Source organism: Myxocyprinus asiaticus, chromosome 11, assembly GCF_019703515.2.
Source record: "Myxocyprinus asiaticus isolate MX2 ecotype Aquarium Trade chromosome 11, UBuf_Myxa_2, whole genome shotgun sequence".
NCBI classification, from domain to species: Eukaryota; Metazoa; Chordata; class Actinopteri; order Cypriniformes; family Catostomidae; genus Myxocyprinus; species Myxocyprinus asiaticus.
In genome coordinates, this window is record NC_059354.1 from 9,971,330 (window position 1) to 10,259,687 (window position 288,358).

Genomic DNA, 288,358 nt, shown 5'->3' on the forward strand with positions numbered 1-288,358 from the left:
CTTTCCAACATTCCTGTTTGAGGGGCTCATCCAACCCCTTAATTGGCTCAAACAATAGTGTAAATTTGGGACAGGACTATCTGTTTGTTTGACCAGTGGCAGACAAAGGGTGTATTCAGAAATCTGTCTAAAAAAGTGTATTTTTGCAATTCCGTTTCCGAAATTAAACACTTCATCAAAATTTCAATTAATTTCTGGAATTTGAAATAATGTTTCAGATAGAAATGTTATCAGAAAACACGGTGGTGGACATTTTGTGGTGCTGTATGGCAAAAGTCTTTCCATCTGTTTTGATGGCTGTGTTAATTGTTAAGACAGATGTCTAATCAAGGAATAATTAGGCATAGTAGAAATGCAATTATATTTTGTCACAAAACTTGGATTAATGAAATTACTCTTGTGTAAATATGTTGGGGCATGTGGGGCATTTTCAATTCCAAATTCAACTCGTGACCTAAAAGGGAATTTTGCCCAAATGGCAAAAAAGAAATACTCAAGTAAATCTATTTGGGCTAGTTATGCATTTATTGTTTTGCACTAAATAGATATTTTACATATAAAAGTAAGCTAAATTGTATGGTATTGACAAATCAGTCCTATTTATAATACACATTTCTCAAAGACAATACAAATTATTATTTTCAACACATCCAAGATTCTCATTCACATACACCAACATTTTACTCCATTCCTATCTTGGTGAGCTATGCTCAAGGCACTCAATCTAGTATCGGAGTGTATAATGTGTACATTTCAAACCAACAAAGCACACTTGATTAGCCAAAATCATTTATTTATTGCTTTAATTTAAAAAATGATTACTTGTCATTTATTACATTTAATAGTTCATGAAAAACTTCCATGTTTTCAGTCTTTCAGAACAGGTTACATTTAATCACACACACAAAAAAAATGCTTACAACAATTATTTTCTTCTTTCAAATCCAACTCCTGACACGGAAGAGGAGGATAACCCATAGCTTACTGCATTCAAAGTGACACTCTGCGGAATCACAGCGCTTAAGTAATTCAGCTTCCTTTACTGAAGAGGAAGATAATCCCCTCCCCTAATATCTACTTATGTTTTTACTGTAAATATACAAAAAACACATTATGGAACTTAAGCAGAAGCAGAGAAGTTAAGTTGGCGGGCCTTGTCTTCAGAAGTTCAGGAGTACAAAATGTCCACTATAACAACAATCGCATTAAACACAATTGAAAAAGCATCAACCACGATTCTGGTACGTGGTGTAAACGTAAGCAGAATGTAGTGTGTGCCTTCGCGTCCAAATAATGCATGAATGCTCGCACTCAAAGATCTGGGTCAGGCCTTAAGAAAAACACTGCATTTATTAATAGCAGATGTGAGCAAGCTAAAAAAAAAGAATGATGCAGCCCACATTCCTATGGCAAAAAAGCATTTACATTTTGCCTCAACACAGCTATAGGACAACAAATACCAACTATTTTTAGCCTCCTATCATACGAGTCCTACACGTTCTACAGTTCATGTACATGCTGCTTTGCATTACCCCATGACAGTAAAGGGACTGACTGAAGTGGACTTAATAATGCAGATCGTACCAGCCAGGACTTTAGTATGCCAATCGTCTAGACTACCAGTGCAGCATCAACCCAGATGTGAAAATCAAATCTCCCTAGTTTTTAGGGTGTTTCATCCCACCGTTGGAGATTCCATCATGCATGCTATTAATGTAAAGAGCGATTTATCAGTTTCCACACTAAAATTGTGGGTTAGTGGTTTCCATGATAATACCCTGATTTACAGAATGTGAAGAATAAGTGTTCATGAACAAAATACATGTGGGAAAAAAGCATGATTTGAAACAATATTGTTTGGCATTCATCATTAAACTGAAAAGAAAAATCATTATTTGGCTTATAAATAAGAAAGTTTCTGCACTATAACATATACAAGATAATGTCTTTGTCCTGGGAAGGAACAGCAAAATGGCACACGATTGTGGATCGCAAATTGCCGTTTCATTTGGCAAAAGTCAAATGAGTAGTTTTCAATAAATGTCTGCGCTGCACTAGAAACTATGAAAATAGAACAGGAAAATAAACATTAATAAACCAACCAACCAGCCTGTCTTTCCTGACCACCAGACATCCCAGTGAAAAAGTGCAATCTTAAATTTTGTAGCCCAACCAAACCCTTTCAGTATCTCTATTTAGTTGGTTTCGAACAATAAGAGGCCCACACAAACATGGCGAACTAGAAACCAGTTCAAAGGCCTTACAAATCTCGTTGTAATCACTATGGTTTCCATTAAGTCCAATTAAAGAGCATTTCTCATGTGTCCCAAGATTTGTGAAGAAAGATAGATAGACTTCCACTCCACCGTTAAAAGCTGTAAAAGGTAGAACTTTAAGTGCCCAAATACTGTGAATAGTTAGGCAGTTAGTTAGGATTTGGACTATATAGAATCAGAAATGACAAGAAAATCATAATTGCATGATCATTATGGGTTTACGGGGGGCAGAATGTCAGAGTTCTTATCCCTGCAGTGGGTGAAAGGTTTCGGTCCTTTATGGTGATGGAACGGACACCTCCAGAAGCCGGTTGTTTTTACGCTTGCAGGCAACACCGTTGCCGTTCTTTGGGGCACCCTGGATGAATTTTACACACACTTTATCTTGCTTGAACTGCACGAGGAATCTGAAAGGGAATGAGAGAAAGAAGATAAGCTGAAGTATTTAAAGGGTGATACTGAAAAAAAACAAAACAAGAAGAAGGGTAGAAACATGGGACACGGACTCATCTGCAATGTCGATTTTGATCTGATTCCTGTCAGCTGAAGCTGCACCTGTGCGATGGAGTTTGGTGATTATCTCAATAAGACGGTCACTGCTCAGCAAAAAGTCACCTTTGGCTGCTGACGTGGCACCCTACAGAGAGAGCATATCCATAGAAATGCTTGTGAGTGCAGATCCAGCTAAAACAGGATGACCTTTAAACCACGGACTAACCAGGTATGACAATGTTGCAGCGACAAGCCATTTGTTTGTCCAAATGAACGTGAAACTGAAACACAATCTTAGCCAATCAGACCGTATTTGATGCTTAATATGCATTTATGTGAAGCAGGATTTTGGACAAATGAAATTTCTCAATGTGTAGGGCTAGCCTGTGTTATGCCTCAAAAATGGAAACCGAACGTTCAACAAAATTGCTCATCACGTTCCGTCGTTTCGAATTAAAATCAGATTTTAATTGTTTGTTACTTTGTTGAGTCATGTCTGGTTGAAGGAAAATTCTGGGTTCAATGCAAGTAAATCTCAATTGACAACATTGTGCCGATTGTGGGATGATGTTGATTATCACAAAACTAATTTTGACTCGTTCCTTATTTAAAAAAAGAAAAGAAAAAAATCTGGGTGACATGAGGAAGTGAATTCACAATGGAAGTGAATGGGCCCAGTAAATAAACGTTAAAATACACACCGTTTCAAAAGTACAGCCACGAGATTTAAACATTATACACCATTTCAAGGACTATTCGTCAGTTTAAGGAAGTGACGTCTTTGTTCCTTGAACATTTCCAGCTAGTTGTGAAACTCATTCAAAACAACAGTGGGAGGTGCTTCATTCATAGACCCAGTTTCCACCTGGTATTATGATGCATTTTTGGTGATCCAATCACATGTGGTCGGCGCTAAATACGGGGTCTAAAACTTTTTGTGAGCAGATCACAAAAACCACACACAAATGTGGTCAAAAACACATCTGAACTTATCACATTTGTGGTGTAAACGCTAATCTGCCCTGAATGCGTCCCGGCATCAGTGACGCGCCAGCCCTCACCTTTCAATCAACCGCTGCGCTAAAACAAGTGTTTAAACTTTGTCGGTTACGAGCGGCTTTAAAAGGAAATAACCGTCTGATCAGAACATTTTAAAAAGCGGATACAAACACAAGCATGAGAACTTCACGGATCTTCTTCAGTGTATCTGATATCAACATGCACGGACACTTTTGAGAAGCACGAACATCTGAAGCTCAGGTAAATACAAGTAATCCATTAAAATAACGGACGATTCTGCTTGAAATGTTGCTTCTGTGCTTAGATTACATTTAAACTGCATCTGGGAGAAATAGCATGCTGTTTTTATCATGCTTTCTTTGTCCTCTGTTATGTTGTGCTTTAACATCAAGTAGTAACACACTGACATAGTGACTGAGGTATGTCATCATGAATCAGAGTCCATCCCCTCCAAATCCGCTCACAAGTGGTCACAGGAGATGCCTTTAAGCGACCAGATGTAAACAGTGATGCGCCTCACCTGACCACATGTGATCGGATCACCCGAGACGCATCTTATTATCAGGTGTAAATGGGGTCATAGTGACAATTAACGTTACTGACATTAACACAATTTTCATAAAATGTCATTATTAAAATGTGGGCCATGTTGTTCGTTGGCTGGATGTTCTCTGGATGCCTGGAAATTAAAATTAAAGTGTTTAGAATGCCAAGAAAGCAACCGCTAATAGACGCATGAACCTCAGTAGTGAAGCTGTAGTAGTAACACATCTCATCTCTGGTAGGTGAACAAAATTTCTGCCAACTAATTGTAAGTTTGAGAGGTAGAGCTCTAAAAGTGAATATAGATCGCTGCCATTATAATGATTGAAGCTGGGCAAGTATTTTTATATTAAGTAATATTACATTTAGTAATTTAGCAGACGCTTTTATCCTAAATGACTTACAAATGAGGAACATAAGCATTTTGTCATGCAAAAGTCAACAATATCTGCAGTATTGCACTGCCAAGATCTCAGAGTAGCTGGAATTGTATAAAAGCTAGCTCAGAAGAAAGAGACAGACAACGAAATATTTTTTTTAATATAATTAAAAAGAAAAACACCTTATATTGTCTGCAAGTCATGCAATTGAAGCATTAACAGCTTCATTTATTATAATAGGAGGGACCCAATATTCCCGACCTTTCCGCTGATAAAATGATTATTAGCATCTAAACTACGATACACTTTCAATGTCTCTCTCGAGTAGACGCTCAGTATCAACAACACGTCTGGATAAGTCACTTTTAACATTTTAAGAGTCTTATTTCAAGGAACCGGTAATAACACTTTATTTTCAGTTTTTGCACATATATTGTTTGTTCCGTTTTAGCTAGACTCTAAAAGTACGTGCTAGTCATTTTATTTGGACAGTTCTTGGGTATAAAAATGCCGCTACCGGAAATGCATCAGGGCAAGACATGCGCAGTAGCATTTTGATTCCTTTGTTATTGTTTACATCCTTGAAATGGTCTATCCATTTTAACATTATTTTAGTGTGATAAAATTGCTTACCCTTTCGGTGTAAATTTCTATCCAATATCAAAACTTTGTTATCATGACAATGTATCATAATTGTAAACCCTCTAGGTAAACGTAGTAACGGCAGTAAACCCCTGAATTTATCACACTAAAATCATGTTAACACACAGTTACGTCTTGTGGTTATACTTTTAAAACAGTGTGAATTTGAATGTTTATGGACTGGCCCCATTCACTTCCATTGTTAGTGCCTAATAACTGTGATTTATTTATTTTAACGAGGGACAAGTCAAAATTACTTTTTTGTGGTAATCAACATCATGCCACAAATGCTGTCAATTGAGCTTCACTTTTGAAACCAGAATATTTCTTTAAAATGCTTTCAGTATAATTCAAGCAAAACACGTGATTCCGTTTCTCAGTTATTCTGTCATACCTCTTTGAGCTTGAGGGCGAAAAAGCCATCATTTTGTGTGCTGACAGAGACACTGCTGAGTTCCAGCAGTGGAACACTGGCCTTCACCTGGCCTGTCTTCTGATCAGCCAGAACAAAGTTTTTCTTGGTCAGGAGGAAAAGTCTTGGAGCGCCCTAAAAAGTGTAGCAGTGATTTAAAGTTCATGAAAACGGTGAAATCACGTTTCTTTTCATAGAATAGAAATCATTTTGCCTAGGCAGAGACCTAAATCCTATAGGCACAGAGCTAAGTTGTACTCACCTTACCGTTGGCACGGTTGATTTTACTGACCACATCTGCAAGAAGAACCTTGTCCTCTACTAAGCTGTTTAGCTTCTGGTACTTTGGGTTTTTGTTTATCTCCAGATAGTCTCCTTTGAAAGGCTGCCCAACACTATAAAGCAGAGGACATTGGTTATTACCATAAAATGCAATACTGGAGAAAAAAATTTCTATAGCTAAAATAAAATAGAGATATGAGAACTACAGTGGAGGAGAAGATTTTTAGTGAATATCAACTTGAACTTTGATCTGTTCCTCACATTAAGCAATTATATGGCTTCAGAACAATCACAATATGGCACAAAAGTTGTATGGACTACTTCAATGGTGCTTTTTTGTCCTTTCTGGAGCACCATCCACTTTCACTGTATGGATAAAGCTGCTTGGGCATTCTGCCTAAAATTATTTTGTGTTCCACAGAAGAAAGTACTGGTAAATTATGTCTGAATAGTTCATTTTTGGATGAACTGTTCCCTTTAATGTTACTTTCCTACAGTTGAAATCAGAAGTTTACATACAACTTTGCCAAATACATTTAAACTCAGTTTTTCACAATTTCTGACTTTTAATCGTAGAAAACATTCTCTGTCTTAGGTCAGTTAGGATCACTATTTTATTTTAAGAATGTGAAATGTCAGAATATTAGTAGACAAAATTATATATTTCAGCTTTTATTTCTTTCATCACATTCCAAGTGGGTCAGAGGTTTACATACACTTTGTTAGTATTTGGTAGCATTGCCTTTAAATTGTTTAACCTGGGTCAAACGTTTTGGGTAGCCTTCCACAAGCTTCTCACAATAAGTTGCTGGAATGTTGGCCCATCCCTCCAGACAGAACTGGTGTAACTGAGTCAGGTTTGTAGGTTTCCTTGCTCGCACATTTTTTTTCAATTCTGCTCACAAATTTTCTATCGGATTGAGGTCAGGGCTTTGTGATGGCCAACACCTTAAGCCATTTTGCCACAAATCTGGAGGTATGCTTGGGGTCATTGTCCATTTGGAAGACCGATTTGTGACAGAGCTTTAACTTCCTGGCTGATGTCTTACTTCAATATATCCACATAATTTTCCTTCCTCATGATGCCATCTATTTTGTGAATTGCATCAGTCCCTCCTGAAGCAAAGCACCCCCACAACATGATGCTGCCACCCCCATGCTTCACGGTTGGAATGATGTTCTTCGACTTGCAAGCCTCACCCTTTTTCCAAACAGTTACATTTTTGTTTCATCAGACCAGAGGACATTTCTCCAAAAAGTAAGACCTTTGTCCCATGTGCACTTGCAACTGTAGTCTGGCTTTTTTATGGTGGTTTTTGGAGCAGTAGCTTCTTCCTTGCTGAGCAACCTTTCAGGTTATGTCGATGTAGGACTTGTTTTACTGTGGATATAGATACTTGTCTACCTGTTTCCTCCAGCATCTTCACAAGGCCCTTTGCTGTTGTTCTGGGATTGATTTGCACTTTTCGGACCAAACTATGTTCATCTATAGGAGACCGAATGAGTCTTCTTCCTGAGCGGTATGATGGCTGTGTGGTCCCATGGTGTTTATACTTGCATACTATTGTTTGTACAGATGAATGTGGTACCTTCAGGTGTTTGGAAATTGCTCCCAAGGATGAACCAGACTTGTGGAGGTCCACCATTTTTTTTTTTCAGAGGTCTTGGCTGATTTATTTTTTATTTTCCCATGATGTCAAGCAAAGAGGCACTGAGTTTGAAGATAGACCTTAAAACACATCCACAGGTACACCTCCAATTGACTCCAATTAGCCTATCAGAAGCTAATTGGCTAATTGCCTTAAGGCTTGACATACATTTCTGGAATTTTACAAGCTGCTTAAAGGCACAGTTAACTTAGTGTATGTAAACTTCTGACCCACCAGAATTGTGATCTAGTCAATTAAAAGTGAAACAATCTGTCTGTAAACAACTGTTGGAAAAATGACTCATTTCATGCACAAAGTAGATGTCCTAAACGACTTGCCAAAACTATAGTTTGCTAATATGAAATCTGTGGAGTGGCTAAAAAATGAGTTTTAATGACTTCGACCTAAGTGTATGTAAACTTCTGACTTCAACTGTACCTGTTAGGATACAAGGCCTTCTTATCTTTGAAGAGCTTGCTTGCTGCCAGCTTCTCGTCGTAGGTAGCCTTCTTCTCCTCGGTGAACTGGCTGCGGTATTTCTTGCACTAATTTGAGGACACCGTAAGGAAGATCACATGGTTAGATTACGATTTGTTTTAAATATGACGTGACAGTGAGGTTAATGATTAATTTTACAGATACATCCAAGGACACCGACCCTCCACAGATGGAACATCCTCCTGAGTTCTTGATGTGTCCCATCCAGGAATCCATAGGGTCGAGCAGGCCAGCTCTTATCAATCGGTGACATGGAAGGCATCGTCTTCTTTAAGCCCAGGAAGTACTTTTGCATCTATACAATAAAAAACAGAAATTATAATAGGATGCAGAAATGTAGAGAATGATGTGTAGAAAACCATTTCCTAAAGTATTTAGACATATTATAAGGGCTGTCAATTGATAATTTTTCATCAAATTAATTACATGACATGCTGAATAATTAATCGAAAGAATAGCAATTACTCGCATCCATCATTATTTGCTGAGAAAGGCCCCCAAATGAAGAATTCATATAATGCATAATAATTCAAATATTTATAAATAAAACATGTAGGGCCTATAATAAATATAGGCTATAATAGGGACTGAAATTCAGTTTGAAATAAATTGCATTATTGTGGCAGATGAATGAAGCATTGATTAGACCATACAAAAAGTGTCTTGAGAACTCAACATACTGTTTTTTTTAATTCTCATATTATTGAACAAGCCTACAGTTGACAGCAATCTGTTTTGCATCGAGTTAGTCAATGTGTCCAGTTCTCACAGTACAGTACACGCTCTTGCGTTCCGTCTGCGCTATTTTTAATTGTCACTCTGTGTACATGTGCGTGCCTCAGATGGACACGTTTGGAGCGTCTCACTGGTATTCATCATCATGAACACTGCATTTTTAGGATATTGTGTCAAGTTAAAAGTAGTCGAAACTATGAAAATCGCGTCTCAAGATTCCTTTATGTGCTTCATTCGTCCACTTGTTGTGCTTCCTCTTAAAGGGATCGTTCATGCAAAGATGAAACTTCTCTCATCATGTACTCACCCTCATGCCATCCCAGATGTGTATGACTTTCTTTCTTCAGCAGAACACAAATGAAGATTTTTGGAAGAATATTTCAGCTCTGTTGGTCCATAAAATGCCAAGTGAATGGGTGCCAAATTTTGAAAACTCCAAAAAGCACATAAAGGCATCATAAAAATAATCCATATGACTCCAGTGGATTTAAGTAAATTAATGTCTTTTGAAACTAAACGCTAGGTGTGTGTAAGAAACAGATCAATATTTAAAACTTTTTTCCTAAAAATGTTTGCTTCCGGCCAGCTTGTGCTTTACATGTTGATGAGGGTGGAGTTCAAACTGCCTCTCACGTGACATAAGCACATAAGCCTCCTCTGCATATATGTTCACATGCAGATCCCTTATTAGCAGCTGTTTCTATGGACTGCAATACTGTTTTCACACAAAAGCAGTTTATGTAGCCAATGTGGCATCTATGTATAAATATCTATGCTCCTCTGTTGTAAACACTTCACTTCCATATTTTTCAGCATTTCATGTTTCAGTTCTCACGTGAACTTGCCAACATGCTTGACCTCGACCCTCATGAATTTTTAGTAAAAAAAAGTTTTAAATATTGATCTATTTCTTACGCTCACTGGAGTCGAACGGATTACTTTTATGATGGCTATATGTGCTTTTTGGAGCTTCAAAAATTTGGCACCCGTTCGCTTGCATTTTATGGACCTACAAAGCTGAAATATTCTTCTAAAAATCTTTGTGTTCTGCTGAAGAAAGAAAGTCATACACATCTGGGATGGCATGAGTAAATGATAAGAGAATTTTCATTTTTGGGTGAACTAACCCTTTAAGTGAGTGGTTCTCATTCTGTGGCTGCGCTGCTTGTGAAGTTTGTAGAGGTGCGCTGCCACCTATTGACGCAATAAAAACAAATGTACTTCAAACTTTAATTCCTCATTTGGTTAAGTATAGGTCTCTGCAGAACAATAATGGGCTTTTCTCAATCTGTGGGCATTTTCAAATTGGAATGGGCATTTTTCAACTATAAAATGAAAGTAGGGAATATCAAATGTAGTAATCAGTGGGCGTTTCAAAACCATGATGGGTGTTTCTTAACTATCCAATGAAAGTAGGTAATCTCAACATAGTAGACAAATCATGTAAAGCAGTTGAAAAATGCCCATCCCAGTTTGAAAACGCCCACTGATCGGAAAACGTCCATGGTAGGAAAATTATAACTTTTATTATGGAATTTACACTACTTGTCAGGGGGCATGATTAATTGCATTCATTTTTTAACACATAATTTTTTATATAATTAAATCACACTAAATTAACGTGTTAAATTGACAGCCCTAAACATTATATAATAATGTCAAACCATGTGGCATTTATTTAAAAGAAGCTCAATGCAAATTTTTTGGAGTGATGGAAAATGAAGCCAATGTGATATATACAGGTGCATCTCAATAAATTAGAATGTCGTGGAAAAGTTCATTTATTTCAGTAATTCAACTCAAATTGTGAAACTCGTGTATTAAATAAATTCAATGCACACAGACTGAAGTAGTTTAAGTCTTTGGTTCTTTTAATTGTGATGATTTTGGCTCACATTTAACAAAAACCCACCAATTCACTATCTCAAAAAATTAGAATACATCATAAGACCAATAAAAAAAAACATTTTTAGTGAATTGTTGGCCTTCTGGAAAGTATGTTCATTTACTGTATATGTACTCGATACTTGGTAGGGGCTCCTTTTGCTTTAATTACTGCCTCAATTCGGTGTGGCATGGAGGTGATCAGTTTGTGGCACTGCTGAGGTGGTATGGAAGCCCAGGTTTCTTTGACAGTGGCCTTCAGCTCATCTGCATTTTTTGGTCTCTTGTTTCTCATTTTCCTCTTGACAATACCCCATAGATTCTCTATGGGGTTCAGGTCTGGTGAGTTTGCTGGCCAGTCAAGCACACCAACACCATGGATATTTAACCAACTTTTGGTGTTTTTGGCAGTGTTGACAGGTGCCAAATCCTGCTGGAAAATGAAATCAGCATCTTTAAAAAGCTGGTCAGCAGAAGGAAGCATGAAGTGCTCCAAAATTTCTTGGTAAACGGGTGCAGTGACTTTGGTTTTCAAAAAACACAATGGACCAACACCAGCAGATGACATTGCACCCCAAATCATCACAGACTGTGGAAACTTAACACTGGACTTCAAGCAACTTGGGCTATGAGCTTCTCCACCCTTCCTCCAGACTCTAGGACCTTGGTTTCCAAATGAAATACAAAACTTGCTCTCATCTGAAAAGAGGACTTTGGACCACTGGGCAACAGTCCAGTTCTTCTTCTCCTTAGCCCAGGTAAGATGCCTCTGACGTTGTCTGTGGTTCAGGAGTGGCTTAACAAGAGGAATACGACAACTGTAGCCAAATTCCTTGACACGTCTGTGTGTGGTGGCTCTTGATGCCTTGACCCCAGCCTCAGTCCATTCCTTGTGAAGTTCACCCAAATTCTTGAATCAATTTTGCTTGACAATCATAAGGCTGCGGTTCTCTCGGTTGGTTGTTCATCTTTTTCTTCCACACTTTTTCCTTCCACTCAACATTCTGTTAACATGCTTGGATACAGCACTCTGTGAACAGCCAGCTTCTTTGGCAATGAATGTTTGTGGCTTACCCTCCTTGTGAAGGGTGTCAGTGATTGTCTTCTGGACAACTGTCAGATCAGCAGTCTTCCCCATGATTGTGTAGCCTAGTGAACCAAACTGAGAGACCATTTTGAAGGCTCAGGAAACCTTTGCAGGTGTTTTGAGTTGATTAGCTGATTGGCATGTCACCATATTCTAATTTTTTGAGATCGTGAATTGGTGGGTTTTTGTTAAATGTGAGCCAAAATCATCACAATTAAAAGAACCAAAGACTTAAACTACTTCAGTCTGTGTGCATTGAATTTATTTAATACACGAGTTTCGCAATTTGAGTTGAATTACTGAAATAAATGAACTTTTCCACGACATTCTAATTTATTGAGATGCACCTGTATATATATATATATATATATATATATATATATATATATATATATATATATATATATATATATATTTTTTTTTTTTTTTTTTTTTTTTTTTGTGATTTTCTCCCCAATTTGGAATGCCCAATTCCCAATGCCCTCTAAGTCGTACGCGGCATCCATGCACAACTCACCACACACCCCACCAAGAGCGAGAACAACACATTATAGCAACCACGAGGAGGTTACCCCATGTGACTCTACCCTCCCTAGCAACCGGGCCAATTTGGTTGCTTAGGAGACCTGGCTGGAGTCACTCAGCATGCCCTGGATTTGAACTCGTGACTCCAGGGGTGGTAGTCAGCGTCAATACTCGTTGAGCTACCCAAACCCCCCCAATGTGATCATTTTTAATTATTAGGCACTAAGTTGATATAAGTTTAAGTATTTTTATATATTTTTTTCAGATGCTTGCATTCATAGTTTTCAGTTATTTTGTTTTAATGTTCAATAAAACACTGAAATACTGGTTTGGAGAGGTCTTTGGACACTGATAAATAAAAGGGCACAATAGCATACATGGTTCCAAATGCTATAACTTTGATTGCTTTGTAGTTGACATGTTGGAGAACACCAACAAAGTTAATTTGATGACCTTTTTATAATTTGATACCATGCAGCTGACCCTCTTTGCTATTTTTTTCCCCCCAAGTTATTTAAAGCTCTTGCTTTTGGGTATGCCATTTAAGCCTGAATTCATTTAAAATGCCTTCCGGCTGTAAGGGGTTAAGCAAAACATTTCACAAAATGCCGTTTGTTAAGTTACAAATGTAACACTTCATGGTTGGAGCATGGACCACGTCTGTAGTAAATGTGATGAACTACACCTTTGGTTACTCTGTTAGGACACCTGTGTGAACTTGAGGGGAACTGACTTCTTGCACTACAAATCACCATGGGACCAGTTGCAAAAATGAAGAGAAGTTAGTTCAGAGAAAAGCTTGAAAATAATTTGTTTGCAGATGCCACTCACTTCAAAATGTTGTCATCAAATGCAATGACATTCATACATTTTTAATAGTGACCCAAAAGTGTCCAAAATCTTATCTTGCAAAGTTTACACCTAACTAAACTGAATACATCAGCAACTAATTAACTTACGATTTTCTGTATGGTGAAGTCATAGATCTTCTTGCCAGCGTTAGCTCTGAAGAACTTCCTGTATTCCCGACGGACCTGTAAAAAAGTGTCTTTAATCAATAACTTATTATTTGTATTAAGATCAGTGATGTCAACAGGAACTGCACGGGACACCATCAGGACAGACAAGCGGTTCGTGACAAACAGGGACTTAAACCAAAGAGCAGCAAACTGAAAGAGCAATGGCAGGATTTTAGTCAAACTGCTGTACACAGTTATCTGAGAAGTCACCCCTCAAAAACACAACTGCAAAAATCAGTGGAGAGAAAAACAACAAAGGTTTTTAATGTCTTAAAAAGGTAACCAATAACTATGTTAGGAGCAGCATGCAGAGAGCAAACAGGGCAGGCACAGACCAAACAACCAGAACTGAGAGAAATCGAAATATCATCAGGCAGCCTCTGTAGTGTCAGTGATGTTAACAGGCCCCCCCACCCCCCCGCATCCGGCCGTTCCAGTCTTTTGGCCTGTTTCACACAGCTTGCGTAAGCAGTATATAATCGAAGCGGCAGTGTAATTGCAACAGCAGGCTTGCACTGTGCTTTCACACTGAAAGCATGTCTGCAGCATCATGAAGCTGTGGCTCTATACACAAAATAAAGTGATTTCTGGGATACTACACTGAGTATTTACTTACTAGTAAGTCCTATTAAATTATAAAATGATTATTAGGAGTGGGCCATTGAGAACAATTACAATCTTGATTACAAACTACATACTGTAAGTAGGGGTCTTGTATGAAGCTGTCTTTTTTTAGTTTGTGGTGTGGTCTTCTGCACACTCGATGTAAATATGGATTAACTGAATTTCAAATGAGTTGTATGTTGAATGTAATTCTGGTGCTGATGACTTAAAAAAAAAAAAAAAAAAAAAGGAAAATTTCTTCTTATCAAGTTCAGTGTTCATATGGAAATATTGTAATTTGATGCATTTTTATTTGACATGGCCAGGGGCATTTTGAGAAAACATCAGGGGCTGAGGCCAAAACATTAGGGGGTAGGAGTGGGGTACTTTTTACTTTTTTATCTCTAAGGTAAACGTAAAGATCAGAAGCTCTGATCGCAAATATAATATCTAATAAATTTAATATCTAATATAAAAGTTCCAAATTTAATTAGGGAGACATTAAACAATTATGGTGACAACATTAAATTGAACATATATAATTTTATACTAGATACCTGTATATAACATAATAAAATTAGAAAACACCCTATCTTATATAACCTAGTTGAAATATAGTTATAAACTGCAGTATTTAATTAAATATTTCACATAAAAATACAGACTGGGACTTTTGGCAAAGTCTGGCTGCATTAGGATCAAGTGAATAAGTGACTAATTTATGTGAACTAGTTTATTTACATAAACCATTAAAACATAAAAAGTTTGAGGCTAGTTTAGATTTTTTGTAAGGGAGGGTATCCCTACCTGGCACCCCTGCGTGAAAGTAATGAAATAAAAATGAAAAACGTTGAAATATTCACAAAGACAATATGATATTAATGACAGAGGTCTTTTATTTTAAGTCTATATTGCGCTAGATTGTGTCAATAAATAGGTTTGTGCATTTTCAATGTTTTCAGCACCAAAACATGACTTGCAGTCACACATTTTTCATGCAGTTACAGCTTTGCTGCTTATGTGTGCATGCTGTAACTGTTAATAAACTCTAAGACAAGCTGCGTGAAACAGGCAATAGGCATACAAAGGGGAAAAGCATATGTCTCTAAACGATCCAGAGGAAGCTTTTCTAAAGTTCTGGATTATGAGGGTAGATTTGATTCTGCTTTATGGAGTGACACACACAGAGTATCTATAGCCGAACCTTTCTAACACTTTGCCCTCACTTACGATAACACTAACGCATGTCACTGACTTGCACGTTAATGGACCTGTGGAACTGAACTACATCGTGACTCTGGGGTTAGACTGTACTGTTAGCATGTAGTGTAGCAGCTGGTTAGGCAACACTTAGAGGCTGGCTGTTTGCATGCTTCCTACTCGTCCCCTGAATGACTAATGCCTTGGCGATACCTTTAGTCCCAACCAGTAGGCCCAAATGACAGCGATGGCATTCTTACGCCTGGCTTCCTCCTTCAAGCGTTTCAGCTCTCTACGTGCCTGTGAGAGAGGGAGGGAGAAACTGATAAGTGCAGAAAAGAGAGAATAATTTGAGAAGCGGAGCGCTAAGAAGCAGCGTAACACCAGCTCCAGGGAGAGGCACAGGGGTTGGAGTTTGCTGTTGGTCAAGACAGATTTGCATTGTTGCGGTTTTACTGTGGAGAGCACATTTCTTTCATAGGGTTACATGAGCAAGAACAAGGGAAAAACCAAGAAAACAAGAAAGTAAGAGTACAACTGCTCTCTCGAGCACAAAACACACAAACATGCAATAAAACGAGCCACATCAACCTCAAGAAGGCACTCGATGGAGTAAAGCAAGGCCACTCAAATGAGGAAGGAGAAAACAGTGCAGGGAGACCACAGCATGCAGAGGGAAGTTCACATGGGCTTGTGGTTCAGACTACAATACCAGTTAATGATTTTTGTTCCTAAACAATTCCATAAATGATTCTTTTATGTACTTTTGAGGAAGCACCATTTAATCAATCCTAAATCAGTTCTTGTGTCATGACATTTGTAATGAGGTAATGAGATGCACAAGAATCAATGAGGTTTGATGTTATTGATGGGTTGCCAACAGTGTTTGGGAGTAGTTAAGTATAAACTATATTCAGTTTAACTTGTCACCCTATTTGTTTTACCCTTATGAAAAGTAATATTATAGTAACCATGACTGTAGTAACCATGTTGTTTTTTGGCTGAAACCATGGGTTTGATACAATTATCCACGGTTTTACTACAGTAATGCTGTAGTATCCATATAGTACCCAGGGTTTTACTATAGTATGTTGTTACTATGCAGTTACTATGGTTTTACTACAAATACCACGGTTTGACTATGGTTACTGTAGTATAACCATGTTTAATTTTCAGAAGAGAATGTCATCATAATTAAATATGTAACTATTAGGATTGTTATGACTAAAATATTTTCTATAAATAGCTTCAATGTTGTTTGCTACTTTTCGTTAGTAGCTTGCTAACTACTTTTTTCAAAAAACTATCTTGACTGTAGCTTAACTATTAGCTTTTGTATGGAAATTGGCAAATCACAAAAATCTTTGTGAGCCGAAGAAGAATTTCATATGGCTTTGGGGCACTGAGGTGCACAGAACGGGGGCAGCAGGGGCGCAAGCCTTTCGTTCACAAATCTAAAGGTGCCCTTTTGGTCATCCAGAAAAGGGGGAGAAATATTAATAATTAAATTAAAATAGTTAAATAAAACAAAATTAAAATCTCGTCATAATCTCAAAATAACAGTAACAATGTGTTATTATGAGATTTCTTTGTAAATCGCGGGCGTATAAAGAAAATTAAGCGGAGGTGCCTTTAAGAGCGCACGCTACAGCAGATCGGGGGCGGATGCCAATTGCAAGTGATCCTCCCTATACACATACTATGCAGTCTGCGTAGGGCACCAACTCCCCAGGGAGGCACCAGAAATTCCACCGGCTGCCCTTACTCACATGTTATACGTTATTCAAGGACCCTGTAGCATTCGGGAACACAGTCGATCGCCTCACGCTCGCACTTTCTCATCGCGCCTTCGCACCGTGCACTATGTTACCAGGGTAATGCCATGGTACTGAATGATTGATCATGTTCATATTTCATGATACTGTCATGGTACTCCAAGGTACTTTAAAAAAATACCATGGTTTTACTATGACACATTTCATAAACATAGGGTTATCACAGACCATGTCTGAAAATAAATAAACAAGTGTTACCATGGTGCTTTTTGAGAGAAATAACAGAATAGGCTATTATTTGTGATAAAGGAAAAATTAAAAAAAGTATGTACAGTATATACAAGAAAATGTTTAAATACTCAAAAGCAAAAAAAAATCTTTAAGTATTTATAATTACTAAAAAAAAATAAAAAATTAAATCAGTGCCCATTTTTATCCTTCCGCCCCTGTGGTCTGTGCACGTCACTGGTTTAGAGTAAATGATAACTAAATTTTCACATTTGGGTGAACTATTTATTTAATGTGTAGCTCAACAACCAGTCAGTAATTACACAAATTTAAGTTATCTGAACCTTAAAGGAATATTCTGGGTTGAATACAAGTTAAGCTCAATCAACAGCATTTGTGGCATAATATTGATTACCACAAAAATTTATTTAGTCTTGCCCCTCCTTTTCTCAAAAAAAAAAAAAAAAAAAAAAAAAAAAAAAAAAGTAAAAATCGAGGTTACAGTGAGGCACTGACAATGGAAGTGAATAGGAAATTTTTGAACATTGAAGGTGCTGTAAGTGATTTTTTTCATGGAAAAGTATGCAAAAAGTGTTTCTACTCCCTTAAAGATATTAATGAAATAAGTGTCCTGAGATATCTCACCGGTCTGTGACAGCTGTAGACTTTGTAAACAGCAAACAAAAATGTGTCCGTGAACTGCGGACATGAACACTTCACCTGTCAATCATTTTGCTCGTTCTCATAGTGTTGTATTTGAAGAAGATCATTGAGACTATGATTCATAATATTTGTCAGTTGAGGGCGCTATTGTGCCATTGTTGAATTTGACAGCCAAAGGAACAAACAATGCTGCTCTTTTGCTCGGTTTTGATCTCAAAATTCCAAATGATTTTTTGTGGTAATCACATTATGCCACAAATGCTGTTGATTGAGCTTAACTTGTATTGAACCCGGAATATTCCTTTAAGTACAACACAACACAGTTACAGTAACAGCTTTTGGTTTATTTTGAGTTGGATATGACCTAAAGTAATGACTTGTGGTTCAGTTAGATGTTAATACAGTAATCATTCTGACTGACTCAGTGAGCAAGTGAGCCGTTTTGATCGATGAGTTTGAGAATCATTTGAGAGTCGTTTTGACTCACTTGATTCACTGAAAGAAACTGCCTGAGTCATTCCTACGCGAATTGGGTCGCGTTGTATGCTTGTTGCTACAGTATCAACCAGCATGATCAGTTCTTGATTCCCAACCCTATGGATTGATTATTAAAATAGGGCACTTGGTATGGACAGGGGTAGAGCCGGCTGTGATGCCAGCCTGTGGGGGAATCAGCCTGCTCCGCAGGGTGCCCGTCTGGATGAGCTGTAATCCATCGGCAGTCAGAGGAAAGAGGCTTAAAAGATCGCAGTCCGTTCTGCCCTTAACATGACACCCCCCAGCCCTGCTCTCTCTGCCCCTATCCTCCAGTCTTCTGCCACCTGACACATCTACAGTAACATCTTCCTTTTCGCTAGAATAAAGCATATGTATGATTCATGCTTTGGGGTTCTGAATGTGAGTGTTGTCATGTACGGCAGATGGGATGGGCTAAAGGAAGACGGGTCATGCGGGTAATGGTCCGGTCCACCTCCTAGGTACATACAGTATGGAGATGTGAGATTGGTTATGTGAGATGATGGGATGCCAAACACACACGCAGCGAATACCTTGGTTCCTTGCCAGCCGGCCCATATGACAGACACGGCCTGTTTACTGCGAGCTTCATGCTTTAAGCGCCACAGTTCTCTCCGAGCCTGTCCAGTGTGCCGTTTATTAGGGATAACGAAGAAGAAGAGGGTGGAGAAGTGTTAAGAACAAACGTTAGAGGCACAAGAGTGAAAGATGTAATATTTTTCAGAGAGAAATAATCAGACTTGTGACTCTTGCTAATCAGAATATTAATCTAATTTTCAAATGATCAAATAGACCCTTGGGGATTAAACTTTTATTGTAAAGCATTTAGTATAGTAATGCTTTCTATATCAGTATCAGTGTTTTTTTTTTGTTCCAACTGAGAGACACAGGGAATGTCCACATGGCCAGCTAGGACAGACACCAGTCACTTTTTTTAAAGCAGACTTCAATTTACTAATAAAGAATGGCTGTTTGGGAGATAATAGTCACTGCGTTCGAATATCAATACTTCCCAAATAAATACAGTATGCCAAAAACAGAATGCCAATGGAGTAGTTTGTCTGAATCCTCAGTATTTACAAAACAGTAAGTGAAAAATACCTGAATGACCAACTATTTCCGGTGAGAATAGAAAGTGTGGATCAACTGGACAATTAATGATCCCATAATCCCACTCGACTTGAGGAGACTTCGCGTTTCAAAAGCTGGATTTAAAAGAACGGCGGAGAACCGCGAGTAAAACGGCTCTTCTTAACTGTAAGTGCAAAATATACCAAGAAATTTGTTTATAGTGCCTAAATGGTGCTTGTTTAACAGATCAATTTGTTGTTATTTCATCATATATTCAGGTCACGGTTCAATACCCACATCCCCACATGAAGTATATCCGGAATGTATTCATACTACTCGCATGCATACCTAAACAAAGTACTGTTAAACCGGCCGAGAATGCAATTTCACATACTGTGACAGTATGCAATTTCGGATGCAGGGAATGTCTCAGCTTAATTTTAAGGGTTGTGCACCAGCCATAATTGCATTAAAAACCTCGAATTTGAAATAAATTTTAATTACGGTAGCAAATAGGATGCAAAACTGTTTTTAGAGTTTTAATATGAGGAGTTCGAATTAAAATGGGATTAAAATGGAATGAATTAAATTAATTCCAAGAACTGTTTTTATAATACTTAATAGTTATTTATAATACACCTTTGTTACACAACTTTTGTCATTTTGTTTAGTATGAATAACATAAATATGCCATCATACATACTGTTCAACATATAGGGTATTTCCAGAAACATTAATGATAGATGATGCTTGAGATACCACCTATATAATACAGTTGTGCTCAAAAGTTTGCATACCCTGATAGAAATTTTGAAATTTTGGCATTGATTTTGAAAATATGACTGATCATGAGAAAATATGAGAGATCCCCGAATTTTCCACTTCTTAGTAAGTGATTGAACAGTACTGACTGGCATTTTCAAGGCTTTGGATATCTTTTTATATCCTTTTCCATCTTTATAAAGTTCCATTACCTTGTTACGCAGGTCTTTTGACAGGTCTTTTTCTGCTCCCCATGGCTCAGTATCTAGCCTGCTCAGTGCATCCATGTGAGAGCTAACAAACTCATTTACTATTTATACACAGACACTAGGTGCTATAGGTGTGGGAAATTAACCTTTAATTGACATTTAAACCTGTGTGTGCCACCTTGTGTGCCTGTAACAAGGCCAAACATTCAAGGGTATGTAAACTTTTGATCAGGGCCATTTGGGTGATTTCTGTTATCATTATGATTTCAAAAGGAGCCAAACAACTATGTGATAATAAATGGCTTCATATGATCACTATCCTTAAATAAAAGACAGTTTTTTGCATGATCAGTCATATTTTCAAAATCATTGCCAAAATTTCACAATTTCTGCCAGGGTATGCAAACTTTTGAGCACACAACTGTATATGCATCTAGATTAGAAGAACTGCATTATATTATTTAAAACTGAAATATGTTAGTTCTGCCACTAATGCCACCAAATGGAATTGCAAAAATAAACGTTGTTTTCAAAACAGCTTTCTGAATACGCCTCCTGTCTGCCATTGGTCAAACAAAGAGACAGCCCCTCCCCCAACTCATGCCATTGGTTGAGTAAAAGGTTTTGGGGTGGGCCTAAACTGGTCGCAATTTTCAGAGCAATTTTCAAAGCACCACAGTAAGATGGCACTTACAGTTTTCGAGAAAATTTACCTACAAATGGCTTACTTGCAGTTGTCTCTGCATATTAAACTGGGACAGGAGAAAGTATTTTAACACAGAAAAAGTTACATTCTTAAGCTTAAAGTAAATTATAAAATATATTAATTTTTTACTAATTTTGACTAATTTTTCATTAATGGACTATAGAATTTTAAGATACATATTTGTATTGAACAAAATATAGTGAAATATGTCTCATCAGTTGATGGATAAATGTATTCTGCATATCAGAGAGTACATAGGCATAATTAATCAAAATTATGTAAGTTTTTATATTTTGTTGCTTGGACAAAACTTGACAGTGTTGAATTTCTTTGACAGCAGTAAATCCCTTTGAGTCATTCCCATTCAAATTCCATTTCAACATCTGGTGGCCAATTAAATTTCTCAAACTCAAACTGAAAGTGAGCCAGTTATTACATTTAGATTTTTGCCCCAACCCTGATACAATAAATACTCCTGACTGCACCTGAGGGTTTAAAGGTCAATAAAAAGTCTTTACAGATTATGAAGCTCATTAGGGTAAAAATGTGGGGAGTGAGGAAATATTAAGGGTTATTAAGTAGCAGATGAAAATTGAGTTTGTTTTAAGAACATACATTTCACACACACATGTAAAGATTTTCATAATCTCCGAGCAGCATCAACTTAATGTCAGCACAAAAAAAAAAAAAAAAAAAAAAATACAAAAATGTTCGTACTTCCCCATTATTTTCCCTTAAACATTACCTACAAGATGATAAAACAACATTAGTCACACACAAACAAAGGGGATCTCATTCACAGCATGGGTGAGGCGAGGAGATGGGAGATGACTACGTTTCGGCAGGCTCATTAAATACCTTTGTTCCGAGCCAGGCTGCCCAAATGACAGACACGGCATGTTTATTCCGTGCCTCCTCCTTAAGACGCCGCAGTTCCCGGCGGGCCTGCGGTGGTCAGCCGAGGAGGGTCAGTTGAAAGAAGAGACAGGATGGCAAAGGTTAAAGATGGCCAGAAGAGGACAACGAGACGGTGATTGAAAGGAGCAAGTCACATCAAAAGCAGAAGTGAAATTAGCGCTCGAGAGCAAACAGAAAGCAAAAGCAGTGAAGAAATGTCATTGAAAATCTAACCCAACAAAGGGCTGATTGAACGAGAAACTCAGTTCTGTACCTGAGTTCCATGCCAGTGGGCTGAAATAGTAGTGACAGCCTCTTCGCATCGTTTCTTGTATTTCAGCTCGCGCAGAATCTTCCGGGCCTGAGAAAAAGAAAGTTTACACACTGAGGAAACACTCTGTGTCATAAAAGTAATAATATGCAGAAGGCATATGTGCGCTTATACCACGGTCTATTTGAATGGTTAGACAAACAGATATGTTTTGCACGGAGAGAGAAGAAACCAGGACCTCTCAAAAGGCATCTTTTACTGTCAAGCAAGAAGATTTTACATGTAAAATGATAAACATCATCTAATATTGCTGCGCTGCTCAGGACACCCGCTAGGGGGCGCAACGTGATCACATATCGCTGACTGAAGCGCTGAATGCAGACTGTTTTATAACACACAGCCTTTTGTGGCTTAGTAATTGCCCACAGTCATATCGAGATTTAATTCTTTACTCAATCAGTCGTGCAGCCTTAATGGATACCATACCGATGTCTCAGGGGTCAAAATCTTCAGTTTCAGAGCATTTTGGATGGTTTTCCCCTCATCATTTACAGTAAATGCCAATTTTACAATGTCAGCAACGCCGGTTTTTCCTCAATGTGAAAATGACAAAGAATAAAAATTTAATATTACATGTTCTCAAAAGTGCCAACCCTTATACATTATGTGGATATTATTATTTCTAGATTGTGCATTTAAATTCACAGTTTTTACAGTCTCCAAAAAAACTTGCATCCATTTTTTCAGTTTTTTGTATGGCTTCTTATTTAATTCATTCAAATAAATGTGATATTATCACACTACTTTATTTGTGTCTGATTTAGAACGGGTGGAACTCAAGATCTAACAACCCATAGATAAACTTATCTGTTTCTGTTATTCGAGTCAAAATTTGCACTGTAAAAATCAATGACAGCTGAAACTAATCGATGCTGGCAAGAGAACATGGTATAAGCAGGATAATCCATGGCTAGGTGTGCGTTAAACAATTTGAATGCACTTTGCGGGAGCAACCACACTCCACTTTGCCTCCACGTCATGAATTAAAATAGTTTAACGCACACCTAGCCGTGGATTATCCCTTATTACATGGTTCTCTGGAATACTCTATTTTAATTGGTCAATGGCGCCATCTATTGGTCTTATACTTTGCAGTAACAACCGCACATCCACGTAAAATTTCGCTCATCCGGGTATTTTTGAGCCATCGTTCCTGCTTCTCGGATCACTGTGCGATCTCTACAAGTAAGCTAATAAAATAATTTCAACTCAAATCAATGTTTTATGTGCATTTATTTATTTATTTGGCAAGTAGTCTTGTAATAAAATTCATAATGAGCAGTCAGACATTCATAATTTACAATATAAACACCATCAGAACTCACTCGCAAACCGGAGGTGGATTTCAGCTGTTAAGCTGTTATTTCTTCTCACTTATTTACATAATTTCAATGCAAATCAATGTTTCATGTCCATTTATTTATTTATTTATTTGGCAAGTAGTCCTGCAATAAGCAGGATAATGAGCGTTCAGATGATCATTTTCACAAAATAAACAAACAGAACTGCGACGCAAACCGGAGGTAGATTTTAGCTGTTCAGCGATTTCATTCTTCTCACATAATTACATAAACTCAATGCAAATCAATACTTAACATGTATTTATTTATTTGGTTAGTAGCCAAGTAATAAGAGGGATTATGTACAGATATCCAGATGTTCTCAAAATAAACCCCTTCAGGCTGATGCAAAAGTCCTCCGCTTCATGTTGGGATCCTGATCACCCAGTCGATGTTCATTTTGCAATAACAACTGGCTGAATGTATATTATCCCTTACATATAAATCTTACCTTCCATCCTCTGATGAAGGACTGAACCACTAAGGCAGAGCATCTGATGTTCTGGTACTTCTTTTGTTGCTATAATCAAAAAGGAACCAACTTTAGAGGCACAATTAAACGTTTTTTAAAGTGTTACATAAATACATATACAGTTGAAGTCAGAAGTTTACATACATCTTAGCCAAATACATTTAAACTCAGTTTTTCACAATTCCTGACATTTAATCATAGAAAACATTCCCTGTCTTAGGTCAGTGAGGATCACTACTTTATTTTAAGAATGTGAAATGTCAGAATAATAGTAGAGAGAGTGATTTATTTCAGCTTTTATTATTTTTATCACATTCCCAGTGGGTCAGAAGTTTACATACACTTTGTTAGTATTTGGTAGCATTGCCTTTAAATTGTTTAACTTGGGTCAAACATTTTGGGTAGCCTTCCACAAGCTTCTCAACAAGTTGCTGGAATTTTGGCCCATTCCTCCAGACAGAACTGGTGTAACTGAGTCAGGTTTGTAGGCCTCCTTGCTCGCACATTCTTTTTCAATTCTGCTCACAAATTTACTATCAGATTTAGATCAGGGCTTTGTGATGGCCAACACCTTGACTTTGTTGTCCTTAAGCTATTTTGCCACAACTTTGGAGGTATGCTTGGGGTCATTGTCCATTTGGAAGACCCATTTGCGACAGAGCTTTAACTTCCTGGCTGATGTCTTCAGATATTGCTTCAATAAATTCACATAATTTTCCTTCCACATGATACCATCTATTTTGTGAAGTGCATGAGTCCCTCCTGCAGTAAAGCACTCCCACAACATGATGCTGCCACCCCCATGCTTCACAGTTTGGATGTTGTACTTCAGCTTGCAAGCCTCAACCTTTTTCCTATAAAACATTACGATGGTCATTATGGCCAAACAGTTAAATTTTTGTTTCATCAGACCAGAGGACATTTCTCCAAAAAGTAAGATCTTTGTCCCCATGTGCACTTGCAAACTGTAGTCTGGCTTTTTTATGGCAGTTTTGGAGCAGTGGCTTTTTCCTTGCTGAGCAGCCTTTCAGGTTATGTCGATATAGTACATGTTTTACTGTGGATATAGATACTTGTCTACCTGTTTCCTCCAGCATCTTCACAAGGTCCTTTGCTGTTATTCTGGGATTGATTTGCACTTTTTGCACCAAACTACGTTCGTCTCTAGGATACAGAATGCATCTCCTTACTGAGCGGTATGATGGCTGCATGGTCCCATGGTGTTTATACTTGCGCACTGTTGTTTGCACAGATGAACGTGGTACCTTCAAGCATTTGGAAATTGCTCCCAAGGATGAACCAGACTTGTGGAGGTCCACAATTTTTTTTCTGAGGTCTTGGCTGAATTCTTTTGATTTTCTCATGATTTCAAGCAAAGAGGCACTGAGTGTGAAGGTAGGCCTTAAAATATATCCACTGGTACACCTCCAATTGACTCCAATTAGCCTAATTGCCTAAAGGTTTGACATCATTTTCTGGAATTTTCCAAGCTGCTTAAATGCACAGTTAACTTAGTGTATGTAAACTTCTGACCCACTGGAATTGTGATATAGTCAATTAAAAGTGAAACAATCTGTCTGTAAACAACTGTTGGAAAAATTACTAATTTCATACACAAAGTAGATGTCCTAAACGACTTGCCAAAACTATAGTTTGCTAATATGAAATCTGTGGAGTGGTTAAAAAATGAGTTTTAATGACTTCAACCTAAGTGTTTGTAAACTTCTGACTTCAATTGTATATATATATATATTTATATTGTGAGAACTACTTGATATGTTACATAAACTATTATCTAATATAAAATTAACCTAGCATGAAAGGTTGCTTGTTTTAAGCCAGACAAATAAATAACCTCTCTCAATGTTTACACAATTTAGTGTTGATTACGTTCAAGTCAAGCTTAACCATTCAACACTGTTACCAAAGGTATCACATATATACATATATATATATATATAATTTATGGGAAAGTTTATCAACTACAAACTAACATGTGGTCCCAAATTGCTAGTCCCTACTGAGTGATAGCTTCATTTAGGCTGGATTTGCAACCCTACTTGCAACCCTGTTACCCATTCTGGTTTACTTTGTTATTTATTTATTTTTACATAAATTTTGTCTATTTAATTTAGATGTCTTTTTTTCTTGAATATTTCAAAATCATACAAATCAGGGTTTTAAAGATTGTAGACAACAGCAAATAAATTGAAAATTGAAAATAATTCAGCCAAAAAAAAAAACATGTAAAATATTGACCTTCTAAGGCTGACATTCAACATTTTCCAAAGGATTAAGAACCTCCTTTTACTAACCATTTGTAGAATATATATATTTCTTTTTTTTTTTTTCAGGCTGTATTTTTACACTATTCATATGGAAAGTGCAACAAACTGTTTATAACTCTGAAAGACGACCTCACTGAAACGATGAAGCATTTTGAAAGTTCTGTGATCAAGACATGCTGAAATTCAATGACAGTTGTGGTAAATTGAGCTCACCGCATATCTTTTGTACCAGGCGGCCACCACCACCTGACTCTTCTTCAACAGCTGGAACTGAGTGCGGCACTTCCAGCCCCGATAGATCTTCTGGATGAGAGTGGCCAGGTCTTCTAGACACTGCCTCCTTTTCTCTTCCAAAAAGAACAGCTGAAGAAAACAGTAGATTCCAGACATTGGTATCCAGATAAAGTAGAGATCACAGTGCATTTCCATTAGCATAAACATTGTTAAATCGGGGTTTGCTCACACAAGCAGCAAAAATCTGGACATGATGCATATGTGCATCATACATAGTGCACATTGGTGACTCTGTCTGAATCCACTAATTTTTGCTCTCTTTCCCCATTTAGTTAACAATATAGCATTCACTATACAGTAATTACTGAATGAGAGAATGAGTAAGCAATTTCAGACACACAATATGTATGAATCAAATCAAATCCCTTTAATGTCACTCAACCATATACACAAGTGCAACAGTGGGTGAAAGCCTTGGGTGCAGTTCCAAACAACATAGCAGTATGACAATTACAATAAATATCTGATTTACACACAACACAGTTTACACATCTGTTACACAACACAATATACACCTAATATATACAATATACATTATGCACAAAATAAGAAGACTGTATACAACAAAAAAATAAAAATAATAATATACAATATATAGTATGCACAAAATAAGAAGACTGTATAAAATAAAAATACACTGTACAACCACCTCCGCAGGTGATTCGAGACTCATTCTATTCGTAACTCGGTCAAGTGTAAATGCATCTGGCTGTTCAAGCTACATATGTAAACTTTACTCAGCCCAAACTGTGCTATGTCAGCATGAGGAAAATGTGAAACATAACAGCTGTTACTGAGTATTTGCACAAGGCTCTCCTCAGGCAATAAATAATACCAAATTAAGAAATGGATGCACGCTGTAGGAGAGACAGAACTATTTTGTTAATTTCTTTGATGCAGATCGCTGATGAAACTGTTAACACTGACAATGAGCACAGCTGACGCGCATGACACACCTACAACAAACCCCGAGGGGAAAAATACACAGGCACACACACAGATACACACGCACAGGACAAAATCACTTGGAATCAAATAATAAATCACATCTTTTAAATTCAATGCCCGGCATTAGCATAATCACAGAATTGAACTTTGCAGACAGGGCAGGAATTGAAGATTGGATTTATATCCATTTGGCAGAGACACACTGATGTGGCCAAGTGTAAATGGAATAGCAATCCAATCAGTCAAAACATATGAAGCGACCAAGTGTAAATACCCCCTATTACATCAAAGTCAGCTCGTAATGCCATGAATTCAATTACTCTTAAATATAGCAAAATTAAGACTCTATAACAAAGATCGCAATGTGCTATGTTTGTTTGTGGGCAGGTTATATTGTAACAATGCATGTTGTTCACAGATCCTTTAAATGACATCTGGCTCCAGCACCATTTCGATGGAAAAGGGGTAAATGATGACTGGGGTTGATACTGCCCTGGGGCCAGACAGAAGACTGAACATGATCTCTAACTCCAGGGGCTTTGAATGGCCATCTGGAGATGGGAGATTATGCAGGGGAATGGTTGTAGACTGACGCTCAGGCTTCACTGCAGCACAGAGGTTCATGGGCTCCTCTGGAATTTCTCAGCTGGAGTCTCTTTTCCCATGCAAACTGACAAACAGTGGAGTGGGGGATAAGTGAAACCATGTGTGTGACTGCCTGCTTGCGTTTCTTGCTTTCATGAGGGTGATTGCTACTAATTATATGAGAGAAGCCCCAAGGAACCCAACTTCCTGTTTTGAAAACTCTTCGCTTAATCCTTGCACTTAATACTTGCATTGGCTTTTATTTTCTTCATACCAAACTTACAAATCCATTCCTTCCGCCATTTTGCAATTGGAAACATGTTAGTTTTGAATGGCTTTCATATGTAAAGAGCAGTATTCGGTGTGAAGTAACCAGGGTCCAAAATTAGCACTAATCAACTGCCAAATGAGAGTAAAAAGTTTGGGCTTTATTTGGAATTTTAGAATCTTTACCAACAGTACTTTTTTCTGAATTGTAAGACTGGTTGTCTGAACCTCACTGATGTAAGCGATTCAAACAGAAGACATACAAAGTGACTACGGTACTAAAGAAAACATCTGTAACAACTTGCATATCCTCTAACGACTTTAATCGTGGTAAAAATAGTTGATCTAGGATGCCTAAAGTTTGATTTCTACAGAACTCCAGGTGGCGACACATATGTGGAACATTCCTTGCATTAATCCACCAAAACAAAAATGAGAAACAAAATCAATGACAGACCACAGTGGACAGTTTTATGACAGGTGCAGTTTCGCTGGGAGATGGAGAATAGGTCATCTCGAATATGATGCTTCGAGTGACAATGACTTGTGCTGTTTGTCACAAACCCGTTAACCTCACTCACCGTTCTGGGGTTCCTGATGAAGATCTTGGATCGTCCATAGGCGTACTCCTCTACTGGCACTTGAAGGTCTGTCAGGAGAACCTCCACACCCTCCCTGATAAGACACAGACCATTGGACTGTCAATCAACCTTGCCGTTCACATACAGCACATGTGCAGGATCCAACAATGCAGTTATGTAGCAATGAGTAAAGGTGTTGGAGAAAGTGTCTGAATGATCTGAATGTAAACTAAAACACAGTCTAGCCACTGTCTAAAACACACAAATGAATGAATGATTCAAACAAAAGATAATAGGATTGGATGTGCAACTCCAAATCGCCATGTACAGTAAATAACAGTCCTATCAGATTGTTCAGTGAAATGATTCGATGTCCAGAAGTGATATAGTTATGAGGGTCAATTTTGTCCTGACATGTCTGCCATCAGATACAAGTAAATATATCAGACACCTGTGTGTGGATGAGGTCTGTTTTTTCATAGCATAGCGATTTTGAAGTAACCACAAGGCAAGAAGGGAGTTTTAAGACAAGACACAGCATGTTTAAATATCTACAAATTGTTATAAGAAGATAAACATTTTGGTTTCAGAGGTGGAGGAACAGCCACTGAAAAAACTGCTTAACCAAGTGTCATTACAGTACGATGACATCACCTGAACGGCATTTTCCGAAAAACAATCCAGAAGCCTACTGAAGAGCAGCAAACCAAATGCAAATGAACCCAAACCAAATGCAAAAAAAAAAAAAAAAAAAAAAACTAAAACCCAAACCACAAAAACAACAACAAAATAAAACTACACAACAAAAAACCAAAACAACATAAAACAAAACCAACCAAAACCAAGTCAAAGCACAAAAAAAACACAACACAACACACACACCTGTACCGTGAAGCCGGTTTCGGTGGCTAGCCAGGCAAGTTATAGTTTAGTTTGCCTCAACCCCAAGTACCATGAAAGTTGGTCGGCTTTTAGTGACGTTCATTGCCATAGCAACTTACGCTACACGGCTAACCTTCTCTATACCAGGTTTCATTCTGGATTACAGATCGCTAACAGATGCTGAACCAATCAGCTGTGAATAAAATTACATCTCTGATGCAATCAAGTCACTCCCCCGTGTCTCTTAAAGCACACTTTACAAATAAAATCTTAGAAATCCACAAAATCGACTTCATGATAAATTATTTATTTGAGAATGTAAATGTAGATTTCCAGCAGGTAGTGTGTTGTATCTGATTTAAAACTGTATTGCTTTTCATTTACCATCTTTAGCCATAGCAAAAAATATCTTTGAAAATATAAACATATATATTATATTAGGCTATCTGTAAAACAGCCAGTAAAATGGATTAATATGACACCTGCAAAACATTATCATTTTTTAAATATTAAAAGCTCAAGATTATGGAAAGGAGTGAATGCCACCCAAACCCCTTCTTTCTTTCATGGACTCGAGACGAACATACAGTATTTTACTTGAAGTTATAATGATATATACAACAGTTAGTTCCGGTCCTTGAATCTGATTGGACGAGAGACGTTCTATGGGTACTGATGGTCTCACACCATCGATGCTTCACTGTGTGTATCACTCCGCTTGTGTTTGTGCCATTCTAAACTAAAGTGTAAGAGCAGTGCATGTGTTAAGAGCTACTGTTCGTCTTTTTTTTTTTTTACATTACATATGTTAGCCAGCAGGTGGTGGCAAAAGATCATTTTTGTGTGTAATATGAGTCAGTTGGTGATGTGAAGTGAGCCACTATTTACATAAAACAGCGCTCTGTGATCGCTACTACACTTCTAAAGCTAGGAAATAGCTTTAAACGAACAACTTCAGCATTACGGCTCATCACAGCTGAGAGACACAACAGACTGATTGATTACAGAACTCAAGGCGCTTACCTCTTACCGGAGTTTCCATATTGGATACACACTGTTTAAAATGGCGGAGGACATTGTGGTTTCTATAGTGAATGACTCTTGCGCATCGGCTACCGCAAAACAGAGAGGAATACCCCCGCTTGGACAGCTATTTTACCACTGAGAAAGCTGATCTTCAGAAAGCTGACAGCATCTCTGCTTGGGAGTGGCAACAGGTGATCGCACATGCTCCGTTTCTCTCTCTCTCTCTCTCTCTCTCTCTCACACACACACACACCCCCATCCTTGTTTATCCAATAACTTGTTAGAAACAGCAAGCCGTGATACTATTTCTGAAGTGACATTTTTGAATTACTAACGAAGGCTTGGACACATTTGGTTTGAACCAGCAATGGCAGATTCTGATCTGTCACGTAATCAGAATCAGAATGAGCTTTATTGCCAAGTATGCTACACATACAAGGAATCTGTCTTGGTGACAGGAGCTTCCAGTGTACAACAATACAAAACAGCAGCAAGACATAGATAATAATAAAAAATAAAAAATTATTATACACATACATACAGACACGCATACATACACACGGGTAGTGCAAATCTACTACAATCTGTTATGTACAGTGTAAATACAAATCTGTTATGTACAGTGCAAATGTTTTTTTTGTTTGTTTGTTTGTTTTTTCCAGAGAAATGAAATGGCAGAAGAGGTTGGATGTGTTGGATAAATATAAGAAAGACTAAACTGTGTATTGCACATAGTTATTGCTCAATGGGGCAATTTAACTGTTCATGAGATGGATAGCCTGGGGAAAAAACTGTTCCTGTGCCTGACGGTTCTGGTGCTCAGAGCTCTGAAGCATCGGCCAGAAGGCAACAGTTCCAAAAGGTAGTGGGCAGGGTGAGTGGGGTCCAGAGTCTTTTTCCTCACTCTGGAAGTGTATAGTTCTTGAAGGGGGGGCAGGGGGCAACCAATAATCCTCTCAGCAGCCCGAACTGTCCTTTGTTGTCTTCTGATATCTGATTTCATAGCTGAACCAAACCAGACAGTTATTGAAGTGCAGAGGACAGACTAAATGACTGCTGAGTAGAACTGTATCAGCAGCTCCTGTGGCAGGTTGAATTTCCTCAACTGGCAAAGGAAGTACAACCTCTGCTGGGCCTTTTTCACAGTGAGTCAATGTGTGTCTCCCACATCAGGTCCTGTGAGATGGTAGTGCCCAGGAACCTGAATGACTCCACTGCTGCCACAGTGCTGTTTAGAATGGTGAGGGGGGGTCAGTGTTGGGGTGTTCCTCCTAAAGTCCACAATCATCTCCACCGTTTTGAGCGTATTCAGCTCAAGGTTGTTTTGACTGCACCAGACAGCCAGCTGTTCAACCTCCCTTCTGTATGCAGACTCATCGTTATCTCAGATGAGGCCAATGTCAGTGGTGTCATCTGCAAACCTCAAGAGCTTGACAGAGGGGTCCTTGGCAATGCAGTCATTGGTGTAGAGGGAGAAGAGTAGTGGGGAGAGCACACATCCCTGAGGGGCACCAGTGCTGATTGTTCAGGTGCTGGAAGTGAGTTTCCCCTGTCTCACAAGCTGCTGCCTGTCCGTAAGAAAGCTGGTAATCCACTGACAGATAGACAAGGGAACAGAGAGTTGGTGTAATTTATTCTGGAGTATAGCTGGGATGATGGTGTTGAAAGCCGAACTGAAGTCCACAAAAAGGATTCTTGCATATGTCCCTGGTCTGTCCAGATGTTGCAGGATATGATGCAATCCCATGTTGACTGCATCATCCACAGACCTGTTTGCTCGATAAGCAAATTGAAGGGGATATAGAAAGCGTCCAGTGATGTTCTTCAGGTGGGCCAACACCAGTCTCTCAAATGATTTCATGACCACAGACGTCAGGGCGACAGGTCTGTAGTCATTAAGTCCTGTGATTTTTGGTTTCTTTGGGATGGGGATGATAGTGGAATGTTTGAAGCAGCATGGGACTTCACACTGCTCAAGTGATCTATTGAAGATCTGCGTGAAGATGGGGGCCAGCTGGTTAGCACAGGTCGAAAGACGCGGCTCACATCATCTTCACAGATCTTAAGTGCAGGTTGAGTAGCAGGAGGTGGGAGGAGGGGGGTTGCAGGAGGTGTTGGTGTTTGTGTGAAGTGAAGGTCAGAGTGGGTGTGGGGTGTGAGATTGGTCCTTTCAAATCTACAGTAGAACACATTCAGGTCGTCAGCCAGTTGTTGGTCCACCACAGGGTTGGAGGCAGGAGTCCTGTAATTCGTAAGTTGTTTCATGCCACACCACACTGATGCAGGGTCGTTAGCTGAAAACTTGTTTTTCAGCTTCTCAGAGTATCTTTTTTTAGCCACTCTGATTCCCTTATTCAGTGTGTTCCTGGCCTGATTGTACAAGTCTTTATCCCCAACTGTGTAAGCATCCTCTTTGGCCTGACGAAGCTGCCTGAGTTCCGCTGTAAACCATGGTTTGTCGTTGTTAAATGTTAAATAAGTCCTAGTAGGAATGCACATATCCTCACAAAAACTAATATATAATGTAACAGTATCTGTGAGCTCATCCAGATTGGTGTCTGCAGCCTCAAAAACACTCCAATCAGTACAGTCAAAGCAGGCTTGTAGTTCCAGCTCTGCTTCATTGGTCCATTTTTAGTCCTTAATACAGGCTTAGCAGATTTTAATTTCTGTCTGTAGGTTGGAAGAAGATGAACCAGACAGTGATCAGATAATTCCAAAGCTGCTCTAGGGACAGAGCGATATGCATCCTTTATTGCTGTGTAGCAGTGGTCCAGTATATTTCTGTCTCTGGTTGGGCATGTGATGTGCCGTTTGTATTTGGGCAGTTCACGTGTGAGGTTTGCTTTGTTAAAATCCCCAAGAATAATAATAATTGAGTCTGGGTATTGTTGTTCCGTGTCTGTGATTTGATCAGCCAGCTGTTGCAGCGCTGTGTTCAAACACGCGTTTAGCACAATATACACACTCACCAGAATAAACGAGGAAAACTCCCGCGGCGAGTAGAAAGGCATACAGTTAATAAAGAGAGCTTCCAAATTAGGACAGCACATCCTCTTTAACGTTGTTACATCTGTAAACCAACTTTCATTGATGTAAAAGCACGTTCCACCGCCTCTCGTTTTCCCTGTTAACTCTGCGATGTGATCCGCTCTGAACAGCTGAAAGCCCGGCAGATGTAATGCACTGTCCGGAATGGCTTCACTCGGCCAGGTTTCTGTGAAGCACAACGCAGCAGAGTTTGAAAAGTCCTTGTTTGTGTGGGTGAGGAGATGTAGTTCGTCCGTTTTGTTAGGGAGAGAGCGGAGATTTGCTAGATGAATGCTCGGCAGCGTTGCTTGAAAGCCGCGCTGACGGAGCCTGACCAGCGCGCCTGCTCGTCTCCCTCGCCTGCGTCTCATAGCGCGTTTAAACAACACAGCCGCGCCTCCGACTAGAATGTCAAACAAAACATCCGAATATTCAAAATCCGGGAAAATATTGACTGGTGTATGCTGTTGAATGTTCAACAGTTCGTCTCTGGTAAAACTGACTGAAAAAAGATTACTAAACACAGGACAAACAAACAAAAATAACAAAACAACAGAAGCGCTCTACACCGAGGCGGCCATCCGTGGCGCCATCATGATGTATCATGGAACTAATAAAGTAGTTCCATGCACAAATGTGTTTTTATGACCATACTCAGTTTTACCCAATTTTTAAAATGTACTTGTTCATTGAACTTTTGTATATAAGCAATATCACACCCGCAATAGTGCTATGTGGCCCTACATCAGCACTGCTGTGATTACCTATGGCACACGGCCTGCGGCCGAATCACAGCAGTGCTGATGTAGGGCCATATCGCACTCTTGCTCGTGTGATATTGTTAAATAAGCAATAAGCAATATAAGCAGACAAAATATGTCTTTTATAAAAAGATCAAATACGTCTTATTATTGCATGCCAATCTTTTGTAATCTGTTTTAAAGCTGCTATTCTGATTACCCTAAATATATTTTGTTCAGTTTTATTTCTTAAGGACAATGGCATTTTACCCAAAATAAGGTTTTCTGGATGTATTTCTATTGTGCAGTTAAATATTAAATTAACCTGTCTAATCACTTCATTCCAATAAGTTGTCAATTTAGAGCATTTGACTGTAATTTCTATTGTGCAGTTAAATATTAAATTAACCTGTCTAATCACTTCATTCCAATAAGTTGTCAATTTAGAGCATTTGACTGTAATGAGCATTTATTTCTCCACTGCTTCTCCAACAATCCCCTTTTACCATGCTATTGTATTTACTTTGAATAACAGGTGTTATAAAAAAATCTCATTTGTATCTTCCAAGCAGATTCCCTCCAAACACTGGATTGAATGGTATGGAATGTATTATATGATATTTCTTCCCAGTCTTGCTGATTATTTTTATATTTAATTCATCCTCCCACCTACATATAATTTTATTCAGTGTCCTGTATATCACTTTCAAGTGCACTCTTTAAAATTTCTAAAATTTGTATTGGATTAGTTGTATTGTATGTATCAATTATATAATTTATTAATGAATGCATTTCCTTTATTTCTTTTACTTTAACTTCTGTTAATAAATATCTTACCTGTAAATAATAAAAAAATTGTGAATTTGGAAGCTCATACTTTTTTGCTAAGTTTGAAAAGGTATCCGTTCCTTTATCAGTGAACAGTTGCTGATATCTTTTCAGACCTCGATCTGCCTAAAATCTAAATGTATTATCTAATCTATTTGGCATGAAATCGGAATCTTTAGCAATTTTTTGTAAATTAACTATATCTTTCTTAATTTTACTATTTTCTTTTCTAACCAAATTCTAAAATTACTATTAATAAAAATAATATCTATTGATTTAAATGTGTTGCTTTGTTTTGGGTAGGAATAGGGATATACTAATAGGTTCCCCCATTCACTTTAGACTCTTCGTTCATCCAAATCAATATCGGTTGAATTTGGGCAGCTTTATAATAATTTATTACATTTGGGAATTCTAGTCCTCCGAGCCTTTTTGACAATTTAAGAATTTTAAGAATAATTCTAGGTTTCCTATTATCCCATATATGTTTATTCCATTGTCTAAAAACACTTTTTTGATATACTAACCGGTAGACTTTGAAAAAGGAAAATAATATTCATCTTTATAGTCTCTATTCGTTTGGTAATCAATAGTAGCCTATATTTATTTGTAATAGTTTTGAATGATATATAAAGTTTTCAATTCAAATAAATATAAAAGCTTTTATATTTTAAACAAATTTAAGCTTTTAAAATTAATAAGCCTGTGTGTTCTTGTTGTGGGCTTATATGAATTCACATACGCATTGATATACCAGCCGTGTTATATTTTTTTATCACATTAAGGATTTGTTTGCAGCAGTCCTCTTGAGCTCTCATAGAGGCCGCTGTTTCTTTCTTATGTAAATGTCTTTAATTGCTTCATAATTTTATAGTTATCCCTTGTAATGTGTAAATCATGTGTTTTAAGTCTTCATGATTTCATGCTGAACTCTTGAGCAGTTTAAATGCATTAAATTTTTTTTCTATATATTTTTAAAACAATGTCTTGTGCACAATTTAAACTAATTTAAATTCAGCAGAGCGGTAAATACCGCTGAGTCTTTTGCAAGAATTGAATCGCGTTCTCTCACACGATTGGTTGTGTGCTGCAATCGTCACTCAGTCATGTGCACGAGCGCATAATCTAATCTTAAAGTCAGGATCAAAGACTGAGTTGACAGAGAAAGTTGGTGATGCATGTTGCATCATGGTACCAATTAAGCCTGATTGGATTGGTTTGAATTTGTCAACCTGAAACCAGTCCTGAAACCCTGAGATCATTCAGCGACCTTCATGGTACAGGCCTCCGGAGTTCTGGTCATGTATTTCACAAAGACAGTTTTAATAGCTGGTTAGAGCCTGTCATGGGTGGTCTCACCTGGGTGGACCCTTCCAGTGTGGCCAGGTCTGCTTGCAGAGCATCTTGTAACGCTCCAGGCAGGGCTCGTATGCCTGACGGAAAGCATAACCAGCTCTTCTCACACGTACATTCTCCATCAGACCCAAGTAGCGCACCTGGTGACACACTAGTGACTCTGTGAAAATGTGGGGTGCCTTCTTGTCATTTGGTTTGATACACCTGAAAAACAGAAATATTTTAACAGTGGTTCACAACCAATATTTTACCAATAAATCAAAATGTTTAATATTAAAGTAAAATGTACAAGGTATTGGGTGAATCTCATGAAACCTGTCAAGAACATGGCCAGGTCATATTTCATCCCAAAACCAAAAAGAGAGAAATAAGAAATTATTTTTTGCTTAATGGTCCTAAAAATAGGCCTTTTCTCTATACGATTTTTGCATTGTGATATTGTTTTTATGAAAATGAGGCACATTCCTCTGTTATTTTAAGCAAAACATTTTTTTAAATAAAATAAAAATCTCATTACTGTAATGCAAAGTTATATTACGCAATAGTGATATATTGTATAGACAGTAAAAACATATTAATATGTCATGGTTGTATCAAGGATTTGTTTTTGTACTGCCTTTCATTTATGCTGATTTAACACTGTATTAACCATTGTATTTATTTTAAAAGAATAAGCACTGAGAATTATATAAATTACGGCAAAGCTCAAAAGTAAAACTCGTTGAAACATTACAGTAATGAGAAATTGGGGGGAAAATGTTCATGAAAATGTCACAGATGATAAAAATAATCAGCTTCATTTTCATTATGCTTTTTGTTTTTTTCATCTTTTCATTTTGGGATCAAATGTGACTTGTACATGTTTTGAGATTGAGATTAACCCTATTAGATACTTATTTAGAATTAACATTAATAAACATTTTTTTTTTTTTAATGGTATCAAAGCTAGGCATTCAAATTTAGGGAAGGGAAAATATATTTTATCTTTCAAAATAAATTTGCTTTCTTAAATATAATTAAACAACCCAAACAAATGTACATTCGGAGTAACATTATAGCCTCTGAAGTTGTGTGAAGTTTGTGATTGTCACCTGATGTAATTGGGGTTTTTGGTCAGCAGGTTCTTCATGAGAGTTCCCACTGATGCTCTGAACTGGAATCCAGCGGTGGGGGGCCGTTTGAGGTTCACTTTAGCTGGGTTTCCCTCAGGAAAGAGAAGTTTTATCAGGCTGTGATTGGCTTTGTACATGGCTTGAGATAAATCTCTGTAGAGTAGGTCATTGTTTTTATCCACAAATCCCTCCACTCGATACAGCACCTGAGTATACAGAATGTTGCCATTTAATGACTTCCCGTTACTGCTCAGATCTTTACAATGTGTTTGTTTCTGTAAACAAACAATGTGGGTTTTGACTAATTTATACTTATTATTAAGATACAAATAGGCAGATTTAGAGGGATTTGAAAAGTGCGTGCCAAAGTTAATCCCTCAAGATTATCATAATTGCTTTCATTTTTGGACAGAAGGATGTAGTTTATAGATAGTGTTCTATAAAATCCTGCAAAAGGCAGCAGTTCACTCTTCACACAGTGAATCATAAATAGGTCTAATTTATGATTCCTGAGAGAATTGCAACAACTGAACCATTTGTTTGTGAATTCGACAGCAGTCAATTAATTTGTGTTTACTGGATAAGGATTTAAAAAATATATATTTTATAGAGATTGCACTCACAAATTAGCATAAAAAGAAACATTTTAATTTAACTCTAGTCATTTTTACAACTTTTCCAGGTCTGAAAATCACATTTAAAAAAATTCCCTGATCTTTCTGGGTTTTCTATGACTGCGAGAAGCCCCTAAACTGTATATTCCACACTGATGTTCACCAGCAGGGCAGGAAACGCTGCAAGTGACAATGTATTGTTTAGATGAGATGGTGTATGAAGATCAAGAAAAGAGAAGGGTGATTATGGCCTCACCTTGCCGGCGTAGTGCTGTATTCGGAAGCAGTTGTGTGGCAGGCTGTGGTCTGTGAGGAACTTGGAGTTTTTGCTCAGTCTGCTCTCAAAGTGCTGGTGCTCAGCGCACACAGTGTTCAGCTTATCCAGGAACGTCTCGTCTGTCACTGTGCCGGGCCTCAAACACTCCTCATCCAACATGGCCAAAATACCATTCTTATTCTGAAAGCAACAATGAGGGATACAAGACCATTTTAGCATGCTGCATTATAATCGAAAGTGGACTTCTGTGGCGTCTAGTCCATGTCTGTATATTGTCTATGTATATACAGGTGTCTGCTTGCGTCCTCTCAGATTGACATGCTTTTTGATGCTGCCTGTGCGATAATCAGTCTACAATACTTAAAAAAAACTACTGTCAGAAAGTAACTCACATTTTCGATGAGATGACATATGATGGCGTTGTTGAAATACTTAATGTTGGTCCATTCAATACCCTGGAGAAGAAAAAAAAAAAAAAAAAAAAAAAAAAAAAGAGGCAAATCACATATTTGTTTTCTTTCTCTCCATCAGTTTCCTCTAAGGATGGTTATTCCTAGTACACTGTCTTCAACTTGTGCGACCCCACGTCCACATGTGTGGACATTGTAATTTGGCTTTGCTACATAATTTAAATTCATTTAAACCAACTGAATACTGTTCACAACACTTTACAATGTCATTTAAGGGTTAAACTTCTGGCGCACCAAGACACTTGACAACAGCATGGCGTCAATTTCCATGAAGCGCTTCTATGGGCGCAGAGCCAACAAAAGAGCCTCTGGCAAGAAACCTCTTCAAGTTTTTTGACTGAATCCTATTTGGGAGTAAAGAGTAGCGTCTAGTTTCGTTTGATATGCCGCTTTAAAAAACTCATTCGTTTTTCGCCTGTCAGCGAGCTGATAAACAAGATGTCCACATATGTGGATTTTAGGACATTATTTCCTCAAAAGTTGAAAAAACATGTTAGTTATTTTGAATACCTTTCAGCATTAACACATCTGTGGGTCACTGCGCTTCATTTTAATATAAATTTTGTTATACTTTATTTTGTTATCTCTGAACAATATGGTTCTATTCATTAACATTAGTAAATGCATTCTTATATATTTACTTTGCATTTTCACATTTAGTATCAAAGGGTTCATCCACAAGCTGAAAAATTTTGCTTTCAGAGGCTTTTTATGGAGTTAGGATAAAAATAACGTGCATTTTGAACTGTTCTGAGACCAGTGCAGACAGAAAGCACACTGGAGGTCAAGTCATTCACTAAATAGGGAGCAAGGGGACATCCTTTAGCTTTCTATGCAGCTAAGTGCATTCACTCCTAAAATCCGACCAAAAGATTTGTTTCAGGCTGCAGATGATGTTTGGGTCAGACATGGGACAATGATAATCAGTACATAGATTCAGAATTTATAAAGTATAATTTTATTTTACCATTATTGGCAGTGATTTGATGATGCTGGCCATTACTTTGAATAAGAATTATTTATTCAGCTTACAGAAAATCAGCTGTAATGTCTGTCATGTCTCAAAACATCAGTCCGATGATGCTGTGACACACCGCCCCAGACCCTCCACCTCCAAATCGATCCCGCTCCAGAGTACAGGCCTCGGTGTAACGCTCATCGACGACAAACGCGAGTCCGACCAAAACCGCGACTCGTCAGTGAAGAGCACTTTTTGCCAGTCCTGTCTGGTCCAGTGAAGGTGGGTTTGTGCCCGTGAGAGACATTGTTTCTGGTGATGTCTAGTAAGAACCTGCCTTACAACAGGCCTACAAGTCCTAAGTCCAGCCTCTCTCAGCCTGTTGCGGACAGTCTGAGTACTGATGGAGGGATTGTGCGTTCCTGGTGTAACTCGGGCAGTTGTTGTTGCCATCCTGTAGTGTACTGATGTACTGATCCTGTGCAGGTGTTGTTACACATGGTCTGCCACTGCGAGGATGATCAGCTGTCCTTCCTGTCTAACTGTAGCGTTGTCTTAGGCGTCTCACAGTATGAACATTGCGATTTATTGCCCTGGCCACATCTGCAGTACTCATGCCTAAGTCACGTTCATGCAGATGAGCAGGGACCCTGGGCATCCTTCTTTTGGTGTTTTTCAGAGTCAGTAGAAAGGTCTCTTTAGTGTCCTAAGTTTTATAACTGTGACCTTAATTGCCTACCGTCTGTAAGCTGTTAGTGTCTTAATGACCGTTCCACAGGTGCATGTTCATTAATTGTTTATGGTTCATTGAACAAGCATGGAAAACAGTGTTTAAACTCTTTACAATAAAGATCTGTAAAGTTATTTGGATTTTTACAAAATGATCTTTAAAATACAGTGTCCTCAAAAAGGGATGTTTCTTTTTTACCTGTGCATTACCCTACGGCCATCATCATTGTTTTAAATGTAAGCCCAGGGAGAGTGCAAATGTTTGTTATTTTTAAAACTTTTTTTTCTCTCTTTTATTAATACATTTTTTTTTTCAATTACATTTTTTAAAAAGAAAAGCATAGTTTGTTTTTAGTTAGCTTATATTTTAATTTACCAGTAATAGATTACTCTTTTTTTTCTTCTTTTTTTTAGACCAAGTAACTATGTTTTTATGATATTTAAGGTCTCGAGTGCAGGCTTCTATGTCCCATTAGAGCATGTTGTGTCCCATTAGAGAATGATGGAACCCATTTGGTTTAAACAACAAATTGGAAACAATCAAGGACACACTGGTGGAAAAAAGCCGGAAAATAGCTTTGGGCTAACTGGACTGTGTGAAAGCTTCTCGAAATAGGGGGTAGATGCTAGCGGGAGGAGGGCTGAGGAATTAGGGAATGTGGATTGGGCAGACTGGTCCCTAGACCCCATATCCCGCCTCAGTGACCAGAGCGGTGGGTTTTTCCCATGCACTCCACTGGAGTGAAGCCAGAGAGTGAAATATCAGAGTGCAGAGGTCACGGTTGCATCAGGGCACATACTCAAGAGCTCTGAAAGCAAACAGAGACCCAAACTCTTCAGGGACTATTGTGTTTACCCTGACTGGAGTGAGGGATCGCTTCCATCCCAAAATCACAGAGAAAGCAGAGGCCTAATAGGCGTAAATGAAAGAGTAGATGAAGGCTCTGTTTGGAATGGAATAGCTTCCTACGTACTGAATACAGCAGATTATACAACAGTTAGTCCCAGTCCTTAAATCTGATTGGACGAGAGTCATTGCAAAAGTGGTGACATTCAGTGTAACAGGACTGGGGTGCTTTCCTGTTTGTATCACTCTACTTAACTGTGTTCGTGACTTTCCAAGTAGTGGTGGTGATTTTGATTCATTGTTCATTTTAATTTAGTGCACTAATTAATAATCCATTTCTGAATTATACATATTTAAGTCAGTAGGTGGTAACAAATAATCTTATTTTTTTTTGTTATAAGTGAGAACTCCCAGGGTCCCTGCTCATCTGCATGAACGTAACTTAGGCATGAGTACTGCAGATGTGGCCAGGCCAATAAACTGCAATGTCCGTACTGTGAGACGCGTAAGACAGCGCTACAGGGAGACAGGAAGGACAGCTGATCATCCAAGCAGTGGCAGACCACGTGTAACAACACCTGCACAGGATCGGTACATCTGAATATCACACCTGCAGGATAGGTACAGGATGGCAACAACAACTGCCTGGGTTACACCAGGAACGCACAATCCCTCCATCAGTGCTCAGACTGTCTGCAATAGGCTGAGAGAGGATGGACTGAAGGCTTGTAGGCCTGTTGTAAGGCAGGTTCTTACCAGACATCACCAGCAATAACGTCTCCTATGGGCTCAAACCCATCTTTGCTGGACCAGACAGGACTGGCAAAAAGTGCTCTTCACTGACGAGTCGTGGTTTTGTCTCACCAGGGGTGATGTTCGGACTCGCGTTTATCGTCGAAGTAATGAGCGTTACACCGAGGCTTTTATTCTGGAGCGGGATCGATTTGGAGGTGGAGGGTCCATCATGGTTTGGGGCAATGTGTCACAGCATCATCGGACTGAGCTTGTTGTCACTGCAGGCAATCTCAACGCTGTGCGCTACAGGGAAGACATCCTCCTCCCTCATGTGGTACCCTTCCTGCAGGCTCATCCTGACGTGACCCTCCAGCATGACAATGCCACCAGCCATACTGCTCGTTCTGTGAGTGATTTCCTGCAAGACAGGAATGTCAGTGTTCTGCCATGGCCAGCGAAGAGCCCGGATCTCAATCCCATTGAGCACGTCTGGGACCTGTTGGATCGGAGGGTGAGGGCTAGGGCCATTCCCCCCAGAAATGTCTGGGAACTTGCAAGTGCCTTGGTGGAAGAGTGGGGTAACATCTCACAGCAAGAACTGGCAAATCTGGTGCAGTCCATGAGGAGGAGATGCACTGCAGTGACTTAATGCAGCTGGTGGCCACACCAGATACTGACTGTTACATTAGATTTTGACCCCCTCTTTGTTCAGGGACACATTATTCCATTTCTGTTAGTCACATGTCTGAGAAACTTGTTCAGTTTATGTCTTAGTTGTTGAATCTTTTTATGTTCATACAAATATTCACACATGTTAAATTTGCTGAAAATAAAAGCAGTTGAAAGTGAGAGGACATTTCTTTTTTTGCTGAGATTATATCACTAAACAGTTGGACAGTAATTAAATTGTTCAGTCCTATCTTTGCTGAAAGCTTTTCAATTGTTAGACGTTTTTTATTTTTTTGCAAGTTATGTTTCCAGCCGCAATGAATACATACCCAGAACGTGGTGTTAATCTAGTCAACGAAATTACACACAAAAATGTTTGAGTTGTTATTTGATTTCTTTTACAAAAATGGGATTATGAGGATAATAATTTTTTTTTTTTTACGTCAAATATCGTTGACGAAAATATGACTGCAAGACATTACCAATGCACTGACAATATTTTAGAAGAAGAAAAATCTTGTTGAATAAAACATTGTTTATTTAAATAATCAAGTTTTAGGATTTTGAGGATTTTTGTCTTCTAAACTGTGTCGAGAGATGAAAGCGCCGATCCCGGTGAAGCACTTTTATAATCACCTATTTTCAAACGCATCATAAACAACCCATCAACAGACTAAATATATTAATATATTTAATATAGCGAATGCACAACGGAGCTTGAACAGCTGAACTTGTAGAGTGTAGATATTGTGAGGATTGCCCGTGCGTAAGCCCCGGTAAACGGAACAGCTTTTTAATAATGTATTTTCAAACGTGTCTTATATATATTGCCTATATATGAGCTTAATCAGCTATATCAACAACATTATTATAATATTATAACTTAAATCTTTGAATCAGTGAAGGCAGCAAATGCTCAACGGAGCTTGAGTTTTAAATAGAGCCCATAAACGGGCGTGAGCCTTTTCTCTCATGTTGTTTGTTGACATGTTTTCACGAAAGACTCTCCTGTGCATTAGTCTGTCAAGGTGTTTAGCAATTGTAACTTCTGTCAGGGACGAATGGACATGTAGTTGATACACCTAGTCGTGGTGTGCATTTGGCTTGAGTTGTGCGCTACATGCGTATCTTGTTACCAGAGCAATGCGCTCTATTGCGCAAAATAAGAAGTCTCTAAAATCATAAAACTATTACGTTCCTATGACAAATAATATACAACACAGTTAATAAAGATTTAATACTTTATTATACTCTTTAAATTACATTATTTAAGGAATTTATTTAAATTTTTCATGGTCGATATGTCAAGTGCACAACCGCCGCTGGCACTCTACCACCGCAGTGGGGCGGTTGTCACGGAAATGCTAGCAGCCCGAACTCTTTCACTGGCGAAGAAGAAATGCACAAACTAATTGGCCAATTTTTGTCTGAAATATTATTCAACATTATTTGCTTTTTTGTATAAAAGTATTATCAAACTCACAATCATGCTATTGTTCTGAATATCAGCACGGCTGTGGCCGAATCACATAGTGCTGGTATTTAGAACAACAGCGCTCTTGCTTGTCACATTGCTTAAGTATACACAGCATACTACCGACTATTTGTAAAAATAGTAAGTGAAACTGTACGTATTACGCTACTATATCTAATAGTATATTACATTTTTCTCACATAACATTGCATGTGATTGCAGACCAGTAATATTTTAAATAAAGACAGTTATTCCGAATTTCTATGTTACATTTTTCATAAAAATGTCAACTTTTGGCAGTTCAATGAAATTATTACTCAAAACAGAAATTGTGGCTGTACAGTAATTCTAGATTCATTCACACTGGAAATGCATTTTTGTCGCATGGAAAACAGCAGTGCTGGCATTTTGGTTACTTGTTCAGTGTCGCACGAGGAAACAAAGCTATAAATGTTTGGAGTGACATGAGGGTGGGTAGATGTTGACACATTTTCAGTTTAAAGCTAAATATTTGCAGAACATTTTTTGACATGTAAATATCTGTAATTTCTGCTATAGCGTTTTAGACAAACCCTTTTACATACAGTAATCATTCAACTTAATATTAGTTTAAGTCAAATTGTTCATATTGCATTGTGGGAAACACAGTTTGTCATCAAGGTACATCATCTTGGTTTCCATGCATTCAGAACATTTGCATACTGTGCACAATACATATTCGATATACTGCAGATTAGCATGTTAGCATGCCTTTCTGTACAACGGAAGAGATGTAGGGGTTGAGAGAAGACCCTTTTCTATTGGTCTTCTTCATGGACAGGATGTACATACCTCACGGACATACTCCTCCTGCTCCTCGCGGAGAGTAAGCTCGATGAAGATCTGCTGGAGCTTCTCATTGCAGTAGTTGATGATAAACTGTTCAAAGCTGTTGTCCTGTACAAACAGATGTGTAAATGTGAACCCACCGACCCAATGATAACGCTGCTAACAAATGCACGACGCAAACTAAAACATCACACCATAAAGCAGTTCACAAACACAGCAATTGTCACAACCATTACTAAGCGCCTTCCTATAGGTATCTCTATAAGCTGGATTTGATCATTTTGCACACTTTTTAATTCTCAAAGGACAAAACTTTTTGGCTTGTCAGAGAAAACTTTGTCGGTGAGGTGGATTCATGGCCTTGGCTAATGAGATGACGTACAAATGCTGCATACTGTAAAAAAAAAATAACCCTGAACAAAGGGCGCCTCTTACAAAGCAGGCTTTCTTGTGTCTTTATAGCTAAGATTAAACAAAGTCCAAGGCGTGCCATGGTACAATACACATCAAGGCTGCATAATCTTATCTTTATCTTTTAATAGAGGTGAAACTTTTAACTTCTTCACCCACAGTGAATCGCTTATAAAAGCTTTTCAGGGTTATGAACATGGGGTTAAAAATAACTAACCATTCCAGCATATCCCTTTATGATACTAAACCACAATTATTGAACTTACTCCATTGCTGAATTGCTTTAAGCAATAGTAATGCTCAGTTTCATTACTCCTATTGGCTTATGATAATGGGTTAGGATTGCACTTTTTAGTGAAAGGAATTAACAATCATCCTCTTTCTCTCCAAAGTCTTTGTGTTTGTTTTATTTTTATTTTAGCATCCTAGCACATGTTAGTCTCTGCAGCTAAAGCCACTGCAATCATCTGTACCTTTGAGCCAATGCTGGCATCAGAAATAACATAAAATCACTTCCAATGGGCAGCATATGGCACGCTGAAAAGCACCAGCTCATTGTTTAACTTGGCAATGCCAGTTTTATCCTGGCAGGCTTACAGAGAGGGTGCACTGGCACATCAGCCTGGAGTTGCAATACTCTATGAGTAATAAGAGATGGAGAGGTAAATCTACAAGGAATAACCTTGACGACTCTCGCATTTTCTGCAGCCCAAAAAGTTCAGAAGCCCTGTACCACTCTGACTGGTTTCAGTGACGCTTAAAGGAATAGTTCACCCCCAACAAAAACCTTTCTTGCCGTTCTAAACCTGCATGCTGATATTTTTTTCAAGCAGCTCTTCTCCATTAAACAACAGTTCACTGTGACTAAAATCTGTCAACCTCCAAGAAGGACGGAAAACACCATAAAAGAATCATAAAAGTAGCTCAAATGACATACATTTTGAGTCTTCTGAAACCACATGTGAGAGACAGAAATTTAGGGTGGTATTCATAGAAAAATCATCCCTTTTGCCATAAAATAGCATTCTCCATCTTGCATTTTCAAAAGCATCCACAAGAGCTGATGGCGTTTTTGACATCCAAACTGGCGCGACGCGTCGAGGCATCAAATAGTGAATGAGATTTAAAAGCTTTGGCAGAGAAGATTATCAGTGAATAATGACTTAAACTGTTGTATGTAAAAAAAATAAAAATAAAAAAAAATAAACTGCATAAAGATTCTTTAAGAACATATCTTTTGTGTTCCACAGAAAAAAAATGACAACATACAGGTTTGGAATGACATGAAGGTGAGCAATTAATTAATAAAATCATTTTTGGTGAACTATTTCTTTCAGGTCTTCTACCTGAAGTACAATATGAATGGAACAAATGCTTTAACATCAGTTGCACCAGTCATATTAACAGTCATGCTACTTGCACTAGAGGGGACACTGGCAGTGCTTCAGGGTTGAGCGTGCTGCGCTAACAGTGGCTTATGCTGCTGAGATAAGAGCAGAATTAGGACTAGGATTAAAGGCTAAAATCGCAGCATGCACACTGCCACAGGTTTTCCTCTATAGTTCTACTTACTCCATTCTGTCGCCATGGCCACAACAACAAAAACAACATTCAGGAGAGAGTGACACAGTCAGACAGCAGAACACATGCAATGGACAAATGAAAATAAATGCTGAAAAAGGGGAACTGGCAGGCCCAACTGATACCCATGTAATAGTTTTGATATATGACAGCTCTTAATTTCATTTTTTGTCTTCACAAGAGGGGCAGAATGCTGCAACAGTTTAAGAGACAGCATTTCTAAAGACCAAATCTCTCACCTCAAAGATTTCAAAACCGTAAATATCCAGGACTCCCATGACTTTCTTCCGCGCTTTGGTTTGAGCCTGATCAGAACAGAAAAAACTGAATTAGTGCACATAACTTTTATGCTACATATGCAAGAATGCAACTGAGTATGCTTAACCAACACACTGCAAGCATGAGGGCTGTTGTACATACTGAATATGAATTCTTGAATTTCTGTGGCGTTAAACTCCAGTACTCAAGAGGGCGATAGAGTTGCCTTAACAATGTCTATGCCATTAAATCAGATATGTTATTATTATTCAGTAGCTGAAAATAAACATGTCCAAGATTGTCTTCAAACTGTTGCGCCACCATTACAGTAACTGACCTAAAAGAAAGCCGACCGCAGAAGACGACCCCTTGTGGCTATGCTGAAAATGCAATTGCATTGCGTTATGAATTGTTCTTTGAACACAACGACACAGCAATGCATGGCATTAAGCTTGCACAGTTAGAAGCATCTACGTTCACGTTCTTGCATAGTGTTCTGTTCAGGCCTTAAAATGCAGAGCAGAGATTCAATGTGAAATCTAGTTCAATAAAAAGCCAGCGCAAAATACCTTAATGCTCTCATTGATTCGGTTCACCAGCCAACTGAACAGGCGGCTGTAGAGGTTTTTGGCAAGAGCATCACGTGCATAATAGGCCTGAAAGGGGAGAAACAAATACAGTATCCAATTACAAACAATGTTCAGCCCATCTGGGTAAAAAAAAAAATTTTTTTTTAAATCAACATTTCACTTTAAAATGTTCTGAGAGCGTATTAGGAAGTGTATATCTTCTTAGGTCCTGTTATTGGTTACCATTTCCTTTAAAGACCCCATGAAATCAAATTTGGAGGTTTACTACTTTTAGTCTATAAGCTCGGTAGCCTATTATATGCTTGTGTACATTTAGAAGCTGATAAAATGAACTCTTAGCAGATATAAACATTCAAAATTTACAGTCTCTTCTGGGGAAATAAATATTGATGACTCATGTTGGACTGCACAGATTTTTGTCCAATCACATGCTCTCTAGAAAGAGACGTTCCCTCCCCCTAACACCATCTGCAACCAAATAGCAGCATATTACAAATCATGGTTCATTGCTGTGACACAACTAAAGCCTATTGGCTAATTAACTAAATAAATAAATAAACAAATACAAAAAAATGCTCTTCGATATGTCCCCTCCCAACTGTTTAAGACATATGTCAACAAGAAAAGAAAACTGCACTCAAATGGAAATTCTCTCATCATTTACTCACCCTTACGCCGTCCCAGATGTGTATGACTTTCTTTCATCCGCTGAACTCAAATGAAGATTTTTAGAAGAATTTCTCAGCTCTTTTGGTCCATACAATGCAAAATTGCTCCAAAAGTCAGTATAAAAGTAAGCCATACAACTCCAGTGTTTTAATCTATACCTTCTGAAGTGATATGATAGGTGTGGGTGAGAAACAGATTAATATTCAAGTCCTTTTTTTACAATAAATTCTCCTCCCTGCTCAGTCAATCTCCACTTTAACTTTCACTTTCATCAATCTTGATTCGTTTCTCACCCACACCTATCATATCACTTCTGAAGACATGGATTTAACCACTGGAATCTTATGGATTACTTTTATGCTGTCTTTATGTGATCATTCACTTGCATTGTATGGACCAACAGAGCTGAAATCTTCATCTAAAAATCTTCATCTGTGTTCTGCAGTAGAAAGAAAGTCATACACATCTGGGATGGCAGGATGGTGAGTAAATGATGAGAGAATTCAAATTTTTGGGTGAACTATCCCTTTAAGCGATCTCATTTGGTCAAGCAATTCCGTTACGTTCGAGGTCATAAAAGCTGTATGCATAATAATTACAATGGAATTAGAAAAAAAAAAACGCTATTTAAAATAGTTTTTAGATGGAGTATAGCATGTCACACTGCAGTGCTTTCAACACTATTTCAACTACCCACTTTAAAGCATGATATTGATTCATGTCTAGTGCCAAACATTCCTTTAAAGGGTTGCACCATTCAACAATAAAATTATCCCTCTTGCAATGACAGAGTTGAAATAAAATAGTTTTCTAGACACATCTTGTGGCCTGGATCCAAGTGCACAGAGGTATCTTGACAGATGAAAGTGTTTTGAGTTTGACTCTTTCACTCAACTGTTATAATTGCAATAATCAAGCCTTTGAGTATAAAGGCATTCTGGCCTGGAATATATTTATACCTCTTTCTCTTTCATGATTGTCTTTGTTTAATCTGGCCGGATGTTTGTGACCTCTGTTGACCATGGTTTTCTGAAGTGGCTCTACCTTATTGCTACTGAACATGTTTCTAAACAGCATCTATGATTTCCTCTTTACAATAGAGCATGGTGACATAGCTAAAAAAGTATCATATTTATTAACAAAATGATATATATTTACAGAACAGTTTGTTTCCATCTTTGAATCTGACTAGACAAGAGGCATTCCAAGAGTGCTGATACACAGTCTAACAGCACTGGGACGCCTCACTGTTTGTATCACTCCCCTTCTTCGTGTTTGTGGCTTTCAAAATAGTGGTGGGGATTTTGATTTATCGTTCATTAAGATTTCATTCACTGACCACTTCTGAAGATTGCATATTTACTCCAGTAGGTGCTGACAAATGAGCATCTTTTAGGTTATGAGTGAGTCATTCATTCATATTAATTTTTCTTGATTTGTTAAAAAACAATGTTGTTCATCACCGAAACAAAGTTGAATATATATAAAAAAACCACTAGTGCTCTACTAGAGTTTGAGAGCAGTGAAAAGAGCGATTTGTGCTTGATGATTTGGCTTCTTTGGGAGAAGAAATGCACAAACTAACTGGCCAATTTTTGTGTGAAACATTATTCAACATTATTTACTTGTTTGATGAACTGTTCTATAAAATAAACATCACACTCGCAATTGTGCTATATAATTTAATTTTAGATTTAATTTATTTAGCTATTTTTAAACTATATTAAAATGTAAGAACTAAAGTAACATTTAGGTTAACAAACTAAATTGAGACATGTTTTACAATGATGATGCATGATGTTTTGGTGTTTTTGAGTGCTGATGAAATTGAATCCGGGTTCAGTACAAGTTAAGCTAAATCGACAGCATTTGTGACATAGTATTGATTACCACAAAAATTTAGTTTGACTTGCCCAACCTATTCTTTAAAAAATAAATAAATAAATAAATTAATACATGAGTTTTAACAGAAGAATTAATGTACACCGGCGGCCAAAAGTTTGGAATAGTGTACAGATTTTGCTGTTTCGGAAAGAAATTGGTAAATTAATTCACCAAAGTGGCATTCAACTGATCACAAAGTATAGTCAGGACATTACTGATGTAAAAAACAGCACCATCACTATTAGAAAAAAGTCATTTTTGATCAAATCTAGACAGGCCCCATTTCTAGCAGCCATCACAACAACACCTTATCCTTGAATAATCATGCTAAATTGCTAATTTGGTACTAGAAAATCTCTTGCCATTATATCAAACACAGCTGAAAGATATTTGGTTCATTAAATGAAGCTTAACATTGTCTTTGTGTTTGTTTTTGAGTTGCCACAGTATGCAATAGACTGGCATGTCTTAAGGTCAATATTAGATAAAAAATGGCAAAAAATAAACAGCTTTCTCTAGAAACTCATCAGTCAATCATTGTTTTGAGGAATGAAGGCTATACAATGCTTGAAATTGTCAAAAAACAGAATATTTCATATAAAGGTGTACACTTCAGTCTTCAAAGACAAAGGACAACTGGCTCTAACAAGGACAGAAAGAGATGTGGAAGGCCAGATGTACAACTAAACAAGAGGATAAGTACATCAGAGTCTCTAGTTTGAGAAACAGACGCCTCACATGTCCTCAGCTGACAGCTTCATTGAATTCTACCCGCTCAACACCAGTTTCATGTACAACAGTAAAGAGAAGACTCAGGGGTGCAGGCCTTATGGGAAGAATTACAAAGAAAAAGCCACTTTTGAAACAGAAAAACTAAAAGAAAAGGTTACAGTGGGCAAAGAAACACAGACATTGGACAACAGATAATTGGAAAAGAGTGTTATGGATCTTAATCCCATTGAGCTTTTGTGGGATCAGCTAAACTGTAAGGTGCGTGAGAAGTGCCCGACAAGACAGCCACATCTATGGCAAGTGCTACAGGAAGCGTGGGGTGAAATGTCACCTGAGTATCTGGACAAACTGACAGCTAGAATGCCAAGGATCTGCAAAGCTGTCATTGCTGCACATGGAGGATTTTTTTGTTGAGAACTCTGAAGTTTTCAAATTGTAATAGTAATTTATCACGTTATTAATGTCCTGACTATACATTGTGATCAGTTGAATGCCACTTTGGTGAATAAAAGTAACTATTTTTTGCATAAGAGCAAAATCTGTACATTATTCCAAACTTTCGGCCGCCAGTGTAAGTGCTTTTATTAAATTATAAGCTTCACATTTGTGTAAGTGCCTTACTGGAACCTCAATTTTTTTATTTTATTTTTTTTTTTAATAAAAGGAGGGATGAGTTGAAATTAATTTTTGTAGTAATCAACATTATGCCACAAATGCTGTTGACTGAGCATAACACGTTCTGTTCCGGAATTATTCCTTTAATCACTGAATCAGTCTTGAATCGATTCATTGAAATAATTTGAACTGATTGATGGCAATCAATCGAAGTAACTGACTTGAACTCTTTTGTTGCTAATGAAGTTTAAATCAGAGACACTATTAATGCTCTTGTACTCGAGAGTCTCGAGACAAGGAGGGATCATGAAACTAGTCTAATAAAACACTTAATGGCCAAATAAATGGTGCATTAAAATCACTGTGATATAATTCTGCTTAATTTTTATTGCCAGAAAATTAATTGTGAATAAAGTCCTACTCCACTATGGGATTCTTGAAGCTGAACCTTTTGTCACTTTTGTGATATTTGGAAGTGCATCGGTGACATGTGCTGACCTGAGCCACATTGAGTGTGGTAGAAACCTTCTCCATCTTAGCCTCCACCGTACGAAAGCTGAACGCTCTCTCCAGCACTGACTGCTCAATGCCCAGCAGCTCACACATCTCCTTCAGGTCTGACAAAGAAAACAAAACACAAACCCAGGCAGATCAGATTAAAGATTTATTTATGGAGAGACTAGACAGACAATGTGTTATGTAATAAAAACAAATTCTCCAAAGCTTAAAACAAGATAATGCAAAAATAATCTGGTGTTGTGGCTGGTTGCAAGGGCGTGGCTAGGAAATTGCTATGGTGTTCGTGAATGGTTGTTTGTTGGCCCGAGTCAAAAGTGTCCACCCCCATGTCTCTACCTTATTCTGGTGCTGAGATATGGCTGGGGACCTCAGGGGCCCTACATGGGGTCTTCTTTTTCAAAAAATCCTTAAGTCAGAACAATAACAATACTGGCGCCAAGCTAAAGCAATTGGACATTTTTGTTTACTTTTGTACAATGAAAAATTCTGGTTCTGTGTTGTGTCACTACTTGATGTCAAATGTAAAATCTGGGTCCTGAAGCAACACCAGCACTGTCCTGGGGATCAAGGTTAGACTTTGAAACCTGTCAAGCCCTTTTTGAGAAGGTTAAGCTAAAGAGCATTTTAAAAGTGCTTCTCTCTAGGGTTTTTAAGAGGATCTGAACACCAGGTATACATCCCCTTCATCCCAAACACCATCAATCCCCAATCCGTCTCATCGAGGCCCATAGCAGTCAGGTTAAAAGGGCAGAGGAAAGCACATTACTGCTAATGGGTTTAAGCACAGCAGACAAACCAGACACTGGAGTATATAAATGGAGGTGTTGACAGACACTGTGGTGTTTAGTCTGGACTGGCCACTACACTCACCATAGGAAACTACCAGAACAACAGTTCTTAACAGTTCTCACATCACATCATACTCTCATATGCAGGAACAAATAACTAATGTCTATGAACTTGTCAAAATGTTTAAACTGTGTGTGTGTATATATATATATAAAAAATGGAAAGTGTATATTTTAGGTCACCATTTCATTTAAGTTTTCACTATTAAGAATCAACTTTCAGTGTTTTTAGCAAGACGAGCCAATGGTCTGGACCAGACTGCAGCTTATTCTGGCCAAGAACCATCCATCTAGACAGAGAAAGGCACCTGACAGATATGTAAAGCAATCAATCACACTTTTTGTTTTTTTTACGTTCCAGGGGGGTTTAGCGATGGGGTTACCTGAGGTATATTATACTATAAAAATAGGCTGGCATGGAAACAATTCATATAAATAATGCCACGGCAGTCTCCACGAGTGATCGTACAGGACACACACACAGACAAATGTGTAAAGACTATAGAGTATACAGAAAGTACAGCACAAAAAATAAGCGCAGACTCTTTCACAGAAAAAAACGAAGCAGAATATAGCTAATTATTTTGAGGAAGTGTTTTCCACTTTTGTGTGCGCAATATTTCTTTGCCTTTATTTTGAATAATCCTGCTGAGAGACAAATGCATTTTTTTAAAGTACAATTATTCCACATCTAAATTAATACAAGGTCATAAAAGCAGCATTCATAATATTAGTTTTAGATGAATTATAGCTTGTCGCATTGCATGACACTACTGATACTGCTTGAAATTTCATGTGAACTACCTATTAGCCAAGCAGGCTTCAGGTTACAGAAACATACAAAAGTTTCAGAAGGCTTATGTAAGATTTGTTTGTTCCATGCTAGGGTTATATGGGTAATTATCCATGTGATGTTCAATGACCATGTAAAACCAACTGCAAGCATTTATAGTGTTAAATTAATAACCATTGACATATCAACAGATGGCAGTAGTGCTCAACCTGGTGAACATCTACAGGCACTGTTACATTCAAGACCAAAGTACATGTTACTTCACATTTAATATTTGAATTTCCATGCTAGCAGCAAAATATATTATCTTTGTTATCTAATATTGATTGTGACATTTGCCTGCACATGCTAGAATGGTTTGCTTTTGAAGAAAGCACCTTCCTTTTACAAATCAGAGGTTTAAAAATGTAACACGCTTGCAGTTGTACAATGGATATTATTAGACTATACACATACTGTATTTAATATTATGCGAATGAAAACAAGGCTGTGCGAGATACAGTAGATATACAGTCCATTCATAGGATCTAGATTAGTTTGGAAGGGAATTAATTGTTCCCACAATCATGTAAAATAATGAATTTATGGGTCCTAAGTCACATCTAATTTTCACAAACCACTATTTCCAAAGCTTTTCTGGAAAGGTTTTTTTTTTTTGGAAAGACATTTTCAGTATTTTGTCAGCAGAACATTCAACACAAAGATACACAACAGAATAATCCACTGAACGCACTGTACTAATATACCTCACAGCCTTGCTTTCATTCTTTAAAAATTGAATATGGTGTCTACTCTGAATAATGTCCATACCTAATAAGATCTAGTAAAAAAATTTTTGATAGGAAATGCAATCACCATTCTTGTCCTTGACTCGACTCTCATCGAAGCCATTGACACGAGACTCGGGTTTGAACTCGATGTTTCCCAGCTTGAGGACAGCAGCCACCAGTTCCAGGACTGACTGAACTTCATCCTCCATGAAGCCCACGATCTGCATGGCATTCTGGATGAACAGAGGAGAACATGTCTTCAGTCATTAGTAGTCTGGTGATGGACATTTAACATGGCAGTACATATGCAGGCTTCTCTTTAGGAATAGACTGGCCCGTACCCACACCACTAATGGACAGGCTGAGGGTGTGAGGACATTATTACATTTCCATCACAATATACAAACATGGAACATTGGAGGTACTCTTAATAATAAATTGTATTAACATTTGACTAGGAAAATCAGTGAAATAAATTAAATTATATTTAGGACATTATGTTTTCCTCACAAATTTTCACAAGAGCAAAGTGTATGAAAGTATTGTAAATGAGGTTTTTTTTTTTTTTTTTTTAATTCCAGTGATTCTCAATATTACACTTAAAAACAATGTAACATCAGAACAATTTACCAGGTACTAAATATTATGATGGTATGATAACAAATGCTGCCATGATGTATACATGTTTAGACAGACAGACAGACAGACAGATAGACCAACTGATAGCTAGACTGACCGACTGACAGACAGAGAAGCAGACAGATCGACCTACTGACAGATAGATAGATAGATAGAGATAGACAGACAAACAGACAGGCCGATAGACAAACAGAGAAACAGCCAGCCCGACCGACCAACAGACAGACAGATATATAGATAGACAGACAGACAGACCGACCAACCAATGGATAGACAGATAGATGGATAGACAAAGAGAGATAGACAAGAGAAAGAGAAACAGACAGACTGATCGACCAACCAACACAGATAAACAGACAGAGATAGATTGACAGACAGACCGACCGATATAGACAGACAGACAGATAGAGATAGATAGAAAGACAGACAGATAGACCGACCAGCTGACCGACCGACAGAAACACAGACAGATAGACAGACAGACGTACAGACAGACAGGTAGATATATAGACAGATAGATACTGTATATATATAGACAGACAGACAAACAGACAGACAGACAGGCCGATATACAAACAGATAAACAGCCAGCCCGACCGACCGACCTAGACAGATAGATATATATAGATACAGACAGACAAACAGACAGATAGATAGAGACAGACAGACAGACTGACAGACCAATGGATAGACAGATAGATTGATAAGATGAGAGATAGACAAGATAAAAAGAAACAGACAGACTGACCGAACGACTGATATACATAGACAGACAGATAGAGATAGACTGACAGACAGACCGACCGACCGATATAGATAGACAGACAGAGATAGATTGACAGACAGACCGACCGATATAGATAGACAGACAGACAGAGATGGATAGACAGACAGACCGACTGATATAGATAGACAGACAGATAGAGATAGATTGACAGACAGACCGACCGATATAGATAGACAGACAGACAGAGATAGATTGACAGACAGACAGAGATAGATTGACAGACAGACAGAGATAGATTGACAGACAGACAGAGATAGATTGACAGACAGACAGACCGATATAGATAGACAGACAGACAGAGATAGAAAGACAGACAGATAGGCCGACCGAACGACAGAAACAGACAGACCGACCGATCCGATGTACAGACAGACAGACAGACAGACAGATAGATAGGCTTCATTTTCTTTATGAAAAACACAATTTCTAATTTCTTTGTGAGGGAAATATGACAAGGACATGTTCTTAACAGTTCGTGCGATATTCACCTTAAAAGTTTGACAGTACTGCGTTATGGTCAATTTTTTATTTTTAGCATCAGCATATCATGATTTCTCATGTTACTTGTGCCACAATAGCATGTGCTAATATTTGTTCTGGTAAAGCCACAAATTCTGCTTTAAATGTCATGGAAGCATTGATAATGAACGTGTGAGCGGTTCGTTGGCAAAGTCAATGGTCTAAAGGCCAGAGATAACAGGGAGGGAGCTGTAAAGGGCTTAAATGTGACGCAGTTCAAATCCAATGACAACAAATAACTTTTCTAAATACATAGCAACGCAACGTTATCCTTCAGAATGGAGAAGCAATTAAAAAATGATTTGATTCCATATTCCCCATTTTCATTTTGAAATGACAGGCATGTTGTGTCTTTACAAACAAATGTTTTCTGCTGAGTTTTGTATTGTATACAGCCTACCACTAACAGCAACCATCCTCCCTTGTGGAAGTGTTTACTGTCTCCTACACAAAGAGCCTTATTTATGCTTAACCTTATAAACTACATCTGTCTACACTGCAGAAAAGACATGTTTGTAATTAATTAAATGTGACTCCCCAGGCAAGGGGTTAAGAGACAAAGCCAGAGGCCGGCGCTTGCTGAGTTGCAGTGTTCCGATGTTAGCATGGAGCTAAGCTTAGAGAGCTATTGTTCACCACAACTGCACTGTATTGTCTGATATGATGCTGATTTCTCATCAGCTTAATGTGGGTTGCATTGTTTGCTGGGACACAGACATTCTCCTCTCATTTCCAGAACACGTCAGGCAGGGAATGTGTCTGAAGTGGGGTCTACAATATAGATGGCCCACGGCCAGAGAAGTTTGAGCGAGTTGATGGAACTGTCACTTGCCTAATCGGCCAGTGCTGCATTTATGTCGCCAATTCAGTTTGTGCATGCACAGAGCTGCTGTTGAGCAAACAGACAACAACAAAGTGAGCAGAGGCACAAAAGAGTGAGGGGGTGTTCACACAGTCACACAGAAATGCAGTTCACAACCCAATTTACTCCATAATCAAGTGTATTACAGTGAAAAAGGATATGCAAGAAGAAAAAATGTAGGGCGGGACTTTTATCCACTGGGAATTGTTTGGATCACATAAAGTGGGCGTTACATGCCAGAATGGAGTCAGGTGGTTGGAGAAGAGGGGTTGAGAAGTAAAAGGGATTTGTGACATCAATCAAAAAGCAAAGTTGTTTCAGGAGCTGAGCAGGTTATTACATTTTTACAGATAAAGATACTTTGTAAAAGATAAACAATTTGGAGTCACATGCACTAATGATTTCTATACAATAAGATCAGGAATGTGAAAGAACACAACAGAATAGAACAGAACGCAGGGGTCTCATTTTGTCAAATGTAACATTTAAGTGTGATACATTGTTTACTGTCATTGCTATTCCCGTGTAAATGCATTTATGCCTCACCTTTTCCCACATTAAATGTCAGTTTTAACGCATGTTTGAAGCATAATTCTTTTTTGATTTCACGTGTCCTGTATAGTTACCGAATAGCAGTAACTTTTTCAGCAATGATAAACCCTAACTAAAAATATGTGACAATTTTTTTTTTGTCTTATAAAGAGACTTAAATGTAAAAAACAACAACAACAACAACAACAGAAATCATGTTGCTACAGGCACTTCATTTCTGACTTAAAAACCAAACAGTTGCTAAAAAAATAGCAACATTTTACCAGGGCAAGTAAAAATGGGGACAGCATACAAAAATCTTTGTTTAGCCCTGCAAAGGCAATCCAGCTAAAAGTTTCATCCTCTGCATGATGCGTTTTCATACCATTAAGTGCACGTGAGAAAAAGACATTTGCACTTCACAAGTCAGCTGTGAATGGAATTCCCCCTTAAATGAACGTCCCTGTTGTATTTGACACATTGCCAAGTGTACTGCCGAGATGAAACTCCACCTCAGTGGGGTAAAGGATGATCTTATCCAGTACAGCTGGGAGATAAGGTGCTAACTTTGCTAACATCATCATTCAGGGCACTAAAGATCTGAGCTAATCCCAAAATGCTCTGAGCCAATGAATCACACGCTATAATGTGTAAGGACCAGTGTTTGGGAAGTTACTTTGAAACCGTAACAAGCTACTCATTATGCAAAGTGGTAAAGTAGGGGATATCAGGCACTTTCCCACCTACAGTCCTAGTACTTTTCCCTAAGAAACTTTCTAGATGAGAACTGTTAGGAGGAACGGAACACCCGTGGAGAATTTCCCCTGTTGCACTCGCTCTCACAAAGCAACAACTTTAGTGACGTCATCTAGTATCGACCATTTTTTATTCTGACGTTTTTTGCATGCACGTTTCAATAGCAACAACAACATAATCAACAATAGCAGATTGTTGGAGGACGCCAGGATTGGAGCTACACTTTTGTTTGTTTAGGGCTGTTTTATACGAAATTTGGCTCCATTGGGAAACGTAGGCAGCTGCCTTATCAGTTAATGGTTTAAACAACAGTGTTTTTGGATGAATGGAGCTCTCTGAACGGTTTAAAAAGCACCTTATTTTATCCATCCTTATACAGCCTCCGAAGGCAGCATTTTTCAGTTTTCGGACACAGCCTGTGTTTTCAGGTTACCGTTTAAACTGGGCTTACGAGACGTGCGTGCAGTGCTCTGTGCTGCAGCCCGAGTGAGAGATGAGACCAGGTGGCGAAAGTGCGCTTTAAGCATGCAGCACATGCTGAACTCAGCGGACAACATGTTTAAAATGCACTATAACCTATTTATCAACACAATATTTTACAATAAAGGCTTTTATGACTCAACATAAATTACTGAACAGAAATACTCACTCATTGACTTAAAGACGTTTTGATACAAGTTAAACACGCAGTAAAAGGCACGCAATACTTCCCTCATGTAAACTAGATTTAATGACAGTTTAGTGTACAATAAAGTTCAATTACCCACTCTCAATAAACATCTGATTATTTATATCTGTCATACCAGGAAAAAGTTGATCAAATCACTTTATTTACTTTGTAGTCAGTATTTATGAGGCACAAAAAGAATCAGTTGAGGATCCAAGTTAGGCTGACACCACTAATCAGCATTTGAACAGATCAATTTACAGAAAATACCTCCAATAAAACTAGAACACCATTTTTTATATTAATATTAACATGCATGAGCAAACTCACTCTGACTGTTCTGAAACTTGCAGCATCGTCCAGTCCATTGACAGTTGCTGAATCCAGACTTAGGTAGTTGTATTTGCTGAAGTCTCGGTCCAGCTTCAGTTTTTCTGAAAGAAGAACACAAGAGTTTTATCAGGCTTTTGCACCAGTGTATTAGCTAACCCATAAGGCCCAGTGGCCATTAGATTGGTTTACTGCTGTGTGGTATTGTGCTCTGCTAACACCTTTGATGCCTGAAATCAAAGCTTGTTATTGCATTCTCTTTCATTAACAATGTCAAACAATGGCTATTGTCCAATGGGGTGTAAACAAACCATGAATGAACCATAAATTATTTTTAAGGAGCCTTTAAGGTACCCCTGAATGTGTCTAATAATGTTTTCCACATTATGTTCTGAAAGCCATTGAATGGATTGTGTAGATTAGAATAAATGCAGATTGCACATGTAAGTGATCTGTAAGCGTTCTCTTACTGAGCGTGTCCTCTGACGCTCCAGACAGCAGCTGGTAAAAGATGTGGAAATTCCTCTCTCCTCTGGGCTGCTTTACCACACGGGATTTCTCCAAGAGATCTTAAAAAGGGAAATATCAAAGCACGAAACATTATATGAGAGTTTACATTTGACTCTTTCAGCCTAAACTGAGTGCAACAGTAGGGTTCCAGAAGTAATCCCATCTATTTTCTTACAGATCAATTAGTTTAGAGCAATAATATATAACTTTTCAGGACAGACTAACTAGGAGCTCAAAGGTTGTTAAGCGATGGTAGAGTACTGTAGAAGCCACAAGTGAGTGATTTCAGCTTCAGTTTTAACAAATCAAGTGTAATAATCAAATTCCAGGTGAAGGACTACACTACCCATAATCCTGAAGAGAGCTCCACCAATCAGAGAAGTCACTGATACTATGGAAACGGCAATTGCCAAAAGAGCTCAGCAGTGACTGCCCACTCCCATTAAGCACTGCGGATGAACGGAGTTGGTCTCCCAACACTATCAAACTTCTATAGTTGTGTGTTTGCAAATTTTGCAATATATTTAAATTATGCTGCATTTCATTCATATAAATCAATGAAAAAGCCATTTATATAATTCACAATGCTTTCTAGGGTATGCAGTTCATTCCACATAGAATAATTTAAGTGCATAAGAATCTAGATCTCGTATTTTTGCTTTAAGTCAAAGGTTGTAATATTGTGATTCATCATGGAACTGGTTGGTTTGGTTCAAGGCTTTGAAGTGTCCGAATACTTTTTTGAAATGCCTATGGAGAAAATGCATGGGAAAAAACTTCTGGAACCAAGAAATTGCGCTCAATTGTACTGTGTACCATTCACTGGTTGTGCAACACTATTTAGTTATCTTGCAAAAAACAGAATTCAGGTCAATATTGTCAAATATTATAATAACGTTATCATTTTCATTTAATACATTATTGAATGTATTGAGTCATTTGCAAGGGCTTATCTCATATTATGTACAGAGCAGACCCCACAACATTCATTTCAGGTATCTTACTGTTTACAGTACAGTATTGCAGATTGAATATATAGGTATCCATGGTGATGCTTTCATTGTTCATTGTATTCAGTGTGAGCTGAGACAGGAAGTCTCACAGGAGATATTCACGTGTGGGGCAGAGGGACGTGTCTCACCACCCTCTCTGTACACAGATGTGTGTCCAGTGGAAAACAGCAGTATCAGCCCACACAGAATTTATCACCTCATCATAAACAGCATTAATGAGGTTGATATAAGATAAGGCACGGAGCATGGTTTGTCTGAGATAAAGTGCAAATAAGAATATTATTAAGCAGAATTATCAATGGACTACTGATAATTCTGACAACGGTTGGCCAGGCACCAATAAAACCATTTTCGACAGTCCAAAAAATGACAGTAGTACTGGAGGACGTTTTGAATGTTTACGATAAGTTCACAAAGACTTTAATGTGCTTTTCATTTGTACATTAAGTTTTCTAAGGTGTGTCATTAGACTAGTTCCACAATCTTTTTTGCCATTTTCTTGGTTTATTAGTATGAGAGCATTCATATATTTTAAAGATTTAAACTTCAGTTACAAAGAGACATCAGACTTAGTACATTTGTGCTCAAAGGTTTGCATACCCTTGGAGAATTGGTAATATATGTACCATTTTTAAAGAAAACATGAGTGAGCAGGCAAAACACATTTCTTTTATTTCTTATTGGATTCATATTCAACTGTAGGTTATAACAGAATAACACAATCATAAAACAAAACATGGCAACAAAGAAAAAAATGAAATGACCTCTGTTCAAAAGTCTCCATACCCTTAGTCCTTAATACTGTGTATTGCCCCCTTTAGCATCAATGACAGTGTGCAGTCTTTTGTAATAGTTGTCTATGAGGCCCCAAATTCTTGCAGGTGGTATAGCTGCCCATTCGTCTTGGCAAAATGCCTCCAGGTCATGCAAAGTCTTTGGTCGTCTTGCATGAACCGCACGTTTGAGATCTCCCCAGAGTGGCTCAATGATATTAAGGTCAGGAGACTGTGATGGCCACTCCAAAACCTTCAACTGTTTCTGCTGTAACCACTGGAGGGTCAACTTGGCCTTGTGCTTAGGGTCATTGTTGTGCTGGAAAGTCCAAGAGCGTCCCATGTGCAGCTTTCGTGCAGAAGAATGCAAATTGTCTGCCAGTATTTTCTGATAACATGCTGCATTCATCTTGCCATCAGTTTTCACAAGATTCCCCGTGCCTTTAGAGTTCACACACCCCCAAAACATCAGTGAGCCACCACCATGCTTCACAGTGGGGATGGTATTCTTTTCACTATAGGCCTTGTTGACCCCTCTCCAAACATAGCGCTTATGGTTGTGACCATAAAGCTCTATTTTGGTCTCGTCACTCCAAATTACAGTGTGCCAGAAGCTGTGAGGCGTGTCAAGGTATTGTTGGGCATATTGTAACCGGGCTTTTTTGTGGCATTGGTGCAGTAAAGGCTTCTTTCTGGCAACTCGACCATGCAACTAATTTTTGTTCAAGTATCGTCATATTGTGCTCCTTGAAACAACCACACCGTCTTTTTGCAGAGCAGCCTGTATTTCTCCTGAGGTTACCTGTGGGTTTTTCTTTGTATCCTGAACAATTCTTCTGGCAGTTGTGGCTGAAATCTTTCTTGGTCTACCTGACCTTGGCTTGGTATCAAGAGATCCCCAAATTTTCCACTTCTTAATAAGTGATTGAACAGTACTGACTGGCATTTTCAAGGCTTTGGATATCTTTTTATATCCTTTTCCATCTTTATAAAGTTCCATTACCTTGTTATGCAGGTCTTTTGACAGTTCTTTTCTGCTCCCTATGGCTCAGTATCTAGCGTGCTCAGTGCATCCATGTGAGAGCTAACAAACTCTATTTATACACAGACACCAACTGCAATTTTAAAAGCCACAGGTGTGGGAAATTAACCTTTAATTGCCATTTAAACCTGTGTGTGCCACCTTGTGTGCCTGTAACAAGGCCAAACATTCAAGTGCATGTAAACTTGTGATCAGGGCCATTTGGGTGATTTCTGTTATCATTATGATTTAAAAAGGAGCCAAACAACTATGTGACAATAAATGGCTTCATATGATCACTATCCTTAAATAAAAGACCAAAAATGCCAACATTTCACAATTTCTGCCAGGGTATGCAAACTTTTGAGCACAACTGTAAGTTTGATTTATTTTAGTGAACCAGTCCAAACAGTCAGTTTCAATGAACAGGTTCATAACTCTGATTCAAGCATTCATTTGTACTTTCACTCAAATGTTCACTGAAGTTTCTGCATTCAATTTTTTGTATATTAAAATGTTGTGGTAATTTGTATGTATTGTTATATTAATGCATAAAATGTTATTACATTCAATCAATAAACAACATTTTTAACTAGATTTATACTGTATTGTACTACTGTTTTACATCTTAAACATTGAATATGGCTTGACTGTGAACTGAATCGAACATTGAATCGACTGTGGTTGAAATAATAGTTCCTCTGATTGAAAACAAAAGTCTTTCAAGCCATTTCAGAGCAAATCTTAAATAATGAATATCCTCAAAAGGCTAAAAATGTTATAAAAGTTATATCCAGCCCTAATAGACAGTCTATAATCGAGTGACTCCTTCATTTAGAGTTGTCTGTGATAGATTGCTGGAGGAAACAAATTCTTAATTTTGGTTCATTATAAAGCCAAGATGGCAAATGAAAATTAGTCCTGGAAAAAGCAGTTACAGTTGTGGCAAATGACTTCCACAGCAGTGGCTCAGTGGCTTTGGGCCACAAGCTCATCAATACTTTATAGGCATATTACAGTGCATCCGGAAAGTATTCACAGCGCTTCACTTTTTCCACATTTTGTTATGTTACAGCCTTATTCCAAAATGGATTAAATTCATTATTTTCCTCAAAATTCTACAAACAATACCCCATAATGACAATGTGCAAGAAGTTTGTTTGAAATCTTTGCAAATTTATACAAAAAAAAAATAAATAAAAATACATAAATAAATAAAAAAAATAAAAAAAATCACATGTACATAAGTATTCACAGCCTTTGCCATGACACTCAAAATTGAGCTCAGGTGCATCCTGTTTCCACTGATCATCCTTGATTGCAATTTTAATTCCACTGTTTCTACAACTTGATTGGAGTCCAACTGTGGTAAATTCAGTTGATTGGACATGATATGGAAAGGCACACACCTGTCTATATAAGGTTAACAGTTAACAGTGCATGTCAGAGCACAAACCAAGCCATGAAGTCCAAGGAATTGTCTGTAGACCTCCGAGACAGGATTGTATCGTGGCATAGATCCGGGGAAGGGTACAGAAACATTTCTACAGCATTGAAGGTCCCAATGAGCACAGTGGCCTCCATCATCCGTAAATGGAAGAAGTTTGGAACCACCAGGACTCTTCCTAGAGCTGGCCGCTTGGCCAAACTGAGCGATCGGGGGAGAAGGGCCTTAGTCAGGGAGGTGACCAAGAACCCGATAGTCACTCTGACAGAGCTCCAGTGTTTCTCTGTGGAGAGAGGAGAACCTTCCAGAAGAACAACCATCTCTGCAGCACTCCACCAATCAGGCCTGTATGGTAGAGTGGCCAGACGGAAGCCACTCCTCAGTAAAAGGCACATGACAGCCCGCCTGGTGTTTGCCAAAAGGCACCTGAAGGACTCTCAGACCATGGGAAACAAAATTCTCTGGTCTGATGAAACAAAGATGGAACTCTTTGGCCTGAATGGCAAGCGTCATGTCTGGAAGAAACAAGGCACCGCTCATCACCTGGCCAATACCATCCCTACAGTGAAGCATGGTGGTTGCAGCATCATGCTGTGGGGATGTTTTTCAGCGGCAGGAACTGGGAGACTAGTCAGGATCAAGGGAAAGATGAATGCAGCAATGTACAGAGACATCCTTGATGAAAACCTGCTCCAGAGCGCTCTGCACCTCAGACTGGGGCGAAGGTTCATCTTCCAACAGGACAATGACCCTAAGCACACAGCCAAGATAACAAAGGAGTGGCTATGGGACAACTCTGTGAATGTCCTTGAGTGGCCCAACCAGAGCCCAGACTTGAACCCGATTGAACATCTCTGGAGAGATCTGAAAATGGCTGTGCACCGACGCTCCCCATCCAACCTGATGGAGCTTGAGAGGTCCTGCAAAGAAGAATGGGAGAAACTGCCCAAAAATAGGTGTGCCAAGTTTGTAGCATCATACTCAAAAAGACTTGAGGCTGTAATTGGTGCCAAAGGTGCTTCAACAAAGTATTGAGCAAAGGCTGTGAATACTTATGTACATGTGATTTTTTTTTTTTTCGTTTTTTATTTAATAAATTTGCAAAGATTTCAAACAAACGTCTTTCACATTGTCATTATGGGGTATTGTTTGTAGAATTTTGAGGAAAATAATGAATTTAATCCATTTTGGAATAAGGCTGTAACATAACAAAATGTGGAAAAAGTGAAGCGCCGTGAATACTTTCCGGATGCACTGTAAACATCTCCTGTTGTGGAATCTGCCTGAGCGGTAACCAAACACTTAAGAGTATCCTTCCTGTCTCTCTTTCTCGCTCCTGTTCTCTTTAAGAGATGAATGATCTTGTGGTCTTGTCCAAGGCAGGATGAGGCGGAGGAATGCAGGAACGTTCTACGCCTAAGGGAACTCCACTCTGACCTTCCACCTTCAGTAAAATTGAAGACCTCAGTTTGTTATTGCTTTTGCAAAATTCCAGTTATGGCCAGTTACTTCTGTCCTTCACTTAGCCATTTCAAAAATCTAAGACCTTCCCGTTACTTCTCTGCATTACTTTCTGCTAATTATTCAGTCAGACCTGAGCTCTGTTCCAAAACCTAGTGAGTTGCCTTGCAGTCTGCTTGCTATATAGGCAGCTACATTCTAAGGGCTGTTCACACAGTACACATTCTAGCATTAAAACTTATCGCAATGCAAATAAACAGAGGGCATTAACTCCCATGTACTGTATGAAAAAATGTACTGTAACATTTTGCTTACACTTTGTGTATTTCGCTATATTTGTTTGTGAAGTCAAAATAACAGACAAAGGTCTCACTGTCCTTAGGAAAAGTCGGTCTCCAAAACCAAATGAGCTGCCTTGCTGTCTACCTACATAGGCAGCTGCCTTCTTAGGTAGCATCCTAGCTGAAATGGACCCTCATAAGTGAGCAGTTGGAAACCTCTACATAGGCAGCAACTCTGTGCATCACACAAAGAACATTGCTCACGCAAAACTCAAGCAAGACTTCTCTCACAGTTGAGTTTGCCGTTGGCATGTTGCTTAAGTCAGAATACTCTAATTAGCATAAAAATACATATTGCATACAAATATTGGGCAAAATAGTCCTTATTTAGTATTTATTTATACTTGGCGATGAATGAATTGAATTATAAATAAAAATGTCTTCGTCCACAATCTTGGATGACATTTTTCATTAAACTTGTCACAATTATTGGATTCCTGCATTTCTCCTGAGAGGCTGATCAGCATAGTTATGTGGCCTAGCTTTTGAACAACTTTTGGCATCAGGAGTGAGCATATGATGCCTTAAAATACTGCCCATAGGGAACTCACAAGGTTTTGGATCAAAGCTTTGGATGTTTCTGTTTGCATGTGCATGAAGGAGTGAAAATGACAGATGGAGAGAGCGATTCAGTGTGATGTCATATCGATATCATTAATGTTGGAAAATTGATTTCAATTCTCTATTCTGTCCATCATGTGGATGGTGGCACACTAGCTGATTGACTAGTTACTCTAATGGCTGTTTTATGTAGGTTACAAACTCTTCTTGTCAATAAGCAAATGAACTAACTGTGTCAATGGACTGTGTCAACACTTAAACTAGGGTTGATGAATTATTTCTCAATGTCAAGTGGTCCTACTTTCATTTCCATTTAAACACTTTAAAAGTCACTTTCAGAGTGGCAGGGTTACATTTGTGACCAGATAAATGTTACTACAGCTTAGAATTTGATAGTTACGAGAGAAGTTATGCAGTAATATAAGGCTAGATGAAAACCAAATGCACAAGGGAGCATTTAGCTACAGTAAATATAATAGACCACTGGCTTAAGAGTCAAGAGTATGTGTGCCAAGCCAAGTAGACTGTTGAAGGGAGAGTTCACCCAAAAATGACAATTCTCTCATCATTTACTCACCCTCATGCCATCCCAGATGTGTATGACTTTCTTTCTTTTGCAGAACACAAATGAAGATTTTAAGATGAATATTTAACCTCTTTTGATCCATACAATGCAAGTGAATGGTGACCAGATCTCTGAAGGTCCAAAAAACACAAAGGCAGCATAAAAGTAATCCATACGACTCCAGTGGTTAAATGATTGCCTTCTGAAGTGAAATGATAGTTGAGAAACAGATCAATATTTAAGTAATTGTTTACTGTAAATCTGCACTTTCACTTCCACATTCTGGTGTGGAAGGGACTTTCACTTTCAGCCATCTACTGGCTGGGGGTGGTCAAAGTTGGAGATTTATAGTAAAACAATGGACATTTATTATCGATCTGTTTTTAACCCTTACCTTTCACATCACTTCTGAAAATATTGATTTAACCACTGGAGTCGTATGGATTACTTTTATGCTGCCTTTGTGCTTTTTGGACCTTCTGAGTTCTGGTCACCATTCACTTGCATCGTATGGACCTACAGAGCTGAGATATCCTTCTAAAAATCTTTGTTTGCTGCAGAAGAAAGTCATACACATCTGGGATCACATCTTACATTAGGGTGAGTAAATAATGTGAGAATTTTCATTTTTGGTTGAACTAATTCTTGAACTGTTCATGGACACTATTACAGGGACACTCTTCGCCATCGAGCTTGTAATTATACTCACAATTACTGATGACTCCACCCAGGGGGTCTCCTTTGAAGTCAAACTCGATATCCATGTACTTCCCCTGTAGAAAGAAGAACTGGTGAGCAAATCATATAAAAAAGTGCATGTTGGGTTGGCTGATGACATGCTTTTTATTGTTGCTTTAAAGAGCCCTTCGTGTGGTCAAAATAAGAAATGACCAACCAGATTTAAGGAGGGCATCCCTCCCCTATGACACTGCATCAAGGCCTTTAGAACTAGTGGCAGGCTTGCTGCAGAAAACCACATGGCTTTTCTGTGGTTCTTGATGGCAGAAAAAGACACAGGACAATGAGGGCAGTGATCACTGCAAATCAGGCTGAAATTTGAGCCTTCTGTGAGGCAGAAGGGGTATATATAAAAAAAAAAAAAAAAAAGCCTTTTCTTCCAAGCACAGGCCTGTTCATAGCACATGCTGCCAATCTTACATAGATCTGCAATTGAGTAATAGACTACTGTGGGAAAAAAAAGTATTTTTTTGCTGCTGTAATGGTAAAAAAGTTATTGTTGTTTTTTTTTTTTTTTGTCTTTCTGTCTTCACACACTGTTTGGGAGTGGAACAGTAAGTTCAGTGTCTCTGGAGCCATTTAAAAATGTCCTTCTTTATTTATATTCAACAGCCTTTTTTAAATAGCAAATGCTTCAGTGGAAGCTAAATGTAAGGGTGCAACTCTTTGTTTGATGGGAAAACTGTATAATAAAATGGTGCTTGAGATACATAAATTTACCAGAGTATGACATTTCTAATTTCAAGGTGTTCACACACAGAAGTGCCCGCCTACTTTTTCAGCCGTTTATGTTCCTTAAGTTTTTTTAGGGATTCCATGAAATCCTTTTCATGATAAGTCATGAACCAAACCAACCAGCTCTGAGGTGAATTGCAACATTACACACTTTATTTTGAAAGAAAAAAGTATTTGAAAATGGGACAAAAAGACAAATGGTACATGACTGGGTATAGCACCACAAATGGAGTAATCAAATTAAAAACCAATTGGATTAAAAAAATAAATAAATAAATAATAATAATAAAAGTTAAAATAACACAGGCTGAAGGTTTCAACAAAAACATATACCATCAATTTCAAGGTTTACAAGTTATAGTTACAAATAATTTTGCCTATGGAAAAAATAAATGGGATTTTTACAACTGCAACCTGTTGCATTCAATTGCTAAAAGTAGTTCTGTTCTAAAACCTAGTGAACTGCCCTGCTGTCTACTGCCTATATAGCCAGCTGCCTTCTAAGGCAGCATCCTAACCAAAGTGGCACCTCTTAAGGACCTGATATACTTCAAGCAAAATTAAACATTGAGTGTGACGTCATTTCGAACTAAATCTCACCAAAAGGAGCTTTTGAGTTATTTTCCGTGGTTAGAAACAGTTTGTCAAAGCGAACTCTCTGAAAAACGTCGTACCAGCAGCTAAAAAACCTTCATACTGCCACTGGTCCACGTCATCGGTGGGTGTGACCTGGTACTCCACCTACTTTGAGGCTGACAACCAATCCCGGTAACGTTGTTGAGTCGGTTAAGATCAGTCAACATGAACACACCGGCGTAAAGACTTGCCAAGCTGGTGAAAACTTACCTACATTTGTACAATCGTTTGTGTAGAGACACTTTCCAAGACCATGTCTTGTGATTTTGTTTTTAAAAGTTAGTTTAAAGAACCAAATATACTCAAATACTCTTAAGTGTCTATTCACTGTGTTGTTTGATATGCTGCTTCATACATGTGGCATCTGCAGCCTAAAGTCATTTATATTAGAGATACCTCTCTAATTATCATTCTGTTGTCTGTATTCTGCTCATTTATGTCTGTCTAGCACTCTGTTTTACACCCATATTTGCAGTAGCATCAGTGTCATCATATATTACAAAAACAGATGGTAACTGATGCATATTATGGCTGCGTATAGCGTGTTAGCGCATTAGGTTCATGAATGCAGAATGCAAACATAACAAATTACAAATTATCTTATGTATTACTTTAACATCTCTAGCATCTTATACTGATCTCATGTGAACTCTACTCATAGAATGAGGCATGAAGTCATTGAAAACACATTTTTATGTCACATTAGTTAAGGTTTTACATGTAGTCTTGTGCGTCCTCCTATTTAAATACTCCTCAAAACGCCTCCCCCAGGCTTTGGCCGATGTCTAAATGGTCACAAACAGTATACCGTTGCTCGACTGTTTGAAACTTCTTTTATAGCTCTTAGCTCTATATCTATTCATAATCATCATATCTTCATAAAGGATATATGTGATCTTCAAGTCTGAAGCGTGCACTGGCAGCATTTTAAGATATCATATGTAGGTAACCCACTAGGATTTAGAACCACGGGAAGCCACTGGAAAATTATTGTGCATTTCACCCCACAATTTAAAACTGATATCTGGGACTACTTCTTCAACGACATCTGACTCTGTTGTATCAATTGAACAGCAACCTCTGTTAAATCTCAGAAAAAGCACAGGGTGGCCGATACTTTGTGATCTGGCCTCTAAGTATACACTCTGCACCTTAGTATTTGTTTATTTATGGTCAGTCTGTGTCAGGCAGCTGGAAAGCACCAAACTGTCAAAGAGCAGGGGTTTAGAGATCAAACTGACTTCCTGAATGCTTAGATGAGCCTTGCTCTATTCAGAGATCACACAAACAGATTTGCATAAACAGCAATATTTAATTGCTAAGCTCACAGATGGGTGAGCTGTGTTGAATGACATTGTGAGAGTCTGTCTTCGTGGACAATAGAGTGCAACACCAGGGTTCAGGAAGTAACAATCACATTCAGTTTCCCCATAAAGATAATGTATAAACTTTTCGAGACAGACCTATCATGAACTCTGACCTATCATGAGCTATGTTAATACTAATTCATAAAAATAATTTTACATTAAAAATAATTGTATGCTATTTTAACCTCGTAAAAAAAAAGTTTAAAAGCAGAATTTCCAGTTAAGAACTACACAACCCATAATCCTAAAGAGAGTTCCACCAATCAGAGAAGTCACTGTTATCATGGAAGTAATGTGAATGATGTAATCTGTTTGGTCTAAATATTTTGCAATTACTTTCAAATATATTGTTTTTATACACTTAGTTCCACTTGTGGCCAAAAGTTTGGAATAATGTTCAGATTTTGCTCTTATGGGAAGAAATTGGTACTTTTATTCATCAAAGTGGCATTCAACTGATCACAATGTAAAGTCAGGACATTAATAATGTGAAAAATTACTATTACAATTTGAAAAAAATTCAGAACTTCTTAAATAACTTCAAAGAGCTCTCAACGAAAATATCCTGCATGTGCAGCAATGACAGCTTTGCAGATCCTTGACATTCTAGCTGTCAGTTTGTTCAGATACTCGAGTGACATTTCACCCCACGCTTCCTGTAGCACTTGCCATAGATGTGGCTGTCTTGTCAGGCACTTCTCATGCACCTTACAGTCTAACTGATCCCACAAAAGCTCAATGGGGTTAAGATCCATAACACTCTTTTCCAATTACCTGCTGTCCAATGTCTGTGTTTCTTTGCCCACTCTAAACTTTTCTTTTTGTTTTTCTGTTTCAAAAGTGGCTTTTTCTTTTCAATTCTTCCCATAAGGCCTGCACCCCTGAGTCTTCTCTTTACTGTTGTACATGAAACTGGTGTTGAGCGGGTAGAATTCAATGAAGCTGTCAGCTGAGGACATGTGAGGCGTCTGTTTCTCAAACTAGAGACTCTGATGTACTTATCCTCTTGTTTAGTTGTACATCTGGTCTTTCACATCTCTTTCTGTCCTGGTTAGAGCCAGTTGCTATTCCTCAAAACAATATTTGACTGACGAGTTTCTAAAGAAAGTTGTTTCTTTTTTTTGCCATTTTTGACCTAATATGACCTTAAGACATGCCAGTCTATTGCATACTGTGGCAACTCAAAAACAAACACAAAGACAATGTTAAGCTTCATTTAATTAACCAAATATCTTTCAGCAGTGTTTGATATAATGGCAAGTGATTTTCTAGTACCAAATTATCAATTTAGCATGATTATTCAAGGATAAGGTGTTGGAGTGATGGCTGTTGGAAATGGGGCCTGTCTAGATTTGATCAAAAATGACTTTTTACAAATAGTGATGGTGCTGTTTTTCACATCAGTAATGTCCTGACTATACTTTGTGATCAGCTGAATGTCACTTTGGTGAGTTAAAATACCAATTTCCTTCCGAAACAGCAAAATCTGTACACTATTCCAAACTTTTGTTCGCCAGTGTATATTATATTTTGTACTTATAATCAACAGCTATAAATCAATCGTAATATACTGTTTTGCCATTTTTATTTCAATGCTTCAATGGATTGTAGTTCACTCTCTAAAAGATGTCAAGTGTACAGTCATGTACCATTATTTTTCATTTCCGATTTTCCTAAAACTGCTTCCACATGCTTCAAATTGAAATTTGTAATTTTGTGATTCACATCAGAACTGGTTGGTTTGGTTCATGGATTAGAACTCTTTTATTAAAATAAGTTTTTGAAATCCCCATGGAGTAAATTAATGGGAAAAAGGCCACTGAAAAATTGGGCAGTCACTATTGCGCTCTGTAAGGGAAAAGAAAGAAGAGATTAAGCAGAACACACATAGGAAGAGTCAAAGACATCTTGAGGTGGTTGTTAGATAGGTTACGCCAAGTTCTGTTTGAGTGTTGCTCTATGCATGAACAGTAATCGCTCTACTATTGCTGTGTCAAAATATGACTGAAAGTGCTCAAATGCTGGATGATAAGAAGCAGAACACATACATGAGCTGGGTATTACAACAGGGGACTATATTTGCAAGGAAAAATGTGGTACAGAAGCAAAACTATATTCCCAAGAAAAGGTATTGCATCAGAGAGATGTCTTTGGCGGTGAGCTGACAGAATGCCATAGAATCGTTTGATTGAGTTTACATCATAGATCAAAAGTCCATGTTGATCTAATGCAAAGCAAATGCACACTAGAAATGTAGGAACAGCTGTAAAACACTCTAGCTGGAAAAAAGAGAGATACTCACGAATCGAGACGAGTTGTCATTTCTCATGGTTTTGGCATTCCCAAAAGCTGCAATGGAATAACATGTTGTAAGTTAGTCATAGATTCAGCAGATTCAGTATTACAACCTTGACTGATATCAGATGTTGGAAAAACAAAACAAAAAAACAAAAACACACAAGAGAGAGAGAGAGAGGAAAAAATGAAAGACAAAATTCTAAAGAGGTGGCAAATTGTCCTTCAATACTTTTCACAACCATGCAAAAAAATAAAAAATAAGAATATTAAGAGCAGTGTTTCTAAACAGATTTTTGCATCAGGACCCGGATTTTTTATTTGGCATCAAGTGGCGACCCAACACGATGCCAAAATTGTTTATTGTACAAAATGTCAATGACAACTTCAATTAAAACAAATCATATTTATTATATTAATGTGAACTGCACAGGCCAAATGATGAGAATGAGGGCATTCCCTTTTTTTTTCTTCTTTCTTTTAACATGTTGTTCTCCAGTGAAACTATTGAAACAATGAAATGAATTTTGCATCCAAATGCAAAGCAATGGATCATGTGTTTAAATAAGATTTTGCTAAAACTAACCATCAGCATGCCCCTCAGCATTAAAACATAATGACAATTAATACTTTTGCACTTTCAGTCTGAACTTTATCTCCTCTATACTATAGTATGGGCTACATACATAGAGAGTCTATGGTATAGAGAACATACAGCAGGAGATTTGCAGAGCCCCAGTGTGGGGTTCTTTACTCGCAGCAGCTAAACTCTCACAGATGTGCGATTTCACCCTGCTCAGGGTTCTGCTGCCATGAAGTCAGGGCATTCCTGCTCCATCACATCGCTTATGCGCATTTCCTGTCTGTGGCCCCAAATAAGAAACACAGCTGTCTGACTGCCAACAGGAACCGGGCAGATTTCGACCCATTAGCTGAGACTGGGGTAGGATTGTGGGGAAATATGTGTGATGTGGGTCTCAAACCAGCTGCCCTTAAACTTGTCTTTAAGAATGAGAATAACCTACCACCAAGTTCGCTCTTCCTTCTATTCAACGTAAGAATATTATTCATTCAAATGTAAAAAAAATTTGTAGTACATTTCCCTGCTTTTCATGGAAATATCTGGTTCATTTCTATTGAAAGATCTGTAAAAATTGTCTGAGCGAGCAACAGTAACCAAGCAGGGTGGGCTTAGTACAATTTCCTTTAACATTTAAGAACATCTGCATCATGTTTTAATACAATTACAAGGGACATGAAGGTTCGGTAGGTGTGCAAATGTCTTAAAGGTGTGAAATGTCAGAGACAAGGAAAATGCTACAGGAACAGAAGATATGGCTTTATATCTTACCCTCCAGCACGGGATTGGACTGAAGCAGCTGCTCCTTCACTTTGTTCACCTCCTGGCCCTTCCCACACACTGCTGCCACATACGACATCACAAATTTGCTAGCCTCTGAAACACAGACCACAGAAGAATGAAGTCACAGGCCATCTTCTTCTAGACGAGACCTCACCCCAAAATCCCCTTTACATCAATTATGCACATCCTACAGGGAGCAAACGCCGTTCCCACCACACCCTAGCCCATATGAGAATGCAAAACTCCCCCAATCAGCTTAAAGCCAACCATGAGATCAGCGGTTTAAAAGGTGTTCGATATCCTATTGAGCTGTTGCTATTAATTATAAAGATAAAACAGAACAATTCAAATATAGGAGAATGCTTGTGCACTTTGCTAATAGTTTTAATTGAGCTAATGATTTTATGCCTTTTATTTGGTTATTATATTTGTCTAAAGATGATGCCACTGTCATTAGACTCGCTTCACATGCTCTCCTTTGTCTTGCGACTCAATTCAGAGATAGTTTAGCAGTGATGGACCACTGGAATTAAAATGAATGAGAGAAATTACCCCCCCCCCCCACACACACACACAACAGATGTAGAAAAGGAAATCCCGCTTTACAGGTAAAAGAGCCAATCACCTTTCAGATACAGACATTGTCTGTCAGTCAACTCGAGAAGGCGCATGCAGCCTAAACCCCCCCCAAAAAAACCAACCAAAAAAAAAAAAAAAAGTTTTTTTTAGGACGATCCAAGCTAAAAAAACAAAAACAAAACAAAAAAGCACAATTTCTGATACCATTGTTGTCAGATTTTACTGCTAATTTGAAAAAAATGTTCTCTGATTGTAATCTTGACCAACTGTTTTGGAGATTTCTGTCTTTCCCTATTAAATAGATAGGAGCTGTACTTTTATGCCACTTGTATCCATTGAAAACAGCTGCTCAGGAGCGTACCAAAGCTGGACACCAAGTGGACTAACTTGCCTTGAAAAGGGACTTTGCTCAACTTCCGTATAAAAAAAAAATCCTGTTAGGGTCGATAAATCCAATTAATTTCTGTGAATCAGTTCCAAACGGTCTATTTTAATCAAAAGATTCAAAATTCTGATTAAGTGATTTGGTTGCGTCATCACCCAAAAATGTTCATGGAAGTCTTTGTGTGATATTTTTCATTAAGTATATAAAGCAATATTTTGGTACACAGTATAGAGTGATTAGCTAAATATAATTCTTCCTTGTGTTCTTTTAGTGAACAAACAACAACATTTTAATCATTTTAAACTAGATTTTTACTATATTTCACTTCTTGCATTAAACATTTTGAATCCACTTGGCAACAATGGCTGTTTGGTTAAAATTATGTTCCTCCAATTGCTTTTTTGGGAGCCATTTCAGAGCAAATACAACCAACCAGTAAATAGAGATGTTTATCTCAATATAGCTATATTTATCATTCTATATAGCTATATCGCCCAGTCATAATTTCCAAACAAAGCTTTTCAAAGAACATAAGATTTATCTTAGTTCATGCTTAATGACTTTCCCATGTCTGGACCACTGAGAACAGTGACTTACAGAAGTGCCGATTTGAAATGTTTCATGAACATTAAGAGGCCAGTACACCCACTTATTCATGTTTAAGAGATTGACCTCTATTTTTGAGCAATGCGGCTCTGCTCAATTGACTATGAAACATTTTGATCAAACCTGGTACATGAAGAGATGGCAGAGTGATGGTAAACCAGATAGAAAATAATGCCATAACTCCTCATTCCATTTAGCTTTAAAGAGTAACTAGCATGGACCATGAATATTGAATAAGAGAGCCCAATTCCATTTATTTCTGAGCTGGGTCAGATTTTCATTAGTAGAGAAGAGCATTACGAAATGAACTTGGAAACCTTGACTAACAGTTAATGATTTTTAACAGCTCTTTCTCTGCAGACCTAAAAAATGACATACAGATTACTAGAATCGCCCTTTACCTGATTGCTTTGAGTGTTGGATATCCTGGAATTGAGTGGATGGCACAGTAAGATGCCCGTGTATAAACTAATGAGACTAGCTTCATCCAAAAGCTCCTGCACAAACCTGATAACAAATCACATGCTGCCTGACTTCATCCGTACAGTATGAATCCGTACAGAGCAAAAAAGTCATACTGTATATTTAGCAAGACATGATCAATCATATCTCTCAAAAACACAATTACACACACTAAACAATTTGCAACTGTAAACACAAGAGAAGATCTAATGTGTTGTCTCAAGGGGGAGAGATTATGAGATGGTATCCATATGTAAACAATTGATGGAAGCCAATTGATGCATTGATGACAGACTCAAATTAAATTCTGCACCTGGTACCCATTTGCTGATCTTGATCTGCAAATTACTTCCCAAGTAACACCAGATGAAAATTTTGACACCAAGAACAATCTAAATGCAAGCTCACATGCGAACCAATGCAGCATTGACAAACAACAACACAATCAAAGGGCTGCATTAGTCCACTAGATCATTATTTTAATTGCAGATTACTCCAACTTGCATAACCATATTAAAGTCAACCTGTTTAAAGTCTAGAGTACCTAAACCCCCAGTTTATACCATAATACAATGTGATTACAGTAAATGTAATAACAAAGTTAGCAATGCACAATACAGAATGGATCAATCATCCTTTGACAGCATTGGGAACATTTGAGTAATTTGAGTAAAGAGTGGATTAAAAGAATGAGTTCATGGGAAAAGGAAATGACATGCATTAGTTGCAAAATGCTAAAACATGATAATTTTCACCATGTACATTCTTTATACTACGATGAAGAAAATCAGGTCTGCTTTCGGATGTAATATGGTAAATATTCTTAAGCTCTCCCATTCATCAGTGCAGTTTTGCATGTCAACCCATTATGCTTTGATTCAACTCAATTCAATGAAAAGTCAATTGAGATTAGGGATGGGACGATATGGTTAACGATTCAGTTCGATGTACGATACGAGGTTCACGATTCGTTATAATCTCGATTCGATAGAACACTGAAATGACAAAGTATGACAGAAAACAGTGTTTAATTTTTGTTAAATGTTTGAGCAAAATGCACATTAATATTTCTCATCAAAATAATGTTCTTTAAAACACAATATAAATGCTCAAAGTTCAAATAATAGGAGTTTCTCATACACTTTTCTCTATAAGAAAAGAATCACAAACAAATATGCCTTCAAAAATAGTGGGCCACATTCAGGCTGATCAGGTGCAGAACAAGCAAACCAAGAACAAGCAAGAACTGAACAAAACCTGTCCTGAAAAAGTATGTTAAAGTGGTTTGTGATTTTATTTTGTAATAATTTGTATGTCATCATTATTATTATGAAATCACATTTCAAATCAAAACTGTCAACATTTATAGTTATTTAGTGTAATAGTTTGGTTTTTATTAATTGAAATTTGATTTTATGTGATCTGTGATTGTGTTGTGTGTCTCTCTCTCTCTTTCTTTTTAACATCAACCTGCCCAGGGACTACAAATGAAAATTGGCCATCTTGGCTAAAACTGGCACATTTTACATTGATATTATGTTTCTTAATGTGTATTGTCCCTGATTAAATAAATAAATACAAATACATTTGAACTTTTTAAATAGATAAAAAAAATCTACATTCAATATGATATCATTAAATTGTACATATAATAATGATATGAGCTATCACTGTCTGAAATAATGTGAACAATTTACAAGTAATAACATTGAGTTTACATTCATTTGTATAACAAGCACTAAAATGGTACTGTCTCTTTAAGAGTTCAACATGCATATGCTCTGGTTTATTAACGAGAGAGAAGAGAGAAGTTTTTTATCTGATGGTAAAGAACAGAAAGGATAGTAAAAGACACTTCATTCAATGAAAGTGGCGTGCGGGATCTCATCTTTGATGGACACATATTACAAGGAAGAAATGTTTTAATCTCAAGCACTTTTCCAGGTATTCCATTACTTAAATTTTATAAAAGCTAAATTCCGGCACTTTAAACACTTAAAGAACCTTGTGCGAACCCTTTAAACAGTGTAGGAATAAAGCGCAGTAGGAATAAAATCAAACGATATAAAGATTATGATGTTTGACGGGTCATTTATGATCACGGACAGAAAACAATGTTGGAAATTTTGAAATATCGAGTTTTGCCTCTATATGTAATTTATTTTTGGTTCGTGATGAATTGAAATTCAGTATATCGTCCCAACACTAATTGAGATGTTTTACAATGGAAGTCATTTCTGATTTTCAACATTTCCAACAACTTTCCCAAATGCAGATTTTCCACTGCATTTGAGCTGACCCACAATATGATACAGAAGACTTCGACAAAAAACACTTCTAATATACATTTACTTGAATCCTACACCCCAAAGTGTAGCTATAAACTGCTTAAATTGTTTGGATTCAGTCAGATTCAGTGCATAGAAAGTGTCCGTGTGGCTGTTACTGTTTGTTTAACTTGCATTATGCCCAACAGATACCCATTTTAAACAAGAGTAGTTTACTCCATTATTGTATGTTGCTTCATAAAAGCCCATATTGTAAAAGATTGTGGTTTGCAGATGTGAGATATATGCAATAGGCATTACTCCTAAGTCACGCATTCTACTCGTAATGGCTTGATTGAAACGTGTGTGAGTGTTAGCAGAGGTCTCACCTGTCTTTCCTGCCCCACTCTCTCCTGTGATGAGAATACACTGGTCTTTATCTTGATCCCGCAGTGACCGGTATGCCTCATCTGCTAGAGCATAACTGAGTAGAGGAAAAAAAAAAAAAAAAAAAAAAAAAAGGAATATCAGGCTAATTCAACATTCAGGCAATTTCATATGTTGATATATACGGTTTACAAGAAACAGAGTGCAATTATCTTAAAAAATGTGTATACATTATTGAAAAGGAGGGGTATTCAATTAAATATTCAAGAGGTCCAGTCTCAACATTTCTTTCTAAATGTCTGAACAATTAAAAGTCCCAAAATAACATCTACTGTTTCAGAAAAGTTGCATGGCTTTAAAATGAAATAAGCAATGTGCATTTCAGAGCAATTTGGTGTACATTTTCAAGTTGGCAGCCTTGATACCTTGTAAAAGTAAGACATAAGTCCTAAACAGTCAAAATAGTCTTAAATCTGGAATTACACAGACTACCCTCTGTAACTGTAATTCACTTCACTATCTAGGCCTATTATTAGCATCCTGATCCTTAATTGAGAGCGACTGCTTATAGGCTCCCCACTGACATAAGAGGACAGGCAGAGCATGATTCAGAGTTGGTAATTGCCAGTGATGGCCATGTGTCAGCTAAATCAATGACATGTTCCAAACCCTGACAAAACTAGGTCACATTTATGGTTCAGCACATAGTCTGTCGGATCGTTTTGCAGCAGCATTTGTGGCATTATGCAGATTACCACAGGCAATAATTTAGACTCTTTTTCCTTTTTTTACATTAAAAATAAAAAATAAAATTGGCATTACAGTGAAACAATTATAATACAAGTCTATGGGATCATCGTTCCAGAGGGTTTAAAAGCAGAAATGTGAAGTTCACATTTTTGTTAAAGTACTTTCATATATATATATATATATATTTATTTTTTTTTTTATTTTTTTTTTTTAACTTTTTTCTAAAAATAAAGGGAATTAATTTATGGTAATCGACATGACAGATCTGTTATCAATAGAGCTTAACTTATTTTGAACCCGGAAAATTCCTTTACAACAACAGTGGTGACATCATCTATTCTCTTAAAGCATTGCATATGCAATTAGATTCATTATACCAAATTCCAGGACAGTTAACAATAGGAAAGTGGGTCATATTGTCATATATTCCAGTGAGCTCCGTAACGATGTGATAGTAAATTATGTGTTTGAGAAAGAAAGCACAAAACCTCCTGTCTGAGAGTTCACGTTTGTAGGGCTGGGCAGATCCAGAGGCTATTTGGCTGTTGTAGAGACAAGGTGTGGAGGAATCCATTTCTGTAGCTGATGCTTTTCTGGGTGAGAGATCAGCTCTAAATACAGTAAATTGGACTAAACATGGCCTAAAAATCATGCTAATCTTAGACCATTTTATTCCATCTCCTAGTTTCCTCCCAGTCTGTACTTTTCAACAATCATTACTCAGGAATTTTCCAAAACCACCACTAACAATAGGTCTGATTGTGAGGGAAATGTTGCATGTAGTTCCCCTCTTCTAAGACGAATAAAAGTCTGGCTTCATCAAGTCCAAGGGGAGCTGCAGTGAACTCTGTGGTAGTATATGCATACACTATGAGTATGGCAAGCGCTAAAGAAACTTGAGGGCACTGATAATCTGTTCAAAGGCCGTTGTTCCTGTAATGGCATTTCTGTAATACTTCATGGATATATATATCTTCAATGACCATGACAAAAATGCCATCTCTGATGTGGCACGCAGTACATTTGAAAACTTGAGATAATTTCACTGGAATGTCCTGAAATGGGTCAAAGGCATGCCATAACTTATTCAACTCAGAAAAATTGTTGACAAAAGTTATCTTTTAAGATAGCTTAAAAGCCACAGTGTTGTAATACACATGGTACCCTCCAAAACCTAGTGAGCTGACTTAGTAGGCAGCATTTTAAGGCATAATATGCATGCTCCCTACAAAAAGGCTATTCCGAAAAGAAGGTAGCATGATTATGCTGCCTTCTACGATTCCTTTAGGCCAAATTCTAAGGCAGCATCACATGTACTATATCCTTTATGGAGAAGGTAACCCCAGAAAGCATTGCGACAAGCTCAGTGAAACAAATCCATTCAAGATAATGGATAAAGTGAAATGTTGATTAGAAATACAAATCAACAAAACCATTCAACTTAATTAAAAAGACTATTCACCCAATATTTACCTCGCCTCCATGTAAATGTGATGTTTTGTTTAAACCAGTCATGACAGCCAGAAGTGATAGGATATTCTGTCAGTCGCTTGGTTTCTATTTCTGTGGTGTTAAACATCAAATATTTTGCTTGGCTGTGACTCTCTCACATCGTTCAGCGGTTTCATGTTCAGTGTGGAAAGACAAATTGTTTGTCGCTGGAAACATTGAGGAAATGCTGTAAGAGTATCATATCTTTTGCAGTGTAATCTGAATAAAGTACTTGTAATTAGACTACATTATATTTAAAAATGTGCAATTTTAGGACTTGAATCCTATGAGAATTTCTTCCTCACCAAAAGTCCATTAGGCAAATTCCTAATCATGCGCACTGAGATGACTGCAAAGGTACATATGACCGAGCCTTTGGAACAGGGGTGGAAAATGCCAGGTTTCATGGTCGTATAAGGCCCACAAGACCATTTTACCCGGCCTGCGAGGCCATTCGAGAAATATTTTGAAAAACAAGAAAATTACCTTGATTGTGTAAAAAATAATATATATATATATATATATATATATATATATATATATATATATATATATATATATACACACACACACACACACACACATACACACACACAGTATACACACACTACCGTTCAAAACTTTAGGGTCACTTATTCATTATTATTTTTTTTTTCCTTCACATTTTAGGATAATATTATCACAACTATGTAATAATAGAAATGGAACTATGGGATTTATGTTGTGACTAAAAAAAATCCAAAATAAATCGAAACTGTGTTATATTTTAGCATCTTCAAAGTAGTCACCCTTTGTCTAGAATTTGCAAGACATGTACTCTAGACATTTTCTCAACCAACTTCTTGAGGTATCACCCTGGGATGCTTTTTAAACAGTATTGAAGGAGTTCCCATCTATGTTGGGCACTTATTGGCTGCTTTTCTTTATTATTTAAGTCATCAATTTCAAAAACTTTTTCAAAATTAAATTTTAGTTTTATAATGAAATAAATTAATATGTTGGCACAATTATATTTTTGTCTACAAAACTAATTTCAAACATTTAAGCATATGCCTTCAGATCAAAAGAGTTTTAAGATCATGAGAAACATTTCAGTCAAGTGTTTCAAAACTTTTGAACGGTTTTGAACAGAATATATATATAAATGATTAATAACTTAAAATAATAACAAAGGCAAAATATTGTAAAATAGAAAGAACTAACAGAATGCATATGTTAATTTCAACCCACAATCCGAAATTGCAAGCAACTGAATGGCCAGCGAATGATTTAATAAATACTCGAATGGCTCTTAATAGGACAAAGGTTCCCCACCCCAGCTTTAAAAGGCAGCTGCCTATAGGCAGTAGACAACAATGAAGCTCACATGGTTTTGGAACAGAGCCTTTATGTCTGTTAGATTGCACCGACTGTCTGAGAATCCTGTTAATATTACAAAGATAAACAATTACTATTAAAACTCCAAGCAAAATCTTGTAGGGAACAGACATACACTACCGTTCAAAAGTTTGGGGTCACTTGCCTGAAAAGTTTCTTATAATCTTAAAAATCTTTTGATCTGAAGGCATATGCTTAAATGTTTGAAATTAGTTTTGTAGACAAAAATATAGTGTGCCAACATATTAATTTAATTACAAAACTAAAATTGTATTAAAAAAAAAAAAGTTTTTGAAATGGATGACTTGGACCGAATAATTAAGAAATTTCCATTTCTATTATTCCATAGCTGTGATGACTACTATTATTCTAAAATGTGAAAAAATAATAATAATAAAGAATGAGTAAGTGACCCTAAACTTTTGAACGGTAGTGTATTTTTGGAATATATTTTGAACCTAAATGAACTGTGGGTTCGAGAACTGAACCCAAAAATATGGAGGCCATCTGATGGAGGTTTGGGCAGAGACCTGGGACACACAGAGTAGGAAAGCCAGAGGGGGCACAGTGGGTTACATCAATCCAGAAATGTGCCGATCCTAGCTAACAGATGTTTGAGCGTTGTGAGGTAGCCTAACCACTCGACAAGACCCAAACAAAAGAGAATCATAATACAATTACCCAAACCCTGACTGAGGGACATGGGAGAGGGAGGACGCCACATCCCATAGAAGGAAATTTGCCAAATTGGCAGTTCTAGTCTAACATGATTCTTCAGGCTGTACCAGCATATACTTTAGGTTGGGAAGGGTCCATATGAATATGAATAGCTAAAATCTCAATATGAATAGACCCTTTAGGGTTCCACATAAGGACTGCAGGCAGTCCATAAAGAGTGACAAAAAAAAAAAAAAAATGGAGACACGTGTCTTATATGACCCATTAAAACTCAGCTAAAACTGAGCTTTGGTTTTCACTTGAAGGCCAGGGATTCATTAGATATTCTTCGAATTGTCTTGCTGCCACGCCTGCAGCCACATCAAGTGTAAAGAGAGAGGAAATTAAGAGTAAAGTGAGAACATCTGTAGTGAAACAGCTTGCTATCGCATAAGGTTAGGATAGAGTGGTCAATTCGCGTAGGGTACGCTACAAGTTGGAGCCATTTATACAGTATTCATACATCACTGTGACTTATATAAGCCCTGGTGAGATGTAATCACAAAGGACCAATTGGAACATCAAAGCAGGGAGCCCATGAGCTGTTGGCCTGTGGCAGCCAAATCTGACCAGGAGCTGAATGGGAGTTTTAGGATGAATGTAGGAGGGGTGTCCTTTAGCACTTAGCCTACAGGGTAATGAACTGTAATTTCAGTTTGCCTGAGATCGTGGTAAGACCCAAAGCCGCGACATGAGGCACATGGTAGAAAATAGTGTGTTCCTATCAATATTCCTGCTTAAAAGGGAAAGCCAACTGGAACATCCAAAATTCAGCCTTAGAAAGGATTGGCATCAATAGCCATTAATGTATAAATGTCTTCTGTAGACAGTTGCATTTAGATTACTTGATATTGGCTCCATTCAAAAACCAAGTGATATTCATCCCATGTGTCCTCCTTTGAGGCAATCCCATCATGCACTGCGGTAAGCTCAGTGAGAAAAAAAAATAAAACCAATATGGCGAACAAAGTGAGAGAAATGTTGATGTGCTAAATCTACTTAGAATTTATTAAACAAAGAATTTATTAGCTTAGCAACATGCTAAAAGCAAACTGTACTGAAATCAATTGCATTGTTAGCTTAGCAACTTGCTAATAGCAAACTGTAATGAAATCAATTGCACTGTTAGCTTAGCAACATGCTAATACCAAACTGTGCTGAAATCAATTGCACTGTTAGCTTAGCAACATGCTAATACCAAACTGTACTGAAATCAATTGCAAGTCGAGTCTCCCTGCACTTCACCTGAAAGAGTGAGATTTGTATGATGCACAAGTTGCTGCTCATGTCTAAACCTGCCCTGCTCAAATAAATAACTAAACCTGACCATGCTGGTCTGTTGGCTGGCTGTAGAGGGGTTTTGGGCATTTGTCAGTTGATCAGGATGGGAGACCAGCTAGCCGAGCAACTAAACCAGCTGAACACCATCTTGGCCAGGTTGGGACACCAGCTAGACCAGCCTTAAACCAGCACCTCTGTTGTTCACCTTAACACCTTTGTAAAATGAAAAATGTGAGAGAAAATGCCACAAAAATAAGTAGTGAGATAATTTTTTTTAAAATGGGCTATAAAAAGCTTGTATTTAGCAGAAAAAAAAACAAAATGCACAGTAGCGTGCTGACCAACTCTGGCCAGTTCTTCACTATGTTGGAATAGGAAATCTGTATCAGGTCCTGAATAGGCCACAGTGGAAGTAATGTTTTCCTGCTTGTGGTGCAGTGATCACGGAATCAGCTGGAACAGACAATGGACCACGGAAGTCACCGTGAAGAATGGCCGAAAATACAAGTGCATCCAACCAGGTGGCCACAAACACCTCAGCTGCATCCTGTACAAACATGCCTCTTGTTTTATAGAGTTGCAAACAGTGTTCTTGATTCTGCATGCACATGGAGAATACATAACATAGTCTCTGGGAGTAAACAGCCACAGGATGTGATGCCGTTTCACATGGGAGCTGTGAAATAACACAATGTGACTTTTTCTAAACAAGTTCTGTTTTTTTTTTTTTTTTTTGTCACACTGACCCAATCCTGAAAATGAACAAAAAGGCGAAAGCATCAGGGTCAGAACAACACTGGGGTTAAGTAAATGATAAAAATGTAATATCTGTTTTAGCTTTTCCTTTAACCTTACTTTGGCATACTTGTGCATGATAAGTTCTTCCCAAATCTCCTCTAGCGAGCTAAACACAAAGATGCGTTCAGTTTTCTGGAATTGTTTTATTGGGTAAAAACTGTTTATCTTCAATTTACTAAGTGTCTTTAACACAAAATGTACTTGTACATGTTTTGTTTTACATTAGCCTAAACGATAGAGTGTGAGAGACCTACACTTGGGATCCTCCTTCCTTCAGCTCCTTCACACTCACAGGAAGAACACAGGAGCAGGCCCGTCTTTTTTTAGTCACTCAGAACTTTACTGCTTCCCTCTGTCTGCACTGACTCAGCTTTCCTGACGTCTGTGCTCTGTATGTTCTGTCATATGTCCTACATCTGTGCTTTTAGGAGACCTATACAGACCTACTTATTGACTGTTCCACAACCTAGTGAGCTGCCTACATAGACAGCATTTTAGGGCCTCGTATAGGCATGCTCTAGAAACCAAGGCAGTTCAAAAAGGTAGGAGACATGACTATGCTGCCTTCTAAGACAACTTCTTTCTTTTAATTATTAAAAATAGTTCATTCTAATTAATAGGTACTATTTTTCATAATATGTGTGAACATTTTTTATGCTAATTTATGAAGTTCCATGATGGTTATAATGCTGCCTTAAGCCCAAAGTATACTTCGATTTTGACGCAAACGCTCAGCATCTGCATTCAGTCGAATGCAAGCCTGTCAAAGTATACTCCATTTGATGGTGCGCTCATACACAGGAGGTTGGCACATGTGCCCTATGACTGTTGTTTTTACGTTCGTCTCCTGTTATTTACTGGTGAAAATTTTAAATCTTCTAGCGTTTCTTTATGACAGCAATGGCTCAAATGTGAATATTGCCACCTTGTGGACCCTCTCATTTGTGTAAATAATTCTAGGCGCATGCGCATGCTCAGCGTTCGCATCTGACTGAAGTATACTTTGGGCTTTAGAAGGTAGCTTCCTATGTAAGCAGTAGAAATTAGGGAGCTCCACTCACTGACTGATACCAAAAGTTCTACATTACCATGTTGCTAACCTAATGATGGAGAACTCCAAGCATAAAAATACAGAGCACATACAGATATTTGGTGAAATAATATCTATCTATCTATACTTTTCAGAAATAAATGTTTGTTTCATCACAATGCATTCTGGACTTCTCTATGAAGACGCTTTTTTTGGTCAATTTGAGTTATCTTCAAAAGGCAGCCTAAAGTTGCTGCCTACCTTTTAGAACAGTCTTCACTATATGTATTTCACATCCACACATTTGTTTGTGCATTTTGGGAAATCGAATAAAAAAAAAACTGCTGGATGGGAACACCAAGATGTGAATAAAATCTCCAAAATGTGCATAAAAACGTATACACTTACTTGAGATGGATACATTTTTTATTCGATAAGAAAAAATGTGCATAAACTATGATGGAAACACATTTACCAAATAAATTCATAAAGAGTTTATTAAGAATACAAGATGCATATACAAATTAATGTGACTCAATAATTCATTCATAACTGGACTAACCAGCGGACCAATCATTGCATCGGAAATGTTGCTTTGGTCATCCTGAAATAACAATGTCCTGAAAATCCAAAGCATGCAAAAAGTTTGCCAAGTAAATCGGTCGAATACAAACTTGAACTATGCAGAAGAGCAGATTTATTGACACTTTTGAAAAATATCTTATAGATCCACACGGAAAGACATATGGATTGAGGAACGCACCCAAATAGTGTGACGCACTGTCGCTCCCAGACATGAGACAAAGTTCTTCTAGAGTTTTTGTTTGCATGTTCTAAATCGCGAGTATTTTATTAATAAAAGAGTCACAGTGGCTACTGGAAGTGACGATTTTGTTCTTTTGAACACATGGGATGGAAACGGGGCTTTATTCGCAAATTGTTTTTGCGATATTATGGTTTACCACAATACATGATGGGATTGCCTCAGAGAAGGACACATGCGAAAAATGTCACTTGGTTTTTGAACAGAGCCAATTTTATGTAATGCAAATATCTACAGAAGCCATCTATATATTAAATGGCAATTGATGCCAGTCCTTTCAAAGGTTAAATTTTGGGTGTTCTAGTTGGTTTTCCTTTTTAAGCAGAGTTACCGATGGTAGGAACACACTATTTTATACCACCTGGATGGAAACATAGCTTGTGATGCCTTAAAATGCTGTGTAGGTAGAGTCTCACAAGGTTCTGGAACAGAGCTAATAATAAGGCTGGTTGAGTCTTTTTAGGATGAGCAGGAAAAGAGAATCGGATGAACTGAAATTGAATCCATTCAAACAAACATTAGTCTATTTTTTTACTGCAAACTGCTAAAATACACCATGCAGTGTTTGAGAGCCCCAACAAAAACTCTGTGTTCTGCCGTTCTGATGCCCTGCAGAGAGAACATCCTCTCTCGATCATTCACCCACAATAAGGCTTGTTTTATTATATTATTGACATAAATATCATTGGATAAAAGCATCTGCTAAATCAAGGGTCTTCAACAGGGGGTCCGCAAATTACGGTTTGATCCACCACCGACACTCGTAATAATCACTCGCAGGCGAGTGAGACAGAGTACCGTCGCTCCCTTATGCATATTACGCAGTCTGCGTAGGGCACCAACTCCATGGGGGGCACCAGAAACTTCACCGGCTGCCCTTACTTGCACGTTATACGTTATTCAAGGACCCAGTAGTAGACACAAACGATCGGCTCGCACTTTATTCTTGCGCTCGCATGTCCCTGGGGAGAGAGGAGTATGTATTTCAGTCCAGTAATCCTTCCTTATATTCGTACATCCAGTTTTATTTTGATATGAACTAAAATGGAATGCCGAACATTGTTAAAGTTTGACGAAATTAGCCCAATCGGCCATGCTCATAACGAGCTGCTCATATCGCAATGCATATGTTAAGCAGCACTGCAGTAGAGGGTTGTGCGCGAATGTCAGCCTACAGTTTCTTGTATTATTAGTTGCTTTTTGCTTTCAGAACAATAGCCTATACTTACTTAATATACAGTATAGACCTATGTATATGTAATATGTCTACATTTATAGTTATCGCTGAGATTATCAAGCTGCCATAGTCTACACTGACAGTGACTGTCAAATCAACATAATTAAAAGGTACATACAGTAATTTTGTCCTCATTACAACGTTTTCCTCCTACAGAAATTAACTGTAATTTTGAAATGTATGAATAAAATCGATCAATAACATGAGATGAAGACTCCAGGTATTGGCCTATCAGTAACCAGTAACCTTATAAAAGTTTTTTTTATGCTGCATGGACAATCTGTCTTTCTGTTTGGCTGTCTATTTTTTTCTCTTTTTTTTTGGAGGGGGTATGGCACAGTGATTAAAAAGGAAAATTAAAAATAGCACTTCATGTCAAAAAGGTTGCAGACCTCTGCTTTATTTAATGATTATTTTAATGGCTTTGCAATGTAAACATCATAAAATATGTACATACAACAATATGGTGCCATACAAGTTTTTATAGGCATAAAACACAACACTCAATTTTCAGACAATATGCAACAGGGGTCCCTGCTCCGTCTCTCTACATACCAAGGGGTCCTTGGCCTGAAAATGGTTGAAGACCCCTGTGCTAAATGATTAAATGTAAATGATAAACGTAGATCTCAAAGGGGAGCGTGACCTAAGTGTGATCCTTAACGGATGTAGAGCTGTCAGGCAGGCAAGCAGTCTCCACAAGACAACAAATAATGCCATTGTCGCACAAGCTAACTGTGGCTAAGAGGAGGCCAAACTACACGAGCCGAAGCTTGTTTATTCAACCCAACGGCAGGAAATGAGGGAGAGGGAATGGTGAACCTGCTGGGAGAGGGGTCATCTTTACATTCTGAGAGCCAAAATAAACATAATTAGGAGGTGCAATCTCATGACAGTATAATGATCATAACTTTAACACAACATAGTGTGGCTGACTGCCTATTATTATAATATTAGGGCTGGCTAGCAAATATTCACAATATATTTACCATGATTTTGCTGGCGACATAAAATTAAGCAACATCTTGAATGTATCATGAGTGGGTCATTTGAGTACATTCACTTGTTATACAATTTTGAGTCTGAGAGTATTAAGACAGAGATGTTTAAATAGTCTTTGGTTTAAACTTTTGGTTTGAGTTGTTAAATTGATCCATTTCCAAGATACAGTTCAAATTATGATTCAATGAATCAATTCAAAAACACAGATTCAGTGAATTATTTGCACTTACTGCAGTCCCCACCTGGAGTTTTTCATATAGTATTGTTGTAAGGAAAAAAAAAAAAAAAAAAAGTACAGTTGTGCTCAGAAGTTTGCACACCCTGGCAGAAATTGTGAAATTTTGGCATTGATTTTGAAAATATGACTGATCATGCAAAAAAACTGTCTTTTATTTAAGGATAGTGATCATATGAAGCCATTTATTGTCACATAGTTGTTTGGCTCCTTTTTAAATCATAATGATAACAGAAATCACTCAAATGGCCCTGATCAAAAGTTTACCTACCCTTGAATGTCTGGCCTTGTTACAGACACACAAGGTGACGCACACAGGTTTAAATGGCAATTAAAGGTTAATTTCCCACACCTGTGGCTTTTTAAATTGCAATTAGTGTCTGTGTATAAATAGTCAATGAGTTTGTTAGCTCTCACATGGATGCACTGAGCAGGCTAGATACTGAGCCATGGGGAGCAGAAAAGAACTGTGAAAAGACCTGCGTAACAAGGTAATGGAACTTTATAAAGATGGAAAAGGATATAAAAAGATATCCAAAGCCTTGAAAATGCCAGTCAGTACTGTTCAATCACTTATTAAGAAGTGGAAAATTCAGGGATCTCTTGATACCAAGCCAAGGTCAGGTAGACCAAGAAAGATTTCAGCCACAACTGCCAGAAGAATTGTTCAGGATACAAAGAAAAACCCACATGTAACCTCAGAAGAAATACAGGCTGCTCTGGAAAAGGACGGTGTGGTTGTTTCAAGGAGCACAATACTTGTTGACCCCTCTCCAAACACAGCGCTTATGCTTGTGACCATAAAGCTCTATTTTTGGTCTCGTCACTCCAAATTACAGTGTGCCAGAAGCTGTGAGGCGTGTCAAGGTGTTGTCGGGCATATTGTAACTGGGCTTTTTTGTGGCATTGGCTTCTTTCTCATTTTTGTTCAAGTATCGTCGTACTGTGCTCCTTGAAACAACCACACCATCTTTTTCCAGAGCAGCCTGTATTTCTCCTGAGGTTACCTGTGGGTTTATATATATATATATATATTTTTTTTTCCTTCTTTTTCTCACAGCATGCACTAATTTATAAAAAAAAAAAAAACACATATTTCCTCTCTGGGTACCATGTGTCAGTTACAAGTGCACAGCAAGAATGTTTTTAGTTTTGGTTAAAATCTGTAAAAGTCTGTTTAAAACTCGTTTCCATAGACTTACATTTGAAATGAGCATAAGCTTGTATGTTAATATGGCGGGCAACAACATTTGCTTAGGTAGGATTGATTAGTAACATTAAGGCATTGCTTAGTAAAGGATCAATTACTTGTAATTAGACAGCCTGGCAATTAAAGACATGGCTAGGTAAACTGCTTTGAAAAGCCAGAGTTACATGGGTTAAAAATCAAGGTCCACATGAAAACATTTAGGATAGCTGTAAAGTCAATGCCGAAACCCTGGGAAACCAAGGAAAGTCAAAGCAGGAATGTAAACAATGAGAAACACAAACACTAGCTGAGGTCTGGTTCATACCGTGCCATAGTTTTCAGTATGTGAGCATTACATATCATAAATCCAAACACAGCAAAACCATGCAACTTCAATATTTGAAAAGTAGATAAGCAATAACTTCTACTGGCATACTGCAGACAGTATGTAAGCCTATTACATGGCTCTCGGGATTACTTGATTCTGATTGGTCAATCATGGCATTCTGCGGTCAAATATGACAGATAGGCAACCAATTTTATAAAGTACAGTTTCATTACTCTCGTATCGCTCCACAGTCTTCAACACTATAATCCTACAATTATTTCAACTTGAATTGATATTTCATGTCCATTTATTTTTTTTTTTATTTGGCAATACATTCAATATATCAAATTAAACCCTTTCAGGGTTACACAAGACTCTTAATAACAATGTCAGGGTTTATTTTGTGATAATGAATGACTGTACATAAATAATTGCAGGTGCAAAGTTAGTTATGCTGTTAAAAAAACAAAAAAAACAACACACATTGCTTTACTATACATCAATATTAGTAAAAGTTTCGATTTAACTAAAGGAAAACTGCAAACAATTTACACCAAGCATTACGCTGAAGTTGTGAATAATGACATGTCGGAGAATATTTTAATGATGCACCCCACTTGTTGCTATGGAAACATATACAGTAGCATACAGTATATAGTATACTCAGTCCACTCCAATCAGCCTCATGTCATGAAAATGTATGAATGTGGCAACATTTTTGCAAAATATAACGTGGTTCATTACATGTATTGCAGCAGTTCAGATGCAAATGGTGCTAAAACTATTTAAATAGGATTTCAAGGTTAATGCGCGATCAAATTTTAAATCAATAAAACGTACCTCCCTACCCTAAACCTAAAATGCAACCACATCAGCTCATGTCAACTCGCTCTCCAGGACTTGTACCTCGGCCCTTCATGTTGCAAAAGCAACGCTCTATCAGTTGAGCTACTGTACAATTTGATCGCACACAAACAAGCCTATAATGGTAGTTTGTTATGTAATGCAAAGTTTGAAATGTATCGCCTTACAAAACATGCACTATAGTTAAAGTGTTTTGATGTCATAAGCTAACACCGAGTAAGGAACAGAGCGAACAGAACATTTATGAACTGATAATCTGCCGTTTTACTCGTGATTTGTGTGAATGTGATAAAAGTCACTGTTTATTTCTCCAGGTCACTGCTGTGATACGTAAAAACGAGTCACGTAAAAATCATTTAGGTATAGTAACGTGATTCTATGAGAGGTTGAGGTTGAGTCCAGTGCACTTCATTTAAATACTGAAAAGCATTTCCAGAAACACCAATTAATCAATTATTAATTTGTCTTCAAAATAAATGCAAAGTATGCTTTAATACTGAAACCGACAAGAGCGAATCTAAATACAATACTCTTAAACTTCCTTGTTGATTGCCATTCAACTAATTAACGGATTTAAATGACAGACATAAGTGTAAATAATGCGGCATTTAAAGGCATAACCATTGATGACACAGGGGAGGTGATTTTGTATTACACAACCTGAGCCAGAAAAAACAGTGGCATATTCAATGCAACTCTCATGCATCTCTACAATAAACCCATAAAAGGGACTTTCCAGTTGTGAAGTGAACATTTTCCAGCACTATGTCCTCATGGCCCCATAATAATCCACACCAGAGCCTTTTTGACTTGTAGCTGTGGATTGCAAAAAGCTGAAGTGAATACTGCAGGTATAGAGGCCATTTGCTTTGCATTTCGCTTGCAAAAAGATGAGGGTGGGTGGCCGAAGTTACATAAGAAGAGAAGCTTCCCTCTCTATCAAACAGTGAGCTTGCCAATACACAATGTCCAGAGTTCACCTGTCTCTGTGCTAAAAGCCATCACTGATAAGGTTGGGTGGGGCGTTTAGTTTCAATTAGTAATTCTTTCTTGGAGGAGAAACTTTTACTTGGTACTGTACATGCTTTCATAGTACACTGAGCTCTTATATCAAAAGATCACAGGGAATATTTCTCATATTGATATGACTCCTTTAAGCGGCAGTTTTTAGAAACTTTGACAGTCTGCAGTTTCACCATAGATGTAATGACAGAAGCAGACAACTGGTCCACACCCTTGAAAGCTGCCTCCTGCTTCCCACATGTGTGAGATGTGGCAGTGAGTGAGCAAGTCAAATAAAGAAATGTCTCCTACACACACAGCACTCCTTGATCACTCTCCTGCAAGGTGGGGATGATTTTGATCTTCCATTGATTTCTGGGCTGAAAGAAATGTTTGGATGCATTGTGATGCAATGTGTCCATCTCCTTCTCAGCCTGCAAAGATGCAGTGGTCCCAAAAAGTATTTAGACATCAAATTCACACTTAAATATGTACGTCACTGTGTTAGATAACAAAATATCAAAACAAGTGGCATCTACAATTAAATGATGCTAGAGCTTTTCTCAGAACTAACTTTTCTAAGACACTGGTCTTTTAAGTATTAAGTCAGCTCCCCTTAAGTTCCCACAGGTGTCATAGCATAGTAATCAAAGGTGTAGTTCATCACATTAACAATAACTACAGTATGTTCTACTAATGTTTGACAACCAGAGAGTGTGCTAATACTGTCTTCATTTGAATACAACCCCAATTCCGAAAAAGTTGGGACAGTATGAAAATTGCTAATAAAAACAAAAAGGATTGAGTTGTAAATTATATTCACCTTTTGCTTTATTGAAAGCACTATAACCACACATAATACGATGTTTTACCTTGTGAATTTTATAGTTTTTTTTTGAAAATGTACAGTCATTTCAAACCAGATGATTGCAACACGCTCCAAAAAAGTTGGGACAGTCGAGTGTTTACCACTGAGAAACATCACCATTTCTTCTAATAACACTTATTAAGCATTTGGGCACTGAAGACACAAGTTTGTTAAGTTTAGAAAGTGGAATTTTCCCCCAGTCATCCATTATGCAGGTCTTTAGCTGCATAATTGTACGGGGTCTTCGTTTCTGGATGGTGTGCTTAATAATGCACCACACATTCTCAATTGGAGATGGTCAGGACTGCAGGCAGGCCAATCTAACGCACGCACTCACTGCTTACACAGCCATGCACTTGTAATCCGGGCAGTATGTGGTTTAAATTGTCCTGCTGGAAAATGCAGGGACGTTCCTGGAAATGATGGTGCTGGATGGCAATATATGTTGCTCCAAAGTTTGTACATATCTGTCTGCATTCATGGTGTTCTCACAGATGTGTGTTACCAATGCCATGGGCACTGACACACCCCTGGCCCATACAGACACTGGCTTTTGGACCTGACGCTGATAACAGCTTGGATGGTCCTTTTCCTCTATGTCCCAGAGAACATGACGGCTGTGTTTTTCAAAAACTATTAGAAATGTGGACTCTTCAGACCAAAAAACATGGTTCCACTGTTTCTACTTTCCATCTAATATGAGACCGAGCTCAGAGAAGTCAGCAGCACTTCTGGACAGTGTTGATGTAGGGCTTCTGCTTTGCATAGTAAAGTCTTAACTTGCATCTGTGGATGCAGTGGTGAATGGTTTTGACCAGCAAAGGTTTACTAAAGTTATTCCAAGTTCATGTTCATGATATCCATTACAGATGAATGATGTTTTTTAAGACCGTGACATCTGAGGGATCAGAGATCACACACATTCAGAAATGGTTTTTCAATTTCCCCTTTACACACCAAGATTTGACCAGATTCCTTGAATCCTTTAACTATATTGTGCACTGTAGAGGGTGAAATGCCCAAAATCCTTACAATTTGTCTTTGGGGAACATTGTTCTCAAAGTGCTGGATTATTTGCTGAAGCATCTGTTGGCAAATTGACAAGTCTCGAATGATCCTTTCTCTTGAAGGACTAGGCTGATTTTGGAGGCTCCTTATATACTATGACATGATTGCCTCACCTGTTTAACATCTCCTGTTTCACATTGCCTTGTTATTTTAACTCATCAAATTGTTATTAGTCTTAAATTGCCCATTTCAATATTTTGGAGCCTGTTGCAATCATCTGCAATTCAAAAAGTAAAACACCATATGTGTAGTTGTAGTGCTTTCAATATAGCAAAGGGTGAATATAAATGTACAAATCACTCCTTTTTGTTTTTATTAGCATTTTTCATACTGTCCCAACTTTTTCGGAATTGGGGTCGTACTATATCTGTTGTCTAGGTTACAAAACCTAAAATTTATTTCAGTAAAATGCTTTGCTTTATAAGTGTGCCTTTGCCATCTTTCTTTAAAATAAACACCACTTGCAACCCTCTATGGACACGTTGGAGTTAGAATTGCCATTGGTTAGTACATTTTTGTTTTTACTCGCCAGAATTTTGACATGTTTTTTGGGGGTGTGTTAAGATCCAAGAATTTTGGTTGAAGGTTTTGTGTGTGACATTTTGGGCACTCAATTTTTACTTTGCCCCAGACTCTGTATTTTGGGTGATGGGGCGGTCATAAATTTGGGGGATAAACACATAAAAAATTGGGTTCTGTCCAGTATCATGACTGGCAGGCAAATTATTTTAAGGGGATGGAAGCGGAGTGGTGTGCGGAGCTGGGGAGGGTGGCAGCTTTCGAGGTGGTGGCAAGTAGAAGGCTGGGGTTTTGGGACATGTTTGATAGGAAACGGGGCAATTATTTAGTGCTTTTGGGGGACTCTCGGGGAGGGGTTGTGGAGAGGGAAGTTTAATTTAATTATGTATGTTTATTATATTTTCTTTTTTTTTTCTTCTTTTTTTGTGTGTGTGTGTGTGTGTGTGTATTATTATATGTGACCACAGGGGTGTTCGTTGGGGTCAGGGTGGGATTGGTGACTGGGGAGGGGTATTAGTGGGGGTTAAATGTTGATTCGATGTATGTGTGTTGTTTTTCTTTGTGTATCTATGAATCAATATAAAATGTTAATTGGAAATAATGATACAAGCTGTTGTCACTGTTTGAAATTTAATACAAACTTTTAACAAAATACTCACAAGGCTGGAACCTAATGAAAATAGAATTAATAACTATATTATAAAATAATTACATTATTAAATATTAAATTATAATAATTTAAAGGTGGAGTAAGCGATTCCTGAGAAAGACTGTTGATATTTGAACTCAACAGCCAAACAAACACACCCTTCACTTCAGTGCTCCTTCAGAAGCTCCGTTCCCCTAATTCATTCACAAGGCAATGACACTAACAACTGGGCTAGCTGACCAAAAGACAAATATGGCAGAATCCGATGTGTCTGCTGCCTGAGGGTAAGTTAGCCTCAATAAGTGGAAGCAATTTTTATCGCTATGAAAATTCAGGTGGCATATGTTTTTTTGTAGTACTGTAAAAAAAGTGTGACAATAACCCTGTCAATAGGTGTGGAAGCAAAATACTTCTCTTAGCCAAAGTCTAAGCCGAGGACAAACTTAGCCAATGTATTGATAACATTATCACCAGTAACTTCAACAGTAACTTACACTCGACCGTCAGTTATACATGGAGAAACGTTGTTTATTGCCATTTCTAAAAGAACAAGGAATAAAATAACATGGCAGGGTAATATCTCTGACGTTATTTAGATTTTCTTGTTACTATGGTGTAATTCCACAGAAGAGCACATAGACGGTGCGAGTGCGTTATGCAGGTGAAGATGTGTAATTCCAAGGAAAAGTATGTGCGGTCTGCCGTAGCAAGTAAAAAATTTGTATACCAATTTGGTATGGTAATTACTATGAGGTTATTTATGTTTCATTACTGTCATGGTGTAGCTCCGTTCCTCGTGGGCGAGGATGTGGAAGAGGCAGAGCCGCTGGCAGAAGCAGAGGCCACTATAGCTAACATCACAACAACAGCATATCTTGGTTCTATGAAACATAGCAAAACGAATGTTACCCAACTATCAAGCAGAAACAGAGCAACCTCCGCATCCGTCTTCAGGCCTTTCAGCTCTCGCAGGTCTGTCCACCGTTGGAAAGCCTCTCCGATGTTTACATGGCTCCTAGCCCTTGCCTGTTCATACCCCTTCTTTGTCATTTTATATTCGTCTTACCTTTTTCTAGGCCATCTCTCCTGCTTGGAGTTCAGCAAGTTAGCATTAGCCAGATTTACCATCCCTCACCTTCTAATGAATTTCCCTCTCCCTCACTGCCCCATCTCCCCCCCCCCCACCATCCTGTGCTTGAGCACGAACCGCCTCCTGTTGCTGGTTGGTTGGAATAGCGTTGTGTGGATCGGTCCGATCCACTTTGTTTATTTTCCCATTTACAAAACCAGGGCTGTGTACAAACACCAGATTTTTTTTCAGCGCACAGACAGAATGGACAGCTTGCGGACTGTGAAGAGATATTCGCGGAATTTAACAAAAAGTGTACTGGATTAAAATGACTTACTCCAACTTTAAGTGCTACTATATCAAAATTACTATGCAAACAAACATTTTTACCAAACCCTTGCATAGATGTGGCACAAGCCTATTTGTTAAATTATTTAATATATACAGCTTTAATATATACAGTGTCTGAAGTTAAAATATTTCACTTAGTTAAAATGTATGATTGTGCCTTTTAAATATTTATGTACTTACACTTTTATTACACTTACAACATAACTACATTTTGTAACATGTTTGTTTATATGCACTTGTGCAATTTACATTGAGTCTACATTGATATGAATAACAAGCGCTAAATTGGTACTGTTTCTTTAAGAGAATGGCTGCTCTGCGAGCATGTGTTTACAGTTGAAGGAGGGCAGTGCAAATTAAGAAGAGAAAAGTTGCACGTTTGTTTTTCCCTCATCTGTGCAATGTATGATTTCTGATCACCAACTGATTGTAAATAACAGAAAAGATATTAAAAGAGACATGAAAACGGGGTGCCTGGGACTCGTCTTTGGACACACAATTCACGGAACGAAGCAAATGGAAACTTATATAATATGTATGACTTGCTTGTACAAATATTTGTTGTACATGTTCTCAAAATTCAAATCTACAAGCTCGAGTTTTGCAACACTTTTACCTTCTAACAGGCACGTTACTGGTGCTTTAAAATGGAGAATGTTGTGAAAACAGTCCGGGGAAAAGTTTAACCAAAATCAGAGTTGACATCGTTAAATGTAATGTTAATGTCATTTCATAGCTGAACCTAAGCGATGGTGACAGTGTGATCATGACAAATCCGGACCCACTGCAGCCAATTAAAGTCAATTTCCTTCACGAGACCACACGCTGTAAAAGACGAGGCTGAATCCAGCTTCCTAATCACCGGCTTCTTATTCAGTAAAAGGATCACGGAGCTCAAGTTCTTCTTCACCACTACACAACTCAAGCTCTGGCATGTAAAATCTGAATATTTTCTCGCCAGTGGATGCTAAAATACATATTTTAGACGCATAGTGCGAAATTTGGTCTCATATGCAAGTGATTTATTCGCTATGTTGAAGGATGACTTGGTTTGATAATTTGTTGTCTAATGCAATATCAATGTAATTTAATTTTAAGTGTGGGTTATGCGTCCAAATACTGTTTGGGGCCACAACAGAATACTCATGCTAAGAGACACACACTACAATGTAGCATTAAAGGCTAAAGTTATAGCAAAAGTACATATACGTACATCTCACAATTTACCTACAAGTAGGAGTTAAGTGCCGAGATAAAATCAGCCCGAATCCCTGTTTCCATCCTCAGAGGAGGTCAGACCGCTTCACAAAGAGTTGCCACCTGGCACACCCAAACATGATTCGTTTTCCAGGAAACAAGAAAAGCCTTTCAAAATGAGCTTCAAAGAACTAAAAGTTGAAAGGACAGTTCACCCAAAAATGAACATTGTCACAATTTACTCGCATCCGTATCCTTCCAAAAAGTATTATTTTTTCTTCTGTGAAATTCAAAAGATGATCTTGGGCAGAATGTCCACGCTGCTCTTTTCCACACACACGCATGTACGCGCACGCGCGCGCACACACACACACACATCTAAAAATGACAAAGCATGTCAAAATTAGTCCATACAACCTGTGCACTATATTCTAAGTCTTGTGAAGTCATAAAATGAAATTTCATTCATTATTCACTGGTAATGCTCCCTCCACCAGAGCTCTCAAATTGCATTTACACTTTTTTGTTCAGTTTAATAAAAAAAACCTTGTATTTACTGACAACAAACCCCATTGGTTCTTATGTGTCTCATGACAACGCAACAAGTTTGAAAAACACGCCCACAAATGAAATTCTGCCTATGGTCTCCTTATGTTTTACAAAACAAAGAAAATAATACAAGGTTGGAACGACATGAATGTAAGTAAATGATGACTGATGAACTGATGTCTTTATTTTTGGGTGAACTATACCTTCTATCAGCAATGACCATGTGTGTGTTTGGGACTGGTCCACAATGAAAATGAAAATAGGTTCAAGCAGAATCTGGAGCAAATGTTCTGGGATATTACATCCATACATCCTCCAGCAATGTACTACCTTAAACTCATGATGACCATTCAATTTGTCTAATAAAAAAACAAACCAAAAAAAAAAAAAAAAAAAAAAAAACAGAAACCTAAAAACAGAAATCTGATTAAACTGCACACATGGAAAATCCATAGAGCAGGCAGCAGAGTAAATCTGCCCATGATCTGTCAGTCGGACTGAAGAACATGTACCCAAACTGCAGCCAACAGAAGCATGTATGACTCTGATGAGTAGAAGAGAGATCAACACATCTGCTAAAGGACACAGCGCACATACAAGTACAAACAATCATCTGATGTTCTGCGTATGAATACATTGGTCATGGGATATAGATGTTTATCGTTTTGGGATAATTTTCATTAGGCTATATGGTCACTGTTAAAATATCACAGAAAATAAAGATATTTCATACACTTGTACATTTATACTACTATTCAGTTTGTAAACACCTACTTATTCTTTATTATTATTATTATTATTATTATGTGGTGGCTTAAACACAAATGCTGTTCATGTCACATGTGACATTTTTGGTTAGGTTTTGTGTGATTGAGAGCCTGTGAGTCAGTCTTCCATCATGGGATTTTAATTGTGTTCCCAGGACTAATTTCATTTATTGTTTTACTCACCTTTCTGTATTTATTTGGGATTTGCCGTTTGATTTCCTGTTTTTAGCGAGTGGGCATTTACCATTTTGGAAGCACACACCTAATGGGGCTAATGGTTATTTTAGCTATTTTAAGAAATCTTACCTATTTATTGTACAAAAGATTTTATCCATCCTCTTTATTGTATGTTTTCATTTTAACTCTTGTATTTAGCCATTACTTATATCTTTAACATTTAATTTAATTTGGAAGGCAAGAGTTAATTTGATTTGAACAAAATGGTATGTTCCAATTGGTAAAGGCGTGAAAAATGTGTATATTTAGGCCTGCCGCCACTAGAGGCCAAAAAAAAAAATGGACGAGTGTTTGGAGCACACGGACAAGGTTGCTAGCGCTGCTTGAGCGCAATTTACTTCGGCCTCCATTTTTGATGGAGGGGAGTTGGTATTGCTTTAGTACAGGGGTTCTCTACGGGGCTGGTACCGCCCCCCCCCTCCAGTGGGCATTCAAAGAATACCAGGGGGCGCTGAGAGCGAATTAGTAGAGAGGGGGGTGTTAGTTACAAATGGAGGGCGTTTATCAGTCATAATCAAATCTATCATCAAATTCCTCTTTGCATTAAAATGTTTAACTAGACTCCATTATACGGGTTGGTATGCATTCGTACCGTGGTTCATCTAATTCTGAAGTCTAACAACGCATCTCAAGTATCTGGTTTAGCAGTGTCAAATAGACAGGCAAAGTCACAGCTTTGGCTGATGCACCTGTATGGCTCTATAGATGGATACGGCTCAATGGACAGAGCAGCGCGAGCGCAAAGCACATGCGTTTTTACTCACAGACCGATCTCGAGCTTTTAAACTCACACCTCCGATTATTGCAGTGCTGCGAGAACCAGCGAGAAGCACGGTGCGAGACGCAGAAACTATTTGAATTCGGCACAGAATTCTACAAGACCACCCTTGAAGTAGGGGGGTGTTCATCAAAAAAAGGTTGAGAACCACTGCTTTAGTACCTAAAACAGGTCTAGTTTTCAGACTTTTTATTTTTATTTTTTAAAGTAACCTTGGTTTTATGCTCACCTTTAAACACAATTTATTTGCACATCCAACAAAATAAACATCTTTTTGGAATGCTATTCCTGCTTCCTGGTGTGATCTCTCCTTGTGACTGCCTTGGTCCCTATCACATTTAGGTTTAAGGTTTAGGGTAGGGAGGTCAGTTTTGCTGATTTTAACCTGGATAAAGCATTAAGCGTAAAAACCTAATCTATTCAGGAGAACATTCGTCACTTTTAGCACCACAAAGTGGACACTTCACCTCGCGATACGCATAGGTCCATAAAATGCAAGTGAATGGGTGCCAAATGTCGACACTGCAAAAAGCACATAAAGGCATCATAAAAGTAATTCATACGACTCCAGTGTTTTAAACTATATCTTCAGAAGTGATATGAAAGGTGTGGGTGAGAAACAGATCAATATTTAAGTCATATTATAGCACAAATTATCCTCCCTGCCCAGCAGGGGGAGATATGCATGAAGAATGCGAATCACCAAAAACAGAAGAATGTGAAAGTTTACAGTGGAGATTGATTTAAGATTGCTTCTGAAGACATTGATTAACCACTGGAGTCTTATGGATTACTTTTATGATGACTTGTGTGATTTTTGGAGCTTCACAATTTTGGCACCCATTCACTTGCATTGTATGGACCTACAGAGCTGAGATATTCTTCTAAAAATCTTAGTTTGTGTTCTGCAGAAGAAAGAAAGTCATACACATCTGGGATGGCATGAGGGTCAGTAAATGGTGAGAGAATATTCATTTCTGGGTGAACTAATCCTTAATGTTTGAAAGCAACGGTGGCACAAAAGTTTAAGGCACATTTAATTGTCTAGTACAAGACAAAAACAAACAAAGAAAATATCCCCCCTGAGCTGCCATTTTATGGGCTGGGCTGCTCTCTATCAGCAGAGTGCATTCTCTCTGCACACAATATCCTGGTGTTCAATAGTAAAATGCCAAGAGGTCCCATTACATCATTACACACAAATGTAATACAATCCACCCCCTGAGACACAGTGACTCAATCTGTGCATGACACGCAGACCAAATGTCCCATCTGCAACATCTCCAAGAGTGGCTATCAGACAAAATAGTCCCAAAACTGAGATGAGGACAAGCACCTGTCACCTTTGTCATGCAGATTACTGACAACACCTTTAAACACCCTGTCTACACAGGACACAATCAGTGCTAATTGGCCGATAGGATGATGTTTAATGTGAATGTTAATGTGACAAATGCTGGCTACTGTCCAGGGCAGTATGATATTATGACCAGTGCTTGAAGTAGGATGAAAGTCTCCTCTGCGAATTTCAAAATTTCAAAACTAGGGGGGTGTCTCCCTAGTTTTGCTGTCTTGCATAACACCATCACAGAAGTGCTGCTAGTACACAAGAGTTGCTGACAGTAATGTGACATACCAAATCAATTCAAGCACCGATTATGGCTCTGTTTCCAAAACCTAGTGAGCTGCATTTCTGTCTACTGTCTAGATAGGCTGTTGGTAAGGTAGCATCCAAACTGAAATTGAACCATCTTAAGTAACCAATTTGGACGCTCTACGTAGGCAAATAAGGGAAAAACAACACCTTATCAAGCATCAATATAGCACCCAAATATTGAGTAAAATAATACATTTAAATTCGACTGCATGGTTTCTAGAGGTGGGAAATGCCACAGACTTCCGTTTCGATTTAACATATTTTTACAGATTTAAGATATTTAGTTGCTGAATCAATATGCACTGTGATTTTTTTTTTAAGTTTTGCGATTCTGTAAGTCTTGCGATTTCTGTTATGATGTATTTAGCCATGTTAACTGCCTTTATGAAACAAATATTGAATGAAGAAAAGTTTAACTGAAGTAAAAAATGAAGACGATTGTTTCACTTTGAAATATAGAATTTGTAGGTAAAAGTTAATGTGCAAAATAACCACTTTTCATAATCAATTAGTCTTTTTGGAATGAATGCATTTGTCTAATCAACATTTCTTTTGCTTCATCTGTAATTTTTTCCACTGAGCTTGTCGCAGTACATGAAATGCTGCCTTTCAATTTGGCCAAAAGAAGGGATCTGTGAAGACAGCATAATTATATACCTTTTGGAATAGCATTCACATCCGGAGCCCACCTATGCTCCTTTAAATTGCTGACTACTTAGGCAGCAGAGACCATGAACATGACTGTAATGGCTACTGATTGTGCTCCTCTCTAATCAGACACATTAAGGCCTAATGGCCTTGAACCCAGCTGCACACTATCCCTGCAGCCTCTTTGGGACAAGCAGTATCGGGTAGCAGTTGCAAGTAGGCCCATAGGAAACACCAGAACCCAGGGGAAAGGGGGCGATCGGCTAGTCATTACATATGGGCAATGAGAGTGCTTCAAAAATGTATGTGTGTACAGACAATGCTTGTCTGAAGCATTTGACAAAGTACTTCAGAGAACTGTTACCAAATCACCAAAATGCATTGTTCAATTAACTTAAGTGCCTGAAATAATTTGAATAACCATTTAATTTGTGAACATAAGCAATTCTGACCCTCGAATAATTCTTTTTATGTTTGAATTTGACCTTTAAACAAAAATACAGCCTTCTGAGAAGTAAACTTCTAAATACATTTACACTGAATATAAGATATTTTTTATCATCCGAGTAACTATATGAAACCTTCAGAATTTGACACATTTTTTTACTTTAAGGTGCCATGTAAAATCAGCTAAACTTAACACCTTATTTTATTTTATTTAATTATAGCCTTAATTTTTACTCCATAACAGACATTTATTTCCCTTCATCAGGCTCTTAATGATTAAGGAATCTTTATGTATATCTAAAGCAAATACCATACTTCCATGTTCGCAGAGCAGAAGCTTCGCTTAGTAGCGTAAAACAACTTCCGCTGCAGTCTGTTTCAACAACAGTGCCCGCAGTGCGGAATTAAGAACTATATACCTCACCATACAATCATTACTCAGGGATGATGAAGTAAAGAAAAACAGTGTCATGTTGTTTTATTATTTTAAACAGGATGTGAACAGTGAACACTTCACAGAGTACAAGTACGTTTTCTTTTTTTTAATGCAAGAATATATACAAACAAGACTACATTTACAAATTAAAGAGCATTAGAACAAGATGGGTATACAGTAAGTCTAAAAAAAACACATATATTCCGAGTAAAGATTATACAGGTTATTTACAATGATAATGATCACATTTCTTTCATGTACTTGCTTATAATAATCTCCATGTATACATAAGATCCATTTAAAAATGTTAAAATAAAGAAACCGTTCCATCCCAAAGTCCGATTACAGAAATTAACTGGTTTAATCGTTGTAAACGTGGAGTTATATCCTTGTGGTTTGAGTACAATGATTGGGAAAGCGTCCACTCGTGAGTCGCGACCGAATGCAAATAAAATAAAACAAATGTAAATAAAACAAAGATGAAAATGTCACGAGGGCATGGGTAGCTCAGCGAGTACTGACGCTGACTACCACCCCTGGAGTTGCGAGTTCAAATCCAGGGTGTGCTGAGTGACTCCAGTCAGGTCTCCTAAGCAACCAAATTGGCACGGTTGCTAGGGAGGGTAGAGTCACATGAGAGTAACTTCCTCGTGGTCACTATAATGTATTTCTCGCTCTCAGTGGGGTGAGTGGCGAGTTGTGCGTGGATACCGTGGAGAATAACGTGAAGCCTCCACATGCGCTACGTCTCCGCGATAATGCGCTCAACAAGCCACGTGATAAGATGCGTGGCTTGACGGTCTCAGACGAGGCGGCAACTTAGACACGGAGGCAACTGAGAAAGTTGTAGATAACACATATGGTGAAGTGCTGTGTTAATCCAAAGAAACAATTAAATATCTGATGTTTACTGCCAAGTGCATCCAAGTTGGCTAAATGTATTTAGAAAAACTGCGATCGTCCACAGACAGATCGATGGGCGGATGTTTGGTTACGCTACTATTCTGAGCCAGACGTGATGACACACGGACTGTGATAAAGGCCTATACTTTAACACATCATTTTTCCCCCCCCACCTCTAATGCTTGGTATGGGCTAGAGCCAAGCCTCCGTATGTGTTCATGGTAAAAAGAGAATACTTTGAAAGGCTAGAGTGCTTGACTGTGCACGAACGTAACGGCATGCAGAAAAATGAAGTATGCTTTAGCCTTAAGAGGTAAATACTGTATATGCTGGGTGTGTTTCACTGTCTGTGTACCTAACCAATGAGAAAACAGAAAACAACCACTGGCTGACAGTGACAGTATGCCACACACAGATGGCCGCTAAGTCCCAAAAACAGCACAGCAGTGTGAAGCTCCAGTCTGTTTATGAGAATGAGATGACACCAGAGCTCTTGAACCATTGCCAGAATGAAGAGCTTTACATTCATCCTGGGTCATTAACTAAAACCACCTCATTACCAAAGTTTAAGTGCACATTCCAGCAGTCAGACAAGATTCAATGCAGAGCATTTCCAAAAGACATACTATTTGTCAAAAGACAAGTACATTTAAAATGTTTAATGCAAGAACTAACACACATGAAAATCTAGTTAAAACTAATCAAAGCATGTTTTTCCACACTGGTTTTCACTAATTAAACACAGGGAAAAATCATATTTAATAATTTCCATTAATATGCACCAGTGCAACAATACTTATGTTTTTGCTAAAACGTCATAATATTTAAGTATTTCAAAATGCTACATGTAAACTTCAGTGAACATTTCAATGACGATGCAAACAAAATGTTGAATTAGAGTTAGAAATGGACAGTTTAAACTGATTCACATGAATGCATCAAATTTACTAACTCTAACGCCATTTTTGCTATCTCCGTCTTGGCGCTCTCATACTCACTAGTCACGAGACGAGGGAGAATCGTGAAATTTGTTTAATGATTCAGTCTTTAGAAAACTTGATGACCTTATACAGTGTGATATACAGGATATACAGGCAACCAGCAGATGTTTGTCACCTCCAGTGAGTGTCTTTAAACACACCACCATTTGAGGTGATTCTGTGACAGTGGTGGTCTTACTTCATTGTCTCCACAGCTTTGATCACCTCTGAAGCTCAGGCCTGTTAAACACAGGTGGGCATATGATCTCTCAAAGCCTCAGTGGCCCATCTGTCCATTCAGAAAACACTAAATAGGTGGCTTGAGCTTTGAGGAAAACTGGACAATGGTCAGCACATCTTCTACATGATCAAAGTCCTCCATTCTCTTCTGGTCTCATACATACTCCGCTCAGGTGGTATATAATTTACGGATGGCTTTAAAATGTTAAGTCAGCAATGTGGATGAGGGTCGAGTGAGATAAACTAACTTCTTTGACTACTTAATTACTGCTCTAGTTTTTAGCACCAAGGCTAACACCTTACAAAGCCAGACCAGACTGACTTAATATCAATTATAATGCATGCTTAAGTTTTGGACAACAAGATGCACAAAAATCAATGAGGTTTGGCATTACCAGAGACTATGTAGCCCGAGACAGGGCACTTGTCTTAAAATGAATGGGGGAATTGGAACAGACAATTTTTGGCGGATGTCGAAAAGGAAGTCCCGCCTTACAGGCAAAAGAGCCAATCACCTTTTAGATACAGACATCGCTTGTCAGTTAACTCGAGAACTCACATGCGCATTAACTGGACCAGCCCAAGAAAGTGCTTTTTAGCATGATCTGAGCTAAAGAAGCACAATTTATGAAACGATTTTTTGTCAACAGTATTAGTCAATAGATTTTACTGCTTTTGATCGTGATCTTGACCAACTGTTTTGGAGATTTCGGTCTTTCCCCAGTCAAGTAGATAGGAGCTGCACTTTTATGGCGCTTGTTTACATAGACAATAGCTGCCCATGAGCATTCCAAAGATGACTGTCGAGTGGACTGAATTGCCTTCGAAGGTACTTTGTTGTTACTGACATGCAAACATATTTTATTTGTGCTCTGTTTACATGATCAATGATTTGATTTGACAGTGAATAATGGCATAGTATTTTCAGTCTGTTTATCATAGTGATCGAATGCCTTCTGAAGACTTGAAATAAGTTGCATGGACTACTTTTATGACACTTTTGGGCAATTTTTAAGCTTTAAAGTGAGTCACTATCAACAGCTTTTGTATGGAAATCAGCAAACAGAACATCCTTTAAAAGAGCTCCTTTTGGTTTCCGCAGAAGAAAGTCATACAGGTTTGAAACGACATGTGGGTGAGTAGATAACATTTTTGGGTGAACTGTCCCTTTAAGTGTTAAATATCTGTGGTGCAAAGAAAGTCTTTGGAGTTGTTGTGAAGAATATTTTAAGAACGCAATGTTTTATTTTGTAAAGACTGGGGTTCAATCCCCAGAAGCCCTCAACACAAAAGTGGGCATGATCAACAAAAAGTAATGCCTGGATCCTGCTAAGATAAGTTTCTTTCATTTTAGTTTCTTTTCATTGAGTTTTTCAGCTGTCAGAATGACCTTTGCAAGCTGCCAAGCTTGGCATGGTGCAATAAACAGTCCTGGGTGGCAGAGTATCTAAACCAAGGGTGTCCAGGAAGAGCATTTCCTACTCTTCACCTCTCCTAAAAGACAAATCAGTTCACCTCACAGAGCAGACTGGCTGTTCTCAGTGAACAAACAATAAACAAAAAGACACTTGAGAAGGGACTGGCTCTTTTTCTCCCACATTAAATAACAATAACATACTGTATCTACTACCAGAATTTGTGGTTGAGAATGGGAATAAAGCTATAACCCCTAATCTTTTTTTTAAGCCTTCCACAATTTACCTAGACTCTCAACCATTTACATTTGTCTGTCAAGCTGAGGCTCTCTCTCGAATGAAAATTTTAGAACAAAGTAATATTATATCTCTTGCAAACTTGAAAAACAGACCATTCCCCTTTGACATGGTGACTTGAACTCTGACAAGCAGTTATTATATGTAGCTCTTAGTGTAATAGCCTTGTTTGTGCAAGTTTAAATCTTATGGACTGATGAAAAGAATGTACAGTCCCTCCCAGATGGGTTCAAAAGTCTCCAAATATCTTTGTTCTCTATGTTTTGGGAAGACAATGTCAAAGAATTCAAAATCCTCAGGCTCTGGAGATATTAAAAGACACTTACGTGCTCGGGCTGATTCCCCTCAGATGTAGGTCGGAAGCCCAGGACTCAATTCGGATGGTGAACTGAAAGAAATCCGCCGTGAATTGATGAATGTGTCGGCAATGCTGACGAAGATTGTTGCAGACTTGGAGGATCTTGCTGCAATACGTCGATCGATCACTTCCATGGAGGCGAAATTCACTGAGATGATTACAAGAGTTGCGGATGTTGAGAAACGGATTATCTGGAGTCATCGGAGAGGGAATTAGCTGCTAATCTGCTAGCAATCAAGGTGGATTTGGAACGCGTCTGGGAAAAACTAGAGGATTTGGAGAATCGTAATTGACGGAACAACGTATGAATTGTTGGAATTCCTGAGCATGAAGAAGGCCGAGATATGGCGAAATTCCCAGATGAGCTCTTTCCGAGTCTGCTCGACATAACAGGCCATAAGCTGGAAATCGAGCGAGCTCACAGAGTCCCGGCTCGGAGGTCTGCTGAGGGAGACAGGCCCCGATAAATTCTGGCCAAATTTCTGAGATCATCAGATAATGATCTTGTTACACAAGGCAAGGATAAAGGAAGGCTTTCTTGGAAGAACCATAGCATTTTCTTGCAAATTCGACAAGAGAGAAACGTGATCGATTCAAGGAATGCAAGAAACTCTTAAATCAACAGAAGGTCACTTTTGCTCTGATGTTTCCGGCCAAACTGAGAATAGATGCCAAGCGATGTCCTTTATAAAAGACAATCGAGTGAGTAAGCCATTTGGTGATTTTCATGTTGCTGCCTAGTGGGCCTGACTCACTGAACATACACTTGACTGTGGGTGCTTTATTCGTTTCTTTTTGTGTAGGTTCCGCCTAGCGGCTGGAGTTTGTTTTGTGGAATAACACTCCCTCGGGACAGTTGTGGATGAATCTGCACGTTCTTGGTGCTTATGCCTCCTATCAGCTGGAGTTTGTTTTGTGGAATATTTCTTGCAAGACATTGGAGTGATTAGGGCATGTGTTGCACTCGTGTAATGACCGAATGGACCGGCTTACTGAACATTCGTTTGACAGCCTGTGGAACTGAACGGCCCCCTTTTTTTTCTTTTTCTTTTTTTGTGTGTGCCGGTTCCGCTAGCGGCTGGAGTTTGTTTTGTGGAGGAACACACCTTCAGGGGCAATATACAATATTATTTTGTTTTTTCCACTTATTGGCTGGAGTTTGTTTTATAGAATATTTTGTGTTTGTAATTCTCTCACAAAATTTGTATAGAAGCACCGGACTTCAGCAATCCGATGGCAAAGTTGTCGCAGGGGCTCTCGTAGGCGTACATGGACTGTTTGAGTTTAGAAGGATGGACACCGGTTGGCGCTGTCGTGCGCGGGGTTATGCGCACGTTTTTCTTTTTTCTGTTTGTTTGGTTCAGGGGAAGTTTGGGATTTGATTGTTGCTCTAATGTTGGAATGTGGTCATTATAATTTTATTTTTGTTATACAATCTATTTTTTTTTTAGAGGGTTTTAATGTATAATAATTGATTCCATATTTTATGTTATGTTTGTATGAATTATTTATGGAATCAATAAAACCTGTTAATAACAAAAAATAGTTGATAAGTGTTGCATGACCTCTCCGTGGATAGGAAAAAGAAGATTGTGGAAGGACAACTTCCAAAACCTGTCACCGTCTCATCTTACAAAGATCTACTATACAAATGACCAACCAGATGGCCTAACTATAGGGATTAAGATCAATTTCTGGAGTCTTTTACAAAGACCTCTCTTAAAGGAGAACCTTATAGTCTTTGAGGAGGACCTAATTAAAAGAGACCTTTATCCAACATCCAACACGAGTCTTCTTAGGGCCTAACAGACACAAGTATGTGAATGCAAGTGCTCAATTTCATGAGTTGTTGCATTCTGAAATGTATTAGCCTTTGCGTACTTGCCAGAATGCCCTTGACATGAACACCACAATTCTACAAAATGGTTTTAATTGCTCACTTGAAATCAATTTAGAGTAAATTTTGTATTGTATTTACTTAGAGTTGTAGGCTATATGTCTGAAGCCATCTGGAATGTAAATACATATCTCATGTACATATGTAAATTCACATATTTAATTCAATAACTGTACATACTCCTACCTTGCACATACATAAACACACGCCATTCTGTTATATGTCCAATTATTTGTATGTCTATTTATACTCTTTGTTTTATATTCTGTCTCACTGTAATGTTCTGTGTGCACTTGTTTTTCCTATCACCAAAAACAAAAAAACGTGAGCACACTTGGCAATAATGCTCATTCTGATTCTGAATGAGAGAATCTTCACTAAAACTTCACAATATATATCTTGATAATTAGTATTTGCTTTGAAATAGCTTAAAAGTGAGATTTTTTTAAATCAGAGAAACCATTTCACCCAAACAACATTTGTAACCAAGTAGATTAAATATTTTAAAGACACTGAATACAAATCTATTTAAAAATAGTTAGTTTTTCACTAAATGAACAAGTGAGAATGAGACTTAATAATTTGTAGTGATATGCACTTTTATATTGATATTTTATATACAATGATACATAGTAGCTTAATACAAAGCATATATACTGTATTTTTACTATTTTTTGTGAATGAACAAGGTGTGCAAAAACTACTTTACTCACTTATTTTTTGGAACCCCCCTGAATATTGCATAATAACTAATGTGGGACCCAGTAAAGCTGTTTATTATAACTGAATACTGAATTACCATTATTATTTTTAAGGATTACATTTGTGTTATACAAAAGTAATATATTTCTGACCTACTTCACCTTCACCTGGAGCTTTTATTTTGACACTGAAAGTGTCAGTGTGTATTTGACAATTTACAAAGTTCCTCATCTGATGAAACACTGTCATCTCCTTTTCTGTTAACTGTGTAATGTTTGTAGGTGTATAATAACTTGTAGTGGTTATTGATGTTTGGAATTGCGTGAATGCGAAAAAACAGTGCTTTTTTCACAATGCATGTGAACTGTTCTAAAAGCGCTAAAAACACGAGCCCATGAGCCCTGCGCATGCACAGAACAACGTGTCACCCGATTATTCTCAAATGCACACAGACCATGTTTTTCTGCCTTTAATCACAGCATTTTGCATCACATATGACCATATCACCATTTTGGTGTTATTTTGATTCATTGTGCAGCCGTAAGTATTGGGAAAATAGTTTTCTGATGCTCTTTATTAAACTAAATGGCCAAATAAAAAGCACATTCAAATCACTGCAATATTCACGATATTACTTAATTTTTATATTGTTAGCAAAATCATCCCGATTACAAACTCAGTTCCTGGAGGGTCACAGTCCAGCAGAGTTTAGCTCCAACCTTAATTAAACACACCTGAAGCAGCTAATCAAGGTCTTCAGGAGTGCTTGAAGATTACAAGGAGGCATTTTAGAGCAGGGCTGGAACTAAACTCTGCAGGGCTGCGGCCCTCCAGGAACTGAGTTTGACACCCCTGACGGTGAATATTCGATATAATCGCCCAGCCCTACTTGTAACTGCTGCGATTAGCAGCTATGGCGCATGCTCTACGATTATGGTGTTTGAAAGTTCAAACCTTATTTCAAGGTAGTGTTCCTTTAGAAAGAGTTCCGGTTTTTATAATATTTCTGAAAATGATCAAAAACAAGCACTGACTTAAACATACCCAAAGTCTTGACAGCAATGTGACGCGATATCCAGTGTGCAAAAGTGAACCACTTTTTGCCTGACAGGTTAACGGTTAAAAGGAATATTCTGGGTTCAATACAATATAGCTTAATCAACATTTGTGGCATCATGTTGATAACCACAACAATTGATTTTGACCTGTCTCTCCTTTTCTTTAAAAAAGTACATTACATACTGGGTTACATTGTGACACTTACAATGGAAGTGAAAGGGGGCCAATCCGTAAGTGTTAAAATACTTACTGTTTCAAAAGTTTAGCCACAAGACGTAAACAATATGTGTTAACATGATTTTAGTGTGATAAAATTACTTACAAACCTTTTCTGTGTAAAGTTATAACCAATTTTACAACTTCGTTGCCAAGACGATGTAACAGTAAACCCCAGTAAAAGTAAACAGTAAAAAAAGACCACGAAAATTACGATTTAAACAGCTTAAATAATACACAGGTTTAACAGAAAAATTCATCAAGGTAATCTTATTAAATAAGCTTCACATTTCTGCCTTTAAACCCTCCAAAAATCGTTGAAGTAATGCCTGTTTGTATAGCCTCCAGGGATCTGTATTCTACAGAAACAAGTACATCGGTCCACTTGAGTGTGGAAAGACTGAAATCTCTAAAACGGTTGGTCAAGATTACAAGCAAATAACATATTTCACAGCAATAAAATCTGACAAAAACTGTATTATAAATTGTGCTTCTTCAGCTCAACTCATACTTTGATTGGCTCTTTTAACTAGGCCTATAAGCGGGATGCCTTTCTCATATGACTTTGTACATAAAGCTCACGACAGAAAATCAGCTAGTGGGATGCCGATTAGGCTATAAAGAGTTTGGGTTCTTCGTAATATTTCTAATTATAAAACCAAACAAGCACAGGCTTTAAGAGCCATTTAAGAGGTCTGATTCTTAGGCATGACTGGAAAAGTAGCTGCCTTGATATCAGCTCTGGGACTGGCATCAGATCAGAAGAGCAGGGAGAGCACCGACCCTGACATCACTGTAACATTGTAAAGACTAAAACACATGAATAAGGAAAGATCTAAGATTGGAGGGGGGCCTGCATTCCAGAACATATATTCGTTTAAAGCAGATCAGATGAACAAGAAAACGAGAGACAAATTTATAAACTTAAGAGCAAACTGTGAAACCAATATTACGAAATATCAAAAGCATTGACTGAATGATTATAACGTCAATTTGATAATGCCTGCCCATCATGTTCACAACTGATTTGCCTGAACTGATGGAAATGACTTCTTTATAGGAGACAACTCTTCCAATTGGATATCATTACTTCAGTCGCATCTGAATCGAAATAAACATGAAACATGTTTATATAAATGCACAAAATATTCTAGAGTTGTTGATATTGTACGGTAAAAGTGCAAGGGCTTTCATCACAGAAACCATGAACAACCAGAGCATGAATTTACATTGGACTAAACAAACCCAAACACACAGAGGGGACTTTGCCTCCTTATTTCAAAAGTCCACCACATGTCACTGCAGTACACAGCTGTTTATTTGAATAAATCCTCTTTTTTCAGTGTGTGGCAGAATGAATTTGAAAAGAGCATTACAAAAGCCATCCTCTTCTGAATGGGGGGGGATCCAAGTCACAGCCCGGGCTGTTTTTCAGAGGGCAAGTGTGCGTCTGCTGATCAAACAAAGCAGACTGTTTTGTTTTGCAGTGGGGTGAGGCGGCTGGCAGACCACTAGAGAGACAGATGGTCATTAGCTGGAGCAGGACAGGACAGTGAGACGCACCTCCCCCACTGGGCTGGACATGATGTCTCATGGGTCCAATGGATACGGCACCTTACCAGCAGAAGCAATTTAGCATACATGACACTGCTGGGGACCTTTACATTATCAATGCATCAGTTAGAGTTATGCAGTCTCAGAAAAGGCAATTGTCTGCTATTTATTGCACATTTTAAAAATTGTATCCTGGACAGTTTCAAATTGTGCAAAACGATCCTTTTTATGTTTGACAAAATAAATTTCTATATAGCTGGAGTGTTACAATTTTAACAAAATGCCCCAAGGCTCAATGTAAAGTGCATTACAAAGCGGTATAGCATTTTCCAACCCTGTTCATGCATGTCTACACCACTGCCATCCAGGAGTCCAAGAGAAAACTACACGGAAGTGACTCGGTTTAAAGTTTTCTATGCTGAGAAATGTTGACTATTCTTATGGTTAATAGCCATATATTATAAGCACTTACGAATCAAAAAGAAGAACCAACTCAAATTCTTTATGCAACTTGGCCGAAAAAGGTGGATTCTGACATGATTTTGAGAGTCTGGACACAAAGAGGATGAGAAGAGTTCTAGACTCACATGTGCGGACTGAGCTCATAGAAGTTCCTGTTGCGATACTCCTCCACTTTTTCTGCCGTGTAGATGGGCAGGGACTTATAGGGGTTCATGGAGATCACAACACTTCCAATGTACGTCTGTGAAAAGCAAAGAAGAGAAAACAGGACAAATCAAAGCCCAATGACCAACAAGAAAGTGTCTTGTGTAGTCTGTAATTTGCAAACTTAATGTGCTATCATTTTTTAGCATGCTTTAAACACATGTTAGCAGCATGCAACCAGTTAATTTGAACAACAACAGCCAATGATGAATTAAATGGTTGGGCTTTTCTGTAGACAATGGCCATAACTGTAGACTGTTGCACATGTGACTGTAACAAATAACTTAAAGCAATGTGTACCCTTAGGGCAGTGTTTCCCCACCATTTTTTCCCTCAAGTAAACCTCCACAGCACCATAAGTAAGGCTCAAGTACTTCTTCATCGACACAAAACCAAAGATGTGTACCAAAGGCTAAATATCATGTATATATACAGTATAAATATAAAAAATGCATTTATATATACTGTAAATATAATTTATGGCATTCATTTATCCAAAACAAAAACAAAACCAAGCCAAATGAGGGCAGGAGATCTTCTAACTTGATTCATTGGAAATATTATTATTACATATTTTATACACTCACAGACCACTTTATTATGTACACCTGTACATCATCTTATTCATGCGATTATCTAATCAGCCAAACATGTGACAGCAATGCATAAAATCATGCAGAGTCTGGAGCTTCAGTTAATGTTCACATCAACTGTCAGAATGGGGAAAAAATGTGATCTTAGTGATTTCGACCATGGCATGATTGTTGGTGCCAGACGGGCTGGTTTGAGTATTTCTGTAACTGCTGATCTCCTGGGATTTTCACGCACAACAGTCTCTAGAGTTTACTCACAATGGTGCCAAAAACACAAAACATCAGTGAGCGCAGTTCTGCGGATGGAAACGCCTTGTTGATGAGAGAGGTCAACAGAGAATGGCTTGCGCTGACCCAGAAAGGCTACGGTAACTCAGATAACCCCTCTGTACAATTGTACTGAGCAGAATAGCATCTCAGAATGCACAACATGTCAAACCTTGAGGCGGATGAGCTACAACAGCAGAAGACCACATATCGGGTTCCATTTCTGTCAGCCAAGAATAGAAAGCTGAGGCTGCAGTTGGCCTACCATCTGCATGTCGCAGCAATAATCAAGATTTATCAGTGCTTGCAATGTTTTTCCAATCATCTACAGTCCATTTTTGGTGAGCCTGTGTCCTCTGCAGCCTCAGTTTGCTGGTCATAGCTGACAGTAGTGGTACCCGGAGGGGTCTTCTGCTGCTGTAGCCCATCCGCCTCAATGTTCAACGTGTTGTATGTTCAGATATTATTTTCTGCATAGCACTGTTGTAACGTGTGTTTATTTGGATTACTGTCACCTTCCTGTCAGCTTGGACCAGTCTAGTCATTCTTCTCTGACCTCCATAATTAACAAGCCATTTTCATCCACAGAACTGCCACTCACTGGATGTTTTTCGTTTTTCGCACCATCCCAGGAGATCAGTAGTTTCAGAAATAGTCAAACCAGCCTGTCTGGCACCAACAATCATGCCACAGTCGTAATCACTGAGATCAAATTTTTTCCCCATTCTGATGGTTGATGTGAACATTAACTGAAGCTCCTGACCCATATCTGCTTGATTTTAACATTACACTGCTGCCACACAACTGGCTGATTAGATAATCGCATAAGTCGGTGTACAGGTGTACCCAATAAAGTGGTCAGTGAGTGTGTATATACTCTGTTAGGCCTGCATGTTAATTATTTGCATGCACAATTTGTACTTTTTACACTGATATGTAGAACAAAAACTAAAACAGTCTGCTTAAGAACAATGGTAATTCCCTCAGGTCTACATCAGTGGCAGTTTCTGCATTTTGCTTTGGTTGAACGGGAATTAATGAGAGTACTTTATTAATAAATGTTTATTTTTATAGTTTTTGATCAACAACTGGCTTTAAAGAAAAGAAAGAATATTACATGAGACATAATCGATGACAAATGGATTGAGTGGATCTCATCTTTGAACACATTAGACGGACGAGTCAAAACTGCTTAACTCTGTTTTTAACTTGATTTTATGAATGGATATCAAGATCATTCAAATTAAGATTGCGATTAATTAGAAAATCTATATTCTTATCCAGCCCTAATCCTTGTTATTTAAGCCATACATTTTGTTTTATAAGTTCAACATAGTAAAATTCAATTATTTTCACATACCCCCTGGGCTACGCGTACCCTAGTTTGGGAAGCACTGCTTTAGGATACCTACACATTAGAGTTTATGCTGCATCACAGAACACTGCAAATCCACTGATTTCAATGGGGAGGAATGATGCAATGGTTTGTGTAAGAACATTTCAACTTTTGAGCAACGCACTCTGACGAAGGCATACGGTCACCAAATATTTTCAGGCAACAGTCCATGTTATAATATAATTTGTTAATATTTACATTCATATGTTATCTTCTAATGGAATTGTCGTTTTTATTTTTCTTATAAAACATGAATTTCACTTTTATTGGTATTGTGATAACCAAAACAGATGCTGTGAGGCAAGTCTGCCCCAATCTGCACCATCCAGATATGAATTCCAGGGTATTATTCAGGCAGGTGGGGGGCCCACAAGCAAATGAACAACAGAACAAAAACAAAAATGTTTGGAATCCCCGGAAGCATCAAGACTGGGTGGTCAAATGTGGCCAGCGGTGTCTGTGAATCCATTCCACCAGACTCTTAGTGGTTGTTAGAACATACAGCTGTATTAATTAATATAAAAGTCTTTCTATCCATGCCATTATCTTTTAATCTAGGATGTACGTGTCTCAGGGACCGGACAACAATATCTATCAATAGTCTTCTACCTTTCATTGCAGTGGGTGTTGCATAAGCCTAGCAGCCGAAGGGCCAGGCCTTTCCCATGGCAACAGAGCCTACAACCTATTGTCAAGTGTACACAGGAGGCATAATGAATTCCTTAGATGTACAAAACAAATCTAAATGGAAGGATAAAGAGAAAACTGAAGTTTGACAACCAGAAAGTGTCTTTGTGTCTTGTCATTGTGTAACTACCATTTTATCATTTGAAACCCATCAAACTTCTTTTTGTTAAATTATTTGCTTAAAGTGTGCTTGGGTTGTATTTTATTTGATTTATTTTTTTATTTTTTTAATACATGCAATTTGGTTTGACACCTTCTTATATTAATGTAATGACATTCAGACATTTGGAGCAACTGTATATGAGAACTCCAACACTGTATAAATGCATCCCAAGTGGAGATATTACAAAGGCAAATAGTAGCTACTTTTGAAGAAGAAATACATAGTTATAGAGTGAGTACATGTGTCAAAAACTTTTAAATGATGTAATTGCAAAACTGCAAATGTTATGATATGGGCCAAGCATAATTATAAATAAACAAAACCAATTTAAAACCAGTTCTTTGGCGTAAATAGAAGAGTCACCAACAAATACCTTTGAAGTGTATAATAGCTCCCTGCCATCCCCTGATGGATATAAAAATGGTTCACAATAGTAACATCTGGGTAAACAGTGATGTGATCAGAGATTTATAGCAAGACTAGGCCAACGTAAATAATTCAATTGGGCCTCAAATGTGTCTACATGGGAACTCACAGACCTACATTTAGGCAGAACGAACAACTGTGGCTCAATCAATAAAAACATAACTAAAAGAGCAAAAGTGTGTTCTACACACAACTGCACCTATGTTGTTTGAAATTAAATGTGCAAATACACATACTGTATATTCTCATAAATACCTTTCTTTCTTGCAGCCAATAATACTGAGCAAAGTTTAAGGATAGCGATAAATATGAGGACCTTTGGTGCATAATTCTACAATTCTTATTGCTTACTGTATCTGATACAGGATCCATCATGATGTTTTTGGTAGGGCATTGATTAGATAAGGCCAGAAATGAGCAGGCAATTCTGTGTCATGATGTTGATTAAAGTTAGTGTTGACGAAATGTTAGCAATATGAATGTTTGGACTATGATGAAATACTGCTTGGCCCATGTATATTTAAGATACTAAGGGTGGGGAAGTTCCTAGAATATTCTTCATGTACTGCTTTTAGAAAGTAAACTTAAAGGAGTAGTTGTTCATCCAAAAATGAAAATTCTGTCATTATGTACATAATTGTTAATTTTTTTTCCATTTTCCATTTCGACCATGGTAGTCATGCTCCAAAAAGAACAAAAAACAAAACATAAGTCTTACTTAATTTTGTGTGAGGAACAGACCAAAATGCAAGTTGTTATTCACTAATCTGCCTAAGGTCATTCAACACGCTACATCATTGACAGCAAATGGCACTGGTTTTCGCGTGTGCCATTGATGGCAAATGCCATTGGTTTCTGCATGACGTCGTAACATAATGCGACACACCACTAACGGCATACATCATTGGTTTCAAGTAGTGCCGGTCGGCCGATATTGTCGGCTGATATTAGCCTTTCACAGATATATCGTATCGGCGTATATGTTTTCCGACATGGCAGATATATAAAACGTTTTTTCCAGAACATATAATGCAGAAAACAATGCTTGGGTGATTTAGAATTGGTGTCATAGCATTGTTTGTCCAGCAGAGCATGCTCCGACTCCACTGTTTACAGAGCTGAGCTGACAGTGGTTCTGCAGACAGGGCGGAGTTAAGTGGTGTGGAGTTAAGCGGTGTCTTCTTGGTAAATTGCTAACTAGTTTGTGAAATACATACTGGAAAGTAAATAAACAATGACTCCAACATTTTCCCTTTTCAATATAACTAATATAACATTAACCCTGTCCCTGACAACCATGTCACTCATGTTTATCACATCTGTTTGCTGTTAGCAAGCTATATTTTGTCAGTGCAGTCAGTAACGTAACAGATTGAAAGGTAAACATCAGAGCATCTTTTTGCAGCTCAGCAGACAACGGGTGGATTGTGTCTGTTGAGTGTTGATTTCACGCTACGTTGTTACCTAGTTGGTGAGACGCAATGCTAGAAAGTAAAAAAACAATGTCCATCTTTTACTCTCCGTGACAACGAGCTTATAGCTAACTAGCTAACCACGTACTTTCATACCTTGTCAGCTGAGTGGAAGCTAATGTGTAAAAATGTATTCACCACACTGTTTTGTTCAGGCTTCGCAGTTTAACAGTGAAATATTGCTGATGATGTTTTGAAAAGCAAGAAAACTGTACTTTAGTACAATTTAGAGGTACCTGTACTTGAGTATTACCATGGCATTTTCTATTACTTTACACTTCCACTCCACTACATTTCAGAGGGATATATTGTACTTTTTCCAATGTTGACAATGTATAATAATAATAATGTTAAATATTCTTTGATAAAAATATTTAAGAAAGCAGCCATCTGAGTACCTTTTTTATGGTCATATCTGTGCAAAATCGGTGCACAATCCACATAGAAAAGGTCTGTTTTCATTCCAGCTCAAAATTAACTATATCAGCCACTATATCAGTAATCGGTGAATTTTCCCCCTCTAAAATCGGTATCAGTATTGGTCTCAAAAATCCCATATTGCCATTGACGGCAAAGGCCATTGGCTTTTGTGCGTGTCGTAACCGAATGTGGTGCGTCATTGATGGCAAACAGCATCAGTTTCCGTGCAGGTCGTAACCGAACGTTATGTGCCATTGATGGCAAACGGCATTGGCTTTCATGTGTTGTAACCAAATGTGCCACGCCATTGATGGCAAAGGCCACTGACATTTGTGCGTGTCGTAACAGTATGTGGCGTGCCACTGACGGCAAATGCCATTGGTTTTCGTGCGTGTCGTAACCAAAAGTGCCACGGCATTGTCAGCGTGTCACAACCGAATGCGGTGCACCATCGATGGCAAACAGCATTAGTTTCCATGCAGGTCATAACTGAACACTGTGTGCCATTGATGGAAAACACCATTGGCTTTCGTGCATGTCGTAACCGAACGTGGCATGCCATCGATGGCAAAGGCCATTGGTATTTGTGCATGTCGTAACCGAATGTGTCTCGCCATTGACACCAAATGGCACTGGTTTTCATGTGTTTAATAAAAGAGCTGTATAAAGATTATACAAAAATTCTCCTTTTGTGTTCCATGGTAAATATATCAGCAAACAGGTTTGGAATGACATGAAGGTTAGTAAATAATCAAAGAAATTTCATTTTTGGGTGAACTATTCTTTAAAGTGAAGGAACATCTGTTTGAACCGTATGGTTGATTGCGCTATAATTTACCAATAAGACAAATGATCAGTCTGCACAAAGCTCAACAGACACATACATCTACTTTGATCTAAATCAGGTGTCCGCAACCTTTTTGACATGGAGTGGCATTTTTTATTTTCCTGGTCAATGGCTGTGCTGAATTTGAGTCCACTTATGAAAACGTTTCTATTTTGAATTTTTCTAATTTAATAGTTTATTTTTAATTACAAATGATATTATCAGCATAACAGTTTGAGTGAAAAATGTGTGCAAAACCCGATGATTATGATATAATCATGATCCTGCATGTGAATTTTCACAGAGCATCTCGTGAAAGTGCTTAAATGAAAGAAACCCTGTCCTTTTGTACAAAATGAGTTAACAGTTAATGTCACAAATTTGCTTATTTGATTACTGATCACAAAATTGTGTAGAATCTTAAATATTTCTTATATTATGTTGTAATACATTTTTCAAAATCACACAGGGGTAATCACTAGCACGCAACCAACAGCGAGAGAGGAGCAGGCTATATAAGAAGTTTTTCGCACCTGCATTCAAATCTACATCTTGATGTAATCCTTGCTCATGATCACGCAGCATGTTTTCATCAGCTGAATGGGAGACTAAATACTATTAAAGTGTGACGAGACTTGCGCTGTGCGTGCAAGCCATTTGTGCATCACAAGCCGATCAACTATTTAGCATTTTTCGGTAAATTGCACCTACAAAATCCTAAAACTTTATTTCCAGGTTAAATTTATATTTTGAATAGACTCCCCATGATGTGGGTTTATGTTTTCTCATTTAATCTAATTTTGAACGTGACCATGGTTTAAGGACGGTGTACCTGTATGCTAGGTCGGAAATCTCAAGAATTAATAGTGGTATTTTCCTTATTACATCACGTGTTGTTCTGAAAGCAAAAAGAAACAAATGAAACATGAATTGTAGGCTGTCATCCACGCAGCCTGACCGAAGCAAAGCGGGAGTGTTTAATCGCACGATTAAACCGAAAGTGATGCGCTGCCGGCTTGTGATGCACGAATGGCTTCACGCGCTGCACGAGTCACATTTGAACTTTTTGTTTAGCCTCCTATTCAGCTCATGAAAACATGCTGCATGATCATGAGGAAGGATTACATCAAGATGTAGATTGGAATGTAGGTGCGGAATTTATATAAATAGTCCGCTCTTCTCTTGCCGTTGCTGGAGTGCCAGTGAGCACCCCTCCATGTGTCAATGCTTAGGTTGCCAACCCCTGGTCTAAATATTTCTGCTCTGGTCAGCACAGTTGTGTGTGGAGGAAGCTTTTGGGATTTGCAGTAACTAAAAGTCTAGAAGTTGTATTATAATCTTCCAGTTGCTGGATATAGATGGTAGTGGGGAGTTATACCCAACTCTAATAATTACAGGATAAACGCACGTCACCTGCTTATGACTAGCTAAATAAATTTTAAGTCTTCTATTACAGGACAGATTATAGTTCTACAAAAAATAAAGAGCCACTTATAAGGGTCTATTTTATGTACCCACACAAAAATCGAATTAGCCATTCAACTGGGTCAGCTTCCCTGCAACTGAATGCAAATTCTCATTGTAACAGTATAAGGATGGGCAAGGAGGCGGCGGGAACCATCTGAACAGTCAACATAAACGTTTAATGATAAAAAAGAACTTAACATAAAACATAAACGAACACAGACACACATGCAGCGCGGCCGAGTGCGTCTCTCTCTCGAACTGGTGCCTCCAGCTCCCCTTTATTTCGCTCTCCCACTGATCAGTTGATTCAGTGCCGGCCGCACACCCTCACAGACTGGCCACACCCTCCTCTTTGTCACACTCATGACCAACAATGACTGATGCAGCAATATATTGGAATACAATGGAATGAATCATCATACTTTCATAGCCCGAAATATGGGTGAATATGAATGGGTGTTATGGGTTTTCACTTTAATGATTTTATGTGTCGCACGTTTCAGGGTATTGTATAGTGAGCGTTGTACCGTACAATACAATACTATATAGTTTTTTACACCCCTAGTGAAAATGTCTTGGTTGTATTTCACCACACAAAAATCAATTATATATTGCTTAGAGGTAATGAAGCCTATTTTAGGATCATTAAGACTTTTTGCATTGAGACAATTCTTTTTCTGACAATTTCTTAATGCAAAATATAATTTCTATTTTTTTTCCTTTTAATTTTGGGTTGAATTGTGACCTGAGCCGGTTGTCATGAATTTCACCCATAAACTGATCCACTCCATGCTACAAAGACCAGCTTAATTAGCTGGTTGACCAGCATGGTCTTTCTTATGAAGCTGGTTTGTTTTTGAAGTTAGTTTAAAAACCTGGTGTGGACATCAGCACACCAGCATCCATTGCTAGGGGGACCAGCAGCCAAAACACGACATAAGCTGGTGACCAGCAATTCTGGTGTTTTCTCGCTTTGGCCAATCATAGGCTATTACAATGACATTATATTGTGATGCCATTTGCTGGTGCCTGAGATAGAAGCTTAATCTAGAATTACATGAATGGAGCAGACACTGGGCTGCAACTTTGAGAGCTCCATTAAGATTTCAAGATGTATTTCAAAGCCAGAGCTCAAATTCAAAGCTCTCATTCTCATCCTGAGGAAGAGAAAATGAGGGAATCATTTATATTTGGATGTCCTTCTTCAGTTAACAACTACAGTTAACTAACTATCGAATTTCGTCGATTGGTTGAGTCCTTCCAAGGTTTAAAATGAATGGGAGAGAAAGAAGAGCAGAGACACAACAATGAGAGAACTAGGATTTATGCTGTGCTTCCCTCTAAACTCCAAATGAACTGTGCAGTGTAAACACACTCATACTAAACACTCTTCATGTGATGTTACAGTCTAGAACAGCAAAAGCCTGGGAATGAGAAGAAACAAAACAAGAAAAAGCAAACGTTCTACACAGGGTCCAAAATTACAAATTGCCATATCTACCAGTGGTGGGTGAACTGAGATAGTTTACCAGAAATAAACATTTCGTACTTTAATTGTAAAATATATATTTTTATTGCTATGGCAACATAATTATTTAGTTGTTTTTTCCTTACATATACATGACAAACAACAAAAGTCTTTGCGTTACTTGGAAATCATATACAAGCTAGTCTTTGTCTCTCTTAGTGAAACTGCACCCATTGTGACTTTTTTTTTTTTTCATTTTGGTGGCAAAGTACAATAAATATTCCACATGTGTTGCCATCATTCTTAAAATCCAATTTAAACAATGTATTATGTTGCAGTTTTATAAACTTACCAGCCAAATTGTAAAAAAACAATTCTGTCTCATGAATTTACTCGCATTTGCCGCTTTACAAGTGTTTTTGTTCTACACCAATTGTTGCATGATGTTCTCTACATTAGTTTTAGGGCTACTTACGTAGATCTCATTGTGTTCAAACCGGTTCTTTAGATTCTCGATGAAGGAGTCTTCTGACAGGGGATCGAGTAGGACCATATCACCCACCCCTATCATGTTGTCGAGAAGTGATGTCTTCACCTCCATTTTGGAAATAACCCCCCCTACAGAGAAAACAGACAAACATCACATAATAGATCAACATTTCTGCAGGCCTTAAGTTAGAAACTTATCTATCTTAGCATTCAGTAAAGTTTTTATGATTCATTTATGCTGATATTCTATGCACCTGGATGAGATCTGACCACTTGCTTCGAGCACACAACTGTAAACCAATGCAAATACAGTGGTCCACAAAGTATTTGGATGTAAATGAATGAATGCATTACAAAATATCATACCAAGTGGATTCAGCAAACAAATGGTACTAGAGCTTTTCTCAGACCTAACTTAACATTTCCTAGCCTTTTTGCAGTTTTCCTAGTCGCAAAACAATTTTTAGTGGATGAATGCAGTCAGATCCCCTCAAATTCACGCAGGTTTCCTAGCCGAGTAACCTCAGGTAAAGTTGATTGCTGCATGATAATAACAATGAATCAAAATTTCTTTGATATTTTGACATATAAGAGGTAATTGTACTATAAGCATACTAGAAGTTTCAGAACTCAAAGCTTTCTCTCCAGTCCAAAAAGAGCTTTTATTGTTTCCACTGCAAAAACAACTAGTTTTGAAAACGTCCCCATAGTGTTGTAGATTAAGGGCTAATTTGAATAGTGTCACCTCCACAACATATGTAATCAGCACAGTGAGTTGACAGAGAGAGTGGCTGTGGTACTGCAACACTAAAAGTGGTACTGTTGTTACTGTAGTTTGCTTTTAACCAACAAAAAGATTAAGATGTCAAGTAAGGTCCCCAGACGTTATTTTGTTCCTGGTTGTGGAAAAAAAAACTGCATCTCTGCATAACCTTCTGAAGGATCCCAACATTAGGAATAAGTGTCTCATTCAAACATGTGTCAGTGTGGGATTATATGCTTGGAATCTTTGGATTCATGGATGAATCTTTTGAGAACCAAGGATTCAGGCTTTGCAAAGAAACTTCTATTGAAATATGTAGCAGTGGTGACAACAGTAATGCCGGTGAGTAACAAGCGTAATACTAATGTTTCATCTGCCTGTGTTTGATATGTAAGGTATTGTATAGTCAGCCATTTTTAATTGCAAAATAAATCATCAGGACTCCAACATGGAGCAAATTGTGCTTATTACATGGTTACTTACCAAAGAACAGAATTCCTCATGAAATATTGATTTGAGATCAAACTTTTTAAACAGGCTAGAAGAACATGTAGCGCAACAACGTATATGGTAGTATGGTTACCTGCATTTTCATCTCGTATTAGCCTTGACGTCCCGTATTTTAGCCGAAATTGCAGCATCAGGATGCCCATTTTGCCGTATATAGGTGGGATAATTTATCAAGGGAGACCCCCCCCTCACCCAGTTGACCAGCAAATCATTGAATCCCCAGGCCGGCTGACCCTTATTACACTATACCTACAGCTGGACACGCATTTGTTAACTCTTCACATTCAAAGCTTGTGTTCATCTGGAACGGGCTGGTTTGAGTATTTCTGCTGATCTCCTGGCATTTTCACACACAACAGTCTCTAGAATTTACTCTGAATGGTGTGAAAAACAAAAAACATCCAGTGAGCTGCAGTTCTGCAGATGAAAACACCTTGTTGATGAGAGAGGTCAACAGAGAATGGCCAGACTGGTTTGAACTGACAAAGTCTACGGTAACTCAGATAACCGCTCCGTACAATTATGGTGAGAAGAATAGCATCTCAGAATGCTAGTCTGAGATGTGGGTTGGCACTGTTTTGGTGGCACGAGGGGGACCTACACAATATTAGGCAGGTGGTTTTAATGTTGTGGCTGATCGGTGTATTTGTATACATTCTGAAAGGGGTGTGAAAACATATAGTCCTAAAACAAAAGGGGTATGCAAACTTCTGCAATATATAGTTTGTGAAGATATATATTTTATATTAGGTTTTCATGATTTAACCACATTTAAGGTTTTTTAATGTAGAAATTCCATGTAGCCTATTCTATCCAAATAATTTCATTTTGCATGTGTAATTATGAAATGACTTATGTCAGGTACACATTTTAACAAAATTCACAACATTGGAACCTAAAATTCAAAATACAATCCCCACATCTCAACATTAAAGTGCTTGTACCAAGTAAAATGTGCAGTGCCTGAATGTGACCTTGTCTGATTTACCTCCATGCTCGTGGGGAAAATGAACATATACAGTGACAGAAAGCACCTCGCTTATATTTTCACGTGTTGCGTGAGGAAATGGATCTGCTAATTTCAGCTCGTTATTGAAAACGCATTTTTATTTGGGAATTTTAGCTTGCGCTGACTGACAGAACAACATACAGTATGAGCGCTAAGTGCATGATGTCACTGCCATGGTAACGCTGGTTACATTTGTAACTGTGGTTCTGTAAATTCTGGATGACTGCCAGAGACGGTGTTACAGTAATGGATGATCGCAGCGCCAGCCAGATAGGTAAAAAAAAAGTATACCAACAAAGTCACATAGCGACGTAAGCCGAGCTGAGGGAATATAAGCCACTGTAGCTCGGTACCCAGCCTCGGAACGTTGTTGCACATTCCGATTGACCAGGAACTCTGGCGGTCATCTGGAATTTACAGAACCATGGTTACATACGTAACCTGCATTCTGTTACATTCCTCCTGGCTGCCAGAGATGGTGTTACAGTAATGGATGACCAATACCAACAAAGCCACAAGGAATTGGCTCACCAGACAGCAGGGGTTATCACTGGGGAGCAGCCGAGCACACATCATAGGACGAGGCAACACTGACGATGTAGAATCCTGCGAAAGTGCATGGGGAGGACCAGGTGGCCGCAGCACAGATGTCAATGAGGGAAACACCCCTGAAGGCAGCCCATTAAGAGGAAACCACCCTGGTGAAATGGCAAGTGACCGTCTCAGGCAAGGATCGTTGAGCCATGGTGATAACCTCCACAACCCACTGTGAAAGCCTCTGTTTGGATAGAGGGGCACCATTTTTAATGCCCCCAAAACAGACAAACAACTGATCAGATTGTCTCCACTGCGCAGTAGCCTCTACATAATATCTCAAAGCCTGCACGGGGCACAAGGAAAGAAAACGTCCATCATCATTGGACTCAAGCGCTGTTGGTTGGAAAGAACACAGCTCAATGGACTGATTAATGAACTAGTGCAGGAACACCTTAGGAAGGAAGGTCAAGTTGGGCCAGAGAGTAACACCAGCGCCTTCCAGTTTCCATCTCATGCAAGACTGATTCATGCACAATGCATGAATCTCACTAACCCTCTTAGTGGAAGCAATGGCCAGGAGGAAGGCCACTTTCAAAGACTTCCACTAAGGTCAGGAGTGGTGGTGGCGTAGTGGACGAACCCCACAGCCACCACCATTGTGTCCTTGAACAAGGCACTTGGGTCCCTGTAATAAGTACACTGAAAGTCGCTTTGGATAAAAAGCATCTGCCAAATGCATAAATGTAAATGTAAGGTCTGCATTCTCCAACAGTTCAAAGGGAGGCAGAAGATTAAGATGTCGTGCACCCTTAAGGAAGCTCCAAATCAAATTGTGAAAACCCCAAATTGTGGGAGAGTGGTGCACCAAAATGGCTGGAAGACACCCTACCACTTTCCAAAAGACCTTGTAGGAAACTCAAAAGTGTGAAGATCATGTCTCTCACACCATGAACATAAAAGTTTCCATAAAGCAGTCATGTAGAAATAGCCCTTGCATTGAGAACAGTTTGAACAACCAAGAGCTCACGGTATATAACTATACAACCTATAACTGCAGATGGGCCAGTTCTGGGTGCCAAATACAGCCACCCAGCTGGGATAACAGGTCCTTCCTGGGGGGAAACCACCACGGTCAGTGGGTCTGCCCACTAACAGAGTTAGAAGTAGGGGAAACCAGTCTGGACAACCACTGTGGTGCTACCAGAAGCACCCACTGTCTTCCCTGAGCAATTCTGTGAAGCGTCTCCCACAATAGAGGAATCAGGAGAAAGGCATACAGGAGACAATCCAGCCAGGAAGTGGCCTTCCTGAATGCGTTTTGTTCCAATGGACTGGGCGTCTCCTTCTGAGAATACCGCTGTGGGCAGTGGGTTGCGTCCGCCGAAGCAAAGAGGGCCACCTCCACTGTACCGAACATTCGGGTGAAGCCTCCATTCCCCTGGATGTAACCAGTTCCTGGACAGAGCATATGCAGCCTGATTGGCTACCCCCAGCAGGTGGACAGCCCTCAATGATGTGAAGTGGGTAAGCGCCCAGCTGAGAATGCTGTGAGCCTTAAGTTCCTCGACTTCGTGCCCCCTTGATGGTTCTGATTGAAAACAGTTGAAGTATTGTCTGAACGCACAAGCACATGGCGGCCCGCCAGCACTGGAGAGAAGTACTTCAAGGCCAGAAAAACTATTCCAGAGGGTTGATGTGGTCCATAGACTGGGCTTCCGACCGCTGGCCGCTGATTCCTCTGTGGTTCCAAACTGCACCCCAACCCGTGAGGGATGCATCGGTTGTTACCACCTCCCGACAGGAGGGAACAACACCTAATGGAACGCCCACTACCAAAAAGTCCAGGGAAGTCCACAGCCAAAGGGCACATGTGCAGCGGTGAGACACCACAATCAGTCGATGATGGGTTGGATCCAGCTGAAGGCTGTTGTTCCACACCTGCAGGGGGCGTAGGTGAAGCAGCCCCAGGGGAATCATGGAAGTGGTTGCCGTCAACATCCTGATCAGCCTCAGTAATACCCCATATTGAAGGGTCGCGCCCAGACGAAACTAAGCAAGAAGCTTAAGTATGTCCATTGTCTGGGACTGAGAAAGAGTGATACGCATCGTGACAGAATTGATTGTCATACTGATGAATGTGATGGACTGTGCTGGAGACAGAGCACTCTTTTTCTGTTCACTGAGAGACCCAACCTGGCAACATGATCCAGCAACCGCTGAGTGTTGTGCACAGCTTGAACTCTTGTCTGAGCACATAAGTCATCCAGGTAGGGTTAAATCTGCCACCCTTTGGACCACAGTGGTGATAGAGCAGCTTTCACACATCATGTAAACACTCGAGGGGCCAGAGAAAGACTGAATGGCAGAACCTTGAACTGATATGCTTGGTTCTTGAAACTGAACCGTAGGAACTTCCTGTGATGCACGGAAATCGGTCAATGCTCATAAACCAATCTACCTCTGCCACTGACCGAAGAATGTCGGTCGTGCGCAACATGCGAAAGGGGAGCCTCTTTAAGAATCTGTTGAGTCTCCTTAAATTGGATGGAAACATCCGTCTCGCTTTGGATCAAGGAAGTAGGTTGAGTAAAAACCATCCCTTTGAATTAGGGGGTGAACTTTCTCTATTGCTCTCTTCTCTAACAAGGAATCAATTTCAAAAATAATAATAAAATAAATCCACCCACATCTCCCTACCCAGTGTTTATTATGTTCAGCTGTTTTTCTTATTTCCCTTTGCAAATAAGCGCATAATGCAAAAAAAATGGGTTCGAGCCATTCTTTCATGTTTGTTGACAGGGAAGAGCAATGTATTGGTTACCCAGAGACAAAAATAACTTGAAAATAAAATAAAAACATCACCCACATATCTCTACCCGCTTTTATTATTTTCAGCTGTTTTTCTTATTTTTTATCTTTTGCAAATGGTGCAGATAAGTGCAAAAACGGGCACGAGCCTTTTCATGTGCGTTGACAGTTTGTGAATTAATTTCGTTATCGTAATTTTAAGATGAGTTTTGGGTGATCCTTTTGAAACGAAACAATGCTAAAGACAACTGTAACGGGGTACAAACTGCTTTGAGATTGTCCACTTCAAACACATTCAGCATTGGGCTCGTTGTGCCACAGCAGCGGAGCGCTGCATGAAAAACAAGCATTTACAATTTGCCAGTTATGTGAGGATTTAAAGGGGAAATAAGTGCAACATGATGGACAAGGATATGAGAGGAAAGCATGCACACTAGAATCTCAGTTACAGGTACTGCACTAAAATAACTCAGAATTCTGCTCTGAACGTCATTCTTGCGTATACTTAAGAAACGTTTTTAGTGCTTTCTCTTCATTTACTTTTTGCTCTTTATTATCATTCACAAGTCTCCCCTTGTGTATGTTTAGCTTAAAAGCATCACACTTAACACCATACACCAAAAATCTCTACTGTATAAACCAATGAAATCAGAGGCCGGCGAAGCTACACGCGTTGCCCAGCCCCAATATGTCACCACACCCCATCGTCCAGACTGCACTCTCGAGTACTTGCACCCAGCTGAAACCAGGACATAATTACATTTTTTTAGAGAATTGTCGGGACACACCTCTTAAAACGGTGACTGTACTAGGTAAACCGGGACATCTGGTCACTATCTATAATTAAATTATAAACAAAACGTTTTGCTCCCCAAAATGTCTTAATATTTTATTGTGCAGCTCATCAATGGTTTTAAAATAGAAAATCAATAATAAATAGGTGCTGTTTATCTGTTTAGATTTGCTGTCTGCTTTTGTAATAACGATTTTCTTTTTGGATACTTTATGCCTAAAAAGACTTAATAGCCCAATATTAATAATATTTTTCAGAATTTTTATTTTGATATTGTTTTTAGTAAACTGAAGAGACATGATGTGGTTGACTTGACTTAACCACGATGAAACCACGATGCGAGCACAGTCTTGGCTACACAAACGCTGTGTGTGATTTTACCAGTTGTCAGGTCCCATGCCTTGCAAAACTGTCTTGTTTAGTTTCTAACTAATACATTGGCTACATACCTGTCTTTGTGTTTGTCGTGCCAGCCACCTTGGTAATCAATGTTATACAGTAGTCTCCGTAGTAACATTCAAGCGTATTGGTTGACTGATGAGTGTGCTGCTCTGTACGCGAGTATGTGCGCGCGCGTGTTTGCTCAACACAGTAAAACAAACTCTGGCTACGTCTACAACACGAGCTACAGCTACAGACAGAGATGTGTTCATTTAAGTTTTATTATTTTTATTTATTTATTTTCATCACAAATGCCATAGTGAAAAGGACTTAAATATTTATCTGTTTCTCACCCAAAGTGATCATATTGCTTTAGAAGACATTAATTTAACCACTGGAGTCAAATGGATTACTTTTACTACAATTATCTGTGTGTTTTGGAGCTTTAAAGTGCCGATCACCATTCACTTGCATTGTATGGACCTGCAGAGCAGAGATATTCTCCTAAAAATCTTTGTTTGTGTTTTGCTGAAGAAAGAAAGTCATACACATCTGGGATGGCATGAGGGTGAGTAAATGATGAGATTTTCATTTTTGGGTAAACTATCCCTCTAAGGGAAAAACAGTGTGGTGATTTTGTTCAGTTTTCTATTGTCAGTTCAGCCAAACAACTGTTGTAGTTTGATTGTGTGCTTTACAGACATTAGGACTAGGGATGTGCGGAACGACTAATTTCACTGACGTTTAAATGAAACATTTGAAGTCAACTAGTCGACTAGTCTAAAAAGAAACCAACCCTTAGAAAACAGTAAAAAAAAAAAAAAAAAAAAAAAAAAAAAAAAGTGTTTATGCAACCCATTTAAAATACTTGATCTATTCCAAATCTGACGCTAAATTCCTCTAAAAAGGGGCATTTTTCAGCGATGTGCTTGCCTTGCATTATGATAATTGTACATTAAATATAGAACATGACACACATTCACTGAATCAACGTTAGTAAATACTTAACAGGCATATTTATTGAAACAAGTTGAATGAATAGTGCAGGACCAATAGAGCAACCCAGCCTGTTCTAAACGAATTTCACAATGTAACAGTTACTTAAAATATTAAGACTTAACAGTCAGGACATTGTTGAAAATAACAGGTAGACTAAGCCAAATCTACGAAGAAAAAAAAAAAGAGCTGAAAAGTTGAGTGTATTTCACAACATGCAGTCCTGCATTAGCCATTGATCTGATATGAAAGCTGTTCGGTAAAAAACGTTAACCAATAACAGTTACGATGTAGCCATAGGATAGAAACAATAGGCCTGTGATGTAGCCTAAAATAAACCTAATGTATTCTAAACATGACACGCACACAGAATAAAAGATAGTTTAACCCGTTAAGCAGTCGGTACCTCGTTTAAAATAGCCTTCATCCCTAATCAGCAGATTTAAAAATGGCATACCTAGCCTAAAACAGTAATTTTCTAGGCTACTTACTCAAAAGCATAAATTATTTGATGAGCAAAATTAACACATCAACATGGTCCGAGTGAAAAAAAAAATGTAAGAGCTGCTTCTGTAAAAATATAAAGCCAAACATAAATGTGTTAAAATGTTGATCAGTTTAATAGGGGGAAATATTAACCGACTAGTAATTCCAATGTTGACTAGCAGCATCAGAACCGTTTAGCCGACAAGTCTTGCACATCCCTAATTAGGACATATAGCTATCAATGATTGCCTGGACTGAGTGTTTTTAGGTGATTTTGTAAAATCGCTTGCAAGTTTTCATTCTTTCTTTCTTGGAAAATACACTTCCACACTTGCAATGGCAAGAAGGCGTTTGCTCTGCAATGATGTTAGCCATTCATACCACTGCGCATGTCTTCAAGCACTAGTACACAGAAACAAAGCATTTCAGACAGAGGGCCAGAAACAGGGTGAAAAAAAGGTCATGTAATACAACAGTAGGACTGTTTTTTTGAGAAAAAAAACAACTTTACAAACATAAGTGAACCTCAAGAAAAAAAAAAGCATGACATGACCCCCTTAACTATGGATATGCTTTACTAAAGTTTGACAACCAGAAAGTGTCCAAACACTGTCTACATTTTGAACAGTTTATCTATTGCTAAAAATGCTTAAAACCTAGCATAAATCTTTTTGTAAAATGTCTTGCTTAAGTAAGTGTGCTTGCGCTGTCTTTCTTCAAAAAAAAAAATTACACTTGGTTTGATATTCATATGCCCGAGACAGCTGAGATAGGCTCCAGCACAACCCGTGACCCTACAAGTGGCTATAGAAGATGGATGGATGGATGTTTTCAAGTTTGGCTTAAGTGTCCTAATGTTTTTTGGAGCCGCTATATATTCTGGAGTCTGTGTTTGCACAGCAGCACTTGATTGGACCACCATGCTTTATTTTGTCCAGGACAGTATAGACATGAGATATTCCACTGGGAATTATGTAACGAAAGAACCAAGTCCTGGCTGATGACCCCTGAATACTCCCAAGACATTTATAGCATGGAGGAGTTGAAAATAAGCTATATTCTAACTCAAAGTGGACAGCAGAAATAAACTTTCTGCAGATGTTTACTTAATGCACACTCATTGTTATATCACAATACAATGGTGAAAGAGTACAGATAGCACACAGGAACACAAAGACAGTGCTAGAGGTGGCTATTTTTCCTTTTCACCAGGCTTCTCTGGCCACAAATCCAGATGCCATAGCACACGAAAATAAAAGGAGGCCTTGATGGCATTCAAAGCCTCGATACAGGGCTTTACAGAGCCCCTAAACCTCTGTGCCCCGTTTAAACTCGTGGGTGATGGAAAAGTGTAGTGCTCAGCATAAAGCAAGTCCGATAACAACCCACGTTTTCACTCCCCGTACCCTACATCACCAGTCCAAATCATAATACACACATTGGCAAAGAAACATGGTCCAAACAAAGGGCAGACAGTGTAAGACATTTGTAGTTTGTTGATAACATAATTGTCTGGCACTCATTTGCATGCATTGTGTGAAGCATAACATAAAAAAAATTTGATGTAAAAAAAGGATTAAGTTAGAGCTAACAACATATCTAGGAATGATAAGGTTGCTAAGATCCCCGTCCACCCTAAAGTCTTTTACAAGCATTACAGATTGCCACTGTGAAACTGCCTAATCTTTATCTGCAGTTTAAGACAGGGTTTGTCATCGGCTATCAGACCTGTCAACCCTGACATGCCACCATCAAAATTCCCGATATAAATGTCAGAAAATAAAGAGCCCATAAAATCTAAATTCGAGTTTTGTCGTTGATTATCTTTGAGGTCCTCTATATGCTAGAGAACTCTTATATATTACCAAAATGTACTTTTAGCAGATAATAGACCAAAAATATTGATGAAAATATTGATCCAAAGTTGTCCCAAATAAACGCTCTATAGAGTGAGAATATCCCTCCCCATCAATTATAAACCTTGCTACCATTAGCAAGCAGCAAATCATGGTACTTGGTTGCAATGTACATGAAAGCCAATGGCTATTTAAAAAAAAAAAAAAAAAAAAAGGGGATAAACCCTTCAATACATCCCAACCAAACATCCTGTTTCCATAGAAAACGCATCAACAGGAAAGAACGCTTAACTAGTAATTTTATAGGGTCTCTATTTTTTTTATTAATTATTATTATTGTTAAGGGGCAATTATCGTCCCCTTAAATTGCTTTTCATGGGCATTTTTTTACTTTTCTAACCATATTTAACAGCGCATCATCAGTCAAATTCAATTGTTTAATTGAAATAAATTCTCAATCTGGATTATGGCCGTTACCTATAAAAAAAATCCACATCGAATCACTTTCATTTATTTCTATTGAATAGATTATACAGCTCTCTACTGTCAACCATCGCAGTAGGTTTTGACATAATTGCTGTTTTTTTTTTCTTTATTTTTTTAAGCTATTGGAAGTGATTTTTTCATGTTTAGGAATTTCAAAGCTAATTTTACTTTTAGCATCAAAACCCACTTAATATTAGCAGCACATTCAACAGTATGAATGATCTCTAAGACAATGAATACAGATATCTGACAGTGAAGGCTCGGGCATATTTAGTTTCACTGTGTGCCGTTCTGTTTCACACATGGTCCAGCGCTCAGCCTTTCGAAGTATACTCTTAACCACAAGCGCATACTGCACAGTCAACGACAGACGACGTGTGGGCTGTGCTGATGAAATTTTCATCACACATAATATACACGAAACACACGGAAAATGGAAATATACTTCGACCTTCAGAGGTTATAACAGTATACAGAGGCACTAAACCCATAACCAGATAGGCCTTGAATAGACTTGATGTTTTTCTAGTTTTAAAACGGTTATATTCTAAGATTGTCCTTTTTTATTTTTAGCTGCACTGCACATTTGAGTTGCTTTAGGGAAAATTAAGACTAACAATGTGCTTTTGTGATATCAAACATGTTGAAGAGTTACATTAAGGTAATTTTTTTTATATTTTTCCAGTGTCAACTATTCACTTATAGTTTCTGGTCACAGATTGTGGTTGCACAGAAGTCAAGATTCTTGGGTGTTCGCTGACTACCACCCCTGGAGTCGCGAGTTCGAATCCAGGGCGTGCTGAGTGACTCCAGCCAGGTCTCCTAAGCAACCAAATTGGCCCGGTTGCTAGGGAGGGTAGAGTCACATGGGGTAACCTTGTGGTCGCTATAATGTGGTTCTCGCTCACGGTGGGGCGCGTGGTGAGTTGTGCGTAGATGCCGTGGAGAATAGCGTGAAGCTTCCAAATGCGCCGTCTCCGCGGTAATGTGCTCAACAAGCCGCGTGATAAAATGCGCGGAGGCAACTAAGATTCGTCCTCCACCACCTGGATTGAGGCGAGTCACTACGCCACCACAAGGACTTGGAGCGCATTTGGAATTGGGCATTCCAAATTGGGGGAAAAAAAATTCTTGAAAAAGATTCTTGGGTGTTATGTTTAAATCAGTCACCCATCAACCTTTTTTTTAAATGATTTTCTAGTTTTAAAGCACTATTTTACTGTAATCTTGTCCTTTGTCCCCGAGTTGCTATAGGGGAAATTAAGACTAACAATGTGCCAAAAATGTGACCATAAATAAATACTGTAATGTTTTGACTTTGTTCAGTTGTTGCTTTTTGTCTTAACTTATTTAAGAAAACTTAGTTAACCTAAGTAATGATTTTAAGTAATCAGTACTTAATACTTGAACAAGTTTTCAATACATTAAGTTTTGCCAACTAAAAAAATAATACACTACTTGGAAATTTTAAGGCAATTGGTTTCCTTACATTTTCTAATTAGTCAACTCATTACATTTTACAACGAGGCACTAAACCTATAACTAGATATGCCTAGAATAGATTTAAAGGAGATCTATTATGCCCCTTTTCACAAGATGGCATACAAGTCTCAGGTGTCCCCAGAATGTGTCTGTGAAGTTTCAGCTCAAAATACCCCACGGATCATTTATTATAACATGTTGTAAATGCCTCTTCTTGGGTGGAATCAAAAACAAGCTGTTTTCGTGTGCGTCTCTTTAAATGCAAATGAGCTGCTGCTCCCTGCCCCCTTTCCGGAAGAGGGCTGTGCCTTTACAGCTTGTGCTTCGGATACTATAGCAACAACAAATCAGAACCAATATGACTGACACCGTAAATACCGGAGTGTTTTACAGCCATTTAGCAACGATGGATGAGCAACACAAAAATATACTGTAATGACGTTAGCTATGCGCTATAACGAGACATGACATTTTAGGGGGTTGTCTTGCATCATGCGATTTGCAAACATTCACAAAATATAAAGTGCGAAACTTGAATCTTCTGGATATAAAGCTGGAACACGAACAGTTGGTACTAATCCATGCTTGAGAATCAAATACTTAGAAAAGCCTGCTTTATATTGACCCTCATTCACAAAGCAGTCTGGTGTAAAATTATTTGCTCAAACATACACAAATTTTGGTATGTTTTGGGGAAAATTTTCTTCAAAAAAAAAAAAAACTTGTCCACTACGTCTTCAGTGGCTCTGATGCCGGGAGAACATGAAGACACTTATGTTCACTTTTACAGCCAACAACAGAACACGTATGACGCTTATGAAGCTGAGACATTATTCTTCTCAATGTAGCTGCTCCAGCGTGGAAAAAAATGGCGGACTGTGTCGATCACTCAGGGGAGGATCTATGATAATAGAGTGGAGTCCGTCACCAGTCGTGTGCGAGGCCTGCTCACGAAAACCGATCATTTTGAGACACTGTTTTTGATTAATAGAAATATAAGAAAGAGGAGTGGGTGGACATAACATTGTAGGGTGGTTGTGTACACACACTGCCGACTCACATTTATGTTCAAACACCATGTAAAAGTGAATTTTGCATAATAGGTCCCCTTTAAGAAACATCATTAAATGTTAGATAACAGGTACAAAAACGTACTGCTTTTTTTGACCCCACATTTTAAATATTTAAAATGGCATTTTTCCATATATGCCATCTTTGCCCCAAATCTGCAGAGATGCACTCTAAACACTGACATGCATTGTTAAAGTACTAAATTCACTCAATTTATAGTTTAGCCAATGATTGAATGCTTATGACACTTACTACTAATAATTACAATAATCCCAGCTAATTGCTGGAGGTAGAACAATGAGGCTAAATCTCCTTTTTCTGTTTTTCAATAACTTTCGGAGGGAAAACGCTTCTCAATGTCTTGCTCAATTTGTGTCTTGGCAACAGCTGTAACCTAGCAGCCCGGGATATGATCAGTGGTTACCTGTGAAACGGGACAGAGGAGAAGACCACAAAATAAAGGTCAAAATGGAGTCGAGATGGAGAAGCCATGGATGTATTCAGCAGTTCTTCTGTAAAGATTCCAGGGTGTGCTCACTCTAGTGCATAGCAACTGTTGGCAAAATCTACTAGTCCTACTGAATACATGCTGCACCTTTGCCTCATGAAGTCTCGAAATTATTAGCCAATAAACATGCTTCTCATGGAAACCGGCGTATTAAAGACCTGATCATCCAATCATTGTGAATTTTTTTAACTCACAATTACCAATTAATAAAAGTGCTATGAAGCAAATGCTTTAAAGATTGAATGCAAGGTAAAGCTTTGTATGGACATCATGTCAGTAGAACTTGGTGGCTCTGTTTCAAAAACTAGTGATCTTCCTCGCTGTCTACAGTCTACATAGGCAATGAAATCCTGAAAGAAATGGAGCCTCATAAGTGACTGATTTGTAATGCATAGGCAGCAACTCTGTGTCATTAAAATATTACGATATTCAACTCACACTTGATTTCAATTGAGTTCATTATTAGCATGTTGCTAAGCTAACAGTGCAACACTTTAATAAACATAATACATAGCACATGCACATATTGGGTAAAATGGTAATATTAATTAGACTGAATTTTCTGCACTTTTAGAACTAAATGAATGATTGTCAGATTCTGCATTAGATGTTTCCTAAATTGTTGTTAAGGGAGCTGTGGCTGTTCCAAGTTGCACGAATGCCATTTGGCTTGAAGACAAGTTTTACTAAAGATTGTATACACGAACACTAGAGTAACAGGAAACCAGGTAATAAACAGCCACCACAAAGTATGTGGTATTAAATCTACTACTGATGGGCTGAGAGGTCTCTGAACAGAACATTCATTTCAATAACAGATTTTCTAGTCTTGTAGCTGTGAGGGAGCATTCCAGAGCTACAGTAGAGGAAAACTTCACACTGTGAGTTCCAGTAAAAGTGGAAACTTGGACACTGTTGTTCATTATTAAAAGTTTCAAGCACTTGTTGAAATCCTTGGCAACTCTAACTGCATGTGATAGTGTGCTGGTAGCCTAGAAGCGCATATTTAACTTGATGACATAACTACATTTGAAAAAGCACTCAGGCACGTGGACAATATATGTTAAATACTTCAGAAGGGTCACTACAGATCAAGAGAGGAGAGATTACCCTTCCTGACAAGGACAGCAGATCACATGGATTTATTGAATGAAATCAGCGCAGAGATGATCAAATTGAAAAACTTAAAATTGCATAAACCAAAACATTAAAAGCATTTTGGTTGAAACTTAAAACAACACTATTTTTGCAACATATTGCATTTGCAACTTATTACAATACTTCCAATACCATTTTTAACTCTTTTGCATATCTTTAACTACACATTGTCATAAGTGAGTCAGATGTTAGCTAATTCAGTAACCTCTATGACACATTCAGTGAGTAATTAGACTGATTCAAACCGATCAAACAAGAGCTTGTTTGTGAGTCTTTTTGACCAAATCATTAAAATCACTGGCTCAAAAGATTCATTTGTTTACAAGTTGGACTACACTGGTAGTACGACACTGCGTGTTTTTTTAGGGTTTTTTGCGTGCAACCAGCGAGGGTATTACAACATAATCACTACGCGACCATGAGGAAAAAAGCGCATTGGGAATTGGGCATTCCAAATTGGGTGAAAAAGGGGAAAAATCCAACTAAAAAACAAAAAAAACAAGTATTTATTGTCTTTATATCATGTTGTAGACCCTGTATTTTTAATTAATCATTCAATTAAGGCTTAAAACTCTGGTAAAACAATTTATTTTTCCATGGGACTGTGGATTAAGTAGCAGTGCAGTAGCCTACCACTGCTGAATAGTGGTGCAGGAAAGGGGTTGGACTCAGGTTTGAGTCAAAAAGTAGGGGTGCACGGTATCAGCTGATATTTCTTTAAATCCTGTGATCGGCAGATTGCGCCTTAATTCAAGGCCGATTTAGCTTCGTTCGTCAGTTTTAAAGACAAGTCAGAGGACCAAGAGTCAAAGACAAATATAAAGATAAATCAAAAGGAGCAAAGGTTTACAAATTGAATAATAATATTACTGATCCACGGTAAGAAAATGTTTTTCCTCATCAATTAATAATAAAAAAAAGAATGTGCATTATGGAAAACATATAGTTGAAGTCAGAAGTTCACATACACTTAGGTTGAAGTCATTAAAACTCATTTTTTTAACCACTCCACAGATTTCATATTAGCAAACTTTGTGCATGAGTAATTTTTCCAACAATTGTTTACAGACAGATCGTTTCACTTTTAATTGACTATAATCCCAATTCCAGTGGGTCAGAAGTTTACATACACTAAGTTAACTGTGCCTTTAAACAGCTTGGAAAATTCCAGAAAATGATGTCAAGCCTTTAGGCAAATAGCCAATTAGCTTCTGATAGGAGGTGTACTGAATTGGAGGTGTACCTGTGGATGTATTTTAAGGCCTACCTTCAAACTCAGTGCCTCTTTGCTTGACATCATGGGAAAATCAAAAGAAATCAGCCAAGACCTCAGAAAAAAAAATTGTGGAACAAGTCCAGTTCATCCTTTGGGAGCAATTTCCAAATGCCTGAATGTACCACGTTCAACGGTACAAATAGTGCGCAAGTATAAACACCATGGGACCACGCAGCCATCATACCGCTCAGGAAGGAGATGCATTCTGTCTCCTAGAGATGAACGTATTTTGATGCGAAAAGTGCAAATCAATCCCAGAATAACAGCAAAGGACCTTGTGAAGATGCTGGAGGAAACAGATAGACAAGTATCTATATCCACAGTAAAACGAGTCCTATATCAACATAACCTGAAAGGCTGCTCAGCAAGGAAGAAGCCACTGCTCCAAAACAAAAAGTCAGACTTCAGTTTGCAAGAGCACAATGGGACAAAGATCTTACTTTTTGGAGAAATTACCTCTGGTCTAATAAAACAAAAATGTAACTGTTTGGCCATAATGACCATCGTTATGTTTGGAGGAAAAAGGGAGGTTACAAGCCGAAGAGCACCATCCCAACTGTGAAGCATGGGGGTGGCAGCATCATGTTGTGGGGGTGCTTTGCTGCAGAAGTGACTGGTGCACTTCACAAAATAGATAGCATCATGAGGAAGGAAAATTATGTGGATATATTGAAGCAATATCTGAAGACATCAGCCAGGAACTTAAAGCTCAGTCGCAAATGGGTCTTCCAATTTGCATATCTCCAAAGTTGTGGCAAAATGGCTTAAGGACAACAAAGTCAAGGTATTGGAGTGGCCGTCACAAAGCCCTGACCTCAATCCGATAGAAACTTTGTGGGCAGAACTGAAAAAGTGTGTGCGAGCAAGGAGTCCTACAAACCTGACACAGTTACATCAGTTCTGTCTGGAGGAATGGGCCAAAATTCCAGCAACTTGTTGTAAGAAGCTTGTGGAAGGCTACCCAAAATGTCTGACCCAAGTTAAACAATTTAAAGGCAATGCTACCAAACACTAACAAAGTGTATGTAAACTTCTGACCCACTGGGAATGTGATGAAAGAAATAAAAGCTGAAATAAATCACTCTCTCTACTATTATTCTGACATTTCACATTCTTAAAATAAAGTAGTGATCCTAACTGACTGAAGACAGGGAATGTTTTTTTTTATGATTAAATGTCAGGAATTGTGAAAAACTGAGTTTAAATGTATTTGGCTAATGTGTATGTAAACTTCTGCCTTCAACTGTATAATTTCGCACACTAGCTTATGACCAATTTGGTTTTGAATGGTTAATTGCAATAATGCAAAATGTACAATAATTATTAAATATTGCAATAGTATTAAGCTACCCCCCCCCCCCCCTCTCTCTCCATCTTGCTTTCTCTTATAGCTATAGGCCAAGAATCAGTTTTTCCCTGATACATTCAAACCAAAAGCAATAGATATACATGATCGAGACTTTGTGAGACCGCGCACCCCACTGAAATCCAAGATATGCTGGCATGCACAACTGCTCACAAGAATAAAAAAAAAACAATGATTAAGTTCATTGTCATCAGTGTTTGAAGGAATATTCAAGGAGAGTGAAACAGGTCAAGAAAGTCACACCCCTGGCTCTGTTCAGCTGCACAGCTACTTGCCGGAGGCAGCCACCCATTTGACTTGATACGACTGTGTTGGCGTACTGGTGAGTGAATAAAGATCGCTTTCCGGTTCTTGCAGAATTAGCCCGATCTTATCTCTCTGCTCTGTGCACCATCGTGTACAGTGAGCGTCTTTTTAATCGCTGCTTTGCACATCATAAACACCAAAAGGAGCTAACTCGCTTGCGAGTAGAGATGCTGCTCTTTGTAAAGAAAAACTTACCATACATGCTCAGTGACAAGAAGCTGTAAGACTGTAGGCAATAATTGTCGATTTGAGGTGCATTTCTGTGTTCAATATTTTTCTGTTTTGTACAACAAATTTGCATTACTTGTACCAATGCTGAAATAACCTGCGATTCATGTTTTTTCAGACAGTCGAGTTGTGGGTTTGATTAGTAACTTGAAAGCATCACAAAGGGAAGTCCTTCTAAAGCAGTTAGTGTGCTGAAAACATTAAGTTTATATACACTACTGGTCAAACGTTTTGAAACACTTGACTGAAATATTTCTCATGATCTTAATAAATGTTTGATCTGAAGGTGTATGCTTAAATGTTTGAAATTAGTTTTGTAGACAAAAATATAATTGTGCCACCATATTAATTTATTTCATTATAAAACTAAAATTTAATTAAAAAAAAGTTTTTGAAATGGATGACTTGGACCAAATAATAATAAAAGCAACCAAAAAGTGCCCAACATAGATGGGAACTCCTTCAATACTGTTTAATAATAATTAATAATTAATAATAATTTTCTTTATTTATCACACATTATACATTTGCACATATACGGTGAAATTCTTCTTTTTCACATATCCCAGCCAAGCTGGGGTCAGAGCGCAGGGTCAGCCATGATACGGCGCCCCTGGAGCAGATGGGGTCAAGGGCCTTGCTCAAGGGCCCAACGGTGGCACCGTGGCGGTGTTGGGGCTTGAACCCCTGACCATCTAGTCATTAACCCAGAGCCTTAACCGCCAAGCCACCACTGCACCAAGACCTCTCAGCCCATCAGTAGTAGACACCACTGCCCAAAAAGCATCCCAGGGTGATACTTCAAGAAGTTGGTTGAGAAAATGTCAAGAGTACATGTCTGCAAATTCTAGGCAAAGGGTGACTACTTTGAAGATGCTAAAATATTACACAGTTTTGATTTATTTTGGATTTTGTTTAGTCACAACATAATTCCCATAGTTCCATTTATGTTATTCCATAATTTTGATGACTTTACTATTATTCTAATATGTGAAAAAAAAAAAAATATATATATATATATATATATATATATATATATATATATATATAATAAAGAATGAGTGTTTCAAAACTTTTGACCGGTAGTGTGTGTGTATATATTTTTTTTGTTTTGTTTTTTATTTATTTATTTATTTTTTACTGACAGCAGATTTCAGTAGAATTTTGCAGTAGAACTCATTCACATTTCTTGTATTTGTATGCATCTCTTGTGGTATTTAGGCCCACTAGTAACCTATGTTGCATTTCAGTGTTTTTTAACAATGTCAATGTTGTTGGCCTCAAATTTCCTGATCGGTGCACCACTATCAAGAAGTATGCACCAGAAGGCATTTTAGCTTCAGTATTCCCACTAAAACACTACCAACTAACTATTTTGACATTTGCAAAGGATTTGCTGGGTTACACAAATGGACCATCCAGTGTTGTCAAACAGTGCATCAGGTCAGACACACTTGCCTGCTCATAATTGGATGCAGCTGATGTGCATTAGCAAATAAAGCCATCATTGTTCAAGCCATATTTCAGATTCATCTCACAGAGTTCCCCACAATCGTTCATAAATCCATCAGATTAAGCAGGGGTAGTATTTTTATAGTATTTTTAGTCACCCGACTGCCCTAAAAAATTAAGCCACCATGTGCAACATCAGCATCAGTATTTCACTGGATTGTCCGGTTGTCACTGTTCTGAATTGGCCCACACCCAACACTCTGCAGCTGCCCTATATTTCTACAGTGCAACACCAATAATATATCATTTAAAATTCCTGGAACAGAGCCATGTGTGATTTTCCACTTGCGTACAAGGTAGAGCAGAAAGTCCCTCTTTCTAACCTTCAAGAGAAATGTACTTACCTTCCCCCTGGAACACCCAGACAAACACACACTGCAACAACTTAACATCAAATAGGCCCTCCATTACATTTGATAACACAAATTTAAGCACAGATCAGAACATTTCAATTCAATTCACCAAAGTTGTAAATCAATCCACACCCTTAATAAGATAAATAATTAACAAAATGCAGGGCTCGACAATAAGGACTGCCCGATGGCCTGGGGCCAGTGTGAGTGAGATTCGGGCCAGTTGCTAGAACTGTCACTTGTCCGATTGGGCCAGTGCTGCAGCTATAGCATTAGTGCAAGCAAACAACAAGTGAGAGAGCACAAAAATTACACAGAGTGAATGAAGTCTTCTAACAGAGGAGCGAGCGCAAGTATATTTATCTTGCAAAGATGCGCGAGCGCATAATATACTGGAAGTGCCAAGGCACAGTCCTGTGCATGCACAAGATCGTGCAGACACCGAGCACACTCTCCTAGCACTGTCCTCGCTCTTTTCCAAGTGTCTTAGCAGCAGCTTATTCCAATGTGTAGAAAATAAAAGTGAAAAAAAAAACCCCACTTAATGAATTTCGTAGTGGGATTTAACGTCTTGTGCAACATTTTAAGCATCCCTGCACATTCTGTGTTCACAGTGCACGAAATCCCACATTTTCCGTTTATACATGTTGGTGAAAAGCAGTAATCCACACATTGCAACACAAAAAAATCAACAGTTTCATGTTATAGGGCTGAAAATCCATGTCTCTCCGTGCATATGTCTCATCATCATCTCTCTCCGTGCAGCGTAGACTGTTTAACATGCATGTGCTCTCGTAAAGGGACAGAGCGCTAGTTTTATTCCCACTGTAAAAAAAAAGCACATTTTCTCTCATTAATTCGCCTTTAGAGATGAAGCGCTGAATGAGACGTAATAAACTTTGTTAAACCCCAGTTATACACGTGTCTGGAAATCACAAGCTGCTCAGTATCCAAAATGTAAGTGTACATTTAATTAGGTTAGTTTCAAAATGTAATCATTAATTCGACATGATAATGGCGTTTGATATGAAAAGAAGCAAGATCACTATGACTATTAGGCTATTATTATATGAGCTGTTCAGCTGAAGGGTGAAGATGAATATTTGAAACAATCTACTTCATATCATCCTCATAAAACACCTGTTACTTGTCTCATTTCTGGACCGTACAGGTATTTTTGTTTTTGTTCTTTGTATATCAGTCAGTGTTGGTCTTGTTTGGGTTGTCTGATTTCATGTTATATACACATTGTTAATTCACAGATTAGGCCTAATATCTCCCTAATGTATATTACACGTCACAACCGATTTGGTAGCAAGTCTCTTCTCAGGGATTCATATGTTTATTACATTCAGCCAATAATCACATCAACTCAGTGATTAAATCTTTGTGAATACACTACACATGGCCAAAGGTTGCATTACAGCATGACTAAACGGGTGACCGAAAACCCATCATCTGCACAACAGAACCCTTCACTTAAAAACTCATGTATAAATGGCAGGACGGCTGAGGTTAATATGATGTATTTATGAATTTATATCTGTAAAGCGCTTATATGGGATTACATAAGGCATAAATCATATCTTGCAAATTATAAATGTGATTCAGTTTGGGGGGGACATTGTCTTAAAAACATATGTAAAAAATAATTATCTTTGGATACATTTTTAAAGCCATGATGGTAAAAACAGCTATTTATCATTTGTGTTGGGGCCAGTAAAAATCTGAAGCACTGGCCCGACTGGGCCAGTAGAAAAAATCCTTAGCATTGAGCCCTGAAATGTCCTGAGGTGTGACATACTATACTCCAAATATAAAACAATTTTATCACCATTTAACTAATTCTTTTAGAATAATTATGCACACAACTTTTTTTAAACGTTTTTCTTTTTAAAAGACTGCATGGAATATTTGTACTTTTAAACATTTATCTGTCACACTGTAGGACCATTTAAAATTAACTAAAGGCAAAAGGTGTTAAAAATGGTGAAAAACACAAAAACTTGGTAACACTTGAAGCTGAAAGTATACTCCAGTTTCGACACGAAAGCTTAGCATCTGCGTGCAGTCGGACACTAGCCTTTCAAAATATACTTAATTTGACTGTGGAAGGTTGGAACGTGTGATACGACTGCTACGAGATACTGGACTATTTCTCTTCAGGAGTTTAAACATAAAGATGTCTTTATAGTCCTTCAGACTCAAGTTGCAACATGCAGGTATCTCCTGACCTCCTCACACATGTGCTCTTGACGTGCACATCCACTGTTGTTGTTTCCACCTTTGTCTCCAGTTGTTTACATCTTCTAGTGCTTCTTAGTGACAGCAACGGCTCAACTGTGAGTGTTGCCACCTAGTGGACCCACTAAATGAAGCAAATAATTCCTCGGGCATGCATATACAGCACGTTCAGAGTATGTGCGGTTAGAAAAATCGGGTCGCACACGTTCAGTGCTCGAGCACTCTGCTGATGATGAAATTTGCATCATACGTCCTGTCTGCATACGCCTAGCCACGTCTGACCACAGTATACTTTTGGGCTTTACAATAAGGTTGTATTTGTTAACATTAGTAAATGCATTAGTATCATTAACTATCAATGAACAATATATTTTTTTCAGCATTTATTAATTGGTCAATGTTAATTTATGAAAATACAACTGTTCATTGTTTAGTTCACATTTGTTCATAATGCATTAACATATACGTATTTGTATACTAATGTTAAAGAATACAACCTTATTTGTAAACCGTTACCAAAAACTTTTTCAGTGGGGTCCAAAAGTCTGAGACAACTAGTGAAAATGCTCCTATTTTTACTTGACATTATTTCCTTACAAATTCTATTATCTAAAACAATGAGTGGTTTCAATTTGAAAAATGAACATGAATTTTAGAATTTCTTAGTATTTGGTCTTTTCGGTTTAATGACAGCATATAATGACAAACGTAGTTAATTTCCAGGTTTAAATTGGATTTTGAATCCCAGATTTTCAATATAGTTTCAGACTTTTGGACCCCACTCTACATTTTAATTTATAACTTACAATTTGATGCAGATTAAAAAAAAAAAAGTCCATGGAAACGTAGTGTAAGCTAAAAGCAGAAAAAAAATTGTTCAAACATTAACCTCACAGTTAGTGATGCCAGTAGAGAAAGTAAACAACACAACAGAGTTTAACCGAATACAGACAAGGGTTGCGGGGTTTACCGGTACTAACGAAGTATCGCGATACCAAAAAGAATTTTAATGGTACGACATCATCTTGTTGCTAATTTCGGTACCATATTACAGGCTAAGAATCAGTGAGATGTGACAAATTTGAGATGAAGTCAATGACAATTTGAAAATAAAAAACCTGGATATGGCCAAGTGTGATCATTAAACAGCAGAAAGATGTCATTTAATTAAATAATTGATTAATTAAAATTGGCAGATGCACTGCACGCTACAGAATGAACAAGAGGTGCGCACTGCTCTGTCATATGATTCCTACAAACACACACACACACACACACCACGGACGGACGCAAGCGCACACAAAAAAACACAACACACACTGCTAGTGCTTAATTTTCATGGTGTGTTTATAGTATAAACAGCTGTCAACACTTAAATGAACTCCTCGAGTGCCGCTCGGAGATATCAGCTCGAGAGTCAGGACAGGAATATCCCAGCATTAATGGGAAGCTTGATATAACTAAGCCGTAAAAACAGGAAGAACACAAAGGTCTGTCAAAATAAAAGTCCCGCTAACATGAAAGCTCTATTCAAATGGATGCATGAAATTGAAGACAGAAAAATATAACTACTGTGTAAAAATGTAATATTAAAAAAGTAGCAATAATACTCATAACAATTATGCAATATGAAATGGTTGCATTATTATTATCTGTAAGCAATATCACAGACAAAAGCAGCCTTGTGCCACAGGTGATCAGATTTTTTTCATTGTTTTCATTAATACTGTGAAGCTCTGTTGTGCAGCATTTTATTTTACCAAAAAATTTACATTTTATAATATTTTTATTTGATTAAAACTGTATGTATCAATTTGATTAAACACCATTTGATCATAACATTTAATTAAAACATTTAACATGGAATCCAGAAAAATTAAAATGGAAAATGCATAATTTGTATCTGTAAGACTTTATACAGTTCTTTTAATCAGGTCATTTTCTGTGTAATTTCATCACAAATCTGAGGCTTTTTATTTGTTGATTAAAGTATCGATTTAGATTGTTTTGTGGAGTAACACTCCTTTGGGACAGTTGTGGATGAATCTGCACGTTCCTTGTGTTTATGCCTCCTATTGGCTGGAGTTTGTTTTATAGATAATTTTCTGTTATGTAATTCTGTCTCGCAGAATTTGTATAGAAGCACCGGACTTGAGCAATCCAACGGGAAAGTTGTTTGCGGGGACTCTCGTAGGCGTACGTTGACTTTGATTTTATGGGAATGTTCGGGTGGAGGGGTTTAATTTATATAACTGATTCCATATTTTATGTTGTGTTTATCTGTCTTGTGATGGAATAATAATAAAAAATATGTAATAAAAAATAAAAAATAATAAAAAAAAAGTATAGATTTAATATCGATACCAAGGTACCAGGGCTGGTATTGTACCGAAGCCAAAATGTTGGTATTGAAGCAACCGTTTATAAAGAGTCATACACATGGCTGGTGAGCGTGGCAACTATAGACTCGCTCTAAATTGAGTGATGGGGCAAAGCCATTGTGGCTATTTCAGAGTCCTTGCAAGATTGCTCAGTGACCTGAAACACTGTTCTGCAAGTCTGCACCATTTCCAGGGTAAACCCTCTGATTGACTTCTCCAATCCCACAGAAGCCACACTTGGCAGACTGGAAAGCATCCCTGGATCACATCTCCAGGACTTGTGATTCTTTTCTTACACTATAATAAAAAATAACAGTAATGGTAACTTCAGTTTTTGTGTCAGGCTCAATGCGGTTTCATAAATCAATCATGCCTCTTGCTTTGGCAAGTAAACTATTGTTAACTTCTGCGAAGGACTCATAATAGCTTGGGCATGTCCAAAATAAGCCTATATGAAGATAACAGGCTTTCAAAGACATGTCTTTAAAATTCTCTCAGTCATAAAGCTTTATTGAAAATATTTTTGAGCATTGAAGCCTTGTAAATTTGCTCATGGAGGGTTTACAAAGCTACAGACAATAGATTTAATCAAGCATCACATGGCAGCTGCATTTTAATTCCTTAACATCAATGATTTCCACTTGAACCATGCTGCAACCTTTAAGCAAGGGAGGTGCTTTCGCAATTTCAATTTCTACCGATGCATGTGTTTTGGAGAACATTACCATCTCATCCCAACAGGGCTGCCCCCTAATAGTCGACCAAACATTAGTCGATGAAAAGTGTCTTTGTCGACCAAGTTTTGATTGGTTGGTCGCAGAAAAGAAACTCCACAGGAAACCGACGAGCAGTATTACCGCTGGTTGGACGCTAGGTGGTAATATGGGGTAATTTTCGTTAAGCAGGGTTAGGGTTAAGCCTACACAATAAAACAATTTTTATTTCTTTTAACTAAAAATTCAAATGAAACTGGAAAAAAATAAGTGCAATTAAAATGTATGTTGTTCAACTTTTTGAAAGATGGCTTTACAACAGTTGTGAAGGGCAACATCTCTTTGGAAACTAACCTACTTCATCTGTGCATTCTCTACCGGTCGTGTATTTAGTTTTCCAGGAAAATACATCATGTGTGTGAATACATTTGTTTTGTTCCTTCCTTCACAGAAAGACAGACAGACAGAGAGATGGATGGATGGATTTAGAAATGGATAGAGATGGATGGATGGATGGATATTCAAATTGCACTCCAAACGAAATGAAAAAGCAATTAAAATAATGAAGTGATCAAATAAAAAAAAATAATAATAAAAATATATATATATATATATATATATATATATATATATATATATATATATATATAATATTAAGTAACTACCTTTCCATTTATCGTCAGGCAAGTATCCGTCTAAACATGCAGGCGGAAAATTACTTACACAAATGAAGACATAAAAACGATGATAATAATAACTGAAATATAAATCATGGTTCGAGGTGAACGTGTTTTTGTATTATTTTATGTTTTAATCACAGATGTATAGGCTGTAGAGTTGTGGTCACAATGAACTGCTCTGTGGAAATAAAGTGAACTGAACTCAAAGCACCTCCTCAGCTGAGCTGTCTGAGGTCATTTGCAGCACTCATAGACGATACTGATCTTGCAACAAAAAAAGAAGACAGAAATAAAGAAAGAGTGAGAACCTTTTACAAGTGCGTTTCACGAGACTGCACGCCTCTGTATAAACATGCGCACAGACGGCTTTTCTGTCATCTGTTCTTAATAATATAATAAAGTGCGTTCCTTCAAGCATGTGTCTGTCTCTCTACGGACAAATTATTTGTAATATTAATTTGATAATAACAATAGCCTAATAATAATAATAATAATAATAATAATATATAATACATTAATGGGAAAACGAGCCAAACAAAGTCAGTTCAATTCCTGTCCCATCGTACCACTTTTCTCACTGAATATTCCATTTCACTCACTAATGCATCAGACTACTGAAATACACTGGGTTGTAAATGCTATTTCAAGCTGACTTTAACTGCACCAGTGGTGGTGTTACATTGGCCTATTTCCATTATAAATAAAAACTTTTACAGAACAACAAAAGATTTAAGCTATCTTCTCTCGGTGGCATTTAGGGTGCTTTCACACTTGGTTTGATTGCTTGGACCAAACCAGAGTTCGTTTCCTCCCCCGTCCCCCTGCCACGCTGGTCTCTGTACACATCATATTTTTTGGGGTCTGAACCGTGGTCCAATTACATCATCAATGCGAGTACAAGCAGTAGCTGTTTACTACTGTAACTAGGCAACAACTCAAGAAGACATTAGCTTCGCTGTGTTACTGAAGTATTCATCTCTTTAGATTTACCACTCAAACTTTACATGCACAAAACGACAATTATGTTTGTCTGTCACGGATGCATTGAATGTGCAATGATGTGAAGAATATTAGCATTTGTCTGCTGTGAGCCAGCAGATGCGTTGCAAGAGTGAAGAATGTGAGCTGCTCTCTGAAGGTGATTTATTCGCATGAACCATACCCCAGACAACCTCTTCAAGTAGACTCGGGTGCGGATCACGAGTGCACACCCGAGTTTGGAAAACAGCGTTCACACCACCCAAACGAACCGAACTTTGACGTCATTCGAACTTGGGTGCACACCAAAAGTGCTAGTGTGAAAGTAACCTTAGTCACTTTATATTGTATAAGCAGAGCTGTTGTTGATAAAGGCTATGTGACTGAGATAGTGAAGTGACAGAGGTCATCACTCTTATCAGCTCTCATTGTTCCCTTTGCTACTTTCTAGAAGTATTGATAATGGCGTGGAAGGCTGGCCTTCATAATCTGCATCAACCTGTGTAGCGTCATTCTTTACCTGGCCAGGGCCTCCGTTTATAGCCACTGATGATCAAACTAGTGTTTGATTACGACCCCGTTTACACCTGTTATTAAGATGCATCTCGGGTGATCCGATCACATGTGGTCAGGCGAGACACATCGCTGTTACACCTGGTCGCTTAAATGGAGTCTCCTGTGACCATTTGTGTTCGGATTTCAGGGAGAGGGTCTCTGTTTTATGACGAAATCAATCACTATGTTAGTTTGTTACTGCATGACATTAAAGCGCAACAAAGTCATTAAAGAAAAACTATTTCTATACTGTTTCTTGCAGTTGCATCTGAAATTTGATCTAAGCACAAATGCAACATTTCAAGCAGAAGTATCCACTATTTAGTGTATTACCTGTATTGAAGGTGCTACAGATGTCCGTGCTTCTCATCTGTGTTGATATCAGACACACTGAAGAAGATCCATGAAGTTCTTGTGTTTGTGTCCGCTTTTTTTATTTTTGTGTCCGGTTATTTACATTTTAAGCTGCTCGTAACAGGCAAAGTTTACACTTTTTTTTAGCGCAGCGATTGATTGACAGGTGAGGGGAGGAGCTTCACTGCTGTCCAGGACGCATTCAGGACGCATAAGCATTTACACCTCAAATACGATGCCGTCACATGCGATTTTGACCACATTCGTACGTGGTTTCTGTGATCTGATCAAATAATGTTTTAGACCCCGTTTATACCTGTATTTAGCGCTGATCTCGTGATCGGATCACTAAAATGCGTCTTAATGCCATGTGTAAACGGGGTCTATTAATGATTAATCTCTCCCTTATTCCTCTAGTCCCCCAACTGCTGCTACCTTTCGTACATCATCTATTGCAGTAGTTCTTAACTGTTTTTGCTTAAGGACCCAGATTTTCTATTAGACATCAAGTGAGGAACCAACACGGAAGTAAACAAAAATGTCATAAGTCAATCATAGAAATATACTACCATTCATAATCCTAAAATATTAAAATAACAATTAAATAATTTCTTTTTTTAAATATCTCGGCTGCCATTAATTCACGAAACATATTGTGGTCAGCGCAAACCAAAATAATATTTATCCTAGTTGCACGCAAACCCGTATTTAATGTACAGTAATCTGGGTCATATTTGTTTTATGTATATCTCGTTTGAAGATTCAAAACAATTTAATACGAAAAATATACACAAATAGAAGAAATCAGGTCAAATACTTTTTCACAGCACTGTAATCTGGGTCATATATCTTTTACCTTGTATAGTTTTGTTCATGGTTTTTGGGAATGAGGGCATGTCACACTGCACGCAACCTGACCATCTTGGTATGAATTTATGCCAAAATACTGTAGAGTTTGATAAAGTTGAGAAGCCTACTTTTTTTGCCATCCTGTATGGTTCTTTGCATTAAGCATTGTTTCTTTCTCTGCTGTCGGTGACCCAACAGGCCTGTGACCCAATTCTGGGTTGCAAACCACCAGTTTAGTACCACTGATCTTACCGTCTATATGCAAACACCTCCCATTATTTTTCCATGATGCATGTTTGGGACAGGATAGGAATTCTGCTGCTCGGTTTCTTACTTATTCTAAGAAATCATCCCATGTCACTCCCATTTTACGTAGTCTACACTGGCTACCTGTCTCTAACAGCATTCAATATAAATACTCAAAACATTTAAAGCTCTTAATGGTCTTGCCCCTCTGTACATCCCTGACCTCCTTCATCACTACTCCCCTATGTTATTCTGATTCGTAATTGCTTTGCTTTTCTGCTGTGACTGTATGCTCCAGTCTTTTTTGTTATTGTATGCTTCTCTGCTTGCGAAAGTTTTTTTCCCTCTATGCTAATGTCTCTTTGTTATTTGTATATAAAATAAACATTTTTTTTATTAATATGAACTTGTTTTCTTTGCATTATTCGAGGTCTGAAAACACTGCATCTTTTATGTTATTTTAACCAGTTGTCATTTTCTGCAAATAAATGCTTTTTACTCAAACACATACCTATAAATAGCAAATCCAGAGAAACTGATCATTTTGCAGTGGTCCCTTATTTTTTTCCAGAGCTGTATGTAAATAGCATTGCAAAATGTCAAGATTTATAAGTTGTTTGAGGATGTAAAAAGGTTGACTCAATTACGTCATTCAAAATGCTTTAAAGGAGCAGACAGTCACTTCTGAACTCTTTTGGTCCGTTTCCCATTTCCAAGGTAACAGCAAATTTTCTAATTGGTGGATTTCACTTCAGGATTATGGGTAGTGTAGTTTTTCACTGAGAATTAAGCAATTAAATACTTTTTTTAAAATTAAAAATCACACTGATTTACGGCTTCTACAAAATAAAATATTTCAAAAGAATTTACGGCAGCGCACCATTGCTTTTTTTTTTTTTTTTTTTTGTGAACATCTTGGACCACTCGGTTTTGTTTTCATGCACTTTACATTATGTTTATTTCTATATATGATACCAAATTCTAATGCATACTTAAGAAGCCATAACATTCACTTGCATATTTCCTCCCAACATTGTTTATATTAATGTTTTGCAAGATTTAATTTATACCCATTTGTGATGTATTTAATTATGTTTTAATTTGTCCTTTTTTTATGTAAAATATAATACATAACTCTCTAATCATTTTTATCAGGTGGGGGTGACTGGAGGGTCTCGCCTAGGGTGCCAAATTGGGTAGGACAGTCACTGTTGTCAACAGCCGAGCATTTACAGTTTTCATCGATCTGCAAATCTAGTAGATACAAAGACCTAGAGGAAGTGACTCTACTGTATAAAGTTTCGGTAGCCCCAGAGACCCAACCTTCTGAAAGTCAACATTTCTTCTCAGTCTTTACAGAAATCCGTTAGAACGGCAATAACATCACAACACTTAACGTGATGTGGAGTCTGTTGATTGTGGTTTGCAAAAGCACCTTTCTAGAGAAGAGTGCTGCACTGTAGGCGTTCAGTGGGTGGACTAATCCATTTGCTTGAAGTGGGGTGAGCGAGGTGCAATGGGACAAGTACAGAAAGCACATTACATAAAGTACCTGCACTTTCTAATTGGCTCACTGCTACAGAAAAAAAAAAAGAGACTTCATGTGAATTTCTTGTTTTATGAAAACCGAATAATCTAATATACCTACAGAAAAATACCTGCCACATCTTGGCATTCACTATTTAAGGTTAAGGGAATTACACAGAAACTTATAGAAAACTACAGTCAGACAGCTCATAAAACCACTGGTTTCCAGTTACACTGATTAAATTAATTAAAGCCAATACGAGCAGTTTTTTTAGCTCTAACTTTTGGCCTTGAGCAGTTTCCATAGACTGTAAACTAGGTTGTGAGTGTGAGACGAATTCCTCAGGAAGCAATATGAGGTTCTAACATGAAAGGAGACCGTTTAGGCCTACGATTTTTCCACCAAAGTTCTGAATTTTGTGCACTGTATACAGTTTAAAAAACAATATCTGTGCTTAACATAAAGGAAAATGTCTGTCTTCATTTCAAAGGGGACATTGCATAAATGATTTTAACAGCTAGCTCTCCCATCAATCTTTTTTAAAATCTTACATTCCAATAAGGAAGTCTCCAAAGTACTAGTCAGGCTACTTATTAATAAAACCACAGAAGCTTTTAGTGCCCTAGTACAAAAACTGATGATCAAGTTAGACCAAAAGGTGACAATCACAAGAATCATGTATTTTAAATTTGATTGTTTTAAATTTATTAAAAACATAGGTACATTTGTATTTTAAGTGGTAAATTAAGTGGTTCTCATTGGTTGCTAAGGTGTTGCTACAGCATTTCCAGGGTGTTCTGAGGGATTTTAAGCATGTTGCTATGTGGATTTTAGGGGGTTCTAGGTGGTTCCTGGGATGTTTCTAGGGTGGCTTTGAGTACATTACAAAATGGTTGTTAGGTGGTTGCTAGGACGTTTCTAGTGTGTTCTGGATGGATGCTAGGGTGTGACTATGGAATTTATAGGGTGTTCTGGGTGGTTATAGTGCATTACAATGTGGTTGTTAGGGACTTCTAGGAGGTTGCTAAGATGTTGCAAGAGCATTAATAGGGTGTTCTGGGTGTTTTCTAGTCCATTACAATGTGGTTGTTAGGCGGTTCTAGGTGGTTGCTAGGGTGTTGCTACAGCATTTCTAGATGGATACTAGGGTGTTCCGAGTGATTTTAAGCACATTGCTAGTTGCTGTTTGGGGATTCTAGGTGGTTGCTAAGGTGTGATTAGAGCGTTTCTAGAGTTTTCTGGGTGGATGTTAGAGTGTTTGGAGTGGCTCTTAATGAGTTGCTATGTGGATTTTAGGGTGTTCTGTGTGGTTGCTAGGATGTTTCTAGTGTGGTAATGAGTGCATTACAATATGGTAGTTAGGTGGATGCTAGAATGTTGCTAGGGTGTTCTGCGTGGATGCTAGGGTGTGACTAGGGAGTTTCTAGGGTGTTCTGGGTGGTTTTAGTGCCTTAATGTGGTAGTTAGGGTTTTTAGGGTTTTTCTAGGAGGTTGCTAGGGTGTTGCTACAGCATTTCTAAGGTGTTCTGAAAAATTAGGTTATTATGGGATTTTGAGGTGTTTGTCAGGGTGTTGCCACAGCATTTTTAGGGTGCTCTGGGTGGGTGCTATGGTGTTCTGAGTGATTTTAAGCACAAGTGGTTGTTCAGGGGTTCTAGGTGGTTGCCAGGATGTTGATAGAGCTTTTCTTAAGGGTTCTGGGTGAATTATATGGTGTTCTGAGTAATTTGTAGCACGTTGCTATGTGGTTGTTAGGGTTAGGATTACTAGGGTCAGTGCCCAAAGATTTTTCTAGTGTTTTCTGGGTGGTTTTGAGTGCATTGCTATGTGGTTGCACGGGTGTTGCCAGAGTGCTTCTAGGCTGTCCTGGGTGGATGCTAGACTGTTTTAAGTGGTTTTTAGTGCATTACAATATGGTTGTTAGGGGGTTCTATGTTGTTGCTAGGGTGTTGCTAGGGCATTTCTAGTGTGTTCTGGATGGATGCTAGGGTGTGGCTAGGGAATTTCTAGGGTGTTCTGGGTATTTTTAAACATGTTGCTATGTGGTTGTTAAGGGGTTTTGCTACAGAATTTCTAGGGTGTTCTGGGTGGATGCTATGGTGTTCTGAGTGATTTTATCTGCATTGCTATGTTGTTGCTAGGGTGTTTCTAGGCTCTTCAAGGTGGATCCTAGGCTGTTCTGATTGGTTTTTAGCACATTGCTATGTGGTTCTAGGTGGTTGCTAGGGCAGGGTGCGAATTAGGGCTGCAACTAACGATTCTTTTTATAATCGACTAATCTAACGATTATTCGACTATTCGGGCGATTATTGTAACGATTAATCATTAGCCCTTAACCGACTATCCCAACTTAAAAGGATGTATAACACGTGCTTGCTAACAATAAAGTGGACAAAATCATCTTTAAAAAATACCTCTAAATGACATTCACTGAATTAAATTAAAAAAAATAAAAAAACTTAAGAAATTCACTGCAAAAAATCTTATTGTTATCAAGGATTTTTAGATATTTTAAAATATTTGTATTTTTAATATTATATTCAACATTCTCAGATAACAATTTTGTCTTCTGCAGTAATAGCTGCTTAAGTAAATGTATGTCGTTTTAAAGGAGTTTTAGATATTTATATTGGAAAACAAGCCAAAACAAAAAATCAAAAACATATTTTGTTGCAGTGTATTATGGGGCAAAGACTACCCTCTCTCACCTTTCTGTTCACTTCAATCCATCTTTAACTCACAAAATAAAAAACATAAAAAAAACTCTCTTATTAATAAAGCTTTGTATTGCCAATTTTCTTTACGATAAGAATTGCACAGTGACATATATTATGATTCAATAAGTCACGAGTCATCACGTTATAATCTAGCTGCATTAAGCGTGCGCACTCGAGGGATGAGCGTTCCTGCGACAGTCTGCATCAGCTGGGCGCAGTTTCAATCTCTCCCCCTAAGATCGGGACACTTCACACAACTCATAGAAGAGGCACGGAGCGCACAGAGAAATGCCAGTTTTGGATTTTGTAGTTATTTACATGACCAGCTTCCTTATTATTTGAACTTTAATAAAGCTATAACACATTAAATATAACTGCATTAAAGATGTAAAGCTGGGGTGTTTCCTTTAAAGACGCTCGACAAGCAAGTTTTGCTTCAGCGGTGCGGCAGCTCCAGCTCCACTTATTCCACAGTGAGGGTGCTTCAGTATTTACTTTTTTTGTATTTTTGCATTATAATTCCTTCATACTTTGCGATCTACATCACCTGAAGCTGTTTGGAAAGTTTAGAATGTGTCTGAACTGTGAGCTGTTTTTTCCTCTTTCTCAGAACAGATGCGAACTGCAGTGCTGCTCTCGCGCGTCATCATTAATGTGATCTCATGTTACGTTAAATGAGATCAAACGACTATTCGACAACGAAATTGTACACAATTTTTTATTGTCAATTTCAATTAAATGTATTGGTTCAAGTGAATGTGCAGAAAAAACTCTCCTCATTCAAGAACGCACATTTATTCCGTGCATGGAATGATAACATTTTCAATCTTTAACCTGATGCTGTTGATCTGAATGTATAAAGCTAGCTGTCTGCTGAAATAACGAAAAATAATCACAAATCTAACAACAAAGCTGAAATGAAAGCTCACATTTTACATTGTCAATTAGACACGCATGGAAATTGCGTTCGTTACTACAGCAACAATAGGCTGCGGGCACTTCTCAGAATCATCATTGGCCAGTAGAAAGAAAAATTAACAAAACTGTAGCCTTTTACTTGAAATTAAAACAAGATACATGCCCTCACATCATACAGAATAACATTATTAAGAATAATGAATAAATAAAATCGTCATTTTTCTTTTTTTTAAATATCCTGATGGTAGTGTTGTAAGAAACAACCCTACTCAGAAATGCACTGTTTGATCCAAGAAAAAGTTAAAGCCCTATAAAGGCAGCAAATTATAGCAACATGGAGGGATATTTGCAACAAATAAATAAATCCTTCCTTTTGTACTGAGATTTCAATCACCAGTGAAGACAACATGAGCCAGAGAAAGAGAACAAAGAGAAGTTTTTTACTATTCAATGAAGAAATGTTAGTTTAGGAGTAGCTGAGAAAGTGCATGATAATACTTACATTTAGGTAGTCTATACATGGAAGTATTGTTTAAATAATGTTTATTAAAGGTATACTCAGTAACTTTTTGTTTGTCTCATCTTGGACTTATAGTGACACCTAGTGGTGTGGATGCAGCATCATTCAAAGTCAATAGTTTTCAGTTAGAGATGCCATTGTAGAAATTCACTTTTCTCAATCAGTCATGATTAATTTAATCCAAGAGTGAAAGTGTCCAATAACAAGAAGGATACTGCGATTAAGCGCGTCGTATTCAGCTGGTCATGTGACTCTAAAATGGCAGCCCCATGTAGAATAAAACAGCTTTTATAATATTACTGATATAACTAGAGTCTTCGTCTCATGTGAGTGCTCATGATTTTATACATATGTTTCAAATTTACAATTAATTTCTTTAGGAGTAAAACTTTTTTAATGGGGAAGAACTCTCTGAAGGTCATCGTGTAATTCGTCACCTGTGCTTGGTTGTTGCTAGAGTGTTTCTAGGCTTTTCTGGTTGGATCCTAGGCTGTTCTGAGCAGTTTTTAAGTACGTTGCTATGTGTTAGTTAGGGGGTTCTAGGTGGTTGCTAGGGCATTTTAGTGTGTTCTGTGTGGTTTTAATTATGTTGCAATATGGTTGTTAGGTGGTTGCTAAAAGGTTTCTAGGGTGTTCGAGTGGTTTTAGTGCATTGCTTTGTGGTTGTTAGGGGGGTCTAAGTATTTGCTAGGGTGTGGTTATGAAGTTTCTAGGGTGTTCTGGGTGGTTTTAGTGCGTTACAATGTGGTTTTTAGGAGGTTACTTGGTGTTCTGAGAGATTTTAGCACGTTGCTATGTGGTTGTTAGGGCGTTTTAGGGTGTTCTGGGTGTAAGCAGGTTCTAGGTGGTCGCTGGGGCGTTTTTAGGGTGTTCTGGGTGGTTGCTTACTAGCATAAAAAACAAATGATATTCAGGTCCCTCATTCAGTGCAAATTTGTGGGATTTTCTAGGTCCACCAGGAGAAAATCCAAAATGTCGTAAATCAGAAAAGTAACAGCACACCTCTCCTCTACAATTTGCGGTACCACTCATGTCTGCAACACATATTTGATCCTTGAGGTAAGAGGTTTGTTCAAATATGAGCAATAGTCAAAGTGATGCTTGCATTAGTGAAGAACAATAGGCAATAAAAGTTGTGCAAGGACTCTCTTTGTTAAATCCTTCTCGAAGTCAGCAGGCTTCACGGTTCTTTGGATATGCCATTCAGCTGAAGAGCATTAAAATCGCACACCGAGTGTCTGTCTGCTGCCATCTATACCGTCCATGCAAATATTATTATTACAGCTCACTGTTGCGCTCTTTTTCCTTCTTATCATAAAGTCTCAGATGAATGCAATGCACACGTTGCTTGGCAATTGGCCCAGACTTGTTCCTTCCTTCCTTCGTCCCCAGTTCAGATACATCTAAACTCAGCCAGCCGGCTTACACTTATAATGTGAAGAAAAGTTTAATTAATTCGACTTTCTTGCGCATTAACGCGACTGAGAGCTCGTGCGTTTCACGTCCACGTGGTATGTTAGTTTCATTTAAAACCCGTGCATCTGTATTACAACAATAACTAAAGTTACAAAGTTTACAAGGAGACCGTAGAGATTAAAATGAAAGCAATCACACTCCGCGTCCCTTTCTTATAAATCCCATAAATTAACGAATGACTAAACCGACACATTTTTAAAGCATACAAATTAATCAATTCATGTCTTTCATTCTGACAACATAAGCAACTTCGAATGAATGAAAACAGAACTTGCCTCAGCACTTTAATGTAAAATGTCCTTTTTAATCCACTCTTGGAGACAAAGCGATATCCAGCTCCAGGTAAATTCGGAGTTTGCGATTCGTGTGTCCCGTTCCCTGCGCTATTGTGAGGGTGTATCCCGTGAGAAGTTTCGGGATGAGTCTCTCGTTCAGTGAGGAGGCTAACTGAGAGACTACAGCTCCATCAACACGGGGGAGAATTGCCAAGAGGAGTCCAACTGTGATAATCACTTTATTCCAGAAAAACGCCCATCATCTCATCTCCAACCCCTTGAACTATTACCACAACTCTCACAGTACATAAAACCAGTCGTAACACTGCCATCGTGCGTCGTCTTGATGAAGTGCACCACTGTAGCGTGAATCAGGAGCTTGAGCGGTGTAAAAATAATTGAGCATACTGTATTTACCAGAAACATTCACTGTAACTTACAGTATATTAGACCAAACTTATATTTGTGCAACTCAAAAACTCTACTATAGGTTTAGGCAAGGTCTCTCTAGCAATTCTTTTAGACATGTTTTTATTTTTTTATATGTTACAAATCTCTGTCTTCACTGCTTTCAGGTTGTAACCCCAATATTAGAGTTATATTTGTTTTGTACAGCATAAAGGTACATTTTAAGGAGCATACGAGTAATTTGTCCTCTGACGCATACTTAGAAGATTATACCAAATTATAATAATTAATAAATAATCATTTTTAACAGTTAATCAAATACAGGATTTGGATAATACTGGATAATAGACAACACTTGAGCAATATTTAATATGAAAACATTAATTAATAACTAGAGAAGTAAAGTTCATCAGGACAAACTTTAGGTTGGCTTGAAAAAGCTTAGTCTGAAAGTTGATAGATAGATAGATTCTACTTGGTTGCTAGTGTAAGCTCATTAGGTTGCTAGGCAGTTACCAAGGTGATACTCAAAAGGCTCCTTGCTAGCCTGAGTAAATTACCGGACCAGGAAATCTCTACAATCTTCTGGTGTAGAGATATATGATTGTAACTTGGTTGCTAAGGTAACCCCATCTCGTTGCTAGGCAGTTACCAAGGTGATACTGAAACTGCTCCTTGCTACCCTGAGTCAAATGAAACCGGAAGTCTCTACGATGTTCTGGTGCAGAGATACAGTACTGTGCAAAACTCTTAGGCACATAAGATGTTTCACAAAAGCATTTGTCTTAAGATGGTTATTTATATCTTCAGCTTTAGTGTGTCAATAGGAAATATAAATGTTAGACTCCCAAACATTACTTTTACAAATAGAAAATATTAGAATAGAAGAACAGGGAGCCCTGCAACAGATGTCATGGCCCCCACAAAGCCCCCCCACTGAACATCGTGTCAGTCTGAGATTACATAAAGAGACAGAAGCAATTTAGACAGCATAGATAGAAGAACTGTGGTGAATTCTCCAAGAAGCTTGGAACATCCTATCTGCAAACAACCAAGAAAAACTGTGTCCAGGTGTACCTAGGAGAATTGGTGCTGTTTTAAAGGCAAAGGTGGTTACACCAAATATTTATTTAGCATTTTTATATTTACTGGACTTTGTATGACATTAAGTGATAAGTGAAAACTATTTATGTCATTATTTTTGAAGACATCCTCACTATGCAACATTTTCACAAGTGCCTAAAAATGTTTCACAGTACTGTATGTGATTGTTTACTTGGTTGCTAGGGTAACCCCATCTGGTTGCTAGGCAGTTACCAAGGTGATACTCAAAAGGCTCCTTGCTACCCTGAGACAAATGAAAGAAACCGGAAGTCTCTACAAAGTTCTGGTGCAGAGATATGTGATTTGCTACTCAATTGCTAGGGTAACCCCATCTGGTTGCTAGGCAGTTACCAAGGTGGTACTCAAAAGGCTCCTTGCTACCCTGAGTCAAATGAATGAAACCAGAAGTCACTACGATGTTCTGGTGCAGAGATATGTGATTTGTTACTTGGTTGCTACGGTAACCCTATCTGGTTGCTAGGCAGTTACTAAGGTGATACTCAAAAGGCTCCTTGCTACCCTGAGACAAATGAAAGAAACCGGAAGTCACTACGATGTTCTGGTGCAGAGATATGTGATTTGTTACTTGGTTGCTACGGTAACCCTATCTGGTTGCTAGGCAGTTACCAAGGTGATACTCAAAAGGCTCCTTGCTACCCTGAGACAAATGAAAGAAACCGGAAGTCTCTACAAATTTCTGGTGCAGAGATATGTGATTTGTTACTTGGTTGCTAGGGTAACCCCATCTGGTTGCTAGGCAGTTACCAAGGTGATACTCAAAAGGCTCCTTGCTACCCTGAGTCAAATGAATGAAACCAGAAGTCTCTACGATGTTCTGGTGAAGAGATATGTGATTTGCTACTCAATTGCTAGTGTAACCCCATCTGGTTGCTAGGCAGTTGCCAAGGTGATACTCAAAAGATTCCTTACTAACCAGAGACAAATGAACAAAACTGGAAGTCTCTACAATGTTCTGCTGCAGAGATATGTGATTTATTACTTGGTTGCTAGGGTAACCCCATCTGGTTGCTAGGCAGTTACCAAGGTGATAATGAAAATGCTCCTTGCTACCCTGAGTCAAATGAATTAAACTGGAAGTCTCTACGATGTTCTGGTGCAGAGGTATGTGATTTTTTTCTTGGTTTTTATGCTAACCTCATCTGGTTGCTAGGCAGTTACCAATGTGATACTCAGAAGGCTCCTTGCTACCCTGAGTCAAATGAATGAAACCGGAAGTCTCTATGATGTTCTGGTGCAGAGATATGTGACTTGTTACTTGGTTGCTAGGGTAAACCCATCTGGTTGCAAGGCAGTTACCAAGGTGATACTCAAAAGGCTCCTTGCTACAGTGAGTCAAATGAAGGAACCCAGAAGTCTCTACGATAAACTAGTGCAGAGATATGTGATTTGTTACTTGGTTGCTATGGTAACCCCTTTTTCCACAACTGTTAGGCTAAAGCCTACCAAATCTCCACATTTGCTAATATCACAATATACGAAATAAAACAAACAACAACAGCTTAACAATTATTAGCTGTATAGCCAGATGCCTCAAAGTATTTTCTTAAAAATAAAAAATAACATTCAAACGTAGCCTATGCTCAACAACACACCTGTTTATGTAAAAAACAAATAGCAAAAAGAGACATATAAATGGCCTAAATAATAATAAATTAAACGGACTTAATGAATGAATGAAACTAATGAATCACTTCGCCTACTTAAGATTGTTGTGGAGGAAGAGAATGTTACTGACTGACTGCGGTCCCAGGCTTGTGCATCTCTCTTCCAAGATGCACCCACACACACTAAATGCCCTCTCTGACGGTGCACTAGATGCAGGGATACTCAAGATGAAACATGCAAGTTTTGAGAGCGCAAGAAAGCACTCTCTGTTGAACTTCCACCATTCAAGCACACTGTCTGGGTCTGGGTTGTCCGAGAGACGGATGCTGAGATATTCAGCTATTTCAGCATCGACAGGCTTTGGTGCTGAAACGCAGGACGCACTGTCTTCCCAGTCTGTGAATCAGTCAGAGGAGCTTTGCTTTTTGGCTGGTGGTGGCTCATCCTCTGCTGTGGCCGGGACCAGATCAAACCGCATCTTGTGGATAATTTCCTTTGCACCTTTGGATTGGATTGTTTTAAAACTCTTTTAAAAACGAATTTTATTAAAATAGTTTTCTTTTGTTTTATGATCTTATCCATTTATTTATTCTTAAGATTTTTATTTATTGTCTTTTATCTATGTTTCTATTTCTTAACTGCATTGAACTTATTCTAATTTGTAACTGCACTGTTTATTTTCTGTTTTTATGTCTGTGAAGCACTTTGCAAACTTGTTTTCGAAAAGTGCTATGTAAATAAAGTTTTTTTAGGCCTATTATTATTTTATTATAGGCTATACGAACAAGGTAGCCTACAACATAATATTCAAAACTATATAGCCTATTTAAAGCATTCATATTACATACCTTTGACCATGTCGTCTCTAGCATCTGGGCCCAGCATCCGTAGCAATCGCATTTTAGGAGTCAGGAGCATTGCAATCCTGTACAACATGTGGAGGGGTTTTGCTGATGTGTCACTAGTGCCCATCAGTTCTTCCAGATGTGAGGCACACACACTGGTGACTTCGGAGAGCAAGGGATCGAGGGATGCTGCTTGGCAGTGTTCAATGAGTCTGACGGACCACGGCAGCGCAAGTGATGCGCTGGGAGTGGAGTTGTCAGACTTGAGGTCATTGGTAGCATCCTTGAATAACTTGAGGAATGCAACCACTGTTTTCAAAGTGTTTGCATTGATCTGCGCAATTCTTTCGTACTGGTTATTTGTCACCAGTAATGTGGAGATCTCCTCATGCTGTTGCGGTATGGAATCCAGCATATCATAATTTGAATTCCATCGGGTCTTGATGGATTGCTTGAGGGATTTCTTCAAGGTGTTCTGCAGACCTGAATGTTTGAAATATTTGACAATTTTTTTTGCATTGGTCAACAGTTCAGACAGTTCGGGTGTCTTGGCCAACATGTCTGGGGCAAATGCGCTGGACAGGGTGATGTTCAGGATGTGCACATTGCAGTTAAGCCTGGTGTATCCACGCAGGGCAGCAATTATGTTGGCTCCACGGTCAGTGACAAACACAACACGGCCAACTAGTAGAGTTTCTGGAACAGCAGGTTCCTGATGTTCTCTTCTGTTTTTGACACACCACCTTCGAAGGGAGCCGCAAACAACACCCTCAAGACGAGACCGAAGTCATTGTTTGTGTAATGGATGGTGCTAGATATGAATGACGTTTTATGGTAATCCTCAGTCCATATATCTGTTGTGATGGCACATCCATATGTTTCAATGATGGGCTTTATCTCCATTGCCACAGACACCTGCAGTGCCTGTGCTCTCCCCTCGACATGTCTGGATACAGTGGTTGGGTGAGGCAGAGCATCTTTTACATCAAATCTGCCATATTTAGCGGCTACATTAACAAAGTGTTGAACCGTGAAAGCCTTTCCCGGCAACAAAGTCATACAGCCGAATGTCTCGACAGCAAAGTACAACACATTTCTCAGTAGTATCTTGTTTAATATGTGCAGGAAGAAGTGCTTTATCTTTGAAGGAGAGCTTACTTTGACCCGTGAGAACGGAGCAGGTATGTCGCCTCAACCCAGAGGTGCCAGATTTGTGCCCGTTGTATATCAATACTTTTGCACATTTGTTGCAACTTACAAAGTCCAATTCTTTTCCATTTTTGTCAGTAACAACTGAGAAATTTGTCCAAATGTCAGACTTGCCTTGCTTTGGTTTTGTATAGTAAAAACCCACTTTTTTCAACTTCATTCGTTGACTCCATCCTTCTTGTTTTTTTGTTTTTTTTGACCACCCACTCCCACCTGCAGCAAAGTTAAAACTGCCGCTCCCGCTAGATTTGTGTTGGGTCCCGTGGGACCCGTGGGATCCCAATCCCAATGCAGTCCTCTGCTATCCTGAGTCAAATGAACGAAACCGGAAATCTCTATGATGTTCTGGTGCAGAGATATGTGATTTGTTACTTGGCTGCTAGGGTAAACCCATCTGGTTGCTATGCAGTTACCAGGGTGATACTAAAAAGGTTGCTTGCTGGACTGAGTGTAATGAGTCAAACCTGAAGTCTCTATGACATTCTGATCAGGAGATATCCATCTCAGCCATTTTGAATGGCAGTCAATGGGTTTTGGTTGCTAGGGTGCACTAAATGGTTGGTAGGTTGTAAGCAGTTAGATAGATAGATAGATAGATAGATAGATAGAAAGTATGAGTGGTGGAGTAATAGGAAGTAGATTGAATCCTCTAAAGGAGTTATTACAGGGATACATTTTCACACCTTGAATGGGAGTCAATTTAAAATCAGTCCTGTTCAGAAGTCCAATACGGGAATACCGTAATTCCAATCAGTTAGAAAAGATATAGCATAAAACTTCAGAACAGCCTGAAGGTCTGTTGCGAATTTGGTGGTTGTAGCTTAAAAACTGTAGGAACTACTCTTGATAATTTTGTCTAATAATAATAATAATAATAATAATAATAAGCTTAAATAGTAGATTTACTATCTACTATTTACTCTTTCAAGCCAACCTAACAAGTTGGGTCACATTTTGCCTTCAGAACTGTTTACAAAAATGTACCATGGTAATACCCAGCCAGCAAACACAGAACGTTCCCCTAATGTTAGCATGTGGTTTGGTCTTTTTCATGGGAACTAATTCCTAACATTCCAGGAACGTTCTCTTTAGGTTATATTGTTTTATAATTAAAAACAAATGCTCACATTATGTTCTGGGTATCAAAAATGGTTAGCTGGGCATAGTTTGTGCCAAAATACTATTGTTACAACAGTTATTGTTGCTACAGTAAAATTGTAATAAATTAAAATGAGTCAAACAGTGTAAGATGCTTTCATCATTCAGTATTTTTTACAGTATTTATTACACAGAATGTTTGTTTGTTTTTTGATTATTGTTTGTTTGCTTGTTTGTTTGTTTTATTATTGTTTTAATGACAGATGTGGCTAAAAACAAGTTACCACGATTAGTTACAATGTTTGTATGAACAATAGTATTTTGTATATGCTGTTGAAAATTAGACAATTTCTTTTGTTGGCTAGTAAATCTTCTGGATAGCTGAAAACACTCTACTTTTTCCAGAACATTCATATTATGGATAAATAGGCCTATTTACATCTGGCGACCATCATGGAGACTAAAAAATACAGTAAATGTCATTCTGGTGTTGAAGACACCAGTCTTTAATTTGTTTAGCAGTGTCATGGATATTTAGAGACATGAAGAATGATTATATTGGGGATAGGCTATCCAATGAGGAGGTATCTGGTCTTTATCAATAGTTTAAATTGTGCAACCTTTGGACTCATTTTAACATGATAAGAAGCTGGTGAATAAGAGTCTATTTTCTCTATAAGGTGCCATGAATGTTACTTTAAAAAAAAAAAAAAAAAAAGTTCAAAGCCCTTTTAAAATATATTTTGTGAAATCTATCCACCAAACTACATCTTCAATATCATCACATTTATGTAATAGCTGCTGGCAAGTGCGTAGATTCCAGGGGGATGGGGGGGAGGTAAACCTCCTCCCCCACTAATCAAAATAAGCAAGTATGGGGGCCTGGGTGGCTCAGCGAGTATTGACGCTGACCACCACCCCTGGAGTCGCGAGCTCGAATCCAGGGTGTGCTGAGTGACTCCAGCCAGGTCTCCTAAGCAACCAAATTGGCCCGGTTGCTAGGGAGGGTAGAGTCACATGGGGTAACCTCCTCGTGGTTGCGATTAGTGGTTCTGGCTCTGAATGGGGCACATTGGTAAATTGTGCGAAGATCGCAGAGAGTAGCATGAGCCTCCACATGCTGTGAGTCTCCGCTGTTTCATGCACAGTGAGTCACATGATAAGATGCACAGATTGACTGTCTCAGAAGCGGAGGCAAATGTGACTTGTCCTCCGCCACCCGGATTGAGGTGAGTAACCGTGCCACCACGAGGACCTACTAAGTAATAGGAATTGGGCATTCCAAATTGGGAGAAAAGGGGATAAATACAAAACAAACAAAAAACAAAACAAAAAACAAGCAAGTACAACCCCTCAATATTTATACCATGATCAATGGAAACATGTAAATGCTTCACACTGTTCAAAGAATCGTTTCATGCTTTACAACTGTTCGGCTTTTTACATTTTTTCTGAAAAGTCTATAATAGGCTGGTTAATGGAGGCATAGTTTAAAAACAGGCATAGATTCTGTTTTGGTGGGGTGATGATGGGACCTGTATTGGGGCTGATGCGCTTCCTGTAACTCGACCGTGGAGGCGCTGTGGTGCCACACAACAACGGAAACAACGAAAGCAATCCACAGAAACAGCTCAGATCCCGAATGGGTGTGCGTAAGATGTGTACTTTTCCAAAACTAGTGTAAGTATGTCAAAGTTGTCGGTGAAAGAGGAAAGTGGCTGTAGAAGACTGTTAACAATGTTGCCCAAGGACGACTTGCTGGCCCTTAAAGATACAGTAACGAATCGTCTGATAGCTGTAGAGAGTACAGAAGGTAAGGCAGTACAGCTGACCCGCTTCCATCTAGCTGTCCTGTAAACATTGGCAATGTCAGATATGCCCAGAAATATTGTCTAGGTAGGCAGGTCGCTAGGCTATTGTAATACTGCTGTATTATGGCAGTGTATTTATTAAAGTGATGTATTTTATGAACTGTGCAGCTGTCACAGTCTGTTTTCTGTCCATTAGAGGCAGTCCAAGCCATCATAGCTTACTCTCAGGATGCAGAGGAGCTGCTCAAGAGGAAGAAGGTGCACCGTGATGTCATTTTTAAGTATCTTGCCAATGAAGGAGTTGCTATGCCTCCAAACGCTGAGAAATATAATCTGGTCAGGAGGACCCTTGAGTTGTGGTCATCTGAGGAGGTAATGTGACAGTTTTCCCCTCTCCCAAATTCTCATTACAATAATGCAAAAGAAATAAAAATCTCATTCTCATTACTGCAACGTGAAAGAATAATGATATATTATTTAATTATTATAAAATGTATTTAGACATGGTAGTAATAATTAATAATATTAATCATTGTATTAGAGTGATATTTGTGCTGCGTTGTAACATGCTATACTTCCTATTCTAAAACTATTTTAAACAGCATTTTACTCATTGTTTTTATAATTGTTATGAAAAAATTAAATGATATTGTGAGGATGTTACTTGCAAAATCTTAAAGGAATAGTTCACCCAAAAATTTAAATTCTCTCATCATTTACTCACCCTCATGCCATCCCAGATGTGTATGGTTTTCTTTCTTCTACAGAACACAAATGAAGATTTTTAGAAGAATATCTCAGCTCTGTACAATGCTTATACAATGCAAGTGAATGGTGACCAGTTTGAAACTCCAAAAAGCACATAAAGGCAGTATAAAAGTAATCCATATGACTCCAGTGGTTAAATCCATGTCTTCTGAAGCAATATGATAGGTGTGGGTTAGAAACAGATCAATATTTAAGGCCTTTTTTACTATAAATCTCTACTTTCACATTCTTTATGCATATCACCACCTACAGGGCAGGAAGGAAAATTTATAGTAAAAAAAGGACTTAAATATTGATCTGTTTCTCATCCACACCTATCATATCACTTCTGAAAACATGAATTTAACCACTGAAGTCATATGGATGATTTGTATGCTGCCTTTATGTGCTTTTTGGAGCTTCAAAGGTCTGGCCACTATTCACTTGCTAAAAATCTTCACTTGTGTTCTGCAGAAGAAAAAAGTCATACACATCTGGGATGGCTTGATGGTGAGTAATTGATGAGAAATGTTTAAGTTTTGGGTGAACTATCCTTTTAATGGTTCTAAAACAAGCTTAATTTTCTCTTTGTAAAAATGTTCCTTTTGATTTTGGGGTTAAACGTGACCTAGACATGTTTACATGAGATTCACCCTTCTGATTGTGCAATTCAATTTAATTTGCAAAGTTCATTTTCTAGGTACTTTTTTGACCTGGTCTATTTTTTTAACAGATGCCAAAGCCAAAAAGTGAGAAGAATGCAGCTTTTTCTCCAGACAAGACTGCAGATGGTCTGTCAGACCTTGCAGCTTTGGGAAAACAGTTTTGCCAGTGGTTCTTCTGCCTTTTCAACTCTCAGAACCCCACACAAGGGCAGCCGGTGCAGGACTGGGGTCCTCAGCATTTCTGGCAGGACGTGAGACTTCGGCTTCTGTTATTTGCTGGAGAACAGCGTGTTGAAGAGTTCAATGGGGCAGAGTTGGTCAGCAGGCGGCTTCATGCTCTTGTAGGAGAAGAACGTCTGTTGTTCTGCCCGAACTTGGAGGGTCTTGGGTTAAAGTGTGTATCTTCACCCCATGGATTTGTGTTAGTGGCTGTGGCTGGGACCATCCACCGTGACAGTGTCTGCCTCGGGATTTTTGAGCAAGTGTTTGGGCTCATTCGCTCACCACTGGACAGTAACCGTTGGAAGATAAAGTTTGTGAATGTTAAAGTAGAAGCACAAAGTGTCATCACTGACAGACAGTTACCAGTAATTACATATGACTCCAACGAGTTGCTTAGCCTTTGCAATTGAGCATCAACATGGTTTGTGTGGTCATGTTTTGATGTAGTAGTTTCAATACAAGTTAAGCTCCATCAACAGCATTTGTGGCATAATGTTGGTAACCACAAAGAATAATTTTGACTCAACCCTTGTTTTTATTTTAAAAAAGAGTGCAAAAAAAAGAAGATAAAAAATACAGTGATTACAGGGTTTTGTTGTCAATACAACAAAGTGAAAACACTGGATATATAACTTTTCACAGATATAGTAAGCGATTTTATCACACTAAAATCATGCCAACATGCCTTGTTTACATCTTGTGTCTATATTTCTGAAACCGTGTGTATTTTAATGTTAATGGACTGACCCCATTCACTTCCATTGTTACTGCCTCACTGTAGATTGTTGCTTTTTTTGCTGTAATTGTTTTTGCAAAAATCAACATTGTGCCACAAATGCTGTTAATTGAGTTTAACTTGTATTGAATGTGGAACATTCCTTTAACCATGGACGATGTACTTTTCCATGTAAATAACATTGTCGGTGGACTTTTTTAAGATTAAGCTAAGTATGAATAGTATGGCACCTGTTTCAACTAAAGGGGAAAAAAAAGTATCACAGCTTGCATTGTATATTTGTTGCCCTGAAGGAAAGACCAGTCAGTTTCCCCCTTACAAACCTAAACTCAATTAATATTTAGATTTATGTCATTATATGATTTGATTTGTCATTATGACATTTTTTATAAAGAGCTAAATTGATGCAAAAAAATAAAATAAATAGTTTGATGGAGAGCTAGAAAGCTAAAAATTAATTGAATAATTAATACAATGAATCCTGTAAATTTAATTGGCATCTGATTATTTTAGGTTCTTTTAGATTTCTAGTTTTTCCTCAATTACTTCAACCTAATAAAATTTTTTTATTAGTTCTTATCAGAAATGTAAAAAATAAATAAATAAATAAATGAAAAAATTTCCTATGGAACAATTTATTTACATTTTTCATTTATTTTTATTTTTTTATAAGAAAAATAAATCCTTATTGAATGTATTGCATTGAAGTAATTTTATTTGAGGACTATTCATGAATCCACAAACTTTCTTTAAAATCTTGGTTGAGTCCTTAATTGTTTTGAGTATTTATATTTGGGGCTAAAAATCAACTATTTTTTATTTTTTTAATTAAATTTTATTGTTATTATGATCACAATCATTTTTGGAATTTAGAATTCTCTTTAGCTCCATAAAAAAAGATTTGACTTGAAATAACTAAAACTACCGCTGTTCAGTCCAACTGAGTCTTGATGAATTCTTTTACCAATACTTCAATCATTTCACTGTAAAACATCTGAACTCCTCTAAGTCTCATGGCTCTATGATTTTGTCATCAAAACCGAAATTAGAATCTTTATGGATCTTGGAAGGAACTGTGAATGCACTTCCAAATCATTTAATCCAAGTAACAATCTTGCACAGCCAGAGTGTTACATGCAATCATTCCCATATTCATGGTTTTTACTGTAAACCGTTAACTCAAGATCATCAGTTTTCTAGCGTTGTTGCGGAAAGAGTGTTTTACAAGATTCACTCCTTACGGGAATAAAGTGCCTTTTGTGGTTCTTGCGAGGCGAGAAGAAACTCTTTTGAGTCATCAGTGTGTAATTGGGCAGTCGATGAAGCTGCAGTTCTGCATCTGTGGAGGAATATGTAAGCTAATGTGAGCAGAACTGGGAGGGGTGTTTAGGACCACAGTAATGTGTGGTTTCAGTGGGGAATGTTATATGTGGGAAATTATTCTTGGCATCCACTTCAAAAACTGACGATTCAGTAATATCTTTCCTTGAGCTGGTATTTTTTTTATTTTTATGCCATAGTTGTGGCAAAAGATGCCACCACATCCATTGAACTTTTTCCTGTTCACCTCCCAGAAAGAAAAATAACAAGCTCTTCGCCTTCTGACTTTATAGCCCATGGCCGGCGACTTTTTAATAAGTGGTTTGGCTGTGCTCATGGTTATGACGTTCAGGTTCAAAAATACAATGGCATCTGTGGATCATTGCAACTGTAGATTTCCTTTAATGGAGAAGTGTGTTTCTCATAAAGCTCATGTGGAGTGGTGAACAATGACATTTTTTAATTGGCAAGTTTTTTTTTTTTTTTGGTTGCTACTTTTGAATTATTACACTAAAGGTTAGAAAATAGCACATAAGATCTTTAATGTTCACTTGATTATAGCCTTTTCAGACGGATTCAATGGGTGTGTTATGATTAAAACTCTGCTCCAGACATTCAGCCACATATGATTCTGTTACAGAGTGGAACTAAAAAGAGGACGACTTTCTGGTGAGCGTTTTTACCATGCTGCGTATAAATCAACCATTTAATTTATGCTTTGACTATTGGCTCTCTAGAATACTTCATTCTGATTGGTCAGTAGAGTCATTCTGCTCTCAAACATATAGCTGACCACAGTACATACAATAATCTATGATCTATATATACTTTTTGCACTTGATTGACAGAAAATCATTGAAATGTCCACATGGGGGCACAATTGTTCCATTATTTGTGTTAAAACCTTGTGGCACAGAAAAGGTTTTCAGAGCAATTATTTTAAGAAATAAGAGTCTTCACTTACTCCACATTGGTTTATACAACTCCAATGTTTTATAGCACTGTTTGTGATCCAAAGTGTACATTTTGAAGTTTATTGCTGATTGCTTGTCATTTAAACATTGTCATCCTGAGTGTATTGCAAACACCTAAATTATTGCTTTTGGAAACTTGTGATTTTGAAAGTGAACATTATTTACTGATGTATTTGATAATGTCCTTAGCAAAACTAAACAAAAAACCTGAACCTGTGAGAACCTGTTTAATCCCTCTATTAAACCTTTGAGAGCCCAGACGGATCGATTGCTTAATGAAATGAGTTATTGTCCAAAGTCTGAGAAACTCACATCCATTAGAATTAGATGTGCAAAGCAAACAGACGGCATGCTGTAGTGCATCAGAGTACTGTGGTGTTTATACATGTGGGAAGAGCACAACCTGAAGACGGGATCATCATTTATCATTTGACCTCTGCTCACTCTACTAACATCTGACCGCACTGGTACATTAGTCTGTGAAAGATTGCTGTCTACAGCAGCAGAGTTCAAAACAAACCCCTCCATTTAAAGGACAGGCTGCTAAAGGAATTGCCTATGAATAAGATTAACTGGAGTTTTTATTATTATTATTATTATTATTATTATTATTATCATGTATTTATTTATTTATTATTTTATTTTTTTTGTCAACACTGAAAATTTAAGAATACATTTTCAGTTTTAAAGATTGCTTCTTTTTCAGCTGTTGTTTAAGACATCAGAGTTCTTTTCGATGGACAGTAGATTGGTAATGTAGTTGTCCATTTTCTGATTGTGTAGGACACTTTCCACTAACAGAGTGCAAAATAGGGTTTTAAAACTCTTTTAAAAAGTAAAACGTTTTCAGCAAAGGGTCAGTGAAAGGAGGTGTTTGTTCATTTCAGGAGGTCAAACTGAATATTATATGACCTTTTTAATTGAACATTTATTGTATATATAGTTTGTGATATTTGCAATTGTGTTTGTAATTTTTGGAACAAGCCAAAATCACAAGTGGTATTGTACAAATTATCTAATGCTTTAAAATAAGTCATTTCTAAAAGAAGTAAATTGCATTTTTAGTTGGTCAACTAGTCAGTTAATTAGATAAAAAAAAAAAAAAAAAAAAAAAAATTAGCACGGAACTTCAAGGAATGCCAAAATATCTATACATTATGATTAAAGTGACTCAAGAGCAAGCATATGGTATATGCTTGATTTATTTTCTCTCTGCATGGCAGACAATAAATGTATAATATGCACCTAAGTCTCAACATGTTCACATACTTTAACTTATTTTTTAATAAATACTTCTGAATACACAAATTACATTGCTATTGTTTATTCATGAAATATATAAATATTTCAGAAATGACAGCATTTTCCCTCTATATGTAACAATTTGGCAGTGTACTTGCAGAACGACACAGACACACCAATGCAGAACTAATTACAGCTTTGCTATGTATGGTTCTATGGGCTGCCATAGACTTCAAGCCAGAAGAATAATAATAAATATAGCTGCAAGCAGCAATTACTGGGGCCAGGTATTTATACAGCAGAGTAGGCAGCCCAAAATTGCTGGCATGTAAATTCGGTATCATTCAACTCTGTATGATTCTCATGATTTAAGGCAAAACTATTCAAAAGTTCTAAGCAAAAAATGGCCATTTTTAATTTCTCCTGAACACCAGGTGGCACTGTGCTAGGTCATGCTTGTGAATACAAATACCAAGTTTCGTGTCAAAACGCTATGCGTTGCAAATATATAGCCTCACATCCATTTCAGCATGCTCACAGTGAAATTACTTGAAGTGGTAAACGAGAACGGTGTGATCTATCAGTGTCCCAACACAAAACTAACTCATTGACCACTATGCCGAGCCTATGGTGTAGGTTTGATGCAAAAGTATAAATTGCTGTTAATGCCAAACCAAAGTGTACTCCTATTTGTGAAAAACATTGTAGATAAACAATGTATTCTATTGTGGAGCTTTTACAGAGCTCTGTACATGTGAAATAGCTTTACAATAGACACTTCCCTCTGGTGTGAGCATACCTTAAAAGGATAGTTCACTTAAAAATTTAAATTCAGTAATTAATTACTCAACTTAATGTTGTTCCAACTCCATTTGACTTTCTTTATTTTGAGGAACACCAAAAAAAAAAAAAAAACCTCATTAGTTTCTTGTGTGTCTTGTGACCAAATGTCATGAATTCATGTTGTTGATAACATAGCCAGTGTATTCGATTTCAGTGCTGTTTATGGACTTTATCAATTATTTGATTTGATTTGAGAGTGAACAACTTAAATTATGGTCTGTTCATCACACAAGGTGAAAGTATGCTTGCAGAAGACTCGGTATATGATGCACAAGTCACATATGGCTAATTATATGACACTTTTGGGTGCTTTATTAAGCATTGCAGTAAGTCTTTTCTGTATGTAATGCCACTGTTTTGAATTCAGCCAATAGGACATTCATTTAATTATTTCCTTTTGTGTTCTGCCGAAGAAAGAAAGGCATACAGGCTTGGAACAACATAAATGTTAATGACAGAATTTTCATTTTGGGTGGAACTATTCGTTTAAATAGTGGACAAACTCTTGAAAATGTGGATGAGGAGCTACAGTAACAGCGTGTTTCCAGGCATAACTGCAGATGGGGAAATGATCATGTTCAGTGGGAGTGCCAGCAGACTGTCAGGTTGGCTTTGGCTTGCTATCTGTGCTGCTGTCCTCTGCTTCTTCCAGGACATCTGCTGCGCGGTGCGGCCATGCTGCATCTTAATACTGATCTCCGGCCCACTGATAGCCTGTTTACATTAATTGCTTGTGCCTCCTTCGCTGTTTGCCACTGATTACTCTCATTAATTTCAATTCCCCATGAACCACCTTTCTCCCCCCGCTCTCTCCATGATATCAGCACACAGACATTTGGATGCCATTAGTAGCTGTTAATAGAGTCAGTGTCCACTACATCGTTTCCAGTATGTGTCTAAATAGCCTGCTTTCATTATATACAAGCTCAGGATTTAGTGCTAATTCTGAAACCATTTTGATTCGGGTTCACCTCCAGGTTTAAACAAATCCTTGAGATCTTTGATTCGGAAAAAAGGTACAAGCCCCACCTAAACTTACTGCTGAAATAGGAAATGTGTCAACATGCCAGAAAACTGTACTCATTAAGCAGTTACTGTACATGGGATCTTTACATGTGATATGTGTCATTTGTTTATGTTAAATGACTATATCCTATCACAGTTTAATGTAAAGAGACAATTTATACGCAATTTTCTAGGTGGTTTCCCTGAGAAATGAAAACAGTGGTGCTATCACCTAAATTCGGAACCAATGTGCCGAATTCCTAACAAGATTGTTCATGCCCCAAAAATCGCCTGTGCATTGCCTTTGATGTCACACCCCTTTTGATCTCCGGCTAGTGAGATTCTACATTTGCAAAGAAGTAAGTGAAAGAATGCTGTTTTGGTCTCTACTGTTGGGGTTAGGTTTAGGGTTTGGGTTAGGAGTTTGGGTCATTCCTGACGTTCTGGCTATGAAACATTTGAAAAATGGAACATACTTTTATAAGTATCTTTATGTTTCCTATTTAAAGGGACATACTGATCAGTCTAAATGACTTAAAAATTTAGATGTCCATCAGGTTAAATGGTGAGGGTCAGGGTGAAAAATAACTGGGTGGACATTCATTGGATAAATTAGCCACTACATGGTCTGTAAATGATATCTAGCAAACATATTTGTAAACTTATTGATCTGTTAACATACATTACATATATTGAATTTTAAAAATTACATTCATTTTTCCTATACCTTCACATAACAGGGTGGACATGTTATGCTTGATCACATATGACTTTAATAAAGAAAACATAAATAAAACAAAAGAGTTAAACACTTCAAATAACTCAAATAATTTAGCTGAGAGGCTGATGTTACCTCTCGTGTGTGTGTGACATCATTTCATAACATAGGCCTTCAATAAATGGTCACAGTCTCAATAACAGAGCGGACAATAAATCAATGGACATATACTGTAAAAAAAAAAAAACATTTTTAAAATGACACATTTACCACAAATGAATACATATTAATAAGAGAATGTAATACTAACCACTTCATTGTATGGGACATTTTTTTAAATCAGATGATTCAACACTTATTTTTGTCAAAGTTGACAGACGTGAATCTCCGGGGAAATGACACTAATGCAATAAATAAAAATTATTTCAATTATTAATAAATTTGACTTTTAGGCCCACAGCAGTGTGTAACATTATAAATATGTATTTTTTCTTTTTACCAAGCCTATTAAAATTGTAATTGGTTGAAATTAAACATTATTTATACCACAACTTGTACTGGGGACTGTCACCGAATTGTAGGAATGTTCCATATATGAACGGAATTACTAACAAAATGTTTCAGAAGTCGGACACGCTGTGTGTCACATCCATTCAAAGATAACAGTTTTGGTCTCTGTACACAGCTGCATGCATGATTGTAGTTCTAGCATGGTCCGCTAGGGTTCAGACTAGCAGTTTGGATATTTGGAAAGCAAGAATGATTTTAGCAGACAAAATGTCAACCTCATGTCACCGATTTTCCTGTAAAATCAGTCTGTTATATGAGCATTCTGACCTGCTCAACAGTGGTTCGACCAGTGGCACGAGTTTATTGCAGGACTACTGTTTGCCAACAATGGTAGATGGGGAAAGTTGTTCAGGAAACTTGTTTGAACACAGTCATTATTTTAGCAATTCTATTTGGTGATGCTAGTGATCCAAAATTACACACTTCAAATGGTCATAGATTTTGAGTTACATAACTGTCTCTCTCTCTCTCTCTGTCATCATTAAGTTGAAGCTCATAAAACACTGTTTTACTCTGGATTTTTTTGCTCTCGCATTGTTTTTTCTTTGCCTGGCCCAGATGTGCAGGTCTCCTGGTCTCTGTTTGTCACCTCATTCCATGGCCACACTAGGAAAGTCAGTGTGAAGGAGTGATTCATTTTACAGCAGTACCGTTACTGGCCTCATGAGGGTGACACTTCAGGCATCAATGCTTTTTTGGCTCTCGGCAGAGAAAAACACTTCCACTCGCCGAAGCTCCACTTGCTATCACAGACCTAATCCAATTAAAGAACAGTATTTTTTACACAGGAATGAAAATTACAAATTTTAATTTGATACCTGTGGTCCATTTTACTGCAGTGCCACTTTTTTTCCTCAGAGACAGCAAGTTCCCTATCTGTCACTCACTCGACATTGTGTCGATGTAATGACACTAGGAGTCACCCTTGGGAGCCCGAAACACCTCTGATCTTTTGAAAAAAGGCCAATGAGAATTGGCAAGTGGAATTTGTATGCCACTCCCCCGGACATATGGGTATAAAAGGAGCTGGTATGCAACCACTCATTCAGATTTTCTCTTCAGAGCCGAGTGGTTCTATTCATTGAGCTGAACTCATCCGCCGAGTTCATTCACCTCTCTCTGCTGGATCTTACAACGCATTTCAGTGGCTTCTCCCCCTCTGCATCTGTGGTTTGCAGAGAACGCCCTTGGGCACTTCGGCAGAACATTTAAAAGAGTATATTCTAAAAGAGAACATGACCATGGCAACGTTGCGGTCGCGGCTTGCATTCGTAAGAAACCATGCCACCCCAGCGGCTCCCCGCCTCAGTCCTTCTACCTACGGGTATGAGGCCATGCCGGTTAGCACTGGGGGTGAATTGGGGACCTCACTGGGACCACCTCCGCCGGGTATCCCCCCACGGACCTCCCATTCCCCAGCATGCTCGCTTGCCCTGATCGCGTGCTCGGACGAGATCGCCGGCTCGTCTCAGGGCGGGTTCGACATCTCGTCTGGTGGGATGTGCTTTATAGCCTCCGTCTGCTTCTTCACCGTCGAGAACTGCTGGGCAAAGTCCTCGACGGTGTCGCCAAACAGGCCAACCTGGGAGATGGGGGCATCAAGGAACCGTGCCTTGTCGGCCTCTCGCATCTCTACCAAGTTGAGCCAGATGTGGCACTCCTGGACCACGAGAGTGGACATCGCCTGCCCGAGAGACCGCACTGTGACCTTCGTCGCCCGGAGAGCGAGGTCGGTCACCGCGCACAGTTCCTGAATCAATCCCGGGTCAGAACTACCCTCGTGCAGTTCTTTTAGCGCCTTGGCTTGGTGTACTTGCAGGAGAGCCATGGCGTGCAGGGCGGAGGTGGCTTGTCCAGCGGCACCGTAGGCCTTAGCCGTCAGAGATGACGTAAACCTACAGGCCTTGGACGGGAGCTTCGGGCGCCCACAGGCGAGACAGGCGACCCAGGGGCAAGGAGACCCATCTCTCTGGAGCTGGTGCACAGACCACTCCATCTCCCGGTGGAGGGCCGGGAGGAGAGTCTTTTGTTTCTTTTTTTGCCGCATGCCCCAGAGGCTGCGGTACACAAAGGTTCAGCAAAAGAGCAGTTTCCTTATTTCTTGGGTCACATGTCCAGTGTGCACGGCCACTGAACGAATGCGCTCAGTCGGTGCTGAACTGTCTGAAGGCGTTCAGACGGAGGACAGCAGTTCCACTGAAACTTTTTCAGAGGCTCCTGGGGCATATAGCATCCTCAGCGATGGCCACACTGCTCTGGTTGATGCATATGAGACCGCTTCAGCACTGGCTTCAGACTCGAGTCCCGAGATGGTCATGGCGCCGCGGGACACATCGCGTGGCCATCACGGCGATTTGTCGCCACCTCTTCAGCCCTTGGCATTTCTACGGGCAGGGGTTCCCCTAGAGCAGGTCTCCAGGCACGTGTAGTGGTTAAAACAGACGCCTCCAAGACAGGCTGGGGTGCCGTTTGCAATGGGCACGCAGCTGCCAGTTCTTGGAATGGCCCGCAGCTGCGTTGGCACACCAACTGCCTAGAGTTGTTGGCGGTACTGCTCGCCTTGCGGAGGTTTCGGCCATTGATCCAGGGCAAGCACGTGTTGGTCCGGACGGACAACACAGCGATGGTAGCTTACATCAACTGCCAAGGCGGCCTAAGCTCCCATCGCATGTCACAACTCGCCTGCCGTCTCCTCCTCTGCAGCAGTGCAATGAGCCACTCACATCCCAGGTGACCTCAACACTGCAGCGGACGTGCTGTCACGTCAGGTTATCCTCAGGGGAAAATGGAGACTCCGCCCTCAGGTGGTCCAGCTGATTTGGAGTCGATTTGGTCGAGCACAGGTAGACCTGTCTGCTTCCCGGGAATCCTCCCACTGCCCACTTTGGTATGCCCTGACCGAGGCACCTCTCAGTATAGATGCGTTGGCACACAGCTGGCCCCCTGGACTATGCAAATATGTGTTTCCCCCAGTGAGCCTACTTGCACAGACCCTGTGCAAGGTCAGGGAGGACGGGGAGCAAGTCATCCTAGTAGCACCCTACTGACCCACCCATACATGGTTCTCGGATCTCACGCTCCTCGCGACAGCCCCCCCGGCGAATACCCCTGAGGAAGGACCTTCTTTCTCAGGGATGGGGCACCATCTGGCACCCACGACCAGACCTCTGGAATCTCCATGTCTGGCCCTTGGACGGGACGTGGAGGACTTAAGTGGCCTACCGCCCGTGGTGGTAGACATGATCACTCAGGCTAGGGCTCCCTCTACGATGCGCCTGTATGCCTTGAAGTGGTGTCTGTTCGCTAAGTGGTGTTCTTCCCAACAGGAAGACCCCCAGAGATGCGCAGTCGGATTGGTGCTTTCCTTCCTGCAGGAGAGGTTGGAGGGGCGGCTGTCCCCCTCCACCTTGAAGGTGTATGTAGCCGCTATTTCAGCTCATCATGATGCATTAGATGGTAAGTACTTGGGGAAGCACGACTTGATCATCAGATTCCTAAGAGGCGCTAGGAGGTTGAACCCCCATGCCTCGTTCCCCCGTGGGACCTCTATGTAGTCCTACAGGGTCTACGGGGAGCTCCCTTTGAGCCCTTGGAGTCAGCTGAGCTTAAGGCACTCTCTTTCAAGACTGCCCTCCTGACTGCGCTCATTTCCATCAAAAGAGTAGGGGACCTGCAAGCGTTCTCTGTCAGCGAATCGTGCCTGGAGTTAGGTCCGGGTTACTCTCACGTGATCCTGAGACCCCGACCGGGCTATGTGCCCAAGGTTCCCACGACCCCTTTTAGGGATCAGGTGGTGAACCTGCAAGCGCTGCTCTAGGAGGAGGCAGACCCAGCCTTGGCATTGCTGTTTCCGGTGCGAGCATTACGCATCTATTTGGATCGCACACAGAGCTTTTGAAGCTCCGAGCAGCACTTTGTCTGCTTTGGTGGACAGCGGAAAGTAAGCACTGTCTCCAAACAGAGAATCACCCACTGGGTCATTGACGCCATCGCTATGGCATATCAAGCTCAGGACGTGCCACCCCCTGCGGGGATACGAGCCCACTCTCTGCCTCTTTGGCAGACATCTGCAGAGCAGCGGGCTGGGCAACACCCAATACAATTGCAAGGTTCTACAATCTCTAGGTTGACTCAGTTTCGTCCCGTGTAGTGGCAGGCACAAGCAGGTAAGTTCCGGGACAGCTGGCTGGGTGTACCGCTTGCGCATAGCACCTTTCCCCTCCCTTGAGGGGAAGACGTGCGCTCTTGACTCCCAGTAGTGTTCACAGACTGTGGTCCCTGGATGACTTCCTCCTTAGCCCTGTGGCAGTCGAGTTTGCGGAGAAACTCGCTGCCGGCTCATTAAGTGTGCTGGTAAGGCCCTGTACTGAGGTAGGTGCTCCGCATGTGGTGGTTCCCCATAGGTAACCCCATGTGTTATATCTTCCGTAAAATCGTTTCCCTCTTGGTAAACTACGTCTTCCTTGAGCAGAGGGCCCTCTGCTCCGGTCGCCATGCTTGTAGAAACTCCTCCTCTCTAGGGTAGGACCTACCATGCAACTCTCCACATGACATACTTCCGACAAGACTCAGTAAGTAACCATGTGATGTATTTCCACTTGAAGTACCCCCCCTCCCCTTCTCTGGGCGGGGTGTGGTCTCCACGTTCTTCGCCTTGGGAGTGACACCCCCCTGACGTGGACACTCGCAGATCCCAGTCCGTTAACAAATTCCACTCTTTTTGGGGAGAAAAGAGGGAAAAGAGGCCTTGGCTGGGCTAGCCTGTCCCTATTTGTTGGGCAGTTGACTTGTTCCTAATGGACCGTTCGATGCTCATAAGAGCGTTGGGGGAGGTTACGTGATGGCCTGGTGCGCTGACTACGAGGCACACAGCAGTCTGCCCATCACACACCGCCAGTTCACGCAACACAGTTCAGCTAGTTGTGGCGTTTTTTTATAGGGACCCCTAGTGTCACTACATCGACACAACGTCGAGTGAGTGACAGATAGGGAATGTCATGGTTACTTTTGTAACCTCTGTTCCCTGATGGAGGGAACAAGACGTTGTGTCCCTCTTACCACAATGCTGAACTACCCACTGAAATGGCCGGGACCTTGTCTCAGCTCCTCAGCACAAAACCTGAATGAGTGGTTGCATACCAGCTCCTTTTATACCCGTATGTCCGGGGGAGTGGCATGCAAATTCCACTCACCAATACTCACTGGCCTTTTTTCAAAAGATCAGAGGTATTTTGGGCTCCCAAGAGTGACCCCTAGTGTCACTACATCGACACAACGTCTTGTTCCCTCCATCAGGGAATGGAGGTTACGAAAGTAACCATGACATTTTGCAATGCTAACCATTAGTTGTTGATTTCCCAAAAGGGCATAACAGAAACCGTAACACCCTGGATGATTTTGCAATGATTTATTTAATTTATCTTGTAAATTGACGATTCATTTCGGACTAAAGTGCAGCATATCTTCAGGTCTTGTGTTCTTTTTGGTGGGGCTTTTTGCCACTTTTTCTAACAGACATAGTTTAGAGAGGGTAACAAGACAAGAACATGACCCTGGCTGGTCTACAATGAATGGGAATGCTTACGGATAGCTTTCTCCAGATATTTTAGACTTCCTTGGCATTCTCAACATTGCTGTAAGGGGCACTATTGTGGGCATTAGTGTAAACTGTCTTCTTCTATTGTCAGTTTTCTTTTTTAGGACAACTACTGTCATGGCGGAGCAATAGTTTGGGCAATAGTCACACTCAAAAAGCAACAGTTGCTCGCTAATCAAGTTAGTTATAATTAGTTAAACTGTTGATACTGCTACCCAGCTAACAAAAAAGGTCCTCAGAACATCTCCTAAATGGCCTCTACGAATGTCCCATGAACGTCCATGTGTAGGGTCCTCTTGCCATCCTCCGGATGTTCAATGGGACGTTCACAGGACGTCCATTCTGGACGTTTAGGGAACGTTCACAGAGGCCATTTAGGGGACGTTCAGAGGACCTTTTTTGTTAGCTGGGACTTTCACTTAAAGTCCTATGAACATCATTTTATTTTACTTCTCAGCTAACCAAAGAAAACAGACACGTGAGAATTGTATGGAACAAAGTACATTTATTTTATTTTGAACAATTGTAAAGGTGCTGTGCTCTTTCTGTGTGTGTCTGTGTGTGTGTGGTGTCCGCCAGAGAACGTTACAAAGTGGACCAAATGCAGACGTCCCCTGTTTGCTGGGTAGCTACCTGAATAATAACACATTCGGGTTAATAGTGCAGAGATTTGAAGGTAACTCTATTGCTCCCTTGAGTACTGAACTTAGTTAACACCACTGTAGCGCAAGAACACATGATAATCATGTTCAAGAAGGTTGCTTCCCGAAGTATTCTGCACTGTGGACTGTAGCATGTTGACGTAGTGAATTTAATCCACATTTTCATGACATAGCAGATATTTTTAATGCACATTGTGCACAATTATTAGGTGTGCAGACGGTGTAGCTATGTAGCATTATGCGTGAGTAAAGAGTGACAGATTACAATGGTTGTAGTCCTTTTGAGGGTTAATTCTGAGTATTTTGAATGAAGGTGTTTGGCATGGACAATGATTTTGTGTATTTATTGTTATGTTTTACATGTTTGATGCTATTTTTGAGAAGACCTATAATCCCTGAACTATAAAAGACTTAACGTTTACAATCAAAATTGGGTGGATTCCTTAAAGGTACACTCAGTAATTTTTCCTCTTTAAAAATGTATTACTCCTAATGAAATTAATAGTCATTTTGAAATATATGTACAAAACCATGACCACTCACATGAGATGAAGACTCTAGTCATTTCAGTAACTTTATAAAAGCTGTGTTATTCTACATGTAGAGGGTCTCCTAATGGGGGCTGCCATTTCACGATCACATGACCAGCCAAATACTACTAATTTATTCTCAGCAACCACCCTGTTATTTGACAATTTGACTCATGGCTCACTACAAATAGTGAATTTCTACAATGGTATCAGTAACTGAAAACTATTGGGTTTGAAGGATGCTGCATCCACACCTCTAGGTGTCAGTGTAAGTCCAAGACGATGTATTCAAAATATTACTGAGTGCACCTTTAAAGGTATAGTTCACCAAAAAATGAAAATTCTCTGATAAATTACTCACCATTATGCCATCCCAGATGTGTATGACTTTCTTTCTTCTGTAGAACACAAATGAAGATTTTTAGAAGAATATTTCTGCTCTGCAGGTCCATACAATGCAAATGAATGGTGACCAGAACAAAAATCACATAAATTCAGCACAAAAGTAATCCATAAGACTCCAGTGGTCAAATCCATGTCTTCTGACATGACATGATTGGTATGGGTGAGAAAGAGATAAATATTTAAGTCCTTTTTTTATGGTAAATCTATAAATTTACTTTCACTTTCACATTCAGCCTCCTACTGGTTGGGGCTGGTCAAAAGTGTTGATTTATAGTAAAAAAAGGACTTAAATATTGATCTGTTTATCACCCACACCTATCATATCACTTCTGAAAATATGGATTTTTATATGCTGCCTTTATGTCCTTTTTGGACCTTCTGAATTCTGGTCACCATTCACTTGCATTGTATGGATCTACAGAGCTGATTTATTCTTCTAAAATTCTTCATTTGTGTTCTGCAGAAGAAAGAAAGTCATACACATTTGGGATGCCTTGAGGGTGAGTAAATAATGAGAGAATTAAAATTTTTCGTTGAACCATCCATTTAACTTGGTTTTGTGAGTAATATAAATTCACGACACTTTTAGTTTTTTCTTTATGAAGTGTTGCGCAAAATGTTCAGAGACTAAAAATCTGTAATTATTTTCTTTAATTAATTTCAAGTCATGTTTATCTTATTGTGTCTTTGATCCATAAAGCATTCATATGTGTAATAATGAGAATTATAAATCAATCATATCATCTTTCTGTGTGCTATACTGTTAGACATGCTATACTAAAATAAACTATGTGGATTATGAACAAATTGTGCATTTTTGTGAAATGGTGATTTACTGAATCGAGATGTGATAACACACGTATATCACCCAGATGTCTATATGATATGTGTGTTTACATCTGGAAGACTTTTTTAGGTTGTTTGCTCATCTGCAATACTTCTATAAGATGTTTCCTCTTGTATGTCAATAAGACATTCAGCAGATGTCTTTGAGATATTTATGATTTAGAATGTTTGTTAATCTGATCTTTTTTAGATATTTAGCAGATGTTAATTACAGTACAATGCTTTCCAGATGAAATGCTCTTAAACAGACATTCCAGGAGATGTACGTGTGCTATCTGGCAATATTCAAGTAAATTGCAATGATGGATTACAATAACACGGCACAAGTAATGCAAACAGTTTTGTGGAGATAAAATATAAAACAATACATCCAGTATTTCAAATAAGCACTGAATACATGCAGAGTGATTTCACAGTGAAATCGGAAACAGTAGGTTGACTTCCCTTTAGCTGCAATCAGTCTGTGCTTACTGAAATGCAAAACACTGTCCCCAGTGGCCAAAGCAGTAAGTGCTGTTGGTTGTTTCTGGGTGAAATGTCCATGGAGGGGCGCCAAAAGCGAGTTGTGAAGTGAGTTGTTTTCAGCTGTACAGGCTTGTAAGACAGTGAAGAGGAATACATTTTAGAAGCATATTTTATAAACAGTACCCCAAACACAAACCTAACCATCAGTGGAGTAAAAATGTAATATTAGCGGGAAAAATGCAAGCACCGAATCGCTCTCATCAATGATTATGCAAACGTGATGACTTCCTATTTTTTTATTTCTCCCCTTTTTTCCCCAATTTGGCATGCCCAATTTCCAATGCGCTCTAGGTCCTCGTGGTGGTGTAGTGCCTCAATCCAGGTGGCAAAGGACAAATCTCAGTTGCCTCCGTATCTGAGACACTCAATCCGCGCATCTTATCAAGTGGCTTGTTGAACGCGTTACCGCGGAGACCTAGCGCGTGTGGAGGCTCACGCTATTCTCCGCAGCATCCACGCACAACTCACCACGTGCCCCACCGAGAGCGAGAACCACATTATAGCGACCACGAGGAGGTTAACCCAATGTGACTCTACCCACCCTTGCAACTGGGCCAATTGGTTGCTTAGGAAGCCTGACTGGAGTCAAATGACTTCCTAGTTTCAACACAGGATCTATAATGACTTGTCATGAGGATGTAATGTCATGTAATGTTGTGTGCATGCACATTAAAAACATCCAGTAAGAATCCAATACGTCACTATGGCATCGCGCTACATTTTTTGGCCAAATATTCTTGTCTGTTTTCACGTATTTGCATACAGTATGTGTCTGGATTTAGCTAGTAAAGTCGGTCTTCTGCCTTTGATTATCTTAAATGAATGCAGAGGAAATGGCTACCAATGGCTATCAAGCCCAGTTCATGTCGCTCCAGCTGCAAGGTGCATGCCTCAGCTTGGTTCGATGGTTCGCTGCTGACATTCAAGAATGTCTTCAATCATCCTCATCTAGTCAGGCCCCTGGGCATCGCCCTTTTTTATTTCCCCTGATGCTCCTGTAAACTGAATTCTCAGGCCCAGAGAAGCAGTGGAGAGAACTTCATCTGTCAATACGTCATCGTGTGGGCCAGTTGGCAGCACACACAGCAGAGATGTGTCAGCATGTTTGTTTTTTCCTCCAGATGCAGTTCACCCAGAAAGCTTTCACACTGTTGTGCCACGTACTAAACACCCAGAACAAAACTCAAGGGTAAACCATATTGTCTCGATCTTAGGTTTTGCGGTTCTGAGTTATTATCCCTGTTTGTTTTTGTTGACACAGCAGTTGTGGAATATAGTAAACCCAAATAAATTGAGCTACTATTGGGCAGTTTCAAGTTTTTCTTTACGTTCACTTTTTTCCGCTTCCACCAAAATGTCTTGCTTAGTTTTAGAGAAAAGACCTGCCTGCTGAGGAAATAATGATCAGATAAAATGAAATGGCAATTTCTCTTAAATTACAGGAAATTACAACTTAGCTACCATACTGCTGAATTACACTGTGCGCTAATGAGGGAACCCAGATGAAGAAAAACATGTTGCTAGACCTAATGTGTGGCACTGCACTTTTAATGGAGAAACCAGCAAACTGAAGTTTTGTTATAACAATGATTAAAAAAGAGATGATTAAGGAAATTAGATTTTACTTTATCACAAATCAAGAAAAAGTTCTCAAGGTTTAGACTTGGTCAACAGTGATCCTTATTCCTGGATTTCAAAATGTTTATGAATCCTTCTCTTCCTTTAAATGCCATGTGATTAACTTTGAATGATAATTAATGGGCAAAATGTTTGACATTAAAGCTGAAGTATGCAATTTTTATTTCACTGTAAAAATATTTTCTCTTTTCCCAAAGTAATATGCAAAGACAACACAGTCTCATGACATCGTAAGATGACGTACAACCTTACAAAAATGGTATGACTTTTAGTCCCATAGAGACCAACCAATCAACAAACTGTAAAACATCTGTGAACAAAACTGGTCTCTGATTTAATATTTATGCAATGCAATGCAAATGACTGATGTGTGTAAATAACATCATGTCGTAACCTCCATTCCCTGATGGAGGGAACGAGACATTGTGTCGATGTAGTGACACTAGGGGTCGCCCTTGGGAGCCCTATTGTCACTACATCGACACAACGTCGAGTGAGTGACAGAAGGGGAACCAGAAATACACATTCCTCGGCATGTTCCAAACCCTTATACACCCCAATTCCGAAAAAGTTGGGACAGTATGAAAAATGCTAATAAAAATAAAAAGGAGTGACTTATAAATTATATTCACCCTTTGCTATATGGAAAGCGCTACAACTACACATTATATGATGTTTTACCTTGTGAATTTCATTGTTTTTTTAAATGTACAGTACTTTCAAATCAGATGATTGCAACACACTCCAAAGAAGTTGAGACAGGGGCAATTTAAGACTAATAACAATTTGATGAGTTGAAATAACAAAGCAATGTGAAACAGGAGATGTTAAACAGGTGAGGCAAGACTTTACTATGCAAAGCAGAAGCCCTACATCAACACTGTCCAGAAGCACTGCTTACTTCTCTGGGCTCGGTCTCATCATAGATGGAAAGTAGAACAATGGAACCGTGTTTTTTGGTCTGAAGAGTCCACATTTCAAAACGTTTTTGAAAAACACAGCCATCGTGTTATCCGGGTCAAAGAGGAAAAGGACCATCCAATTTGTTATTTGCGTCAGGTTCCAAAGCCAGTGTCTGTATGGATCAGGGGTGTGTCAGTGCCCATGGCATGGGTAACTCGCACATCTGTGTGAAGACCATTAATGCAGACGGATATGTACAAATTTTGGAGCAACATATACTTCCATCCAGCACCGTCTTTTCCAGAGACGTTCCTGCATTTTCCATCAGGAAAACTTCAAACCACATACTGCCCGGATATACTATACCCACATACTGAACCACATACAAGTGCATGGCTGTGCAAGCAAAGAGTGTGGGTACTAGATTGGCCTGCCTGCAGTCCTGACCTTTCTCCAATTGAGAATGTGTGGTGCATCATGAAGCGGATTAGATGGCTATGAAGACCCCCCTGTACAATTGTGCAGCTAAAGGCCTATGGATGAATGGGGGGAAATTCCACTTTCTATACTTAACAAACTTGTGTCTTCAGTGCCTAAATGCTTAATAAGTGTTATTAGAAGAAATTGTGATGTTTCACAATGGAAAACACTCAACTGTCCCAACTTTTTTGGAGCATGTTGCAATCATCTGATTTGAAATTATTGTACATTTAAAAAAAACAAAAACAAAAAAAAAAACTATGAAATTCACAAGGTAAAACATCATATAATGTGTAGTTGTAGTGCTTTCAATAAAGCAAAGGGTGAATATAATTTACAAATCACTCCTTTTTGTTTTTATTAGCATTTTTCATACTGTCCCAACTTTTTCGGAATTGGGGTTGTATTTACTTTTTTCTGTGGTACATAAGTTATTTTCCTTGTTAGGCTTAGTGTTTTGGTAATGGTAGACTTGACTTGGTTAGGTTTTGGTTTGGGTAAAAAAAATTTTTAATCACATAGTTCATTGGTTCGTTTATTTTTCTCTATGGGAGTATACGACACAACTTGTACAAGCCAACATATACATATGTGGCGGGGTGAGCAAGAGACAGATATGTCAGTCCTCGGAGAGGCATTTATTGGAAATAATAATAATTCAAAAAGAGGAATAAAATGTTCATGGGGAAATAGTGTCCAAAATAAAGGGGGATCTGGCTTCCCAAAGAGAGGTGCGCTCTTATGGCAACGGTGGTGAGGCTATTTTCACATCAGGTGTGCCTCATCATCCGCTGCCCAAACGAGGCTTATTAAATTGCACCTCTCCTCTCTCTCGCCCACTCCCATTATGAGCCTAGCTGAGGGACGGACCTCAGAGGCTGGGCAATGATGACGAGAGGGAGGGGCGGGTTGTTTCAAGTGTCCCGCCGATGGCATCTACTCCCATGCTCCTATCTGAACACGGAGTCCAGAGCCACACTATTCAGCCATCCACACAGGAATGTTACTTCCTCAACCAGGCCCTACGGTCGGAGTGGGCATGTAGGGCATACCTCTCCGGGTCAGCTCACCCCCTTGTTCACTCCCGGGCTGGAACAGAGAAAAGACGGTTTAAACATGGCAGCCTACCAACCGCAGGCTAAATGCTTATTAAGTGCCACTTACCCTTTTGGCGGTTGGGAGGCCGTCCCCGTGGATTCTCTGTCCTGCTCCAGGCTTTCCATTTAACCAGCGAATGAGAGGGCGAGTGACATCACTGTTGGTGCCCAACAGCGCTGTCTCTGCCCACAAAAGTACCTGCATTCTCCACCACTGTGGTGGGGGGGGGGTGAACAAGAGACACTGGGTGTGGCGTCAGGCCCGGAGAGGCCTTTATTGGAACTAATAAGAAACAGAAAATGTCCAAAAAGGGGAGTAAAGTGTCCATGGGTAAATAGTGTCCAAAATAAAGGGGGACCTGGTGCCATCGTTGTGAATGGGGCTATGTGAATGTTGAAGGACGATGACAAGAGGGAGGGTCGGGACAGTCCGCCACAAGTTATTTTAACTTGTCATAAACCGGGTTGGGAAAAAACAATTAGTATCTATCAGTGGTTATTTATTAATTACAAAAAAGTTTGGTGCAATATATTTTACCTTAAACAAATTAGATGATAACAGTAGGCCTATAATGTTTTGAAATGATTGCACATTGTGACATTAAAGCTGATGCTGAATTTGAATTTAAGCTGCTACTGTATTCAAACAGTAAATATGAAAGCTGCCCATTTATAGGTGAGGGTTGTGCATCAGAGAAGAATAATCTATTATCTTAGTGTTCATTTCAATTATCCTTTTTTAATGGAACTTTTATCCTTAAATTAAGGCAATTCTTCTTCTTTTTCCCCCTCTGATGTAGTTTCATTTCAGATAGTTTGGTTTATTTTGTTAACTTTGTGAACTTGAGTAATAATAAAAAACTGTCCAAAATGTTGTGTCAATCACAGACTCAATCACCTATTGATGTATAAGGTTTCTGGGTGTTCAAAGACCATTACTGTCAATTCCAGAGAGAATTCTATCAGCTCCGTTAGGCAATAGGAAGAGGTCCAGGAAACAAAAATTGATTTTATTTCAGAAATACAAACATACTTGAAGTGGGAACTATCAAAAGATGCTGGTTCAATCTTTCAAGGAGCTTCAAGGTGGACGTTGCAAGAATCTGGGGCTTGTCCAAGTGATGTTCCTAAAATAGATAGCCTACCTTTCAAATTCACTGATGTACCATTTAAATTTACTAGCACGCTAGAAAATATTATTTGTAGCTGCTCTAAATCAATGTATGATATAAAGTCAAATGTTGTTAGTAGGACTATAAATCTAAAGACATTAAGGAAGTGAGTGTAAATATAATATCAGCTTTATACTCAATGTTGAATTAAGTCTTCAGGGGCCTTGAATGCTGATTTTATAAAGCCATTGCAAAAAGTCTTTTTCATTTTTGTAAGATTTTTTGTAAGAGTCTTGCTGTATGTTTCCACTCAAAGAGCTTGTAATCTGAATACAAATGAGGCGAACGGATAAAGGAGAAGCATGGACAGATTTTCCAATATGCCTCAGGTGACACTGCCTTGAAAAACACAGCTGAATGATATCCAGATACCGATCCATTGCGGCCAGATCAGTGTTGTACAAATTGTTATTCATTTCCTGAAGAATCTTATTGAATATTTTTTTTTTACTTTTCCTTTACATTTCTTTCCCCTGGTATAAATCTTCATATGTATCATGTGTTGAAACAAATGCTGAATCTTGTATTGTTTCACAAACACAGTACACCTTGGTGTCCCATTACCTTTTTTTTTTTTTTTTTTTAAAGCATTCGAGGCACTAATGCACTAATTAAAATCCTACATTAATGTAATAATTCTGAAATAATCTACTGACTTAACATTCAATTATTTGCATTTTTTCATTACTTTTAATTATTAATTAATTTCAGTGATCAAAACAGTAATAGCTGTGTCCCACATTTTGAGCGCAACCCTGTTACCTGTTACTCATTATTCTTAAAATTGTGACAAAAGAAGTTATGGTATCACTTTCAATAGGTTTCTATTTGTTAACATTAGAAAATGCAGTATCATTAACTAAAAAGAACAATATATTTTTACAGCATTTATTAGTCTTTGTTAATGTTAATTACATAATAAAAATACAATTGTTTATTGTTAGTTCCTTATGCCTTAACTAATATTAACATATACAACTTTTAATTAAAAAAAAAAAAAAATTGTAAATGTTGCAATTAATATTCACCAAGATTAATAAGTGCTGTAAAAATATTATTTATTGTTAGTTCATGTTCATGTAGTTAACTGCTGTTGACAACTTTATTGTAAAGTTTTACTGAAGTAACATCATTTGGACACTTTCTACAGCATGGCGAAAAAGGAAGTAAATAATCTCATTCCATTTTCTCAATTTTTACTCAAAGCTTAGCACTGACTGTATTCATCAAGCTCAACCTTTAACCCATTTTGGTGTAATTATTTATTTATTATTTATTTATTTTGATCAACATAATTTTGATGTATATTTAATATTTATTGCTTTACAAATGACAAAATGACAAAAAATAAACTGTATTTAGACATATCCCAAATTTTGGTAACAGGGTTGAAAAAATTTACACATACTGAATATTCAATTATATATATATATATATATATATATATATATATATATATATATATATATATATATATATATAAAAATTTTTATGTGGAAAATAAAATAGCTCATATAATATTTATTTTGCCCTCGGTTGATGCGCAATATTTTCTGAAGGTTAAGCACCTCCATTCACTGACCATTTGCTGAAAAAGAAGAAGAAGAAGAAGAAAAAAAAGAGGCTCTATTTTATACCCTATTTTTGGAAAGTGCCAAATCAGGACCATCCTGGTGCCAATTACTGTTTGTGGTGTCATGTTGCAGGCAGAGTGCAGCCGCTTTGATTTGCAGTAGTCAGCCGGGGCAGAAATTGCACACAGGTGGGTCAATGATCCAGGGCACAGATGGACCACACTGTTCATAGGGCATCTCCTCTGATGCAAAACACTGTTGTCATGACAATGCTGCGGGAGTCAAATCCATTAGAAAGCATGATTTATTAATCCATCCTCTCCCTAAAAAGTAGGCCACTTATATATGGCCTCTTTATGTGCAGCTAAATTGTATTAACTTTATTTCCTGATTCCCCCCACTTTGGAACTCATTACAAAGTGACCAAATTGAGTTTTAATCGCAATTTAGAGAAGGAAATTAATTTGTACTTTCCATTTTTACCCTTGAGACCGCTATTGCCAGGCGGTCAGCACATGAGACGGCTAATCCAAAAAGGAACATTTTCATTATTTACTCACCCTCATGCTGTTCTAAACCTATATGGTGTTATTATTAGGGCCCAAGCACTGAATGTGTGGAGGCTTGAGACTGATCGATATGGGATTTTTGAGACCGATACCGCTACCGATTTTAGAGGGGGAAAATTCACTGATTACCGATATGGTGGCCGATATAGTTAATTTTTGAGCTGGAATGAAAACAGACCTTTTCTATGTGGATTATGCAACGATTTTGCACCATATGACTATGCAAAGGTACTCAGAAAGCTGCTTTCTTAAATATTTTTTATCAAAAAATATTTGACATTATTATTATAATACAATGTCAACAAATTCTAGAAATGAACACAGAGAAAATAAAGAATTTCCAGCATTTCCAGCACTTTCCAGCATTGCGTCTCACCAACTAGGTAACAACGTAACGTGAAATCAACACTCAGCAGACACAATCAACCACCACACCGTTGTCTGCTGAGCTGCAAAAAGATGCTCTGATGCTTACCTTTCAATCTGCTACATTACTGACTGCACTGACAAATTATAGCTGGCTAACATAGCAAACAGATGTGATAAACATGAGTGACATGGTTGTCAGGGACAGGGTTAACATTATATTAGTTATATTGAAAAGGGAAAATGATGGGGTCATTTTATTAACTTTTTTTAGCTGTGTTAACCAAAAGCATTGTTAGCCCAAGTTGCTCGTAAAGACCATTGGTGCCTATGATACCTACGACACTAATGATGCTTTTGGGAAACACAGCCCAGAACAGTTAATAAATGAACGTCTAACACACTGCACTGCATTTCTTTACTCTCAGTCATCTCTTCAAAATAACAAATGTTCAGTATACTATCCCCTTAACTGGCACTCCCCTTTTTTAGCATTTACCAGAAAATTTAATTTTCAAATTTAAATGGTTGTTACTTTTGAATGCTTGGGACTAGAGACCTAATTTTGGTCTCTTTTTAATCTAAGGAGATTATTGTGCAAGTGAAATCAGTTGTTAATTTAAAAAAGTTACAGAAGTTTAGGTTTATTGAAATCAAAATGTAATGCACAAAAATGTTATTTCATTTATTAAAAAATGAAATGTGGTGGCCAAAAAACTTACAGAAAATTAAAGCCATATATCAAACCAAGTTGTGTCCCAAATTTCAAGTAAATAATATATAAAACGCAAATTTTCTTAGAATTATTGTAGACGCAGTACCTAATGTAGCCACAAGATGACATCAAAGCTCTATTGTTCCAAGAATGACACACTCAGATTTAAATGTCTTTCATTCTGAAATGCCTTGATCTACAGACCTAATTTTGGACTCTTTTTATAAAATAAAAAAAATGTTCTCTATAAAAAAATTATAGAAGTTTAAGTTTATTGAAATGAAAATGTAATGCCCTAAACTTTTATTTCATTTATTAATATATATATAAAAATATATGTGGCACCCAAAAAATAAATAAATAAATAAATAAATTACAGAAATTTAAAGTCATACATCAATCCAAGTTGTGTCTGAAATTTCAAGTAAATAAATAATAAAATACCATATTTATCAAACATTTACTAGGTGCAGTACCAAAGGTGGCCACGGGATGAAATCAGAACTCCTTTGGTGCAAGAGTGAATAAAAATAATTTCAGAAAATTTTGAAAAACTAATTTCAGAAACACCACTCAAACCACATATGAGGACACTATTTTATTGCAAAACATTATATAAAATTCATTACAGATTATAATTACTATAATTACATTTATAATGCATGGTTACAGTGTAAGTATTGTTAGCAGTGGAAGCCAGTAATTATTCACATTCCTAACAAACATATCATATTTTTTGGCATAAATTATATAATAGTTTGTTTACACCACTAAATAAAATAATAAATGATCCAAAAATCATTTCGCTAATTTTTTAAGCCAGGGGGCGCTATAACTTAAGAAAATCCTAATTGTGCAACTGTGCTCAAAACAGCTGAATTAACTCTTTTTTAAAAATTTTTTTTTTCTGTGAATCCATCACTGCCTCCAGATCATTTGGTTACATGAATTTCCATTTCCACAAAAAACTTATCATTTTGATTTGATTGGAAAACCTACTTTTTCGAACTCGTCCTAGGCTGTTTGCCCGATTCGTACACTATCTACAGACATTCCTGACAAAATGTTATCAAAAGAATTTTGATATGTCAAATCTTTCAGAAGATATTAGACGATAGGTTTTTGCATGTGGCCTGTTATGACTAATTGACCCATATACACAAATAACTATTTTTACAACTGCATTTTTAAGCAGAAATATGGAGATGGACAGGCTGTTTTACTCTTTGTCCACCAGAGGGAGCCACAAGGCAAAAATGTTAAATGTCTGATTCCACAGAAATTCTAACATATTGTATTTTGCCACAGCCCCTGTAAATCAGATAATTTTTTTCGAAGTCCATTACGCACCACTGACTGACTGTCATTAAATTGTTGCAGGGATTACATAATGATTAAACATTCCGTGCATTTTAATTCAGCTAATTTTTAACATGCTTATTGATTTAACACCGATTTAAAATTTAAATCTCAGTTATGGATTAACTTTAAACTTGCAGCTGAAGTTGTATAAATATTAATTTGACCTACAATTAAACATGAATAAGAGAACAGTGAATATGCTGTCAGCCCTCTGAGAAACATTTATCATATTATTTATATTTATTATGGCCCAAAATCTTTGGTCATAAGCCGCAATATATGTTTTCAAATCAAGGGTGCGCATGCGATGGCTCATCTTGGTGTTGGCATGATTTCAGCTTCCCTGTATGCAGGGACACAGGATAAAGATGGTTCTCGAGAAGAAATTAGAAAACAGCGTTAATTCGGCACTTAATGAGAGCAGCTACAAGCGACAGGTGATTGTCGCTTGTAATTGCAACAAACATTTTTTAAGCTCTTAACTAGTTTCTATGTTTCTTAACTAATTCTCATGTACCTCAAGTTCACATCCCTATTCATTTCAAGTTTGACATCTTAGGAAAGTAATAATAACTTGACTTTTTTCATGTTTAACCACTCTGTGGATTCAGTAAAGAATTTGCAAGAATGACTCAAAATGAGAACTGAAGATTAACACATTCGTGAACCGGACTGATGTGTTATCATTGCATGCACAGCATTTGTGGATCGCACCAACGGAGTGGGTGAGTAAATGAGAGAATTTTCATTTTTGGATAAACTATTCTTTTAAAAGGCACCAGTACCATAAACTGTAACGAAGCTGCTGGCAATAACAATGATGAAGACGATGATGTGAAGAACCCAAGTGCAATTTTATTTAACAAACATGATATCCAAAAACCCTAAATATAAACGTGAACTAAACAAAACAAAAACATGAACAACTAACATGAACATAAACTTGACCTTGACTTAGCTTGACACAGTTACAATCACAATACCTGACAAACAACAATGGAAAACATGAGGGCTTAAATACTAGACATGGGAGAACACATGACAAAGGTAACCAATAAACAGACAGAACTGATAATAAGATAATCAACCAATAAACCAATGAAAACAAGACACATGAACATGGAGGGAAAACAGTACATCACATGACCAGGAAACAGGAACTAAACTTTTCAAAATAAGACATGAAAAACATAAACACACACATTAAACATTACATATCCACCCCATTAGGGGTGGCTCCCGATGCCCCAAAACATGAACACACACATTAAACATGACATAGTTCCAAAGTTCTGTAGGGAGCTGGGGGGGGGGGGGTCTTGAGGCATGGCCTGGTGAGACAGGGCGTGGGGCATGGGACCAGGGCAGAGTCAATGGAAGGTGGGGCCCTGAGAGGCTCGAGGGGTGGAGCCGTGGAAGGTGGGGTTGTGAGAGACTTGAGGGGTGGAGCCATGGAAAGTGGAGCCGTGAGAGACTTGAAGGGCGACACCATGGAACTTGGTACCCAGAGAGTAGCCGAAGACTTGAAGGGCCAGGGTGGAGCCAATGGCAGGGAGGACCAAGGCGACACTGGAGGCTCGGAGGAGCAGGGCGGAGCTGGGGGAATCAGAAGACTGAGGAGGAGCCGGTGGGACTGAGGACCAAGGTGGAGCCATAGGAAAGGAGGTCCCCAGTGGAGCTGACTGATCGGAGGTACGAGGCACAGCCAGAGGATCGGAGAGCCAAGGCGGAGCCAGGTGACCGACAGACCAAGGAGGAGCCGGAGGGATGAGGGACCCCGGCAAGGCAGACAGGCTGAAGGACCACAGTGGAGCTGAGGGAACACAGAACCGAGGCAATGTTGAGGGACCAACAGGCCAAGGCGGAGTCCAGGACTCAGAGGGTCCAGGCGGGGTCAGAGGGTTGAAAGTTCCCCTTGCCTGCTCAGGAGAACTAAGGGTGGATACAAGCATTGCATGTGACGTGGCATGGAGCAGGCACAGGAGTTGCTGTGACGTGGCATGAAGAATGCACTGGCGTTGCTGTAACATGGCATGGAGAAGGCACAGGCATTGCTGTGACGTGGCATGGAGCAGGCTGAGGATCCGGGGCAAAGGATGGCGCTAGCTCAGCGGCCATGAAGTGGAACTCTGGCTCGGCGGCCATGACATGGAACTCTGGCTTGGCGGCCATGACGTGGGACCCTGACTCGGCGGCCATGACGTGGGACGCTGGCTCGGCGGCCATGACGTGGGACGCTGGCTCGTCGTCCGCCTCCCCCACACTGAATGGTGAACCACTCATTAGAAGGGCAAGGTCGATATACCGAGTCAGGCTGTAGGTGCTCCGACCGTCAGGCATCAGGGTGGAAGCTGGCTAACTTAGACCTGCCCGGAAAATGTCCTTGAGGGCTACCTCATTAAAGTCCACCCGGCAGGCCAGAGCGCAGAAGTCCTCCACATAGTCCTCCAGGGGACGATTCCCCTGATGAAGGCGGAGGAGCTGGATTGCTAGGTTCATTATAGGTCAGGTATTCTGTAACGAAGGTGCTGGCAATGACAATGAAGACGATGACGATGACGTGAAGAACCCAAGTGCAATTTTATTAACAAACGTGATATCCAAAAACCCAAACTATAAACGTGAACTAAACAAAACAAAAACATGAACAACATGAACAACATGAACATAAACATTACCTAACACAGTTACAATCACAATACAGTAAAACAGTACATCACATGACCAGGAAACAGGAATTAAACCTTTCAAAATAAGACATGAAAAACATGAACACACACATTAAACATTACATAAACATAAGGTAATATGTTTCTTATGACCAACTATGATCGGATTTCAAGCAGAGGGTCTCTGATTTTTTTTTTAACTTTATACATCACTCATTACATAAGTTTGTTACTGCATGATTATTGTGTTACTTAAAGCACAAGCAAAAATAAAAAAAATTTAAAAGTGAAAAGCAGCACATCGATTTTGTGCTCAACAGTCGCATAATAAAAATATTTTAAAATGTCTGTTTTGATAAATAGTCATGGATGTCAAATAATAATAATAAAAGGGTTCTGGTTTACATCAGCGGTCACCAATCATGACATCAGCTGACCCATCTCACTATTTCTGCACTTCAAGTGATCAGTGATCATACAATTGAGCTGTGTATAGTGCAAGCGCTTGGGCATAGATAGCACTGATCTTTCAGTGCTGTATCCTCTAATATTTTTCTCTATTACAGAACATGCTTCATTTATATCCTTCATTATAACGTCCACGCACGTTGCTAGACATGGCGCTGCACGCAGATTTGCAGACGTGTTTATTTAAATGACAGTAGGCAGTAGCAGAAAAATACAGTGAGCAGCAATATAGATATTGGCATCTTTCGCTAAAACACACTGCAGAAAACAAGAATGAAGCAAAGTGAACTTAATGTGTCTGAAATGAATCCAACCATTCAGCTAAACCAGGTTTGTGACAGGACAACATGCTTCCAGGGCACCTTTAAACATGCTGATCATAATAAAGGCAATTTTAGATGGGAAAAAAACGTAATTGTTTAAAGTCTTTCACAAACGGATTATTTTTGTGAAAATTAAATATCATCATCTCTGGCATAGATGGCAAAGAAAAACAACCAGAAATTTGATATTACTAGTAGTATAGCGGAATTCTCATGAGAATGTTTCCATTATTTGATATATTCCATTTATAAGCCTACTTAACTTTAGCTAACAGTATTTTTAGCTTTACTATTGTGATGTACAATGTTTGTTGTTGGTATATTTTCACTTTATGGAAAATATAAAAACGGTCTAATCAGGCTTTTACATTTTTCCACATTTTCTCTCGGGGGGTACCCCTGAACCCCCATAATGTATCTTTCTTTAGTCACAAGCCCTGCTATGCCCCTTAGGTATCTAAAAATATTCAAACACAAATACTGGACTGCTGTCATTCTGCTTCAAGACAAACAGTTGATTTTATCTTTTAATATTCATATCAAAGTGCACTCAGCTGATGAACTTATTGAAATATTGTAATCTTTTGGTAGAATATTCCCCAAACCCCACCACTTTGGCTTGTCTCTGGGGCCCCAATGTCATAATCCCTGCTTAATTTTGAAGAGACTGTTTTGAATTTATGATTTTTTAGTAGAAGTACTATTGCTGCCAACTTGTACATTTATATTAACTATTTCATCAAATTCATTAAGCATTCCATATGTCAATTCATAGCTACAGTATACAGTATTCTGACTACTGACACCATGTAAGTTATTGTCTGGACCTTTGTTGGGAAGGAAATGTAGAGACCGGACCTCTTGGAACTTTATTTGAATACCCCTGGTTTATATCAAATAAAGTTAATATTTATTGCACCAATAGATAAAATATTGTGTGCATGCTAAAAGATCCATGTTTAAATAGAGCAGGTTCATAGTATGACAAACAATCTTTTAGTAGCATGTATAGGCGGTTATACACAGGATGTAGTATTCGGAGGCACCTCTGCTAGTCATGATCGTTCACGATAACTAATTTGCATATTGCATTGTCATGCAGGAACACACTGCAAGAGTTAAAATGTTTTATATTTTTGCGTATGTCATTGGCTAAGTTCTGTTCATGGTTAAATTGATTTATGGAGAAATAATGGGTATACAAAATCAACATTACATACAATGGATTTCCCATTTATTTATCATCAAAGGTGTTTCTTGTCTTCTCAAGTTTATTATTCTTTTTAGATCTGCATACGAAAAAGTTAATTATTGTTTGACAAAGAAGCGCTTGGTGCAGATGTAACCTGACACCAGTACTCTCTCGCACTGCAAAGCTTAATAAACAGATCCTATCTGATCATATCCAATTTTTTTCTCACCTGTTTTCACTTAAGACATATTTGACTGTGTTTACAGACTTTTTACAGAGTATGCGTTCCCGGGCTAATAAAAAAATGCAGAGTGTTTTAAATACTATAAACCGCCTTGTAATAATTAACTTTAATTTGTTGCTGCTTGTTATTTTTTTCATGCAGACCAAACTATCATAAACATCACAATAAAATAAATTAAAAATAAACAAATAATTCCACCTTCCTACTAGGAAAAGTGCAATGGCACACCACATGATGTTGGAAATTCCTAAAAATATTGCACTCCACTTTTGCCAAGACGCAGAGGCCTGTCGTCACACAAACATTCCAAAACCAGAAAATGCACAAACTTGGTACTACACCTTGACTTTTATTTAAAAATATCACTCTGTGAAGCAAAGGTTCTGCATTACACGATGATAACAAGATGATAACAAACATTTGCAAAGACATGGGTTCTAATCATGCTACATTGTACTCTTTCTATAAGTTCCTGTAACACAAATGCGAGCATTGCAGCATCATTTATTATATGGTTGCTCTGAAATGTCTCTAATAACAGTCTAACACCTGCTAGGCTAACAAGATCATTCCAATTTTGTTTTCTTATAATATTATGACCATCATGCAATGAAATGCCATTATGATCAAACATCAAAGATATCAAGTAGAAATATCCCACATCCAAGTTTCATGTAACACAACATAATGACTAGACTTTCATTCTGATAACAGTTACATCATGGCAACCAAAAAAATACAATTCCTGCATTCAACTCCAAAACATCACATTCTCTTACAATACCAGTCTGAGAACTTTGTACAACAGAACTTGTCTTTTGTTAACCAGTTGTTCATTTTTGCATTTCATGATTATTTGTATGCACTAAGTGACTTGAATCCCAATAATTCCTGCTTGCAGTTATATTTTTTATTATTATTCTTTTTCTGCCCTAAAAGCCAATGGGCAGCAAAGAAAGTCCTAGGGACACCAAATTTGGCAGGATGGTCCCAAATCTCGACCACTACTCAGGCACATACATGCACACCCATCTGACTCTAGGTGGTGCTATAATAAGCACCTTTACATTTCGGCTCATATCTCCACAGCCGTGAGGGCTAGATATAAAAAAAATATTCCTTCTCATTCCTTGGGTCAAGCCTTACAAAACATTTATCTCTGATTTCATTTCCATCTATAAATTTTTCTGCCATTTTGAATTTTTTGAAAAACCTACTTTTTCGAACTCCTCCTAGGCCATTTGTCCAATTGGCATGAATTTTGATATACATCATCTACAGACCCTCCTGACAAAAAGTTATTCAAAGAATTTGTCAAATCGTTACGAAGATATTAACGATAAAGTTCCTTCGGTTTAACGCATTTTGAGTAATTGATCAATATCTGCTCAATGCAAACTCCAAATGTAACCAACCTCTGTAGTTAAAAAACTGTAATAACTTTGCAGCCATGTGAGAGACAAAGTTCAAATTAAATATCCATATTCTTTGGTTCAAGTGCTAACATATTCTTAAAAAATCGATTCGACAAATCAATAAATATGGCTGCCAGTGGCCAATCAAATTTCAGCACCTAATAACTCATTTTGGGAATGGCCGAGGATTATAGAAATTACTATACACAAGCAGGGTGTTAACTCGAAGCCGCTTATCAAATTTTTTGACAATCGACCACACGGTGGTGGTATAATTAGCTAATTTGCATTTTTGTTCATAGCTCTGGAACCGTATAGGCTACAATAAAAAAATGTAGCTTCTCTGAATCCACATTTGTCCCCAATGATATGCTCACAAGGATTTCCATTCCTGCAAGAAAACTTTTTTATCACAAATATTTTTTTGAAAAACATACTTTTTCAAACTTGTCCTAGGCCGTTTTTTCGATTTGCACAAAAATGAGTATACATCATCTACAGACCCTCCAGGCAAAAAGCTGTCAAAAGAATTTCGGTATTTCAAATCGTTCTGAAGATATAATCAAATAAATTTTGGGCTGTGGCCCATAATAACTAATTGGCCTGTATCTTGTGAGCATAATTTTAAAACTTAGCAAAACTTTAAAAACATGGAAAAAGGAACATTCTGAGATCACTTGTAAAATTTAATCAGTTTGACAGTGATATAACAGAAGAAACAGCTATTTTTACAACTGCATTTTTAGCTGTTAGAAATGTGGGGAAAGACAGGCTGTTTTGCTGTCCACCAGAGGGAGCAACATGACAAGAAATGTCTTGTTTTTGCTTGCACTTAAAGCAAAACATTAATACTGCAGTAACACAGTAAAGTAAGGATTGATGTATTGAGGCCAATGGTTGCATTAACCAAAAAATCTCTGTCATTTTGTCATGGTTCTGGTGAGTTTGTCCGGTTTGTTCTGTGTGTGTGTGTGGAAAATGCTGGATAATTTTAAAATTAACCATGCTACAAAAGAGACAACATATGCATGACAACATAAATAAAACACAATAGTAATAAAACTTCATGTATATTTGCATAAGTTTGTTTGCCTCGGTTGCTTTCTAAAAGCGGATCTTACATTCATACAGGTGGGATCATCACAGACGTTTTGTAATATTGTGACCTAGTCAGACCAGAAAACAACACAAACATTTGTAACTCCTGACTAAGAGATGTTTACGGTGATATTCTGCTGGGAGTGTGTGCTCGCCGGTCACACGTCAGACTCGCCGATGTACGGAGATGAATCGTGAATAAAATATATTTAAATGTCCGTGAAAGTCAAATCTGGCAACATTTCTGCTGACTTCAGACCTGTACACACTTGTCATGTATCAAAAGCAACATTTGTATGCTTTTATTGACGTCTTTTCATGGCTGTTTCTCCATTCACCGCTGTTGCTTCTTTGCACTGATAATCACAAATATGGCCACTGTGATGAAAGAACGGATTAGAAAAGGTTTACACCACCCCTACAATCCGAATTAAATTAAAATCGGATGTGGCCAATTTAATCCAATTGACGTGGTTACATATTACTTTTTTATTTGGATTGAGCTTCTAGTCTGATCACAAACAGATTACCAGGGGCCATGTAAGCGCAGTGATCATGTTTCTCTCATCTCCAGTTGGTTTTCCTGTTTTTGGAAGTGCTCCAGCTCTGTTGGTCTCTGCCTGGGTGTCCCTTGGCCGGATTGTCCTTGTCCTCTCCCCACTGCAGTCCGAGCTGTGCCGTTCTCTGCGTCAACCCCACGTTTTTGGATATTGACTCTCAGTTACAATTATTGTTTCTGTTTTCTCCGCACTTGGGTCCCCTGTGCTATTTCCTGACACATTTACCAATTCTTTGAAACATTGATGGATAATTCCAAGTGCAGTCTGTCATTTTGACAGATAAAAAAGAAGATCGTTTTAACCTAGAGCATAGGTTTTGACTTCACTATTTCTTTAATGCACACTTCCCGCTGTCTGTGTGCCCCATTTTTTGCCTGGTACTAAGATGTGTATTTAGAGGCATCATCACCATTATCTTTTGACCAACTGTGTTCGGATTTAGAGGAGAGCGACTCTGAATTAATGACTGCATACATCAATCATCAAGTTAGTGTGTTAGTGTTTTATTTTTTCATAATAAAGAGCAAAGTATGATATCAAAATGAAAGCACAAAAAAAGTGGCACATTGTTTCTGCTTACTTCCATTTTTAATCTAAGCGCAAACATGACTTAGAGCAGAATTGTCAGTTATGTTAGTCAAGTACCTGCATTAGAACATCAGAGATGTGTGTGGTTCTCATCTGTGATATTTTATGTATGTGCATTTTAAAATTTTCCATTCTGATGTTTATTTGCTTTTAAAGCCACACATAACCGACATAGGTTAAAAATTTTGTTTTAGTGCAGCGGTTGATTGACAGGTAAAACTTGTGCTTGGGAAGACACAAAAAAATAAATAAATAAATAAATATCCACTGTCATGTATATGCCATTATAATGCATGCTACGCCTCTGAATGTAGTAGGCTCTGATGGATAAAAATAGACCATGATGGAAATTTTACAACTCAGCCCGGATAAAGATTTTTTCTAGCGCAACCTCTGGGTGGGGCAGAACTTGCACTGAGCGCTAGTTTATTTTCTTCCTCTTTTTTTCACATTATTTAACTCATTCAACTCATTCTTCAAACACAAACGCAATGACACAATATGTGTAAGACTTACCATGGAATGTTGATATGTTGAAGATCAAACTCTAAATCAAATAAAGTTTTATAATGTTAAGTGTTATTAAGCAACCCCAGGGAAAAGAGGAAGAGAAGGCTATGAATAGAAATATCTATCTACATACATAAACAGAACTACAGCTCTGGAAAAAATCAAGAGGCCACTTCAAATGTTTCTTAATACAGCATCTCTACATGTATGGCAGCCATTCCATTCCAGTGTCTGTTGAATTCCTGCTTGAATTTCTGAGCCAGGAGTGGCATAAAATCACCCAACAGCAATGTGAAAGACTGGTGGAAAGCGTGCAAAGGTGCATGAAAACTGTGATTGCAAATCAGGGTTATTCCACCAAATATTGATTTTTAAACTCTTCCTAAGTTAAAAAACTAGTATTGTTTTTTTTAATTATAAATGAATATGAACTTGTTTTCTTTGCATTATTCGAGGTCTGAAAACACTGCATCTTTTTTTTTGTTTTGTTATTTTGACCAGTTGTCATTTTCTGCAAATAAATGCTCTAAATGACAATATTTTTATTTGGATTTGGGAGAAATGTTGTTAGTAGTTTATAGAATAAAACAAAACAATGTCTTATCACCTCACCCAACAGGAAGTCGGCCATTTTGTATTTTCTGAAAATCGCAGGCTCTGAACTTTTAAATGCTCTTCCTAGGGAGTCATGTGACTGCCACCAAATTTGTGCAACATCATGCCAAGACATTGAAGATGCATAGCAATACATTTATGGCAAAAATGGGAAACAGGAAATGCCTTATACCTTCTGTGTGCATTGTGTGATTTTGATGAAAATTCAGCTGTATGTTTGGTAATGGGGGCTGATCACATGGATGCAGCTATTATGGGTCATGGTCATAGTGCCACCAAATGGCAGCAAGAAGTATGGCACTTTTAAAAGACTTTGAAATAGCCCTCTTTTGTTTACATGAATTGCTTCAAAATTCTTTAGAATAATGTCATGACACTGCTGATGTAAATTGTCAAGGTATATTTGATATCTTAAAGTGTTGCCATGGCAACACATTAATTGTTATTATTCCTTTATTCTTATATTTGGATGTTTTTGAGGTACATGTCATACTCAAAATTTCATTAAATTTTGCACACACATCAGAGTCATTGGCCATTAGGGCTGGGCAAAAGTTCATGCATGGGCATGTGGGGGTGGGGGGGTTCTATAGCACCCTGTTTAAAATGGGATTGTAAGACGGCCTCTGTAGAACCCTCATTTTCACCTACAGTCACCAAAATTGGTACAAATATAGTTCTCATCAAGAACTTTCATAACTATAGTTATTATCTCTGCCCAACAGGAAGTTGACTGTTTTGGATTTTTTGAATATTGCACTCTGAACTTCTAAATACTCCTCCTTGGGGATTCATGAGATTGTCACCACATTTAGACAACATTATGCCAAGACATTGAATATGCTAAATTGTGAACAAATTTTTGATATATCAAACGGTGTTGCCATGGTGAGGCATTAAATTAATGGTGAAAAATGGGAAACAGGAAATGTCTCATATCTTCTGTGTGCAATGTGTGATTTAGATCAAAATTGAGAAGTATGTTTAGCCATGGTGGCTAATCACATGGATGTGACTATTTTGGGTCACGGTCATAGCGCCACCACCTGGCAGCAGGAAGTGGGTCTCTTAAAACAAACTTTCAAATAGTCCTCTTATATTTATCCAAATTGCTTCAAAATCATATAGAATAATGTCAAATGCCAAATGCATGTGTCCACCTTGCATTGTTTTCTGAAAGCCACCGGGTTTAAAATCACCCATGGTGCTTGGGCCTGTCATCGCTGCTTGCAGCTATATTTATTTATTTATTTTTTGTTTTCCATGCAATTGCAGTACATGGTGATCAGTCCGTCAATTTATAAATATGACCCATGCACTATATTCCAAGTATTTTGAAGCCATACAATAGTTTTGTGTAATTAACAAACCAAAATAGAAATCAAATCTTTCATGCAACTCTCATTCATGCAGCTCTCAAATCAAATAAGATGACTATGGTGCATGAAATGGCATTGGTTCTCCATGTCTCTGACCAAACGTCATGATGTCAAACTTGCACCGTACTTGATTTAAGAGCGGCATACTGAGGTGTATGCATGATTTGAGGTGTGTGTTGTTGTATGGACTACTTCTGAGGAGCTTTTATTACCTTTCTGGATCTTGACAGACTGGCCAGCATGTACAGCAGACATTTAAAAAATGTTCTCCTTTTACAACATATGGTTTGGAAAAACATGAGGGCGAGTAAATAATGACAGAATTTTCTTTTATTGGGTTTTGCTGGACTTTTCTGGAATATGACGATTTGGTGACAGTGTCCAGCCCCTCTGATGAGAGATTGGCAGCTGTTGTTTGAGCTGCATGGTTGGTAATAAATATTTTCCTGACTCTGCCTGATTTCTGCCTTGCTGACTGCAACCATGGAAGTGGTATTATCAAACTTTGCTTTGTCTGAACTGTTGACCACACATGGTGAGGCTGGTTCCCAGTAAGGGAAGGTTTCCATCTGTTTGTATGTGCTTAAGTGTGGCATCTGGCACACATGCTGGCTGCAGAGAGCCTAGAGAAAGTCTTTGTGGGTGAAGGAATTCCATGTGAATGATGTGAGCGGTGCTTTCCCTCACAAAACTTGCTATCAAGATGCCAGGGGTTGCTATGTGGTTGCTAAGGTGCTCTGAGTTGCATCTTTTGTATGTAAACATGTTGCAATATTCATAAAAAATATTTCTCCTCGTAAACATAAAGACCTGTGTTGTTTACACTAGTCCCAGACTCCAGTTTCCATCCCTGCCACAAATAATACATTCATCTGTGCAGGGAAAAAGCATAGCATGAAAAACATTGCAGTTAATGGGCTAATTTATAAAGCTTTAACTAAATTTTGTTATTTATTCTTAAAACTATTTGCCAATAGAGCTTTCTCTAGGCATATTAAAACTATTTGGTTTGAACCAACAATCATTACAAGCATACTGTCTGTGTGAAGTTCTTGCACTGGGAAGCAGAGAGACAGAGAGACAGATACTGGACAGTCAACGAGGAATATATGTTTGGCACTGAGTTGTACACTCGGGCAGAGAGGCTAAACTCTATTGGCTGTGCTCTCTGAAGAGGCATTAATCTACAGCAGGAATGTTGAAGCTCAGTGAAGTGGGAGCCTCTTAATGCCAGCCTCTCTTCACAAGGAGAATTAGACTCTGACAACTTTCTCTGCTTGGTTAATTGAGGTGATAGATACTCTTGACATTTATCAAAGCACCGCTGAGCAGATTAAGACATATTTTGTTCTCATGCTTCCCTCATATTAGAGGTCACTTGCTGGGGTCTGTTTAATATGTCTATGCAATTAATAATGCTTTAATTCTGCCCCGTATCGCATACTGTTTTCAGTTTTTTCTTCAGAACGAGATAACACCCACGCTCCCTCGCCATGCTGTTTGCTTGAAAATAGTCTAATCTCTTTCAAGTTCACCCGCTGGGTGTACACTTTCCTCTCTCCTCCTTTCTGTCTTCATTCTGAAAATGAACTGGCTGAAATAAATAAAAACGTTTTTTCTACAAGGTCTCAGCTGAGGTGCTCATCTATGTGGATTCAATAATTCACAGCATATTCTCATGTGACATCTGGTTGATTATTTGTGAGCGCAGTCAAGATGGATATAACCTCTCACTAGATTCAACAACATTAGCGTTAATCTGAGGTGAACTCAGTGGTTCTGTTACAAAACCAAGTAAGTTGCTTATAGACAGCATTTTAAAGGAATCATACACTGTAAGGCTGGGGATTAGTTAAATTAACACCTTATAATGCTTAAATAAAGTAAAACATTTCACAGCTCTCTTATTTTGTATTTGTTTTATTATTGCTTATTATTCAAGTATTGTTGGATTTCACTTTAAAAAAAAAAAAAAAGTAAAATGTAAAAACATACATACACACACACACACACACACACACAAAAAAAAAAAAGAAAAAAAAAAAAAATTTGTTACTCTCACCAAACGGACTTATGCATGTGAAATTTTCCTAAAAGAAGATACAAATAATATTTATTATGTTAATTCTTCAAAACAAAGTTGAAAATGAGACATAATATATTCCTTAAAAAATGATCAGAATTCTAATATAAACCTATTGGTAACACTTTACAGTAAGGTTCCATTCGTTAACATTAGGTAATGCATTAGGTATCATGACCTAACAATAAACAGTATATTTTACAGCATTTATTAATTTTTGCTAATGTTATTTAATAAAAATGCAATTGTTCATTGTTAGTTCATGTTAGTTCATAGTGCGTTAATTAATGTTAAAGTATACAACTTTTGATTTTAAAAATGTATTAGTATATGTTATAATTAACATTAACCAAGATTAATAAATGCTGTGTAAGTATTATTCATTGTTAGTTCATGTTAACTTATGTAACTTATTATTGTAGTGTTACCAAACTAATATTAACAATTCTATATTCTATAGTCTCTGTATGGTGAATCACAATGAACAGGACAATTCAGCAATTTTTGATCAAATAGGGATAATATATTCATGGATGATCTTAAAGGAAATTTCATTACTTTTGTTTGTAATTTAATATTTATGGAGTAAATTCCAAATTATATTCCATATAAGACCATCCAAAAATTGACTATTTTAGCCATGCATTTTTATGCTTATTTGAGTCTCATTATTAGCTTAGCAACATGCTAAAGCAAAACCGGAGACAGTATGGGATGAGATGGGTTTCTGGTACACTTATGAATGGGACAAATCATAATGCTGACTGGAGGAATGGAAGTCCCACCTTACAGTTAAAAGAGCAAATCAGCTTTTTGATTAAGACATCATCAGTTTACTTGAGAAAGTGTATGGTCATTAGCTGGACCAGCTTGAAAAATAGAGTCTCTTAGCGGGATCTAAGCTAAATGAACACTAATTTATGATACCATTGTTGTCATATTTTATTTCCGACTTACCTGTTTGTTATTGGCAGGAGCGGGTATACGATTTCTGAGGCCCCAAACAACTGACCATCCCGGGGCCCAATTTCGAAAATGTGCTTAAAACATTACATAAAAGTTAGTTTAAATCAAAATTTTAAATGGATCCCATCAGCCGTTGTAGACAAGTACACTCAAAATGCTAAATGAAATAAAATTTTATTTCAAGATAATTAATGCATGTTTTCCTTTTTTTTTTCCGACAATACAGTGATAAAAAAAGCAATAATTACCTACATATATTTTTATGAATAGGGTATGCAAAACCTACTACACTCACTAACATTTTGGAATTCAGTTGTTTCTTTATTATTATTATAACCCAACAAATATTAATTGTTGTCCAGTTTTTCATTATAATACAATTTGATACAGTATTATTATTATTACTTTGAGGACAATTGTAACATTGAAGGAAGTCATGAGAGCAGGATCTAGATGCAGCTTATTTTAATAAAAAAATAGACAAAGTACAAAAACAGGGTAAACACTGGAACACGGAAAGACTAGGATCTGGGAACTAAAACAAAAATACATAACACAGGAGCAAAACAAATGACAATGACTGGGTAGAAATCAGGGCATTATACACACAGGGGTTAATGAGTGAATGAAACACAGGTGAGAACAATAAGGAACAGCTGGCAATGATGAGGGCAGGGAATTATGGGAAGTGTATAGCTGAGTGGATTGGAAACAGGTGAACAGGTAATCATTGACAGGTATGGGGATTATGGGAAATGGAGTCCAGAAAGTTAAAGTCAAACCCCAGGTGATGGAGCCCTCTGGCGGTGATCGGGAGGAACAACAAAGACAGGATTCATTACAGAGCCCCCCCCCCCACCACCCAATGAGTGGCTCCTGAAGCGAGGAGGCAGGCGACACCGGGGTCCACAGAAACCAGGGCAGATCAGGTAGACGACCAGGGAACCAAGGGAGCCAGAGCATACCAGGTGGACGGCCATGACACCAGGGATACCAGAGCAGGTCAGGTAGACGGCCAGGAGACCAAAAGAGCCAGAGCAGACCAGGTGGATGGCCATGAGACCAGGGATACCAGAGCAGGTCAGGCAGATGGCCAGGAGTCCCAGGAGACCAGAGCAGATCAGGCAGATGGTCGGGAGACCCAGAAGACCAGAGCAGATCAGGTGGACGACCAGGAGACCCAGAAGACCAGAGCGGATCAGGCGGACAGCCATGAGACCAAGGGGACCAGAGCAGATCCGGCAGACGGCCAGGAGATCCAGAAGACCAGACCACTGTAGTCGTGAACATAGGCTGAGACTCGGAGACAACCTCTATGGTCGTGAACATGGGCAGAGACTTGGAAACAAAAGCCTTTCTCCTCCTCCTCTGGGAGGCCGAAGTTTGCGGTGCAGGCTCTGGGACAACGAGGCTGGAAACTCAGGCTCTGGGATGGACGAGGCTGGCAACGCAGGCTCTGGGATGGACGAGGCTGGCAATGCAGGCTCTTGGACGGATGGGGCTGGCAACACTGGCTCTGGGACAGATGATGCTGGCAATGCTGGCTCTGGGATGGACGAGGCTGGCAAAGCAGGATCTGGGATGAATGAGGCTGGCAACGCAGGCTCTGGAACGGACGAGGCTAGCAACGCTGACTCTGGAACGGAAAAAGCTTCCAGCTCGCTGACCGTGGCAGGCGTGGGCATTGGTCGTTGGCCGTGGCAGGCGTGGGCGTTGGCTCGTTGGCTGTGGCAGGCGTGGGCTTCGGCTCGTTGGCCGTGGCAGGCATGGGCGTTGGCTCATTGGCCATGGCAGGTGTGGGCATCGCCTCATTGGCCGTGGCAGGCATGGGCGTCGGCTCATTGGCCGTGGCAGGCAAGGGCACTGACAATTTGTAGGAAATTGTCTTTGTGGCCCTACGCACCGATATCAGTGGCGGACAATTCAACTTGGAGACAAGGGCCATGAAGGCCTTTGAGCAATGAGTCGCGGAAGGCTGGACTGTGGCGTGGAGCAGACTCAGATGTGGCTGTGACATGGCATGGAGTAGGCTGAGGTTTGGCTGTGACATGGTATGGAGCAGGCTGAGGCATTGCTATGACATGGTATGGAGCAGGCTGAGGTTTGGCAGTGACATGACATGGAGCAGGCTGAGGTGTGGCTGTGACATGGCATGGAGCAGGCTGAGGCATGGCTGTGAAATGGCATGGAGTAGGGTGAGGTTTGGCTGTGATATGGCATCGAGCAGACTCAGGCTTGGCTGTGACATGGCATGGAGCAGGCTGAAGCGTGTCTGTGACATGGCATGGAGCAGGCTCAGACATGGATGTGACAAGGCATGGAGCAAGTTGAGGTTTGGCTGTGATACGGCATGGGATAGGCTGAGGTGTTGCTGTGACATGGCATGGAGCAGACTCAGACGTGGATGTGACATGGCGTGGAGCGGACTCAGATCTGACTGTGACATGTTGTGGAACAGACTCAGACGTGACTGTGACGTGGTGTGGAGCAGACTCAGATGTGGCTGTGACATGGCGTGGGAAGGCTTCAGTCATAGAATACTTAGAATCTGGGATCGGGATTGAGAGGGGAGGCTCCTCCGAAGCGAGTGTTTTGAGATCTAGCCTCACATATACCTCCCACATGTAGTCTCTGGAGTCTGGCAATTCCCTCCACTGGCGTGCTGTGAGTCCGATCCGGTATATGGATTTCAAAGCGGCATCATCAAAACCAGTGTGGGCTGCAATGGTGGAAAAGGAATGGGAGTACTCCCTTATTGATAAGTCTGCCTGGCTTAATTGAACAAAGATTGCTGCTATATCCATGCTGCGGTGAATTGTTCTAGCTGAGGCCTGGTGTGCTGCTGGGTTTGATGAAGGAGGTGGTTAGTGGAAAAAAGCAGCTGGATCGGTTTTTGGCGAAGTCTTCTGTAATGATGAGTCAACAGAGTTGAGATCCAAGTGCAGCTTTTAATAACAATAAACTTAGTAATTCAGACAGCAGCAGTAATATCAAAGGCAGTCCAGAGGGGTATTCCATAAACAGGCAAGAGATTGGGGCAGGCGGCAGACAATCACAGGTTATATCCAGGTAAACCAAGGCAGTAATAGTAGGCAGGCAGCAACGGACCATAGACAGAGCAGTGCAATGTTGGGTTGCCTGGCTTCCGAAGGGGACAGCGGAGTGTGTCCAATGCCATCGCCCGGTGTCCCCCCATGCTGCCATTCAGCTGGCAAAGGACCACAGGGCGGTATATTCGGGAGGCGGCGAGCCCAGAGATCTTTTTTTCTCTCTCCTATCTCCCCTCCTTCTCTTCCCTCTCCTTTCAAATTTACCACCTCAACCTCTTAAAACCATGGAGGGAGCCGGTCCCCATGTTTTTGGCAACTGTGGTTCTGGAGAGGGAGGAGCTCGAACTGGAGGTGAACTTAAAAGTCAATCGAGGCACCCCGGTCACTTGTGGAGACCAACTCTCACCGTCGCAAGTCACGGAGGTTGCCTGGTTGCAAAGAGAATTCTCAGACGTGTTCCCACATCTTCCTGTTCGTACGAACCTCATAGAACTCCATATTGAAACGCCCCCAGGGGTAGTGTTACGCAGTCGTCCCTAACGATTACCTGAGCACAAAAAAAAGTGGTTCGGGAAGAATTAAAGGTCATGCTCAATATGGGGGTAATAGAAAAATCCCACAGTGACTGGGCCAGCCCGGTGAATGGTTCTGAAGATCGATGGCTCAGTCCGGTTCTGTGTGGATTATAGAAAAGTAAATGCGATGTCAAAGTTTGATGCGTACCCGATACCTCATATTGACGAACTGCTTGAACGGCTAGGCACGGCCTGCTTTTACTCAACACTGGATTTGAGAAAGGGTTATTGGCAATGTCCTGTGTAAAAACAGCCTTCTCCACACCGTTTGGCTTACACCAATTTGCGACCCTTCCATTCAGTTTGTTCGGGGCCCGTCTACCTTTCAGCGCCTTATGGACAGAGTCCTCAGACCGAATTCTGCTTATGCCACTGCCTATCTAGATGACATCATTATATACAGTAATGATTGGCAGCGGCACATGCAGCATCTGAGGGCTGTTCTGAGGTCGCTGTGACAGACGGGACCCCAAGAAGTGCGCAATTGGACGGGTGGAGTTACAGTATCTGGGGTTTCACTTGGGTCACAGGCACAGAGCGCCCGGTGCTGTACATTAGCCGGAAACTTTCGGTGAGAGAGGCGAGGTACAGCACCATTGAGAAGAAGTGTCTGGCCATCAAGTGTATGGTCCTCACCCTTCAGTACTACCTCCTGGGATGGGCTTTCACCTCTGTTTGGACCATGCCCCGCTCCAGTGGCTCCATCGCATGAAGGATACCAACACACGGATCACCCGTTGGTATCTGGCTCTTCTGGCCGTTTAAGTTCGAGGTGGTCCACATGCAGGGGGCGCAGATGGTTGTTGCGGACTTCCTCTCCAGAAATGACGGGGGTGTACTGGGCAGGCCGGATGGCTACCAGCCAGAGTCGGGCAATGGGGGTATGTGGTGGTGGGGGCATGGTCGAACGCCGGCTTGTGAATAGAGAGCAAGATCGGGGGATGAGAACGATGAGGATCATCACCTATCATTGATTGTCTCTAACAGCTGTTTGTCATTCCAGTGAGAGTGGAGACGGATTTAAGAGTGAGCCAGATGCCAGTGAGGGGAGAGAGAGCTGCACACACCCAGAGTCTGTGTTGTGTTGGGTCTGCTAAAAAGCGAGTTTTGTTTGTAAAATAAACATACATTTTGAGTTGGATTTCGCCGCCTCACACTTCCTCTTTGTACCATTTTATGAGCCTGTTACAGGGACTTTGCCAAAACTGTATTAGAATCTCCTGTAAGGAGAGACATCACATAAAGAGCACAATTTATATGACACATATGAGTAGATGCCAGTTAAGAGCGTTCCAAGTCGATTATATAAGGGTTCCATTTCATTTACTGTTAGATGCTGTCTTAACCCCCCGGGCCCATGTGGCGGACAACACACAGTGTGCTAAAATTCGAGACAATTTATTTTCATTTAATGTATGCACACTAGTGCCGATGCTCAGCATCCGTTGATCGTGCCCAGCTCCGACTCTAGAAGCTGCTCTAAACTGTCAAAATGTACATTATTGACTTTAGCCTAGTCTTTCTGTTGTCTGACAGCTTGAATAAAGCCTAGGCTACATATAGAGAAATTATAAACATCACCATTTCTGATCTTTTAGTTTGCGTGGTTGCACCGTTTTTTCATACACCAACCTGTAAACTCATCAACATCACTGTGTTCATTCTTAAAGAAGTGCAAAATCCTTTGTATGTAACTTTTATCTGTATGATGATTTGATTCACTGTTTTGGACTGCCACTTCTGTGCACCGCACCAACGTGTTTTGTGTGCAATATTGTCATACCTGCGACGTAACGTGGCTCATAATATCTGGTGTGTGACCAGCTTTAGAGGACAGCTGCCTAAGTTACTAGACAGCAAGGCAGCTCAGTATAGGCTTTGGAACAGAAATCAGAAATTACCCTGTTTTGAGCTTTACAGTAGGTGAAGCTGAGCTGTGTGGTTTCCTGCTATTACAGGCTGGTTTCTTCAGGGAGCTAGGTCTACCTTTTAGCAGGGTCTTTTAAAACCTTGTGAGACTCCACAGAAGCCCAGTTCCCTTTCATCTCTGCATGATCACCCCTTTACACTTTGTCCATCTACCACCAGGGCTTCTCTCCAGCTCCTGGGCTGTGCCTCATTCATTCTCCTCACTGGAGCCTGGGCTCCTTCAAACAGCCAGTCTGCCATATAATGAGTCATTGAGTGATATGATTTGTTCTACCTAAACACTCTTATTAGAGGTTAGAAGAAGAGATGGCTGGGGCAGATTGTTAATGTTGCCCTTGTTTGTGCACGTTGTGGTTCAGCTCTGTTAAATGATATCTTGTATAGTGGTAACTGCACCGGTATCAGAGTCTGGATCTGAGGCAGGATAATTCACTTATCAGATTGCTGTGATGAGGGACTGTACACGGCCCATGACACACATCAAAGCAGGGCTCTGATCTCACTTGGGTTGAAGCTGTGGAGGTATATTTGAGTAAACAGACCGGGTTTAAAGGATTTTTGGTCCCAATTCAGCCCTCGGCATATGATGGGTAAACTCTGCTTGTATGCCTCCTAGAGACCAACATCTAACATCTTATTCATCAATGTAGCTTTCGATTCATCACAAGATCAAAAAATCTATAACACATAATTTTCCTTTTTAGGGGTCAAATTTTTTTTTGGCAAATTTCAAGGGAATCAGGACGGTGTGCCGTTCAGAATTGAATTGAGAATGCCTCTAAAACTCAATTCCTGAATTTTATTGTATGGAAATAGAATTAAAATGGAATGAAATTCATACAAATTAATTAAAAGTGTTAAAATATAATGTGTGTATTTTATATTTTATATATATATATATATATATATATATATATATATATATATATATATATATATATATATATATATACATACACGCACACACACACACACACACACAGCTCTGGAAAAATTAAGAGACCACTGCAAAATTATCAGTATTTATAGGTATGTGTTTGATTAAAATGAACATTTTTGTTTTATTCTATAAAGCACTGACAACATTTCTCTCAAATTCCAAATACAAACATTGCCATTTAGAGCATTTAATTGCAGAAAATGACAACTGGTCAAAATAACAAAAAAGATGCAGTGTTTTCAGACCTCGAATAATGCAAATAAAACAAGTTCAGATTCATTTTTAAACAACACAATACTAATGTTTTAACTTTGGAAGAGTTCAGAAATCAATATTTGGTGGAGTAACCCTGATTTTCAATCACAGCTTTAATGCATCTTGGCATGCTCTCTACCTGTCTTTCACATTGCTGTTGGGTGACTTTATGCCACTCCTGGCACAAAAATTCAGGCAGCGCAGCTTTGTTTGATGGCTTGTGTCCATCCATCTTCCTCTTGATCAAATTCCAAAGGTTTTCAATGGGGTTCAGGTCTGGAGATTGGGCTGGACATGACAGAGTCTTGATCCGGTGGTCTTCCATCCACACCTTGATTGACCTGGCTGTGTGGCATGGAGCATTGTCCTGCTGGAAAAACTCTCAGAGTTGGGGAACATTGTCAGAGCAGAAGGAAGCAAGTTTTCTTCAGGATAATCTTGTACGTGGCTTGATTTATTCGTCCTTCACAAAGACGAATCTGCCTGATTCCAGCCTTGCTGAAGCACCCCCAGATCATCACTGATCCTCCACCTGGTCGTCTAATGGTTAGACATAGACCTGGAGAGGCCTTCAAACCATAGTGTCTCACACCGACTGTGAAATTTGGTGGAGGATCGGTGATGATCTGGGGGTGCTTCATCAAGGCTAGAATCGGCAGATTCGTCTTTGTGAGACTAGAGAGAGAGAGAAGAAAAAAAACAATGTAGCTACAAGCAGTGAATTTCAAATGTGTTGTTGATAACTCCCAGCTTGATTTGGTGCAATGGCAATAAAGTCAATATAGTCATGATGCATGTCTGCCTGCATTATTTGAACCCTACAAAAGAAGTCTGGAGCCTTTCATTTTAATCTTCTCCCCATCTTACAATACCATGCTAACCAGCCAAACATTGACCTCTTGTGTTGAACTAATGAAATTCCTTTGTTGAATTTAGAATTTGTTGAATTGCAATTCAGAATTTTGAGCTGTAAAATTGTGACTCTTATCAGATCAGAGATGACAACTGTGTTGAATGTGTCTCTAAATCACTTTCGAGTGCACTCTCAGCACCATGCTCTTATCTTTGATGTGTAATTATCTTCCAGTTGGGAATTTTCCTGTGATGAGTTGCTTGTCTTTCCTTTTTTTCTCCACTGCCATCATTTCCTCATCATGGTCTGCAGCTGCATTATCCGCTATTGTCTCTCCCACCTGTGGGACAATTTATCGAGCTGACCAAAATCCCATATTATTATAATTAACAAGTACCTTTCTCATCTCACCATGGCAAAAGCAACGCTTGCATTCCCAAGCCAAACTCCTCTGCCACTCATGCATGTCGAGTCATTAATTAAGCTCTCATGCTGTGCAATCAAGCTTCCTTCATACCTTCCCAAATTACAGCTTTGGAAGTATGTACATCACTTCAGCAGGAGACCCCAAACTCTTGCCTGTTGTGTAGAGGTGACGTAGGCACACAGGAAAAATACTTGGAAGTGTCTGCTAAAAATGGCTGCTCGCACCACCCAACAAAACTCATTATCACCATCACAGGGTGTGAGGGTGTGCAGGATTATCCGTGCCTTGTCAAAACTCCTTCCTTTTTGGGCTGTTGGTAAAAGTGTCTTACATATATTGGCAGCTCCAATTTAGCAATTATTTGCATCTTTGCATTAATGTACTGTCAAGATTTCTTAAAAATAACCCTAATTGGGCATATGATGAGGGTCTATAAGTGGTCAGTATATTACTTGCACATTAAGGTGACACCATTTGATAAATGAAACAGAATTATGGATTTCTTAAAAAAGAAATACATAGAGTTAGAGTCTGCTACATTAATGAAGTGTTTAATTAGTGTTGGGTTTGAGTCCACCAGGGACAAGCCCAAGTCTTTAATCAATTGAGTCCGAGTCGAGTCCAAGTCCAAAAGGGGCTGAGTCGGACTTAAGACCGAGTCCATAACAGGCCGAGTCCGAGTCGAGTCCGAATGAATCTGTTCATGAATCTGAATTCAAATTGTAACCGTAAAATCAACATGAATATTTTAAGCTTATTTTAACCTAAGACAAAAAAAATAAATAAATAAAATAAAAATAAATAAATAAAATTGTCAATATAAATGTAACAGTAACACTTTACAAAAGGTTCCATTAGTTAACATGAACTAACAATGAACAATACTTATTAAGCATTTATTTATCTTAGTTAATGTTACTTTCAACATATACTATTAAAATCAAAGGTTGTATTAGTTAACATTAGTTAATGCACTATGAACTAACATGAACTAACAATGAACAACTGTATTTTTATTAACTAACATTAACAAAATTATACAATGATGTAACATATATATTGTTAATTGTTTGTTCATGATACGTCAAATCAAATCAAATCAAATCCCTTTATTATCACTCAACCATATACACAAGCGCAACAGTGGGTGAAAGTCTTGGGTGCGGTTCCAAGCAACATAGTAGTATGACAATTACAATAAACATCTGATTTACACATAACCTAATGCATTTTCTAATGTAAACAAATGGAACCTTATTGTAAAGTGTTTCCAATGTAACAAAAACACCTCTGTTGCATTTCATATATATATATATATATATATACACACACAACAGTTAGTTCCGGTCCTTGAATCTGATTGGATGAGAGACGTTCCATGAGTACTGATGGTCTCACACCATTATCACTCGGACGCTTCACTGTGTGTATCACTCTGCTTGTGTTCATGCCATTCTAAACTAAAGTGTAAGAGCAGTGCAGATGTGTTAAGAGCTACTGTATATGTGTTTCTTTACATGTAATTTTTTACATTACATATGTTAGCAAGAAGGTGGTGGCAAAAGATCATTTCTGTGTGTAATATGAGCAAGTTATGCGACGTGAAGTAAGTCAGCGTCAGTCAGTGTTTACATACAACAGCACTACATGATCACTCGTATTACTACTACACTACTAAAGCTAGGAAATAGCTTTAAACGGCTTTAAACGAACAACTTCACCATTACGGCTCATCACAGCTGAGAGACACAACAGACTGATTAATTACACAAACTCAAGGTGCTAACCTCTTACCAGACTTTCCACATTGGAGAGGACGTGCTGTTTAAAATGGCGGAGGAGGTTGCAGTTTCTATAGTGAATGACTCTTGCGCATCGGCTACCACAAAATAGGGAGAAATACCCCCATGTGGCCGGCTATTTTTCCACTGAGAAAGCTGATCTTCAGAAAGCTGACAGCATCTCTGCTTGGGAGTGGCAACAGGTGATAGCACATGCTCCATCTCTCTCTCTCTCTCTCTCTCTCTCTCTCACACACACACACACACACACACACACACACACACACACACGCACACATCCATCCATCCTTGTTTATCCAATAACTTGGCAGAAACAGCACAAGCCGTGATACTATTTCTGAAGCGACATTTTTGAATTACTAATGAAGGCTTGGACGCATCATTTGGTTTGAACCAGCAACGGCAGATTCTGATCCGTCGCGTATGATAGTATGATAGAATTTAATCAAATGATCCTGTTCAAAAGTTTACATTCCCTTGGTTCTAAAAGGATTATTTCACCCAAATATTAAAATTCAGTCATTGTTACTCATCCCTGTGTTGCTATAACCCTATATTATTTTCTTTTTCTAACACAAAGTGAGAAATTGTGAAAAAATTGTGCTTAGTGATGTCATACAATGGCAGTTTATGGTGACCACCTCTTCAAGTTTCAAAAGAAAACAAAAGTATAATTCAGAAGTCTAATAAATTATTGAATGCGACTCATGTCTTGTTCTGAAGGAATACGATAAGGTTTGGTGAGAAACAAACTGAAATCTGATGTATTATTAAGTGAAGCTCTTGAATGACCATTGATCGCCTGTGCGCGTTCATGAGACAGACTGCACGTGAGCTTTAGAGCTCTTGGCAGGAGAGCAAACCCTTTAATATGGTGTGTTGCCTTCTCGATGATTAATGACCGTTTATGTAATAATTGTTCATGGGAAGCTGCCCACTTTTCTTAAGAAAAATCCCCCAACTACTTTACATTATTTGGTTTCCCAGCATCTTCTGGACATTTGAGTTCTCCCCAACAGTGGCTATATAATAATGACATCCAGCTTTTGACACTTAGGGCAATTGATGGACTCTATTACAAAAGGAGCAAACATTCATTGATGCTCAAGAAGGCAAAACAAGAACCAAGAACCAAGGGGATGCAAACTTTTGAACAGGATGATTTGTGTAAATTACAGTAAATTTTGTGTAATGTAGCTTTTGAAGTCCAATACTACATAAAATATATAATCTTTTATCTCTTATATTTGTTTAAATTCTGAAAGGGCATGAAAATTTCTAAAACAAAAGGGGTATGCAAACTTCTGCACTTAACTGTATATATAGTTTTGTTTTTCACGATTTAACCACATTTTTTAGCCTTTTTTTAATGTAGAAATTCCATGTAGCCTATTCTATCCATATAATTTCATCTTGCATGTATAATTATGAATAGACTTGCCATGTCAGGTACACATTTTAACACAAAATTCACAACATTGGAACCTAAAATTCAAAATACAATCCCCATATCTCAACATTTAAGTACCTATACTATGTAAAAAGTGCAGTGTTTAGCTGTTTGAATGTGACATTGTATGATTTATCTCCATGCTTGTGGGGAAAATGAACATTCAAAGTGACAGAAAACACCACGCTTACATTTTCATGTATTGTGCGAAGAAATGCGTTGGCTTCTTTCAGCTCGTTGAAAATGCATTTTTATTTGGGCATTTCTAACTTGAAAAAGTTACAGTTAATTAATCAAAGACCAGATCAAGTTGACAACACTGCATGGATCACAAGAGACTACAGAAGCTTACATGTGTGGATACATTATGCCTAAAAAGACTTAATAGCCCAATATTAATAATATTTTTCATCCAAAAACAATATAAAATGTTGTTTTTAGAAAACTATGAGAGACATAATGTGGGTGAATGACTTAATGAAGTTCTTAACCACGATGAAACTGCGATGCGAGCACCGTCTTGGCTGCACAAACGGCGCGTGCGATTTTACCAGTTGTCAGGTCCTGTGCCATGCGAAACTGCCTTGTTTAGTTTCTATCTAGTACAGTAGTTACATACCTGTTTTATGTGTTCGTCGTGCCAGCCACCTTGAAAATCGATGTTATACAGTAGTCTCCGTAGTAACATTCAAGCGTATTGGTTGACTGATAAGTGTGCCGCTCTGCACGTGCGTATGTGTGTGCGTGTGTTTGCTCAACACGGTGAAACAACTTTGGCTATGTCTACAACATCAGGGGTGCTACAGCTGCATGCAGACAGAGATGTGTTCATTTATTTCTGTGTCATTATATTTATTTATTTATTTTCATTTAATCACAAATGCCATAGACTCCAGAAAAAAATCCAAAGTCCCAAAGGCTCAAGTCCGAGTCAAGTCAGAGTAAAAATGCATCCATGACAATTCCAAGTCCATTAAGTTTGGACTCGTGACTCTGACCCAAGTCCGAACAGGATTACCCCAACACTAGTATAATTTCTACACCATAAACATCATCAAAGAGAACTGCAAAAAAAAAAAAAAAAAAAAAATACTGTTTTCAAATAGGCTTAATGAACAATCCCCCCTCCTGTCATTGGTCAAACAAACAGATAGTCCCACCCAAAACTCAGCCATTGGTTGAGCCAATGTTGCTGTGTCAGGCTGGACAGGATAGACAGAGCAATGTGATATCGCCACAGATATTTAAACTTTTCAGAGGAATCAACCTTCGAATGGTATCCCTGTAATAATTTAGAAAAGGAGAAAGTATTAAAACAATTCAGCAAATCACCTATATTTAAGATTCAGTGCATAAATCACATTGTTACATATGAACATATTTAATTCCAATTTCAAATGCAGTTTGCATGATTTCATTGTGGCTAGGCTGCGTACAACCCAGTCTTATGACAAGTCGTACAAATAGAACAGGATGACAAAATTGTAAGAAACCATACAGTTGGCTTGTACAAAAACGTACAACTTTTTCCAAAGAATAACCCCTAACCCAAACCTAAACCTGACCATAAAGACTAACCCCTTACCCAAACCCTTATCCTACTTATGATTTTAATGGAAAAATAACTTTTGTTTCTCAGAAAGAAAGAAAAACATTGATGAAGGAAGCCTATTACACGTTACTGACGTACATCAGTAATTTGTATTGCATAAATAATAAATATCGTATGAGTAACCAGATGTTTCCATTCTTAAAATAAAGTGTTGGATAGGAGTCTAGCTCAAATTCAAAGGCTGTATCGATTTGAAATTATTTTTGTTGACTGGTTGGTCTCAATGGGAATAAAAGTCTTACAATATCTCAGGTTTACATACAATATCTTGTATGAATTACTACGAGTTGTCATGAGACATTCACCATTTACCATCAGGGGCTGGATTCACGAAAATCTTCTCAAGACAAAAATTTATTAAAATAATTATAAGAAGTTTATAAGAATGAAGTGCAATATATTATATATAAAAAATAATATGCTTAAGTCTTCTCTGGAATTTAAAATGTCCTTTTTTTCCCTTAAGGTAGAAAATAGGAAGAAAATACTAAGAATGTTTCGTGAATCTGGTAACAGATTATTGCCATGTAACTTTTCCCATGACTGAGCAGGTATTGAGGAGGGCGGGAATGAGAGACAGTGAGAACAAGGGATATTCTAAAGCTGAGAGTGGGATGAATCAGGTAAGGTGGAACATTACGCCCAAACTAGACGGATATTACTGTGGTCTTAAGGTACGTGTCCACTGGCACAGAAGAAATCCACTTACTACCACTCAAAATGCCAGAGCTCTGCCACTTTGGGTTTGTGACTGTAAAATATTCAGTAAGTGTGACTGTCTTCAGTATGTATGATTCTTGTATATATGACTCAATCAATGTTTGATTTTAAAACATGTTCAATAAAAACATCATATAGGCAGTATTAAAATGGGAAAAATGCAAACGTTAGTTCAGAATAGCCTAAGTAAACACAGTTTCAATTTAAAGGAATATTCCGGTTTCAATACAAGTTAAGCTCAATCGACAGCATTTGTGGCATAATATTGATTACCACAAACATTTATTTTGACTCGTCCCTCCTTTTCTTTTTTAAAAAGAAAAAAATTGAGGTTCCAGTGAGGCACTTACACTGGTGGCCAAAAGTTTGGAATGATGTACGGATTTTGCTGTTTCGGAAGGGAACTAGTATTTTAATTCACCAAAGTGGCATTCAACTGATCTCAAAGTATAGTCAGGACATTACTGATGTAAAAAACAGCACCATCACTATTTGAAAAAAGTCAAATTTTATCAAATCTAGACAGGCCCCATTTCCAGCAGCTATCACTCCAACAACTTATCCTTTGAGTAATCATGCTAAATTGCTAATTTGATACTAGAAAATCTCTTGCCATTATATCAATCACAGTTGAAAGCTATTTGGTTAGTTAAATGTAGCTTAACATTGTGTTTGTTTTTGAGTTGCCACAGTATGCAATAGACTGGCATGTCTTAAGGTCATATTAGGTCAAAAATTGCAAAAAAGAAACAGCTTTCGCTATAAACTCGTCAGTCAATCATTGTTTTGAGGAACGAAGGCTATACAATGCTTGAAATTGCCAAAAACTTAAGATTTCATACAAAGGTGTACACTACAGTCTTCAAAGACAAAGGACAACTGGCTCTAACAAGGACAGAAAGAGATGTGGAAGGCCAGATGTACAACTAAACAAGATAAGTACATCAGAGTCTCTAGTTTGAGAAATAGACGCCTCACATGTCCTCAGCTGACAGCTTCATTGAATTCTACCCGCTCAAAACCAGTTTCATGTACAACAGTAAAGAGAAGACTCAGGGGTGCAGGCCTTATGGGAAGAATTGCAAAGAAAAAGCCACTTCTGAAACAGAAAAACAAAAAGAAAAGGTTAGAGTGGGCAAAGAAACACAGACATTGGACAATAGATAATTGGAAAAGAGTGTTATGAATCCCATTGAGCTTTTGTGGGATCAGCTAGACTGTAAGGTGCGTGAGAAGTGCCCGACAAGACAGCCACATCTATGGCAAGTGCGACAGGAAGCGTGGGGTGAAATGCCACCTGAGTATCTGGACAAACTGACAGCTGGAATGCCAAGGATCTGCAAAGCTGTCATTGCTGCACGTGGAGGATTTTTTGATGAGAACACTTTGAAGTAGTTCAAGAAGTTCTGATTTTTTTTTTTTTCAAATTGTAATAGTAATTTTTCACATTTTTAATGACCTAACTATACATTGTGATCAGTTGAATGCCACTTTGGCGAATAAAAGTACCAATTTCTTTCCATAAGAGCAAAATCTGTACATTATGCCAAACGTTTGGATGGCAATGTATAATGGAAGTGAATGGGGCCAATTTTTGAAATAGAAATGTGAAGCTTATAATTTTATAAAAGCACTTGCATTAATTCTTCTGTTAAAACTTGTGTATTATTTGAGCTGTAAAGTTATTTAAATTCTCATTTTTACAGTCATTTTAGGGTTTTAGGGTTTGTTGACTGTAACAATGTTAATAAAAGGAGAAAGCAGGAGCCGGGTGATCAGTCCACATATCTTGTTTATTTTTAATGCCAAAACAAAAACAGCTTTCCAGTGGCAACTTAAATCAGGCTTTTCAGCCACCCACACACTAACTCGGCTTTTCAGCATAACACTCTCAGATGCACAGACACACACGCACACATAGGACAGGCCTGTCAGTCTCTCTCCCTCTTCTCCGCCGTCTGGCTTCCATTTAAACTCTCCCGCACCCTCAGTAGAACAAGAAACAGGTGTTAGACTCATAATAAAGAGGTCACAATCCTTACCATTCTCATCTCCCGATCTTGCTCTCCATTCACACACTAATGCGTGAACACCCCCCCCCCCCACCACCACATACCCCCATCGCCTGACTCAGGCTGGGGAATCGTCCAGCCTGCCCACTACTCCCTCCCATCCTGGAGTGGAAGTCTGCGACAGCCATCTTTATATCCTTCATGCAATGGAGCAACTGGAGCAGGGTGTGGTCTGAACAGAGGATGAAAGCCTGTCCTAGGAGGTAATAGTGAAGGTTGAGGACTGCCCACTTGATGGCAAACATCCTCCCCCTCGACCACTTTGGACAACACGGCTCCCAACCCCCTATCCGACGAGTCAGCCTATAACACAAAAGGGAGAGAAAAATCGGGAGAATGTAATAACGGCACACCACAAAATGTGTTTAACCTGCGTAAAAGCCTGTTGACACCACTCTGCCCACTGGACTGGGTCTGGGGCTCCCTTTCTAGTGAGATCAGTCAGCGGGCTGGTGACGTCCGAATAATTAGGCACAAATCTTCGATAATAGCCAGCCAGCCCCAGGATCTGTCTCATCTCCTTTTTGGTCTTGGGACTCAGGCAGGCTGCAATTGGCTCGGTCTGATCAATTTGGGGTAGCAGCTGCCCATGAACCAAGTGGAGCCCCAGATACCTTACCTCCACCCATCCAATTGCACACTTCTTAGGGTTTGCTGTGAGTCCTGCCCATCGCAATGATCTAAGAACAGCCGCCAGATGCTGCACGTGCCGCTGCCAATCATTACTGAAATAATGATGTCATCCAAATAGGCATACGCAGCGTGCGATCTAAGGACCCTGTCCATAAGACGTTGAAAATTAGCTTGGGCCCCAAACAAACTGAATGGAAGGGTCACAAATTGGTGTAACCCAAACGGTATGGAGAAGGCCATTTATTCATGGGACATTGGCGTTAAGGGGATCTGCCAATATCCCTTTGTCAAATCCAGTGTCGAATAAAAGCGAGCCGTGCCCAACCGATCGAGCAGTTCGTCAATACAAGCATTGTATATGCATCAGATTTTGACACCGCATTGACTTTCCTATAATCCACACAGAACTGGACCGAGCCGTCGCTCTTAGGTACCAGAACCACTGGGCTGGCCCAATCATTGTGGGATTCTTCTATTACCCCCATATCAAGCATGGCCTTTAATTCTTCCCGTACTACCTATTTTTTTGTGTTCGGGTAAGTGGTAGGGATGACTACATACCACTACCCCTGGGGTTGTCTCGATGTGGTGTTCTATGAGATCAGTGCGGCTGGGCAGAGCCGAGAACACATCAGAGATTTCCTTTTGCAACCTGGCAATCTTCTTACGTTGGGACGGCAAGAGGTGGTCCCCACAAGTGACCGGGGTGAACTGATTGGATTTTAGATTCACCTCCGGTCCAAGCTCCTCCCTCTCCGTAACTACCGTTGCCAGTGTCATGGGGACTGCCTCTCTCCATGGTTTAAGTAGGTTGAGGTGGTAAATCTGATGTGCCCTGCCCCTATCCATATGCACCACCTCACAGTCGATTTCCCTGACTTGCCTTATGACCTCAAAGGGACCTTGCCGTTTAGTGAGTAATTTCGAGCTCGATGTGGGTAGCAATGCAAGGACTTTATCTCCCGGTGCAAATTCCCACAGCCGAGCTCCCCTGTTATACAGCTAGGACTGACGTTCTTGCACCTGCATAAAATTCTCCTGTGATAGTCACCCCAATGTGTGAGTTTTGCTCTCAGGTCAAGAACGTATTGAATTTCATTTTTGCTATGTGAAGGTCCCTCCTCCCAATTTTTCTTCTAACGTATAACATGCCACGGGGCTTACGCCCATACAACAATTCAACTTGGAAAACCCTGAGGAGGCTTGCGGGACCTCTCGTACTGTAAATAACAGGGGTTTGAGCCACTTATCCCAGTTCAGAGCATCTTCGTGCACAAACATACGAATCATATTTTTCAGGGTCTGATTAATCCGTTCGACCAAGTCGTCTGTTTGTGGGTGGTAGATGCTTGTCCGAATTGATTTAACCCCCAGTGATTTGTACAGTTCGTATAGTGTACGGGACATAAAAGAGGTGCCTTGATCAGTGAGGATTAAATTTGGAGTCCCCACTCTGGAGATGATTTTGAAGAGTGCCTCTGCAACACTACATGCTGAGATGCAGCGCAGAAGCACTGCTTTGGGAGATCGCGTTGCGTAATCCACCAGGACCAACACAAAGCGATGTCTCCATGCCGTTCATTCTAATGGCCCGAAGAGGTCAATACCAATTCTTTCGAAGGGAACCTCGATCAAAGGTAACAGGCGCAATGGCACTTTTGGGGTGGCCAGCAGATTCACCAGCTGGCCACCCACCCCAGCGGTAGCAGATATAGTGCCAACTGGACTTCTGGCCAGCCAGAGGCAGTAGCAGCCTGCTCGAAGAGCCCAATGAAGGCCTCCAGCTCATCCTGGGGCCCCATCTTGGTCAAAAGGAGAGGGGGTATGGTTGCTGCCCCTGGGAATGTGGCTGAGGACCTGCCTGGGGCTATCAGGCTACAAAATGTGATCCTCGGCTTGGGCCTGTAGGAGCTCTTGAAAACGCTGCTCCTGGGCGAGGAGAGCCTGATGGTGTTGTTCTTGAATGCCGGCGAGGGCACGGATGACTTCAAGGCACTGAGGTTTCCATAGCAGCACTTCTTTCTCCAATTCCTGGGTTTTAGCATCAGTGTAACAATGTTCATAAAAGCAGAAAGCAGGAGCTGGGTGATCAGTCCACGTATCTTGTTTATTTTTAATGCCAAAACAAAAACAGCTTTCCAGCGGCAACTTAAATCGGCTTTTCAGCCACCCTCACACTAACTCAGCTTTTCAGTGTAACTCTCTCAGATGCAAAGACACACACACACACATAGGACAGGCGTGTCAGTCTCTCTCCCTCTTCTCTGGCATCAGGCCTCCTTTTAAACTCTCTCACACCCTCACTAGAACAAGAAACAGGTGTTAGACTTATCATAAACAGGTGACAATCCTTACTGTTCTCATCTCCCAATCTCGTTCTCCATTCACACACAACCAGTGTGTGGTCGCTCGACCACACCCCCGCATTGACATTACATCGTCATAGTAATGACGTGGTAAAATTGGCTATAACATTACACAGAAAAGGTTAGTAAACAATTCTTTCACACTCAAATCATGTTTACCTGCATTTTGTTTACATCTTGTGGCTTTACTTCTGAAAAAGTGAGCATTTTAATGTTCAGAAATTGGCCCCCATTCACTTCTATTGTAAGTGCCTCACTGTAACCCAGATTCTTTTTTAAGAAAAGGAGGAGCAAGTCAAAATTATTTTTTGTGGTAATCAATACTATGCCACAAATGCTGTCGATTGAGCTTAATTGAACCCGGAATATTCCTTTAATAGATGTTAGGAGTTGCATGACTACTAATTTTTAATAGTTTACTAGTAGTTGACTAGTAAAGGCCATTAGTCAAATTGAATTACTAGTCATGACAAAATTTTTCTGGTTATACTGTTCAACCTTTCACATAAGGTAAATAATTATTTCCACAAGACTACTGTTGTGGTTTAATCTATTTCATATAAACCCACCCTTAAACAGCAAAAAACAAAACAAAAACAAAAACAAAAACATTGTGGTTGGTTGCTTTTCAGGTCTATTAGGCAGTCTCTTCCTGTCTAAGTGGGCAGTTCTTATGCCGTTTAGCCATAACATCTGGCTCCACAAGAATAGTACAACCCCTAATGTGTGAGAGGAGGCATCAAAGCAGGATGCTGGGAGAAGAGAAAGCAGTCAGCCAGTGGAGTCAGCTCATCTTGTATGGACCTTCTCTCTGCTTTTAGTCAAGAGATAGATCCCAGCAGTCTGCAGCCCACCCAGACACTCCCCCGTCTATTTTGATGTTGTGGTGATTTCGTAATCGATACCAGTTTCCAGCAGCCAAAACAAAAATTTGTCCTAGCACTTGCCCTTGCAAAAACTTTTCGTGGGAAATCACCCATGGCCTCTGAGAGCCAATTGTTACATTTCTTATTAGACCAGATTAATTAGTTACTGTAGGATAGCCACTCACCTGCAGTTTTTTTCTTTTTTAAATTTGGCTCCAGTATTTAAAAGTAAATATCTGCACGCAAACTAGTGATATTTGATGCACCTCAGTGTCAAGTGCTTCCATAACTTTAAAAATTAAAAAGAAAGAAACTCTCCAGTGGCTTTCAGCTGTTAGTTTGACCACACACACTTAGCTGGAGGAAATGGAAGCTTCCCACTGCCAGACTTTCTCCTGGTGAGCTGAGCATGAAGTGGAGCAGCCTGCACTGGAGGACACATGTGCGATAGCAATAGCACAAGATCAGGTGACCATATGGTACAAGCTAGCTAGGTATCACACAATCATTCAAGCAACACCAACACCTGCGGTAAACATGCATTAACACAAGGAATACTTTATTTCTTAACAGTGCAACAGTACCGTTAAAGATATGGCAGTGTTCTAAATAAAAGATGTATATGCAAGTCAGAAGTATCAAGCTGAAACATACCCTGCGCAAGTAGGTGAACACAGATATGTACACTTGGCCACCACATTGACAACACGCTGTCCGGTTAAACGTGCTTAATGTGCATTCCTGCATTACCTTGGCAGGCACAAACCTAAGGGCTCAAGAGGGCGATAGAATTATTTTCAAAAGTCTGTGCCATAAAAAATAATGTGTTATTATTCTGGTAAGTTGCTATAAATATACTGACTTTAACTTACTTACTCAGCAATATTATCTTCAAAGAGTTGATCCGCCATGACAGTAGTTGGCTTGAAAGAGAAAACTCACTGTAGAAACGAACAATTGACACTAATCTAGGTATAGTGGCAACGATGAGAATGCAACGCATATTTGCGTTGGGTTATAAATTGTGCTCTGACACAATTCAGAATGCAATGGTGCGTGGAATAGAGCTTGCGTTGCAAGATGCATCTGTGTTTAAGTACTTGCATAGAGTATGTTTTGGCCATTGAGTGGTGAGGCTGCCGTCTTGGTTCTTGAAGCTTACTGATGTCTGTTCTGTTTTTTCCTGCTTTCAAACTGCTTGCAAGAGCAAAGTTACGCTCTGGTCCCAAAGGAGTCTATGTTTGTAACCACACAGCAGAAGCTATATTTGTAGAGAGTAGCCTGGCTAAATTACCCTGAATCACATAGTACACGCTTCACCAATCCAAGCATCATAAAAAAATGCTTTCTTGGTTTTCAGATTTGCTTTGCTAAGTAGCTGCTTTTCAATAACCTATTCACAATCATAATTTATTGCACACTGAAAACTTGCTTTCCAATTAAAATGACAAAGTTTGATTCAAGTGGTTGCAATCATTTAGTGAAATTGCCACTTAATCCAATATATTCAAACATTTAATCTTTTTCATTAAATGGGGTCTTTCCATACATTTTTATTTTGTTTTATTTACTTTTTGAACTACTGCATCCAGTGGCTGAAGCAGGAAGTGTTGTTGAATGTATGGGCATGTGTGAGCTCCAGTTTTCGGGTAAAATGTCCGCAGAGTGGTGCCTAAAACGTTCTGTGCAGCAATTGTATTTTTAGTTGTAAATGATGTAATAGTTGACAGGAAGACATATTTTTATTACCCCTGTCAGTAGCGTCACAGGAAAAGGTCACCACATTTGAATTGACGCAATAATGTCTCATGGTGAATTGCACTTAGTAATTTGGCAGAATGAGGTCGATTTACAGGTACTAGAACTTTCGGTAGCAACGTGATTTCCTGTGTAATCATGTTGATTAAACAGTCTGTTTTTTGCTGCTGTGCCTTTAAGACATTCAACCTTTGCACATGAAAGTGGAAACAGTGCCCACACAGGAGTGGCGGGTTCAAATATAGTTTAATCTGCCGCATCCATCAGTAACAACATCTTTGCATAGCCTGAAATACACTGTGACAGATTCATAAAACAACGTATTTTGAAATGTGCAGCTCAAACTATGATGATCAGATGAAAATGTTTCTAACCATTAAAATTCATCAGAAGGATACGTAGAGTAGAAGGTGCTACACAAAGCCAGGAACAACTCAAGGTTTGGTGAACTTTCACACATTTTACTCTTATATAATTCTTCTGGGTATACTGTAATATCAAATAGTATCTATTCATATCTTCCTTTTACTTCACTGTGACTGGCAGGCCAAATTTCTGATCACCTTACAGGCGCATTTGCTCTATAAATGTGGGCTATCATGTTATAATGATTTCATCTGTCTTAGATCAGAAAGGTGCAGCATCAGAATGTTCAGAACAAGCCATATTTTGCAGCTTGGTTTCAGAACAATTTTTGACTGGGGAGTACGTTTTGAGCTCTGACGGATTCAGCTCGTTTTCATAGATCAAGCTTTTCTATCTGAAAAGATAAATGAAAATGGAGTCCTCATGATGAGACCCCTTTAATTCAAACCTTAAAGGTTTGCTTCACAGAAGCTAAGTGCTTTAATATCTTGAGTGGTATTTTTTATTTTTTATTTTTTATGATTTTTTCCCCCTTTTTCACCCAATTTGGAATGCCCAATTCCCAGTGTGCTTTTTAAGTCCTCGTGGTCACGTAGTGATTTGCCTCAATCCGGGTGGCGGAGGATGAATCCCAGTTCCCTCCGCGTCTGAGACCATCAATCCACGCATCTTATCACGTGGCTTGTTGAGCGCATTGCCATGGAGACATAGCGCGTGTGGAGGCTTCATGCCATCCACCGCGGCATCCGCGCTCAACTCACCACGCGCCCCACCGAGAATGAAACACATTATAGCGACCATGAGGAGGTTACCCCATGTGACTCTACCCTCCCTAGCAACCGGGCCAATTTGGTTGCTTAGGAGACCTGGCTGGAGTCACTCAGCAAGCCCTGGTATTCAAACTAGCAAACTCCAGGGGTGGTAGCCAGCGTCTTTTACCACTGAGCTACCCAGGTCCCTTGAGTGGTATTAATAGCTGAACTATATTAATACGAGCATGAAGGAATGTTGACCTGTACACTGGAGTAGCCTGAGTCAGCTGTGGAAACACAAGGTCAGGAATGGTACTTCAACTAGACAAAATTCTCCAACCAATAGAGAAAGAGTTTAAAAATCCTACAGTATAAGTTTATCATTCCCTACATCAGGACTCAGATGATGTGAAACAAAGATGCTCAGTATTGACCCATGTGACTGATTGGGTCAGGATGATGGGTAATGAACATTAGATGATGACACCTTATTTCCCAGAACGTGTTTCCACCGAAGTGCCTCAATACACTTTGAATCCATAGTTTGGTGCCCTTTTGTTGACCCCATCCTCCTCCATGATGGATACGAGATGGTTTTTATCATTCCAGCGCAATGCTTTAGAATCCCCAATTGCCATACGTTCCGGAGATTTAGAAGCTTTGCCTTTGGAGAAAGTGCCAAATCCACCTACTGCTGCTTTAACACTGGATGAGTCACTCTTCAGGCCTGGTTATATCATCATAGCTCTCTTCATGTGACAATCCGGGCTGTGCCCTGATGATATTTCAGAGTGTCAAAAATACATCAGCTTGATCCGACTTGCTTGTTATAAATACACTGGCTTTGTTGCTCGGTGGTGCCTGGTTATGAAATGCATTTTCTTTCAAAACCTCAGGCTGCGGTTTAAGCTTCTTACATTTGATACTTCACTGTTTGCCTTGCCTTGTTAACTTTATTTATTTATTTTTTTTTTTGGCTTTAAACAGAGCCAGAGGTAAGATGCATGAATGCATGGGAATGAAATTCCCATATGTATTGACAACCTTTTGCACAGAACTGTAGAACAGGCTAAAGATTTGCTTTGAAATCCTGCAGTCCATGACCCTCCAAGCAAAGCATTCCTTTCGAACAACAGGAACATTTCCATTATAAAATTAATAATTCTTACTCTGAATTCTGATTAGATGAGCCACATTTGAAGACTAGATGCATTTCTATCATTAGGCGAAATGGTTTGAAGCAGTGTCCTGAGCTGAACATACTCAGAACAGGAGAACCATGCTGGTGGAAACCAACACGCCAAATCCGGACACATGAGAACAAGTCAGAAAACACAATGGCCAGTCAGAAAAAACAACAGCGAGTCAGTCAAAATGGAAATGGTAAGTACCATAGCTTCTCACATGATTGGCTGTGTGGATGAGACAGTATCTAGCCCTTTCTTCATGACTGGTTGCGCGATTATTTAAAAATGAAATAACCATGCCAAAAGCACACTGACTCAGTGAATCGGTTGGAGTGGTTTCTCACTCAGTTAAACAGTAATGAGATACTTTAGGAAGCAGAGCAAAAAGAGCGAGCAGGCCAACGTTAGTTTTAGGTACAGTATTTGTATGTACAGTAAGGGACAGTCTGAAAAGCCCACAAACTATGCTAAAACATTGGTGCATTCAAGTGTTTATTCAAGTGACATGCACATTCTAACAAAACAAGTGTGTGTATGTGTATGTATGTATATATATATATATATATATATATATATATATATATATATATATATATATATATATATAGTCTATTGTGTATTCTATATATACTTTATTTTCTTTTCAATATTTGTATATTTTTATTTTTTTTATTCAATTTTTAATTATTTTTTTTAAAAGTCTTGTTGCTGTTTTGTATTGTTGTGTACTGGAAGCTCCTGTCACCAAGACAAATTCCTGTATGTGTAAGCATATTTGGCAATAAAGCTCATTCTGATTCTGATTCTGAAATGTCACTATTTACTATACATTTCACGCCTAAAAACACCCTCTACATGATAAAATCACTAAAATACATGGCCTGTTGGGCTTATTGCTTTATTTCTAAATGTTGCAGGCCAAGGTTGGTTGGCAACAGGGCAAGCACATTTTTAAAACAGTGTACATGTGACTTGAAACTACCTCAACTTTACTGCATTATTAAATAATCTGTGCATTATTTAAACCCCTTCATATCAAACAAATATTTTGCAATATGCACCAACAAACGGGAGGGTGGGAATGCAGACCTGTCGAAAACCTAAAGACTGAAAAAATGACAGTTAAATCCCATTAAAAGTCACTATTCAGGAAAGCAGACCAAGTCTATACAGCCCTATATCCCTCAGAGACAACAGGACATATCCGCCATTCCGAACATTTCTCATACAAACCCAACCTTACACTACACTGCATTCACTGCGGAGATGGCGCTGTTGAGAACATATCTATAGATTATAAATGGCTGAAGTGGACTTCTCAGACAGTCTTGCCTGATAAAGCAGGAATGTCTCGCTTCCTCTCACTAGCCAATGACTGGCATGGTGATGTTAGTCATGCCTCCCTGCTCAGTTTAAGGAGGGCTTGAGGAAGATTACTTGCTGCACCATCTCCAGTTGAATGCACTTAAAAGGATGTTGGCACTGGGTCACTTTTGTTTATCTTCTTTTACATCTCTTTTATATTTTTTGTAGATTGTCGAAGTTGTCCAAAATATTAAATATACATAAGTAAATAAATCCAATTACACTTGAAAATGTCTTTTTTTTTTTATTTATTTCTTTTTTATCATTTCATTCATCTGATTTAATATTTTTTTATGGATTCTTTTTGACGATTGTTAATTTCCTTATTGGGTTGGATTGGATGGATGGATGGACAGATAGATAGATAGACAGACAGACAGACAGACAGACAGATAGATAGATAGATAGATAGATAGATAGATAGATGTAAACTGTTACACCAAAATAGCACTCCATAAAAGTAAAAAGTTGCAGAAGTTTAGATCTTCCTCTCCTGCATGTTTGTTCCCTCAGTGTAGACTTTTTTTGGTGTATAATTTATACATGTAACTACGTAACTTGCTTCTGCGTGCTTGCTGCTCCTGCATTTTTTAAAGGGCGTGTATAGAGGGATTTTCTGTCATGCTCTCTGGTTTTGTTCTGATCACGCAAGGTGCCGCTCTCCCTCATAAGAAACACTGCACTCCAGAATTACTATCAGCTGACAGTCTGACACTGTGCATAAACATACACATGATAATCTAAATGATTCACATTGATGTTTGTTCTTAAGTTAAGTCATTAAATCACTAGCAGTAAGTGATTATAAACTTTATTTAGTCTATTTATGAACTGCAATATTTTAAAAACCATTAGCTATCTTTAAAACCATTGTTTAAAACCATTTAGCTATCTTTTGAGGATATTTTTCAGCAATTTTGACCCAAAAAGGATAGCTAGGTCAGATGCAAAGTTATTAACTCCAAAGTCTGATGAGCATGCAGTTTTTATTTTTTGCAAAGAAAACAACAGCCATAAAAATAATAATAATAATAATAATAATAAAAAAACTTAAGCCATGATATTTTCTGTTATTTTTGTTCATAGCCTAATTTGTGTATAGAATGTTCTATGTAAAATTATTACTGTTAGTATTATTATTATTATTTTGTATCATTTAGAAGACTGAACCATGAAATTTCCCTTGTGATGTAAAAATAATGTAACATTGTTATATAATGTTATAATTAGTTTCATAAAAGTAGTAAAGTCATCATTTAATAACAATAATCATCCACAGTATGTACAATTGCTGACTAGAGTCACATTTGTTTATCCAGTTTTACTGAAAAAATTTGTAACCAGCATTTCTTTTTGATTCAAACGAATTCAAAAACACACTAACAGGAAAGAGTAAAGACATTCTGTCTCAAATCAAATGTCTGTGGTCATGTAGGCAAAACTAATAGCTGTTAGTGTAGAATTCTAAAAAATAGAATGTAACTTATAAGATTAACATACACATCTATTTTGGCTTTTTTTCATATTTTAAACTAACAATGTCATCAGAAATCATTAAAACTATAAAATAACACAAATGGGAATTATGTATTTATATTAAAATAATAATAATAATAATGTATGTAAAGTCTAGGCTATACTAAAATGTTGATTACTGAAATATTTTAGTGCCCCTTTGCCTAAATTACAGCTTTGCACAAACTTCTCTTAACCAACTTCATGAGGTGCTAACTGGGATGCTTTTTGAATTTATCCATTAAAAGAAATTTGACACATAGTCAAAATGTATGTTTGTTTACAAAACCAATTGTGAACATTTACACAGAAACCTTTCGATCAAAGGCTTTTAAGTTCATAAAAACATAAATTCAGTTAAGTGTGTACAAACTTTTAATTGGTAGGGTCATGTTTATTTTTATTTTTTTTTGTAAATGTTGTATACAGTATGTAAATGTTTTGTATAATTTTAAAAAATGTAAAGCAATTTATAATATTTAATATTATTACAATTGTCACATTTCTTAAAGACAGATAGAGACCTAAAAGATGTCAAATATTTTAGAAATATGCTAAACACTATTTTAGAATATTTTAATTTTTTTTAAAATTATTTTATTATTATTATTATTATTATTAATTGGTGTTTCTTTAACTTTGGGCAATTTCATTTTCCAGGGGTTAATTTTTAAAAAAACTAGTAGATTTGCAGATTTCAACTTTTTCTCTTTTTGGTATATGAAGACCACATTAAAACTGACTTGGTAACTTTTGCCAGGCCTTAATCATACATTTTTTGGGTTTGTTGTTTTCACCCATTTTTTTCTTTTTTCTTTTTTTCTGGATTTTATTGGGCCTTGTCACAGACCCTGATGTCTTTATATTAAACTATGAAAATCCATAATAAAATAAAAATTGTTACTTGGTTAAGTCAAGTAATTTTTATTTGTGTAGCGCTTTTCACAACACAGAACAGAAAGTAATGCATTAACAGAAAATGAAACTGTAATATCTATAAAGTCATCACTGTGTATAAAAATAAAGAATTCAGTAATTCAGTAATAATTGTATTTAGATCCCCAGTGAGCAAGCCAAAGGCGACTGTGGCAAGGAACCAGCATGAAGATAATGCCAATATTAGTTATTTGTGTGCAGTGCAGGTCATGGTTTAAAATTAGTAAATTAAGTAAGTGTTAAGAGCCAGTGTCTAAACAAAGATTTTGTAAGAACTGTAAGATTAATAACTAATGTCTTTGAAATCCATTCTTGATTAACAGCAGAAATTTACATAGATGCATTGTCCTTTGTTAGTTGGCTGATGAACGCTTTTGTTGTTTAAAACTATGATAATCTAAACAAAGAGTGAAATAGACACAAACCATATCAATATTTACTGTGTGAAAAAATTTCTATCATTTTTTATTTTTTTATATGACTGTCCCATAGTTTTGCCCCTAATATTTTTTCTCGGAACGTAATATTTTTACTCAGAATTTGAGATTTGGTGGGAATTTTCAGGAAAAATGACATAAATCACCTGTGATGCATTTATTGTACATACACTGTTAGACAATGTTAGTAGACAAATTAAATAAACTAGTAAGAGTGTAAACAAAATTTTAACAAGACATATCTTTATAGGAATTCACAGAGCTAAAAGTTGAAGAAACACTATTATTATTATAAACTAGATTCATTACTTCTGTCCAGGCTATTACAGAGACATACAACCACAACTTTATTGTTGTTATTATTATTGTTATTATTAACACATTAAAATTAATACAGTCTTCAGTCTACTTCCCTTGTGGAAAAAATTTAATCTACACTCACTGACGTGAGCGACAGGTCTTAAGAGACAGGATTTTAAGAATATACTTACAGTACCAAAGGACAAACTGAAATCTTGCTGTACAGAAGTCTAAGTTGGCCACGTTTTTGAAGTACCTATAGCTTCATTAAAGAGTGACTAGATAGATGTCTATCCTCCCTCTCGTCTCTGTGTTGTTTAGCATGTTCTCTTGCTAGCCACACAGTGCTGTTTTCCATCCTCAGCGCTGTCATTTACATCCCCTCCCAGCATGTGAATTTAGGTCAAGCTGCAATCACCCAATCCCCTCACCCACCTACAGACACAGCAACAATGGTTAAAGCAGCGTTTCACACCATTTCATCTTGTGGAAGTGTGAAAAGCTAACATAAAAACAACCTGTTTCCAGAGCACACTTTTGCTGCCAAAACTGCAGGCAGGTTAGCAGAGGCAGTCGGCGAGAACCCATAGAAATGCAACTCACGTCCACTCTGTGTGCACTCCTCTGTGCTTGCAAAGCTGCCTGCAAGCATTCCAGCAAACAGCCCATATGGCTTCATTATAGCAAGATCAGACTACATGTAGATGAGCGGCCCTGAATTCTGGGACATATTGAGAGGAAGATAACGTAGGAAGCAGAGGGACGACTTGAGATTTGCAGCGTCTGGGGCTGTCAAGGCTCAGCTGCTCCCATTAATAAGATTTACAGTTACATGAGTGACATTTAAGATCAACGAGTGACATATGTCACACTGTGATTTTCCAATCGCACCTGCTAAGTGAGATGAACTATTTGGCTGTGATGGAAACAATGTGCTGGTCGATATTTTCTATAAATACAATTGCAGTGGCAGTGGTAGGGAGGTAATAGGCTTTTAGTGATTCACAATATCAGGACAATAGACCAGATATTTTGATAATAATATGATTCTGGTGTTTAAAAGACAACAACTTTTGTTTTTGTATTTTTTTCCTTTAACTTATTTTATATTTTAGAGTTTTTATTATTGGGAAAAGCATTGTAGTAATGGACCCTTTTCAAAAATTGTGATGAAGCTTTTCCACTTTATAAAGCAATGTAAATCTAACACATTTTTTAGATTTTTAATTTTGTAGCTACAGTATTTAATGCAAATTTATAACATTATACTTTATGTTATATCACCCTGGAAAAAACAAACAAACAAACAAACAAAAACTAGTTACCACAGCTGCGATGGGATTTCTAATACAGCTGCAGAGGGAGTGACAGTAAATTTGGCATCTTTCTCTCTTAATATTTCTCTCGTAATAGTGGATTTTTGGCTTTGCTGTTGGAGCAAATGGGAACACAACAATAATTATTTGCTGTGGTCTCCCAGTCACCGCTTTTGAAGTTAACTCCACTATAGTTTACTTCTGATTTCCACCTGGAAATGTGAAAAGGTCAATTTTCCATAAATGCAACCATCCAACAGACCAGTTCTTTTCATTCATTTAATCAAAGCTCTTTTTTTTTTTTTTACTTTATTACAAAACTGACAAAAAAGTATATAAAACCTAAAAAAATAAAATAAAGTAAAAATTATATTTACACAATTTATTTGAGGATCAATAAGATGTGATATAATTGGGACAATATTCAATCCATTTTGTCCATTATTTTTCAAATTTTGGTAACAGTATGGTGGAAGAGAACTAATAGCTTCAATAAATTATTTTTTATTTTATTTTTTTCTGGGAGAATTTATTTGAGGGGCTGGGAAGAGTGCTTAATTTTACAAAACCTAATCAGACATTTTTAGTTAGAGAATTTAGGTCAACGACCTGACACTTTTTTTTTTTTTCTTTTTTGGTCTCAATCTATTAAGTTGTTCAAAAATAAAATTTTAATACAATTCATATAGACGATTACTTGAAAACATCCTTTATGTTTTAATTTTTCTAATGTTTTTCATTTTCTGAATTTAGGGGCTTAACGTCAAAATGCAGTGAAGCATGCTTTTTATTTATTTATTTATTTATTTTTGTTATTCATATTATTCATATTCACCAAATCATATTTGTCCACAAATATCAAATTCAGGGTGCGCCTCAATCAGCTCCCTAGTTCAGTAGTCAGGGCACTGATCAGGGAGTCGGCCATTTCTAGGGCTGTCTCAATCGCAAAATCATTCCAGTGGACTGAAACATTAGCTCCCTTAAAATTCCCTGAATGCACCGTAAAAAACAGGGAGCATTATTGTTCTCTTTGTGTTCCATTACCGGAAACGTCGTCATGTCTTCTGAAGTCTGTGTCACAAATGTAAAACTCAAAGTTAAAGCCTTACTCTCTTTTTAAAAGAGAGTTGTTTGTAATGTTTTTCATCCATAATGTGATTACCACGGAAGGGAAAAAATATTTTAAATATTACAATTGTTATGAGAAGGTTTAAAAATACACTCCTTTTTTTCCATTTTTATTTCTTTACGTCATTTATCTTTCATAATAGCACTGTACGTTTGAGTATCTACAATGAAAATGCACGACAATATTTATACAGCGATGTTGCTGATTAATAACAGCTTCGTTTAAACATGTGACCTCATTATCATGTCCCAATGTAATGCCCAAATTTGTGTTTAAGATAAACTAATCCATGACAAAGGGAGCTAGGAAGTTTATTGAGACCAGCATTTTGGAAGCCATTTTGTTGTCATATGACTTTCACACCTTGTAGACCCTCACGACTGTGTTACAGTCAGTAATATGTGTACACACATGCATTCAAAGTGTATGGAATATTTAATGACTTTTTACTTGACATTTGTAGGATGATTAAATAAAATTTGTTAAAAAAAGGTTTAAAGTAAACATTTGTATACATTTATGTAACGGACGATCTTACATCTCAGACAGCTATCTGTCATCGACTCATTCGTCAAAATGCTAAGTGGTAGTTGTGCTGCATTCAGTCTCAATTATGAAATTATGTCATTGATAATCGAACAGGATTTGTGGAAAAGTGTTGTGATTGATAATATGAAATCATAAATAAGTAGGATGACATATCCATATGTATATTCTGGATTTGGTACATTTTACCATCATATAAATGCTATTTATATCTTTTGAAATACATTAAAAAGCAAAAACTGTAAGAAATGTACCAAGTTAGACAATTAATGATGGCTAACTGATGCTAGTCTTGCCCATGTAAGTATCATAACAAGAGAGAAGTGTTTGCCTCTGTGTTATTAACCAGTGAGGTGTAGATTTCTTTGTGATTCACTCATTTGTAAAGTGGACTAAAGGTCAGTCTATTGACCCATGCTGTGGTGTGGTGCTGCTTTAGGGCTTTAAATCTCACTTTAAAGACTCAAATCACTAATTCCCATTTCCAGCAACCGGTAAATGAGAGCAAGGGGGGTCTCTTACTTCAGGGTGCATGAACTACTTGAGGGATATTAGTGTCATGACAATGGATTAGATGAGAGGTGATGTGGCCCGCTTGCACTGAAGCAGAATTGTCTAGATGCAAACACCGCCCGAAGTTGCATCTTTTCCACCCAGTAATCCAAGCAGCTCAGGCAATCTGCCACTGTCGATTGGGCCACTGACCTCATCATGCAGCTTGTTAACTGATCACACCCAATCACAACTTAATCACAGCAGGCCTGTGAGGGCCTAGGGGCCCACAGCTGTGCCACCAGGGCCAGGTCACCAGAATGGCCCTTCATCACAACAACAAAGTCCAACCACTGGCCAGTCTGCTTGGAGCCTGGGGCCCGACCGATGGCCATTATTGCTATCTGTATTGTCTAGCATAATCGCATAAGTGTGCAAAGCATGAAATGCAATCAGAAAAGTGCAATGAGAAAAACCGTATCCATTGGCAAAATAATTTTGAAAATGCACCGCTGTCTCGCAGTAAACCTAGGTGAAGTGTGTCATTTTTTTAATGTTAATATACCTTCCCCTTTACCAGTTCAGTGTGCAGAGACAATTATAAGTGAGCCATTGGTAGGTTGATTTCCCTGAAAATTGTAAACATGGTGGCGCTGTCAAAACATTGCTAAATGAGCACTGCAACATTGTTTAAATATCCTGACTCTCTTGAAATAGCAACATTGGCATGAGTTTGCGGCGGGATTAATTGTTTGTCCAGGTAATGGCGAATGTGGAGCGTATTCGGAAAACCTTTTTGAATATATTATATTCATATACATTTTTTAATCCCTTAATTTTATGACTAAATCACTAACAGCTATAAACAACATAGATTAAACTGAGTTAATTATTACTGTTTTTTCTTTAAGCTGTCTAAATTGTTTAGATTTTATTTAACTGCATGAGATTTTAGATTGTGCATCTTTTTTTTTTTTTTTTTCTTTTTTTTTCACCTATGACATTTTGACATTGATCCAACTCTGGTTCCTTAATATATAATTATCATGTTAATAGACCTTAAGATTTGTACGATGTCTCCCTAAAGTCCATTCAGAAGCACTGGGGTTTGTGTTAATGGGGTCAGAATGAGTTTACAGGGGCGTAAAAAGTAATCAGACCCCCAGTAATCTCCGTCATACCCATAAACACATAGAGGCAATGTGCTCTTAAAATGAAAGCTTTATACTTTCATAAAGCCAAACAGCTGCATCCAAATGGTTGGTGACTCATGGTTTTACATTTACATGAAAATATAATTGTTTGCAAATCTTGCATTTAACACTGTTTCATCCTGCTAGTGATGTTTGAGTCCAAATGGGTTTCCACTTATTTATATACTTAAACTATGTTGTTGGCATATTTAGAAATTACACCCAACAGTGTAATCTCACAAATGGACAGTACCAAAGTACAAGTAACTTTATTAATTGTGTTCCATTTACTATTAATTTGATGACCACTAAGTAAATAGTTACTTTCTATATGCCACTGAATGGTTTTCAGATTCAAAAAGGCTACTTAATGTATCTGCACTCATGCATCAAACATTATGGTTCACAATAGAATGATGTTTTTAAAGGAAAGATAACAAATGAGCATATTATTTATAGTAGTTACAGAACATTAAACGCATAGCTTAATTTATTAATCAGAGATTTTTAGTTGTCACCGTGTCTAATAGTTTATAAGTGCTTGCTTTCAGGGAATTAGAGCACTGCTAAAGGGTCATGCTGTGTTTATTGCACAACAAGTCTGGACTTTAAATTGACCTCTGAACCCAGCAGTCAAACCTGATCAATCCACTCATGCAGCAATCGGTGAGATCAGGATGGCCGACTATAGCGACCACTTCAGCATGTGGGCTGAAACCAGGACATATTTGAGACAAAAAACAATACAAAAAACAGGGATGAGTTATGATATCTTCTGCATTATTTACAGCTACTGTTGTACTTGATGTTTATTTGATTTTATAGTTAACAACCATAATTGTTCAGATGTGAGAATTTATTTCAATTACATGAAATTAAGTTGAAGCATTTGACATAAGTGGATGACAAGCTGTGTCTTTTTATGGTTAGAAAAAAATATATCCTTATAAAGATAAATAAATAAATAAATAAAATAAAAATAAAAAAAACTCCAGGGGACAAATATTTCCCCCTAATAAAATTGTTCATTTCTGACACTAGATAATGATCATTTAAATTTTGATCTTAATAATATCAAATCAAATAAAGACAATTAATTGATTATTTAGCATGTATTTATTACAATAAGTGATTTGTTTCAGACATTGCTCATGCCACACAAACACAAAGCAGGGTGAGGGGTCTTGTCCTCGCTTTTTACCTCAGACTCCTGTCCCCCTTTAGACAAGCCTATTACATTTTTCCAGACTTGTTTCTGTTTTTTTCTTGCTTTATCTGTCACAGCCTGGTGATGGGGTTAACAGTGTAGGGGAAAGCCATCTTGTTAAGCGAACGTTTCACTTTCATGTCTTCTGAATCTCTTTTCTTGGTGAGATGTCAAGTAAGGACATGTGAAGACATTCTTCTAATGATTCCTCCAGCCTGTGCCAGGACCCCTGTATTTACTGAGTGACAGTACGCTCTCACCATTGAAAAACATTTCTGTTTGTTATTCCAGAGCCTCTTCACTGGGCACTGGGGTCCGGTCAGTACTCCCTCCTGCAGTCATCTTTGAATGGCTGCCACCAGCACACAATGTGGGCAGTGCCAAAGAGCGGAGAAAAAGCAAAGTAAAGCAGGAGAGAAGGACTAGATTAGGCCACTGGCTAGCCGTGGCTTGGCTCTGCTTGAAACACAGCTGCCAGTTTAATTGCAATGTTAAGATGGCAACTTTTCTTTCTTGATTTTCTTTTTCCCATCTTTTCTTTTTCCTTCTCCTTCTTATTTCTCAAAATCCTATTATGGAATTTAGTTCAAGTGGACAGTGAAGATCTGTTGCAAAGTAGTTGTTAAGTAGCAGGATTTGGCAAAATTCAGCATTAAAATGTGAAAGTGTGTAATTTTTTCTAAGTTAAAAGACTTTCTCCCATCCCAGCTTTTATGGAACTTTAAGTAAGTTATTTTTAAGCTGATTGAAACTGTGGCTCTTTAGTGCTATTGAAATATTCCGACCAGCCCATCATAGCAATATTGCCTCACCCACTGATGTGATCAATTCTTTTAAACTTGGCTCCCTTTGAATTCATGAGTTGTAATTTCAATTAAATTAGCCACGCCCCACAGGATGTTGAATCAGTATTTAAACTGGAGTTACAGAAAGTATTTTTTCTGAATTGCAATTTAAGGAAATTCAACATAATACACAACAGAGGAATTTCTTTAGTCCAACACAACTACAAAATTGGCAAAAGGTTTAAGGTTTCCATTTTCCAAGTTTGCTTCATGCTGTTTGGCTCCATTTTGAAGACATTGGGGTAAATTAGAACATTCTGGGAAATTATGTGTTCTTCCTCCATGGTCCGTAAAATGAAAGTTAATTTGTATTTAAAACTATAGTATTTAAATTGAATAAATATAATTAAATTTTATTGCATCGTATATTAATTGTCCATTACAATTGTGCAGATAATTGTAACATTTTTACATAGGTTGCATTACAAAAAATTTATGATTAGAAAATTATTCTGGAAATACCCCATCATTTGTGTGTATGATAACATGTTTATAGGTTATTCATTCTGAAAAATGTATTCTCAGCTGTTGTACTATATTCTTTGATTTTCATTTAATTTTAAATCCATTCATTGACAAGTAATGTCAAAAAATAAATAAATAAATCGGAACAGCCTGAATCATGTGTATTTATTTGCATTCTTGTCAAAACAATCAATCTTTTATTCAACCACCCACAGTGCACAGTGACAATAACTTTAATTATTTATTTATTTTCAAATGATTTCATGTAGTAATTCACTGGATGTAAAAATATATTTGGCATGTAAATATCTGAAAATGGAAGACATCAAATTATAATAAAACCAAAGGAAACAAAAAGAGTGGAAAGAAAGAGAAATCAGATTGATACAACGTAAACTGTAAATCATATGGACTCTTGGAGTAAACATGGAAGTTTTATCAATGTGTGTTGGTTTTATTTATATATATATATATATATATATATATATATATATATATATATATATATATATATATATATATATATTGTTTTGTTTTTAGTTCATTAGTTTTATTTATTTATTTATTTTTATTTACCTACCAATCAAGAATATATTATGATATCAGTAAACTTCATAACTTTTCAAGCTCATAACAGTGCACAAGAATTTATTAATTATTTTCAAGTAGCCATTATTCATCACTTCTAATCACTGGCGTAAGAATTGGGGAAGACGGGGGACACGTGGTACATGTTACTTTTCTCAGTGCTGGCCAGGATGCATGAATTCACAGTTGTTTATTATTACTGGATGAGGACTTTTAAAAATGCTTTTATAGATAATGCTGAGGCAGATATTCATTCACAGGTATGAATCCTTGCAATTATCAGTTTTTATTAAAAATAACTATCCAGTGTAAAATGTCTCCAAATGGATATAAAGCATTCTTAGATTTAAATACGGATGAATGTAGGATTCGATTTTGAAGCGTCAAGCGCCCCCTGTAGGAATAAAACTCACAAGACACAGTCAGTGGCTGACAACGTGCAGTTTCGGTCTGTAGGTCTGTAACCCACACAAAATTTTCGTATCAATTTAGAAAACATGAAATACGTCACATGAGTCATATGTGGAGTCAATGAAGATGTTAAAGGTGTCCATAGAAATGATCAGTTGTTTTTCATGGTGAGGAAAGCAGACAGGCATTTCAGATGAGCAGGTAAGAATTGTAATTTTCTGAAAGGGTAATTTTTTTCTGAAACATTAACCCTAATGCTTTTTCTGAATGTTTGATATGATACAGTGTATACATATTTAAAAGTATGCATTGAATTAGGGATGACGTGATTACACAGTTCTACTATTAACCACAATTAAAAATATCACAGTTAATTTAAACATAAAATTTAGAATCCACGGTTAAAAATCATGAAATGTTTATTTACACGTGGCAAAAATATTAGATATAATGAATAAATATATAATATAAAAGAGTTTTTCGGAAGATTTTGTAAGCCTAAATAGGAAAACTCTTGTGCCTGTGTGGGTACTGGAGCTGTTGCTATGGTTACGGACGGTGGCTGTGTGGTGCTTTAATGGCCAGGTGTCGCTAACAGAGCGTGAACTTTCAATTCATGTGAAACTGAAGCTTAAACACACAAATTCCAAAATATAACAGAGGAATTCAATCTACCAGACTCATATCCATCAAAAAAGTGACTTAAATCACCTGTTTGGCAGCATCTAAATGACTGACTGAAGATGACGGATGTAAAACAAGCAGACAGAATTTATAGTGTAGAAAGAAACGCATCCTACAAATGGGACAGGATGCTCCACTAGTCGTCAAACAACAAAGTAGTAAGTTTAATATTTTTAGCTGTGTTGATTTTAAAGTGATGAATTAAAGACGGCACTTTTTGGAATGTTTAAGTGTGCTGACTGCGTGCAGTGCATTTGCCTGTGCTTACTATTAGCGAGTAAACTTTGAAAAGTTGCGTCTTAAATTGTCCTCATTATTTAAAACATTGCTTCTGTACAAATTCACTGCATTCAACAAAAAATGTCAATTTTAGTCATGATCGGACTTTAAATTGCCTGCTGTAATCAATGTTCCCATTATTATGCATAGTCCACAGGTTTATTTGTAAGTTTGTGGAGAGTATTTTATCAAATCAAATCAAATCAAATCAAATCACTTTATTGTCACACAGCCATATACACAAGTGCAATGGTGTGTGAAATTCTTGGGTGCAGTTCCGATCAACATAGCAGTCGTGACAGTGATGAGACATATACCAATTTACAATAACTTCAAATTAACACAACACAATTTAAACATCTGTTATACACATAATTACACTCAACAATATACAAATAATAACATACACTGTACAGTATACAATACGCTGTTTTTTTTTTTTTTACTATATAGATACACATTATTCAATAAAAAATAAAAAATAAATATATATATATATATAAAAAAAAGTATATATATATATATATAGAATGTACAGTATTGTACTGTATTGACATTCAGGCTGTCGGTTGATAGTCAGTTGTTAAGAGAGAACATAATATAATAATAATAATATAATTTATGACAGTCCGGTGTGAGATATAAGAGTAAGGGTAATAAAGTGCAGTGCTGATGTATTTTGATCATGGGAGATCAAGAGTTCAGAAGTCTGATTGCTTGGGGGAAGAAGCTATCATGGAGTCGGCTGGTGCGGGTCCTGATGCTGCGATACCGCCTACCTGATGGTAGCAGTGAGAACAGTCCATGGCTCGGGTGGCTGGAGTCTCTGATGATCCTCCGAGCTTTTTTCACACACCGCCTTGTATATATTTCCTGGAGGGAGGGAAGCTCACCTCCGATGATGTGTCTGGCAGTTCGCACCACCCTTTGCAGTGCTTTGCGGTTGTGGGCGGTGCTATTGCCGTACCAGGTGGAGATACAGCCAGTCAGGATGCTCTCCACAGTGCAGGTGTAGAACCGTGTGAGGATGTGGCAGTTCATTCCAAACTTCCTCAGCCGTCTCAGGAAGAAGAGGCGCTGATGAGCCTTCTTCACAACGACTTCAGTGTGGACGGACCATGTGAGTTCCTCAGTGATGTGGACACCCAGGAACTTGAAGCTGCTGACTCTCTCCACTGGTGCTCCATTGATGGTGATGGGACTGTGTTCTCTGTCTTTTCTTCTGAAGTCCACCACAAGCTCCTTTGTCTTACTGACGTTGAGGGAGAGGTTGTGCTCCTGACACCAGTGTGTCAGAGTGTGCACCTCCTCTCTGTAGGCTGTTTCATCATTGTCAGTGATCAGACCTACCACCGTCGTGTCATCAGCAAACTTAATGATGGCATTGGAGCTATGTGTTGCCACACAGTCATGTGTGTACAAGGAATACAGTAGTGGGCTGAGAACACAGCCCTGCGGGGCTCCAGTGTTGAGGGTTAGTGATGAGGAGATGTTGCTGCCTATTCTAACCACCTGGCGTCTGCTTGACAGGAAGTCCAGGATCCAGCTGCACAGCGAGCTGTTTAAGCCCAGAGCCCGGAGTTTCTCATCTAGCTTGGAGGGCACTATGGTGTTGAATGCTGAGCTGTAGTCTACAAACAGCATTCTCACATAAGTGTTCTTTTTTTCCAGGTGGGAGAGAGCAGTGTGTATTGTAGATGCAATGGCATCATCAGTGGAGCGGTTGTTGCGGTAAGCAAACTGCAGCGGGTCAAGATTGAGTGGCAATACAGAGCAGATGTAATCTCTGATTAGTCTCTCAAAACATTTGCTGATGATGGGGGTCAGAGCAACAAGATGCCAGTCATTTAAACAAGTTATTTTTATTGTTTTGGTACAGGCACAATGGTGGATGTTTAATGGGGACTACAGACAAAGAGAGGGAAAGGTTGAAAATGTCTGTAAAAACACCAGCCAGCTGGTTTGCGCACCCTCTGATGACGCGGCCCGGAATGCCGTCTGGGCCCGCGGCTTTGCGGATATTCACCCGTCGGAAGGATCGGGTTACATCCGCTACAGAGACGGAGAGTGAACTAACCTCTGTAGCTTCAGCCGCGAGAGCTCTCTCCGCGAGGGCGGTGTTATTTCCCTCGAAACGAGCATAAAAAGTATTTAGCTCATCCGGGAGAGAGGCAGCGGTGTTCATGGCGGAGTTTTTATTCCCTTTAAAGTCCGTGATGATGTTAATTTCCTGCCACATGCTTCTAGAGTTGGTGGTGTTAAACTGTCCTTCAATCTTGCTCCTGTACTGGCGTTTTGCTGTTTTGATAGTTTTTCGGAGGGCATAACTGGCTTGTTTATGCTCCTCCGCGTTCCCGGAATTAAAAGCGGAGGTCCGCACATTAAGTGCTGCGCGAACATCGCTATTGATCCAAGGCTTCTGATTCGGATAGATTCATACAGTTCTGGTCGGAATCACTTCCTCTACGCACGTTCTGATGAAACACATTACGCTATCAGCGTAAAGCTCGATGTCGTCATCAGAGGCGGACCGGAACATCTCCCAGTCCGTGTGATCAAAACAGTCTTGTAGCATAGAGTCTGATTGGTCCGACCAGCACTGGATCGTTCTGAGGGTGGGTGCTTCTTGTTTCAATTTCTGCCTGTAAGCGGGCAGAAGCAGAATGGAAGAGTGGTCCGATTTGCCAAATGGTGGGCGGGAGAGGGATTTGTAGCCATCCCGGAACGGAGAGTAGCAATGATCCAAAACCCGGTCCCCTCGTATGTTGAAACTAATGTGCTGGTGATATTTTGGTGCGACTGATTTTAAACTGGCTTTATTAAAGTCCCCGGTCACAATGAACGCGGCCTCAGGGTGCGCGGTTTCCTGCTCACTTATAATCCCATACAGTTCCTTGATTGCCCAGTCTGTGTCGGCTTGTGGGGGGATGTACACAGCTGTAATAATGACCGCTGTGAATTCCCTCAGTAGCCAGAATGGTTGACACAGAAGCATAAGAAATTCCAGATCAGGAGAACAGAAAGACTTGATGGAATGTACGTTCCTCTGATCACACCAGGATTTGTTGATCATAAAACATACACCACCTCCTCTAGTTTTACCTGAGAGGTCTTTCGCTTTGTCCACTTGGTGCACAGAGAACCCCGCGGGTTCAATGGCTGAGTCTGGAATCTCCGCAGACATCCAGGTTTCTGTTAGGCAGATAATGCAGCAGTCCCTCGTCTCTCGTTGGAAAGAGATCCGCGCCTTCAGCTCGCAGAGCTTGTTATCCAGAGACTGAACATTTGCCAGTAGAATAGTGGGTAGCAGGGGTCGATTTGCGCGGCGTCTTACTCTGATGAGAACGCCGGCTCTGTTTCCCCTTTTCCTCCTGCGTTTCCGCGGCCGTGCTGCCCAGACAAAGGGCTCCGCTTGTGTGTTTGTAAACAGCGGGTCGGCATTGAGGAATGTGAAGTCCGGTTTTCGGTGTGAGATCGCTGAACCAATGTCCAAAAGTGTTTTTCTGTCGTAAACAATAAGGCAGACAACATCCAAGACAAAAAACATAAGAATTGTGAACAAAACAAACAAAACATTGCTATGTTGTGTCGGAGCTCGCAACGCAGCAGCCATACTCGGCGCCATCTTGACAGTATAGAGTCTGTTGCTGATTCTTTGTGTCTGACAGACAACGAATTGCTTTAATAAACTGATGCAGTGAGGGCCTGGGTAGCTCAGCGAGTAAAGATGCTGACTACCACCCCTGGAGTCACGAGTTCGAATCCAGGGCATGCTGAGTGACTCCAGCCAGGTCTCCTAAGCAACCAAATTGGCCCAGTTGCTAGGAAGGGTAGAGTCACATGGGGTAACCTCCTCGTGGTTGTTTTAATGTGGTTCGCTCTCGGTGGGGTGCATGGTGAGTTGTGTGTGGATGCCGCAGAGACATAGCACGCGTGGAGGCTTCACGCTATTCTCCGCGCTCAACAAACCACGTGATAAGAAGCGTGGACTGACAGTCTCAGACGTGGAGGCAACTGAGATTCGTCCTCCGCCACCCGGATTGAGGTGAGTCACAACGACACCACGAGGACTTAGAGCGCATTGGGAATTGGGCATTCCAAATTGGGAAGACAAAGGGGAGAAAATAAATAAATAAACTGATGCAGAAGAAGAAAACTGTTTAATGCCGTGAAATACATGTTGCATACCCACAATAATCTTACATTTTTGCACTTTGTTTACACTTAAGCACATCACTGAGCTCGGGATGTGCAGAAGCGGTGTCATGCCCAAGATTGGAGCGTCTCTCTGTCACATCCACACCAGACTCCCTCTCTCACTCCACACTCCGCTCTCTATCCCTGAATTACTAATCGCTCACACCTGATCCCAATCCAGCACTCAATCACATTCCCTGCATAAATACTCACCCGGCCAATCCATTGAGGTCTAGTCTCCGCAAGGGACGCTCAGATTCACCTGCTTGTCGAATCCCTCATCCTCCATTTTCCAAGGTTTCATCTTCTTCCTTCGTCATCCTGGATTGGCGATCCTTCAGCATTTTCCTGGGAACACAAACTCTGTCATTCGAAGCTAAGTTACCAATCCTTTTATCACTGTTGATACCTGAAAAGTATCATCTTCAATAAAGCTCCCGCGATTGGGTTCAACCTGTTATCTGTGTCTGTGTTGTGTCGTGACACTCTTTTTACCTCCTATTTTTGTGTGTGTGTGTATTTATCAGTTTTCTTTTTTTGGGCTTCCCTTAGCATTCACATATCCCCCAGAAATACATCCACTTAGACGTTTAGAAAATTGTTATATGATATGCATTTTTTGCATCAGTGCTGTTGCATAATATGAAAATGTGCATATAACTGTAAAACCGGTTAACCTCGATTTTTTTTCTCAGACGGTAATCTAACCGTCAATGCATATCTACATTGAATATACTTTTTTTTATTCATCCGTGCATTAATTTGAAATGTAAGCGCAGCATAGTTCTAGCGGGAAGACTAGCAGCTGTACATCATCGCACCATTAGTGTGACGAGACAGGAGAGGAATGAGGATCTAAATGCAGCCTTTTTAATCAAATAAAGGTAAACCAGGTAACTCAGAACATAATGAAAAAAAAAAAAAACACAGGGAACAAAGCACAGCATAATACAGATGAAGTCTGACAAAGAAACCAGGGGAAAACAAGGGCTTAAATACACAAGGGAAAACAAGGGTATGAGGAACACCTGTGGAAACAATCAGGGGAAAACCAATCATGAAAAGAAACTACAAATGACTACAAAACTAACAGGAAACAGGAACAGGGAACTAAACCAGAATTTCAACATAAAAATCAACACAAAAAACAGGGAATATGTGACAATTAGCTAGGTAACTCCTAGCCAGACACATGTAAGCTTTATAAGTTTGCTCACAATCTATCACATTGCTGTTTCAGTGTGCTAACACGGCAACCTCCACCACCCCATCACCACCAGTTGAGTCCTGTCCTGCATGGGGGTAGGCTCCTCACCCCTGCCTCCTATCTCCGGCAGGATATGACGGTTCGGAGTACAACTTCTTCAGACTGCCAGATGGGGCTTACGCCAAAGAGAGACATTACATTTCTGTTTTATATTCATCAAATAAATGTCATCTTAAATTTCACTGAAGTCTGCAAGTCTTCCTGATAGAACTGTTATTATGCATTGTGTAATGTGTTGTAATGAAACATTACGACCCCCCTACCAATTTAGTACTATTATTGTATTATAATAGTATTAATACTCTAAAAGTATTAGGCAAATACTTCTTGCACACCAATATATACAGTATATAAAGGTCCTTTATTATTATACATATTATACTATATTATAACCATGGTATAATATCATACTATTACAAGTATTAGAATAATATAATACGAACATATATTGTTTGCATTTTGTTTATCAGAAAAATCAGCCTATTTTTTAAGATTTACACATTTAAGTTTCTTAGTAAAATTCCATCAAACAGAACTGTTTAATGTTTAACAAAATTAAATTTATAAAACTTAAATCATGATTTGTTTATTTATTTTAATTTCTTTTATTAAAAATTAATCAGTTCAATTTTATGGAATTTTTTTATGAAATTGAAATGCATAAATCTTATAGTTACAGTGCTTCTGTTTAGGGTCAGTTTCACCCCAAGGAAAACACATCATAAAAAGAACAATAAAACAACTCAAAATAGAGTGTATAGTACAGAAAATCTTACCGTATTTGTTGTATTTCTTCCTTTTTATGCCCAGTTTCTCTGAGACACCAAACATAAGTAATGTAACATGTTTCACGTAACATGTTTCAGCATGTTATCATAGTCGAAATTTTTGTTTATAATCAGTTCTCATAAGATTAGGAAAAGTCATTAAGTATCAACCTGATTAAATATTATAGTATACATCATAATCTTATTTTAAGTCGCTGCTAACACTGTCTTGAGTCCACTACTCAAATGGTCACATCCATATAAATATTTTAATTCCTCCCTCTTAATTGTCACTCTTGACATTCGTGAGGCTGGGCCTGTTTAGCAGAGGCCAGTCCCAGCTGCTCCATCACCACCCACCTATATACAAACCCCCCCAGACAGCCCAGAGATCATGTGTGCTTCCTCTTCTGTCTGTTGTATGAACGCCATCGATCCATTTTACAAAAAGGATTTTGCTCCAAACAGCTTATGAATCACAGCTGCTTTGAAGTGCTTTGATCCCTCCTTTAACCTTTAAACAACCTCTCCTATGAGTCAGATGAACACTGGGAATGCTTAAAACACATAAACTCTTAAAAAGTCTTTCCTAAAGTCCACAACTATGCTGTATGTGCCACAAAGGGGCTTTGCTTTGGAGAATGGCTCTACACTTAGCTAAAAAAAAAAAAAAAAAATATTCAAAGCAGCTGTCGGTTAATATTTGTTGGCCCCAATTGGACTAGTTTATTTATAGCAAAAGAAAATATAAAATTCTATTGAAAAAATATACTGATTTAACATAGTCTTCCTGGCTGGTCACTTGTGGACTACAAGAACACATGTTCTGCCTGTATTTGTCTTTCCTAACAGTGAGTTAATTATCCAAGTATGACATACGTATACTGAAAGAATATGGAAATATAACTCAATAACCTTTGATTACTATTCAAACAGTTTGCTGTAGAAATTTAGAATAGATGTTGTGTACCATATTGAAACAGATTTCTGCTCAAGAGGACAGCTAACCTTGAACAGAGACTGACAATGTTTTACTTGTGATGTTGTAAGTAAATTGTATCACACTTCATTATAGAGACACATTAAAGATGCACTCAGTATCTCAAAACATTTTACACATTAGAAAAATGTATTGCACTTTTGAAAAATATGTTTGAAATGATGTACATTCACATGAGACGAAGAATCCAGTCATATCAGTGACATTGAAAAGCTGTTTTATTCTACATGGAAAGAGTCAAGACCAGATATGCCTTGCAGTTCCATCGAGTTGTTACCACTACTGCTGCATTTAAGACAGGACGCAAAGAACAGAACAAAATGGATTAGCATGATGTAGAGAGATGTACCTGACAGATAATAAAGGATTACAGAAGCAAGTAAGAGTCACAGCATGGGAGGGTTGATTCACAACCCATGTGAGAAGACCTGCAGGCTATCACTTACAACAAAGTCAATGACATTGAATTTAATAAAACTGGCATTTATACCAGACTGAATGACCTTATCTGAACACCACTTTGAACGATTTTTCATTATACCTATTTTGATGTCTGAAACCTGCTTACAAATCTATCATCTTGCAAAGGCGAGATGTACAGAACTCATTGCAAGGAGAAAGTGCTACTGAACAGTGTGGTTTCTACTGTCTTCGTGTATTGTAGTCAATACAACCTAACATTCTGGTTTTACCCACAAACTTTAAGCCATGTCGCCTGTTCTTCAAAATGACTAATGCAGTCTAATTCTTGGGTAAAATGAATGATATGCTACATCATGGTCGCCATTTCCTTTAAGATTCTTTTAAGAATTTTTAAGCACATTTTTAAATTCACTAGTTCATTTTAAATGGTCCAGTGTAACAAGTGGATTTATAAATGCATGTATCTATCTCAATTACTATGAGTTTAATTGCATGCATTGTAATTATAAGTGACCAATAAGAAGGCTTTAATTTATTTTAATTGATTTTTTATCATTATTATGTCTGTCAGTATCTATGTGCATTCCTTACTGAGCGCGCTTGGTGTGCGCCTCTTATTAGAGAATTCTGTTGCTAATATTAAGCTCAATTCTCCGTTATTGAGCACACGTGTGCCTCTCCCTTGTGACTGGTGCACCGCACGTTAAGTATTTGATTGATAAATGGTGTTCATAAAAATTGTGTTTGTTATCTTCCCTGTAAACTATTTAGTGCTTCTCTTGCATTTCGTTTGCAAGAGAAGCAGCAGGATCAACTCTGCAGCTTTGTTCTTTCTCTCCCAGTTAGTTGCGCATTTGCTTTTTATTCTTGCACCTGTACCCAACAGTACCAATATTAATCTGCATATATTATTAGGTTGAAGTGTGTTGATGTGGTGAGCTTAATGTATAAGAACTTTTCTCACTGCAGGTAAAGCATTTATTTGGGCTTTAGTGGGGTGGTTTATAAGCATTCCAATTTTATGTGTTTAAGTGTATTCATTCATAATACATTTGCCATTGCAGGAGCGGTGTGGACCTGTATAACGCTAGCTGCTGTTCCTTCATACCTGTTTCTTTACATCTGAGTCGCTTTATTGTTTGTTTTGCCAAATTATTGCACTACATTTGTCTTGTTTCTGCATTGTACAGTGCAAAACATTAAATTAAAGACAGTGGAAAAAAATACCTCATTATAAATAATGATGTTGTTCCAGAAATGAAATCCCTACAGATACACATACAAAAAATGTTTTAAAATGAATGCTTGCCAAGTAAGAGCGATCTCTAACGAGTTGGGCTCAGGTGCATTCAATAAGGCAGAAAGTCAGATCCAGATCAGGTTTCATGATAATAACGTGGGAAATTGCGCTATAAAAGTATCTTAACTTACACTTACATTTACACCAGCATGTATAATCAACATTAAGTAGAACTGAAATTGGAGCTGGCAGGTCCAAAAATGCGAAACTAACGCTGAACTTCTACCTTATCTCCAGATGTTGTTGGCTCGTTATTTGACATTCGGATTCTCCTACCCGCGCTCTCTGGAGCCGGCAATTTTACAATGATATCATTAGCACAATTAGGTTAAAGAATATATGATTATATCATACAGGCATAAAACATTGAGCTCAAATGATCAGCGCTAATTGTAGCCGGAGAATTATGCCTAAAAATGCTCCGATGGGGTTTCATTAACTAGTGCTTGTAAGGGACTGTCTGAAAATTCCACCCACAGCACTAAAACATCAGAGGTGTCCAAGTATTCATTCATTAATTAATTCAATTAAAGTCTAAGTTATGCATACAATTTACAATCATTAGAATGTATAAATGTTTTTTAAATAAGTGTTTAAGACAGAACATTCAAGGCAGTTGCACTGAACACTTGGACACCAGTGACGTTTTAGCACAGTGTGTGGACTTTTCAGAAGATCTCTTATGAACCATAAGCAAACATTTTATAAATATTGAACTTAAATTAAACTTACCCCACTAAATATTATTATGCAGTCGTAATGCATTGATGTTTTGTATAAATGTAATTTGTTTGGTCTATGTATTACGATGTGGGGTCACTGAACTCTTGGTGGGATGGAAAATGAGAATACCACTCTTACCATTTTACCACTTCAATTTAGGGGGGCCACTGGGGGGGCCAGGCCTATTGACAAGGGCCTATTGACCGAGCATCACAGAGGAGATCCATTTCATTAAAGGCAATGCGAAACAACAGCATCCAAACCACACAGGCCACAAACTGCTCAGGGTACCAGACATACCACAATGTCAACATATAAGCCACCAAATTCAAAAACAGTTTCCACCCACAAGCAATTCACATTATGAGCAACTAGAGTGAGCCCCTCTAATATCATGTATCTGCCTTTTACCTCTTATAAAATGATGCCAAGCAGCTACACAGCTGTCATATACAGTGGTGGCTCATTTCCAAATGTATGTGGTTTGTTTATTGTTACTGCCCCATATATCCCACTTGCTTTGTAATGCTGATGTATAGTGTGTTATATATTTAACTGCACTTGCATGAAGTACTTCACTTGGCAAAACGTCAGACTATTTATCTTGCTTGCTTTTTTCCCCTTTACTTTTGCCTTGAGATAATTAATTACTTTAACTTTACCCATTTTATATGCAAAGGCAAATAACAATAATAATATTGGTATGTGCATGCATCTACTTGATTTGATTGAACTTCCCAACACAACATATGAGAAAGAGGACTGTTCAGGAGAGCACATTTGTTTAAATGTATTATTAGTAGACTTGCTATGTTTAGCTAGTTACTCCCAAACACTGTCTACATAGCTGTGCCATTTTTTTTATATCTTTCATTTCCCTTTGTGATCTTCACACATAATCAAATAATTCAATAACTCAAATCAATATTTCATGTCCATTTATTTATTTATTAAGTATTTGGAGAAACGTTGTTTGTCAAAATCCTGATCAACCTGTTGAGGTTTATTTTGTGTTATACCGCAGGTCTGTTGAATGCTTGATTCTGACTGGTTGACAGATGTTCTAAGGTGTGCAATTATTTTCCAGTAAACACATGGCTATGATGTAGTTCCAGGTCTTGACCGCATAACGGTTCATGTCACTTCGCCAAATGATTTCAGTTATTTCAAAGAGATGAACAGGCTTCCACAGCAAAATAACCATATAAAACAAAGACAGTGGTTGAGATAACTGTACAGTATTCCTTATATATTCCTTGCACGTTTCTCCTCAAAATAACTACTTGAGAATTACACTTTGTTAATTTGTATTACTCAGTGCTTACATTGTAATTACCTTGTAACATAAACACCAATATAAATTGTGACATCTTGAATCATCAAAAGCCTCCAAAAGTTATGGTGGGGACATCATTGTTGCATTGGCTGAATATTAAGTAGTCACTGGCCAATCACCTCTCTGATTAATGCCTGCCAGATGAGGTCAGTACAACATTGGGGTTCTGTTTAGAACTTGGCAGTTTAGAACTTAAGGCTGTGGAGACGGTTTGACCGAATACGAAATTCAATGGGCTTTGTATAGAGCAGATCAAAGACTTTGCTGTGATTTCTGTGCTGAGGTGACTTTTCTGAGTGATTCCGCTGCATCATAATTGCTATAAATAGAACATAGAAAGTCATCCTTCAAAGGACGTTAGTGTGGTAGATCTCAGCAGTGCTGAAACAATTTTGTTGCTATTCAAATAGCTCAAAGCAGGGCATTTTAAAGTCTCAAAGTCTTAGACAGTGGGCCTTCCAAGTGACAAAACTTAGAAAATTGTGCCTATCCCCAAATTTGCAGATTTTATAACAGGCCAAACAAACAAACAAACAAACAAACAAATGAGATAATGTAAACGTAAAAAATAATTTAAATATTTGCCAGGTATCATGCATTTTCCTCTAGCATTAAATTATTAACATACATTAATTCATAATATTTTAGCTGTTAGAACAGTTTGTTGCTAATGATTGATATATACTGATTTAACCTTCAACTCATTCTCATATATACAATGCGCTGGATATGTGTCTGGTTAGAGGGAAGTTCTAGATAATTTGCTTTCAGGGCAGTCTCATAAGGAAACCATTCCCCAAGCCATTTTAATTTTTTTTTGCAAGCATCATAAAAGCATAATTTTCATGCCATTGTCACCTCAGTTTGGATGATTCCGTCACAGACTCATCAATCTTCGGATTTATCGCACAACTATGTTTAATTATACTAATAAATAGATTAGTTTAGTTACATTATACTGTCGATACATATCAATATTTTAGATCACTTAACCCAACCCCATTCCTAAATCTAACCATTATCAACAATGTAAAACATGTAATGGGCAAGTATGTGTACTCACAATAATTTTAGTTTAATTATGTTATAATATAGATTTTTTTGAACACCTAACCCCACCCTTACACCTCAACATAACCAATAATATAATTAAAAATATCACCAACCAACAATATATGACATAACAAGCAGATACAAGTACAAGAAGGAAATCTTCCTCTCCATGAAGGCAGTCGTATTTAACAAAACAAATATACAGTACATCCAAACAATAGAAAAATAAAGTATTGAAATTCTCTAAATTACTTTATATATGGCATCAGAGTAATATATAAAATATGGACAAAGCCTGATGTTTTGGTGATAGGAGCAATGTACCAAGGAGGACGGTTTGTCACAGACAAAAAGTCGCCAAAGGGACGAGTGTATGTTGTTCGCTTTTTTGGAGTGTTTTCCTTTCCAAAAGTAGGCAAATCTATTTTAAATGCATCTTACACTACACTTTATTTATCTGAACAATGGCTGATGGGGAGAGTGTTTGAAAACGTCTTGGTTACGTGAAATGTAACTCTGGTTCCCTGAGTGGGAACGAGATGCTGCGTAATCGCATTGGGACACGCCCTGAGTGTCACGTGGGCTGAAGCCCTTGTACAATCACACCAATTTATTGGCTGGTGGCACTTAAGAGATGCCCCTAGGGAGCTATGTCATGAGCTCCATAAAAGAGCTTGCTTTGGCGCCATTGAGTCAGATTTTCTGCAGGAAGGCACAAGCCTGTGCAGTGGCTAGAGAGTATGGCCAGCTTACTCAACATTCCCTTTTGTAGGAACTCGAGCTGCGTAATCGCATTGGGAATGATATAAATTCACGCAATGCGAACAGTAGCTGCCAACTGTCTACACCCGTGTGGCAAGCATATAGCGGTTCACAAGCGAGCTAAAGCGTCTGTACAAACTATGAGCTTACAGACAATTATGAGCTTACTCCTGTTCCAACAGAGAGAACCTGGGAAGTATGAGCCAAACCCTCATCAAGATTATAAAATCTAACAAATGTATGCGGAGAGGACCACACTGCCGCAACACAAATGTCCTCCAAGGATGCACTTCTAGCCAAAGCCCATGAGGATGCCATGCTCCTCATAGAATGGGCTTGAATACCTGAAGGCAAAGGTAAACCACACGCTTTGTAAGCACTTGAAATTGCATCAGTAAGCCAATGAGATAGTCTTTGCTTGGACACCGAAACACCCCTGTTGCGGCCACCAAAGCACACAAACAACTGCTCTGACTTATGCCACTGGCTAGTACAGTCAACATAAACTTGCAGCGCCTGAACTGGGCAAAGCATATGCAATCTTTCATGTTCCTCTGACTCAAATGGGGGAAGATAGAAAGCCTGAAAATTAATAGTCTGTGGGCAAAATGATGTAGAAACGACCTTGGGCAAATAGCCCAAATGAGGTCTTAACACCACTCTTGAACACCCTGTCGCAAAATCCATACGTAAGGGATTGACTGACAGGGCATGCAAATTACCAACCCTTTTAAATAATGCCAATACTACTAGCAGGGCCATTTTAAGAGTCAGAAACTTATCAGCGACTGTTGACAAGGGCTCAAACGAAGCACCCGAGAGCACCTCTAAAAGAACAGATAAATCCCATAGGGGAACGTGGATAGGATGAATAGGTCTAAGCCTGCGTACCCCATGCATAAAACAAGAGAATGTCTACTGACAGAGACTCTATTGATAAGCGCATGCTCAGCCGCTACAGCGGCAACATAGACTTTAAGCATTGCCGGGGCAACCCCGGCCTCAAAACGATCTTGCAAAAAAATTCAGCACTGAACCGACAGGGAAGTGAACTGGATTTTCACCTCACGCTGTATACCAAAAAGCAAAAACACGCCACTTTAAAGTATAAATCTTCCTAATTGATGGAGCTCTAGCATTCAGAATGGTATCAACCACAGCAGGGGATAACCCATCATTCAAAAGTGTGCCCCAACGAGGAGCCATACCCATAGTTTCCACATGTCTGGCCGTGGGTGACAAATGCTGCCCTGTGCCTGAGACAACATGTCTATTTTGACTGCAATGAGTCAAAAACCATACTTGAGATGGCCAAAATGGCACCACTAACAAAACTGCATTCAGCAGACTGATCGGTGGGAACATGTAAAGATGCATTGTCAGCCACTGATGTGCCAACGCATCGATGCCCAGAGGTGCCGGGTGCGAGAGGGAAAACCAGAGGAGACAGTGTGAGTGAACAAGTCCACTTCCACTCTGCAGAACCTTCCCCAGATTTGTTCCATAATCTGAGGATGTAATGTCCACTCTCTGGGCATCAAGCCCTGTCTGAACAGGAGATCCGCCCCCAAATTCAACCGGCACAGGACATGCACAGCTCATTGAGACAGTACATTGTCCCGTGCCCACAGAAGAATGTGACCTACCAGCCTCAGCATTGCATGAGAATGGACTCATCCCTGGCAAATAATGTAGGACACCACCATCCTGTTGTCTGACTGGATGAGGACATGGCTGCCCTGAATGAAGGAAAATCTTTAACACCAGCAACACCGCAAACATCTCCAGACAGTTTATGTACCAATATTGCCACTGGCCTGTCCAAAACCCGTTGGCAGGATGACCTTCGTATACAGCTACCCAACTTGTGGAGGAGGTCTGTCATTATAACTTTACGGCGACACACCTGTCCCAATGGAATGGCCAACATCAAAAGACGGGTCCACCTTGTGGTTATGGGCGTCATGTGCGTCAAAGCTGCACCTATGCATTTTATGAAAGTGTGTGGTGCCAGTGCAAGTTTGAACTGAAGGACACAAATCTGATAAGCTTTTCCCCCGAAAGCGAATCTGAGAAAGTACTTGTACTTCGGTGCAATCTGAATATATAAATTAGCATCCTTCAAATCTATTATCACAAACCAGTCCCCCGGCTGCACTTGTGACATTATTTGCTTCTGCGTCAGCATTCTAAATTGACATTTCATCAGAGTGGAATTCAAATGTCTCAAATCCAGAAGGGATGCAAGCCGCCATCTTTTCTCAGGAACAGAAAATAACGTCTGTAAAAACCGCATTCTCTCTGAGAAGGGGGAATCTCCTCTATTGCCCCTTTTTCTAAGATAGAATGAATTTCCCAAATCAAAAATGGGATTTCCCGAACAAAAACACTTGTCAGAACAACCCCACTGAACACTGACGGAGTTCGCCTGAACTGATTACATAACCATGCTTTATCGTTCGAAGCACCCAGTTCAAAATGCCCTACAGCTGCTGCCAAGCGGACAGACGGGCAGACAGAGGGATTAATGCATGGCTCTTGCCTGCAGTGTGACGCATAACCACAAGGTGGCACGTTTGGCTTACTTTTGGTGGCTGCCCCAGAGCCAGCGGCACAGCGGAGGGAAGCTTTCGCTCCTCCAATACTGTGGCTGGTTGATGGGAATTTTATCATGTTTTAACCTTTATTGTATCTATGCATAAAAGATGAGTGCCCTGGAATGTATCTACAGCAGGGACACTGACAGAATAAACCTTTTCCCTGGTAATTTGAACGAGACTGTGCACTGAAGAACAGAAAATCTGACTCGAAGGTGCCAAAGCGAGCACATTTATGGAGCCCGTGACATAGCTCCCAAGGGGTGTCGCTTAAGCGCCACCAGCCAATAAATTAGCGTGATTGTACAAGAGCTATTTTTGAAAATTTGTCTAGTGGTGCTAGTTATGCAGAACCCGTAACCTTGATTCGTTTTTCCCAATGTTAAACCACAACCACGGTATTTGCACAAATTTGTAGAGGCAGAGCTATGGCCTAGAAATATTCACAGATTATTATTGATATTATTACTTAGTGGTTAGCACTGTCGCCTCACAGCAAGAAGGTCCTGGGTTCGAGTCCCAGCTCAACTGGGCCTTTCTGTGTGGAGTTTGCATGTTCTCGCCGTGTTCGCGTGGGTTTCCTCCGGGTGCTCCGGTTTACCTCACAAGTCCAAGAACTTGCATGTTAAGTGAATTGGAGACTTAATTGCCCTGTAGGTGTGAGTGAGAGTCCCCCAGCCACTGGGGGTTGTGTCAGGAAGGGCATCCAGCATAAAACCTGTGCCAAGACAAATATGCGGATCGTGGATGGTCTGCTGTGGCGACCCCTAACAGGAGCAGCTGAAAGAAGAATAATTATTGATGTTATTACATTTTCTTCACATTTTTGTCTTTCATCTCTCTTTGAATAAGTTTACATTTTTATTTTATTTTTTTACTTTTAGTTTTAAATTAAACCTATCATCATTTTCTGTGCCTCCCCAATTATATGCTTTAGTCCCCCTACTGAATTCAAATTACAATTTATACAAATAAATTTACTTCTCAGTATAAATACAATCTCTTGATTTGACTGACTCAAAAAGGATATTTATCCTGTATCTTTGCTGTAACAACCCTGAATATCACGTTTTCATTTAGAATTAGGGTATTAGGTTTGTCAACCATATACGTGTCATCGTAGCGCATGTTTTTGTGGGTGTTTAGTTTGAAAATAGGAATAATGTGATTTTCTCTGCAGTAGAGATGCCATCTACTCAACATGTTTGTGGTGTTTTATGTGAGATGGCAGTATGTAATCATCAGAGTGTTTAAATGTAGTGTCTGTGTAATACAGCCTTTTTCTCACTGCATCCATCTGGCTGCTTTGGAGAGGAGCAGCACATCAGCCCCGGTGTATTACAGAGACAAAATCAGAGGCAGCTGTCATCTCCTTATATCTCAGTCTGATTATTCTCTCGGAACAGGCAGCTGGTATCTTGGCATGTATACGAGAGATGGGAAATCCAGCAAATGCTCAGCTCTCCTAAATTTCATTACCAAGGGGGGGTCCACCCTGAGAGCTGACAATCTTGATAACTCAGACAGAATATTCTGGCATGGATCACTTGATGACTTTTCATGTACATTGATGGAATGATGATGTCTGACCTGCTTCTCTAGGAGTTGAAGAAATGCTGCCTGAGATTTCTTGACTGAAGGAACTTGGCCTCTGTTTTTGGACTTTGGCGGCTGCAGATTCTCAATGGAATTAAAATCCAGTATGGATTTGGATGGGATTCAGGAAACAAACCCTGAAATTCTCAGGCTGGAGCCTGCTCTCCACCACACACAACACTGCCAACATTCCTCCACCGGATAATCAATATCTGCTCTTTCTCTTGGCATATTGGTGTATTTCTGATGGTTAGGCCAGACAGCGTCTGTAGAAACTGGAATGAACAAAGACGAAAATACTCCGGATTGATGATCTTGATTGTTTTAGCAACAATCTTATGTTTATGTCTGCCAAAACCATGCTCAGAGTTGATGGATTTCAATATTCCAAGTGTTGTGGGATTGTCGTTAGACTAATTTTATGTCATAAAGTAATGAAAATAACTTACAGTATATTAAAATCACCGTAAAAAAAGCAAACCAGATTAAGCACATTTACAGTCCCCTTTGGGGGGGCCTTTTTTTTTTTATCCATTTCCATGTCAAGGCAACTTGAAATAAAGTTTTACGGCTATGACATTACAATGTAACAGTACACTCTTTGGATTAACATCACAAGTTGTGCAAATAAAAGTATTAAATCTAGTTAGAAAGTGGCTTGCTCCCCAGACCCCAGTCATTCATCTTTAACCAACTTGATCTCTTTAGTGTTCGTAGGTAGACATACATAAAGTTTAGTTTTAGTATATGCACATTTTTGTACATTTGGATAGGCACAGAAACACAATTTCAACCCTATTAACAGCATTTAAAACACAAACCCTCTTACTTATGAACAACTTTAGAAATTTACAAATGTTAACGAATCATTTGCAGTCAGTAAATCGGTAAATCAGTGACACATACAGTATGTTACACTATAACCTCAATGGTGTTTCCTACGTACAAGCCTTTAAATTTTAGACTGTGTCAATATATTGATATTTTATGTTTCAGTGTCTATCCAAAAATACAACAATGTATGTGTACACTTAACTTACAAATACATTGTGAATACTGATCCCAGACCTGCCAGAATGAGAGTGTTTAGGCGGAACTTTGTTCTGGCCCTGTACTGTTACCTGTCAAAAAGCATTTCATCTGAAATGGAAAGATAAAATCGATTAAGGAATGATCTGAAGACAGAGAAAAATGTTCGTTGGGCAACTAACTCGGACTTGTTTAGAGCCGCTTGGCATTCATTTCCAGCCCTGTGCGTTCACCACACTGTTTATCAGAAGAAAACTTTACTGCAGTGAACTTGTGATCGCCCTGATAAAGCACCATGTTAATTAAAGCAGGATGAAGATACAGTGTTTGTAATCAGCAGAGCAAACCCAGGCAGTGTCTCTGTGCTGTGTGGCTCTTTATCTTGCCAGTTCCCACTCTGCCTGGCACTGTTGAATGCCTCGCGCAGAAAGGATCGTTTAAATCTGACAGTCTCTTGGATTAAATGTAGCCTGCGAGGATGAGACAACAACAAACCAGAGGTGAAATCGGGGACAGTGAAGAGGATTCATGGGAAGCAAGCATGAAAAAATGCAAAAAGGGACATAAGTTTAAATAATGAACAACAAAACCTGTCTAATCATGAATACTTTTGTCATCTGATTGTCAATTTTCATTTAAGGAAGTATTCTTATACAACCCCAATTCCAAAAAAGTTGGGACAGTATGAATAATGCTAATAAAAACAAAAAGTAGTGATTTGTAAATTATATTCACCCTTTGCTAAGTTGAAAACACTACAACTACACATAATATGTTCAGTAGTTCGCAAGTTAATGTAATCCTGTGTTAAGGATAGTGTAAAAGAGTGTGGCTTACTGTTCTTCAAGAGCAAGGATCACAAGGAACTTGTGAATTTGCCAACAGATGCTTCAGCAAATAATCCAGCACTTTGAGAACAATGTTCCCTAAAGACAAATTGGAAGGATTTTGGGCATTTCACCCTCTACAGTGCACAATATAGTTAAAGGATTCAAGGAATCTGGTCAAATCTCGAAGCATAAAGGGCAAGCCAAAAACCACTTCTGAACGTGTGTGATCTCTGATCCCTCAGATTTCACTGTCATAAAAAACATCATTCATCTGTAATGGATATCATGAACATGGGCTTGGGATTACTTTAGTAAACCTTTGTTAGTCAACACCATTTGCCACTGCATCCACAGATGCATGTTAAGACTTTACTATGCAAAGCAGAAGCCCTACATCAACACTGTTCAGAAGCACTGCCAACTTCTCTGGGCTCGGTCTAATATTAGATAGTAAGTAGAACAGTGGAACCATATTTTTTGGTCCGATGAGTCCACATTTCAAATAGTTTTTGAAAAACACAGCTGTTGTGTTCTCTGGGCCAAAGAGGAAAAGAACCATCCAAGTTGTTATTAGCGTCAGGTACAAAAGTCAGTGTCTGTATGGGCCAGTGGTGTGTCAGTACCCATGGCATGGGTAACTCGCACATCTGTGAGGGCATCATTAATGCAGACAGATATGTACAAATTTTGGAGCAGCATATACTGCCATCCAGCACTGTCTTTTCTAGAGTCATCCCGGAATTTTCAACAGGACACCTTCAAACCATACTGGCCGAATAAGCAGAGTGCGGGTGCTAGATTGGCCTGCCTGTAGCCTTGACCATCTCTAATTGAGAATGTGTGGTGCATTATGAAGCGCACAATACAGCAACAAAGACCCCGTACAATTGTGCAGCCGAAGACCTGCGTGTTGGATGAATGGGGGAAAATTCCACTTTTTAAACTTAAACTTGTATCTTCAGTGCCTAAATGCTTAATAAGTGTTATTAGAAGAAATCGTGATGTTTCACAGTGGTAAACACTCGACTGTCCAATCTTTTTTGGAGCATGTTGCAATCATCTGATTTGAAATTACTGTACATAAAAAAACAAACAATGAAATTCACAAGGTAAATCATCATATAATGTTTAGTTGTAGTGCTTTCAATATAGCAAAGGGTGAATATAATTGACAAATCACTCCTTTTTGTTTTTATTAGCATTTTTCACACTTTCCCAACTTTTTTGGAAATGGGGTTGTACAATGTAGCCTGATTTTTGCAAACCAAAATTATGAGCTGTATTACACATTTGGCTGCAGTTTCATAGTGAACAGTCCAGCTGGGGGTGTCAAAAGCAAATGAAATTCTGTTGTAATTAGACATGATTTGCAAGGTGAATTTTATATGGATGTTTTAATGAGTAAAACTTACCTCCCTAACCTAAAACTTTAGACTAAACCTAACCAATAGCATCCTAAAAGATAAATGAGAGGTGAACAAAACAGACATTCTTACCCTAAACCAACACCTAAACCTCACCGATAGTGATTTAAAAGCAAATTCGACATGAAAAGCATTTTTTTCTTTCACTTTCTAGCATCCTTGGCTGGGCTCGAGCCACAGTCTTCCAAACTCCAACACTCTATCAGGTAAGCTACTGCAGAAGGTAATCATGTTGGAATAAATGTGTAAATGTAGGTTGGTCTGTAATACAAGCGTTACAATTTGTAGTTTTCATATAATGAGATTTGATATCATAACATGCCAATGTGTGAGAAACAGAGAAAAAAGTAAGTGTTTATAAAGTTATAGTTAGCTGTTATACATGTAATTTGTGTAAAAGTGAAAATAAATAAATAAAAAAAAAATGCACAGTTGTTAAAGCACCTCTAGTGTTCATTTCACCAGGAAACTACGGTGAAATGTATTACACAGCACGTAAAAATCAGTTTGCAAAAATGTAGTTATAGTAACGTTCCTTTTATGAGACTAGGTTGGTTGGAGACATGGCCTGGTGGGTAGGGGTGTAACGGTACACAGAAGTCACGGATCGGTACGTAAATCGGTTTTGGGGTCACGGTTCGATACGAGTTCGGAACAACAGGAAAAAGCAACAAATCCCAAATGCTAGGTTTCTTTTCATTTATTTTGAACAGACAGTAGTGCAAATTACAGTTTGTTCCACCTAGCAGCATTTAGTCCCTTCTGAGGTAGTTGGTACAGTACAGCCTCCTTTAGTGTATTAAGCACTAAGCAGTAAACAGAATGCACTCTTGCATAGGTCATATTTTTTTGTAGGGTTGATAAAAAAAACAAAAGGTATTTGGTAACAATCAACTACAACTAATCTCTTGTGTTATAAAAGTACAAAATAAATAGAATAATGAAAAATAAAACTTGTGCATTAGGAGAAGCCATTCTTCTGGATTGGAGTGGATCACCTGCGACTGACTCAGATGTATTCTTCGTCTGACTGCATGCACCGAACTGTGACGTCAGTACCGTGACTGTTCGGGATGAATACATGTACCGTTACACCCCTACTGGTGGGTATAGTGCCAGTGGGTCAGGGTTTGGCTTGTAAGCTTCAGCATTTAGCCCCTGCTGACTGGTTAATACCATAAATAAATCATTTTGCTGGCAAAAAGCCTGTTTCTCTATTGATGGCCTTTCAAATGTAGCCATGTATTAGACCAAATACAATAATATATTATTATTATTAGTAGTAGTAGTAGTTGAAGGGTTTGATACTGTGTGTTCTTGTGGTGTAGCCAGCTAATCAACATTGTCATTACATCATTTTCCTGCTGCTCCAGAGTAATTAGTCACATGGAATTTACTGCTCAGGTGATTGGCAAAAAACTTTTTTACACTATTGGGCCAAATGGTATTTAGCACAGTGAGTAATGGTTCCAATAGTATTTCCACTTTAACATGGTTTGGTATGGTATCAGGATGAAACGGCACGGTTCGGCAGCAACTTCTAATAGAATCAAAGTTACTATAACTACATTTTTGCAAACTGAGTTCCCTATCTGTCACTCACTCGACGTTGGTGTCGATGTAGTGTCACTAGGGGTCACTCTTGGGAGCCCGAGACACCTCTGGTCTTTGATAAAAGGCCAATGAAAATTGGCGAGTGGTATTTGCATGCCACTCCCCCGAACATACGGGTATAAAAGGAGCTGGTATGCAACCACTCATTCAGATTTTCTCTTCGGAGCCGAACGGTCATGCTCGCTGAGCTGAATACTACTGTTCATTCACCTGCTGGATCTGACGGCGCATTTCAGCGGCTTCTCCCTCCTCTGCACTGGTGCACTGCAGAGAATGCCCCTGGGCGCTTCGGCAGAAAAACTAGAGAGTATATTTTCTGAAAGAGCATTTTTCCCCACTAAAAGAGTATATATTTCTCTAAAAGAGCGCACACACGGAACGTCTTTTTAAAGACGCGTCTTTTTAAAGATGCTTTTCTGATTGTGTGTTATTCCTGGTTGTGCTCGTTATCTCTCGCCTTCTAACGGTCACGATCACTGTCTTTCGTGTCTGGGCACTGCTCACGCGGAGACAGCGTTCGTGGATGGTCACGTTCTCATTGCGAGAATATGTCCATGGCAACGTTGCGGTCGCGGCTCGCCTTCGTAAGAAAGCGAGCCACCCCAGAGGCTCCCGCCTCGGTCCTTTTACCCACGGGTTTGAGGCCAGCGCGGCTAGCACTGGGGGCGATTTGGGGACCCCAATGGGACCGCCTCCGCCGGGTATCCCCCCCGCGGACCTCCCATTCCCCAGCACGCTCGTCTGCCCCGATCGGGCTTCCGAGTGAGTCTGCCGGCTCGTCTCAAGGCGAGTTCAACCTCTTATTCGGAGCCCGCGAAAGTGATGAGCTCTCGAGCGCAGCATCGGAGAGCGGGCTCGTCCAGTCAGAAGCCTCAGCTGGGCTCCTCCCTTCGGGGTCGATCGCCCAGTCACAGGCTGACGCGGAGATGACGACATGCTTTCCCGGACAGCCGCGAGCGTCGGTTAAAGTGGATTTCACCGCTCTTCCCTGAACCCTCGCGGCTCTGTGATTGGTTCCTGGGCTCGCGGCGCAGCTCAAAGCCAAGCCCCACCCCGTTCCTTTCTTCCCGGAAGTGCATGAGGAACTGACAAGGTCGCGGGAGGCACCTTTTACTGCCCGGTCCCGATCTTTTCAGCTTCCCCGCTCTCACTACCCTCGATGGTGGGGTGGCCAAGGGTTATTCGGCAATCCCCCGGTGGATAAAGGCGCTCGCGGTGCACCTATGCCCGCAGAGCGCCGCCACCTGGCGTGGGTGCCCAAAGCCCCCGTCCAAGGCCTGTAGGTTTACGTCGTCTCTGACGGTCAAAGCCTACGGCGCTGCTGGACAAGCCGCCTTCACCCTGCACGCCATGGCTCTCCTGCAAGTCCGCCAAGGCGCTAAAGGAACTGCACGAGGGTAGTTCCGCCCCGGGATTGATGCAGGAACTGCGCTCGGCGACCGACCTCGCTCTCGCTCACACTAGTGGTCCAGGAGCGCCACCTTTGGCTCAACCTGGTCGAGATGGGTGAGGCCGACAGGACACGATTCCTTGCTGCCCCCATTTCCCAGGCGGGCCTATTCGGCGACACCGTCGAGGACTTTGCCCAGCAGTTCTCGATGGTAGAGCAGTAGATGGATGCTAGCCGGCTTATCCTGCTCCGGCATGGCTCAAGATCCCGCACCCCATCTACTCATCGCCGAGGGCGTCCCCCTGCGGTGACTGCACCGGCTCCGCCGCAGCCCGCCCCTCCGGCCCGGCCCCGGCGTGGAGCCCATCGCAGGAAGCCGACGCCACCTGTCTCACAGCCGGCACGAAGAACCCACGGAGGTCTTCGAAGCGCCCCTGAGATGGGCGACCCAGGGACAACGAAACCCGCTGCTCTGGAGCTGGTAAGCAGATCTTCATCTTTTTGTTACCTTTTGCATTTAATTGCGCTGCATGCCTAAGTGGCTGCAGTACTCAAGAGCTCCGCAAGAGTGGTTTCCTTGTTCCCCGGGTCACATATCCGGTGTGTATGGCTGGCATCACGACCACCGTCCACCACTCCATTTGGCAGGTTGGCGCTCCAGCGGCGGTCTCCCGCCCTTTGTGATGTATTCTTCCACTTAAATATCCCCCCCTCTCTTGGGGCGAGGTGTGGTCTCCGCAGTGTCCTCCCCTTGGGAGGGACACCCCCCGACTAGACCTGGCGGCCCAGTCAGAGAATCCCCCTTCTTTTTTAGGGAGTGGAAAAAGAGAAGGGGAAAGAGGCCACGACTGAGTTAAGCCTGTCTCTATCTCTGGGTAGTCGACTTGTCCCCAAAAAGGGCCGTTCGACACTCATAACTGTGTTGGGGGAGGTTACGTGTCGACCTGGTGCGCTGGCTATGAGGCACACAGCAAGTCTGCCCACCACACACCGCCAGTTCACGTAACACAGTTCAGCCTTGTGGCATTTGTATAGGGACCCCTAGTGTCACTACATCGGCACCAACGTTGAGTGAGTGACAGATAGGGAACGTCATGGTTACTGGTGTAACCTCCGTTCCCTGATGGAGGGAACGAGACGTTGGTCCCTCCTGCCACAACGCTGAACTACCCGCTGAAATGGCCGGACCTTATATTGGCTCCTCAGCGTAAAATCTGAATGAGTGGTTGCATACCAGCTCCTTTTATACCCGTATGTTCGGGGGAGTGGCATGCAAATACCACTCGCCAATTTTCATTGGCCTTTTATCAAAGACCAGAGGTGTCTCGGGCTCCCAAGAGTGACCCCTAATGTCACTACATTGACACCAACATCTCGTTCCCTCCATCAGGGAACGGAGGTTACACCAGTAACCATGACGTTTTACATACTGCATTCTATGTTTCACCACTAGAGGTGCTACAACAACTGTGTGTTTTATTCACTTTCACACAAATAATGAGTACAATGGCCGATTATGACTTTCTAAACACTTATTTTTCGCTCTATTACTCAATCAATGCTATATCATGATATTGATGATATCTGAATATGTTAGCTTAGTAGGATAATTGATTAGCTTGCTAACTTTAGGGATTGTATGATGGAATGTCAGCTTAGCAGACTAATAAGTTAGCATGTTAACTGAAACAACAAAGAGAAACGTACAATTTGATTATTTATTGCGGTGATTATATTATGTAGTACTGCATGTCAAATGTAGCTGACACAACATTAATTAATGTATTATCATGATTAAGACAACATAAATATTTAAGCGATATTGTAGGATTCACAGTCAGGCATTGAATGGAATACCCAATACAACTTTTGTCAACCAATGAAATCACTTTGGGGTCCAAGGGGCACAGGATTTCATGGAGAGACTGAATATTACATTATTCTAGAACCGAGTGCCCACTAGCAGGTACGGCAGCAAGCAGATCACATACTTCTGAGGTTGCTTGCGCCTGCCGAGCAACTGCCATTTACATGAATTGGAATGTTAACATACAGTATACTGTCGCTTTTTCCAGGTTTTATAGACCTCCTTGGAAAGTGCACATGCTCCAACATGTTGCAACCCAAGTTTAAATTTGACTTTATGAAAAATATCCCCATTCAGAAATGTGTGTAGATCGCTAATTGTGTACCTTTCGCCTCCCAGATTTCCCTAATTCCCCTTAGTCTTAGTATAAGGACCATCCATCGATTTGTATATGCTGTGTGCACAGCTATTAAACAAAAATTGATGTAATATCGGGGTTTACATATATGATACATTCCTGATATTCAATAGGCTATTGTGAACAATCATCTAATCTAAAGCATTGCCATCACAACTGCATTATGTCCCGCATATTCATCCAGCAACTTTTAACGACCAACTGAACTTGATTGTCATCTAAAATTAATTGTAGCATAATAATGCAATTTACATTTTATGAAGAAGCTCAGCAAATGCGATCCGAAGAAAAGAGGGTTGGATTTAAAATATTTAAAAGTTTTAAAATGTTCAAAAGCTAATTTTCTGAAAGTGAATTCAGCATTGGACAAATAGTTCTGATAGTTTATAGTCTTGAAAAAAGTGTAGAACATTCTGAGAATGTCATTCAGCCAACTATTTTCATCTACAAAACAGGGTAAGGCTAATTTATGTTTATGTAAAGAAAAGGAAATGATATAGGCCTAACAATAGTATTTTTTGTTTGGTTATTATTATTATTTTTTTTTTTCATTTAATGCTTTTTTCTTTTGGTAATTTATTTAAATTAATACAGAGAATTTTGCAGGCATTTTTTTCAAAAGTAAGCTAAACAATAATTTTATAGAATTGGGCTATATGTTAGTGTTCCAAAGAAGCACACTGAAGCTTTTCTCCTAGTATTGTGTATTTATTTTTTTAATTTAAAACATCTTTGTGCATAGAAATATATATATATATATATATATATATATATATATATATATATATATATATATATATATATATATATATATTTTATTTATTTTTTTTTGTATTGTGATCTAATTCCATGACTGCCATCTATTATTTTGAATGGTGTGGAAAAGCAACTTTAATAAATAAACGGATGGCTACCGCAATTAAATTAATTGCAAAGAGTGGCCATTAATTTGTTCTCCATGCCCTTGTTGATGACAGGTGCATGATACAAGATATTTTTGTTGGCACTCCTGGAAGTGTCATGACGCAGATGTGTTTGCAGCATAGGATCTGTGCAGGTATGCCGTTTAGACCAATCCAAAACAGTGTGAGCAATGCTTCACATACAATAAATTGTCTTTCAGGGATGTATACCTTGTCGTCATGATTAACACAGGCTAACGATTGGGGTAAATTATGTCATGTGACACTATATTTTTGCGTTAATGTCAATGTTCTTGACAAAAAGTGTTTCCAAACCAGTTTTTCATGACATTTGAAGTATCGACATAGAGCTTATGTGCTAGAGTTAAATGACAAAAATATTATGTCGGCACTTGTGAAATTTTAGCCATAATTTGTGTTTCCATCAGCTATATCATTAAATTTTTTGATGCGCTACACCTTTTGTCACAAAAAAAAAAAAAAAAATAAAATAAAAAAAACCTTCGATGGAAACATAGTTATTGACACACAAATCATGAGTACAATTGCTGATTTTGATTTTGTAAAATTTTTTTTTTTTTTACTCGCCCCCGCTATGTTATTATATCAGAACACTTTTACTTTAAAGCATGATTTGAAAAATGAAACATTTTAACACCTATATTACAGACCTTCCTACATATATACACTTATTTCTTTATCATTAGTTTGTTTGGTAGATCACCCGTTAGAGCGCTGGACTTGCATTGGAGAGTTGGAGCTTGATGGCTGTGGTTCAGGCCAGCCAAAGACACATGACAGTGACAGTGGCATGTAAGCGACACAACATAATGTGGTTGCATCAGTTAATGTGTATTTGTTTTATTTTATTTTTTGAATTTGCATTTGGTTATGGGTAAGGATGTCTGTTTTGTTAAACTCTCATTTATCTTTTCAGACACTATTGGTTAGGTTTAGGGTAAAGTTTTAGGTTATGGAGGTACGTTTTACTTTTTAAAACCTCCCATCTATCGGGGTCACGTTATGCCACATAACTGAGAGGAGCGATCCACGACTCTCCCAATCACACTAACCTTTGAAAGCGTAGTTTGCTCATATATTTTAGACAAATTTATATGAAATGATTGCGTGACAATGTCTAGCAAAGGCAGTAATCTTCAAAATGCAGAAAAGATAGGTAAAACAACGAAGAAAGACATATGCACGTGGAAGATGACGAACATGCTCACGAGCAAGTCCAACAGGGGTTTAATTATGGAAAACTTGTCGCTGACATAACGAGACACATAAACACCACCATGGGTGATAAGTTTGATACTTTTTTAAGCCAAATGAAGGACATCGTGAACAAAATCCAGGACAACGCAAAGCGCATTGATAAAGTCGAAACCCGAGTTTCGGGAGCAGAGGACGATCTTGCTTCGACCAAGACTAAATTAACGAGCGCTTTACAATGCTTAGACGAGCTGTCAGCCAAAGTGGATGATTTGGAGAATAGATCCAGGTGAGAGAACCTGATCATTCTAAATTTTCCTAAAGGTTTGGAGGGTGCAAATCCCATCAATTATTTTCAGTCTTGGCTACCTGTTTTCCTGGGCTTGGACGGAGAGATGGAGGTGATATGCCTGGACCACGTACACAGACTGGGTAGGCCCAGCTCGCAGCAGCCTGAGCGGCATGGGCATTGTCCGAGACCGGTGATAATGAAACTACATTATTTCCAGGATAAGGGCAAAATCATCAATGCAGCTAAAACGAAGGGTTCACTGTTGTTCCAGGGGAACGAAATTTCCTTTGTGCAGGACTTTTCACAGTCAGTGCGGCAGAGAAGACGGGGCTTTAATGCTGTATGCGAAAATCTCAAGAAACGGAACATAAAGTTCAGAATGTCCTTCCCTGCCACACAGAGGATTGTTTATAACGGTATCACGACTGTTTGTGACTCCCCAGGGAAGGCGAATGACTTCCTGGCTAAATTGGAGGATTCTCTTACCTCAGCGAGTTAAGGTCTGTTGGTCTAAGCAATGTGATACTCAATGGATATGTTTTGTTACTGATATCCCGATGCTGAGAACAATTGTGTTGGGTTTGAATGTCCTTGTTTGACAGTTCTCAGGGTGGTCTATTACTAAGCTTTACTGTCAAAATGTTTTTCACTATGTTAAGCGCAATGATGCTTTTGTTTAGAGTGAGACTCTTCCTTAATGGTAAGACTACTCCAGTAGCACGTTCCCCTGTTTTTCAAAGTAGTACTATTTGACTTATGTCTGTGTTGTTATTTTCTTTTATAGTTAATATTTGTCTCAGTTGCTGTTACACCAATGAGATGCAGTTGTTAAGCGTTCTATATTTTGTCTCTTGGGGATTTAACTGGGGTGGGTGGATAGTGCGCAGCCAATTGTTTGTGGATGGGTTTTTTGCTTTGCTTTTCATTTGCAGTATTCTTATTTTTATTATTGTACTACTATCTTATGAGTGAATTCAATATACTGTCCCTTAATGTGAAGGGGTTGAGCCACGTGATTAAACGCAAGAAGGTTCTGTTCTGGTTGAAAAAAGAAAAGGTTCAAGTTGCCCTATTACAAGAAACTCACCTGAATGATATTGAACATGCTAAATTACAACGAGACTGGGTGGGCCAGATATTTTTCTCTTTTTTTAAATCTAACAGTAGAGGTGTCATTATATTACTTCATAAGCATTTTCCCTTTAAAATGGAAGGCATGATTAAAGATAAAGAAGGCAGATATGTGATTATTTCGGGCTACCTGTATGGAGAGATGGTAACAATATGCTCAGTGTATGCCCCTAATTCTTTCCAAAATATTTTTTTTTGCATCGTTGTTGAGAGATGTGCCATCCTGTCTCAGCCCATTCACAGTCCTGGGAGGAGATTACAACTGTGTCATGAAAGCTGACCTCAACCAAATACCGTCACTGCCTATCAGAGACACTAGGAAGCCTAGAGCCTTAAGCGATTTATGTAACGACCTTAACCTCCTGGATATGTGGAGACTTCTGCAACCTAAGGATAAAGATTTCACTTTTTATTCTGCTCCACACAGTCTTTCTCTTGGATAGATTATTTATTTGCTTCTAGGTTAGCTTTGGATAGAACTATATCATGTGATATTGGATCAATTTCTATTTCGGACTACGCACCTTTAAGTATAAGATTCGAACCCCTCTTTAGGGACCCTTCGTGTAAATATTGGAGGCTCAATTGCTCATTATTTAACAGTCCAAATTTTTTAGATTACCTGAGAATGCAGTGGAACTACTTTCTAGAAACTAATAAGTCACCAGATGTTTGCCCTTTAATCCTATGGGAAACAGGCAAAGCTTTTAGTTACATTCACAATACCTGACAAAGCACAATGGGAAAACACGAGGGCTTAAATACATGGACATGGGAGAACACATGACATAGATAACCAATGAACAAACAGAAATGATAACAGGATAACAAAATACATGAACATAGAGGGAAAACAGGACATCACCTGACTAGGGACACATGACAAGAAACAGAAAATAAACTTTTCAAAATAAAAGACTTGAAAAACACGAATCAACAAAATACACATGACAGAAAGAATCTTGCTGTCAGTGTTAATTAATGAATTAGGACGATACGCTAAGCACTCGTCCTGAGGTTTATTCTTTTTAAGAATAAGAAATATATTTGCCTGATAGAACGTTTGAGGTAGCGTTCCCTTTTCAAACGATGAAGAGTAAGCATTAAGTAGTTGATCACTAAATAAATGTCCACATTTTTATTATAAAAATCCAGACCGAAACCATCTGGTCCTGGAGCTTTACCATTTTTCAACGAACCAGTTGCCTCCAATTGACCTCCTCCTTCGTAATATTACTTGATAAAACTTCCTTATCCTCCTCACTTAATTAAGGATGACAAATGGGATTCATACGTGACCGTCATTCATTTACCATGCGGGTCTTCTCGGTATCATTCAATATTTCAATCAGACCCAACAAAGAGCCCTTGTGGCTTCGCTCGATGCAGAAAAGGCATTTGATCGCGTAGAATGGACATTCTTATTTGAGGTGTTGTGGCATTTTGGGTTGGGAGACGACTTTGTGAAATGGATTCAGATAGATCACAACAAGCCTCTATTTTAAATAATGGTATCTTCACCAAGGAACCCGGCATTGTTGTCCCCTGTCACCATTACTCTTTGCTTTGGTTCTTGAACCATTAGCAGAGGCCATTCGAAGTCACACAGATGTCAGGGGTATCGAAATTAACGGGATGAGACATGTGATTGCTTTATACACGGACGATATCTTGTTGTTTTTGACTGAGCCCGAAAAGTCTGTGCCAGCTGTCATTAAAATAATAGACATTTTCAGTTCCTTCTCAGGTTATAAAATAAACTTTAGCAAATCTGAGGAGCATTTGGTGGCATAATGGTTTCCATTTAAATGGTCGGTTGACGGTTTCTGATATTTGGGAATTCATGTTTCTACAAATTTGAATAGGCTCTTACATCTTAATTCACCCGTTGTTAAAAAATTTATGGACTATTGGTCAGGTGGATGGACCTGCCTATATCATGGTTGGGTCGGATAGGGTTAATTAAAATGAACATTCTTCCCAGACTACTGTACCCCTTACAAATGACTCCGCTTTACATTTGCAAGAGTGCGATTAGCAATTTGGAAAGAAGTTTTTTGAGGTTCATCTGGCATAAGAAGAAACCTAGGTTATAAATATCCAAACTACAGTTACCAGTTAATGTAGGTGGTCTGGCCCTCCCTAACATTCATCTCTTTAACTGGTCTTGCCATGCTAGAATTCTCCGCAGGATGGGCACTCTGTTTCTGATGTTGATTCGTTTTTTTACCCAACCATACTCTCTGCTTAGCTTACTTACTGGGGATCTAAGCAAAACTATGTTAAATATGTAATGTAACCCCTTTCTCCAGGGCACATTTAAGGTATGGCGTTATATCTGTACATTTTTGGGTGGTAATAGCTCCACATTTTTACTGACACCTCTCATAAGGAACCAGGAATTTGTTCCAGGGGTAAAAGACAGTATATTCTATCATTGGTATAAAAAGGAATTAAGTTTCTACTTCACTTGTTTAATGGTGACACACTTTTATCCTTCCAGCAGCTGCAAGATAAATGTAATATTCCAAAACAAATTTTTTTGGTTACCAACAAATTAGACATTTTATATTAACTAAGTTCCCTCTCTCCTAGTTTGTCAAAATCACCATTGGTTGAGTTACTGACTCAAGAAAATAAGTTAAGAAAATAATTTTTATTTCTTAAACACACCATTCCTAGTACTCCAGCCTTTAGGGGTGTGTGGGAGAAAGACTTTGGTAGAACCCCTGAGAACGAAGACTGGGAGAAAACCTTCAAACATACTGGTAGTATATTCATCTGCAATAAAGCAAAGGAAATGCAGTTTAAAATTGTTCATCATCTCCATTGCACCCCTTCCATGCAGTTTAAAATTGTTCATCATCTCCATTGCACTATCCTGGGTGGGGGTTTGTGAGGGTTTAAAAATAAATAAATAAATTAATTAATACAAAATAAAAAAGATATATATATACAGGTGCATCACAATAAATTAGAATGTCGTGGAAAAGTTCATTTGTTTCAGTAATTCAACTCAAATTGTGAAACTCGTGTATTAAATAAATTCAATGCACACAGACTGAAGTAGTTTAAGTCTTTGGTTCTTTTAATTGTGATGATTTTGGCTCACATTTAACAAAAACCCACCAATTCACTATCTCAAAAAATTAGAATACATCATAAGACCAATAAAAAAAACATTTTTAGTGAATTGTTGGCCTTCTGGAAAGTATGTTCATTTACTGTATATGTACTCAATAATTGGTAGGGGCTCCTTTTGCTTTAATTACTGCCTCAATTCGGCGTGGCATGGAGGTGATCAGTTTGTGGCACTGCTGAGGTGGTATGGAAGCCCAGGTTTCTTTGACAGTGGCCTTCAGCTCATCTGCATTTTTTGGTCTCTTGTTTCTCATTTTCCTCTTGACAATACCCCATAGATTCTCTGTGGGGTTCAGGTCTGGTGAGTTTGCTGGCCAGTCAAGCACACCAACACCATGGTCATTTAACCAACTTTTGGTGCTTTTTGCAGTGTGGGCAGGTGCCAAATCCTGCTGGAAAATGAAATCAGCATCTTTAAAAAGCTGGTCAGCAGAAGGAAGCATGAAGTGCTCCAAAATTTCTTGGTAAATGGGTGCAGTGATTTGGTTTTCAAAAAACACAATGGACCAACACCAGCAGATGACATTGCACCCCAAATCATCACAGACTGTGGAAACTTAACACTGGACTTAAAGCAACTTGGGCTATGAGCTTCCCCACCCTTCCTCCAGACTCTAGGACCTTGGTTTCCAAATGAAATACAAAACTTGCTCTCATCTGAAAAGAGGACTTTGGACCACTGGGCAACAGTCCAGTTCTTCTTCTCCTTAGCCCAGGTAAGACGCCTCTGACATTGTCTGTGGTTCAGGAGTGGCTTAACAAGAGGAATACGACAACTGTAGCCAAATTCCTTGACACGTCTGTGTGTGGTGGCTCTTGATGCCTTGACCCCAGCCTCAGTCCATTCCTTGTGAAGTTCACCCAAATTCTTGAATCGATTTTGCTTGACAATCATAAGGCTGCGGTTCTCTCGGTTGGTTGTGCATCTTTTTCTTCCACACTTTTTCCTTCCACTCAACTTTCTGTTAACATGCTTGGATACAGCACTCTGTGAACAGCCAGCTTCTTTGGCAATGAATGTTTTTGGCTTACCCTCCTTGTGAAGGGTGTCAATGATTGTCTTCTGGACAACTGTCAGATCAGCAGTCTTCCCCATGATTGTGTAGCCTAGAGAACCAAACTGAGAGACCATTTTGAAGGCTCAGGAAACCTTTGCAGGTGTTTTGAGTTGATTAGCTGATTGGCATGTCACCATATTCTAATATTTTGAGATAGTGAATTGATGGGTTTTTGTTAAATGTGAGCCAAAATCATCACAATTAAAAGAACCAAAGACTTAAACTACTTCAGTCTGTGTGCACTGAATTTATTTAATACACGAGTTTCACATATTTGAGTTGAATTACTGAAATAAATGAACTTTTCCACAACATTCTAATTTATTGAGATGCACCTGTATATATATATATGGCTCTGTACTTTAATATTTTTGTCCTGTGTTTTTTTCTTTTTCTTTCTTTTCTTTCTTTGAATATAGTATCTATCTTTATTGTTCAAAATCAATAAACATTCAAAATTAAAAAAACCTCCATCTATAATTCACCTTAAAAAGCTTGTATGATTACAACCTCATTTAGCTTGGTTTTGGTGCCCCCCGCTGGACATTTCATTTGAAAACTGCAGCCAAATGTGTAATGAATCACATAATTTCAGTTTTGCAAAAATGCTTTTTTTAAAACGTAAATTTCATGAGACCAGGCTGAAATAATGCATCTTGTTTTCTTTGTGGTATTAATTATATTCATCTTAATTTTAACAGACATTTGTGTTTAAAATAGTACTGGGAGTCATACTTCTTTTGAGCTGCTGTGGACACTGAAATGCTGTGAGTGTAATCCTCTTGCTTCTGATTCCTCTGTGGATGGCAGATTAATGAGTGTATGTAGACTTTATGCAGTCTAAAACACAAAGTACTTCAGACTGTCAGCACACACAGACATTCTCTCACAGTCTGTGGGGACACTACTGAGTGAAGGTCATTAAAATCGAATCAGTTTAAGAAATCTAATGGATAAACGATTTAGAATAGTACAGGGTTTTGATGGAGGCCAAGCTCATTTATATATATATATATATATATATATATATATATATATATATATATATATATATATATATATATTTATTTATTTTTTCAGGCTGTAACATGTTGTTGTCTTAAGCTGAGAAGTATGAGACTTATACTTAGTTTTAATGGAAAGAACAATGTTACAGTAGAGCTGAGATACATAGCTGAAAAGATATATATGCATATATGCATTTGCTTCAAAATAGCTTAAATGTTTTTTTCTTTTTTTTTTTCAATCAGACAAACTGTTTAGTCATTTGTCCAAACAGCCACTGTAGCCAAGTGCATTCAAAAATATTAATGTTAAAATTAAAACACAGTTCACAATTTAGTTAAAAATAATCAAGGTAGGATTTCCTTTCCTCTTTTGTTATATTAATAATTTATATTAAAAATGATTAATTATATTTAATCATTTTCAATTATGCATACAACTTACAGCAATAAATAGCAATATTTACCTTGATATTTATTTATAACATAAGTCTAATATCTCTAATATTTATAAATGTATAGTCTAATAGCATTGTCTGTAGGAAATTTAATGGCCACATTCAATTTAGGCACAATATTGTTGCTTAATTTTATATCACCATCAAAATCAAAATACAAGTAGTTAGAGAAATCAAACCAGTAATCTTAAGTGTGGGCCACAACATCACTATCTTGTCTGAATGTGATGTTAATGCAGAGTTCACTGTTTAATATTGAGATGAGTTGGTGAGTCAGCAGCATGCATGTTCACTGCCTGGTGAAAAGTAGACAGATCAGACAGGCCCTCTGAACTCTGAGCACAAGGCCAGACTCTATCTGCTTCTGACTGACGGTCCTCTAAATCATCTGGCTCCAGTCAAGGACCACCACCAAGAATGCAAACCAGGCCTTATCACAAAGAAGATACGTATGTCATTTCCATATGGCAAAGGAGTCAGTGTTTCTATGTTCATGATAACAGGGCATCAAAATGTATTTATTTATTTTGTTATCCTGCTAGCAGGATTTAAGAATCCCTTTCAGTTCATGAGTTGGGATTTGAACTGAACTGGCCATGCCCCCATTCAAAAATGTTTTTCTTTCTGGCCGAAATATATTTGAAACTTATTGTAAATATACAGTATGTTGTAAACAGCATAGTTGAAACAAATATTTTTATAAAAATAAATAAATAATAATAAATAAATAAATAAAATAAAAAAAATATATATATAACCATTGTTTAAACACATTTCAAAATAGGATGTATTACAAAATGTACATGGGACAAGAAAATACATTTCCATTATCAAAACACATTTATGTATAAACGTATATTTGTGTAAATTAGAACTCAGTTTTACAAACTTTTTATATAATTTGGATTGTTAATACATTTTTATTTAATCATCCTTCTTCAAATTCAATTTAAATTCAGGCATTGCATTGAAACAACCAAACAAACAAACAAAATCTGAATGGTGCACAACCCTTTTGACAGAGCATATTGAGTGTTAAAGTAGGGTGCTGATTTTTAAGATCTGTTCTTCTTCTTCCTATTTGTCTTTTTAAAAATAAATCGTGAGTCTGTTTTATTTAGTGAACCATACCATAAGAGAAAGTTGGACTGCTGAATTTTTAATTTCAGTGGTCTCTGTAGTCTATAGCTGCCTCACTGGGAGTTTGATGAAGCCATAACTATTTATATATCATTGTAAAACTGGTGCTAAGAGACTTGTGGATGTTGTACATTTGGATGATATTACTGAATCTAAGACTATGTAAATCCAGCGTAACCAAGTCCTTAACATGAACCTTCTGTGGGGCTTTTGACCCAGACATCCCATTGGTCAGACACCACTATCTCCAGTAAAACACCACAGACTTTGCTGAAACATCTCATCTCTCATGGCAGTGCAATGCAAAATTAATCATATTTGAAGCTGTAATAGGATTATGCCATTTCATTCTGGAAGTCTGGAGTAAGTAACAGTGTAATACTTAAAATGATGAAAGTTTAAGTCCTGTGAGATGTAATAGGTTAAACTGTAAACTAATACACAAGAAAGAGGTCTTTCCAGATTAAATTAATACACTACATTACAAAAAGATAGTGCCACCAAAACTCACACCATTGGTTGAGCCAATGTTGCTATCTCAGACCGGTTGAGATTCTCAAATGAACAATGCAATGTTTTGATAGTGCCACAGATCGCCAGTTCTTTTCAGGGGAATTAACCTACAAATGGCTTATTTTTGCCTTTGCATATTAAGCTGGAATTGGAGAAAGTGTTACTTAACAAACATCATCTTTAAGCACAGTATCTTACAACAGACTAAATCATTGGTTCTTTAATAGTGGTAGTTTGAAAGAATCACAAATTCAATTATGTCATGGTATAAGTAGCAATTTTTAAAAAGAAACACTACTTTCATGCATACATTTTTTGCAAAACAATTCCCCTAGGGCCAAGTTTTGTTAAATCACTTTAGGTGACAATTAATTGTGATTAAGGGACAAATCGGTCTTAAGGATGTTTCTCCTGCGTCGTCCTGGTACTGTATCACAGTAGAAATTATAGAAGATACTTCAAACAGTTCATTTAGGTACAGCAGACAGGACCTGGCTAATATGTCACAGCAGGAAGCAGCCTGTCATTGGTAAAACGGCGAGACTCCAGGCACCGCTGTTGTAAAAGTGCTTTCATTTCAATTACCTGCAATGAAGATACAAGGTGGCGTTTTGTACCAATTATCAGCAGCACTAAGCAGAAGCCGCTGGCAGAGAGGTAAAATAAATGAACCCACAGCGTGATTAATTTCTTTCACCATGCATATAATTTGCATTCGGCTTCGTCCCGCATCGAACGTTAACTTTGCAACATGGTGCTCAGTGGATGGGGCTGTGTTTAAACCTCCAGGGTTTCTTTGCAGTTGAAGGTGTTCTTAGACCCTCTCATATTCTACTCCCTTTGTGCTCGCAGGCCTGATGAAGCTCTCTGCCTTTTGAATGTTACATAGTTGTGAAGTGGGTTTGAAGAGTCTTTCAAGGGAGCGTTTGAACATCTCACAGAGGAAACATTAAAGAGCCCTTCGGGACAGAAAAATGTGATATTGTGGAATTTTGACTTTTGGTTCAAAATGAATGAATATATTTGAGATTAACACTTTTTCAAAGTTACCAGCAAGTCTTTTAGTGGCAAAAGAGTCCCCACGTATAAGAAAAATAAAAACTGATGAATAAAAGCTGTTTCTCCCTCACTATCAATTCAATTTAGGACAAAAAATATTAAATTAAAGCCTATAGCAGAAAGACCACATATGAAATTCTATTATTTTCCTCCTTGTTCTAACATGTTTCCTCCTGCTCTTTCACAGTGTTCCCTCTAATCTGCATTGCACACTTATGTGGCAACAAACTTTTGAATCTAGCTTCTGCACTGAATTTTGGATGTTGCTCCCATGCAAAGGAGACTCAAAAAAGAAATTGGAATAAAGCTATCCATTTCTTAAATCAGAGTTAATTGAATGGGCAGTGTTCCAACATTGTTTTTCAGGATGGAACAGCTGTGAGAACACTTGTGCAAAAATATGCAGCACTGATCAAGGCAAGAAACAAACTTAACACAAACACAGACACAGACATAAATGCTTGGCCAGTGCATTGTAAGTATGCCATCCTGTTGAACATACTTATGTGCAAGAGTGCTGTGTTGTGGCAAAAACCAACCTCAGTACTTAAGGGGACAATTTTGACCAAATGCCTGTGCCATCAAATCGGATGTGTTGTTATTCAAGTAGCTGGCTTTAAACATGTAGACTTTAAATAACTTACTCTGCAAGATTCTCATTAAACCTTTGCTCCTCCATGGCAGAAGTACCCCTGAAAGATAAAAATGGCCATAGAAGTAGTCAGTTTAAGCTAATGCCTGCAATAGCACCCCTTGTGACAATGTTGAGAATGCAACAATGCACGAAATTCAGCTTGCACAGACTGAAGCTCTTGCATTCACGTACTTGTTTTGAGTATATTCCTGGCTTTATTTGTGATATAAGACAACAAGATCTTACGAGAAGTCGGCATGTTGCTACTGAATGTTCCAGTCCCCTGACATCAGCCCCATTCTGCCGAATTATTGAAAAGCTCATCTCCCATCAGACATTTTTGCATCAGTTCAAGGGTGTTTACTATCTTCTGTGGTGCTTCTGATAGTGCATTGCATCGGCAGACTCAAGGTTCCATTCTGTTCCATTCCATCTGTTCTGATTCAGAGGTTCCATTCACCCCGTAAGATTAAATTTTTACTCCACTGATGGTTAGGTTTAGGGTTAGAATTAGGGTTTGGATATATGGTTAATCAAATATGCATTCCTGCTGACTGTATTACATCATTTACAACATAAAACGACTAGTTTTTGGCACCATTCTGTGGACATTTCACCTGAAAACTGAAGCTCACACACTTTCAGCTTCAGCCACTAGGGGCAGTGCTTCGAAATTCGGTCAGTACAGACCGATTTCATTTAAAGAAATTTCACCTAATGTCACCAAATTCTTTTTTGATTTTTGATTATAAAGAATGGCACAGCACTTTGTAGGTCGGCACATGAGGTGAGTCTGCTCTGGTGACTGAAAGGTCAGACTGATTGAATCTGATAAAAATTAAAGGAACATTGCTCTTTCATCATCAGCTGGTCATTTTTCATTAGCAGGGTTTAATTCTCTGAACCGAGACTTTTGTGCTCCTCATCCATCTCAATCACATTACAAGTGTCAATAGTCATTTCGCCCTGTTACCAATAAACACCCCAATCAGAGCACATTGAAACACGGCCATGTTGACTCTGCTAACTGCATGCCAGTCCCATGGCAGTTTCTAATTTCCTCAATTACGGACAAGCCCGGCATGTCCCACAGTCTCCTCTCTCTGACTCACTGGATCAACACAGCAGATATTTGTTCAGTTGAGCTACATTACACTCTGTGCTGCAGCGTGCTCCAAACACTACCACTGTTTATTTGTAAGCACTCAATATGGCAAATCGCAAATTATAACAGCATTTCTCAGGCCCAGCTTTCTTAACTAGGCCTTGCTGGAAGGTTATGATTGTTCCATGTAATGATGGATCTAAGACCTAGGGAGGCCAAATACTCTTGTGCCAGTGACCAAGTACTGGATTTTAAACTTGCAAGTAACTTGGTTGTACTTCTATTATTAATTGAGATAGCAAATCTTTTTTTTTTTTTTTTTTTTTTTTTTTTATCAACTTAAAAGGTGAACTGGGTAAAAAATATTTAAGATAAATTGAGTTACAGTACTTTCTCCTGTCCCATATAAATATTCAGAGACAACTATACAGTAAGCCTTTAGATTGATTTCAGAAAAGTGTTA

At 38.6% G+C, this 288,358-nt stretch overlaps 2 protein-coding genes across 5 annotated transcripts; one reads left to right on the forward strand and one right to left on the reverse strand.

Moving 5' to 3' along the window:
- Window positions 1-778: 778 nt before the first annotated feature.
- On the reverse strand, window positions 779-161,899 carry LOC127447748 (unconventional myosin-Ib-like). Of its 4 annotated transcripts, XM_051709787.1 has the most exons (32): window positions 161,673-161,899; window positions 125,340-125,482; window positions 115,601-115,716; window positions 80,031-80,125; window positions 75,331-75,435; window positions 73,987-74,033; window positions 68,918-68,981; window positions 60,987-61,085; window positions 60,517-60,620; window positions 55,511-55,658; window positions 52,994-53,112; window positions 48,575-48,661; window positions 47,987-48,052; window positions 45,759-45,863; window positions 39,438-39,500; window positions 39,025-39,225; window positions 38,134-38,360; window positions 37,046-37,246; window positions 29,181-29,274; window positions 26,719-26,868; window positions 24,197-24,265; window positions 22,349-22,435; window positions 22,036-22,122; window positions 18,963-19,049; window positions 15,461-15,547; window positions 13,385-13,459; window positions 8,355-8,489; window positions 8,135-8,241; window positions 6,028-6,160; window positions 5,748-5,900; window positions 2,783-2,913; window positions 779-2,683 (listed from the first exon to the last, which is right to left on the reverse strand). In XM_051709787.1, exons 2-32 carry the CDS (start codon window positions 125,463-125,465, stop codon window positions 2,554-2,556), a joined length of 3,498 nt encoding a protein of 1,165 aa, XP_051565747.1. In that variant the 5' UTR covers window positions 125,466-125,482; window positions 161,673-161,899; the 3' UTR covers window positions 779-2,553. The 4 variants fall into 4 exon arrangements, with proteins under 4 accessions (XP_051565747.1, XP_051565748.1, XP_051565749.1 ...); XM_051709788.1 differs by lacking the exons at window positions 18,963-19,049; window positions 22,036-22,122 and having other exon boundaries at window positions 161,673-161,898; XM_051709789.1 differs by lacking the exons at window positions 15,461-15,547; window positions 18,963-19,049; window positions 22,036-22,122 and having other exon boundaries at window positions 161,673-161,898.
- A 7,680-nt stretch (window positions 161,900-169,579) lies between these two features.
- LOC127447773 (uncharacterized protein C3orf38-like) lies at window positions 169,580-172,760 on the forward strand. Its single transcript, XM_051709835.1, has 3 exons — window positions 169,580-169,775; window positions 169,970-170,145; window positions 171,254-172,760. The coding sequence occupies exons 1-3, from the start codon at window positions 169,649-169,651 to the stop codon at window positions 171,815-171,817; spliced, it is 867 nt and encodes a 288-aa protein (XP_051565795.1). The 5' UTR covers window positions 169,580-169,648; the 3' UTR covers window positions 171,818-172,760.
- Window positions 172,761-288,358: the final 115,598 nt, after the last annotated feature.

What these genes read in the sequence shown, in the direction of transcription:
- LOC127447748 (XM_051709787.1), bottom strand. Translation starts at nt 125,465, where the DNA reads ATGGAGGTGAAGACATCACTTCTCGACAACATGATAGGGGTGGGTGAT. An exon ending in GAGTGGGGCAGGAAAGACAG is followed by an intron (nt 75,436 to 80,030) that starts GTGAGACCTCTG and finishes TCTGTGTTTCAG; the next exon opens with AGGCTAGCAAATTTGTGATG. An exon ending in CACTGGAAGGGTCCACCCAG is followed by an intron (nt 29,275 to 37,045) that starts GTGAGACCACCC and finishes GTGTCTTATCAG; the next exon opens with GGAGGGTGTGGAGGTTCTCC.
- LOC127447773 (XM_051709835.1), top strand. Translation starts at nt 169,649, where the DNA reads ATGTCAAAGTTGTCGGTGAAAGAGGAAAGTGGCTGTAGAAGACTGTTA. An exon ending in AGCTGTAGAGAGTACAGAAG is followed by an intron (nt 169,776 to 169,969) that starts GTAAGGCAGTAC and finishes TCTGTCCATTAG; the next exon opens with AGGCAGTCCAAGCCATCATA. An exon ending in AGTTGTGGTCATCTGAGGAG is followed by an intron (nt 170,146 to 171,253) that starts GTAATGTGACAG and finishes TTTTTTTAACAG; the next exon opens with ATGCCAAAGCCAAAAAGTGA.